At 38.0% G+C, this 202,847-nt stretch overlaps 3 protein-coding genes across 3 annotated transcripts in view; 1 reads left to right on the forward strand and 2 right to left on the reverse strand.

Annotated features, from left to right (window-relative positions):
• Positions 1–15,913: 15,913 nt before the first annotated feature.
• Positions 15,914–27,328, forward strand: nkx6.3 (NK6 homeobox 3). Its single transcript, XM_039767937.1, has 3 exons — positions 15,914–16,322; positions 23,690–23,859; positions 27,101–27,328. The coding sequence occupies exons 1-3, from the start codon at positions 15,914–15,916 to the stop codon at positions 27,326–27,328; spliced, it is 807 nt and encodes a 268-aa protein (XP_039623871.1).
• A 7,256-nt stretch (positions 27,329–34,584) lies between these two features.
• Positions 34,585–160,333, reverse strand: inpp5l (inositol polyphosphate-5-phosphatase L). Its single transcript, XM_039768483.1, has 16 exons — positions 159,904–160,333; positions 125,155–125,196; positions 117,461–117,561; positions 115,766–115,853; positions 78,862–78,925; positions 77,873–77,976; positions 75,001–75,053; positions 54,233–54,352; positions 48,837–48,921; positions 48,043–48,138; positions 46,620–46,694; positions 44,651–44,724; positions 43,565–43,676; positions 43,402–43,479; positions 37,257–37,323; positions 34,585–34,926 (listed from the first exon to the last, which is right to left on the reverse strand). The coding sequence occupies exons 1-15, from the start codon at positions 159,961–159,963 to the stop codon at positions 37,285–37,287; spliced, it is 1,191 nt and encodes a 396-aa protein (XP_039624417.1). The 5' UTR covers positions 159,964–160,333; the 3' UTR covers positions 34,585–34,926; positions 37,257–37,284.
• Positions 160,334–194,256: 33,923 nt separating this feature from the next.
• The window catches only part of gpat4 (glycerol-3-phosphate acyltransferase 4), a 77,579-nt gene continuing 68,988 nt past the window's right edge, over positions 194,257–202,847 (reverse strand). Inside the window, exons 10-13 of the mRNA XM_039768484.1 lie at positions 200,532–200,617; positions 198,244–198,372; positions 196,381–196,460; positions 194,257–195,375 (exon numbers count right to left, since the gene is read on the reverse strand). Coding sequence (XP_039624418.1) covers positions 195,267–195,375; positions 196,381–196,460; positions 198,244–198,372; positions 200,532–200,617 — 404 coding nt within the window. The 3' untranslated portion in view covers positions 194,257–195,266. The remainder of the gene's footprint in view (positions 195,376–196,380; positions 196,461–198,243; positions 198,373–200,531; positions 200,618–202,847) is intronic.

Consider the following 202,847-nt stretch of genomic DNA (forward strand, 5'->3'; position numbering starts at 1 on the left):
TCAGCTTTGTAACGCAGTTACAGTTAGTCACGGGGAGTCAGTGGACATCCGGCAGCACTGGACTCACGGCAGGACCCACCAATTCGATTGAATTTAAGGATCAAAGATTCGAAACACGCCCCGCTGTGTCCGCAGTTCTTACTTGTCACCCGTGCTTTGGATCATTCGACACTTTACGGATTGTCACAAGCCCTGCACTTCGGAGTGTGGTGTCGACCGGGGTGGCTCTGTGATTACGGTATTGGGCTATGTTGTCTTCTGCATCCTGAAATACACCATACTTGCAAGCGATGCCCTACTGTACAAGTTGACGATTTAGTTTGTTTAAAACCGTTAAGTTACATAATATACGGAGAGTCAACTTGATGACCGGCAGCTTCTCTATAAACCAGCTTAGGCTGACAAGGGTGTCAGTGAAATCTCTGGGTGTTCCAGATCACTAATAATAATAATAAAAAATAGATTTATATAGTGCCTTTCCCATGCTCAAAGCGCTCACTAGATGGAAAACGAGTCTCAACCTACTTAAACACAGAGCTATCAGGTAAGCCACAGTTGAAAATGGAAGGGTGGCTGTGAGCAGGTCTCCTGGGCAATGGAAAACCCCCGTAAGTGCCAGTTTTTTCATAATTGAGTTTTTTTTTTGTTAAATGTTTGGTGTTACTAGGTCTTTCCTGATGGTATAAGGTAGTGGTAATGGCCAAATACGTCTTCATTCTGGGCAAAGTACGATGGAAGAAGTTAGTATGTACGCAGTGTTTTATATACTGCAAGACAAAAACAAGGCATCTCCACTGACCGACGAATAAAGACCACCAACCAATGAAAACGTTGGATTGCGATCACGTGATTTAAATGCTGCGACTGCGTGATTCAAAGAGCGGGTCTTGTTGATTCGTGAAAAAAAAAACGTGTACGTGAAGCGCAGGAAAAATGAAATCTAGAGATCGTTAATTACTGGAGCAACATCATTTTCTCAATTTGCCGAAAACTTGAACGTTGTGACATACTAGGTTTTTCCATAATTGGTGAGAGGTATGGCTGAGTGTGGGCCACACCTGGCTGCTGGGGTTCAGGGAAGCCGTCACCTTTAGCTCCCTTTTAGCTGACGCTGTGACAGAGGACTGGCAGTGGACACACGTTGGCATGCTCTTCGTTTGCCAGTTTGTTCGGTTATTTAGTGATTTCAACATGGCCACTGTAGGTGTGAGCGAGCCCTGCGATGGGCTGGCAGGCTGCTGTCTTGTGCCCAGTTCTACTCGGACATGCTGTGGCCCACCCTGAGGCTGATGTTGTGCTTGCCATACTCAATGTGTAGCCCCCCATTTAATTGTCCAGCATTTTAGGTTTCACAAAATACACGGCTGTCACATAACTTTAACTGTGAAGTTTCATCCACCAGTCTTGTGAATCGTCCACGTAACAAGTCGATTCACTTCAGCTGTCAAAGCAGGGAGAAATACTTCAAGTCCTGCTCAGTGTACTGCTGGCTTCAACCACCAGGGGTCAGCAGCAACTTAGGCCAATGAGCACCTGAGAAACAAATACAGTACTGTAATAAATTTAAGCAGGGGTAACATCAACAATACAAGTAATGTCTAAATTAAAGTCATGTTGAAATAGAGAAACAACTAAAGGACTTCTTCTGGTTGTGCAGGAATAGTTGGCACTCGCAGTAGAATGTCCATTAAAAAACTTGGAAGGTAGATTTCAAATCCAAACTTTAATTTGCAGATACAGATGTACATATGACTGTGTGTGGTCTACAATAAAAATTAAAGTAGATCTATTCTTAGTCCTCAAATTACACATAAAGGAAAAGAACATTGCAAATCTTACACAAATATTAATCTTAAAGTTGCAATACTGAAGTTGGCTTTTGTAACTAAAGGCACTATTGAGAAAAGTTTTACAGTGTTAATGTAATTACAAGTGTAACTATTATAACGTTATTAATAAATTAAATATTCTAAGCTAACAGTGCCTTATAAGAACTGCATGGTCAATTAAAGTTCTCCGAATATACAGTGGTGTGAAAAACTATTTGCCCCTTTCTGATTTTTTTATTCTTTTGCATGTTTGTCACACAAAATGTTTCTGATCATCAAACACATGTAACCATTAGTCAAATATAACACAAGTAAACACAAAATGCAGTTTTTAAATGATGGTTTTTATTATTTAGGGAGGAAAAAAAATCCAAACCTACATGACCCTGTGTGAAAAAGTAATTGCCCCCTGAACCTAATAACTGGTTGGGCCACCCTTAGCAGCAATAACTGCAATCAAGCGTTTGCGATAACTTGCAATGAGTCTTTTACAGCGCTCTGGAGGAATTTTGGCCCACTCATCTTTGCAGAATTGTTGTAATTCAGCTTTATTTGAGGGTTTTCTAGCATGAACCACCTTTTTAAGGTCATGCCATAGCATCTCAATTGGATTCAGGTCAGGACTTTGACTAGGCCACTCCAAAGTCTTCATTTTGGTTTTTCAGCCATTCAGAGGTGGATTTGCTGGTGTGTTTTGGGTCATTGTCCTGTTGCAGCACCCAAGATCGCTTCAGCTTGAGTTAACGAACAGATGGCCGGACATTCTCCTTCAGGATTTTTTGGTAGACAGTAGAATTCATGGTTCTATCTATCACAGCAAGCCTTCCAGGTCCTGAAGCAGCAAAACAACCCCAGACCATCACACTACCACCACCATATTTTACTGTTGGTATGATGTTCTTTTTCTGAAATGCTGTGTTCCTTTTACGCCAGATGTAACGGGACATTTTCCTTCCAAAAAGTTCTACTTTTGTATCATCAGTCCACAAGATATTTTTCCAAAGGTCTTGGCAATCATTGAGATGTTTCTTAGCAAAATTGAGACAAGCCCTAATGTTCTTTTTGCTTAACACTGGTTTGCGTCTTGGAAATCTGCCATGCAGGCCATTTTTGCCCAGTCTCTTTCTTATGGTGGAGTCGTGAACACTGACCTTAACTGAGGAAAGCGAGGCCTGCAGTTCTTTAGACGTTGTCCTGGGGTCTTTTGTGACCTCTCAGATGAGTCATCTCTGCGCTCTTGGGGTAATTTTGGTCGGCCGGCCACTCCTGGGAAGGTTCACCACTGTTCCATGTTTTTGCCATTTGTGGATAATGGCTCTCACTGTGGTTTCGCTGGAGTCCCAAAGCTTTAGAAATGGCTTTATAACCTTTACCAGACTGATAGATCTCAATTACTTCTGTTCTCATTTGTTATTGAATTTCTTTGGATCTTGGCATGATGTCTAGCTTTTGAGGTGCTTTTGGTCTACTTCTCTGTGTCAGGCAGCTCCTATTTAAGTGATTTCTTGATTGAAACAGGTGTGGCAGTAATCAGGCCTGGGGGTGGCTACGGAAATTGAACTCAGGTGTGATACACCACAGTTAGGTTATTTTTTAACAAGGGGGCAATTACTTTTTCACACAGGGTCATGTAGGTTTGGATTTTTTCTCCTAAATAATAAAAACCATCATTTAAAAACTGCATTTTGTGTTTACTTGTGTTATATTTGACTAATGGTTAAATGTGTTTGATGATCAGAAACATTTTGTGTAACAAACATGCAAAAGAATAAGAAATCAGGAAGGGGCAAATAGTTTTTCACATCACTGTACATATATACACAAACAAAAAAACAAATGAACAGAACTTACATTGCTTTGTTTGATGCACACTATTTCTAAGGAACTCTCTAATTTTGTGAAGTGCAAATACTTAGTAGAAACAACCACGCTTTCTCTTTCTTCCTGCTACCCACAGTACTTCGCTCAGCAGAAGGCAGCATCTAAGTCCGCCTCTCAGACACATATATTTAAAGAAGATAACAAAATGTACTTACAGCAAGCGCAATAATCATAATCCAATAAACATTTGCGAACAGAGCAAAAAATAAGTTATGCAAAAATACCAGAAACACCAAAAACACATAATGAAAAAAACAAAAACAAACCAATCCTGGGCACAGACACCTTGTGAGGGCTGTGGCTTCACCATCCCACTTCTAAAGTTCAAGTGTACATATAAAGTCAGGGGACACTCCCATCTCCCAAGGCGTGACACGATTCCTCTGGAAAAGACAGTTATTTATATATTTTTCATATAATTTTTCATTTATATTTTGGTCATCTTTGTTATTTGTATTATTTAAGGGTTTTAATTTCTGTCTCTCTGCTTTTATATTACTTTTTTGTTGTATATGTGTGTCAAATACTTGCTTTGATGGATTTGCTTATTTATTTAATATATCTTAACATTCCACCATTTCTCTATTGCCCTCTTAATATTTTTTTATAGATGTTTATATTCATGAGATCTTTTCAGTGTTACCTGTATTTTTGCACTATTGCATCTGTCACGCACGTGCGCTTAGGAAGCAGCCAACTAGCCCTGAAGCGAGTGAAATACAAAGGAATAATATCAGGTATTAACGCCTCTCTCCTTTTTTCACCAGAAGTAATGAAGAAAAACAGTAAACAAATTCACTCACCAACAGTCCTAAATTCCAAAAATGGCTCCTCTTTCATTGCATCATTTCCGCCTCTGACCCCTGAAAACGAGGTCACTGCTGGACGCCTCCCGATGACATCACTTCCAGATGACAACACTTCTGCCTACATCACTTTTTCCGGTCGCCTCATGATGACGTCACTTCCAGTCGTACAGTTGTGATGTCATTTCCATCAGTACCTGCTTCTGGTTGCCATTTTCTATTTAAACTCATCATCAGCTGTACTGTCAGTTTACTGTTATGGTTTTGTTCACTTTCTTTTCAGGACATTATACCGGGACCATTCTCCAACTCTTTATTTTGTCTCGTGTGAGAATTAATTTCCTCCACATCATTATTTATTATTTTGGTATTATTTTTCATTGTGATTACTGGATTTTGAATATTGAACTCATTTTATATAACTCTACTTGAATATTTTGCTTTCTGTATGTTTTGCAATTTTGTTATCTTCTTTAAATCTATAACTTTAGTTTAAACATTATTATTGCTGTTTTTCGGTTAACTCCTGCTTTTACTTATTCTTATTAGTTATTCTTGACACTAAGCAGACTTTCATTTATCCCAACAGTTTACTTTGGAAGCAAGACAAAAGCGCCAGTCCCAGTGTTGGGCATAATGGTGGTGCAGCAGTCATTACTGGTGCCTGACTGTCTGTGTGGAGTTTCCAAGTTCTCTCAGGTGATGTTTCACTCCATTTTCTATCAAGTTTCCCAAAGGTGCACATGCTGGATACTTGGTGACTGTAAATTAGTGGTGATGGTATGTTTGAGATTGATTTAAGATTTTAATAGATTGGCGTCCTGTTTAGGGTTGGTTCCTGCCTTATGGCCAATGATGGTAGGACAGACCTTTGATCCCACTGATCCTAAATGGTTTAATGATGTATAGAAGAAAAGCATTTTAATGTTGTAGCTCATGTTTACAAACTGTTGGTATTATTAATTATTTCAAGATTTGGAGCTCACAAAGGTCTGTTGTTGGACATTCCAGCCCTGACCTGAACTGTGCAGATGGGGTGGCTGGGCTCTCCCTTAGATACTGTATATGGTGAGAAGCACAGACGTCCGGGAGAGGCTCGGAGTAGAGCCGCTGACCTTCCACATCGATAGGAGCAAATTGGGATGTTCGGGAATCTGGTATGGCTGCCTACTGGATGCCTCCCAGTGGAAGTCTTATGGGCACAACCAGCTTGAATGAGACCCTGGGGAGGACCTAGGGTTCGCTGGGAAGATTATATCTCCTAGAAGGCCTGGGAATGCCTTGGAATCACACAATATGAGTTGGCAAGTGTGGCTGTGGAATGGGATGTTTGGGTCTCACTGCTAAGACTGTTGCCCCCGCAGCCCAGCTTTGGATAAGTGGTGAAAAATGGATGGATGGGTAGAGATGAGGAGCTGCAAACTACCAGGATTTATAGGTTTTTACAGAGTCGAGGTCTCACTGTCCTTTTAGAGCATTGTACCTACAAGTCATTGATTATTCAGCTGGTGAAAATGTGGTTTGCTTCTCCACCTATTCCCATCTCTAGCATTGGCACTGGACATATGATAGCTTTTCCTGAACACAGAAGAGAGCTGCAAGGACCATTTACTGGAGGATCCACAATTGTAGGGATCTTCTAAATACCACCATAGGTCTACAGATTGTTATAAACTCTGGCAAGACATAGACGTCCTCAGAATTAAATCTTGAGAAGGGCACTAATGAGAGAGAATGACTGGTGGGAAGCTAATGAGAATCCCCATCCCTACACAGACAGCAGAGAAGGCCCACATCATGACCCACCTGCCTACACTGGTGGGCAGTCATCACAGAAAGGGCTAAGGTCAGCTTAGGCAGTTTAATTAAAAAAGACCAAGGGTTCAGGGTCACCAGAAGGAGCTATAAGATAGAAACAGGATTTACTGGTCTGATATGCCTTGGCTGAGTGGTGGAGTTATTCCAAAAACCTGAAGAGAACACTTTGACATGGCTGCCTCCGGAGTTTGGGAAGCATTTTATGCCAGCTATATGTGTGTGATTTTTTTTTAAGAAATGCAGCCATACTAAAAACCAATAAATTATTTCCCATTACACACAGCAAAGACAAGAAGATATGTCATTAAATTAAAGAGGCGCATAGCTTGTGGTTTTAATGCAGGTTTACACTCTCGCATAAAGATAGACAGTTGAAGGAAGCCCATGAAACCTCGCGATGTTGACATTTCTGTGTTCAGGACCATTAATTTCTGGAATTATTGGACTTCTTTTTGTTATTGTTTATAATTCTGATATCTTGGTGACACCATTTTGTTATTGCTTTGGTGTTGCCATATTGTTTACTATATCTGTCAACACTCAAGTGAAACAGAAGCCACATGACACGTTTACCACCATGCTTCACTTATGTAAAATGGCGACATGCAGCCTTTATCATCCCAGTTACGAATCTCCTGTCTAAAAATGGCTATTGGAAATTAAAACAGAACAGGACTTCTGGGTTACAACAATTTTTTTTTTTTGGATAGCAATTTTGGTTACGAGTTTCTGGTGAGACATTTTTCTTCTCTGACCTTTGTCAGCTCCCTAATTACGATTTAGCCTGCTTCTTCTGAACTTTCATCTCTGGTCCTTTTCACTCTTCTGTGTGGACATCCTTTGTTTCACTGTGTTAATAAAAATTACAGTACTCCTCTTTTAGAAGACTAGGAGAACATTTTGCAGTTTTATTTCTCATAATTTTGTTTTTTGCAGGTTACCTGCTTTAAGAAAATATTAAAAATAAATCAAATTCCTTGCTTCTCAGAACATTATTCTGTATAGGGTTTTAGAAGTGGTAAAGATAGTGGCCAGTGTGACTTTCACAAACAAACAAAGAATTGCTTTTCTTTCCTTGTATTGGCTTTCATAGCTGAAAGGGCAAAATCACTTTATAACCTTTATCAAGGAGAAACAACATCAGCCGAAAAGGCAAAAATATTCACAACTTGCAAAAAATTAGTCTGAGAAGTTTAAAAAGATTTTCATTGAGAAAATTAATGCAGTCAGTGGGGATGCTTCTGCCGATCAGGAAGTGGCTGCAGCTTTCCCTGAAGTGCTACATGGAGAAATAAAGAAATGCTGACAAACCTGGGCTTTTTACTTTCTCATATACCAAGTATAGGGAAAGTATTGGAATCCTCCAAATATTCCATTTCAAGATTTTGATGAATCTCGATGTTTTAGACCTCTCTGAGTCTGAAAAGACCATTTTTGGAATTACGTCCGTCTATGTGTTGGTCTGTGTGTGTGTGTGTGTGTGTGTGTGTGTGTGTGTGTGTGTGTGTGTGAGAACACGATAACCTGAGTATGCTTTCACTTAGGTCAACCAAATTCTGCATACAAGTATTAGGTACAAAACGTAGTTTTCTATCAACTTTTGGGCTATTTCTGATAACCGGAAATGGTACTTTACCTTTTATTCAACTTTACTTTTATAATAATTGTTCAATATATTATTAATTTAATTTGTTGTTGATGGTTCTTTAATGTACATAATATATAAATATAATCATTGTCTTACAGTTTACTCCTCAAATATCCCCATATCTGAGTATATGAGAAAGTCTAGGGGAGACCACTACCGATTTTTTTTGGAAGAGAATGCCAAACAAGATTGATGTCAGCTAGGAGGAGAAGCACCATTTTTAAGACAATTAGAAGACACAACAATTCCGTTATGTCGCAATTGTACAGGAGAAAATGTTTGGTTGTTTTGAGAGTGTGATGGACAGCCAGGACACCTTTGTAATGGAAGGACCGTTGGAAGGACGGCAGACCCCCCTTGCTGACAGTGGTGCCACGGGGTTGGAGCATGGAACCTCAACACTCTCAGGGCCCATGACTACCAACAGGGGGCAATGGGAGAACAGCTGAGCACTCCTCTGCAGGGCTGTTGCCACACCTGGAAGTGCGGAGTTTGTGGTACTCCTGGAGCACTATAAAAGGGGCCACCTCACTCTATTCAGGGAACCAGAGTTGCGAGGAAGAGGGATGAAGCTTGCCAGTGGAGCACTGGAGGCAGAAAGGAGATGAAGATGAAAAAAAAAAAAAAAAGAAAGTACTGTGTGCTTGGGACTGTGTTTTACTGGGCTGTGTAAAAGGCATTGAAGGTGGGAAACGATTGAAAAGTGTTTGATATCTATCTATCTATAAAAGAGGTCGTGTTGGATTTAGACTTTCCTCCAGAAGAGCTTATACAGTGGTGTGAAAAACTATTTGCCCCCTTCCTGATTTCTTATTCTTTTGCATGTTTGTCACACAAAATTTTTCTGATCATCAAACACATTTAACCATTAGTCAAATATAACACAAGTAAACACAAAATGCAGTTTTTAAATGATGGTTTTTATTATTTAGGGAGAAAAAAAAATCCAAACCTACATGGCCCTGTGTGAAAAAGTAATTGCCTCCTGAACCTAATAACTGGTTGGACCACCCTTAGCAGCAATAACTGCAATCAAGCGTTTGTGATAACTTGCAATGAGTCTTTACAGCGCTCTGGAGGAATTTTGGCCCACTCATCTTTGCAGAATTGTTGTAATTCAGGTTTATTTGAGGGTTTTCTAGCATGTACCGCCTTTTTAAGGTCATGCCATAGCATCTCAATTGGATTCAGGTCAGGACTTTGACTAGGCCACTCCAAAGTCTTCATTTTGTTTTTCTTCAGCCATTAAGAGGTGGATTTGCTGGTGTGTTTTGGGTCATTGTCCTGCTGCAGCACCCAAGATCGCTTCAGCTTGAGTTGACGAACAGATGGCCGGACATTCTCCTTCAGGATTTTTTGGTAGACAGTAGAATTCATGGTTCCATCTATCACAGCAAGCCTTCCAGGTCCTGAAGCAGCAAAACAATTCCAGACCATCACACTACCACCACCATATTTTACTGTTGGTATGATGTTCTTTTTCTGAAATGCTGTGTTCCTTTTACGCCAGATGTAAAGGGACATTGCCTTCCAAATAGTTCAACTTTTGTCTCATCAGTCCACAAGGTATTTTCCCAAATGTCTTGGCAATCATTGAGATATTTCTTAGCAAAATTGAGACAAGCCCTAATGTTCTTTTTGCTTAACAGTGGTTTGCGTCTTGGAAATCTGCCATGCAGGCCGTTTTTGCCCAGTCTCTTTCTCATGGTGGAGTCGTGAACACTGACCTTAATTGAGAAAAGTGAGGCCTGCAGTTCTTTAGACGTTGTCCTGGGGTGTCTTGTGACCTCTCGGATGAGTCGTCTCTGCGCTCTTGGGGTAATTTTGGTCGGCCGGCCACTCCTGGGAAGGTTCACCACTGTTCCATGTTTTTGCCATTTGTGGATAATGGCTCTCACTGTGGTTCGCTGGAGTCCCAAAGCTTTAGAAATGGCTTTATAACCTTTACCAGACTGATAGATCTCAATTACTTCTGTTCTCATTTGTTATTGAATTTCTTTGGATCTTGGCATGATGTCTAGCTTTTGAGGTGCTTTTGGTCTACTTCTCTGTGTCAGGCAGCTCCTATTTAAGTGATTTCTTGATTGAAACAGGTGTGGCAGTAATCAGGCCTGGGGGTGGCTACGGAAATTGAACTCAGGTGTGATACACCACAGTTAGGTTATTTTTAACAAGGGGGCAATTACTTTTTCACACAGGGCCATGTAGGTTTGGATTTTTTCTCCTAAATAATAAAACCATCATTTAAAAACTGCATTTTGTGTTTACTTGTGTTATATTTGACTAATGGTTAAATGTGTTTGATGATCAGAAACATTTTGTGTGACAAACATGCAAAAGAATAAGAAATCAGGAAGGGGGCAAATAGTTTTTCACACCACTGTATGCATAAGGGATCCACAGCTTAAACTTTGTTGATGGAGGCAGTATATTAGTTTCAGATTTTGAGATTAAGAAGGCCTGCGTGGAGTTTGCATGTTCTCCCCATGTCTGCGTGGGTTTCCTCTGGGTGCTCCAGTTTCCTCCCACAGTCCAAAGACTGGTTAGGTGGATTGGCGATTCTAAATTGTCCCTAGAGTGTGCTTGGTGTGCGGGTGGGTTGGCGCCCTGCCAGAAATGGGTTCCTGCCTTGTGCCCTGTGTTGGCTGGGATTGGCTCCAGCAGACCCCCGTAACCCTGTGTTTGGATTCAGCGGGTTGGAAAATGGATGGATGGATGGAGATTAAGAAGGCAATGGTGTACTATGTTTGCATTTTCTTCAAAAAACTGGGTGACTATGTATGTTTTGCAGAATTGGTGAAGTATTGTATTGGAAAATACCTCTTCTGTGGGCCAGAAAAACCTCCTACCTTGCCTTCTAAATAAATGAAATACCAAAATCATGTCAGGAAAATGTCTTCATCATTGCTGCCATAATGCATCACAGAAACTCAGGCCTGTTGGCTTCTTTTGGAGAACAGTAACAAGCAATTGTTTATTTCAGAATATGGTGAAGACTGACTGCTTTGGACCCATCCATTCTTCACCACTGCTTAGCAGGCCATGATCTCTAATCTGTCCATTACAAAGTAAATGTACAATGTAAATCTACAATGTCCTACAGTCTGCAGAGTTATGTTCTTGATGTAACTGGCTGCTCACGCCCTGACTGATTCTAGGTGCTCATCTCTATTGTACCATAATATGACAAGTTTAAAAAAAAAAACAGGTTTGAGAAAATACGTCATCAGGGTGCTCAGTTTTGTAAGTCAGTGTCATGAGGAGGCCACTCTGTAACAGCAGGTTCTGCTACATGACATCAACACTTTACAGCTGAACTAAATGATGGCAAACTCTGCTCACTTTGAATAACTGAGTCACAGACAGATGTCTAATCAAAAAGCAGCCGATGTAGTGAAAAAGGATTGTTCTGTCAGATTAGCAGCACGTACTGTACGACTGGAGTTTAATTTACAAACAAGACACAAGAGGCCCACCTAAATTCAGTGATCTGAAAGAGAACTTTTGGCCCCAGTTAGAGAGCCAGACAAAATAAATCAGCCACTTGTGAACTTGAGTTTTGACAAAACAGCAGCAAGCACGGCTGTAGGTTTTTGTCCCAGCCCAGTTTTTCTCTTGATTGAACTTCTAATTTAATTATGAAAAGCTGTCATTTCCCCCTTTCTGTAGTTTTTACAACCAGGCTGAAACTCTAAGCTAGTTATGCTATATTTTTACTAAATTAAGCAGGAAATGACATGTTTAAAGATGCATAAACCTGAAAAATTAAAAAATAAAAAAACAAAGTAAGCTTTTAATGATACAGAAAAAATACAAAATGTCCAAATTGCCTGTAAGTTTATATCTGACTGCACTGTTTTTAAATGTAAAATAAAAAGAAAAAAATGGCTCAGTAATTAAAAAAATTAGATCAACTGAAGGCAACAACGACTGACAGGGTAACTGGCTGAAACAAAACCCCTACAAGCAACAGAGGGCCCTGAGGACTGAACGTTGAGGAATGCAGTATGCCAGGTGGCCAGAAGATGGAACAGCAGCTCCTAGAAATGAGCCACAGAGACCAGGCGAACACACTTAGCAGCCCAGAGGATTCCATCAAGCTTCAAAACGGATGAACCAGCTGGCAATGCAAGACAGGCAATAATAGTAAATGGTCACCTCCCGTTTATTTTATGACCACTTTCAGCGTCAAGAGGCCTGATTTGTCAGACTGTCACAAGAAGTGGTAGCAATTAGTGAAGTCATGTGGAAAACAGAGAGAAGTCATTCTTTATAAATGGACATAATCAATGGAGGACAATTGTCATCACTGGCAATTGCTTGTGTTAATGAGCGAATACAAAAAACAAAAAAGTGAGTAAGTCATGATATTACAGGCAACCAAGTTTGTTTATAACAGAATATTCTACAAAACCAGTCTGGCATGAAGAAGACATCTGGGTGGTGCAATGTTGTCACTAATTCAAATGTGACATGCATGGCTGAATTCCATGTATTGTACTGTGTACATATGAAAATACATCGGAACATGAAATCAAAAAACAGGCAGTACTCCTGGCATTACTGGAGTCAGCCTGACAGTGTTGTGTCTCCTTTATGACACTGAAGTTTCATGATGTGGAGAGGATTTCTGATTCCACTCTGATTATTTATGTGCCTCTTTTAACAAATAGTCTCAAACATAGAAATGACCCAGTGGTGTCCCCTTAATAATGTCATGTATGTTTTTTAGTAAATCCTTTAAGATGAGGTAATATTACACTCTTATGGTGTTAAATTTGCAAGGCTCTACAGACGATGTCATATGTCTCGTTTTGTGATGTGCCTCTTGTAACAGAGGTGGTGAAGATGTCTGATTTTACAATGGTCATGTGCCTAAGATGCATTAACAATTTAGTGATGTCACATTAATGACTTATCTAAAAAGTGCCCATTGCACATTCCCACCTCAAACACCCTAAAGGACACTCTCACAAGGCTTCTTTTCTTCATACCAGTTGAACCCTTGTCTGCCTCTTCTAACACACAAGGCTCCTCTGGGATCACTTCTAGTCCACATGGAACTACTTGTGGATTAGGGACTGGTCTCCATTTCAACCAAGGACCCCAGCCTAAGGCTCCCTGTACTCACTCCAGATGCCCCTGCAGTCCCTGTCACAATACAGGCCTTACAGGGCCAGGACATTATAGCAATCCCTCTATAATGGAAGGAGAACATTTTTATTTGGGTCCTTTACTGAGAAGATCCTGGGGTGCATGCAGGAGGGCAGAGGTGCTGCTGAGAGTCGTATGTATCAATGGCGACATTTATGTCAATGCATCTGGAGAGATGCATTCAATTATTTTTATATTATACATTTCAATTGATAAGTCTAGAATGGCACACAAATTTAAAGCTATACCCACCCACCCACTTGCTTAATCCAGTATAATATCAGATTTCGCAAATTACAAAAAATGTACATTAAAACTACAAAAGTAATATAAATTCAGAATCTACAATGAAATATGCATATATACTACATATAGTGCATTTGCTCATAAAAAAGGCTACAAACAGAAGTAAAATGCCAAGTATGTAATTACATCTTGCCTGAAGAAGGGGCCTGAGTTGACACGAAAGCTTCATTATTGTAATCTTTTTAGTTAGTCGATGAAAGGTGTCATTGTGCTTGACTCCTCACTACAGGAGGAGTAAAGCTATATCTATCTATCTATCTACAACAGTTCTTGTAAATAGCACTGGACCACTGGCACTCACACTTATCAATTTAGGGACAGTTTCTAGCCACAGGCAGCTGTACAGTCAATTATAAGAATTAAAATACTGGAACATAACAAAAAGTGTTTTAAATATTTATCATTTACAAGTTTTTCATATATAGTAGATGACTGTGCATCTATCTTCATGGTAAGTAGATTATTTATTTATTGTATTTTTGTGAACTGTTCTGAGGAGACATACAAGTGCAAATGTCATTGTATGAGTAAACATGACAATAAATTTGACTTGATCCTCATTGCTTAAACGTAACCGATTCTTGAGTAAGATATACAACATTTAAACAACCTCACCACAAAGCCTTACAATAGTAATGAATGAGATACCCAGCCATCAATTCACTGCCAAATTACTCTTAAGCCAGCTCAGGTTCAGAACACAGCGACACTGAAACAGGCACTACTAGGGGTGTCAGTATTAATAAACTCATTTTTCTATTCCTGGGTAATGAGAAACAGCCTTCAGTTTTCAACGTAAGTCAGAAGTAGCAACTCTTAGATATTTTGAAAGTTGGACAGGGGTTAGTGAGCTACTGACTTTTACTTAATCGTCACATCTGTGATCTGAAATTAAAATCTTGCTTCTTTTTGGTCCACAGTGTTGTCAAGACGGCACCATATATCTCTTTTTAGGTTGTTCGGAAAATTGGTGTGGCTTTGTGAAATCACATATCTCAAGGAGCATATGACTGTAGATTGAATCATTGATAATTTAGAAGGTGGTAAGTAATTGAAAACAACACTTTGCCTAACAGGAAGACCTGACTAAGATCTACCTTGTGCTCATCACTGAATCAGTGTTCAGATCAAGATTACTAACAGAATTCTCATTTGAATGTAATAATATAAAGATGTAGAAAGTGCTGCAAATGGTTGTTGTCCACTGGGAGGCGCTGCTATACATTATTAAGCTCGCTGTGCCCTCTTGAAGACTGATATTCACACAGAGTACTAGAAGGCTGACTGAAACAGCTGGGGCCAGCATTGCATAATGAAGCACATTAACATCGGGCTCATTATTGATTTAAATGGCATGATATTATGTGTTATACAGCAGTCATCTACTCATTCAGAACACACAGTGAAAGGGTGAAATCTAAGTTCTAAATGTATGGATTAATGCATCATGAAAGTGATAGCTTTGGATGCCAGTGACAACAAAAGCACGCTTTCAACCAACAAGACGTGGATGACTACACACAAATTAGTAAACACTAGTGACTGTCCCATGATGAAACCAGTTTTCGGAGGCAGGTTACAAATGTTTCAGCAGTCAATCTTCTCCACATATCTGGATAACATGCAGGCTCAAGGTGCACAGCATGCATGTTCAGCTCCAGTGTGAGCAGACTGATACACAGACAGGCAGGTCTTAGGTTAAAATGAAAACTAGCAGAAGGAGTGGAGCCTTTGAAAAAGATCATCTAGCCCCTGATTCACACAACATTTTACCCAAATCCTTCATTTCTGCGAGTTGCTCTGCAAGACTGCCCGAGTCATGAAAAAGCAAGTTATTCCCTCTCTGCCATTCAAAAATCCATTAATCTGGAGGCGGCCAGTGAAAGGCTCGCCCGTCACAGGCCAGCCAGTCGCACAGAGGCTCACAAGCGCTGGACCAATCCCTGCAGGACATTCTAATTCAGCCAATCTTTATCTGCACTTGTCATCTGTCTTTAAGGTTCTCTTATTTATGAGCTGCGAGGAAAGTGCTGGGAGACACATTTGTCTTAATGAGGCCAGACCTCTGCTCTGGTCCTCTACCTGATGTTTACTTTGGAGTTAACTGCTGCAGGAACCTGGGAGCAACAAACCATCAGAAAAGTGGTCCTCCAATCCTTCATTTTACTTTACAACAGGGCCAAAACAGAATTTGAGCTCCATTTGGTTTTCTTAGTTAAAGAGAAGACGATGAAAGTCAAAGCCTTAGCGACAACAATTTGAAGGAGCTGAAGGCATTTTCAATAATGGACCTAAAAAATGGACTTTCTTTTTGGTGGCATTTTTAAGCAAATCTTCTACAAGTAGACGGGATCCATTAAAAGCCACACACTCCCAGTTACCCAACGCCCAGCTGTATAAATTTTGCAGCTTAAAGGAGATAGAGAATTCTCCTTGGGGACACTTTTGCCCTGGAGGTATTTTCGTTCCCAATGGAGCACAACATTCCCAGCTCTTTCCTGTTTAACAACTCTTTAAACCAGCTGCCCCCTGACATCAAGACTCCCATGTGTCAGTATTCTGTGCAGAACACTTTCTACAAGCTGCATCCTTCTGGTGGACTCAATGCCCAGCTCCAGGCTGGCACTCCTCATGGGATCAGTGACATTCTCAGCCGGCCAGTGGTGGGTACCCCAAACAGTACCCTTCTCTCTGGCTACTCTCATGTAGGAGGTTTCACTGGGGTCACTCCTTCTGCTGTCTACTATAACCGGGATTATACCCCTCCTATTGCGGGCTATGCCAAGCCCAGCGGAGAATTTGCACCCAAGGCAAGGGCAGGAAGTTGCTGGAATGAGACAGGCTGTGACTGGAGGGCTAATCGGCAGCACTGCTCCAATAGTAAGTATGGATTTACATTGAACATTGTGTTTGGGATTTGGGCTGGTTCTTGAGGGGGAAAGTATTTCAAGGTAATGGAAAAGTTTCTAATGCAGAGTGGGTCTTAGCGTAGCCGCTGCCCTTTGATATGCCTAACAAACAAGTCCTGTAACCTGTTTGCATTTGAAGAAGGAGGCCGGGACACAAGGAAGTTCCTGATTGTAATCTCAGGTGAGTGCATGATTGAACCAGCCCTCCATCTACTTAAAGTTTAGCCAGCTTCTATATTTAAATTGGTAGTTAGTACAATATTTAATTTTCAGCAATTTAAGCCAGAATTGTTTCTTAACTTAATTAGCATATGTTTCTTTCAGAGGTGCTCCATAAGTCTATATAAAGGGCTTAGTAGCTCTCTGTGAAAATTAATCACACAAAAGACATTTTAAAGTGACACTGTCTATTTCAAATAGCCTGGGACCTCTAAAACTGATTTTATATTGGCATGGTAAGAAAAATCTAAATAGATTACTGCCTCATCTGAGGTAACACATGAAGAGTATCTTGTGCATCTCATACCGAGCTAGAGGTCCTAAACTTCCTCCTAGGCAACCAATTTCAAACCAAAAAAAAAAAAGGACTCTCCATGTCTGGGTCCCTGTGTTTGTGCCATTTTCACACAGTTGTAGTTTGATGAGCCTCGTTCGTACATAGATGTAAATCCAATATTGTCTCCAAGAGGCAGAAAACCATACTAATAATTTAAAATAAATCAATTGAAAGTCACGGATGAACACACCGTTGAGGGCTCTCTTGATCTTTTAGAGCAGGGCTGTAGTAACCTAGTTTTGAGACTCATTATAGCAGCTGTTTAGGAGGCTGCTTCAGCAGATTTTGTGGTATACCTGGCTTACACAGTCTCGTGTTTAAATGGCTACCAGGCACTAACTGGTAGTCCAACAAAACCTGCTTATAAAGTTTTAGTTTTGACTCCATATGTTACTGATAAAGATGCTTCTCTACTACTAGAATTTATATAATGTTTACCTGTTCTAATCTGCAGATATGCACAACTCCATCGACCCATCCTTTGCCATGGTTTTAGGCCAGCGCCTATTCCAGTAAAACAGAACACAAGGCAAGAAATAACTCTGAACAAGGCAATAGTCTTTCACTTGACATACTAATTTATGTATACCCAGCCTCATTCACAAGTAGCCAACTTTAAGGTCGCCAATCAGATAACATGCACGTCTTTAGGATGTGGGAGAAAAACCTTAGCAAGTACAGGAAGGAGGAACAAACTCCACAAAGACTGACATTCAAACTCAGGAATTCAGAGCAGTGAGACAATAGCACTACCCCATACAAAGAAGTGCACAAAAGTGCAAAAAGCAACTTATGGTTACAGTACATGCAGGCAATAAAAATATGCTTAAAAAAATTACAACAAGTAACAGTTAAGTGTCTCAGCTTTTTCATGAAAAAAACAATTTACATAGAAATTGGGGGGGTTATTTCTCACAGGTATGAAAAGTGGCTAAATAGACATGTGGATGACCATTGCATTATATCATTATGGGATTTTCTTTTATTATTTTCTAGTTTTATTACTGTTCTTCATTAAGCAGGAACATTTATTCAAGATGAAGCCAGGACTGATAAAATTAATTTGAGGACTTGGCAAGACAGTGCAGACTGTATGGTGGAGCAGGTAGCACATGAAGAAGCTATCATCCAGAGTACAGTAAAGTAGACAGGGGCAAAAAGAGTAGGGAGAAATCTACAGTCAATTCAAGCACTAGAAGGTTTAAGCAGTTTCAAGCCACTGTATGGAAGAAAATGTCTTCAAAAACCTATGATGGCCAGAGGAAAACATGTTCATCAGACTGGGAGCAAGAGAAATGAATAACTGATCATTTTTGGGGATGCCTACAAGAGATAAGGTTGGTTAAGTAAAAAGCCCAAAACAGTAGGGAAAATTTGGGGTGAGGAGCTGAGCCCTGCATGGAAGCTGCAAACTAGCGCAAGATATCTTAGATAAACCTAAAAGTAATGACAATCCCATTTTGAGAACAAAGTGTATCAAGGTACCAAACACATCCACTGGGCATCAGCATTCTGGATGAGATGGTGTGGTCAAGTTACAACAGCAGGGAGCCTTGCAATGTTGGAAATGTAGTAGATCAACCCAGATGTAGTAGATCAGATGTAGTAGATCAACCCAGGCAAGTTTCAGAGAAAAATTGTGAGGCACGGCTAATGATAAATGGTCAGGTTTTATGGATGATGTAGACAATTAAGCTACGCGACTGGGGTACATTCTTATTCATGATCATCAGAGGTCTTGCTGTACGGCAATACTGATGGAAAATTCTACAGATAGTGAAGTATATGCACTTTTTAATTTGGTTAATTCCAGGTCTCTTTGTCTGTTAAATATGTCAGCGGTGCATAGTCAATTGGATGTTGTCCACTGTGATCTACCCCATTACTGCTGTGCAACTGAAAAATGAACATCTGACCAGATGTAAAGACTCACCTGAAGGGTTATCTTTTAAAGAACAGCAAACACTTCAAACAGAAGATACTTGATAAAGATGTCAGTCATTGTCTTTTATAAGGAAAGTTAATTTACAAAAGTATAGATCTGTGTATTCCAAAAACAAATAATAAAAACAGAAATGCTAATAACTAATAATTAAGCCAATATTAAAAGGTTTTAAAAAAAGAAAACATCACTTATTAACAAAATATCATAACATGTCTGAATTCACAAAAATGCATATACAGTACCCAAGATATGCGGCTTAGAAAATAAAAAATGGACAATCAAGGCTAACTTTTTAATATATGATATTAAAATAAAAAGAAATAGAAAAGCATGAAAAATTCCAGAAATTGTAGGAATAAGGTTTCTTAAGAGAAAGAAAACAAAACGAGGAGCCAGAGACAGGCATGCAAAACAAGAGAAAAGTTGCTTGTGCTTCAAGGCAGCGAGCCTCTGATCAGAGAAATGTCCCCTACAAACAACAGCAGATCGCTCATTTTCAAGTTTTATTTTTATTCTTTTGTGCCTTATTTTCTTTTATAATGGACTACTTTGATTATAAATGACTCCTTCTATACAGCATGTTATGAATCAATTCCATGTTCTAAAGAATTCCAGAATCCTAAAATCACACCCTCATATACACTTTTTGTGTAGAAATATGAAAAAGATGTGCAGATTACAGTAATAAGATACCAAGATAAAATTAATTCCATTTCATCAAACATGCATGTTTATACATATAGCTTTTAGTATGAAGTACGTCAAATACACACCTTCATCTATTACTGAACATGTTTAACCAATTTTCTCTCACAGTGGCTAAATGGGGTGTCAATTCATCACACATGTCAGAAATAATCATTTTTTTATATCAACTACATATTTATATGATTTAGACACATGCAAAAAGATGCAGCAGTTACCAAATATCAATATATGTTGACAGTCTTTATTTACTGTGTCTGTGATATAATTTAATAAAGCATGGGAAAATTTCCTCATGTGCAAACATTGGTTAAATGTGATCCACCTGCTTCTGATAGCACTTGCTGACATCAGCTAAAATTTTTCATAAATGTAAATAGTATTTCTTTAGCTTTCCTTGCTATAGCAGCACCACTCAGCTGTGATTGAATTTAACATAAACTTGAACAGAAAGTGGCAAAAAGAATTTAAGTAGAAATTATTTAGGCTGCTGATTTCAGTATAATATATTTCTATTGTAAAAAGTATTTGTGATGCAAAGGAATGTTTTTTCAATATGTGATCTTATCCAGTTTTGTCAGATGCACATTTCTTCCATTTTAATGCCTTTGAAATACTAAAGTGTCACTGATAGGGCCGTCCAGCCCAATTTCAGCAAACATTTGAACTAATGTTATGTTCTATGACAATAATTTGTATGCAATATTGGTAACTACAGCATACTTATTTAAAGCTATTTTAGAAAAAATTCTATTTTAAGAGGTTCTCCACTGAATCGCCCTAAATTTTATATAGAGTGCACAATGAACAAGGAACCTCTTTCTTAAAACACAAAACTTTAGTGATATGTAAAAAATAATTTAATACTGCATGGCTCTTGATTGTTTCTTACAATAAAATAGTTTTCTGGACTAAAATTAAAATCAAGTGTTAATATTAGATAGAACACTTTTATACTGATGCTTGCAGTCTTTTGAAACAAAAAGGATTTAAAACCGGAGACCAGAATAAATTATTTCCTTATCTTTAAAATAAGAAAAAATAGAAAACACACACAATTCATTATTAATACCTACATGTTTCTGTTTTATTAAAAAAACAGGCATTGTACTAGTCTTATTGCTTTTTTAATTAGCTTCATATATTAATATACTTACAGGACTATCAAACATTACACACTGGCAAGTCCTTTTAAATCTAAGGGTACCTAAGTGCAAGACAAGCGTATGATGATGCAAATATGTCTGCCACACAAAACCTCAAGTTTTTATGGGGCACATATTGTGCATGTTTACCGATTCATTCAATTGTAAGTGTCACACAAGTATAGGTCCAACATTCCAGAATATAAAAATATGCATGCACAATAACCATGTAAATAACTTGGCCTTAAACCATAAATTATAGAAAAATAGAATTTTGGAGTAGCTTGCACTCAACGTTTTAGACATATACATTATATACAACAATTACCTTGCTTTATTCCTTTACAGCATATAGCTTATAATTCTTCTGCATTGTGTATTTTTTTGATAATGCAATATTTATTTAGCTGGATTTTTCCATTTTGAGGTCTACAGTATATAATCAACTTACTTTATTCCCTATTTGCAATTTGTCTGTATTATTGCTTTTCTTTCTTTCTCTGAATTTCACAGTATGTTTTCATTTTGGATTGGTGGTGGGGGGCATACAGTTTTTAATTATACTATTGGCTTCCAAAATATTAAATATGTATTTAGCTTGTAGTTTTTTTATTCTTGGACATATAATGTATAAATAACTTATTTTGAGGTGCATGATACAGTTTGTATTATATTATTGTGTTTCAGGTGTACTCATTGTTATTTGTGTGTCTATAGTGTTTATTTACGCTTAATGTTTGCCTTCGGTGTACACAGGAGTCTGTTACAGTTGAGGGCCCAGTCAGACACAAAGCATGCACTGTTTAAATTGGTAGAGAAAACGGAAACCGAAAAAAACTTCCGCAGAATCTTAATATACAGAAAGCACCCCAAACAAGAACTCAACAGAGATACAAGTTCAGACTGTCTATTGCTCTTTGAAGGAACACAATTGAATCTAAATCTAATCTATCTAAATTAATTAATTTACATATGCATTCCATTGCATTAGTTAACAACTAGCTCCAAACTTCCAACTATTTCGCAATAAAACTGATTTGCACCGTTGACTAAATTAAATAAAATGCAAAGATAAATCCAACCCAGGTTATTCTGAAATATAACCAACTAACATTTGAAATGGGAAGAGAAAAGAAAATTATCACATTTTTTTAAAGAAGAAAAAAGCTTCTGTGAGATTAAAATTGAATAGATTGTTTCTCCTGAACTTTGAAATGCAATGGGTTGCATGCCTAATATCCTAAAACAAACACATTTACAGGTAAAATGTATTATCATTAGATTTATTCATTTTAAGAAAGTATTTAAAATATATACTATCTGCCAAATCCAAACTTCTAGTTTCTACAATTACTGTAGAGAATCTTCAAAACAAAAGTGTGAACTGAATTAAAACACAAAACATAGTGGATTCTAACTTTAGGAGAGACCTGTGCCATAGTTGCTGTTGTTCACAGTAACCTCTACTGGTGCCTCTCACCTTTAGTTTGAACATTTGTGCAAAAATATAACATCGAGAAAAATAATGCTAAGCAACTTATTAAGGCAACAATAAAATTACACAAAAAGCAGCTAATGTCATTTTTAACAATAGGAGCAATGTGTAATGCTAATGCTTGTTCCTCACTGTAAAACTATTTGCTTATAGTATGGGTAGAGGAAGTGGACAATGGAAGGTAACATCTTCTGGGTGAAAGCATCATATTGCAAAGCTACCTAAATAAGTATGCTAGAAGCTTAAGTTCCAAAAAAGTACCCGGCGGAACAGTGTCACCCTCATTACTCTTCATATGATATTGGCCATTTTGCTGTGCTCAGGATGCAGAACGTATTTCCAATAACAATGGCTACAATTTCAAGTGACAACACAAGTCATTCAATATTTTGCAAATTTTATTTTATATATTTTAATGTAGGTGGCACAGTGGGGTCCTTCCTGCGTGGAGTTTGCATGTTCTCCCCATTTCTGTGTGGGTTTCCTCCGGGTGGTCCGGTTTTCTCCCACAGTCCAAAGACATGCAGGTTAGGCATATTGGCGATCCTAAATTGTGCTTGGTGTGTGTGTGTGTGTGTGCCTTGCGGTGGGCTGGCGCCCTGCCTGGGGTTTGTTTCCTGCCTTGTGCCCTGTGTTGGCTGTGATTGGCTCCAGCAGATCCCACCCAACCCCCATGACCCTATAATTAGGATATAGCGGGTTGGATAATTGTTTGATATTTTAAATGCTTTGTTAATTGCCATTGCCTAACCATCCTCCCAAACTTGATATGAACATTTTACATATGGTATAAAATTACCACTTCCACAGATCTAGATTTCCAAGGTCTGCCCTTCAGCTTAAACACTTGATATTATTTTTCTTTTGTGGATTTTGTGATTGTCTCTGCCCTCCAGAAGAAACTGTGTACTCCACTTTTATGCTGCTGAACAATATGAAATTTTCAGTTAGTATAAAAAAAGAATAGTATCAAAGCGCTGTGGGCTTCACAAATGCTTAATTTCAAATTAAACATAAGGTATCTCAAAGCCTCTCTCCCCTTGCTTCTGTTAGTTTCTCATCATAACCCCATATTTTGGTGTCAAAGACAATTCATAACCAAAAACAAAATCCATACCTCACAAAATTCCACTGGGAAGGTATTCATCTATAAGTCTACACTTTTCAAAGTCAGAATATAATCAACAGAAATTAAGAAATCAATTTGAAGATAAACTATTATAAGCATTAGCACACAAGTACATTAAAACATTCCAGCAGGAGAAACCACTGGGCTTAATGTACTGTAAGTAAAAAGTGACTTGGTAAAAGGTTTGCACAGATGTGGTAATCCTAAAGGTTTGTGAAACATCTCTTCAGATTTTGAATGTTTATGTTGGGCACAATGTTTGTCAGTATAGACTGTAATTAACCATAAACATTTGCATTTATTTTATAATTGTTCACATGTGGCTTGTGCACATTGTCATTTGTTTTCTGCTTTTTTCCCCAGACACAGTGCATGTGTCTGAATTGTCAGGACGCAAGAAGCACACCAGGCCCACATTTAGTGGACACCAGATCTTTGCCTTGGAGAAGACTTTTGAACAGACCAAATACCTTGCTGGACCAGAACGGGCCAGGCTGGCATATTCATTAGGAATGACTGAGTCACAGGTCAAGGTGGGTGGTTCTGCTGACACAATACAAGGAAAACTTCAAAGAATTTAATTTGCTTCTTTAGCTAACAAAGGGCAAAACTGTTAATCACTATTTATGAAGCACTTTTATAGCAATAAATCACTTCTCAATTATATTACAATTGAAAATCAATAAAGAAATGAACATTCACTTTGTCTGCAGGAAGTTAAAACAGTTAAGAGTTTATACAGTTGGCATCTTACTACAATATTCTTAGCAATACCAAAAGTCATTAGGTTGCTAGTCAGAGTGATCGACTACATTTGTTCCTTATCTGTTTCTGAACCATTACCTTAATACTTACAAGTATAGCCCTGAAATTAGCCCCTCAAATTAGTAAATCCACTTTTAATGTAAAACACATGGGCAACAGTGGCTGCTATCATTGAAAGTGGCTTCCTCTTCAGTATATCAATATTCATTTAGCTCAGTGTTACTTGGGCTCCAGAACTATCCCTTTGTGTGTGATATTCCCACTGTTTGAATATTTACACTAATGACCCACTTGGTTTTAAAACTAATTTTCACATCTTTTCTATGTGAAACTTTTAATTCTTATTTATACAGCTATGTCTTTTCCTTCTTTATAGATTGCACCCTGTCATGATGTTTGAATGATATTTTGATATGGAAGAAAGATTTTTTTCCTCATTAATGTTACTGCATTAAACACAAAAAAACATAATAGGTCTTGCTACACCAATAACTATTTTAGCAGTTTCAAATTCTATACACATTAGTTATTTTTCATTTGTTCATTATTATTAAACCCACTAATCCCAATGCATGGTTTTAGTGGGTGGGTATTCGTCCCAGAAACAAAATGTAAAATGAATTTTATATCTGGGGAAAGTCTGATAAGATCCAAGGCTACTGAATTGCTTTTCTTCTATACTGTTCTCGTTTTTATCTTAATTACTCAAAATTTATAGCTATAGTTCATGGCTAAAGGGGAGCATCTTCTTTTTCGGGGGGTTCTTCTGGTACGTATTTATTATACAGTAATGCAGCTTTGGCTTATACAAATAAGAACATGATCACAAAAATATTCATGGCTTACCCTTGTGCAAATAAAACATTACAGAATTATTAAAAAGTCAAAAGTATTTCAAATACACAACTTAAAAAAGTAATGAAACATTCGGGTTAAGCAGTTAGACAGCTCTGAAGTCTAACGTGGTTAAAACATGACAAACTATTGAACCAGTAACTAAAACATTACAGACATTTATGCCAATCTTCAAAAAATATTAATAGAACATAAAATGTGCACATTTTTAAATGTATACAATTATATTTAATTCTTGAAGAATTTGATGATTATGCACAGCATTTTTAAAATACTTCTTAATTAAAAGTTGCCCTGCAGTATTATTCATCATAAACGTACATAACTGTGAAATTTTACAGAGAAGACGAATACATGTTACATTAAAATACAAAATGCATTAAACATAACTCTCAAAAGACATAAGTTAGCAAAAGAAAGCACAATGGTGCAAGCAAGCAATGTTGCTGCCTCACTATGAAGAAATATTTTCAACAAAATGAAATAAAAACATAAATATGATTACTGACAATAAATAAATAAATGAAATACAAGAATAAAAAAAACACTTGTCATGAACTATAATTTTTTCGTTTCTTATTTCTTTATGTATTTATTTAATTATGTGTGGATTTATTTAATTTAGTGACACAAATGCAACAATGAAATACGCCTTGAAACTGGTGAACGTTCAGAGGCTGTAGCGAGTACTGTTGTTTGATTGGTAAATCGTTAGTAGAGTAAATGTAAACTTTCGCCTATCAAATACCATATTATATACCTATATATTATAGGTTAGACAATGACTGGCTAATAATGAATTCTCACTTCATTCAGTTAAAGTAGCTGCTTTGCACTGTAATCCTTTTCTTACACTCGTATCCGACCCACACAGTAACAACTTTGACCACACGAATAAACCAACAGGATTGACAAGTCAAGCAAAGATTATACGTCCACCCAGCAGACGATTCGCCAGTCATAAAACAGAACTTATTAGAACCCACCCTCGCTACTTTGACTAGTGAAAGTGACAGTTTTCATTTCAAGGTATATTTCTTGTTGCTTGCGGCGTCAATGAAATAAATGAAAGAATAAGTAATTAAATACATAAAGAAATAAGCAACAAACACACACACACATATATATCATGGTACTTTATATTCATGTTTCTTTTTGTTATTATTTATTGTCAAATTTCACAGTTCTTTTAATTTACTTGTTTACTTAATTTTCTACCGCAGTATTCCTTTATACCTCACAACTCTGCATCATCCTTCTTTTATGAATTGTGCGTGAGGTTGACATGCCCTTCCCAGATATGATTTTTTTTCCTCTAAACTTAAAGAGATGCTCTGATTGGTCGATCTGTATTGTCTTAATGTGCCTGTGTTCAATCAAGAGTATCCCAACATGGTTTCTAAGAGACACGCTGTGGCTTACTGGGAACCTAACTGGTGAAAAAAAAAAGGATTTTGAGCAAAAATCAACATTTACGATTATGTTGCCGTGCCACGTGGGGCCCTACTCAATATGTAAAAAGCCATAATAAGTGAAATAAAAAACCCAACGTTTATCTTTGAAAATGCTGAAAACGCACTGGAGATGTCAACATGACCCATTTAATCCAATTCAGGGTCGTGGTTGGAGCTCCGAGCCTTTTCCAACGGTATTGGGCACAAGGCGCCTGCAACTTTGTTAAGAAAAAAATCTAATATTCTTTGGATAAAAATGCTCCGTATGTTGGTTATATAGATTTTCGTACCTATAACACGGTCACTTTATTACCCGTACAACTCAGTTCATCTATCCACTTCCCGTTTAATTCAATACAAGTGCGCTTCGAAACCGAAAGCCACCCCGGTAACATCAGCAAAAGTTTGGATTCAAACCCGGAGGGAACTCAAACCGTAAGCGACCCCGTGCGCTCTTTTGAGTTTTCTACTTTCAGTTCAAGAGTGAAGGGAGCCCGGGTGCAAGGCGGGGACTGATTTAACTCTTCATTCTTTAATTTAACTAGTTAGGAATCATTAATGGATGAATTACTGAAAGCCTTAACGTGAATAATACTCTAAATCAAAATCCAAAATCAATTTAGGTGTCACCTGTATCAAGTCCCTGTAACCGTTAATTCATAACCCTTCATTTTTATTTTTAATGTTCCCTATTCTGCAGGTGTGGTTTCAGAACCGTAGGACGAAGTGGCGGAAGAAGAGTGCATCAGAGCCTAGCTCCACCCAGCAAACTGGGCTGGAGCCAACAGTATCGGAGCCCGAAGTGGAGGACGATGAATACAACAAACCTCTGGACCCGGACTCAGACGACGAGAAGATCCGCTTGCTGTTGCGCAAACACCGGGGCGCGTTCTCCGTGTTGCGACTTGGCGCGCACCACCACCTATAAAAGCCTGCGCGCGCGCGCGCACCCGCCCGCGGACTTCTTTAGACAGACAGAGAAGACGGCGAGGCGGCGGTGAAACAGAAAGCGTTTGACACTGGCTTTGCTTGAACACTGAATGAATATTAACTGGAAATAAGCGAAACATGCTACCTGAAACGGCATGTGCATCGACAGACAGGAGATGAAAAAGCAGCTGTTTGAAATTCGAACTCCAAACGGCGTATGTGGGCGGGTGGATGTTGAATCGATATGGCCTTAACCAAAAGTAACAGGCAAATAACGGAATTCACTCTGGTACTCTAAAAATAACTGTCAAGTAACGCTAGCACACATTAGGACGATAAAAATGAAGCGGACATTTAAAATTAGTTACAATTCGCTTGATTACCACACATGTATTTCATCCGGTTAATAATTACTGTAAATCATTCGCCACAGCCTGGACCCCTGTTCATTTCCGCGTGATCCGTGCATCTTATCGAATTCACAAAGTTAACATTTTAAAAATAATAATATAACGTGCATTATCACTGCTAGGACACCAAACTGTTAAGTTTTGCCCACAGCATCAATATACCAAGCGAAAACTCCTCTCCAAGTATGTCATAAACCACGGTGCAAAAATGGTCACTGAAATGTCACTGGGGCAGCCAGAGAGTTTTGAGCACCCCGTCTGTACCACTAGTGTTCATTGACATGGATACCTGCTTAAAGTTACTATTACAACATCACAGTGAGTACACTTGCTACCTCACTACACTCGGACCCCTGATGATTCCAGACAGGGGCGTCCGTTTTATGTGGGCTTTGCAAGTTCACCCATTTCCGTGTGATTTTTCCAAACACAGTGTAAAGGTATGTCAATACATCGATGGACAAGTTTCTGTGCAATCACATAATTTCTTACCTGAGGTTGGCTCAGTGCTGCTGTGATAGATTCTGACTGCCACCTCCTACAAGAGACATTTTGTTCACAAAAAAGGATGGATGGAGAAGATGTAATTTCACAATGTTGTAATGGTTCCACAGTTTTTGAGGATTCTCGTGTTATTTTACTGAAACCTTCAAATAAATTGCATTAGGCATATTATGTAAGTTCTTTATTGTTTACATTCTTCATTTAAATTGAAACCAGAAGGATAAATTACTACCCAAAAAGTGCAAAAATTCTTTGAATACTTTGAAAATAAATGTGTTGTAATACTTGCACACTGTATCAGCACTTTTCAAGGGAGAGAAAGTAGTAGTATAATGACTATTGAATACGTTTTTTTTTAACTGTATATTATTTAATCACAATTGAGTATGCTCATACATCATGAATAAGCTTTACTATTAGCGGTCTTTCTTTTTAGCCAAATTATCTCCTTATGTTATGTTTCTCAGATTTGCAAGGGAAAGAACATCTACTGATTTTGTTGTTTATATTCTTTAGAAGTCAATATAGCTTTGAATTGTAATAACTGTCTATCAGCAAATGAGGTTTTAGGGGGTGGTAATACACCCTTGCAATAACTGCATTGACCATCTGCCCCTTTTCAAGTTACTCACTTGGATACTGTCCTTAAATTCGGAACCTAGTTTTGTTTGCCAAGACCAAACCAAAAATAACACATTGTGATTATGCATTGCAAAACTGTAAAACATTTGTGCAATTCAAACAAATTTCTTTAAATATGGAAATTATTGAAGGGTGTCTGAATATGACCTGGGGAAAAATCAATGTTTATAATATCTATATAAACATATCTGTGTAGTTGTTACACAATATTTATGATAATAAAGATAAAATGTATAATTTAAAATAATTTAACCTTACAAAAAAATGCATTCTTTACAAAAGTTTGTTTCCAAAATAAATCCTTAAGAGTGGTGTATGCATACATGTACCCTGCACTGGATTGGTGTCATGTTCAGAATTTGGTTCTACTTTGCATCTGATGCTGCAGCAATACTCTGGATGGGTGAATATTTGGATATTCTCAAATGAATTGTTCAGTTTTAACATTTTGCCCATTATCCAAATAACAGTGTCCAAAATTAATGAAGACGTGGATGGTATAATTTCAAAGTTAATTGAATTACAACCTATCTTTATTACACTAAAGTAACAGCTTTATTTTTCCATTAATTTCTATTCAATTCAAACATAATAAATGGGTTATACAACAATTTTAAAGAGAACACTGTCATATACTGGTCAACTGGATACAGAGCTATGCACTATGCTTCCCTCCGTATTTGAAAAGGTGCCTTTTTAAATGCAGTCCACAGGGTTTGACCTCTGATCCTGAATGTAGGGGAGGTCTAGATATGAACTCATAACCTTTGCAATTTAATGATTTGGCAGATGACTGATAAGACAGGGTCTAAACGTATTTGGCAAAAAGAAGGTATGATTACTCAACCATCCCAAATGTAGATAAAAAGCAAGGCCTAATTTTAACGTAGGATGACAATTGACATTTGTTTTCTTGTCCCAATTTTTGCGCAGTTCCTGCTTCACTCCTCATAAATGAGTAATAATTAAAAAATTGTTAATGAGTTTAATTAAATAAGGCTCCCTCCAGGTTCAGAAAACTTTAATAGACACTCATGTGGCATATAAAGTCTTCAAAGAGAGCCAGAAAATAAATATTTCTTCATTCAAATTCAGAATACCATAAAAAAGGATTGTACAGTGAATAAGAAAATGGTAATTTGTTTAAAAAAATGAAGATTTTTAATGGAAATGTGTTTTTGGAATTTTAAAGTGATTAAGTTACTAACATGGTGTGACTGGGTGTACTTCCTAAAAATCTTCACAGCTACATACAATTGAAAAAAAAAAAAAAAACTTTTTATGAATTATCAGCACAATTTTAAAATTGAAAAAAAAAAAATCATATTTTCTAAAGACGGTTTTTCCAGTAACAGCTTGTTGTATCTTTGGAATGGAAACTACAAAATGTAGTTTACATTACAAAAAAATCTCAGTGGTGTCAAGCAAAACAGGACTGCAAATAGATACAGGCAGACTTCAGAGACATGTGCCACAGCTGGGCTGCACATAAGCAATCTGTTTTTTAGTAAAGTAAATACAAAAATATTTCCACCAGCAATATAACAAGGAAAAATAAACATGAACATCTTCTTTAACAGTTCAAGAATTAAACTTTATTATAAGTTTCTTCTTACATATTGTTAACATAAAAAGTCATATATTCTCCCATGAGGCATCTTTTTCAGATTACCTTATATCTGCAGTAAAACATTAAATCACACAATATGAATAACAATATAAAAAGGTTAAAACTAGTGTTTTGGTTTTTATGTGTTTTGCTACAATGGTTTCTATACACTTCAACCCCTACCAGAAATGGAGAGCCCTGTCTTGACTTAAATCAGACACATGCATAAGTCCATCCCCTGGAAGCAGAAACTGGCATGTTAATGTTATGTTTTACTGCAAACAGATTTCATGATTTTCTCACATGGAACACTTCCTACCACAATCTTGAAATCTGAATATGCAGAATAAAAAGCCCTTTGTGATAATGAGACATCTGACTTTGTATATTTTAAACAGTCATTTTCAAGGCATGCATTCTTTCTGTATCCAAGTTAAATTTGAATTAAAATAACTTGCAATATTCTGAAGGATGCAGAAATTAAAATTTCAAGGGTGTTCTCAAATGTGGGTTTCTGGATGGGCTATAAACAGGCAAAAGTTCTGACAAACCAATCTGCTGAAAAAACATTTCAATTGACAATGTACAACTGTAGTCCTTTAATGATGAAAATATATTCTGATCGTAACAGCTAAGACACAGCAGAGGTATCACTTTTCTGCAAGGCAGAGTTAACTTAAAATTGATAATGCAGTCAAAAGCCAACTTGCATTAATTTTTTGAACTGTTCTAACATGACTGGTTAACCACATTGTACTTGACAAGCAATACTGATGTGTAGCTATCAGTACAAATTGATTAACATATCCAGTTGGCTTTTGGTTGTCATTGTAGATAAAATGTTGATTTGGTCATAAATGGTTGAGTTTCAACACTCAACTACATGCCTCAGTTGAAAAGTTGTGCTGTTGCTTTTACCAAAGGAAAATTGTGGCTGCCACAAGGTAAGCTTTGACATTTGTAAACATTTTGGCTTTAATGAGAGCAGCAGCCAATGCTGAAAATCTGCATTGACTTGCTAAACACTTACTCACCAGACATTACTATCCCTCTTTGTCACACTGCGCTCTGTCTTGTTTGTCCATAAGGCAAACATTTCATGCACACAGAAGTCAAATCAATTGAGAAAGTAACCTCACATTTGAGATGGTACCCAATCTACGTATTTATCATTAAATTGTTTTTTTTTTTTTTTTTAATCTTACAGTATCTTTAATCAACAAAATATCAAATGGACAGCAAAATGCAGCATCAACTAATTTTTACACAATTAGGGGTGAGGAGCAGAGATTATTACACTTGTTTAAAAATATCATTCTAGCTTAATGTAGAAATATATTCTGAAAAAGATATCCCTTGATTTCCATTTGTAAATAAAGCATAAACTAAAATAAATAAACCGCATTAATAAAATTAGCATCATGCTTAAGTACATATGTGATTTTTTTTTTTGCTAGATTATGCTAATTTGAATTCAATTAATTTATAATTTTTGACTTTGTTGTAAAGGTTATGTAATGATACAGAAAAAAACAACACATGAGCTCTAAGAATGTACAGAATTGGGCCTTCTCAAGAGTGCTGATACTCGGATGCTGGGAAGCACTGTAGAATTTGGGATGCAAAATGTAGAAGAATGCATGAATCTTCATCTCACCTGTTTGTACTGCAGTCTCTTGGTTTCTTTAATCATTTGCTTACTCTAGCCATGTCCCAAGGTGGCTCTTCTCCAAAAACTCCCAAAACCGTGTGTATTAGGTTAACTGGGAACCCTAAACTGTCCCATTTTGAGTGAGTGAGTGAGTGTGGATGTGAGCATAGTTATGTTGGCTCCCACCTTACATCTGATGCTATTGGGATAGGCTCTGGCTCAGTGAAATAGGAAAAAAAACATTCAGGTTCAGTAAATTGAAGGCTGTACTTTAGCACCAATAAACACTACGCTTACTCAGAGAAATTATTAGACATAATCCATCTAGCTAACACTAATGGAGCAACAGTTTAGTTTTTTACACAACACATCTCAGAGATTCCAAGCACTTCACACAGCTTCAAAGGCACAGTCACCAATCAACAAAAGAATCTGACCAAACATAAACTTGGCAAATAAGAAGCATGCACTAGAAGACAAAAATATAATTCTTGAGAGATAAAGAAAAACATAATCTTAATTGTGGTTGAGGTCAAACCCAAAGGCCAAAAAGTCCAACACACCTAAGAAAATTAACTAATCTAGCACCACTCTGGTAATCTACAAATACAGAGAATTGTCCAGAAAAGTCTCCAAGACTGTGATAGTGATGTGTCATTTTTGCTTTTGCTGTAAAACAATTTTAACAGCTATAAGAATCTGCCTGGTTTAACAGAAACCTTGAATATCTTGGGTTTGCCAAGTAAACTGCAGATTACAATTTAGATACAAGATAATTCATGAAAAACATACTGCATCATAAAGAATAAATGTAAGCACCTCTACCTACTCCTGGCCAACACTTGCTATTTCAAAAGGTAGCCAGTGTATCTGCGTCAACACTAAGATGTACACTTTGATTTCATCCCATAAGGATAAATGAGTTTTGTACAATGCATATTATGCCTTAATATGACAGGCAACCTAAAAATTAAAAATACACATACAAGTGAAGGCTCTTAAATTCCACCCTCTACTGTGCATCACAAGACTCTGAAGCATATACTTTATGAGAGTATCTGCTATTTGCAAGTGAACGTGACAATCCACATCTAACAGTGAAACTAGTCTTTTTGTGAGGTGTCAACAAGACATAGTGGGCATCACAGGTCATTATACCACACTGAAATACAGTGATATTTTTTTAAGGTGAGAAGTTGTAGTGTGTCTATAATATACATGTGTATGTACACACAAATATATTTGGCATTTACACTCTTAATATACAATAGATTCATGGTGAAATTTCATCATCATTTTCCATTCCGCTTAGTCCTGAACAGGGTTACGGGGGGTGCCTATCCCAGCTAGCATTGGGCGCAAGGCAGGAACAAACATCAAACAGGGCGGCAGTCTATCGCAGGGTGAACACACATACACCTCAACCACACACTAGGTCCAATTTACCATTGCCAATCCATCTAACCTGCATGTCTTTGGATGGTGGGAGGAAACCCAAGAAATCCACGCAGACACAGGGAGAATATGCAAACTTCATGCTGGGAGGACCCAGCACATGAACTCTGGTCTACTTACTGCAAGGCAGCATCATCCCCACTACGCCACCCAAATGGTGAAATTGAAGTATGTAAATTTTGTTTTTAAGATAACAACAAAATGTGGTTAAGGAGGGTCCTCAATCAGAAGAGGCACATGAAAAATCAAACATCATATATAGTAGTAAAATAAGTATTTTTGGTATATATATATTTCAACTTTTATTGCCTGATCTAATACAGATCAATCAGAAAATTAATTAATGTTAAACGCCTCAATCACTCAAAAAAGTACTTTATGTATTATTGACAATATTAGGAATTAGCCTTTAACCATGAACATCTGCTTAAAATGTACAGTAGCTTAAAATGTCTTGGTGTTCTAGTTAAAACCATATGTTGGAAAATTGTATCTAGGCTACAATGGCTTGTTTGCTTTAATGAAGCCCATGTGATCACACGTACATACTCACTGTAAATGCCTAAAAACAACATACACAATGTTCAGATAGTGTATAAAAACACTGTAAGCTACAGTGATACTTTACAATATGTCAAAAAGAAGAGTGTTCTAAGGTAAGAAAGGGAACAGTTGAGCTTCACTGCTACATTGGACATATGCCCTGCGCCATACTGCATAGTGGAAACTGTCTGCTTTGCAGGTACTTTTCAAATGAGCTGGTCATATTGAAATTCTGCAGAAATACACATGCGGCAAGGCTTGCATATACTGTAGTCTTCTTAAATAGTATCACATTAACAACTCATTTATACGTCTGCAGACTTTAGACTACAGCAGTTCTTTCACAAGGTGCATATGAACCTCAGAAACGACAGATTAACCTAGATGTAGCATGAGCTCATTTTAGGTTTGAAAACTTCCAGCTAAAAAAATAAAACTAATAGATGTAACTTTTATGAACCCAACTCCTGGTTCAATACTTGAAATAATACATGTTTAAATAGTTGCAATCTTCTAATGATCTTTTTGGATTAATTTGCTTGTTATCATGTATCCTAAAATAGATGGTCCAATAAAAACATAAATATGAGAATATTTTTAAATATGCAAATCTGTAGTAACACAGCCTTCCCCAAATATGGAAGTGAAGACAGAGGAGTCATTTTTAGTCCTTGACATCCCTTTTTTGGCAATACACAGGGATGTTCTGAAACCTCTTCTTAATGTTCTTTTTATTTCCACTTCCAGCCCATACTCTGCTTTCTGTATCAGGACAATACTCTCTGATTTTTGTATTACATGTGGGGGAAAAAAAAAAAAGCATAAAATTATTATTGTTGGTCAACATCTGTGTTTTAACTTTTTTTAATAAAATCCAGAAAATGTTGATGAATAGTACAACTATACAACTCACTGTACATAAACACTGGTTAAAAGAGTGTAAATATTCAGCCACACTGCCTACAAGCCAGAGAACAACAGTAAAGATGATATTCTGTAATTTTCCAGAAGCACTGTGAAAGGTTAGGTGGTCAGAAATGCATCTTTCAGCAAAACTGACATGAAGGTATAGTCAGCTTTGGCATTCTCTCTCATTGTCAGTATGTAAATTGAAAAGGAAAACATGCAGGATGATTTAAGTGTAGTTTTATATAGCTGTTATTAGTTGTTCTAATGTGATCTATGTGAGTGTAAATGGTGGTGCAGTTTTACTGAGAATGTTTTGCACATCAGACATGAAAACCAGAAATCTATAAAATGGACCTGGATCTATGGCCCACAGTCTCAAACCCTGTCCTGTTGACTAATAGACTGGTCAGATCTTGGTTCAGATCTTCAGAAATAAGATGATATGGAATCTGCTATCCTTTGCTGTTTCTCCCAGTTCACTGGGGCCACTCATATTGCAACAAATGTAGCAAAAACTAAACCCTCAATTATACCTGTAAAGAGACCGACAATAATGGGATGTATTTATGTAAAAACAATAGACCAAGCCATGCTCTGGGAGAAGGGAGAATTGCATGAGTGGTACAGGGCGGCAACCTCTGTGCCCCTACACATGTGCAGAATAAAAAAAGACCTTTATTATAATTACCGCAATTATTTTAATAGCAGAGGTTTAAGTTTGAATGGACTTAAGTACTTTACACATCCATTAGTGAACAAGCCTGCCTAATAAGGGTCATGGGGCTTGGACCAGACCAGGTTCCAGTTCATTACAGGAGAAACTTGCACAAACATACTCACTCATATGGCTCTAGGTTGGCTTAACATGCCTCTGGATGTTGGGAAGAAAACAATTTTACACAGAGAAAAACCTCAACATGGGGAGAATATATAAACAGTAACCAGGGCAGGGACTGATCCCAATACTCTGAAGCTGTAAGTTAGCATGGCTAGCCACTGTCCCTTAGACTTAAATATGAGTATGAAAAGTGTAGAGATTCACAATACTATAAACAATACTTTAGAAATTAAATTAGGAAATCACATTTTTCACAAGTCAAATGTCAAGCCTATGAGCCCATGGCATTCTTCACACCATCATGGCTCATTTGGGGCTGAAAACCATGGCTGAGCCACAAGTACAGGCTGGGCTGTTTGTTTTCAATATTAATTCATGTTTTAAAATCTATTGGAGGTGCTGTCAGTCTTTACACTTGAGAGATGTGCCTAGCTGGAACTAGAAAGAAGACCCAGACCATCACCTCTAAATTTTATGTAACAAAAATATGTTGTATAGTCTTGATGGGATCTGTATTATGTCTTTTCATTCATACATAGTATACTACAATACTGTTAATAATACATTATGCAGTATAATACAGTATTCTACAATACATTTTCTGCTGGAGACACACATTGTGCAAAGTGTTACTGTTTGTCGTCTAAAAAAGATAACTGACCAGTTTTTAACTCATATAAATAATGAACAGTGTAAGTGAAAAAGAAAACTGTTTCATTTCAGAAAAACATAATATTTTGGTTGAAATTTTTTAATTACCTAGAAGTAGGGTGACCAGATATGCCCAATTTCCCAGGAGAGTCCTGTTCAGTCTAAAAAGGTCTTGTCCCAGAATATTTAAAGAAATGGAATTATTCCGAAACCCTTAACTCTCTTCCTGCTATGCATGTAGGATGCAGACTGTCATATGATTCCTGTAATTAATGAATCAGCTAACTGTGAAACAATTTTTTCATGCATAAAATCTTTTAGAATGGTCTCCCTCTCTGTATGTTTACATTGCTGCAACTATTATAATTTTTAAATTTGGGATGGATTTTAACATGACATATTTAGAATCATGGCTTCATACATTTTCGTGGATATTCTCATTTATTTGTATTGTAGTTTTCATTACAATATACTTATGTTAACTTAATTTTATTGTGCTATTGTGTTGTTTTTCCTGTTGCATGCCAAATGACTTTGTGTTAAAAACAGCAATATAAAAATAAGTTTCGTGCTTCTTTTCCCTTCAACTTTACCTATTTCTTGTCAGCTGTCATAATTAATGGCATCTGCTGCTAAGCTTTGACAGACAGCTCTGTTTGCTCCCTCAGTGAGACTTCAGCTGGAAAAATGAATGAAATCTGAAAAGAATATTACCTCTGAGAAAGAGCCACATATCTTCTTATTAACCGTTTGTCTTTATCCGGAAGAAGAGAAACACAGGCTGAAACACAAAACCAGATTCTTATAACACAGTACTTTCCTTACATTGTGAAGTAGATACATCTGAAAAACTCATCAAGGGTGCTTTTAAACATGTATATAGTTTACATTAGAAAATCACCTCTTAATCTTAAAGGCTCAGCTCTTTTAATCTTTTCTCATAATTCATCCTCTGTAGTCCTGGAATGAGCCTAGTCACTCTTCTTTAGCACTGCTATGTCCTTTTTGTAGTCTGAAGACCAAAACGGTAGACTGTACACCAGATGAGGCCTCACCAGTGTGTTATTAAGCTTGAGCATAACATCCTTTACTTGTACTTGTATAGGTTGCTATATAACCTAATATTCTGTTAGCTTTCCTAATGGCAATAGCGTAGAGTCCACTACAATTCCTAAATCCTGGTGTACTCTCGATTTTCAGACCTCCCACTTTATGTTCAAACCTAACAGTTTTACTTCAAATGTGTAAAACCTTACACTGACACGAAACTTCATCTAAACAAATCGGCCCAAGCCTGTATGCTGTGCAATTCCTTCTGTAATGATTCAATGGATTCAAGGTTACCTGCTATTTCACCTTCTTCATATTATCTGATAAGATTCCACTCAGCATCACCTTCTGCTTCCTGTGTCTCAGCCAACTCTGTATCCATCTACACACTACATCCTGAACTCCCACTTCTTTTAGTTTGATGCACCACCTCTCATGTGGCACCTTATCATATGCTTTCTGAAAGTCCAGTTAAATAATATCATAAGCTCCACTTTGATCATACCCTTTTGTTGCTTCCTCAGCATGTTAGTAAAACATAACCTCCCTCTTCTGAACCCATGCTGACTGTTCAGAAAAACTCCTGTACTTGCCATGTGCTGCTCAATCTTATCCTTAATAATTCCTTCCATTAATTTTCCTGCTATGCGCTGGCTTACTGGCCTATAGTTGCTTGGATCTTCCCCGTCGCACTTTTCATATAATATAGTATAATATAATATTTGTGTGTCTGCCTTTTGCCAACCAGGATCCCAAGCAGTTTCATTGTGTGGTGGATGCGGCAATATGCTGTACCAATGCATGCTCCCCAACCTGACCTGACCTGCAATGACTTCCTAAAAATGTGTGAAGGGTTTATATATGTGCTCACTAACCTCCTTAAAATCTCGAGGATAAATATTATCTGGTCCTGGATATTTATTTGATTTCAGCCTATTTAATCTGAGCAGTGCTTCTCTCTCTACAATTTCTAAATCACTTAGTACATCCTTAGTAGTTCCTTTTACCTCATTTGTGAAGACCTCAGAAAAATACTTATTTAGAGCATCCACTATTTTACTGTTTGTATTTTTTAATTCCCCTTAGCTATTCCTGATGCACTTCATCTCCTCCTTGACTTTTACTACTAAAATACTGAAAGAATCTCTTTGGATTGTCTTTTGCCTTATCTGCTATACTCTCCATCTTTTAGCCTCCCTAGTACCCTTCTTAATGGTTGCCCTCATGTTCTCATATGCCCTAGGATTCACATTGGTGTTATTAGTCTTAAACGCCTTTTACAGCTGTTTTTTCCTTTACAGTTTCTTTTTTTTTAAACTCTTTATTAACCCACTGCAGTTGTTTTTAATTTCCTTTTAATTCCAATTTTAGGTATGTATTTGTCCTGCATTGCATGTATAACATTTTTAAACCTGTTCCACTGCTCCTCAACTATCTCCACACTTAAAAGCTTATCTCAGTCTATCCTCCTTAGACATTGCCATATTTGCTCCAAATTTGCCACACCAAAGTTTAACTTAACAGTTTTAGTTTCTGCACCTGCACTCTAAGGGCTCATTTATACTTCACGCTTAGAACGCGTACGCGCCCGCATCATGGCTGCCACGCGTTCTCAGCGTTCATTTGATGCGTCCTCTGAGCAGGTCCTCAGAAATTAATGCGATGTGTACACGAGTTGCAGTACCAGCAAAATGTCAGGGGGCGCAGTGTGATAAAAGTCGGAATGTGACATCAGAGTCTCTGGTTACTATCTACATTTGACAGAAAGCCTCTATGTGGATCTTGCGGGATGTTTGATGAATATTTCGATGTGGTCAAGCAAAATGCCGACATGCAAATGCATTTGTGGTGCTTTATATTCAAGCGTTGCATAGTCCCGATTGTAATAACACGATACATTTTAAAAGTCTCACATACCATCTTTTGTGCCGTCTTTTTTTTTTTGCAACTTCACAACAGCAACATAATGTGCAGTGCTGTATTTGAGCCACAGAGAGAAAAAAAATTAAGGACATGGTGAAAACGTGTATTTCGTGATTAAAGTGAAAATTTCAGCTTTAATCTCGAAATGCCCACTTTAACTTCGTAGTTTACTGTATCATTAAAGCAGACCGTCATAAACGTCATCCCAGTTTTTAATCGCTACGAGCTTCTTGGACCTGACAGCAACGACAAGCAACAATAGATCACCACACAGAACGCAATAAATGTATGATATTCCAACTCTCTGCAAATTTAGAATCTTTAAGATTTATACTTGATATCACTTTTATGATGAAATGCTTTAAGGTATATTTGTTACATTTTACAGATAAATCGTTAATTTCTTTCAAATAATGAATGCTGTTAATAATTACACACATGGGGTTGACATGATGGAGGAGTGGTAGCACTGCTGTCTCGCAGGGAATCACGTCGCTGGTGTTCCCTGCCTGGAGTTTACATGTTTTCCTGCTGGGTTTCTACAGTGTGCTCCGATTTCCTTCAAAAGATATGCAGATTTGGAGATTTGGTGCCGCTGAAATTACGCCAGTGTATGTGAGTGCTTGTATTCACCTTGTGATAAGCTGAGGCCCCATGAAGGGATTGTTTCTGCCTCATGCCCAATGCTAGCTGGAATGGACACATCACATGGATTGATGGATTTAATCATTAAACATCCTTTTCAGAGATATTGCGGTAAGGTGTCATCGGAATTTAATTGGTGTTCCAGGCAATTCACAACATAGAGAAGCTGAACCTGTTCTCTCTGTGATGATATCTCGCACTGCCACCTGCTGGATTCCTCCAGATTTATGTAAAGTATGCGCGCAAGAATAAACAATAAACACTTGTGTAGCAGGAGCGTCCGCTGCAGCATGCGTCGCGCCGCATGAAGTATAAACCCTGCCTTACAAAACACAGAGAAATGTGTTATATTATGGTCACTCAACCCTAAGGGTTCAATCACCTAATTCTATCCTGATTTAGTGTCCAATATTGTGTTCTATATTGTCAAAGTGTGCGTTTTTATACAAAGTAAAATTAAGCTTTATCAGACTTTGCCAATTCTGGGTAACAGGGCATTGCAACATCAGGCACAAGCTGGAAACCAATGCTAGACTAGTCCATCACTGATTCCACTTTCACACATGTGCTCCCACTGTCACATTTCCCAACACATATTCTTGGGATGTGGAGGAAAATTGGAATATCCACAGAAAAGCCCACACTGACACAGAGAGAATGTGCAAACTCGACAATGACAGTGACTGTGTGTGGCATTTGAACTGAAGACACTGGAGGCGATAATACAACAAGGCATAAGTGAATACTGTGTCAACATTTTTCAGAGGAGTTTCTGAATTACTTTTGCTTCCTCCTCAGTATCTGCTTTTCCTCCAATTTCAGCATCATCTGCAAACTTCACATGTTTACTAACTATGCCAGAACCTATGCTATTAATTTAAATTTTAAAAATTAACAGTCCAAGGTCAGGCCACGTGAAGCTTTCTCCTTTGTCCCCTGCCAACTAATCCACTTGAAATACATTTTTTTAAGTTATCTCTGATGCCAACTGCTTTTAGTTTCAAAATTAATCTTCAATGTGAGAACTGTATCAAAGGAAAGTCTAAGTGCATTATGTTACATACGTTTGCTTTCTGTCGATTACTGCGGTCAAATAGATTGATTTGATGGGATCTTCCTCTTATAAACTTTTGCTGACTGTTATGTTGTTTAATATTTTCATAATATATTTTCAGACTCCCTGAAGGCTTTAGCAAAGGAGAGAATTAAAACAAAACCTAGTGTCATTATGAACAATGCTGCACATCCTCTCCCTGACACCCTAAACCAGAGGACTTTCAGTCAACAAATTATTCATCAAAAGTATGTCAAGAAACACTACTGGGGCTCCTTTATACCAGCAGCAGTATACCTGTATAATGCCTCACCGTGAGTGGGACTGCCAAGTCATAAGTTTTCTTTCTTTTAAAATTTTCCTTCCTTTTAAGTCATTCCGGTGCGTATTCAGACCACAGTGTGTGTATATAGTATATATATTTATCTAAAAGCTTCAGTAAAAAGCCAAATTTCCCCCTGGGGACAATTTCTTTCTTTCTTTTCTTTCATGGCCGGCCTGTACACTGGTACTGTGACTGCTGTGCAGAGTGGGGGCAGGCCCTCTGTGTTTTTCCCAGTTGATTCTGGGGTTCGTCAGGAGTGTGTTATTGCTCCTACTCTGTTCAGTGCTTGTATGGACTGAGTGTTGGGCAAGGTCGTGGGGTCCAGCGGCTGTGGGGCATCTGTTGATGAAGAAAGATTCACGGATCTTGACTTTGCAGTCCATGCTGTGATTTTCGCGGAGTCAATGGAGGCTCTGATCGGGGTGCTCGAGAGACTGAGTGAGGAGTCAGAGTGTCTGTGCTTGCGAGTGTCCTGGATAAAAACCAAGATCCATTCCTTTAATGACCTCTTGGGCACAGCCATCAGCAGTGTGTCTGTTTGCGGAGAGAGTGTTGACCTTGTTGAGAGGTTTACTTACCTTGGCAGTCATGGGTCTGGTGACTCTTCCTCTTCCAGATTGGTAGAGCGGGGGGGTCATGAGGTCGCTGGAAAGGGGTGTGTGGTGCTCCCGATATCTATGCAAAAGGATGACGGTCCAAGTCTTTAGAGTCCTGGTGCTTCCTGTCTTGCTATATGGTTGCGTGACAAGGACGCTATCCAGTGACCTGCGACGAAGACTGGTCTCCTTTGGTACCATGTCTCTCCGGAAAATCTTTTGAGTACCGTTGGTTTGACTTTGTGTCGAATAAGTGGTTGCATATGGAGTCCTGAATAAGGCACATTACCTGCATTGTGAGGGAGCGTCAGTTACGGCACTACGGCGATGTGGCGTGTTGTTAAGAGTAAATTTCGCACAAACATTAGGAAGTTTTTCTTTACATAAAGAAAGATAGACACTACCAAGTAGTGTGATAGACAGTAAGACATTAGGGACTTTTAAAACTAGATGTTTTAAAACTCAATGTTTTCTTGGAAGAAATAAGTGGATAGGACTGGCGAACTTTGTTAGGCTGAATGGCCTGTTCTCGTCTAGAGTGTTCTAATGTTCCCTGAGAGTGAACCAGCTCGTAAGATCCTCATTGTTGAGGACCCGAGTGGCTGGACCAGGCCAATGGGTCGCCCACGTAACACCTGGTTGTGGCAGATAGAGGATCATTTCCGAGGGGGTGGGACTGGACCGTGTGTCTGCCTGAGAGGTTGCAAACCGGGATCCCGAGTTGTTTCGTCATCTAGTCGGTGCAGTAACACATTGTACCAATGCATGCTCCTCTACTTGACTTGACTTCTAGTGCAATTTCAGAAAAAATTCAGAAACACTGCTAACTCAAACCTCCAGAGTCCTAGGTTTAAATCCTGGTAAAGTGCAGTTTCTGTGAATTCTGCATGTTTTTTTTTTCTCCAGGCATTTCCTTTTCTCATATATCAAAAAAGATCAGTTCATTGCTGATTCTAAATTGGTCCTGAATGTGGTTCTGTGGGTTCCATGATCCATAGTCAGTTTCAAGTGTTACACTTAAACCTACCTGAACTGAATTAAGTTGTTTAAAAAATGGAACAATGGATGGCTAAAAAATTATATGTTTAAAATATCTGTTCTTAGGACTGGTTAAAAGATGTATGAAACTTACCAAATATATTAAAATTAATTAACAGATGTTTTCTGTGCAATGTTAAAGCTCCTACCATTAATATTCTATTAAAAGAAAGAATTAAACATAGATGCATCTCCACAATTATAGACACAAAAAAGTGAATTTCTAACCTTGTGGTCACCCATACAGACATTTGACCCTATTGTATCATACGCCAATCCATTGTTCTCACATTCTTCCTCTGGTTCCTGGGGTAACAGAAAAACTCAGTTACATAAAATATTCCATTTAAGTGAGGGAGGGAAAAAATCAGCAGAAGGACCACATACTCACTCTGTATATTAAGACCTTGGCAGAGTGGGACATGAGGACTCGATCACACCAAGATGGACAGCGTGTATTCATGTATTGCGTAGGTTTGCCATGGTCTTCACTGTATGGGTAACTGTGGGTGAATAATGTCTGAAATCAGCTCAGCAAACAAAAACAGTGTGGGTAACCAGAGAAATATGGAGATAGAAAGGTAAAATATAAGGCAGGAAAGTAAAGAAGCAAATATAATGAAAGAGACAGATTAAAACATTTTAGATATGAATATAAACAAATGCACTAATAGAAATGTCAATACAGAAGATAAAAGTTTTAACTTATACTTACACTTACATTATACATACACACATTGTTCACATGCTGGTATAAAAGAAATGAGAGGTGAGCATCTAATCCAGAGGAGGAGAAATACTCACCTAAGAAGTAAAATTGACAATGACTGAGCCACTGAATGGTGGAACCCACTTCGTGACCCATTTCACTGGATGGTAGTTCCATGCCTTACTGTGGGAGTGCAAAAAAACTCCTTATAAGACAAACTACATGCCTCAAGCCACTGGGTGACATTTAGAATACCCAAGAATTGGAGCTGAAGCACCATTCTTGGCATCTGGCCCTTTAAACAAAGGGGAGGGGTACAAGAGGCACAGTGCCCTGGTTGTTGGTTCACCAGACTACTAGTGTGAGTAAGGAATAAACAGTAAACCTTTTATGAAAGACTTGAATGTGAGAAAGGGTGAGGTGCAGTCATGCCAAACATGCCTATTTACAGTACATTGTTACTTTATTTCTCATTACCTTCCATTATTTAAAAAAAAATAATTTGTACTGAAATCATTTAGTCAATACTGAAATCAAACGATGGCCTGAAATCCAGTCCCAAAGATCACACTTACAATGGACATGTATGTATCTCTGATGTTATTGCCACAAATGAAAAGCAACACTATTACAAATATTGGTGAAAGCTATTATTGATGATGCTTTATCAACAGAATACTGCTTCAATTGCAGACTATATTTTACGATGTGCATTTGGTCACTTGGTGATTGTCTGGAGTTTAACTAGCTGAACAGGAGAGGCGTTACCTGGGTGGAAATAAAATTTCTTCCTCAGTCAAGATGTCTTTGAAATGGTTAATTTCCTTATCATACTTCAGAAGCTGAAACATAATCAGAAACCAATTAATTCTCACATGTGTTGCTTGGATTTCAATCCAAACAGTTCCTATTCCTGTAGGCGTCTTAACTGATAAAATTAAACTGGTCACACCTTAAGAGTCACATATGGTTATCATCAGTTGATCTTACTAATTTAACTAAACCAGTATGATGTTCAAAATTAATATAATTATACACTGTACATGAGCAACATTAAACTACAGATGAGGCATCAATTAATATTTTAGCTAAAGTTGCTTTAGCATTTTAATGAAATCTCTGCACAGAGGCATATTTGGAATAGCTGGTCACATAAAGGGAGAGTAGGAACCCAAGGGAAAGGCAAAACTGTTATCACAGGAGAGGCAGGAGTTCACAAGCCAGGAAGGTTAGAGAAATCGAGGCTCTCAAAATCCAAATGTAAAGCAAACTCAAAGTTAGGAAACAAAAAAGGTTTTCAGCCACAAGGCCCTTCACTAGCTTGGGTTTCTCTCCCCTAACTGCAATAATGAAAAAACGTGCAAAAGTTCGCTGATGACATTGCTATTGTGGGCTACATCAGGAGTGGGCAGGAATAGGAGTACAGGAAGCTAATCAAAGACTTTGTTAAATGGTGTGACTCAAACCACTTACACCTGAACACCAGCAAGACCAAGGAACTGGTGGTGGATTTTAGGAGGCCCAGGCCCCTCATGGACACCGTGATCATCAGAGGAGACTGTGTGCAGAGGGTACAGACATATAAATACCTGGGAGTGCAGTTGGATGACAGATTGGACTGGACTGCCAATACTGATGCTCTATGTAAGAAAGGTCAGAGCCGACTATACTTTCTTAGAAGGTTGGCGTCCTTCAACATCTGTAATAAGATGCTGCAGATGTTCTACCAGACAGTTGTGGCAAATACCCTCTTCTACGCGGTGGTGTGCTGGGGAAGCAGCATAAAGAAGAAGGACGTCTCACACTTGACATCTGTAGCAGAGCGACGGGAACTAAGCAAACTCCTGTCAATCATGAAGAATCCACTGCATCCACTTAACAGTGTCATCTCCAGGCAGAGGAGTAGCTTCAGTGACAGACTTTTGTCACTGTCTTGCTCCACTGACAGACTGAGGAGATCGTTCCTCCCCTACACTTATGCGACTCTTCAATTCCACTTTCGGGAGTAAATGCTAACATTATTCAAAGTTATTGTCTGTTTTTACATGCATTTTTATTACTCTTTAATTTAGTATTTTGGTTTTTTTTGTTTTTTGTATCAGTATGATGCTGCTGGATTATATGAATTTCCCCTTGGGATTAATAAAGTATCTATCTAACTGATGAAACACAAACTTTTTGTTAATCTTTCATTTCAACACTAGGATGACAACAGATGCACACCTATATAGGTGGGGGATAAGCATCATCACCTCAGTGTCAGTTGACTGTTCATGGACATTAACATTAATTTGAAAGCATGACCATGGCCCAACACACAGGGTTTCAATATGGTGACAATTGTCTCAAAAAAAGAACACAAATGTTGTGTAATCAGAATGATAAAATAAATAAACCATAAATACAATTTTCAATATCCAAAAATTAAACATGAAGGTTCCTGGAAAGTCACAATGTTAATTCATGACAGAATTCAATTTACAAATTTAAAATAATGTGTGATTTGAATGATTTTTCTCCCATCTCATCTGTAGATTTTGTTGATTTGGTAATTGAGTTCCACATCACTGAAAATGAATCCTGACTTTCAACATCTGAAATGAATTTAAATTAAAAGGTGATGAGGTTGGCACATTTAAGAGAAATTTACACTGGTATTGGTTGATGGGAGTCCCATTTCTAGAATCTGCTGTTATTTGTTAACATTGGTTATTTAAAGATTTCTAGAAATGCTTACCGCTTGGCCATTGTTCTCATGGAAGGCTGCCTTGTGGAGATACTCAAACAACTTTGATTCAATGTGAAGGAGCACCTACAATAAAATTATTAAAAAAATAGTTTTATAGAATCATACTGGTCATTTGAAAAAGGAACTGATGATAAAATGTAGCACAACTACCAAAGGGACTGACTGAACTGTGTCTGCTGTGAAGCAGAAAGGTATATTTGAAAAATGCATTCTGTGTATTGTCGACTTACTGTCTTTTTATCTAGAAATGGTCATGATCCATTCAAACAATAGCCATCATTTTCTGAAGACGTATTATACCATTCTGACTGAAAAGGACAAATAATGATCATAACATACCCTATCCACAGCTAATGGGGTAGAACTGCTCTTGCTCTGTTTATGTCTGACCTTTCAATGTGAAACTCTTTAAAAGTTCAGTATTCAAATTCAGATGGGTGAGCAATAAATGGCTTCAAATTACCAAAAAAATTAGATCATGCTTGATAATGTTTTGTTTTGAAAAAATATTTGTTATTTACTGAGATATTAATGGTTTCTATCAACATCACAGGCACAAAAGTTAGAAACAGTGTCACTTAAGTTCATGCCAAATTACTCGTTTTTTCAGCAATTTTCAGTCAATTTCCGTGACTTTTAGTTGTGTAGTCTGCCATCCCCAGTGACTCAGTCAGACCGGTCTGTGACTTGAAATGGAAAACCTAAGCAGTATTGATTTTGTCTTAAGTTATAGGGCCAGGCCCTGTTTATGAAAGAGCTGACAACCAACGAGTGCTCACCTTGTACAATGCACATAATGCAGCTATGAGGAATAAGGAATGTCTGGGTTTTGGACCTCACAAAGAGAAGATAGGCTCCTCTGTCTGAAGTCTCGCGTTTTTTGTATGACTACAGAATTGAAAAAAAAATCCCCATACCCAGAAAGCATTTGCACAACACCAGTTCTGTGAGGCTGCATGTTATTGGCTGTGAGAAAAAGGACAATCTTGAAATATTTTGGAAGTGTGAAACTGTGCTGGGAAATCATCATGCAATTTTCAGATGTTTAATCTGACATCCTCAGGTGACAACATCTCTAGTCATCAAATTTAACATCCCTCCAATTGCAAGTTGCACAATGTGATGCCGTCTTCAGATCCACACTTTGCCTGATAAAAAAGGGCAATTGCTTTGTTATCTGGAAAGCAATTTGTTACTAATTTTGTGATTCCTCTTTTCATTTACTGCCTTTATGTATTAAAGTGGGGATGTGCTGTCCTTAGAAAAAGCAAAAGAATGATGGCAACTACCTGAAATACCATGTAAATTAAAATTAAAAGTGAATCGAGACACACTAATGTGAGAATGGTTCACAACATGGCAGAAGTGAGACAATACTTACTTAATCCATGTATCCAATTGCCTAACTTACCTTGTGATCATTCTCTTTCTCTTCACAAATGATTTTTTCAACTTCATTGTTAGATCCAGTCTGGATGGTTTGGATGTCTCCCGAACTGCACACATTCTACAAAAATAAGGTAAATGATAATTTTCCTGTTTTTTATAATATAATTTGTGTTCACTACAGAACAAGACTATTGAGTAAATTCTTTTAGGCAAGCTGAAATAAAATATAGCAAGGAAAGGAGCTACCTCCAGAAAACACTCTCACCATGAAAGAAAAGTCTGATATTCTCCCCAAAGCAAACAAAGAAATAAAACAAACGAGTGTTCAGCTGAGCTGCTAGACTGCTTCTAAGTGGTCCGTGAAATTAAAAAGATTTGAAAATGATTAAAGATGAAGCTAGAAGAAAAAAATATTATGACAAAAGACAAGAGATTGTGACTAAAAATAACAGATGAAATGTTGCTCACTTCACTTTTCAAAAACATTTCAGATTAAAAATGGGCACAGCCAATCCAAGAGCGATTGTTTTCTGTGAACAAGTCTGGACTACTCACTGTAACATTATGAACTTGAAAACCTTCAAAATAAAATAGTTAACTTTGCAATTCAGATAACTAAATGGGCCTCACATGTAAGCTAATTAGACATGACAATGGAAGCAAGACACTGAAATCACAGTAGAATTAAACTGAAAAAATTTCTGAGAACATATAATAAATCAGTCATCCATAATCTTTTAAACAGGTGGCTTTTCATAAAGAAGGTTCATTCAAGGTAGAAAATAGCGATAATTAGAACGGCACGGCAAAATTTACCTCAACAAGGCTCTGTGTATCAAGGCGGAAGTTGAAATCTCCGAAAAGAAAGAAAGGAAGCAAACTGTATGTGTTATCTGATATCCTGTAGAAAGAAAAAAATACCAAATTAATTTAATATATTTAGTACCAACTATGACCAGTGCCAAAGCAGATCTTGAAAACAGAACTCTGTTGAAAAAAAATAAAGCTATAGTATATGATAAATTCACAAAGTGGTTCAGCATCAGGCCTGTACAGTGGTGCAGTGGTTACTGCTGCCACCTCACAATTCCTGGAGATGAGGGTCGAATTACAGCCAGTCACAATCTTTGTGGTGTTAAGCATGTTTTATCAATGTCTGCAGGGATTTTTCTCTGAAGACCCAAGTTTTCCTCCCACAAGTGTGAGTTAGGTTAACTGGTGACTGCCGTAATACCTCCTGTAGAGTTTGTTTCTGCTTTTCCTCTGGTGCTGCTGGGATAGGCACTGGCTCCTTACAGTCCAGTGATTGGATTAAGTGTGTTTAAACAAAATGGATGGATGGAAAGTATTCACAAATCAGCACTCTGCTTATAAAGAAGCCTTAGCTTAAAACAGATATAACATATTAAGAATTAAGGGACTCTCAATTTAAGGATGATGCTACAGCAGATTAAATTACAATTTAATATTATGAGTGCAAGCTACATTTAAGGCATAACAAAAAATCTGTTTATTAACTAAATCAAGTATTGTAAAAAAGAAATGACAGTGTACAACAAGTTGGGAAGGATGTTATAAAATATGAAGAGGTTTCTTCCAGTAATATAAGGCATGTATGAGTAGTGAGCATAATTTGATATGTCACCAATTAGTCCCCAAAGTAAAAGCAGACTTATCTGTGAAGAGGCTGAACTGCACAGGCGGATTGCTGTTAGTAACAGCTCTTTATTTTTTGTGTACTGTTGTGTGTCCTAAACCCTGCTGAAGGTAGATGAGACCCTAAATGTTTCACTAACACTGCAAGTAATTTAATTATAGTACATTTTCAACTAAGTATACAAGATCCATTTAAATATGATTTTGCCACTAACACACTGAAAAATATTGCTAGAACTTTATAAATGAGAAGTAAAGAACATCTAAAGAATTTCAACTAATATATACATTAAACTAATTTTTCTCTGTTTGTCATAATGAGATATAAAAAGCAATTGTATGCTGGAGTCTTTGCCTGAAGCATCACAGAAGAAAGTTAAGCAGTCATGAAATGCGATTTACATAACACTGTTTTAGGCTAACTAACATCCCAAAAAGCTTTGCATGTACAAATAAAAACAAGTTACATACACAAATTGAGTACTTCATTCTGGGTCTCACAGAAATAAAGGTAGACGTCTAAGCTTGAAATTTCACAGATTCAGTTAGCAATAATAACAATAAAAATACATCTTATTTAATAGGGGCCTATCTTAGAACTTAAGGTCACCTTGCAAAGAATTAGACAAAAGTATAAAATATATAAATAAAAGACAAAATCAAATAACTATAGAGGCAAAAAGCAGTAGCAAACAAAAAAAGAAAATAACTGGCTTTAACAGTAGTAAGATCATAGCTGGTATGCCAATTTGAAAAGATACTGTATGTGTTGAAAGTAGTTTTGAATTGTGTCACAGAGTCAAGTTGATGGATAACAGAGGGAAAAGAATTGGCAACTTGAGAATCAGTAAGAGAAAATGCTCTTGCTCCCACAGAACAGAGTTTGATGTGTGGTACAGCAGTAGGCCTGCAGATGAGGATCTAAAGGAGCAAGAGGAAGTATATGTCTATAGGAGATCAATGAAGTAGGGAGGAGCAAGATTGTGGACAGCTTTAAATGTTAAGGGCAGTATTTGGTGCTGTATTTGGTAGTAGAGAGTCAGAGGAGTTGGGAGAGAATAGGTATGATATGTTCAGTGGACTTAGAACAGATAATTACCCTTGCAGCGGATACTGACCCTTATGAAGTCAATCTAATCATTCTATAAACTACTCACCCAGCTGGACATTATGAAGAGTAAAACGGGAATAGTGGATACAGCAAGAGTTTAAACTGTTGCAAGGCACACTCACACACCCTTTGTTGGAGAAAATCTCTTTTATAATGTTTTAGCATCTTGGATTCTTAGGCTCAGAAGATTGTTCAAAATGTGTTACAGAAGCAGGTATTTTTCTAAGAGATCCAGCTGTTTTCAACTTATCCTTGAAAGGATGCCATAAGATTATCATTACAACAAAGGTGTTTTATACTGAATTTTGCCTATCAAGTTACAGTGTGCAGATGCTTCTCTAAGAAGCAGCTTATGACCTTGAGTCTCGGCACCATGAACATATTCCATTTTTCATGTTTGGATCATCCTACTTTACATTTTTAAGTAAATGTACTTGCCTACATAATATCAGCTTTATGCTAAATAGGCTCTTTTGTATTCATATCTATAAAAACATTATCTGAACAAAGAAGTGTTAGCATAGCTTTGAATACAATGCAAGAATGACATCTCCTTATAATAGCTCACCATATAGGCCCAATATGGATTTACCAGTTAGCCTTAAATACACATTTTTGCAGTGTTAAAAGAATTTAAGAACAAATGGAAGAAAACACAAAGAGATGGAGAGAATGTGCAGACAAAAAACTCTAGATCTGTTAAGCACTGGTCTTACCTACTTAATTGATTAAACCACTCCAAAAAAAACGCATTACAAGTGTCACCAAATCAGTATTGTCCTTAAACTGCAATAAAAACTTTTTCGGACAGTCCAATGGGTAACCTCATAGATTAATTCTTTAAAAAATACCTAGCAGAAGTGAGGCTCTGGATAAAATGAATGAATAGGCCTGCTCAAGGCAGACTGATGAAAAACTGAGAATTGAGGAAACCAAATTAATATTCCATAGTGGAATACAAAATGATACACAGACATCTGGTAGTAAAAGGAAAAGAACATTTTTAAGATTATTAATAACAGTGGTAGCAACTCACTGCTCCAGAGTTTTGGGTTTAAATCCTTGCCTGGTTAGTCACTTTGTGGGGTTTACAATTTTCTTCTCATTCTTGTGCTTGTGTTTCCTTATAGGTACTCTGTATTTCCTATGATGTGAGTGTAAGTACAATTTTGTGTGTGTTTGTGGCCTGTGATGCATTGAAACCCTGCATGATGCGTTCTGCCTTATCCATGATTTTTGAGGCTTCAAACCCTCAGTTGTAATAGGTTGACTTGAAAAGATGATAACTACTCAAAAAATGTATCCTCAGCCACTTGCCATCTATTAAAAATGTTCTTTTACTCTCAACTGCTTAGGTCATCTATTTGCCTCCAATAAAATGTTTATTGTCTTCTAGTTTTTCCATAAGAATGCACTAACATGTCATAGTAGACCCAATAGGTACTAGACCAAATCCTACTGCTACAGTACTTACCCGCAGGGTGCTATAAATGCAAATGCCACCCTTTTGAAACCAGTTCAGGCCAGCTGACTGTAGGTAGGAGATTATCATGGAGGCAGAGAAAGACATGAAACAAGTTTGTATAGCAATTTAAAACTATTAGAGTTCCCAGAGGAAAACCCATGCAGACACAGGAAAGCCATGCAAACTCAACTCAGTGATGATATACAGGATTCAAACCTATGACATTAGACCTGTGAGGCAGCAATGCTATCCACTCAAGATGTCTAATTCTAATATTTCTGTTCAACAATGTGTTTGACAGCCTCACCCTGGTGTGCTTGATACCATGACTGTTCCTAAAAAAGAAAAGTCTTTTGGTTTTCTCTGAGTCCTCCCCTCTCCTCACACACGTTCTTGATATATACATTACAGATGGTTGATTTGCAAGTCACAATTGTCCCAGTGTGAGTAAACTGTGTTTGTGGCAGTTTCTTCCACAATGAATAGGCATCCCATTCAGGATTGATTCTTGCCTGCCATCTGTTGCTGTTTCTAATTGTTCTACAATAGATTTTGTCTCATCCTTATCTTACAATGGAATAAGAAGGTTCAGAAAATAATGATGAAATATGGCTATTGACAATGGTGATATTACAGATAAAGATTTTGGTGCTGTATCATAAACTGTCAACATAAATACTTTTTTTGTTTTTACAAACAAACAATAGGTTTGATTCATGTTTTTTTTTCTTTTTGGTCTATACTAAAGTATTAGCACAGAGCTGAAATACAGACTATATATATTACACTTATTCTGAAAACATTTTATTGGCTTCCTGTCTCATTGAGGATTAAATATTGAATTTCTTTAACTGCTTTTTAAAGCTCACAGCACCTTCATGCATATTGGACTATCTTTAGTGAAGGTGTGCTACAATTTTCACTTAGATGAAGGGTATGCAAAATTGCTCCTGAAGTGCCGTAGTGGCTGCAGATTTTTATTCCAGCACAATTGCTTAACTAGAAACCAATCCTTGCCAATACCAGACTGTAAATAATTTTATGATGTGTTAGCATTTTCATTCTGCAATGTAAGGTCATACTTATATCACAGAGTTTTTCCTTTCCAAGGATATCATCCGAATGATTTGTAGCCTAGTCTGGATGACTGACTTTTAGTTATTTACTTTTCTGTTCTCTTCTTTGGAATAAATGTAGAATTCTATTTTGTATATAAGGAGCCATTAACAACAGTGTAAGACTAAAGTAGTTAAATTTGGGAAATTTAACAGGTGAGGCAACTAAAATGAAGCCTAAAAATGCTCCTTTAGCAATAAGTGCCTCAACAGCAATTATTTACTTTTTATTAAGAAACTAGGTTGGAAGAAAACCCTGCAGCCACCACAACCCTCCAGAACCAAACTAATACTAGTCCCCCTGAGTTAGAGTATCTAGTAATGGCCTGTATGATTTGCTAAAACATGAATATAAGGGGTAACCTTTTTTGTGGAACACCCAAAACTTGGAAATCATTATTATTTTATTATCTAAGAATCAACTTCAATTAGCAGTTTTGAGAAATAGCCTAAAATGTACTTTTTAATCTTGGTTTCTGTTAGTATTTTGTTCATGTTATATTATATTGTTTATCTTTGTTTAACAGAAAAATAAAAATGTCTAGTTAAGTAACTTCTTAGCACTCGTCTCTTTATAACTCATGTCTTGATTCATTTGTCCATGAAAAGTGCCTTATAATAAAGTTAATATTATATAAGTTTTTAAAGGAAAGATGAATCCAGTAGATTATTACATTTTGCACCTCCTATATAGTTTCATCAAGCATAAATAACTGTCATTAAAACTGGCTAAACAAAGTCTGCACTGTTTCCCTTCATTAAGGATGAATGTCAGCATGAAGAAGACCCCTTTCTTAACAACAGAAAAGTGCAATCACTATCCACTGAATGATAGTGTTACACAAAAGATTCTGGGTGACTTCACCTGTTAATGATATATCTCAAGGCCTTCTCTCTGTTTCCAGAGTACACGGAAGGGCTGCTTTTACATGCAATGAGGTTAGAGGCATCATGGAAAAGGTGGACATTCACCAGATCAAATCCACTGCAACAAAGAAAAAGATATAATCAACATGCTTAGGATCAATGGTGATTTTTTATAAAAAGTTAAAAACATATTAAATGAACTTTCAGAAATGCATCTTACGAACTTCCCAGTTTTTTAGCGTAAAACTTTTGAATATTTTTAACATATTTGCATCTTAGTGCCAATTCATGAAGAACACTAAACCATAAATAAGCACGTTCTAGTTGTTGTTCGTTGACTGTTTAATTATAACACATTTTTATCAGAAAGTTTAAAGAATGAAAGTATAAATGTCCTTCCTTACCTAGTAAGTTAGTTGTGAGTTGAACACAAGCACCTTCCATTATAATTACCACACTGTACAGAGCCTTCTATATTATTTAAATCTAAGGCTGCCTTCACGTGGTATGGGAGTTTAAGGAGGTCCATTCCACTTATACAATTTCTCCTTTCCACATTGCATTCAAATATATTTCTGGCCAGATTTTTGGGACAGACAGAGGAAAGGTTGCTTTTGATTTGCTATTTGGTTCTCATCAAAAGCAAATAAAAATAATCTTTAGTTTTTAAGTGAAAATTAAGGGCAAATTAATCACATTGAAAGTATTTTGTGTTACTGCAAATACAATTTGACCAGAAATATACTATTTGTGGCTGACCAGGTGATTTTTCTGTTTTATATAATTGATTAAGGTGAATAGTTAGGATTAGGTCACAACTTTAGAGGATATGAGTAACACTGTGTTCTCTGAATTGTACAAGCGCAAGCTCCCACTTTGAAAGCCAAACAATTGAAGTTTAGATATTTCATTGGTAAAAAACAAAGTTAACTCTATGCTACAATGTTACCGTACATGTTTTGTTGAGCATCTTCTAACACTTCCTCATTTCACATGTGATCTTTGCATGCAATCCTTCACTTCTGGAGGAATATTACCGGTCCACTTTGTAGATATATAATTCTTGTCTTGTTTTGGGCAGTCAATTTTCATGTTTTAATAAACAAATTATTTTTTTATTTTGGCTGCAATGTATCTTGTTGACAGATGCTACCTTGCTGATATAAGAATTTATATCAACCTCTGTGTCTCCATTGTTTTAAATTATACTTCACATGTATGTGTGATAATGTTTTAAATTAGTAATCATAACTAAGGTAGAAAACAGAAAATCACTGTCCTGCTAGAAGATAATACTCATCAGAACACCATGGGGCACTGTAAAACTGCATTAGCTTTTTCTACAATATTTATCATTGCATTGTGAAATTTCAGTTTAATTTCTGTCTCCTGCATCATATAAGAAGTTACTGCCATGTCTTATGGTATAAACTGCTATATTAAGCATGTTTTCAATTCAAGAGCATATTGTGCCATTTTAAGGGAAATGATTTCATGGGTAAAGTGAACAAGATGTGACATAGCCTCTCTCACGTATTTTCTTTTTCCGTCATTAGTCCTGATGAAACCTGCCTCTTCTGGTCAAAACCCCTTAGAAGATTGAGATATTTAAAGACTAACTTACTAGAAAGCACATCAGACTTGACATTTCTTTGATAATCTTTTTTCATCACAACCCTTATAACAGCTAAAAATGGAGAATACAATCTGGTTTCCTAACCATCTGATCTTTTACAGAATGTACCCAACAAACAATAATTAAGGTTAAATATATCCATTTTCTTCTTTGCTAATGATCACATTTTATCCCACTCAATTTCAAAGACTCCCACATGCCTTTTAACAAATTTCAGGTGGAAATTGACACAAGATCTTTTTCTGCAGCAGTTTGGATGATTTAAGTATCTTAAAAATGTACTTCCCCCCCAACTGGTATTTTTCAATGACCTTACCCAGATTGGCTTTGAATATCCCTTTGCCCTCAATGATACACTACAAAACGTGAGAATTCTCAGAGAAAGGTGTATTTAATCTGAACTCATGGGAAGTACATTTTCAAACACTGGTGGTCTGAAATAATCATGCGACCAGTAGTACACCAGAGATTATCTAAATGTATTCCAGCTAAGGGAGAAATAATACATGTAAACTGTGCTTTGTATAACACTCTTCACTGAGTATAGGTTGAGAACTCATTTACAAACAATGTGCACTAGCATATGGTATCAGTCATCCAACAGTCTCCAAACCCAGTTATCCAGTTTAAGGTTGTGGAAGATACCCAAGAAACATTGGGCACAATGAAGAAACTATCCATGGACAGAGTGCCAGCATAATAGGCATATTTCTGAGATGTTGGGAAATAAAACAGAGAAACACCAGGAAAATCCACACAGAAAAGAGAATGTGCCACTTCCAGACAGGCAGTGTCTAGAGCTGGGATTTAAACTCTGAAGATGAAACACAGCAGCAGTAATATGCCAACATGTTCTCTAGAATCAGTCACTTTCTGCATTATTAGCAAATTTAGTTTTGACTTAGACGTTATATATTTTCTAGGTTCATCAATAGCAAATACCCTAATTAAATACATTAACACTCCTCTTTATAACATGATCAAATGTCTGAGAATACAATTAAAGTAATGAAATTTAACTACAAAAAAAGTGCTAACTTTGAATTTACTGTATAAAAATGACGTGGAGACATTTTAATGTTGATTTTTACACTGAAATTGTGCACTTCTAGATGAAACCACTGTATTGAAGAAATTAAGGTAAATATTCTCATGAATGGTTCTTTTCATGATTGAATTAACATCTCAAACAGAAGATATGATGGGTGGCCTGGTAGATGTTAAAGCATGAAGAAAAAGAAGGCAAAGGGCAGAGGCAGGACCCAAAAAGGGCATATTAAAGACAGACCGTACACTGTTACGTACAATATAAGCTATCACGCCAGCATCACAGTAAAACTGGCTCTGAACTGATCTGCAAATCAGAACTAGGCTTAACTGTGACAGTTTTATTAAACACTGACAAATGGGTTTCTGTCACGTCTATCTAAACAACAAGATTAAAAATCACATTAAAACAACTCCAAAGCTGAACTCCAAGACTTTCAAACTTGTGTACCAATCCTGTTTCCAGAAGCTTTAAACTTTTAGGCAATGCAGTGTGTAAGTCAATGATGTCCCGTTTTTCAAGTCTGCATTGGGATCGATGTAGGAGGGTGTGCTGGGATGTGTGTGAAGGGGGAGGCAGGACAGAAAAGCTTTAGAGAAAAGTCCCTCTGGTGTGCACAAACAAACACCATTTATCACATAGACTTGGCACAGTCCCCTTTCAACTGTCAACAACCTCTGAATTAATGTTGAACTGACGACCAGCCTCTGTTTACCTAAACGGTGGCCCAGTAGCTTGGTCTGATATTTCTAATGACTGAAATTAGAGAGAAGAACAAATAGTTACTATTATTGTGGAAAAAAATGTTTGCTGACAGATGCTGGAGCCGGGCCCAGAGAAAGAAAGACAGACAGGAAAACTTGATAAAACTCTGATTGGAAACAAATCTGCAACATACAGTAGTAAAATCCTTTGCCAGTATTTTTAACTAGTTTTTCCTACTTTGTGCAAAAATCATGTGGTTATACTAACTTCGAGTAAATTTTCCAAAGTCTGACCTACAGATAAGATTTATTTGTGCACAAAGACACAGTGTCTATAATGCACCACCTCCTGGCACCTCTTATAACATTACTACTACAGAATGTGGTGCAATTGCAATTAAAAATGATGCAACCATGAACACCAGATAAGAATAAAATTGTGTGTGCATAAGCTTCCAACGGCTAAAATTTAATTCAACTAATACACCTCTGATAAGCAATTTTGAAGCACTTGGCAACTCTGCCAATATGTTTAGGTACCTTCAGAATACAAAACTACTGCAACAGGTTGAAGAAATATAGTCATATGGAAATTTACACAGATTTCAGAACAAAATTAGCTTACAGCTTTGGAGTTGATTTAATTATGTAAGAAATAAGAAACTATTAAAAGCGTTCACAGAATAAGCTCCAAAGTGGATTGAATACTATTAAAATGTATCTATTCTATACTTGATTCCAATTCATTTAAATTGTAACACAGGGGTTAGCACTGGTGCTTCCCAGATCTGGTGTCTTGCACTTGAGCCTCTTGCCAGGTGAGAAGTATGGAGTCTCTCCAGGGGAGGAGTTTGCATCTTCTCCCACTGTCTCTGTGGGTTACCGTCTGGGTATTCCAAGTTTTCCTCCCACAAATCAAAAGAAGAGCAAGTCAGATTAATCAACAACTCTAAACTGGTTCCTCTGTGGGAGTGTGTGTATATGTATGCTCTGAAATAAAATGGCACCCTGTCCAGGTCTGTTTCCTGCCTTGTGCCCAGTAGGCTCTGTCACTCAAAGATGCTCAATTAGATTAGGCTGATTTTGAGAACATTATGCTGTGCTATTTAGTGCCTTTAATACATCTAAATGAGGCATTTCTCAACATAATTTTTCATATTGAGACTTGCATGTGCTGGATTGCATTTTAGCTACTCCTTTTATGCTCTTTTTTGTAATTTTTGTTTTTATTTCGTTAAGTTGAACCTTCAATTTATAAAGATTCATCTGTTGCTTTGTCTTTACAAAGAGGTTTCTCTCGTTTGTGAGGAATTTAAATTTGCAAAGTATTTTTTGAACTGTAAAAGCCACTTTTCCCATTTTGTGCCTAGCTTATTTAAAAGCTTTAGCTAGTAGTTAGGAACTGTCTGGGCTGGGGTGAGCTTCTACCGAACTAGACAGTGAAGATCCTGGCCTTTGCTTTTTTTTGGCATGTTTGAAGGTCTCACATACATTTTGTCATATTTGTGATTGTTCAGAACACCACAGGTATGCATGTTAGATTAACTTGCAAATCCAAGTTAGCCCATAGTAAGTGAGTATGGATGTCAGTGTATATGAGACTCGGTTCTAGCAAACTTGAGGCTTACTTGTTTTGAATTGGAAAATGGATAGACGGATTCATATTCAAATTTTAAAATATTAATTGTACTTTTCTCTGAATTTTGTAGCAGGATTTTAAAGTGAGCAAATTCCATCATGCTACAATAATGTAGGAAAACTGAAGTAATGGCTGCATTTTAGGATATGAGGTAACTCCAAGTGCTGGGTTAGAGAGGCTGGAGTGACAAGTAGGTTTGGGTATGGCAGGCCTTTCCCATTAATTAGCACAGGACCGACTAAAGAGGTACTACATTTTGGTCCACTGCATCTATTATCACACTTAAGCATCTCAACAAAATATATATAAAGCAGCTTACCATAGTGACTATTGATGCAAGGTATTGATGGACACTTTTTACAACTAAAACATAGTTTGGCTGGTTTTTCCTTGAGCTAGAAGTAGATATGGAATGGTCATCTGTGTGGTTAACAGTCCAGTGCTTTAACTACTAAGCCACAATACTTGTTTAGAGGAAATGTTTCAAATTATCTATACTAATAAAAGGCAAAGCCCTCACTGACTCACTCATTCATCACTAATTCTCCAACTTCCCGTGTAGGTAGAAGGCTGAAATTTGGCAGGCTCATTCCTTACAGCTTACTTACAAAAGTTGGGCAGGTTTCATTTCGAAATTCTACGCGTAATGGTCATAACTGGAACCTATTTATTCTTCCATATACTATAATAGACTTCTGCTCGATGGCCGTGGGAGGCGGAGTTACGCCTCCCACGTAATTTAGTGCCTGCCTATATAAGGCCGTCCGTCAGCGGCAATCCAATAGAAACACTGCCGCTAAATATTCACGGGTGAAGGACTGTGCTTATGCAGACGAAGATGAGATGGTCAGGGTGGTGTTTGCCACAAACTCAGCGAACCTGCAAGATAAACTTTTAAGTGCCAGGTCTTAGCAAACATTAAATACAGCCGTGGGCATCGCACATGATGGCACCAGCACAGCTGGGAAACTTTGATGCATGTACACCGAGCGGCTCACGTGAACTGATGCAGTGCACAGACAAAAAGCAACAGTTCCAAAGAGTGCTGAACAAAAACCGAATTACACAATTGAGAAGGCAGCAAAAAAATATGAAGCGTGTGACAAATACAAGCATTTTCATAACTGCAACTACTGTGGAAACAAAGCACACGGTGGAAAAAGTCAATGTCCCGCTAAAGGAAGACAGTGTAAAAAACGTGCATGCAGTGTGTCACATCAGATAAAGAGGAAATCGAGCTGTTTATTGATGCAGTAAGAAACGAATCAATGAATGAAACCTGTTATCTTTACAATGATTGACAAACACGGAATGTAACTTGAACGCAACACATCCTACAAATACGAACCTGATTGAAAGAAATAATGATAATCAAATCCTTGATGACAGCAACACTCATAACACTCACAAAACTATTACTGTATATTGACAATCATGTTACGTTATTTTTAAAATGTTCCCGTTTCTTTTTCATAACTTCTTTAACACACTACTTCTCCACTGCGAAGCGCGGGTATATATATGTGTATATATATATATATATATACTAGCAAAATACCCGCGCTTCGCGGCGGAGAAGTAGTGTGTAAAGCAATGAAAAAAAAAGGAAACATTTTGAAAATAACGTAACATGATTGTCAATATTGTTTTGTCACTGTTGTGAGTGATGAGTGTTGCTGTCATATATATATATATATATATATATATATATATATATATCTATACTAATAAAAGGCAAAGCCCTCACTCACTCACTCACTGACTCATCACTAATTCTCCAACTTCCCGTGTAGGTGGAAGGCTGAAATTTGGCAGGTTCATTACTTACAGCTTCCTTACAAAAGTTGGGCAGGTTTTATATCGAAATTCTACGCGTAATGGTCATAACTGGAAGCAGTTTTTCTCCATTTACTGTAATGGAGATGAGCTTCAACGCCGTGGGGGAGTTTCGTGTGACATCATCACGCCTCCCACGTAATCACGCAGTACATAGAAAACCAGGAAGACCTCAAAAAGCGCTTAAGAAAACATGCATTATATAATTGAGAAGGCAGCGAAACAATAAGAAGCGGCGAGTGACATATACAACCATATTCATGAGTTCTGCTACTTCGGAAACAAAGCACGATGTAAACCTACACTTTAAATTAAGTTCATAGACAGGCTGCTACTGGCGTTTGTAATTTAGTGCCTGCCCATATAAGGCCGTCCGTCAGCGGCAATCCAATAGCAAACTGCCACGGGTAAATATTCACTGGTGAAGGACTGTGCTTATGGAGAGGAAGATGAGATGGTCAGGGTGGTGTTTGACACAAACTCTGCGAGAGAAAGTTTTAAGTGCCAGGACTAAGGTAACATTAAATAAAGCCATGGACATAGCAGGAGATGGCACCAGCACAGCTGGGAACCTTCGATGCATGTACACCGAGTGGCTCACGTGAACTGACACAGTGCACAGATAAAAGGCAACAGTTCCAAAGAGCTGAACAAAACCGAATTACACAATTGAAAAGGCAGCAAAAAATATGAAGCGTCTCATACATACAAGCATATTCATAAATCCAACTACTGCGGAAACAAAGCACGCGTTGGAAAAAGTCAATGTCCGGCTAAAGGAAGACAGTGTAAAAAAAACCCGTGCATGCAGTGTGTCAGGTCTCAGATAAAGAAGAAGACGAGCTGTTTATTGATGCAGTAAGAAACGAATCGATGAATGAAACCTGTCATCTTTACAGCGATTGACAAACACGGAATGTAACTTGAACACAACACATCCTACAAATACGAACCTGATTGAAAGAAATAATGATAATCAAATCCTTGATGACAGCAACACTCAGTAACACTCACAAAACAAATACTGTATATTGACAGTCATGTTACGTTATTTTTAAAATGTTCCCTTTTCTTTTTCTAGCTTTTTAACACACTACTTCTCCGCTGCGATACGCAGGTATATATATATGTATATATATATATATATAACCCGATCTACATACTCGAATAATGGATACTTTATTTGCCATCAATGATTGTTTTGGTAAAGCCATACTCAGTGTATTCATTAGATGAGCGGTAAAAAGTAAGGCGAGGGAGGATGACTCATTGAGGCATGCAGGCTGTAGTCTTGCGTCAACTCTATCTGAATTGCGATCACATTTGAAAAAATATATCTTTTCAAGTTCTATTTAGTCCATATGTGTCAAACTCAAGGGCGCGGGCCACATCCGCCCAGCGTGTAATTATATCCGCCCGAGATCATTTTATATACTGTATTATTGTTATTAAAGCCCGGGTATATGAAGCGCTGGTAACACAATAAACTACAGATCCCATAATGCAACGCTAGCTCACACGATGCTGAAGAGAAAAGTTGATTCTGAAAATAGAGCCTTTAAAAACCGATGGGAGGCTGAGTATATGTTTACTGAACCCGTGTGTCTCATTTGTGGAGCTATTGTGGCTGTAATTACAGAATTTAATCTAAGACGGCACTATAAAACAAAACATCAGGGTAACCTGAAAGACCTGAATGCAATGCAGAAGATACAGAAAGCAGAAGAATTAAATAAGAATCTGACACTTCAGCGGACGTTTTACCCGTGCACAATCACAAAGTGATTTCAATTGAGGCTGCTTTTATGGGAGACACAACCACTTGCCCCACTTTCCCTGTTACCAAGTAATGTTAAACCAAGTCGTCACTACGGTGTTCCCAAATCGCACTTTGCTGATAAACTGAGCGCACTGAGTTTGCACGGCGCTTTGGTGACTTTGAAGAACAAAAAAAGTCCGTCTACATGCGGCTCGAACCTTGTGCATGTTTGGTAGCACATATCTGTGTGAGAAGCTCTTCTCAGTGATAAAGACTAACAAAACAGCACACAGGAGTCGCCTCACTGATGAGCACCTGCAATCCATCCTGAGAATCTCCACAACACAGAACCTCACACCAAACAGAAACCAACCTGTTGCCAAAAAAAGATGCCAGGCGTCCAGCTCTAAAATCACATATGAGCAAAGACAACTGAATGATTTGATTTGTTATTGCTGAAAGGAACACATTTTATTTATATTTCCAGGTTTTGTTATGCAGCATGTTCATATTTGAATTTGTATAATTTTGACAGGATATATTTTTATGGAGAGCAAAATCTTTTGGGATATTTAAAATCTAAGTTTATTTTTTATAAAATATAAAATTACATAAGAGTAAAGAAATTTGAATGTTTGTTCTTTTAATGTTTACTTTATTTCTAACTTGTATAATTTAGACAGGATATATTTTTATGGAGAGCAAAATATTATAAGTTGTTTAAGGTTTGAGTTGATTTATTCAGGAATAATATTTCTGTCTGTTTTACCATTCCTACCAAAGATATTTCTGTCGACTAAATAAAAATTCCTTCTATTTAAAATTTAAATAGAACTTGAACAAATCGATAGTTCATAATATCCACGCAGACTTGCGTAAGAGCGGGAGTTATCCGTTTTAACAAGCAGCGTATTGCACTGATCTGAAATAGCTGTGTGTGTATATATGTAGATATGTATGTATATGTATATATATGTTTATATATGTGTGTGTGTATGTATGTATATATATATATGTATTTGTGTGTATATATGTGTGTGTATGTATGTATATGTGTGTATGTATATGTATGTATATATGTGTGTGTGTATATATGTGTATATGTATAGATATGTATATATATATGTTTGTGTGTGTGTGTAAATATATATATATTTATATATATATATATATATATATATATATATATATATATATATATGACAGCAACACTCATCACTCACAACAGTGACAAAACAATTACATTGACAATCATGTTACGTTATTTTCAAAATGTTTCCTTTTCTTTTTCATTGCTTCTTTAACACACTACTTCTCCGCTGCGAAGCGCGGGTATTTTGCTAGTATATATATATAGTGGATTGTGCTCGGCAGTTTATCCCGGCCAAGTCCCCCAAGCCGCTAGATGGAGCCCTCCCTGCAGTATGGAGGTGCCCCTAAGACCAGCAGGGAGTCATGGACTATGTAGTTTTTATCCTCAGCCCTGCTGGATACCACAGGGGCCGCAAGAGGGAGCTGCAGGGAGAACCAAAGACTTATTTGTGCACTATGACCCGGAAGTTCATCATAGGAAGAGCAACGGGCTTCCGGGATGAAGAAAAGTATTTTTTACCTGACCGGAAGTGATACAAGATCACATGGACTGGGGATTGGGAACACTTCCGGGTCAGGGAATATAAAAGGACTGAGGGAGCTCCCAGACGGCGAGCTGAGCTGGGTGGTAGGAGGGCAATGCGTCTGGGAGTGGAGGATTGTGATTATTATTGATTTATTATTGTAATTGTGATTTATGAATATAGTGGAGTGGAGGGTGCTTGGTGCACATTATTATAATAAATATAATCATTGTGGCAATTTTACCAGGTGTTTGGCGTGGTACCTGAGGGTTCAAGGGAGCACTCCTGCCCCCTACTGCGACACTGGCATGGCCGGCAGGATTCTCTGGCCGTCCGTTGGCAGGGGACCTGCATTTTAAACAAATTTTGTGTGCGCAGACGACCCTAAGAAGGTCCCGTTTGAACGTCCGAAGGTTGAAACGCTACCCTCTACCAAGAGCACTGCAATAGAAAGCCCTACCTGAGGGTTCAAGGGAGCAATACTGCTCCCTACTGCGACAATATATATATATATATATATATATTTACACACACACATATAAACATATATATATATACATATCTATACATATACACATATATATACACACACACACAAATACATATATATATATATATACATACACACACACATATATAAACATATATATACATATACATACATATCTACATATATACACACACAGCTATTTCGTATCAGTGCAATACGCTGCTTGTTAAAACGGATAACTCCCGCTCTTACGTGCATCGTATTTGTTCAAGTTCTATTTAAATTTTAAATAGAAGGAATTTTTATTTAGTCGACAGAAATATCTTTGGTAGGAATGGTAAAACAGACAGGAATATTATTCCTGAATAAATCAACTCAAACCTTAAACAACTTATAATATTTTGCTCTCCATAAAAATATATCCTGTCTAAATTATACAAGTTAGAAATAAAGTAAACGTTAAAAGAACAAACATTCAAATTTCTTTACTCTTATGTAATTTTATATAAAAAAATAAACTTAGATTTTAAATATCCCAAAAGATTTTGCTCTCCATAAAAATATATCCTGTCAAAATTATACAAATTCAAATATGAACATGCTGCATAACAAAACCTGGAAATATAAATAAAATGTGTTCCTTTCAGCAATAACAAATCAAATCATTCAGTTGTCTTTGCTCATATGTCATTTTAGAGCTGGACGCCTGGCATCTTTTTTGGCAACAAGTTCGTTTCTGTTTGGTGTGAGGTTCTGTGTTGTGGAGATTCTCAGGATGGATTGCAGGTGCTCATCAGTGAGGCGACTCCTGTGTGCTGTTTTGTTAGTCTTTATCACTGAGAAGAGCTTCTCACACAGATATGTGCTACCAAACATGCACAAGGTTCGAGCCGCATGTAGACGGACTTTTTTTGTTCTTCAAAGTCACCAAAGCGCCGTGCAAACTCAGTGCGCTCAGTTTATCAGCAAAGTGCGTATTTGGGAACACCGTAGTGACGACTTGGTTTAACATTACTTGGCAACAGGGAAAGTGGGGCAAGTTGCACTGGTGCATTTGTGTCTCCCATAAAAGCAGCTTCACTTGAAATCACTTTGTGATTGTGCACGGTAAAAGCGTCCGCTGAAGTGTCAGATTCTTATTTAATTCTTCTGCTTTCTGTATCTTCTGCATTGCATTCAGGTTACCCTGATGTTTTGTCTCATAGTGCCGTCTTAGATTAAATTCTGTAATTACAGCCACATTAGCTCCACAAATGAGACACACGGGTTCAGTAAACATATACTCAGCCTCCCATCGGTTTTTAAAGGCTCTATTTTCAGAATCAACTTTTCTCTTCAGCATCGTGTGAGCTAGCTTCGCAATAACTTGCAGCATCATAAGCTAGACTTGATTAACGCGTAAGTGTTAGGCAAGGCAGCTGAAGCGCTGCATTATGGGATCTGTAGTTTATTGTGTTACCAGCGCTTCATATACCGGGCCATTAATAACAATAATACAGTATATAAAATGATCTGGGGCGGATATAATTACGCCGGGCGGATGTGGCCCGCCCTTGAGTTTGACACATATGGACTAAATAGAACTTGAAAAGATATATTTTTCAAATGTGATCGCGCAATTCAGATAGAGTTGACGCACTACAGCCTGCATGCCTCAATAAGTCATCCTCCCTCGCTCTTACTTTTTACCGTTCATCTAATGAATACACTGAGTATGGCTTTACCAAAACAATCATTGATGGCGAATAAAGTATCCATTATTCGAGTATGTAGATCGGGATATATATATATACATATATATATACCCGCGTATCGCAGCGGAGAAGTAGTGTGTTAAAAAAGCTAGAAAAAGAAAAGGGAACATTTTAAAAATAACGTAACATGACTGTCAATATACAGTATTTGTTTTGTGAGTGTTACTGAGTGTTGCTGTCATCAAGGATTTGATTATCATTATTTCTTTCAATCAGGTTCGTATTTGTAGGATGTGTTGTGTTCAAGTTACATTCCGTGTTTGTCAATCGTTGTAAAGATGACAGGTTTCATTCATCGATTCTTTCTTACTGCATCAATAAACAGCTCGCCTTCTTCTTTATCTGAGACCTGACACACTGCATGCACGGGTTTTTTTTACACTGTCTTCCTTTAGCGGGACATTGACTTTTTCCAACGTGTGCTTTGTTTCCACAGTAGCTGGATTTATGAATATGCTTGTATGTATCAGACGCTTCATATTTTTTGCTGCCTTTTCAATTGTGTAATTCGGTTTTTGTTCAGCGCTCTTTGGAACTGTTGCTTTTTTCTGTGCACTCGCCAGTTCACGTGAGCCGCCGGTGTACATGCATCGAAGGTTCCCAGCTGTGCTGGTGCCATCTCGTGCTATGTCCATGGCTGTATTTAATGTTACCTTAGTCCTGGCACTTAAAACTTTCTCTCGCAGTTTCGCTGAGTTTGTGCCAAACACCACCCTGACCATCTCATCTTCCTCTGCATAAGCACAGTCCTTCACCCGTGAATATTTACCCGTGGCAGTTTGCTATTGGATTGCCGCTGACGGACGGCCTTATATGGGCAGGCACTAAATTACAAACGCCAGCGGCAGCCTGTCTATGAACTTAATTTAAAGTGTAGGTTTACATCGTGCTTTGTTTCCGAAGTAGCAGAACTCATGAATATGGTTGTATATGTCACTCGCCGCTTCTTATTGTTTCGCTGCCTTCTCAATTATATAATGCATGTTTTCTTCAGCGCTTTTGGAGGTCTTCCTGGTTTTCTATGTACTGCGTGATTACGTGGGAGGCGTGATGATGTCACGAAACTCCGCCCCACGGCGTTCAAGCTCATCTCCATTACAGTAAATGGAGAAAAACAGCTTCCAGTTATGACCATTACGCATAGAATTTCGATATAAAACCTGCCCAACTTTTGTAAGGAAGCTGTAAGGAATGAACCTGCCAAATTTCAGCCTTCCACCCACACGGGAAGTTGGAGAATTAGTGATGAGTCAGTGAGTGAGTGAGTGAGGGCTTTGCCTTTATTAGTATAGATATATATATATATATATATATATATATATATATATATAGTGGCATCCGGCGGGGCTGGAGCCCGGCCAGGATGACCCAGGAGGACCGCAGGAGGGCTTGTACCTCCTCCAGACCGCGAGGAGGCGACCGCCCTGGTTATGTTGGGGGCCCCGGGTAGAGGGCTTGGAAGCCCAGCCCTGTAGGGACCCGTGGCCACCGCCAGGCGGCACCCCGGTGCCTGAACAACCCTGGAGCCCAGCACTTCCGCCACACCAGGAAGTGCAGGGGAAGAAGACAGGTGACACCCGTAGGGCTTCCAGGTGCACAGCCGGCACTTCCGCCACACTAGGGCGTGTCTGCGGAGGAGTGCCGGGAAGCAGCTGGAGCCCATCCGGGTTCCTATTTAAGGGGCCGCCTCCCTTCAGTCGAGAGCGGAAGTCGGGTGGAAGAGAGACGGAGCTGGAGAAAGGACTGGAGGCGGCCAGAAGGCGATTGGACAGTGTGGCCTGGACATTGGGGGATTGGTGCTGGAGGCACTGGGGGTGCATGTAAATACTGTAAATAAAGGGTGTGTCGGGTGAACTAATGATGCCCGTCTGTCCGTGTCCGGTTTTTTATATACTGTATATATATATATATATATATATATATATATATATATATATATATACTGCTCAAAAGAATTAAAGGAACACTTTTAATCAGAGTATAGCATAAAGTCAATGAAACTTATGGGATATTAATCTGGTCAGTTAAGTAGCAGAGGGGGTTGTTAATCAGTTTCAGCTGCTGTGGTGTTAATGAAATTAACAACAGATGCACTAGAGGGGCAACAATGAGATGACCCCAAAACAGGAATGGTTTAACAGGTGGAGGCCACTGACATTTTCCCTCCTCATCTTTTCTGACTGTTTCTTCACTAGTTTTGCATTTGGTTACAGTCAGTGTCACTACTGGTAGCATGAGGCGATACCTGGACCCTACAGAGGTTGCACAGGTAGTCCAACTTCTCCAGGATGGCACATCAATACGTGTCATTGCCAGAAGGTTTGCTGTGTCTCCCTGCACAGTCTCAAGGGCATGGAGGAGATTCTAGGAGACAAGCAGTTACTCTAGGAGAGCTGGAGAGGGCCATAGAAGGTCCATAACCCATCAGCAGGACCAGTATCTGATCCTTTGGGCAAGGAGGAACAGGGTGAGCACTGCCAGAGCCCTACAAAATGACCTCCAGCAGGCCACTGGTGTGAATGTCTCTGACCAAACAACCAGAAAGACTTCATGAGGGTGACCCAAGGGCCCCATGTCCTCTAATGGGCCCTGAGCTCACTGCCCAGCAGCATGCAGCTCGATTGGCATTCGCCATAGAATACCAGAATTGGCAGATGCACCACTGGTGCCCTGTGCTTTTTACAGATGAGAGCAGGTTCACCCTGAGCACGTGACAGAAGTGAAAGAGTCTGGAGAAGCCATGGAGAACATTATGCTGCCTGTAACATCATTCAGCATGAGCAGTTTGGTGGTGGGTTAATGATTGTCTGGGGAGGCATATCCATGGAGGGTCACACAGACCGCTACAGGCTTGACAAAGGCACCTTGGCTGCCATTAGGTATCAGGATGAAATCCTTGGACCCATTGTCAGACCCTATGCTGGTACAGTGGCTCCTGGTGCACGACAATTCCTGGCCTCATGTGGTGAGAGTATGCAGGCAGTTCCTGGAGGATGAAGGAATTGATACCATTGACTGGCCACCACACTTTCCTGACCTAAATCCAATAGAACACCTCTGGGACATTATGTTTTGGACCATCCAATGCCACCAGGTTGCACCTCAGACTGTCCAGGAGCTCAGTGATGCCCTGGTCCAGATCTGGGAGGAGGTCCCCCACAACACCATCTGTCATCTCGTTAGAAGCATGTACCGATGTTGTCAGGCATGTATACAAGAACACAGGGGCCATACAAAGTGCTGCGTACAATTTTGAGTTGCTGCAATAAAATTTTGGCAAAATGGACTAGCCTGCCACATAATTTTTTCACTCTGATTTTTGGGGCGTCTTTGAATTCAGGGCTCTGTAGGTTGATCATTTTCATTTCCATCAAGCGATGTGGCATCCTTTCGTTCCTAACACATTACCCAGTCTATATCAGTATAGATATCCAGGAGGATTTCTTTTTTCCATTGAGATCTGATGTGTTTTCAAAGTGTTCCTTTAATTTTTTTGAGCAGTTTATATATTATATATAGAGAGAGAGTCATCCGTTTTAATAAGCAGCGTATTGCACTGATACGAAATATCCTGCCCAGTTAATTATTTAGGAATGGATAAATAAATTAAGATTTTGTACAAATAATGCTTTTCATTTTTCTTCCTTGATGGATTCTGGCACCCCCAGCAACAGTTGCTCGCACCCCAAAGAGTGTATATATATGTGTGTGTGTGTATATGTATATATGTATGTATATGTATATATATGTGGGTGTATGTCTATATATATATATATATATATATATATATATATATATATATATATATATATATATATATATATATATATGTATTTGTGTGTATATATGTGTGCGTGTATGTATGTGTGTATGTATATATATATATGTGGATGTATGTGTATATATATATATATGTGTATATTGTCAGAGATGCCAGGGGCAACGACCCGGCCGGGATGCAGTGAGGGACCGGAAGAGGGTGAAGGCCCACCCTGGATCACGTGGGGGCCGCCTTCCTGGTTGCTCTGGGGGCCACGGGTTGAGGGCATGGAAGCCACACCCTGTAGGGGCCCGTGGTCACCGCCAGGAGGCGCCCCAATGCCTTGGGGACCTGTTACCTCAGCACTTCCGCCACACCAGGAAGTGCTGGGGGGAAGATTAAGGCGGATACCCAGAGAGCTGCCGGGAGAACAGTCGGCACTTCGGGGGAGTGTCCGAAGCACCTGAAGCTCATCCAGGTCATGTATAAAAGGGGCCGTCTCCCTTCATTTGAGGCTAGAGTCGGGTGGAAGTAGGAAGAGGCAGAAGAGGAGTGGAGGCGGCCCGAAAAGAAGGCATTTGTGGCCAGGACTGTGATTATTGGGGTTTGTGCATGGGACTGGGTCTTAGTGACCATATTATTTGTAAATATTATTGTAAATAAATACGTGTGGTGGTGATGATGAACAACATGTCTGCCTGTCTGTGTCCGGGTTGGCTCCTCAATATGTATATATGTATGGATATGTGTGTATATATATATATATATATATATATATATATATATGTTTATATGTGTGTGTGTTAATATATATATATATATATATATATATATATATATATATATGACAGCAACACTCATCACTCACAACAGTGACAAAACAATTACATTGACAATCATGTTACGTTATTTTCAAAATGTTTCCTTTTCTTTTTCATTACTTCTTTAACACACTACTTCTCTGCTGCGAAGCGCGGGTATTTTGCTAGTTAATATTATAAAGCAAAAACAGCAAGTCCATAATCATCCATCCATCCATCCATCCTCTTCCACTTATCCCAGGTCGGGTCACGGGGGCAGAAGCTTGAACAGAGACGCCCAGACTTCACTCCCCCCAGCCACTTCTTCCAGCTCTTCCGGGGGAATCCCGAGGCGTTCCCAGGCCAGCCGGGAGACATAGTCCCTCCAGCGTGTCCTGGGTCTTCCCCGGGGCCTTCTCCTGGGTTGGACGTGCCCGGAAAACCTTGCCAGGGAGGCGTCAAGGTGGCATCCTGATCAGATGCCCAAGCCACCTTATCTGACTCCTCTCAATGCGGAGGAGCAGCGGCTCTACTCTGAGCCCCTCCTGGATGACTGAGCTTCTCACCTATCTTTAAGGGAAAGCCCAGACGCCCTGCAGAGGAAACTCCTTTCAGCCGCTTGTATTCGCGATTTCGTTCTTTCGTCGTTACCCACAGCTCATGACCATAGGTGAGGGTAGGAACGTAGATCGAATGGTAAATTGAGAGCTCTGCCTTACGGCTCAGCTCCTTTTTCACCACGACAGGCCGATGCAGAGCCTGCATCACTGCGGATGCCACACCGATCCGCCTGCCGATCTCACGCTCCATTCTACCCTCACTTGTGAACAAGGCCCCTAGATATTTGAACTCCTCCACCTGGGGCAGGATCTTGCTCCCAACCCTGAGAGGGCACTCCACCCTTTTCTGGCTGAGGACCATGCTCTCGGATTTGGAGGTGCTGATTCCCATCCCAGTCGCTTCACATTCAGCTGCGAACCGATTCAGAGAGAGCTGAAGATCACGGCCTGATGAAGCAAACAGGACAACATCATCTGCAAAAAGCAGTGACCCAATCCTGAGTCCACCATACTGGACCCCCTCAACACCCGGGGTTGTCCATAATCAGTTTGTGTAAAAATAATTGTGCATATGGCTGCTTCATTTTTTTCTGTACAGTTGTTTGCTGCATTTCCACAATTTAACAGTTCAAATTTAACAATTTAACAGCTTATACAATAGTTAACATATTTTCCTCACTGCTGTACTGTTTTCTGATTTACTTTTATAATTCTTTTGTGATCTATTTCTTAATTGAATAAAAAACACCAGAGCTGAAATGGGAAAAAATTAAGGGAACACTTAAAATCACACACTGATTCTCGATGAACGAAATATTCGAGTGCAAAATCTTTACATGGTAATAAGTGTGTAATTTGTTGAGAACAAAATGATGTAACAACAGTCAATGAAAACCAAAATCACAAAACCAATTAGGGCTGAATTTGACATCATACTGAAAATCAAAGTCAAAAACTGAAATCACAGGCTGTTCCATATATAATATCTGGGGAAGCTCCTGATGAGATGGCGCCCTGGGTTATCTCCTCCCAGACTTGGATCAGGGCATCAGAGAGCCCTTGGACAGTCTGTGGCGCTACTTGGTGGCATAGGATGTGCAGACACCTAACATTCCAGAGGTTCTCATTTGGATCCAGGTGTGGATAACACGCAGGCCAGTCAATGGCATCAATGCCTTTGTCATCCAGGAACTGCTTACGTGCTCTGGCCACATGAGGCAGGGTATTGTCCTGCTCTAGGAAAAACCCAGGGTTCACTGCACCAGCATAAGGTCTGACAATGGCCCAGAGGATTTCATCCTGGTACCTAACAGTAGTCAGAGTACCGTTGCCTAGCATGTGGAGGTCTGTGTGACCTTCCAAGGATATGATTCCCTAGACCATCACTGACAAACCGGTTATGTAGGATGATGCTGCAGGCTGTATAACATTCACCACAGTATCTCCAGACTCTTTCACAATTGTCACATGTGCTTAGTGTGAACCTGCCCTCATTTGTGAAGAGAAAAGGGCACCAAAGGCGGAGATGCCAATTGTGGCATTCTGTGGTGAATGCCAATCGAGCTGCAAGGTGATGGGATAGGTTGTGTGCACAGGTCCTACTAGAGCACATCGGACTTTCATGCCACCCTCATGAAGTCTGTTTCTGACAGTTTGGTCAGAAACATGCACACTGGTAGCCAGCTGGAGATTGTTTTGTAGGGCTCTGGCAGTGCTTCTCCTGTTCCTCCTTGCACAAATGAGAAAAAGAAAAAAAGTGTCAAGGCAAAGAAAAGGTCAAACCGAAAATGTGAAAAGAGAGTATCAGAGTAAAATTGTTTCAGTGACCAGTCATAAGTGACCAGTATTCAAAATTAAAAAGAAAGTGAGTAGCTGGATTTGGCCCGTCTCAGATAGAAGTGACTGTTTTGGAGGGAATTTTCATAGTGATGCACTGATGATATCACAAAGGGTGCAGAGCCAGGGCATCACTGGGGAATCTTTCAAAAACTTCCAAAAAAACACCAAGAAGAATTTTCAAGCCTTAGGAAAACCCAAGAAAATGGTGGGTATATGGTGGGTATATAACAATATGGTGCTCAGTAGCCCCACCCCAAAATGCTTCTTCCCAGTCAAAGACAGCCTAGAAGCAGAGTCAAAACTACCAAAGTAAGCACAGCAGATTAAGGGGAAGAAAATAATTAGGCAAGAAAGACATTGTACATGCCACTAAATTAATCAGGGTGTACTATAATTGTGATGCCAAAGAGGTCCAAGAGTTTTTATTGTCGAGACTGAGATGGACTCATTGTCAGTGGATTCCAAGGATTTGACAGCTAGATTCTTCTAAGAAAATTAAATTCAAGAATCAACTGTCAAAACAAAGCATTTCATCATTCTGACAATTATTTTGCAAGTTACGGTACAGGTCTATTAAAATGATTTACACATTATCAAGTTTCTTCATTAGGTTTTATTTTATTTCTCTTATGATGCTCAAGGGGATGGGGCAAGGGGATGTTTTCTTACGATGCCTTGGAAATTCAGAAAAAATAGGAATGTTTGGTATTTCCATTTTGAAATGATATGTTTGGAGATGGGTATTGGTCCCTTCACTGTTATTACTTTAAATTATATATGCTGGTCATAAGTCACAACAGTTGATGATATAATTTGTCATTATAACCCTAACTCCATGATGGTACACACTCACAGGTTTAAATAGAAGCATGCACAAAAATTAAAGCATAAGAACAAAACCTTTTCACAAGGTTTAAACTGATTAAAAACACCTCAATCACTAATCCATAATATTTAAAAATTTTACTTATGTAAGATGTTCAGTAAGATACTTTACAGTTTTAAACTTAGCATGATTTAAGGTGCCAATGATTTGTTTACAACTTGATCTCCATGATTTATAAAAAATATTCAGAATTAAAAATATATGATTATGTTTTAGATTTGTTGTGTCCGCACAACAACTAGATACTAAGAAGATGCAGACAGAGAAGAGAAACAGTATCAACCTAAAAACATGAAATCAGCCATGGAACATTTTAATATAGGAATCTAGAATGTAATACAATCAGCTTTATAAACTTTACTAAGACATTTTTAAATGCAATATTTAAAGATATGGCTCAACATAATATAATAATCACAAAAATTAAAACATTATATACCTGTTGTGAATTATCCATCTGGTCCTCATGAATCCTTTCCTGGACCAATTAAACTATCAAAGTAAAAGAAAATTGATGAATTATTGAATTTGTTAGCGACAGGCATTTCCCTAAAGAATCTAGAGTGTGCAGAAAAGCAGGCCAGTTTCACAGAAGATCACTTAAAATAAAAAAAAAAATAGAATCCATCTACATCTGTTAAAATGTTAGATTTTCTGTAGGTTAGCTATACACAGGCTATACTTTTTTACCTTTCCATCAACATCATTATTTACAAGGGCATTTTGGTCACTATAAAACTGGTATGTACTGTATATCATAAGTTGAATAGAACTTACTCAAGACAATACAACATTTAAAGCAATGTCAAATACGATGTAATCGATAAATTAGAACTTTTCTGAATACAATTGCATGTGATGCTTCATACCCAGACTTTCCCCACAATACTACATTTGGCAACACATTACATGACCTATTCTTGTGATTTTTAATCATAGCCTTTCTTTACATAATTTGAGTGAGTTATGGCACTTGCCCTTGATAACTTCTGATGATAAAATCAAACTAAGTTTGATGTTACATTAAGTCCTATTGATAGGTGCCTATCAGGGCAAGAGTTGACAACCAATGAGCACTCAGCTCGAAGTACAAGGCATACCATTTGATCTGAAGGCAAATAGAAGAGAGGCTTATATGTTTGATGTCTCATATTTGTCATAAAACAACAAAAGAGGAAAAAGAAAAAGGGCTGGTGCTATAGTTGAAGTTACCATACCTGGAATCATTATTAAAGTCATCAGTGTTGTAAGGCAACAAGTTATTTGGTTGTCAAAATGCATCAAGCCAGTGATACTTCTGAAATTTGAAACTGTGCTAAAAGGTGATGATACAGTCATATAATTTGTCATTTTGTATGATTTTTAACTATGTTACCTGATGTCCTGAAGGTAATGAGATCCGGCAACTGCAGTCATAAAATTTGAACGTGTAGTGTACCACTGGCCAAATGTACAACCATGAAGATCAGACAATATCAAGGTCTTGCAAAATATAATTTAAGGACAAACCAAGATCAATGTTCACTTCATGTGAGGTGGAAGAACTGAGAATGACCCAAGGGAGAAGGAAAGGACTGTGTCTTGTTTACTTTGGTGCTGTACTGTACTGTGCTCTGGAGAGTGAGGAGAAAGCGCTGCCCCAGCTCTGAATAAAAGGGCGTTGTGTGTTGCACTTGTATCGCTGCTTGTTTGTGTTGGGTCAGGTTGGCTGTACACGTCCTGGGCTATCACAGATTCTAAGGATTAATACCCATACCCTGACAGGAGCTGCTGATTAACCATGCATACTGCATCTTTGTGAGTTAGTCGTTTGTATAAAAATATAAGTAATATAATACTTATAAACCATTACTAACCCTCATATTCTGTTTCTATTCTCAGTATCTTGATTTGGCACTTGGTGCCATTGGTATACTGATAAGCTGTTCTTCTGCATATGGAAAAGTCACCTCAGATAAAACAGCATTAAAATCTTCACACTGAAATCAGACTGGACAGCCCAGCACAAACTCCATTACTATATGCCTAGGAGTGGATAGGTAGCTGGTTGTCTTCGACCTTCTCTTTTACAATTTTCATATCCTCTGTTATAAACTGGCCATAGTTCAAAAATGAATTAATTGGCATACTGTATATTGTTGGCTTCCACTTACGTTAATTAGTTTCTACTATGTTTTCTGTGCATTTTAACAAATCTGTGTCTTAATTATTTGCTAATTCTGCATTTAATAACTATATAATCTATTGTGGTAGAAGAAATGGGACGACTGGCATTGTGACAGTGTTGCATGGTTTCTTATCTGGCCAGGCAGCTGTTAAGAAGGAAGGATATGGCTTGACAGGCAACCTGACTGACTTGGTTAGTGGTACCTTTCACAGTCAGGAGGCCATTATGAGAGAAGGACAGAGAGTGACTGCCTCCTGAGGCTTTGTGTTATAGTGTCCCTGTGGTATGGTCAATGGGAGTTCTAGTTTTGCTGGATAGCCGTGTTGAGGTTCTCGGATGCCACTAGGCGGAGCTCCTGCTATGGAGAGGTTCCACAGACTGGCAATCCTGTTGTACCAAAGTTATCTAGGGTTCATATCGAAAAGCAGTCGCTCTGCTTTATCCATCAGTTAGAGTCGGGAGGTGATGGACAATGCTTGCTCGGTGGAGAATGGAAGTGGAAAAGCAAAGGAAAGGAAAGAAACAAACATGAATTGTGACTGATGTACCAGGTGATAAAAACCTGTAAAAGATATTTTGTTTAAATAAAAACTTCTTTCCGTGACTGTCTGGTTTGGTTGTGTCTAGGTGTTTGGGGTGCAGGTGCACCCCCCTACAAGTTACAATATACTTGCATTTTTGTTCGCCGTGCTCTGGTCTTTTAGTCACTGAAAATTGTATTACATAGTTTATTACTATCTACATATTCACTGCATTCATTTCTAAATTTTGTGTAGCTTTATGCTATATGTTTCTTGGGAAACTATGCCCAAGATTGAAATGTGGGAAATCTAAGGTGTTATCTGTGAACTGTACACATATTAAGGATAAAAAGATGATTGGCTGTAACATCCTACACATGTAACACTTGTGGCTGTTTATTATTATTAAGTGTTAAAATACTGAAAAAAGAAATGTAATCTATTAATCAGTGAGTGGTGATCATGCAAAATGTCACCAAAATAGAAAGAAAAAAAAAAAGATATTCACTTAGAACGCAAACAAAAGGAAGACTTAAAAAATAACAACTAAAGTGAAAAAAATGTTTTGAGTTAAATTATAACTTAAAAAAATGAAGTTAATCATGTTGTGTATGCACACTTACATCAGGCCAGAAGTTCTTGGGAAATTTTTCTTTCTCGAGAGAAGGAACATCATCTAGGGAGCCAAGATGGATGTTCTGTCCACAAACAGCTTTATACTCTTTTTCTAAAGTGGGGGAGGAAAAAAAATCAATGTTCCCATGTTATAGTTATCACAAACCCATCAATGATTAGATGAAATGTTAGAATGTTCTCTATCTGACTGGATTTCTTGGCTTGAAGGAAACAAATCTGAAAAAGAAGAATGCTTGATAAGGGTGGAAGGAACATAAAAATGGTGTATAAACCAGTAAGGGCACGAACAGACTAGAAGTAAAAACATTTTTGTGCCTGCCTATTACATAAGTACTCAGTACTTATTTATGTAATGATGGAGGTAGAAGAGCCGTGCGATGAACTGGCACCTTGTCCAGGGTTTGTTTCTGCATTATGCTCTATAATAGCAGGGAAAGGCTTTAGCACCCACACCACCATGACCTTGCTCAGGACTATGTGCGTTTGAAAATAACTGAATGACTGACTGACTGACTGAAGGCAGAAGATTCAAATTTAAACAACTCATTCACAGCTGAAGTAGTGCAGGTTGCTCCAGTTGTTTTTTCTGAGTAGTTATCCAATTATTATTTTTAAAGAATTTTGTTTAAATTCCACTTTAGCTACTAATTCACTGTTACTAACCTTCAAACCCTACAGAATCAAGAATGTAAATAGATTTGAGTCCCAATGGTGTAAGGGATTTTAAACAAGTAACTGTAGTAATGGGCTAAATCACTTCACCTTTTGTTTCAACTTTTCAAATACACAAGAAGACAGAGGGTTCTTTTATCTGCATCTTGTTCATGGAAATCAATGCAAAATATAAGGACTCACATTTCCTTAAATTGAATGAATAGAATGAATTACACTGCAAATATTATATAAAATAAATAATATATGGAAAATGTACAAATTAAAAAACAAAACAGAAGAACAGAACATAGAAAAGGATTACCTCTGAAGTCATATTGATAGATCTGTTTGATTGATCTGTGAATTAAATACATGTTTCCCAGAGCCTACAAGCAATAAAAAGATAAAAAATATATTTATTATTCATCTAGAATAAGTTTATTACCTTTTAAGCAAAGAACCTTCTTCAGACTGGTAACCAAAAATAAATTCCTAAAAAGTCTTACAATGCAGGAAGTCCTTTATCTATATGCCAGACATTCATGGTAAGTTTTTAATTTTAAAAAAATGACAAAAAAAAAAATCAAAGTTAACTTTTTCCCATTACTATGTTAAAAATACATAGAAAAATATGATTATACAATTAATGATTAAATATTTACATACTTATTTCAGTAAATAAGTAGCGAACTTAACTAAAAAAAAAAAGAAAATCTCAAAAGTATGACAAACGGAGGTCTGCACTGAAATATGTTGTATATTTGCAGTGATGATGTCACACGTCACAAAGTTCAAAAACAGCTGAGAAAGCCACAACAAAGATGGCTGCTAAAATTAAAATAACTCACCAAAAAAGGTGGCAGTATGACATTACTATCAAAATGATAAAAGTAAAAAACACAACAAAACTTAAACAAAATCTCAAATAGGTGCATGAAATTAATTAACTCACAATACTTTAGTTCCAATTAAGCAGATGTAAAACTGACAAATTTTAAGATGTGGGTGCTATGCTGCTGCCTCACATTAATGAGACTAAGGAATCACATCCCAGGTGTTCTCTACGTGAATTCTGCATGACTCCTTATATCCATGTGGATTTCCTCCAACTGCATCAGTTTCTGGTTTCCTTCCACATTCCTGCAGATTAGGTGAATTGCCTTTACTAAATTGGCCTTAGTGAGTGTTTATGTGTGAGTGTATTAACCCCTCCGATGGACTGGATTGTTCCTGTCTTCCGCCTGATGCTTGCTGAGATAGACTTCACCTTCTCAAAGACCCTGCTCAGAATAAGCGGGTTGGAAAATGGATAGATGGCTGGATTGGTTTTGAGATGTTGCTGTTTCTGAGTAAGATTATTTTTAGGTAAAGAGTCATTTAAACTGGCTTCAATATAATGTTGAACTATGTTTACTATATGATGCCTAGAATATTTATTTATAAAGTTATTTTGAGTTGGTAACAAGGAGTATTTCTGGATGCCTCAACAAATAAATGACCAATCAAGGTATCAATCAGAGCAAAACTATATTTAGCATAATACATCGCCTACGACAAAGATCACTGAGGTGTTGTTATGAGATACATAAATTGTTTAAGGATTATTGTGAGTGGCAAAGAGACCAGGAGATGATTAACTGAGGCAGAGACTTGGTCAGGGAAATCAAATTGTCAAAAAATCAGACAACCAAAAATGGACTACGCAAAATACTCAAAAGTCAAAGGGAAAATTATATCAAAATCAAAACTGCCATCCTACCACTACAGTCTTCTTGCAAAAGAACACTAATAAAGATGAACATATAGTATCCACCTGTGGATAACACATTGTATGATTACCACCATATTTATAGCTTAGCTTCTGTGACATCACTCACGCAATGTCTCTAGCATGACAATCAAAGACATGTGATACTTCCAAATGGCACTGGATAAATGAAGAATATGAAGAGAGAACAAAAATAAACCTTGTCAAATTAAATCAAAATAAAAAATAAATCTTAGAAATGGAATCTTCATATCCCAACACCAAAAATAAACAAAAACACAAGTGATTAATATTACAGTTGCGCCCAGATACCACTCTAAGTAGGTACTATTGTTTCATTAGCTATACTATACCAGCAAGGGTAAGCTCCTAAAAAACCCGTTGAGGTTGTTCCCAAAACTCATCTCAATTATTTCTGGAGGCCATGTATTTACATAAACTCCAGCTCTATTAGTTGCAGTTTGAAAGTACAGACTTGTTTTTGTTAGGTGTATGTGTGTCCTTGAAACACAGGCTCATGTTATCATAGTATGTCCCTTCTGACATTATTAGAAGCATTACCTCCAGAAACCAAAACCAGATACAATCATTGTTCATGTGTTGGCTTGGTCCAATGGGTTAAAATTCTGCATCTGGTTGTCTTTTGTGTTAGTTTTTCAAGTTGCTTGCAAACTCCTTTCTACATGCATGCCATACTGGTTTGTAAGCTGTAAATTAGCCTTGATGTGGGCATATGTGTGTAAGTTGGACTTGTAATGGGCTGACACCCAGTGCAGGATTACTTCCTGTATTGTGAACAATACTGCTGGGATAGTACTCTGTTCCCAACAGTGTGGCATGAACGCATCATCCTTGCTTATTAGAAACCTCAACTGCTGATATTTCCTTTGAATTATTGCAAGGGTATATACTGTATGTCACTGATTTTTGCTTTTGACTATTTTTGCAGTATGTCTTTTTCCTAGACATTCTTATCTCCTGGTCTATTTACATTTTGTACTTTTCAGAATAAGTCTTTTTTCCAGTAAAGGCTTCATAAAAATCTAATAAATCTGCAAACTCATATTCAATTTGAAATGGTTACCAAAAAACAGTCTCAAACTTGATAAAAATTTAAATCATATAATAAACCAAACTGTTCTAATTAGATCATTTAGAACATCTCCCTATTTAAGGTGACAAGAGAAAAGTCATCGTGATCAGAAGACAGATTCTTGCCCTATGATGTCAAGAACTAGATGGGTTGCCCAGCTTGGACTGGGAAATTTTCTAAATCAATTGGCCTCAGTTAAAGTGTCGTTGGTTAGTTGGATGTATCAAAAGTACTATGTAACTGAGTACTTTTCTGTATACAATAGCTGTATATTTTTGCATATATATATTTTGCAAATAAGGAGGGGATGGTAGGTGGATGTAAAGGGGAGGGGTAGGCGTTGTTGAGGTGGGGTTTGGAGGGTGTTGGTCATAACATCTAATTTATATGTTTGAGGGTGTTGGTCATAATGTCTTAATTATATGTTCATGTTCTTATTTTCAAGCCTGCATATGCTGGGTTTATGTCAAAATGTCTGTTAATGGTATTTTCAATGTATAGCCACATTTCAGCCAGTTCCCTGGCACTTTTAGCCTTGAATTTTACTTGCTCCGAGGCCCATTTAAATGTGTGTTTGGTTGAAATTGTATGTGTGTAAATCAGAGACCACAGGTCTGACAGTATTGCAAAGTGAATTTTAGAGGGGTTTTATGGGCTTTAGGGAACCCATAGAATTTTGTCAATTTATGTCATATATAACATCACAATAGGTAATGATAAGCAAAACAGCCAAGATTCATTTTGAATACACTACGTTTCTCATGCGAGTTTGAAATTGTGAAACTTAATAAAAACAGAATGGGGGTGGGTAAAAAAAAAAAAAAAGATAGCTCCATAAGGGTTTGGCAACACCACAAATACTGGTTTTGGCAACACTTTTCTCAGAAAGGGGTCCAAGTGTATGCCCTAGATGCACCATCATCCGAATTTCAGTTTTTTTTAGCTGAACTGGAAATAGTGTTTTTTTTTTATGTGTTGAGTGAGTAAATTTGGCTTCTTTTGGTTTGCTGACGATCAACAATTTGATCATGTACTGCTCTCTCCAAAGAAATGAAATGAATTGCAAGAGAAGTATTAATTGAAAAGACTTTTAGGATTCACCCAGTCTGGGTTTTACTTCTATTTCTTTTCTTGGTAAACCCCACAAGCTGTGAAAAAAATGCATATTTAATTTGAGCCATTCAACCATAAGACATTTTAAGAAAACACACCTTTTTGTCTGCCATATGATGGGGGAATGTGACTGATTTTTTTTTACCTCTATTCCACCACATCTCCTTTAAATGTGTACTATTCTGATAATATTTATAATTTATGTTGTTTATTTTACAGTATTTGTATGAGATGTTGTTTTCTATTATAAGCAGCTCCAAAGCTAAATTCCTGTGCATTAAGTATTGGTGAATAAAAGTGATTATGATGTTCTCATTTTCAAGAGTTTTCCCACTCATTCTTTTTTATAAGCAGTTATTCATCCTCCTTACTTCACTTTTGTAACCTCTTTATTTTTTACTTCTACTGCTCAAAGTCATTCAGTTGAGTAAAGAGAACTACTTTCGTCTTAAAATTAAATGGAGCTCATAATCAACTGATTTGTCACAGGGACATATTAGGACAATAACATTTAAAATGAACTAAAGCACAGAGCTCTTAGGTGTAATTCTTCTTTCAACTTCTCTTCCTAGTTCACCCTTTCACTTTCTTCCACCTGCTCTGCTTTTTTTTTTTTTGCTTGCCTCATTCCTTACACATTTTCTAAGTCTCCCTGTCATCGCTGACAATTTTTAATGTACTAACTGCCTGCTTCACTGAACTGATTAATCGGGGCCTGTAAAATCAATAACAACAGAAAATTAAAACAATTTTAAAGTGATTAAGTAGTTGAACAGCTGTCTCCCGTCGAGTGCCACAGGCAGAAGAAAAATATGTCTGTGTCGAGTGGGTTTGAGGCGTGACACTCTGCAGCTCCAGCAAGTGAAATATCTTCCAGTAAACAGCAAATTTATCTTTTCAGTAAAGTGATCCACATTTAATAGGACAGATCTGTCCCCTTCACCAGCACAGGGCAGCCCACTGCCAGACAGTGAGATGCAATCTCCTCCCAGGATGACAAGGTTACACCATGCCTTCACAATGAATAGACACAGACATGCAAGCCATACTGAACAATCATTGATTACAGCATAAGCAAAAAAACTGTACATGCAGTTTTGTAGCTGTGTTAACAATTGAGATCTACTTTTGGTGTACAGAAAGAAACTGGCATACACCATATACAAAGCAGCAACACACATTTTCTTTATTAGCCTTTTCTAACAGCATTCACTGCCTATACAAATATTAACGCCCTACTTTTTCACATTGCATAGAGAAAACATTTGAAGTCATAATGCATTTGCTTGGTAATGTTTTCTACTGTTGAGCAAAGTGAAATATTTTGCCATTATAAAGTTAAATAAGAATAAAAAAATATAGATTATTCTACAAATATGAATACAAATGGAAAATAAAAAAATCTATAGGAATTATTTTCCCAAATCAAAATGTGGCACAAGCACCTATAACAGAAATTAGAGCCTTACGTCTTTTATGCAAAGTGGTTTATTTACTTTGCACATGTGGACACTGCATTTTTTTCCTCACAAAATCACTCTTGCTCCCTCAAAATTAGATAAAGATTGTTGACGAACATCAATGTTCAACTCTGGTCACATATTGCTAATTGGCTTGAGGTTCAGACATTTACTGGCCCACTCCAGAAAACTGTCCATTTTGTTAACATTGCTTTGGTTGTATATTTGAGAAAAATCCCAGTCTACAAGTCAGGCTTTATGTGGTGCTTGCACCAAATAAAGTACTTAGCAGTGAGTTTTATACAAGTTAATTTTCATCTCACTAGGCCAAAGAATTGTCTTCTGGAGTCAGCAGCACTCCTTAAAAAGGTACCAATTGTATTTTAACAAATTTTAATAATTGATGTAATGTTACAGTCTTTCATAAAGCCTAGTCTTATGAATCACTTCAGAAGTTGTTGCTCTAACCAGCTTCTCCCGCCTAAGCTGCTAAAATCTTAAATTACTGGATAAACTGTAAACATTTCCCCATTCTGTTGGTGTTCATCCTGATTATTGTCCTTATCAAATGGTCTGTAAACAAGCCAGCATTCACAAAACTGTAGTTTAATAAAAGTGTTGTTTTTTTCCCTAAAATACTCGCCAAACTGCAAAGGTAGAGTTTAGAGCTTAAACCACTTAATTATTACCTGGGCTTGGCACTGTACTGTGAAGGGTGAAAGCCGGCTGACATACAACACAAGGTAAGGCATAGTGTTTTCAAATTAACCTCATAAGGAGAGACACTTATCATATGACTAAATGAGAAACTGATGTAAAAATTGTATGTGTAGATGCAGGCAAATTTTTAAAAATTAAGACAAAAGCAGAAAAGTTGGTTAACATAGGTTAAAAATTATTTGTGTTCTGCCTTGTGACAAATGAGATGCTTTCATCAGAATTAATATAGCTGGCAAGAAACGAACAGGAATGTAAAATTTGTTGACATTTACAAATACCACAGTCACCTCACTTTGACTGATTAATAGCTGTTAATCATTAAAAACAGACTCCCAAATTACTAAAACAGAAAATAAAGCAGATTTCACAGAAAAGGTGTTATTTATACATTATAAAAATTTGTTTTTATATTAAGTGAATGCACAGACTGACTCTTTACATTACTGATAAGCATTTTATGCATAATTTAAGCATACTGCCCAACATGCATGTCTTTGAGATGTAGAAAAAAACACAGTGAGTCAGTCGGGGCAAAGCAATTACACTGGAGCCATGAGAAAGCAATGATACATACTGCACCTCCTTGCTTGTTATTACCATTGTACAGCAGTTAAAATAAATGTTACATGAAGAACACAAGTGATTTCAAAGACAGATTCTTTCTCCAAGTTCATTAAAAACCTGATCAGATTCAAGTCATATAGTTGAAAAAGTGATTTTGGGTTGGGCTGGTGAAAGATAAAATTTACTGCACACTGCCATTATAAAATTACAGTTTTTAATTGATTATGAAAGTGACTGTGGTACAAATAAGAATCCAGACCAATGAAAAACCAGGTTAAGCAGGGTTTTGTTTCCATTGCATTTATTTCCACAGGTTTCTGGAATCAGAAGCAACACTTCACATCATGTTTGCTTATTGGTTTATGTATGTGGAGACAGCATCATCCAGGAAGAACCTGAGTCTACGGTAATAGTATAGCGATAAATGCACTGGACAGGAAAACAACGTGCTCATTTCAACACTTATGGCACCTTGTACAATACAAAGTTGTCCACAGTAAGAAATAAAATCTCAAACAAGAATATACAAAAGGCCAAAAAAAAAACAATTAGCACCACAGTATCTACAACAAGGTTAAGTGTGCAAATGTTTATTATTTAGTGTAACATCACCCTTAGAGTTCTTCTTTGTAATGGAAGAACGGCTCGATTGTTGTTCCAAATACTTATTAATGTTAGTGAAAAGAAGCAAAAGTGTACAGTATTTACTAGTAATCAGTCTGAAAAGATGATGGTAAATTTCTTTTTATTTAAAAATTATTCTGAATTCATAAGTAATACATCTAGCTAACCTAGCAATTTAATATGAAAAGTGAAGCTGTCAGTATAATGATTCTACAGATGCATCACACCAAAATCAAAACAATTCCCAGAAATAATTTGCTGATGTCTGGAAAGGGATATAAAGTAATTTGTAAATCAGTGGGGCTTTCGCAAACAAGTTGGAAGGATGCTTCCAGAAAGTTAAAACAGCAGTTGATTTTTCCAAAACAAAGGCATAAAATATTTAATTAAATCAAAACACACTTAGAGAAACTTTTATTGGTCTGTAGGACTTGTTCATTTTGTTCTTGGCTCCACAATTAGAAAGGTACTGGATAAAAATGGACAAAGTAAGAAAGTGAAAAATAAGCTAGACTCACAAGAACAAGTTACCATAAATTTGCTTTACTGGACTAGAATAATCCACCAGAGTTTTGGAATACTATTCTGTATAGGAATCAAAGCAGGATCTTTTAGTCAGGCAGTCCAATAGCATCTGGAAAAAGCTAACATTGTATTCCACCATAAGGACTCCATGCCACTCGTCAACCACAACAGTGGTAGTATCATGTTTTTGTAAATGATTTTCCACATCAACACCCAGGTAAAATTTAATTATTAAAGAAACCAGCTTTCTAACAGTGGACTTATAACGAGAAGGTCATCACATTCTTTCATATACAGAAGCTGAGTCACAGCTGAATCATGAGAAAGACCTATAATGCAGGAGCAACTCTTAAATCCAAAAGGCTGAAGAAAAAGGCATTTAGAAATTTAGAATGGCTTACTCAAAAATAAACCTAAATTGCAATAAGATATTGGTGCTAGGCCTGATAAAAGCAATTAACATTTGAAATTATAAATGTTAATGACATGAAGCAGTTCAGCAAGCAGGAGAGGGCAATAAGGCTATCAGAGAACCATGGAGCATCAATTAGTAACAGATAATACAGACAAAAAAATGTCTGGATGCAGTTATGGAGTCCAAATGGACTATGTCCTTTATACAGGGTATTAGTTTTTGTGTAACCTTCTTTATTTAAATAAATCATGATAAAAAAAATATTAGAATTCTGTAATCACTCTTGAACCCTTTTATTCAAATTCTGGTTTTAAGAAAAATGTGCCATAGTACTGATGTTTCTAATAGTTTAAATAAAAGACAACAAAAAATGCATAAAAAGCACACACCATCCTGTAGCAATTTCTTGTACTACCTGTGATCATGAGTCAACTGTGTTGTAATGCATTATTAATAAAAGTTTTCTAAGAAATAAATAATACATTTATTGTTTTTGCCTCCTGTTCCATTTTATAGCACACCTGTATTGGCTGTAATGGGCGGCACGCACGGTGGCGCAGTGGTAGCGCTGCTGCATCGCAGTTAGGAGACCCAGGTTCGCTTCCCGGGTCCTCCCTGCGTGGAGTTTGCATGTTCTCCCCGTGTCTACGTGAGTTTTCTCCAGGCACTCCGGTTTCCTCCCACGGTCCAAAGACATGCAGGGTAGGTGGATTGGCAAATCTAAATTGGTCCTAGTGTGTGCTTGGTGTGTGGGTGTGTCCTGCGGTGGGTTGGCACCCTGCCCAGGATTGGTTCCTGCCTTGTGCCCTGTGTTGGCTGGGATTGGCTCCAGCAGACCCCCGTGACCCTGTGTTCAGATTCAGCAGGTTGGAAAATGGATGGATGGATGGATATATTGGCTGTATAGTTTTATCAAAAGTATTATGGGGAAAATTAGATATGTTAATTGATTATAAAAGTGATCATATTGGGAATACTTTGTAAAATAATGATTTCTGTTGCAGACCTGGAATCAGAGGACACATATTAAGAAATGACAAGATGTGGTCTTGTTTAAACAGGAGTCTACACAGTTATAAGCAAAAAGTACTAGACTTCAAAAAGAATTAAATTAAACCTAACTGGCAAACAGCTAAAAACAGTAAACAACATGGAAAGCATGACACCCTGAGATCCTTTCATGCACACAGAATACAGAGCACATATCCAACAAACACACAACACATGCCAAATATAATGCATGAAGTCTGATTACAGTATTGCCAAGTACAAAGAAAGTAAAAGCATTGGTACAACGTAAATAATCTGTAAAAAATCTGTCTTGCACGACAAACAGTTGCAATACAGATGTCACCAAAATCGAAAATTAACTGTGTCTCAAAGTGTATGCATTTCATTATGCCTAATTCATACACAATATGAAAGTAACAGTTACAACTATCATCATAAAACCAAAAGCAACTGTCCAGCCAATTAAATGAGTAAATACATCCCTACAATTATCCATCCTGGATACAAAAACGGAAAGCATTGCACTTAGCAATGGTGCCTAAGGGATGCATTCTAACATCCAGTCACTGTTCGTGCAGAGTTTGCATGTTCTCCACATGTCTGCAGGGATTTTCCACTCATATTAAAAAAGACAAATGTGTCAGATAAACTACGTATTCCAAAATGGCTTCATGTGAGTGTGCCCTTTAACTTCTGCTAGTGCTACCAGGATTCTTTGAATTGGATTAAATAGATAGGAGAAAGTTATGCTTTAACAGTCAAAATAACAATAAAGAAGGTCTTATCTAACATGTTTCATAAATACCATACCACTTGCCAATACCACCTTTTCAAATGACTTTTAAAAAAAGCTCACTGTGTGCTTGACTTCAGAGACTCGCAGATCAGTAGCTAACAATAGTACTACAATCAAGCTGTTTTTGGTTTTTCAGGCAATTTTTTAAAATACAGTATATTTCTACTGGCCAAATTAAAAAAAAATCAATTGACAAAACAGAACTGGAGTCACAACATGGAGCCATGTTTTTAAATAAGATTGTAAATAGTTAAAGGATTCTGTTCCCTGTAAACACAGAATAGAAACAAGTTAAAAATATATACTGTATGCATGGCATAACTTTCAGGTGCTTCCCAGGACTTATTTAACTCATTTTAAAGTTGCAGCATTTAACATTTTTTTACTAACTTCAAAGAGCCAGTTTATGCTTATTTATGATCATTTTTAATGTATTTTTGCAATAGTCATATTCAAAAATAACAGTAATAATAGAATGCAATTATATATTATAGTAGACTACATTAAATACACACTTTTTAATAGTACTTCACAATATCATGAACTTCAAAATATAACCCACACAGGACTGTAGTGGCTAAATAGCGTTCATTGAGAGCAAATTCCAATTCAAGTGATGTAAAAATAGCATTTATTGTTATTCTATTTACAGTAGTTGGTTGTAGAGGATCTAACTACCACTAGTTCAAATTTCTTAAAACATAACATTTTTGAAAGGAATATCAGATGAGTTAAAATCTGTTTCAACTGCGGACCATGATGGACAGAGGACTGAGATATTTGGCTATAAATTACAATGTCAGAGAAATACAAAATCATTATAATGTGCAAATAATGAATCCATGAGTTTGTTTTCAGTGTAACATAAATACTTTTCAATCCATGCTTAACAAAGCGAACCTTACATAATTCCACTTCCTCTTCACTTCACTTCCAGGTAAGTGACGGTTTGCTTTTTTAAATTTTATTTTATACTAGCAAAATACCCGCGCTTCACAGCCGTGAAGAACTGCCTTAAAATTTTTATTAAGAAAATTAAATCTTTTTAAAATGGGGGAAAATATACCAATAATTATTTGTTAAGGATCTCTCTGTATACCACATTGTCATTTCGGCCCTCCGGTTGTAATATGACCAAGCTGTGTGCTGAGCTTACTCTTGAGCATGCAAATTACAGTTGGCCATGTGAACAGTAATCTTGTCTCATATCTCACAGCTTGGATTGCTGCTGTCATAATCGGTTTGAGTTTCATGGTGTGTTTCAATTATGACAGTATTTGCCGGACTTGTGTTGAAGTGACATTCGGCATCTGTCAAGCGTTGTAAGCATACAACTGGTTTCATTGATAACTTCACATCCAGCTTTTGAGAGGTTCAAACATTCATAAACATCAAAGTGTCCACCACTCAAATCGTCACCTGTGAATCTAAGATGTTTAAGAGGCATTGGCGGTTGTCCAAAGGTGTAAAATATTTGGCTACTTCGGTACACTTGAAAGCGACAACCGAACAATTCAGCGGCAGCCATCAACTCACATGCAGAACCGTAGGTGAAGGGCTTAAGCATTCCACTCTTATAGTGCTCCTGTGTAGTATAATTATCTCCTGTACCGTCAACAGTCCACACCTTGAAAATGTCCCAGTCATTCAATACATAAGACACAATGTTCCTCCGGATATCAAGAGTGAGCCTGATATGGCCGTGCAATATGTAACAGAGAGAATGGAAAAGGCAGGTGCCATCTCCGGGCATGGAAACCACTCGGTAAGTGACAGTTCTTTGATCGATGGTGATCACCTCGATAGACATGTTAAAAGGGATATGGTTGGAACGATAAAGGAAATGGGTACCTGAACAATGTAAAGTATGTCTAAAATACCTACACAATAACTATAATTGTAATAAACGAACAATAAAACCGCGGAGAAGCCGTGGATTAAATAAAAAGATTGCAGTTATCAACAGGGAGACGTGAATTCCGTGGCGAAGCAAGGAAGGGAATGAAGAGACCGGAGGGACGGACAGCCTTATATAGGCAGGCAGCAAACAACGTGGGAGGCGTTGGGATGGGGACCCAACGGCGCCTCATACGGCGGCCGAGCTGCAGGCTATGGATGTATATATGTACGTAAGTAGGATTCAGTTAGCATTGGGAACCTGCATACCAAATTTCTTGAAGATGGGCCCATAAGTAACAAAGACCGTTGGAAAGTTCAATATGGTGGCCAACAGTGGCGTCATACCACCGAAATAAGTACGTACATTGGTTTCGGTTAGCGCAGGGAAGCCGCCTACCAAATTTCGTGAAGATTGGGCCATAAATAAGAAAGTTCAACATGGCGGACGTTGTCGACCGTTATGACCGATATGCGTAGAATTTTGAAATGAGACCTGCTTAACTTTTGTAAGTAAGCTGTAAGGAATGAGCCTGCCAAATTTCAGCCTTCTACCTACACAGGAAGTTGGAGAATTAGGGGCATTGGAAAGTTCAGGAAAATGGATGGATGGAAAGTTCAATATGGCGGCCGACAGTGGCGTCATACCACCAAAATAAGTATGTACATCGGTTTCGGTTAGCGCAGGGAAGCCACCTACCAAATTTCGTGAAGATGGGGTCAGCTTTCTACCTACACGGGAAGTTGGAAAATTAGTGATGTTGGAAAGTTCAATGTGGCGGCCGACAGTGGTGTCATACCACCAAAATAAGTACGTACATCAGTTTCAGTTAGCACAGGGAAGCCGCCTATCAAATTTCGTGAAGATGGGGCCATAAATAAGAAAGTTCAACATGGCAGAAGTTGTCGACCGTTATGACAGTTATGTGTAGAATTTCGAAATGAAACCTGCTTAACTTTTGTAAGTAAGCTGTAAGGAATGAGCCTGCCAAATTTCAGCCTTCTACCTACACGGGAAGTTGGAGAATTAGTGATTAGTGAGTGAGTGAGTCAGTCAGTCAGTGAGGGCTTTGCCTATTATTAGTATAAATAGTGTTGCTTACATGCACATGTGCCTCTCCTGACATGTGACTAATCTGTTGTGCCATCAGAAGTAGTCGTTGGACAAGTAAAAAAGAAGGATATAAAAGATATACAAAATAAACTGCTCAAAAAAATTAAAGGAACACTTTGAAAACACATCAGATCTCAATGGGAAAAAGAAATCCTCCTGGATATCTATACTGATATAGACTGGGTAATGTGTTAGGAACGAAAGGATGCCACATCGTTTGATGGAAATGAAAATGATCAACCTACAGAGCCCTGAATTCAAAGACGCCCCAAAAATCAGAGTGAAAAAATTATGTGGCAGGCTAGTCCATTTTGCCAAAATTTAATTGCAGCAACTCAAAATTGTACGCAGCACTTTGTATGGCCCCTGTGTTCTTGTATACATGCCTGACAACATCGGTGCATGCTTCTAATGAGATGACAGATGGTGTTGTGGGTGATCTCCTCCCAGATCTGGACCAGGGCATCACTGAGCTCCTAGACAGTCTGAGGTGCAACCTGGTGGCATTGGATGGACCAAAACATAATGTCCCAGAGGTGTTCTATTGGATTTAGGTCAGGAAAGCGTGGTGGCCAGTCAATGGTATCAATTCCTTCATCCTCCAGGAACTGCCTGCATACTCTCACCACATGAGGCCAGGAATTGTCGTGCACCAGGAGCCACTGTACCAGCATAGGGTCTGACAATGGGTCCAAGGATTTCATCCTGATACCTAATGGCAGCCAAGGTGCCTTTGTCAAGCCTGTAGCGGTCTGTGTGACCCTCCATGGATATGCCTCCCCAGACAATCATTAACCCACCACCAAACTGCTCATGCTGAATGATGTTACAGGCAGCATAATGTTCTCCATGGCTTCTCCAGACCCTTTCACTTCTGTCACGTGCTCAGGGTGAACCTGCTCTCATCTGTAAAGCACAGGGCACCAGTGGTGCATCTGCCAATTCTGGTATTCTATGGCGAATGCCAATCGAGCTGCATGCTGCTGGGCAGGGAGCTCAGGGCCCATTAGAGGACATGGGGCCCTTGGGTCACCCTCATGAAGTCTTTCTGGTTGTTTGATCAGAGACATTCACACCAGTGGCCTGCTGGAGGTCATTTTGTAGGGCTCTGGCAGTGCTCATCCTGTTCCTCCTGCCCAAAGGAGCAGATACTGGTCCTGCTGATGGGTTATGGACCTTCTATGGCCCTCTCCAGCTCTCCTAGAGTAACTGCTTGTCTCCTAGAATCTCCTCCATGCCCTTGAGACTGTGCAGGGAGACACAGCAAACCTTCTGGCAAAGACACGTATTGATGTGCCATCCTGGAGAAGTTGGACTACCTGTGCAACCTCTGTAGGGTCCAGGTATCGCCTCATGCTAAAAGTAGTGACACTGACTGTAGCCAAATGCAAAACTAGTGAAGAAACAGTCAGAAAAGATGAGGAGGGAAAAATGTCAGTGGCCTCCACCTGTTAAACCATTCCTGTTTTGGGGAGTCATCTCATTGTTGCCCCTCTAGTGCATCTGTTGTTAATTTCATTAACACCACAGCAGCTGAAACTGATTAACAACCCCCTCTGCTACTTAACTGACCAGATTAATATCCCATAAGTTTCATTGATTTTATGCTATACTCTGATTAAAAAGTGTTCCTTTAATTCTTTTGAGCAGTATATATAAGTTGAAGTGATCTCTCTCAAGGTAGATTTAAAACAGTAAACTAATCACAAAATGTTTATCAATAAGAGATATTGAAATTACAATAAATTACACAGCATGAAACACTCAAGGTATTTCAACAAAAAATTAACTTTCCCAACAAAATTCCTTAAAGAATAAGAGTGCTGTCTTTTAATAAAATCAGTCCATTTGAAACCAAGCTGTTTCACCAGTGACCAACATGGCAATTATTGTAGTTGCTTTTTACAACTTATGCAAATACACTTAAAAAGCACTGCATAGTTAAAATGGCTATGAGCATTACATAGTTACTCGCATTTAGATGCTACTCTACTCTAAACCAGTTCTCATTTGGGCCATGCATTTCCTATTTCTTTACAATGGTTTACTGTATTTTAAGGATTTGCACTGCCTAGCAGATTTTGTAATGCTCTTTCTCTGGTTAGTGTTTTCCATTAACTTAAATTAACTTAATTTTATATTTTCTTTGGAAGTCCCAACGGTTTAATAAATAGTTTTTATTAGGTGCTGTACTAATCAACCTGGGAAACCCTCAGCAATTAAGAAGAACGTTTTTTTAACACTTTAATTTCACAATAATTAAATTGCAAGAATCTGTTTATTACTGTGTTTTACAGTTCAGGATTTGACTTGAGTGTTGCCAATGTCTGCATAGATTTTTTAACTTTCTTTCCAAGTCCAAAAGATTCACAGGTTAGGGTAAACACAAATGGTAAATTGGTCCAGTGAGTATGACTGTGTGTGTATTCCCTGTGATGGACTTGCACACAGTCCATGGTTAATTTCCCACCTTATGTACTTTGCTGGGGTCTATTTGTTAAAAAGCAGATTCTGTTAGCTTGTAGCCTATTGCCAGGCCAGAAAAAGATGCACCTTAAAAGATAGCAATGACAGGACCAACAATGCAACATTAAAAAGTGCATTTAGGTTGACTATTAACGTATATTTAACGATTTGAGACAAATAACTCTCAAGGGTCAGGCAGCACACACTTAGAACAAGTGTAACAGGAGAATATGGGCATGTTTGTTGTCTGTACTCAGGTCTTGGCTGTCCAGCTGTGTCCAGGTGACTTAGCTTGCAGAAAAGGTCTAAAGGCTAGATGGTTTCAAGAATAAAAAAAAAAACAGATATTAAACCACTGTGAGAGATACACAGCCCAAAAGCACAGGGGTTTATTAACTCCTTTTTTATCATCCTATTCAAATACTGTCCCAACTTTTTATCTCTGTTATCAGTAAGTTATTGGTTATATAACAACATGGATCCATGTTGTTTTTTAGTTTGTCTTCAGCTTAAATTTGAAAAGAGCCTTAAAAATGATATAGTGACTGTACACACTCTATAGTTGCTGCAAAAAGCAATGCACTTTTGCTAGTACAAGCTAAAATACCTTTTATGAAAGCATTTTAAATATATGTATAAATATTTAAATGCAGCAAAAAAGACATACATGTCTCCATGACCATTTAAAGCATAAATCACAGTGATGCATTAATTATTGATTACATTTGTTCTTCAATACACCTTGCTCCGAGAGCTGATGAGACACCCCTGAACTGGATATGCATGTTTGATGATGACATCAAAGACACTTTAATTAAACAAGGCAAAGACCTTCATTAAACGTATTAAGATGTACAAGGCAAAGACCCTCAATTAAAGGTATAATGATGTACTATTGTAAAACAACAACTAATGAAAGAAGGGTGAAAATTTTCCCAGAAAGTTAATAGCATGGATCTGAAATGTCTCCTTTAGGAAAGAAGTCATTTTTCAAATTATACTTAATTATTAAACATTTTTCTTAGTATGAGTAAGCAGTCTAATTTCAATTCTTCCACCACCCATAATTTTCATAACCTTCTTTAGTCTAATACAGGAGGTTAATCCTGTTCATAACACATCATGTCAAGATAGGTATCACCATGGGATAAGGTCCATCACAGAGAATAGCTAGACATACACCCACACTCACAAAAACTGTATCAATTTAGAAATGCCAAAGGAGGCCCATCTATTAAAAGAAGTAATATCCACTTCTTTGAGTGTACCTAAAGAAAAGCCTTTGACCAGGACAAGAATCAAATACAAAACACTGAAACAGTACTAACCACAGTGTCAACACACTGCTGACAGACCAACTAAAGTCCACGCAAGATATACAAAAGTGAGGGCATACTACAAGTGAAAAGCATGTTATGTCATTGCAAAAAAACAAGCAGGAATGATATCACTAGCAACAGTTATCACTGAAATAACAGCCATTATTTGGAAATACACAGAATGTCAATTTGCAAATTCCTTTAATCTATTACTTGTACATAAATATATAATCTCATTAGGAAATGTTGCTTTTGACAGAAATGTAACCTATAGAGTACAAAAAAAATCATTTTTAATAACATATACATTTCTTTCACATTCCCTTCTCCCAATGTGTATTATTCTCACATCTCTCCCCCAATTACATCATGACCCTTGATAATAATGGGAGAGGTCAAAACTATATTAAATTCATAGAGATTAACCCTATTTTGCTAACTTGATTATTCTATCACTTCAGTTAAGGCAGCAAAACCACACAGAACCTGAATTTGACTGTCTAAACTATTCAATATAAAAACACTCATCATCTCGGCAATATCTCTATCTGTAATATCTCATACAAAATACTACATTCCATCATTTTCTGCTTAAGCAGGTTTGCAAATATTATGTCATACATAAAAAAACCCTTTCGATACATCTATAATACAGCTGTAATGTTATTACAGATGGTTAGATCTCCAAAGAAAGTCAATAATCCTTATGTACACACAAACTATACTGAAAAAGTATACAAAATGGTGTATTTTATATTAAATATGTAAAACATTACAACAAACAAGTCACATTTGCCCACTATCCTAATTTTGTTATAGTCAATGGCCTTGATACATCAGGCAGTAGTTGTGTCATGTGCATGTATCATTAAAAATGTAACACTATTTTGTCTTAAAACCCAATTCCACTGCCACCTTAGAAACACACTGTGTTTGGTGGTTTTTGACACTTTTATTATTTTTATGTTATGAAAAACATTTTCAAAAATGTTTTTACAATTTCTAGCTCAATGTAATTGGAGGCTGTAAATGGTGGAGGTGCTGAATATTTCAGCCATTGTGTCAAGAAAACTGGCAATCAAAAGGCTATCCTTTTTTATTACCTCATAAAGTATAAACAACAAACTGCACTTTGAAGTTGAGTTGCTTGACTGTGACGCTCCCCAAGCAGTCATATTTCATGTCTTTTACCAAATAGCTTGAACATTTTAAATGGCATGCATGTTTGGTCAATTGCAGTCTCTAAACTGGACAAGCGTGTGTATGAATGAACCCTGTAAAAGACTGACACTCAACCCAGGTTTGGTTATTGTCTGCATCCGAGGCTACTATGTTAGGATCTATCCCACCGGAACCCTGAACTGAATAAATGATTTAGGAAATTAATTGGTGAATTTTTAATTGTATTTAATGCATCTCTAGCTATGGTATTAAACATTCAAATTGCAACCTATTTTTATTTAAAAAAGCTGGACTATCATATATAACATTCTCCTTTTTTTATCTGTTCCTTGTTTTTACCTAAATGTCCATTTCTCTTTTATAATTATACGTTGTGCTGTTGTTGGATTAATTCCACATACACATAAAGGGATATCTGAAGCACTGGTTGTTTTTTAAGCTTCTTTAAAAACCACTACATTGCACCGAAAAAACACTGAATGAATTGGTTTTATGCGTAATCTTCCTCATCAGAACTCTAATAAAAAAATGAATACATATTGGTTTGGCTTACAATGATGGTGTTGATTGACAATTTCAGTTTTGTGATTCCTGTTGGTTACTGTAGGTCAGATCTCTCCTATATATCATTCCTCTTTCTAATATTTTCTTTACTTAATTCTTTTTCACATTAATGCTTAAAGTAATTTTTCCTTCTACATACATAGCCTTTTAATACCTTATTCAGGACACACAACAATAGATGTATGATTACCAAATATGATTGTCTTGCTATTTAACAATTGCTGTGCTCCTTCATGTCTTGGCCCATATAATACATAAAGGTAAACAGTAGGGAGTTTGGGAGGCAGTGGAGTACTTAGCACTGCTGCTTTGCAGCTCCCGAGTTTTGAGTCTGAATCCCCACCCTAGGCACTGCCAGTATAGACATAGCATCTACTTTGCTTTTTATGCATCATATAAGCTTTGGCCTTGGCAACCTTGAATTAAATTAAGCAGGCTAGACAATGAATAGATGATTAAGTAAGGGAGTAAGGTAACACAGTGGTTAGATAGGTTACTTCACATCTCTCTGAATCTGGTTAAAATTCCATCAGTGCTTGTGAGGGTTTATTCCAGAAAGACACTTTTCTACCCACTTTTTACTCCCACAAAAAATATGCATGTTTGCTTAAATCACAAATTTAAATTTGGATGGAAATGAGTGTAGGTGTATGTTAAGAGAGTGTTTCTTGCACTCGACTAACATTCCTTCCATTGCTGGTTCATGCCTTGCACTAAATGCTGCCGATATTGTCCTCCAGAAAACCAAAATGTGGAATAAACAGTGATTTGATAAATGAATGAATAAAAATGGAAAAATATTTTAAAAACTGAATTAGAAATCACTTTCAGCATTTTACAAATGATGTTCAGCGCAACATATGCACTATTTTGCTTTCTTTGTTTATAAATGAGACCTAAAAAAGCTAACAAAGCTTATTTTTATCTTATCTGGTTATGATTCATTGAAAGATGCACCCAAATGCTGGAATATTGTGTCAGCATCTTGATTAACACAAAAGCAAAGAACTCATTACATTCACAGCCTAACAATTTTTAAAAATGTTTTTTTTTTCAAGATTTAGGAATTTAAATACTATAATTACAACCTTTTACCTATGACTGGAAATATTTGCTAACAAAACAAATTTTGGCAACTAAAACAAAAAGAGGAAAACGACATAACTAAAACAAGCAAAGGCATGTTTGATCCTTTTTCTCTTAAGCTCCAGGACCTGCTGAGACATACAAATGTACACACCCAGGTCTTCATCAATCAGTTTGCAGGTTGTTTAATAAAAATTTATTGACTTACAAGTGATTATTTATCAAAACAACATTTGTACTGGCCAGCATAGCTTTTTCAACATCCCCCACCACAAAAACCCTGCCCAGGCAGCCATGCATTGAAGAACCTTGCATAAGGAAACAAATGGAAAATCAATGGCAAGAACATGGGTAAAATGAAAATTCGACTGACAGTCCAAGCTGGTTCCTGGGAGCCCTCTTTGCTGGAACAGGGCAACATGGTGGTGGCTGTCCAAGTTCTCTTCACAGTCTTTATTTATTATTTACAAATGAGATGATCAATATTTTTAATCTGGAGACAAATTTATTAACTTTCAACTTTTTTACCCTGTCAGTCAGATTCCTTGTGTCCCAGTCCCAAACCTCTGCAGAGGTTAGTTAAATATTTTAGTCTTTGCAAGGGCTGATCGCTTTGGCACAACATTCCTCCTACATTATAAAAATGCATTTCAACATGTATGCCACCGTCAGACAGGAATGCAGTTTTTGCTCCCTCTACACCCAGAAGTGGTGGCATCCTCAAATTGTTTTGATTTTTGATTTACATTATCATTGGATATAATTTGACACAAACAAATAGCACATATTTTTTTATTTGTATAAAGTACACATGTCCAAATTACACAGAATACCTGACATCTAAACCACTTACCACAATTTGAATACAGCTGCTTGGAAAGTAAACTTTTCTTAAATTAATTTTTAGCCATACAAAACTTGTAAACACAAGAAGATGATTTTGCTCTGATGGGTCTTTGGGAATACAACTCAAAATCTATAAAATTTCAGTGGTAAAAGTTATGGCAGAGATGCAAGTGATATTATTTATTATTATTATTACTACTAATAATAATAAAGTACATTTCTATAGCTTACAGTGCTTTGCAAAGACAGTGGAGAACCATTTCAACCATCACCAAAGTGTAGCATCTTCCTGGATGATGCAAAAGCAACCGTTTTTGCACCAGTAAGTGCACCACACCTTAGCAATTAGGTGTGGTGTCAATGGGTGAGAAAGAGAGAGGGGATGATTAGAGGACCAGAATGACCAGGTTGTGGTGGGCAATGTTGCCAGGACAGCTGGAAACACCCTACCTTTTTCAAAAGATGCCCAGGGATCTTTTATAACCATAGAAAGTTAGGACCACAGTTTTACATCTTATCTGAAGGACGGCACCAATTTTTACAGCAAAGGGTCCTCATCACTGCATTAGGGCTTAGGGATCCACACACAGAGCAAAAAAGGAAGTGCCCCCTGTTGGCCTCACTAAAACCTTTTCCAACAGTAACCCACATTTTTACTAGACGCTCTCCTGTCCAAGTATTGGCTAGGGCCAAACATGTTTAGCTTCAGGTGGATTGCCTGTTCCGAAGTGCAGGTTGCATGAAATGCATCAACTATTCATTCAGCATGTTGAAAAATCCTTACCTTGACCAACCTTTATAGTGTAATACTGACAATGTTAACAAAATACAGACTCAACCTAACGATCATACCTCAGCATTTAAGATGGAAAACTTGAGTTTCTATCTTTAGTGTAAATTCATGCATGTAGAGAAGGTATTTAAGATTTTCAATAAGAAGCCACGACATATATCATTTAGATTATGCATGTACTATATCTGCTAATTGTCTCTTACTGCATTTTGCTAAGCTCTGAATCTTCTTAGCACTAAATGGCGATTTAAGAATCAGAAAATTATTTAATAAAAATAGAGTGGCCTTGTATTAGTATAAAGAAAGATATTTTATTGTGGCACATATACAGTTTATATGCCAGCTGTAAAAGGAGGAAGGAAAGTGTAGTTAAAAGGATTCACTGCAGGGTCCACAAGGGTGACTACGTGTACCAGCCTACATTAGAGGAAATTATACTCAATTCAATTATAAAAAGAAGCAAAAGGCAACATCATATGGAATGGCATCTACTAGCAAGGACCACGCTTCTTAAATACCTTAAGTGATCCAGCAGTGGTTATTCTGAGGGCAGTATATTAGAACGGATGTGAGGAAATGTCAGGAAACCAGGAATATTTACCTCAACCATATGGTGACAATACAGAGGCAGCCCTGTGGTCATTCCTAAAGAACTGGGGACTGGTCCTTTAAGAAAGTCTAAGGCTGGTCCACATGGTGTTTTGGTGCTGTTCCTAACAAAAGAAGTAGCTTCTGAGTTTGCCATATGGAGATCTTGTAAATGAAAAGGTTTGAGAATGGCAATATCATAATGGGCAATTATTGGATTGCATGTGCACATTCTATTGCATTATTCTTATACTTTGTGTTTCTCCCATTTAAACCTGTCCTGCTTTTATTTTTTTGTAATTTAACTATATTTTGGATTAAGATCTTTATTTTGGGAATTTTGTTTCAGGTGATGAAGGCACATACTGGTACCCTTTCATGCATACAAAAACCTCTTGCTGAAAAAGGAAGTGATTAGTTTTCCAGATTTTTTTCCCTTTTACACATATGGTTCTCACAAATTCAGCATGGCATTTATGATATTATATCTCACTTAAATAAAATACATTAAAAGCCATATCTTGAAAAAATTAAATGTATGCATACTTGAGGATTACTGGCATGCAAATGTGGTGTAGCCATTGGTATTCCAAAAAACACAAAATAAAGCCCAATTTTATTCCAAAATCAGTTAAGGTCCTACTTACACCAAAATAGATGAATGGTGCAATAGGACTGAAAATGAGATGGGATCAGTAAATGGTTGGGTGAATGATAAGCAGAGGTGATATGGAATGCACTTTTAATATGATTTTGTCATAAACTGCAACATGATGTAGAACAAAAAAAAATTGTGGTTGCATTTGAAGGTTTGTGATGTAGTATGGGGAAGCCTAATAGTCAAGAAATACATATAATCCAACCATTGTTGTGGAGCATCAACAGCACTTGATGCAAGGCATGGAACAACACTGGACAATGCAGAAGTTCATTGTAGACCATACAAATCTATATTAACTCCCTCAGGGCCAGTCTAATTTGTATATGGGGGGAAAGCCAAAGTACCTACAGGTAAACCCATGTACACATAGGAAGAATAGGCCATCTCCAAACAGGCGGTGACTGGGACTGTAAACCCGAAGCACTAACTGTTGAGCCATGTACTGTATGTTTCAAAACATTTTTGTGCAAGAGTATGGAAAATGAAAACAACAAAGCCATGAAAAGAAATAAAGATGGATAATGTTGCAATGGGATTTCCAAGAAGGATATTTCATGTTTCTTAAAGAGCTACAAAAATCACAGAATAAAAGTAGAAGTACAGGGAAGCAAATGCTTAATTCATTCAGGAATCAGTAACAATGTTTTAGACAAGGATTTGTTGCCACCTACTGGACAAACTGCCATATTTGTAAAAAGAGTGTATATTCTCTGTGTATTTCAGTATAGCTTGGGGGTTCTCTGGATATGTCCATTTCAACCAGTACAACTGATGTAACCAGATATGATCCATATACTTTAGAAAGTGGGTGGATACATTTTTATTTAATTCTTTTTTACTCCTGTTTATTTTCAGTTTTTCTAGCAAAACTGCATACACCAAAATTATTGATGCGCCTTTATTCCAAAACTACTGTAAAAAATCTTCTTAAACTTTCCTCTGTTTTTTTCTGATAATGTTTTACGAAAGCAAAATACTAAGATGGGTTGACTGGGCCATCCTACCCCCAAACAAGGTCTTCCAGCACAGCACCTGTTTTGTAATAATCAGGCTAGTCCCAGGCCAATCAAGAGATACAATCACTCCAGCATGAACTGGGCCTGCAGCCTAGCCTTCATCAATCATTGGGCCATGCCGTTTACACTACCCAATGGATGCGTCCAGATGTCCTATCAATCCAAAGAAGCATCTGTGAGCTCCTACTCTGAGCTCATTCTGTGTTGTACAAGTCATCACTCTGTCACAAAGACTAGGCCCTGTAGCACTGCCTGATAAACCATTCAAAGATATAATCAGAAAAATAAAAGACTACTGAAAAATGGTTCATATCTGCCTCAGAATTCACTGCCACTTAATACCCCCCTGTTGGAAACTCAAAAATATTGCAACAAAACCTGAAACCCGTTTATTTGAAGCAAAATGCTTTTATTTATAAATCAGAAGACAAGAGAAGTTTCACTGAAAAAGTAGTAGAACAGAAACAATAAACATGATATGATACCATAAAGGCCTACTAAACTACTTTATTTGACCTAAGGGTCCTCTTTCAACTTACTCCCTCTAGTTCCAGGTCTGCCTGCCTCTGATCCTCTTTAACCTCTACTTTCATACTGAGATGTATTAATGGGACAACATCAGATGCACAGAATTTGGTTTGGTAAAACTCATATTAATAAAACAAAAATACAAACAGAATAATAACTACAATAATCATTATTCCCCAACAATCTCCAAATAAGCAATTTAAGAAAAATCACACTGTATACATTCATCACATCATAAGGTTCATGATATTACATTCATGCATCTCACAATACCATTATAAAAACTGATAAAAAAAAGCCATGGTTTTTGATTGACTTGAGCCGTTTCACAGTTGGAATGAAAACAAACAGTGGTAGCACAGAGTGTGATGGAAAATATCTTAAAGGCTTTTACAAAAGAACAGTGCAATAATTATAGAATTACTGCAAACTACTCGCTATAGCTACTTCTTTCCCTTGATAAACATACTGATGTACTAACTCTGAAATACTAACCCAACCCTTAACCCTAAATGAGAAGGTCTAAAAACTGTCACTAACAGACCTGTGTTAAATGTTATTTGCATCTTATGACACTATAAACCTCTTTACCTATCTCAGAAATAGCAGCCTCTGGTGAACTTTCTACAGCAAAACAATATGTTGTTACAGGTGTATTGTGTGCTGTCTGTTGTTCAGTGTTACTATTGACTTGAAAAATTGCCAGCTTTATTCATGAAAATATAAACTACAAAATATGCATTTAAAGTAAACAGTGTGCAACATCCCATCTAAAGGGCTTCTGTTAAGAGATTTGATAACGAAGAACCACAGGAGATTCAGATTTCAGTACTCAAAACACCCAAAACAACAAACCTTCCTAACGATACCAGTAAAAGCATGGAGGAGACTAGACAGCATCCACCTTCTGATTACATGCCTAAATGAATAACTAAGAAAAGTTAACATTACTGTTTAAGTGGAAATGTAAATATGCCATGCCAGAATATATCCATAACATTTTAACATGTAGTATATCCATAGACCACAATGCTTATCTAAACACTATTTGCTGCTGTTATGCCATATATGGAAGTAATAGTCAGCATGAGGGATACCACAGCGGACAGAAGAACCTCTCAAATACATGGAGACAAATTGCTGGGTCTTCTCTGTCACAGTGCTCATTTCAACATACAAGTTAAATATTAAGATTCAAGATACCTTGTGCTACTGAGCTTCTGAACAGATAAGAGCAAATTTGGCTTTTTTATATTGTCTCAATGTGAAGTCTTTTTTTCAGTATCTTTTGCGATACCCCTGATACCCTAGCAGTTTTTAAATGCATGGACTAGAGAAATTCGGGACTGCTTTTTAGGAAGAATTCCTGTGGGTGTAGCCCATTCAGTTGCAGATTTTTCTGCTGTTCAATACTACAGACATTTTAACAGAGACATGCATTTTAATATAGCTCTTCAACCAGTTGTTAAAAAAAAAAAAAACTTTTAAAGCTCAACTAAACCTCTGGATGCTAAGTTCCATTTTGGGCAAAGTTGAAAAGGATGTCTCTGAAGTAAGCACAGTAGAGCAGTAATAGTGCATTAAACAATAGTAGTACACTCTACCACCATTGCTGACTACAGTATTGCAATTTAAAGGTTAGACACTGATGTACACAATCACAGAAATCTTCTGGTGTATTATTCCATTTTTAGCATACTCATCATTTTTAAGCTCATCATTGGCCCACTGTAGCTCTCTGAGGTGATGCTGCTCATTACTAATGCAAGTTGCACCCAATATGACCAAATACCTTTTTCACAGCAACCAGTTCCTTTCTGAACTGTTCAGTACACCCAAGAAATGAAAAAGGGAGAGGAGTATTGCAGCTTCTCAAAAATAAAAGCTTGCCAATCATTATGAAGTCTTTTATTTTTCATTTTTAAAACTGGAGTATTTTGTACAGTGCACTGTACTCAAAAATGGAAATTCATTTAATGAGAATAAACTGAAATAGATTTGAATTGGAATGTTACTGACCCCCCTCTGCCTTTTCAGTTTCTTTCCCTGATATCCTACTGTGGGCTGATGGTATCACTACTGCTTTGCCATGCTATGCGTACTGCCACTGGAAACCTTAGAATTCGAAACACCAGAAATTCTCATTTTAATTCTATTTATAGTACAAGTATGCACAAACATGGCAAATGAGAAGTTAAAATTACAATATGATGAAATAAATTGCTCAAGTTGGTAAAAATTAGACATTTAATGCTAAATCTCATAACTCAGAATGTTTTTCAAATATCTTAATTGAATGCATTTCTCAGCTATGCGTCTTAACTGTTATCAATAATTTGAGACCATAGTAATATTAATTTTTATTTATATAGCACATATCTCAAATCCAAGGGCATTTTAGAACCATAAGAAGCCAGAAGCAAGTAACAATAACAAAACAGAACAAACAAAAAGAGCACTCTACAAAGGGTAAAAATCTAAGAATGACGAAAAATATTCATTAAACTGAAAAGTTTTCAATTCAGTTTGAAAAAATGAAAGTGAAGAGCAGTTGTGCAAATGTTTGGGTAAGGTGTTCCAGATGTAGAGGGTCTAGATCATGCACAAATTAAAATGTAATGAGTACAAATTTATATTTGATACATAAAGAAACAGGCAGTCAGTATAAATGATAAAGGACAGGAATAATATACTTGCTTCTCTTGGCATGTGTGAGAAACCTAGCAGCTGCATTTTGGATATATTGCAGTCTAGTGAGTGTTTTAAATGGAAGAACTGCAAACAGAGAGTTATAATAGTTAAGGCAAGAAGCAATGAAAGCATGCAAGTGATATAGTAACAGGCAACGATGGAAGATACTACGAAGGTGATTATAACCATTTTTTATAAGTGAGCTTATATGTGACTGGAAGATAAGTGATGAGTCAAAAAGGAAATCTAAATTCCATAAAACATGTGATAAGTGAATCAGTACATCATCAATGTTAAGGCTGAAGTCTTAGAGGCAGTTTATTTAGGGGCAACTAATAACATTTCAGTGTTATCAGAGCTCTGTTTAAGATAATTAGCATCCAGGCAATTGTTTAAATCAGAAAAGTATTGAAGCAAACAGCAGGGTGGAAGGTTGATGGTAGGACCTTTAAATCTGAGTCTCATCTGCAACAAAAGCTGAGACGATGTTGGTGAAAAATTTGTCCGAAGGGGCACCTTGAGTAACGGGGCATAAAATGATTTATGATTTCTTTTGATTTTCCCATTATGTCAAGCACAGAGGCAGTGAGTTTGATGGTAGGCCTTAATTATTATAACAGGCTATTTAGCTTTCAGAAGCTAATTGTCTAATTGCTTAAAATCTTGACATTATTTTCTAAAATTTTCCAAGCTGTTTATTGTGAATTTCCCCTTGGGATTAATAAAGTATCTATCTATCTATCTAAAGGCCCATATACTAAAGTGTATGTAAACTTGTGACCCACTGAAATTGTGACAGCCAATAAAAAGTGAAATAATCTGTTTGTTAACATTGTTGGGAAAAATTACTTTTGCCCTGTACAAAGCAGATGTCTTAAACTTCTTCTTTCAGCTGCTCCCATTAGGGGTTGCCACAGTGAATCATCTTCTTCCATATCTTTCTGTCCTTTGCATCTTGTTCTGTTACACCCATCACCTCAATGTCCTCTCTCGCCACATTCATAAACCTTCTCTTAGGCCTTCCTCTTTTCTTCTTCCCTGGAAGCTCTATCCTTCTCCCAATATACTCAGCATCTCTCCTCTGCACATGTTCAAACTAACGCTATCTCGTCTCTCTGACTTTGTCTCCCAACCGTCCAACTTGAGCTGACCTTCTAATGTACTCATTTCTAATCCTCGTCACACCCAGTGCAAATCTTAATATCATTAACTGTGCCACCTCCAGCTCTGTCTCCTGGTTTCTGGTCAGTGACACTGTCTAAAACCCATATAACATAGCTGGTCTCACTATCATCCTGTAGACCTTCCCTTTTACTCTTGTTGATATCCATCTGTCACAAATTACTCCTGATACGCTTCTCCACCTATTCCACCATATCTGCACTCTCTTTTACACCTCCCCTCCACCATCCCCATTACTCTGTACTGCTAATCCCAAATATTTAAACTCATCCACCTTCACTAACTCTACTCCTTGCATCCTCACCATTCCATTGACCTCCCTCCCAATTACACACATGTATTCTGTCTTGTTCCTACTGACCTTCATTCCTCTCTAAAGCATATCTCCACCTCTCCAGGGTCTCCTCAACCTGCTCTCTTCTATCGCTACAGATCACAATGTCATCAGCAAAAGTCATAGTCCACGGGTACTCCTGTCTAATCTCGTCTGTCAGCCTGTCCAACCTGAGCCGATCCGTGATGTAATCCCACCTCCACATTGAATGCATCCGTCACTCCTACCGCAGACCTCACCACTGTTACACTTCCCTCGTACATATCCTGTACAACTGTACTTCTTTGCCACTCCCGACTTCTTCATACAATACCACAGCTCCTCTCTAGGCACCCTGTCATATACTTTCTCCAGGTCCACAAAGACACAATGAAACTCCTTCTGGCCTTCTCTATACTTCTTCATCAACATCCTCAGAGCAAACATCGCCTGAAACCATGCTGCTCCTCACTAGTCATCACCTCACTTCTTAACCTAGCTTCCACTACTCTTTCCCAGATGTGTTAAACAATATGCCAAATGCATAGTTTTAGTCATAGTAAAATCTCTGTAGGGGTTAAAGTGAGTTTTAAAGAATTCACCCTCAGTGTATGTAAACTTCTGACTTCAACCATAAGTTACCAGGTAGCGTGGTGGACAGCAGGACTTTTCAAAAGTCAGCTTCATGTTGTTTTGTACAAAGTAAGTGTATAAGATTGCCAAGCTTTGTTAGTGTGAATGGTCTGTTCTAGTGAAAAGTTTTTTTTAACGTTCTGATGTTGTATGTTGCCCAGTGAAACGCAACAGACAGATGCAGACACAGGTTTAAAAGTACCAAGAAGTATTTTCATTTTCTTCCTAAGTAGTGCCTCCAAAAGCACACAATGAATAAACAATTCTCCTCCTCTCCTCCCAGCAGCTCTGTTACATCCCCTCCCAACTCCGGTTTGCTAGCTGGGTCTCCCCTAGTCCTTTATATAGTTCTTGACCCGGAAGTGATTCTCCTGTTCTGTTCACGTAACTTGACAGCACTTCCGGGCCAGATGGTGAACTACATTTTTCTTCAGCCCAAAAGTACTTCTGTCCTTCCGTCCCCGTGACTTGGAAGGACTTCCAGGCTATATTGGAAACCGAAATTATAGACATAGAAAATACTAGACGCCGCATGACAAGCAGCATTGTACGTCAACGCTGCCGCCATATTGCGAGTGGCACTGCTGTGGAGTAAAGTAATGGATAAAGATGCCTCATGCATGTGCTGTTTAGGATTATACAAACTGCTCCAAACCAAATCCCAGGGGATTACATTTCATAGGTAAGGCTGAACAATTGTTTTGGTTATATTTGGGAGTTAGAAAATCCCGTTTTATAAGTTGACTCAAGGTCAACTTACAATAAAATTAAACAACATTACTAAAATTAAAACGAGAATGATAAATCAAAAAGCAATAATTAGCAAACAAAGATAACTAGCAGTAACAGTGCAAAATTCACAATTGGTATGCCAGTTTGATAAGTTTTGAGGGCAGTTTTAAAATGTGTTATTGAATCAAGCTGACATATATGAGAGGGAAGAGAATTCCCGAGTTGAGGAGCACTATGGGAGACGCCCGAGCTCCCATAGCACCGAGGAGTTTGACGTGTGGTACAGAAAGTAGAGCTGCAGATGAGGATCTGAGTGAGCGAGAGGAGTGTAAGTCTGTAGAAGATAAGTGAAGCTGTGAAGAGCTTTAAATGTTTAGAGCGGTATTTTGCATTGTATTCTGTAGTTAACAGGGAGCCAAGTGAAGTTGAGAGAGAACAGGTGTAATATGTTCAGTGGATTTAGAACAGCAGGTTATTATCCTGGCAGCAGAATTTTGAATAAGTTGTAAGCAATGGATACATTTTTGTGGGATGCCAGATAGAATAGCATTACAGTAATCTATACGTGAGGTGACTAGGGCATTAACCAATACTTCAGAACTGTGTTGTGTAAGAACAGGACAAAGTCTAGAAATGTTTCTGAGATGGAAGAAGGCAGTCTGAGAAATATTACTTAAATGGGAGGAATTATTTAATAATAATAACTATTATTTAATAATTGCCATTAGTAGTGTATAAACGGATATAAATAAATGCATGCAAACGATTCACCAAAATCTGTTGTATGTAAACGATACTGTTTTAAATGTTATTGTTTTTTCATCAGAAAACCCAGTTTCCTCGTCTACCTGTATTAGTTTAAATGGCACTTTTGCCACTTGCAATAGAGTGGACGTGCTGACGTATCGTGTCAACTGGGCAACACAGTGAATGTGGCATCTACCTATATATGTCTATGAACAAAATCCCCGCATATCCCTACAGCATCACACAGTTGCACCCCACGATACCCAGCAGGGTTGTGAAGCCAAACGGCATCTCCCATGATGCCCTGCGGGAATCCGGGGCACCTCTAAGCTGCAGGGAAATTGCCATCTAGCGTCCTGGGTGCGTCAGCCGGGTTGAGCTGCCGGCCGTCCATCACAATGTATTGTATGTTTTAGTAATTTACTGTTTTTGTATTAACAGCACTACGTATGTGCAAATTCTCTGAAGTCTCTCTCACTGAAAAATTGTATATAAAAATAAATTTAATTCAGTTGAATTGTGTGCAGGTAAAAGAGACATACATTTATGGCTACCAGCCTACACATATTTACTACCTTCTCACCTTGCCTACCCTAATGCCACTGCTTCTGCCTTCAGTTTCAAGTTTGTATGACCCTTTCTTCAACTGGAGGATTCAGACTAGATAATCCATTCCCGGGCTCCCATTTACCGGGAGCCAGGGATTCTCTGACATTTCTGCTGTAATTCCCGCCAAGCTTGCATATATAGCATGTAAAAATTTAAAAATCGATCAAGAAATAACAGAGCTATAGTTGAAAACTGAAGACTTCATTGACGTCTGTCAGACAACAGCTTTGAATAGCAACTCGAATTTGCAATGCATCAGTCTGATGCATCTGCATTATCTGTGCCAAGAAACTTGCCATCACATAATGATGACAAGAAACTGGATGCATCAGTAAAAACGGAAATGGCAGTGTTTCAGAGCAACGGCAAGCGAGGGCGTTGTTTAGAACAAGTGTATGTATCTGATGACTATGCTGCCTACTTCAGTGGAGGCAAAGCGTGCTTTCTCAGCGGCTGGCGTACTCTGCACGAAGTACGCTCTCGCCTGGACGACCGCATGCTGGACAAGTTATGCTTTCTACGCTCTTATTACCGCAACTAACTAGATCAGGGGTGCCCACAGTTTTTCGGCTTGCGAGCTACTTTTAAAATGACCACATCGAAATGATCTACCTACATTAAAAAGTATATACTGCTCAAAAAAATTAAAGGAACACTTTTTAATCAGAGTATAGGATCAAGTCAATGAAACTTCTGGAATATTGATTTGGTCAGTTAAGTAGCACAGGGGGTTGTTAATCAGTTTCAGCTGCTTTGCTGTTAATGAAATTAACAACAGGTGCACTAGAGGGGCAACAATGAGATGACCCCCAAAACAGGAATGGTTTAACAGGTGGAAGCCACTGACATTTTTCCCTCCTCATCTTTTCTGACTGTTTTTTTCACTAGTTTTGCATTTCGCTATGATCAGTGTAACTACTGGTAGCATGAGGCGAAACCTGGACCCTACAGAGGTTGCACAGGAAATCCAACTTCTCCAGGATGGCACATCAATGTGTGTCATTGCCAGAAGGTTTGCAGTGTCTCCCAGCACTGTCTCAAGGGCATGGAGGAGATTCCAGGAGACAGGCAGTTAGTCTAGGAGAGCTGGACAGGACCATAGAAGGTCCTTAACCCATCAGCAGGACTGGTATCTGCTCCTTTGGACAAGGACAAACAGGATGAGCATTTCCAGAGCTCTACAAAATGACCTCCAGCAGGCCACTGGTGTGAATGTCTCTGACCAAACAATCAGAAACAGACATCTTGAGGGTGGTCTGAGGGCCCAGCGTCCTCTAGTGGGCCCTGTGCTCACAACCCAGCGCAGAGGAGCTCGATCGGCATTTACCATAGAATACCAGAATTGTCAGGTCCACCAATGGCACCCAGTGTTTTTCACAGATGAGAGCAGGTTCACCCTGAGCACATGTGACAGATGCTGAAGGGTCTGCAGAAGCCATGGAGAATGTTATGCTGTCTGTAACATCATTCAGCATGACCAGTTTGGTGGTGGGTCAGTGATGGTCTGGGGAGGCATATCCATGGAGGGACACACAGACTTCTACAAGCTAGACAAAGACACCTTGACTGCCATTAGGTATCAGGATGAAATCCTTGGACCCATTGTCAGACCCTACGCTGGTGCAGTAGGTCCTGGTTTCCTCCTAATGCACGAAATGCCCGCCTCATGTGGCAAGAGTATGCAGGCAGTACCTGGAGGATGAAGGAATTGAAACAATTGAATGGCCTTCACGATCCCCTGACTTAAACCCAATAGAACATCTGTGGGACATTATGTTTCGGTCGCCGCCAGGTTGCTCCTCAGACTGTACAACAGCTCAGGGATGCCCTCATACAGATCTGGGAGGAAATGCCACAAGACACCATCCGTCGTCTCATTAGGAGCATGCCCCGACGTTGTCAAGCATGCATACAAGCTCGTGGGGCCACACAAGATACTGAAAAGCATTTTGAGTAGCAGAAATTAAGTTTTTGAAAAATGGACTAGCCTGCCACATCTTCATTTCACTCTGATTTTAGGGTGTCTACACAATTGAGCCCTCTGTAGGCAGAAAACTTTTATTTCCATTAAAAGACTTGGCATCCTTTTGTTCCTAAGACATTGCCCTGTCATTATTTGTATAGATATCCAACTTCATATTGAGATCTGATGTATCTAATGTGTTTCTTTAAAGTGTTCCTTTAATTTTTGTGAGCAGTGTGTATATATATATATATATATATATATATATATATATATATATAAAGAATTAAAGGAACACTTTTAATCAGAGTATAGCATAAAGTCAATGAAACTTATGGGATATTAATCTAGTCAGTTAAGTAGCAGAGGGGTTGTTAATCAGTTTCAGCTGCTGTGGTGTTAATGAAATTAACAACAGATGCACTAGAGGGCAACAATGAGATGACCCCAAAACAGGAATGGTTTAACAGGTGGAGGCCACTGACATTTTTCCCTCCTCATCTTTTCTGACTGTTTCTTCACTAGTTTTGCATTTGGCTACAGTCAGTGTCACTACTGGTAGCATGAGGCGATACCTGAACCCTACAGAGGTTGCACAGGTAGTCCAACTTCTCCAGGATGGCACATCAATACATGTCTTTGCCAGAAGGTTTGCTGTGTCTCCCTGCACAGTCTCAAGGGCATGGAGGAGATTCTAGGAGACAAGCAGTTACTCTAGGAGAGCTGGAGAGGGCCATAGAAGGTCCATAACCCATCAGCAGGACCAGTATCTGCTCCTTTGGGCAAGGAGGAACAGGATGAGCACTGCCAGAGCCCTACAAAATGACCTCCAGCAGGCCACTGGTGTGAATGTCTCTGACCAAACAACCAGAAAGACTTCATGAGGGTGACCCAAGGGCCCCATGTCCTCTAATGGGCCCTGAGCTCACTGCCCAGCAGCATGCAACTCGATTGGCATTCGCCATAAAATACCAGAATTGGCAGATGCACCACTGGTGCACTGTGCTTTTTACAGATGAGAGCAGGTTCACCCTGAGCACGTGACAGAAGTGAAAGGGTCTGGAGAAGCCATGGAGAACATTATGCTGCCTGTAACATCATTCAGCATGAGCAGTTTGGTGGTGGGTTAATGATTGTCTGGGGAGGCATATCCATGGAGGGTCACACAGACCGCTACAGGCTTGACAAAGGCACCTTGGCTGCCATTAGGTATCAGGATGAAATCCTTGGACCCATTGTCAGACCCTATGCTGGTACAGTGGCTCCTGGTGCACGACAATTCCTGGCCTCATGTGGTGAGAGTATGCAGGCAGTTCCTGGAGGATGAAGGAATTGATACCATTGACTGGCCACCAAACTTTCCTGACCTAAATCCAATAGAACACCTCTGGGACATTATGTTTTGGTCCATCCAATGCCACCAGGTTGCACCTCAGACTGTCCAGGAGCTCAGTGATGCCCTGGTCCAGATCTGGGAGGAGATCACCCACAACACCATCTGTCATCTCATTAGAAGCATGCACCGATGTTGTCAGGCATGTATACAAGAACACAGGGGCCATACAAAGTGCTGCGTACAATTTTGAGTTGCTGCAATTAAATTTTGCCAAAATGGACTAGCCTGCCACATCATTTTTTCACTCTGATTTTTGGGGCGTCTTTGAATTCAGGGCTCTGTAGGTTGATCATTTTCATTTCCATCAATCGATGTGGTATCCTTTCGTTCCTAACACATTACCCAGTCTATATCAGTATAGATATCCAGGAGGATTTCTTTTTCCCATTGAGATCTGATGTGTTTTCAAAGTGTTCCTTTAATTTTTTTGAGCAGTTTATATATTATATATACACATACACACATACATACACTGAGTATACTTTATACATAAAATATCTGTTGTCGCACCTTGAATAACCTTTATGGCACAATGACAATTCAATACATTTATGGTCACTACAGTATTTGGATTAAATAATCTTCATGTGGCAAAAGGCGGACTCGCATAAATAAGTAGAGCCGAATAATGCAGTCAAGGAGCTTTTGAATTCAGCCAAGTGAAAAATGACGCTTTTTCAGATCGCTTTTCGGAAGGAAGTCAGTTTCATAGTTTTTATGAACAGTTCGAAAGTGCCTTTCCACATTTTCCTTCTTTGAAATAGCAATGATAGATTGACAGATCAGACAAACGCACTTCGATTGTGACAGTGAGAGAAAAAAATCCTCTTCTAATTCCACATAAAGCCCATACCCTCCCCAAACAATTTTTTCTAAATCCCTTCTTTAGTCAATATAAATTGGAAGGCTAACTAGATCACAGCCGTAGTTTTGCAGTAGCTGGCGCGTTTGATTGTGCGTGCAGGATGACCAGTGTGTTACAAGAAAAGAGATCTCAGACTGGCCGCCCTGTATGTCAATCAAGTGGCAAATACCATAGGGAGGATATATGATAGACTAACATTTAAAAAAAAATTTTTTTGAATGCAACACGATCTACCTGCACTACCTTTGTGATCTACCGGTCGATCGCGATCGACGCATTGGGCACCCCTGAACTAGATACATGTACTTGTATGACAGCATGAACTGCTTATAGATAAGGTTAGTCTTTTATTGGTGTCAACATATTGCAATAGTTTTATTAAAAATAAGTGTTGGTCATTCTAAAACCGCTCACATGTAAGATGCCCATGCACTGTGTCATCCCCAGGAGCCCGGGATTCCCGGGAACAGCATGCAGGATTCCCAAATTCCCAAGAATGGATAAACCTGTCCGGGAATGGATTCCCTAATTCAGACATATTACTACGATATCTTTCTGAAGATACATTTTATATTGTGGTTGTAAGAGCCATTTGTTAGTTAGTAAGGTTAAGTTAAATTGATAGAGTGTTTGCCTAAATAAATATAAACATAGACAAAGGGAGGTCCTATTATAACCCCCACAAGCTAAACTATAAATTGAACATTCTAAATATTCTTGTCCCTCCGACTACAGATTAGTCCCAGTTTATGATCTGCCTTGCAGTTGGTAAGGCATTGAGGGCAAACAGTTTGAAACTGTACTGCTCGTACTTACAGAATGTACTGAATGTATTAAGTGAAACCAATGAATGTTTGCCATAGAAAAATACAGAAAGTAATTCTGTAAGTTTAACACTAGAAAGTTAAGATTGCAGAAGAAATCTTTTTTTTTTTTTTGCTTTTTTCCTTTTATTCCATGTGTGTAATAATTTTTTTTTAAATCTTCACTAAACTTCACTAAATTAACTTTACTGGACTGAGAAATTTCTTTTGTTATGCTATTGACTTATGCCGGATCCCACCTTGTCAACTCAGTAACTGCTTGATTTTGGGAATCTGGAAAAGATGCAGTTAGAGTGCTACTATCACCTTTGTAAACTGCTAAACTCAATTTATACTATGCTTTTATTCAAATCAACCGCTCATGTATCTTTGTCTACCCGATATATAATCACTCTACTTGTTAAGGTGTTCTTTCTGTTTATTTTTAAAAATTATAATTAGACTAATTTTTAGCACATTATATCCTCTGTTTCTATGATTATATTAAAGGCCTTTTTAGTAGGCTGATTTTTGAAAACATAATATAAATCTAACATCTGCATTTCTTCTAAGTTTTTTTCTAACTGGTATCCTGGTATACTCACTTTCTCTTTTACTGTTAACACTGTACACAACTACTGTCTCTTTAATTTCATTCTTTTTCACTATCAGCTCGCTTCTTGGCCTAACATATTCTAATTTCATAAATCCTTAAAAGCAAGCGAGGTTCTGATCACAGTAAAGTCTTATCTGTAGCCACTTCATGGCAGGGTCTCCATAGTACCACTGTGGGAAATCAGACCAGACCAGAGCAGTGGGCTACGAAACACATTTACCTCCTAGGGGTGGTATAATACATGAAAATGTGATAAGGAGACAAGATAGTCTTCTAAGAGATGCATAGTAAAGAAAGTACAAAATATGTGCACAACAAACAAGACATTTCTTTTGTCTCTACAGGGATTATTACTAAAATGAATGTAGCCATAACCTGGTAACTAGGATTATATTTCAAAAAATGTATAAGTAGACAAATAGTAATTAATGGTGATGGGTTTTAAATGAAAATTTAAAACCTCAAAATAATATTTGTAATGATTACGTGATCACCCATCTTCCCCAATTCACCTGCAATCTCACTTACCGTAAAACAGCTCTTCATCCTAAAATCATTGTCCACATAAACACAAGCTCGATCAAAGTCTTTCATTTCCCTGCTTGACAAAATATTGCTGCAGATATAAATAGAAGAGTGTCATTAATAACAATGACTAATAACTTCCATGCCGAGTAAACATTTCCAAATTATTTCTACCTAAGCATGTTTTATATGCAACCTATTTGATTCTGGCAGTAAAACTGACATAAATACATTAGTGATCAAGAAAGAAGCATGTTCAAAAAGGATTTTTTTTTCTTTTTGGGACCAATTGTTTTAAAAGGGTAAAACAACTAAATACAAACCTAGTTTATACATTAACAGTGTGCACAAATAAATTATAATGCACTGTTTAATTAATTAACATCTGAATTAATTAGTTGGGTTTAATATTAATGTATTACTGTGGCATGCAAAAATATTCAATCCTCATCATAATTTTCTGCATGGCAAAAAGATTTGTACACATATTTATCCATTTTGTATTTTTAATGTGAACTCTTATGCTGTAACAGTACACTTCCAAACTCAAAATAAACCATTTTCTGTAGATACAGTATATAACTGAAGACAAAAAAATAAAAAAGTTAGTGTTCGCAGATCTACTGGTGCCAATTCAACCGGATGGTTGTTAAAAAACCTTGCATGCTATTGTACTTTTTTATTTTTATGCTGTATTGAATACTGTATACTGTAAGATTTCAACTATGTATGTGTGTGTTCGTTTTATCTATTTGTGCAAACAGACTCGCCTACTGGCAATGGAGACAAACTTAAAAAAAAAAAAAAACTGCAGTTAAATTTCCACTTAGAAACAAATATGTTACCATAAGCAAAACACATAATCAGCCTGGACACTTAAACAATAATGAATCTGTTTTTCGTACATGACCTTGAGCTACGACATCTACTAAGTACTGAATAACAATGAAAACAATGGAGGTGCATCTGCTGTAGAACAAAAGCTTGCAAGTATTAAAATGTGTTATGGATGGAAAACAAAAGGTTGAACTGAAAAATCTGAAAAACCAAAGACAATATATAGAGAAAATATACTTTATACAAGTATAAAAGATGTGCAGATATAAATATTGCACTGTGAAAAATAAACATAAAAACAGCTGGACTTCAGCTATAACCAACAAATCTATAAAAAGAAGTACAAAATAAAGTAAAATAAATAAACGCTATATTAAAACACTACTTTATTATTAGAATCACATTTTAAGCACTATGTGGAAATATGATTACTATGCAAAGAAGAGAGCTTACTTAGATTTAGTAAAAGGATAGCAATCACGCTCTTAAACGTATAAACAAACTATTAGGTGGGGTGGGGTGGTTAATAATGCTCAAAAAGAACTAAAAAATGTTTTAATCTTACACATTAATAATCATAAACTTAAACGGAAAACTCCAATTTGATTTTACTATCTGTCCCTTTTTATCCTACAATTCCAGTTCAGGGGTGCAGAGAGTTGGTATCTATCCTTACCATCAAAAGGAGTATAAAAGATTACAACACTCCAATACAAATAACAAATCCAAACGTTTTTTGCAAAATAGACATGATTTACCTTTAACTCATAGATTCCGAGTACAAAATAGCTTTATTAAAGTTAAACATAGGCTTAGATTAATGTTATATACAGGTAGTACTTTTGGACTTTAATGACTTACTTGAAAAAGTCTTCTACATGACTTATATTCAACTCATAATCCTTTCCTCCGACCTCTTGACAATGCAGGGCTATAAAGTATGGCTTGTATCTGTGAACTGTCTGTGAAAGACAACAACATTTCAGATATGAACATTAATCATTACATGTTAAAAGGACATGCTTCATTTGACTGAAAAAGTATTTATGCCTGTAGCAACTGTTGTTTTTCTTCTGTAGATCTGACAGAGTGGCCTAACCTTGCAGACTCAGACACAAGCCGACAATATACCCCCAGAATGGCACCCTTTCACCTCACACTCATACAGGCACACACATTAACTCAAACCAGGTCAATTAAGGTGTCAATCAAGCAGCTGTAAGCATCTGTGAAATGTGGAGAAGGGAAATTCGAATACCCAAAGGAAACCTACAAACTTCATGTTGTCCAGGTAAAATTTAAACCTGGGAGTCTGAGGCATTAAGGTAGCACAGCTAACCACTGCACAACTGTACTGTCCTCTTCACAATGTTACATTTTTATGGGTAAATATTAATATAAAGCAGACTCACAACATAACAAAATATATTTTTGATAAATAATGGTCTATTAGACAATACTTTTTTTTATAAACTTGCCTCCCAAGCTTTACCATCATGATTTACTTCTAGATAGGTGTCTGTCCATTTTCTGGAATACACATGATTACAGGAAATCAAAGACGTTGGTTAAAAGATACTCAAACACTGCAAGCACAAGCTGTTTAGCTTTTCGTTGCACTCAAAAGGTAATGGCAAAACTTTCTGCTGCTGTAGCGGTACAGTAAATTTACTGCAAAAGTGAAAATGACTGTAATGTGACATCTAATGATTAGTCTGATTCTAAAGATACCCTTCATTGAAAGCTTTATAGAGAAGATCACCAGAGGAACTTTGTATATTAATAAATGACATATTTGCAATATATTTGTTTCAGGTGTGAAGGGTAGTGTGCAGGTAGTAAGTGTGAGCCTTGATTGCAGAAAGTGAGCCAAAAGGGTGCAGACTGCTGATGTATGAAGAAAAAAGCTAGATGTCTGCATTGGAGTTGATTTGAAAAAAGCAGACAAGAGAAATGCCGAGTACACGTAGACAAAGGCGGAATGAACAGAAATGAAAACAATCAGTTAAATGTGTGAATGAGAGAAGACAAATGCCAAGCTGAGAGAAAGACTTGGTGTGGAGGAGCTTGGCATTGCGCTGAGGACAAACAGAATAAGGTGGCCTGGACATGTGGAGTGAAAGGCAGAATATGACTGGATGAAGAAGTGCACCAAGATAGAGGCAAAAGTCTGGGTCCCAGAGGGTGCCAAAAATTATGGTTGAAGGTGGTGTTGATATGAAAAGAACATGTCTACTCCAAAGGATGCCCACATCAACGGACAAAGAGGCATTTGGGAGGCAGACTGATTAACCAAGGTAAACCAAGAAAATGGTAATTAAATAGGTGATTGATTACTACAACACACTTTAAATACAGGACTTTACTGATATATACAGCATTTCTATATGCTGCCAGTCCATACTTGTAGAAAATGTATTTTATTTAGAAAGAATTTAGACTTCAGTTATAAACAGTTAATCATTTATAATAATTTAATTAGGGATTTTGTAAATAAAATTAACATAAGTCAAAGGAGATATAAACAGGTAATTTAAGATAACTGTCACCTGTTATATTTCAGCTGGGGTTTGTTGCCTGGTTTATGTTTCCTTTTTTTGTATTTTCTGCCATTTTTGAAGTTGTTTTTATATTTTTATTATAATGTTTGCAAATATTGTTTTATGTAAACATTATTTAGTTCTCATGTATGAACTGCTGCATGTAAACTACATTCCTTCATGTTTTGTTGAAGGAACCCCAAGAAGCAGCTCCACCCTGAAGTCACTGGCTTCTACCATTATATTGAGGTGAAGGAGATGGCTCCATGCAGTGTGTCTCTGAGAGTTCTTGGAGTATCTGCCTTGTGAGTATTATATCTTTCACTTTTTCTGACTTAGTGAATTTTTGCTTCTCGTTTCTAGATTTTGTCTTAGGATTTTGATTGGATTTGATAGCCTTGGGTTGCCTTTTTATGCATACTTATATTGTCTTTTCCTTTTTATTCTTTCATTTTTGATTATTTAGGAAATTATTTTAATTTAAAGAATTAAAGAATTTTGTTTTGTTTTAGTCCCTTAAGCCAGAAGGGTCACCCACTCCATTCAAGGGCCTTGTTGTGTAACTGGGAGATTTTAAGGTTTCTTTATGCACTTTAAAAACCAGTACCCCATTTTGGGCCTGTGCAAGCCTAAAAGCCTGCCACCCGAGTCTGAGAGCTGGCCACCTGTGGTAAAGCCTGTTTCTAGGCAGACCAATGAAGATAATGGTCTGGTCCCTGTACTATTTTTAAAGCCTATGACTATTTTGCCGTTTTGTGTCACTGTGTTCACAACATCAGCAAAGCGATGCAGTCTTCATTCGTGATGGCTCATGGATCCTGTATTCTGTGTTCCAATCCCATACCTAGATGCCACTGTGACAGATGGCGGCCGGTGCCATTACCTTGGACGCCTCTAAATAGAAGGACATGGGGAGAGGACTTCTGAAGGATGCTATCTCCCCTGAACTGTTACTTGGCAGCCCCCCTGGGTTGCAAAGGTGCCTCGGATTCCCACAGGGCTGTATGGGAATTACTATTTGGTTTCTGTGGATGCTGCAAGGGGGGTGGTGGAACTGTAGAAGCTGCAGAGCCCTATTTTGGGCTACAGCCACACCTGGGAGCAATTTCAGACCTCCCAAATGAACCACCTGGAGTGTTCCCAGGTGTGGATTAAAAGGGAGCCAATTGCATCAGAGAGGGAAAGCCAGAGTTGGAGGACAACACTTGTGAAGCCTGTCCGTGGAGAACGAAGAAGGAGGCTGCAAGGCTCTGAAGGAAAGAGACAGTTTACTGTGCTGTGCTTTTACTCTAGGCATCAGTCCTAGGAGACTGCTCCAGGTTGTGGTGCCTTTCCCTGAATAAAAGGCTTTGTGCTGGACTGAACTGGTGTCATTGCTTGTTTGTGTTGCCCTGGGGTGGCATATCTTCACACCACCACCTGTGTGGAGACAATATGTTCTCCCCATGTCACTTGAGCCGACCTCCCACATTTCAAAGACAGATTATGCCAACTGTCGATTCTAAATTGGCCCATCTTTGGTTCCTATATTGCACCCTATCCTGCTGGAACAGGTTCCAGCCCCAGTTAACTGTTAATTAGATTAAGCATGTCTGAGATTATTATGTTACTGTATAATGACTGTTTCCCAGCATATTCATTCTTGTTGGAGTCAGTTCAAAGCAAAACTACACTGGTCAGGAATGAATGGGTTATTTTACACGGGTAGTGTTTTGCATGTTTTATTGGGCATTATTTGCAATTTGTAAGAGCAAGTAGAGTGGTGTAAGTTCTATGAATACAGAAAAATATAAAACGGTCAAAATTCCAAATCTATATATGGATTCAGACTGTCAATATTGATCAACCGTGCAACACTCAAAAAAAAAAAAATGCAATCGTATACTACTACCCACGCACACTTTATTTTTCTGTGCTTAAGCCGTCATTCTTGTTAGTTCTGTTTAAATTGATCAAAACAATTACACAAACAAACTAAAAAAAGACAAAAGCCTCAAGCAGACTGCAGTTGGTTAGTGTAAAATAAAACTTTTAGAATTGCTGATTTCAGTACTTTTTTTTGTCGCAGTCATTAGAAAAGTGCTACACTTCAATAAAGGACATTAATTGAAATTAGTTGATTTCTGGTAATGTTACTTCAGTTAAAATATTGCTTTCAATCCTTGGCACTGCTTTTTTAAGTATATTTCATTATCGTCTGTGTTCACACTGCTTTGTAATGTTAACGTTATTATGTACTATTTTCACTACTTATTGTTTACTAGTTTTATTTGGTTGACACCTTTATCCAGGAAAAGTTACTGTACATGATCAGGATATGTTACAATTCTATACAGATAACTTATTTTGTACAGTACGGGTATAATAAAACATTTGCTCAAGGTCCCATAGTGAATCACACAAGAACTGGACATTGGGCTTTAAATTCCACTGATTTAGAAACTATAACACTGTGTGTAGTGTATCCCAAGCTATTCATTGAAGTAATTTTATCTCACCAGTGTTTGACATAAAACCTAGGCCAGAACATTTTGAGTGTCAGCAAGCACCCTGCACAAAATCATGTAATTTCAAAAACGTAAGGGTATGCCAATCACTGACATAGCTAAACTGAAATAGAAAGCAATTAGTATGCTGTGTTAAAGTGGATAACAGTTTATAGGTACTAAAATCTGCAGAATCTGCTGTAAGCAGTCTCCTAGTAACTCATCTTCCTTATTGCAGTCCTTCATCTCTTTTCCAATACATTTCAGAACGAGTTTAAGTTGTAAAATACCCTCAAGTAAGAGTTATTAGATTGTCAGTCCTGCTTTTAATATATAATTAGAATAAAATTAGAAACTTTAGACAGCATAATAATCATATTATGATTCCTTGATAACATTCATAAAATGTCAATACATCATGAAGAGCAGACATACCCAATAACCAATTACTGACTTGCATGTTGTATAGACTCATTTCTTGTTTATAATTGTATATGCTTGTCAATTTGAAAGCAGAATTCATGACCTCATTTTCTACACTATTTAGCCATATGAAATGAAGCCACATTATAATCTATACAACAACATTATTATTAAGACATTTCTATGTGAACCTTACTTTCTAAAAGAGTTTACTGTATATGTATTAAGTGGGTCAGAATACTGCTATTTGTTATAATGGTAGCCAGTCACGGTTGTACTCCATTCACCAAGGGGATGTTCCCAAGGGGAATAATGGGTGGTAAAGACACTTAAATGGGTTTAAATGGGTCACAAGACCATAAAGGATGAGAAAAGCTATTGTAGAGGGATTTAAGGTAGAAATTAGAAAGAAAATACTACAGATACATATATTTTACAATCTCATATGCAAAATTAAATGAAGCACAAGGCTCATCAGTGCTGTCACTAGTAGTTAAAGCAATTTGGGGGCAAAATCTGTGAGGTCCTCCTTCATATAAAGGTAAGAAACTAACTTGAAACATGCCAGTGTAATGCACAGTGTTGCTCTACAAGGCGACATCACAGGATTTCAGGAAGACTGATGTAACAGTATGGGGAGGATTATAACACTCATAGTATAATATTTTGGTATTTTTAAATCTTGTATAATTAAAACAGAACTAATATATACAAAAGAACCTCTGAGCCACCTGCAAGGAGATCAAAATTTCTCTTGTATCAGTAGATGCCCATCTTTATACTCCAACAGTACAACAGAAACTGTACAATAATTACCTTACTGGCCTGTCCTGTAATATGCTGCTCATATTACATTTGAAGATGTCTGAACAATACTGTACATTTTTGTAAGACAGTTCTCTAGACAAATGAGTCTAAAATGAATAATATAACATTGTCAAACCAACAGCCTGTGCACTGGGCTATAAACAGGGTCTATAATATTTATCCCTTTAAACAACAACATCTTTAAAAAAGTAACACACGTGCTTGTAGTTTTATTTATTTACTTGGGAAGGAGGGATTTGAACACAAAAAAGGGAATCAAAACCATACGAGAGGTCTGGGAGAAAAGATCAAGTAACCATTTATAATTGGGCAAAATCAAAAAATTGCAGTTAAGAAAATTCGACCTTGAATCTGTAATTCTTAAACAAATTTGTACTTATTTCTTTTAAAAGTGTATTTCGTTTATTTTTAGGTAAAGTTAAAAAAAACAATTACTGCAACTCTCAACTTTTAAATAACTGCATCAGACACATCATCATTTGACAAATGTGGAAAGGTTCACCAGTAATGGAAAAAAGCAAAAAGCTTCAATAACCAAATCATTATCAAATAAATAAAACAGAAGAACTTAAACATGTGAATAAAACCAAATTTCATAAAAACACACAATGCTAAAATACTACAAAATTGAAAACCTTTTCCAAAATGACAATAAATCAAAAGAATTGCCACCCAAAATGGTTTCCTCCTATGAATTTGGACAATTTACATAATTGAGTTAACTGTAAATTAATTGTTGTGTCAAACAAATTCTGGAAGAAGAATGTAATACTCTAAAGATAGCAGAGAACTGAGTTCTAGAAAATTAAAATGATTTTAAATATTCTTAGATATCTAACAGTGTGTGAATTAACAAAACATTTTTGGAATGGTCAGATCAAAACCCTAATCTTCAGTGCCCCTAAATCTTGTCATCTCCCAGAAGAGACGGCCCTGTTCTTTACAGGTAAAGGAGTGGACGGGTGCCCCAGTTGAAGGAGTTTTAGCACATCAAGGTCTTCTTCACAAGTGAGAGCAGAGGTGATTTTAAGATTGACCAACTAATCGTCAGACTCAGCAATTTTCTGGTCATTGTACCAGACTCTGATGGTGATATAACAGCAAAGTTCTCAAAAGAGGCTTCTGTTTTATCAATCAACCTACATAACTAGTGACTACAAAAGGCCAAAACGAGGTTCCCTTCAGAGAGCTTTGGTCTATTCTATGTGACTTGATGAGGAACAACAATACAAGAGGAACTCAGAGTAGAATTGCAGCCTGGTTAGGGCATGTAGTTAGGATGACCCCGACACTGCCTACTAGAAGACGGCCAGGGGCACACTGTAGGGGTTATATATAATGTCCTGAAAGCACCTGGGAATTCTCTAAGATAAATAAGGAAAAGTTGATGGTCTGTCCAAGTGGTATTTTGCAAGCACAACTCCTACCAGGAACAGTGGAGTGAAAGTGAAGCAAAGGAATAGCCAAGTCAAAGTCAGTAGCTCAACCTAAGAAACACTATGGGTTAGGACCCTCAAAAGATTATTCATCTAACACCAAACACACCCAGTATATTCGGAGCATGTAAAGCAGTTTTTTTTAAGAACAAAATGGCAAAAACCTCTTATAAAAATTTAAGAGACTGATTAGTAAACTACAGGAAATATTTAGCTCTTGTAATAGCTAATAAACATTGTGTGACTGCTTTAGTCACTTTATCAGAATTCAGTAAATTTCTGTTAGATATATGTTTGTATGGGCATCAGTTATTTGGGTTATCTGCATTAGAATTTATAAGATGATATACGTATACTACATTTGCTTATTTATATGACATAAAAGTGAAACTTTTGAGGAAAACTCTGAAGAACCTCTAAACAGAGGCTAGACTTATCACATATCACCATTTAAATACAGGATAACATTTCACACATTTAAAAGCAATGAGAACCCAAAAAAGCAAAATGTTTAAAAAGCACAGATTGAAGCTGAGATTCTGTTTGCCATTAGATGGTCACTAAGAATAACTAAAAGGCAGAATTGGATGCTAAGAGCGACCAAACTAGCTCATACAGAACCATTCTTATCACTTCAGCTGTTACCCAGGTCATACATTAACTGGCAAGCTGAAATGGTATGGTAGAAAAAGCCTTTATGTACTGTTATTGAAAAGAAAAAAATGACAATATTACTAGGAAGCCAAAATGGTGACAAGCACCATATAGCTGTGCCTCTAACCAGTTAATAGTTAGGGACAATAAGGCTCAAACATTAAAAGATAGGTATAAAAATTACTCACCTTGTAAAACTCTCTGAGCCAGTTTGATTCAATCTCATCAAGCTGTTGAAGAAAAAGAAAAAAGTTCATAAGCTTATGCACTTTTCTAGTTTATTCCATCAGGAACTTAAATGAACACTAAGGAGTTAAAGCTACACATCTAATTCAAGCATGACCCTGCTTGGACCTAAGTGTGGAGAAAAAGTAGTCTCAGCTTTTATACTTTTGTTTCAAACTGAAATGAATCGGGGCCTGGGCACAAGCTCATCACAGGACGCTCACACAAGTCAGGTAAAAATAATCCTGAATATCACTGCCTATCAATCAAAAATCTTTCAAAGAATCTCACTAAAAAAGCAAGATTCTGTTTTTAAATCAGTTCTGCTGGTTAAATGTTTAGGATCAAGAAGAGGTCAGCAGGGACAAACTGAAGTACAATGAGCTATATGGCGGTACAATGGTCACCACAGATAAATAATAATGTCAATATCTTGCCTCAAATTGCAGCACTGGTAATGTTTGTGAAAAGTCTGCTCATTCTCCTCATGACATATTGAGTTTTCTATAAACACTCTAGTTTCCAAAAGAATATGGTATCAGGATAAGATGACCAGTGAAAGTGTGCAAGCATGTTCTGCAACCCCTCCAGAGTTGGATTTTATCTTGTGCCCATAGCTGTCACGATAGACTTTGCCCTCTCACTACCACACCTTGTAACAAACAGGTTAGGAAAATGAAAGAAAAAGTGAGACAGCATTTCCCATTATTAAAACAAACAGAAATTAGTACTTTTTAAGCCTGTTGCAGGGCCACACTCATGCCACCCATCCCTCTATCTCAATGCATGACCAGCACACAAAGAACACAAATTCCAATAACTTTAGCAAATAATCAATATGAGCTGTTATGACTTTAGTGGTGAACGTCCAATTTCAGAATCTCTGTGGGACTGTGGAGTTTCTTCATTGAGTGTTAAGCCTGAATCAGCATTGCAGGCACTGATAAACTGTAATGACAACTAGCACTGTCATTTTCAATACTTGCTGCTCGATCATCTCTCCTTCTCGTTATTATAGTTTCCCTCAGCATATGTTGCACTGTTTTCTGTTTTATCTGCAAGGTCACTTTCTTCAGCGGATGATCTCTCTCCTCCTCATTATTTTGCTCTTCTTTATGTACTCTGTTATGTGCAGCTCTGACCAGCTATAGTTGCCTGTTAACCGGAAGCAAATAAGTGGTTGAGCAGGATTAAAGTTATAGTAAAGAGAGCCCTTTGACACTCTTTTTGTGCTCTAGTGTGCCTGACGTCTGTTAACCTATTTTCTAGCAGGACTGAATGTAATGTGTTAATGAAATCAACAATACTTTTTTTTAAATTAAAAATTGCATTTGGTAATGTATGTACTGTATTATTTAAATGAGGCTTTATATTGGGATGTATTAGACAGGATTGTCACAATACCAAAATTTCAAACTTTGATACGATACTAAGAAAAATATTGAAATTCTAAACCATATTTGATACCCAATACAACATATAATGTAACTCAATAATATTTTATTTTAATAAACTGCAATTCTATATGGGTTCAAATCTTTATATTGGGGAAAACATATAATAGTAATTTTAGTCATTAAAGCATAGGAATAATCTGGTACAGTATTGCTGTATTTAATAGACATGGATTTAACCTTAATACGCATTACGGCCCATCCCAAAAACTACAGTTCTTATATTAGCAGATTTGAATTTGCAACTGATTTCTCTAACACTAATCATCAAAGTAAAAAAAAAAAAATCAAAACACATTGTAGAAACTATTGGTGAAGTGGCTACCCTAGCCAGCCAAATCAATCACCTTTTACTTAAGGTACCACACCACATTTCAATCTCTACTACAATACATTGAGTATATGAGCACAAGGAGGAGTAGCACCACTGTTAAAGCACGTCAGCACTGAAAAGTTGTGGCACCTTAGATTATATAGTATATGAGATGGAATATAATTTCTAAATTGCACATAATAAAAAATAAGAAAGTAATGCACATGTTGCAACGATTTTTACAAATTGAGAGAGTGACATAGCCCTAGTGCAAAATAGTGCTCTAATAAAACTCTCCCTTAGGCAAAAATTATTACAGACCCCTGTCTTAATGCATTAAACATTTACAGTAACTAACTACAAAAAATGTAATCTGTAAAAAAACAATGCAACAGTTCACAGGCTTATAATGATTCATGTTTCCATAATTAAGAAATAAGATACTATTAGAAATGAGGTTTCAACTCTGGCCATGCCCACTGGCTCAATGTCAAAAGCCAGAATGAGCCGGAAGTGCATGTGTAATATAGGCTACACAATCACTACCATGAATAATGGGTCTTAAAACAATTTTACAACTGTTGCAATCGATATTTTGAAACCTTTGACAACCATAGTACCAGAATGCCCCGGGAGGCTTCATCCCTGTTATTATTGGTTTACATGCAATTTAAAATGAATATCATGTATGAATACATCATATATGAGCAACCCTGATATCTATATTTTATGAATTAACTCATTTTCTCCTCAGAATATGTTAGTAAAATATACAACTGCTGTTATTCATGGCAGTCACCATGCAAACAGAGAGGCGTTTGACAGGTAGGCGTTTTTGGCTATTTTTATATCATTAGAAAAGTCATCTATTATAACACACTGTAAAGAATTCACAAGTACACAATACAACTGTTACCTCTTTTTTATATTTATGCTCATGAATTCAAATCAGTACTCTAAACATTGGGGCCACACAAAGAGGCCAAATGTTCTATGTCTAAATCCTGAACAAATGATGTTCTGAATGAATTCTTCATATTCTATACATTTTCTTTCCTCTACATCCCAAAAATATGTGTTACGTTACCTGGCACCTCTACGTTGGCTCTAAACTTAGGAGTAAGTGTGAGTGTGCTCTGTGATGGACCGTTGGTCTTTTTGCAGATGGTTATATTTTCCAACTAATGATGCAGGAACAGGCTGCAGTTCCCTCAATCCTGAAGTTGATTAATGCAGGCTCAGTCTATGATGGATTGATATAACTAAAAGGTACAGTTTTGGTTATTTATAAACTCTTATTTATAAAATACTGCATACTTTACCCATTCAATTATATTTACCTATAATTAACTATCATAAGTCATACTGCAATTTTCTTTAAATTGCACCTATGATTATTAGACTCAATACCATTTATAGAAGATGTGCAAAACAAAAGAAAAATACAGCACAAAGAATATGGTTCCTGGGCAAACTTAGTTCATGCCTGGGAATTAATAGACAGACTGTTTTTACCCAGGGAAGAACAATAAGAAATAGTGAATTTTGTTTTTCTGTTTGGTATAAAAGCCAACTTATCTAAATTAAAAATACAAATAGAAGTAGTCATTCATAGTGCCCCCACTGAGGGTTCAATGACATTGGAAAGCTAAAGTATGTGTTAAATAAGGTCGTCTGTGGTAGCACATTGTGACTTTCAGTATGTTCAGCGGGTGATCCTCCTCCTCCTGCAATTACCATAATGGTGAATCGCAGTACAATGCTAGACGACTTGCATTTCACTTTGCAACAGACAAAAACAAGCTCAGTTTGTTAAAGGCATGTCTCACAATTTAATATAGCAATAGTTTATTTTACTTGATGATTTAGATGCAGTAACTACTGTATGATAGTTTAGAGCACAACTATTGAGAAAAGTGTAGGTGTAACAGACCAAACTGCTATATAGCAAATGAATCCTGCATAGTCCACATTTTTCTGATGTCTCCCAAAGTCACTGTGTGTGGCAGGATGACATTGCAATGTTGGAATAACTTCAGGATACATATGCAGGTAACACAAAGTATAGCTTCAGGATAGCAGAGATCAGAGTAGACCATTTTAGGTTGTTTGAGGTAAAGGATACACAGATCTTGACTGGTAAAGGTAAAGATACTGACATATGGAAGTATTGGTGTGACCACTAATAAAGTCAGAAGACTGTTTAGCAAGCTGCGGAAGTTGAGATAAACAGCATTAGTAGTCACCAGGCTCCTAATTCTGTAGTTTACGTATTATGAAAGGCAGCATGCTATGACTGGCAACTTGGCCGAAGATGAATTGGGATTCTTACTAGACCAGGATGCCAATAGGGTGTAAGGTCAAGGGAAGACAATTTATTCCGGACATTGTCTTCCCCAACAACCTAGGCGGCAGCACTCCTGGGCTTTGGTACTGGTACGGAGACCCACAGGGCATATTTTGGCCAGTCCTGTTGGGTCACATGGGTACTGACAAGGGGCATTGAGGGGGATTTACGAGCCCACTTCGTCAGGCTCCAAACGTACCCAGAAGGACTCCTGTGCTACAGTTCTCCTGGGTTTTACATAAAAGGAGCAGTCTCCTTTGTCCAGACAAGCCGGAGTAGGAAGGAAGCATTGTCTATTGTGTGTGCTGTATGCCTTTTGAAACCTTTATTGTGAAGATATTTAAAGGATTAAAACCTTTGTGTCGGGAGTGTGGAATATATATATATATATATATATATATATATATATATATATATATATATATGACAATCTGATCTGAAGTTAGGAAAATCTGCAGGATGTTGAGGTCTGACTTAATCAGACCACAGTATTTTAAAAAATAAGAACATCTTAAATCAGACAAGATTGCTCTTTAGCAATGATAAACCTATTCAAAACTGACTTAACCCTGGACATCCTAATGCAAAGCAACACCAACATTTTACTAGGTAAAACAAATATAGGAAAGACTGACCAAATTAGATTTTTTTCCACTGAGGAACTACAAATGATTTTCCTCATTGGTATGGCTGCAACAGTGACTTTGCATGCAGTTTTGCATGATCTCTAGGGCATGTGCCATTCTTTTCACAGAAAGCAGAAACAGAAAAACATCATCATAAAGGAAATCTTACATAACCTTCTACAAGGGTAATATTCTAGTGTCAGTGTTGGCTTACTTGGTCAGTTTAGTGATAGCTGACATGGCCAGTTCATAGAGGTAAAGGATGAGTATAACAAGAGATTTATTATACAGTATTTCATTGAAATCAATTGCCACTTAATGTTTTGAGAAGCTTTATGTAATGATTAACAACTAGTTTATTGCATTGTCATCAGGGAGATAAGTGATGATAGGAAAAGGCAAATGAATAATAAAACAACAGACACCTGGTCTTAGGTTAAGAAAGTTGAAAACTATTTAAGTAGACATTTAACCTATAATGTATCACAGGAAAAATTACTAGAAATGATTGGACTTTTATTAGGAAACACTAAACATTTTGACAGCCAGATTATCATGTTCTGTGTTTTGCAATTTTTTTTCTAGAATAAATGTGTATTTTTTCCAATGAAGGCAGCAACGCAAATAATATGGTACAGCATTTCAATGAGAAGATATCAGTCATGGCAGGCATGGTAGTACCTGTACAACATGATAAGAATGGAGGAAAACTAAACTAATGGTCCATTATGAAATCCTAGAGGCTCATATAACTAAATATAATTCAGCAGCTCATTTAGAGAGACGGTCTTACTTTTCTAAAATTATTAATAATAGCTCAGAAAACCCAAAAATCTTGTTTTCAACCAATGATCGCCTTTTAGACTCAGCTCCATTATAACTGAAAACATCAGAGGTCAAAAGTGCAAATACTGCAGTATGTTTTAGAGAAAAATAGATACATGTATGGGCCAATCTCCAATTTGCCTTTTTGCAGTAAAATTCTAGAACAAGGTAGTTTTTCGACAGTTAAGTGATTATTTGAATAAAGATTTTACTCTAGATAAGTATCAGTCAGGTTTTAGATCAAATCATAGTACTGAACACTGAAACAGTACTAGTTAAATTAGTAAATGATTTGCAAATTAATTTAGATGCAAGTAAAATATCTATACTTTTTTGCTAGAGAAAAGTGCACCTTTCCATAATATAGATCATAATATTTTTTATAAACTAGCTTAGCCCGTGGGTAGGGCTTTACCCTACCTACCACCTTAGGCTAGTTAAAATTTTATATAACTGGACATTCTTTGTCAGTTATGGCGGTTGTGCATCAAAAATACATGATATTCTATGTTGTACCGCAGGGATCAATTTTGGGACTATCATTTTCACACTACATGCTTCTGTTAGGCCAGTTAATTTCAAAAAACAAATTACCATAGCAATGCTGTTGACACACAGCTCTACTTATCCATTGCGCCTGATGACGCAGAGGTTCCAAACCCTTTAATCCAGTGACTTGCTAGTATGACACAATGGATAAATATGAATTTCCTTAAACTAAACAAGTAAAAAACAGAATTGCTATTAATTAGCAGCAATAAACAAAGAAAGATTCTTAGAAACAAAATTACTCACCTGGCCCTGCGAATCAAACCAGAGGTTAAGAATTTAGGTGTTATTATTGACTCTGACCTTAACTTCAGATCACATATTAATAATATTACCAAGATTGCCTTCTTCCATCTAAGGAACATGGCAAGGCTGAAATCTCTTATAACATTTAAATATGCAGAAAACTGAATACATGCACTTGTATTTAGATTACTGCAATGCCCTACTATAAGGACTACCCAAGAAGGACATACATCTGCTACAGCTTGTACAGAATTTTAACTAAAAAGATAAAATATGATCATGTATTCCCAATATTGTTATCTTTACATTAGCTAGCAGTGTCATTTAGAATCAATTTTAAAATACTGCTACTTGTATATAAGGCTCTTAACAATCTTGCCCCTACCTATACAGTATTTCAGAATGCCTGTTTCCTTATGTACCAATTTGCAATCTTAGATCTGCAAATTCTGGTTTGTTCATTATTCCAAAAAATAAGCATAAAAGAATTGGTAAGGCAGCTTTCTTTTCTTACACACCTAAAATTTGTTTATCTATTTACCAATAGATGTATACCAGGCTAAATCTGTGGAATGTTTCAAAAAACTTCTAAAATCCCATTTTTTTTAAATGGCTTTCCAGTAATTAAAACATAACATTGCAATCTGATGACAGAGTTAGCTTTTTGATATATAAATAAGGACCCGGCTTCTGTCTTCCGACTGTGGCCCTAGGGCTTTGCCCCGAGCCTGCACTACACGCCATCCACTTCACATCTCTGCCGCTCGCGAGGGGGACTGAATGGTTATACAATGGGAAATAAATAGTTTTTTTTTTTAACCTTCTCTTTGCTAGATCAGCTGCAACATTTAAAAGCCTATGTCTCTCTTCTCCCCCAGACATCCTCTGCCCCTGTTGGGGGTCCCACTCCCGAGGCGTGCCCCTAGGAAGAGGAAGATTTTCTATTCTTTTAATGGAGAGACGGAACTGTCCCCTCCGACTACACACGGAGCTCAATTCACTCCTCAAAGAGACTTATGTTTGTTTGAAGTGTCTAAATAACGTTTCTGTCTGTAAAATCTCCTGTGTATCTGTGCAACTCTGTGACCCAAGCATGACAGCGTATGTGGATTTCACTTTCACCAAACAACAAATTTTCACGGATACACCTCTTCATTGGGATGAAACACTACTTTTCGCTGTTCCGTTATTTCACGAGTAATAATTTCTGTTTGTTTGCGCTAATGCGATCTTTACTATCACTTTTTTGAGACTTTCGAATTTTCGTACTTTTATTATCTCTAACCTGCGCTGCATGTGCAATGCACCAGCGTTTTTGAATTCTTTACAACATTCTACTTTGTCATCTACTCTATGTCTTTTATTTGCAGCCCTGGGCATGGCTAATTCTCTTGGCACAAAGTCTCATCTCATGGGACGTGAAAGTGTCTCTCTGACAAAGTCTTGTCTCAAGATTTTTTTATACAATAGAGAGACTTACATTTATTAGAATTTGCATTGTAATATTAATCAATGATAACATCCAAGTAACTATGGTATATCTTTATTGCTTTTGTTGATTACTCTGCGGACAGTACCTAGAGTTGCATGTAAAATATGATAAGGTATATTATAAATAAAGTTATTATTCATTTTAATCCATAGAGATAATCTAATTGTAACAGTTTCACAGACATATTCAGGGAGCTTAGTTTTAACTTTTATGTTATGTAGATTTCTTTTCATCTGGCCTATGATTTCCACACCGCCCCTCATAATCAGCGTGTACAAAGCAGAGTGCATGTTTAATTGGAATTGAAAACCTGGTCTTAATTTTTAATTTACTAACAACACAAGCAATGGAGCACAGATATTCAGGTCAAATATTCAGTCCCTACATAACACACTGGATGTACCTCAAGCACATGTGTGCTTTCTTTTAAATTACAGAGCTGTATACATCAAAACATTTCCAGGAAACTGAAAACGATTCTGATGATGAAACAAATGGATTAAGTGCACACATTCCCATGAACAGAGACTACACAATTGCTTGTAAGTCATATGCTGGTGGTGTCTACCTTTATATAAATAAAGTCTTCAGTAAAATACTTTCTCAGTTGAAACCCTCCACCAGCATCCTTGACTCAGTACCATCAAGCTTTTCTAAAGAAGTCTCTGATGTCCTAATTGATAGTGTACTTAACATAGTGAAGTCATCATTAGATACGGGGGTCTTCCTGACTGTCTAAAGTTGTTAAACCCCTACACAAGAAAAGTAATCTTGACTCCTCTGTCATTGACAATTTTAGATAAATTTCTAACCTGCCTTTCTTAAGTTAAATTCTAGAAAAGGCCGTTTTTAAGCAGCTCAATGATTACTTCAATAAATATTCTATTCTTGATTAGTTTCAGTTAGGTTTCACATCAAATTCTAGTACAGAAATTGCACTGGTTAAAGTATTGAATGATCTGCGAATTAATGAGGACTGAGGCTGTATATTTGTTCTTGTTCTCTTAGACTTGAGTAAAGCATTTAACATCATTGACCACAGCATTCTTATAAATCACCTTAGACAATGGGTGGGCCTATCTGGCTGTGTCTTAAATTGGTTTCAATATAACTTAACAGGTAGAAAATTCTTTGTTAGTTGTGGTGATTATACTTCAGAGATACATGATATTTTATATGGTAAACCTCAAGGATCTATACTGAGTCAGCTGCTTTTTTTCTATCTATATACTTCCACTAAGTCAGATCATCGCAAAGCACAAGGTTTGCCACCACAGCTATGCAGATGACACACAACTTTATTTATCTCTAGCACCTGATGACTCTGACGCTCTTGGCTCTCTAACCCAATACTGTACTTGTATTTCTGATTGGATGAATAATAACTTTCTCAAACTAAACCAGGATAAAACAGAAATCTTAGTGATTGGCAAATATGGATACAGAGTGCATATTGGAAATAAACGTGATCCCTCAGTTTGAAAAATTAAGTTAGAAGTAAAGAATTTAGGGGTACTCATTGACTCTGACCTAAACTTTTAACCACATGTTAACCAGATTACTAGGACTGCTTTCTTTCACTTCAGGATCATAACAAAAGTTAGACCTCCAGTAACTTTACAAGATACGGAAAAATTTGTTCATGCTTTTGCTTTTAGTCGACTAGATTGTTGTAATGTTCTCTTAACAGGATTACCTAAAATAGACATCAATCGGTTACAATTAGTGCAGAATGCAGCAGCCAGAATCTTAACTAGAAAAAGAAAATTTGAGCAAATCCCACTAGTTTTAGCGTCATTATATTGGTTGCCTGTGTCATTCAGAATTGCCTTTAAAATACTATTGATGGTTTATAAAGCTTTAAATAATCTTGCTCCATCCTATATTTTGGAATGCCTATCTCCCTACACTTCAAGTCATAACCTTAGATCCTCAAATGCTGGTCTGCTTATTATTCCTAGAACAAAGCTTAAAAGAGGTGGTGAGGTGAACTTTTTCTGTTATGTACCTAAAAACTGGAATATTTTACCTATAGAAATTCACCAAGCTAACTCTGAATAACATTTTTAAAAAACTGCTAAAAACTCATTATTTTAATATGGCTTTTTCGTAGCTACACTTTAGTTGTGTTCCCAATAGACTATACGAGTACAGAATTTTTCTATTCTTCAGGGATTTACAATCTGTTCTAATATCCAATAGTCTCGGTTATTTTCTCCGTTTCTTCTGTGGTGGCAATCTGTGCCACCACCACCACCTGCTCTAGGCACCATGCAGCCCCAAGATGATGGTATCTCGGCTGTCCACGAGATCATGTCCATCAAATCCCATCATCTGAATCATGAAAACTACGAGGTGTCATTTAGGAATAATTATGCTCGTTAGAATGCCCAGCAGGGGCTGAGCGGACTATTAGCCTTGAAACCCCTGCAGATTCTTTTTACGGCCTAACTGGAGTTTTTTTTTTCTGTATGCTTGTTTTTTATGTAGTCTCAGCCATCTGACATTATTACCTTATTGTGTTATTTATTCTTTAATATTACCGCTTATTTTTAAATGTTTTCTGTTCTTGTAACTTTCGTTTTGTCATCTTGTAAAGCACTTTGAGCTAAACTGCTGTATGAAAATGTGCTATATAAATAATTGCTGTTCTGATACAGTGGCGTTGTGGACACCCTTGGGGGGGGGGTGGCCTCCAGACTCAAAGGGCCCTCTCATCAGAAGTCCACAAAACTAGTCACAAGAATATATATTTATTTTTTAAAAACATATTTGTGTATTGTTAGGGTAAACAAAACAGTGAGAAGCTGCCATATTGAATCATGTGACTTTACAGCCAACAGACACACTGACTGGTTGGTGCGGTAAGACTTGAAATGCTACCACTGAGTGTCATAACCAGAGATTACTGTAGGTCGGGTAAATTGATCATTGTGGCAAGCTCCACAAAAGATTCTTCTTCTGTTTGTCCTCTTTGCTCAGCTCTTCCCATTGTAGATGACCATGAGCCTACTGATATTTGCAAAAACAACCTGACAGCCCCCAGATTCAGGTAGAAATAAAAATGGGGCTGTTAAGATCAAAGGAGGTAATCGACTAACCAACTAGTAATTTTAATCGAATTATACATTCTTAATCGACAAGTTTTCCCTGGCCTTCCCCAACATTGACTGCCTACATGCGGTAACTCTCTGTACTGTTTTTCAGTAGGCTAATCACAGCAGTAGAAACACCACATTCATCATAAAAAGGTTCCTACAAATACTGTACCAGGCAAAATTTTCCGCTGTGTGGAAGTATTTCACCTTGAAATCTGTGAAAATGGTTGTTCACTGTGTAAAAATACATGAATATCTGAAGAAGATGCATGAAGGAAAGCAACTAACAAGACAATAATACTGTAAGTAACCCACTTACACTTATTTAGCATTTTGACGATTGTTCTTTTAGTGCTGTGAAACAGGTTAACTTCATAAATTCATGTTAGTGACTAGAGTTGGGATGAAAGTTAGAGCCACAATATGCACTTGTCAGTTGTCACCATTACTACAAGCAAGTGCATTGAACTAAAATAATGTTTCATTACATATGCTAGCAAAATTTTGTAGACAAGTCTGTTAATTGCACTTTCTAGCTTCTTCGTACAAAGTTGTTTTTTCATGTTTTGCCAGATTTTTTTGCTTGCGCTGGCAACTTGTAAGATTTCAACTGTCACCTTGCTGGTTTGAAAGAAAAATATTTATCAGCACATGTCAAAATTCAGCAGCAATAATATCCTATATAAACATGGGTAAGCTTTATAAAGTATTTTGGGCATTTTCTTCAATCATTAAATAAAATCCCAATCAATAAGTGATCTGGCTCAGTAAACTGAAAGAGTTTGCTGCACAGCAACACCTGATTGATTAAGATATCTAGTAGAGTGATTTTGAATATGTGAAAATTGACGACAAGCATTAAGAATGTTAAATGAATGAATGGATTTACACACATATTGTATACGCTAAAGCCTAATTAACTTTTTAAGCTTCATTTAGCCAGTTTAAACCACAAAGTGCACTAAATCCTTTCTTAAGATCTTCACTATTTCAGCTGCTGCAAGGGTTTTGGCAAGTGCACTACAATTTTGGCAATGCACTACAATTTCTCAGAATAAAAAATGCCTTGCAGTGCTACTGCTGGCAATCCTTCAAGGTGTAATACAACTACTGTTAGGATGTGCATAGCACCATACAGACACCATAATTATTTTCCTTTTTTCCTTCTTCTTGTACCAATCCACATTGACTACATGCCAGAGATTGCGGACTACAGTATATCCTATAAAACTGCCAGTTGATTTACACCATGTGTAGTCTGTGTAGGCTTTTGAGGTAGGTTGATGCTTCAGCTTAATATGCTGTGATACCAGGAACAAATCTTTTTTTTTTATTTGCTATTCATGCTCTCTACTACACAGTTTGCATTTCTTGGTTTTCTTCAATTGGTTTGGCTATTAAGATTAATGTTACTTCCAGAATTTTTGTAAACATTCTGTTTGATCTATCAGCAGCACTTGTACACAAGCTGATCTATCTGAGATTTTTAAACCACAATGATCCTGTCTCCTACTATGTTAAACACCTGGTATTCGTGTAATACGCTCCAACTACATATCCAAATTAAACATCCTTCCCCTGAACAACACAATCTTCAGCCCTCACAAAATAACTAAAAAGTGAATAACCTGGACTGTTAAGATAAAATTATGCAAGTGTGCATTTGTGATGGCAGGGTGAATAACACAACCATGAGATCAAAGATGACTTCAATGCAAGTTTCGTGAAATCATTTTGCTGATATTGTTAATAAGCAAGGAAACTAAAAAAAACCAAACATCAGTTCCTCCTGTAAAATTAATATAGACCAAATCTGGGTGGGAAGAAAGATCTCATGTACAGTTTGTGGTGCAGAAAGTGGAAAGGAAAAAGATACAATGTGAAAACAAAATGTGAAGAGATACACTGGCATCTTCCTCTTCAGTATAAAGATGCATGGGAGGTGACAAGCTCATAGTCAAAGCATACAGTCTTCTTCTAGGCAACCTTCATACTGATGCATCAGTATGTTTCAAAGTATACAGTACTATGTTTCAACGTATTCTGTACAATTTAAACCTGGTGTCATTTAATGGCTTAGTGATAACTGATAATTCAAACTTATGCTCAGCTGTGATGGTATGGACACAAATTGAAACCTTCATAGTGGAATTAATTTAAAAACAAGAATGTAATATATGATTTTTTTATTCTATGACATACAATAAAATCACCACTTAACTAAACTTTGTTAAATGTCTTCTAAAATAGTTGCCTGTCTGGGATTTACATTCCTCTCCACAATTACTGGCAACTCTGTGAAAGATGAATAAAAATTGCTATAAATAATTCACCTTTTGGACCTTAATCTCACACTGAGAGAAATCCAACATTTAACTGAAGCAAATCTATTCTGAGAAAAAAGTAACTCCTCATTAACAAATAATTATTTTTAGCCCCTGCATTTAAAACTTTGTACAATCTGCCTTTGTCAATAAAACAGCAGTGAGTATTCTCCTATAAGTCTGGAGAATACAGAGCAGGCCATCCAAGACCAGAATCTTTCCAGAATATCCAGGGTCCTATAGGTCATCTCTTGACCCCTCTCCACTTCAGTGCACATCACAATTTTTTTAATGGGGTTTAGGTCAGGGGAATGAAACAGTCATGGCAGATGTGTGATTTTGTGTTCCTTTAACCATTTTTGACTTGATTTGGACATATGTTTTGGACCATTGTCCAATGATGACAGTGTCAGTTTTTTGTCAAAGGCAGCCAGATTTAAAAGTAAAATCTTCAGAAATGTCTTGGATTTCATGATGCTATATACCCTAACAAGCCCCACAACATCACAGAACCTCCACCTTACTTGATAGTAGCGACCAGGTTCTTTTCAGGTTAGCCATTCTTTTTTTTATTTCAAACCCTCCTTGAATGTTTTTTGCCAAAATGTTCAATTTTCACTTCGCCTGACCATAGAACAGAGTTCCAATCAAATTTCCAGTAGATATTAGCAAACTCTAAACTCTTGCATTTGCGGTTAAATGAATGTCCAAATAATCTGATGCCATGGAGGTGGCATCTTGTGGTAGCTTTAGAACTTGGAGGACACAAGATATTACTTTTGTCTGTATTTTGCAAACAGTGACCCTAAGGGATTATTTTTTAACCTCTCTTTCCATCATCCACACTGTGCGTGGAGGCAAAATAAACTTTGGTCCTCTTCTAGGCAAGTTCCAGTTGATTTCAAGTTTAATTAATTATTGACCTAACTATAGATATAGCATGTTCAGGTGTGCAGTAAATTTTTTATAACCATTCCCTGACTTATGAAGTTCAAAATACAATTTTCTTTCATTTGAATTGTATGTCATCTTATCTTTCCCATACTGATGAATGAATATGGGAATTTTGCCTCTGTGCCACCTCGTATTTATACCAAATTGGCATAGTTAGTCATGGGTTACTGTTTGAAAGTTCATACACACTCTGAGCAACTTAAAGTAAGACATAGTTAGAAAAAATGCTTCAGTTACACTTTCTAGGGATGCCAATAATTGTGGCACATGTGGTTTTGTTAAAAATAATTATTTTTTGATGAGTTATTTTTCCTCATAAATAAATTTACTTCAATTAAAGGTTGGATTTCTCTCATTTTTTCAGTTCGAGATTAAGGCAATTCACCTCAATCTTTCCCACGGGTGTCAGTAATTCTTGAGTGTATGTGTAAACTTGATGATTTACCAGGCTTCACCCTGGAAGTTCCCAAAGACAATGAACCTTCTCAGTTAAAGTGCTGTGAATCAGATGTATCAGTGAGTACTTTACTGTAGACGACATTTGCCATTTTTTACCATGAGTTAATATTATTAGTTCAATGGAGTTCCTTATTCTTGATCATGCTACATACAACAGCTCAGTAGTAAAGTTTCCTGTGATGGCATCTTCTGTGAATAATGTAGCTTCAATCAGATTTGGGTGTAACACTTTGATCTTCAATTTTGTACAGTCGCAAAGTTTTACATCAATATATAATGAATTGTGGTTTAATTCAACTTATTACATACAACATTTACTTTTACAGGCTGAACATTTCTGTGGGTCGTACAATGAATTAAGCATTATACAGAAATAAACAGGGAAAAAAAGATCTTGAGGAACCAAATCACTGGTGGTACTCTGTTATGCTGGTGTTTTGCCTTTTGTTATTATTTTTACATGACAACACACAAATTCATATATGGAATCTGGGGAATGGGTAGTTGGAGTGCTGTGCTATACTATTATTGGAAGGGGAGGGGTGTGATATGCAGGTAGTGGCCCACTAAAAAGCACTGCAATGCCCATCTCCTGTATGTTCTGTGCTTGGGAGCTAAGCAAGAATTTAACCTTACCAAGACATGCTGAATCTCGGCTTGGGTTGTAACCAGGACTCGTAGTGAGCTGGTTTGCAGTACCGGTCCCTTCACCATTTCTGCTTTGCAAACCACAGCAGAGTAGCAAATCGCAGTCTGACTTCCAAGAAGACAACCCAGTTTTCCATGATACTGAATGTATTCACCACCAAGGGCCTACTGTCCCCGACAATACTGTCTGAAGTAATGTAATGTATACGAGGGTGTACCCAAAAATAACTGGAATCTGTACCTGGCATGCAATCTACACTTAGTTGCGAATTTCGCCCGTAGTTGTAGCATACTTACAGTATTCTGTGGCAGTCTGCCAAGTGGTGTTGCTCTGTATTGTTTGTACGACATTTTGTGTCTGTTTTTTTTGGTGCTTATTAAAGATTTTTGTGATGGGTGATCATAAAGAACAGTAAGTCTGCATTAAATGTTGCTTTCTCTTAGGGAAAACAGCTGCTGAAACTGTAGTGATGCTTTTAAAGTGGAAGTTTTAAGTAAAACATATGTCTATGAGTGGTTTTCACATTTCAAATGAGGGAAATGTCTTTTTCTTGTTCCTGCATATGGAAAAAGAACTCAAAGGAAAGTGATTTTGTACCATGGAGGAAGTCAAAGAAAAATCGTTGCAGGCCTTGGACAACATTCCTCTTCAGCAATTCCAAAAATGTTTCCACCAAGTGCGAAAACCACTGGGACAAGTGTATTCATTCATTCACATGGAGAGTATGTTGAAGGAGACTCAAGTTATAGTAAGTAAAAACTATTAAAGTTATTTGTTTTCAATGACAGGTTATTTTAGGGTCCCCCTCATATAAGCATAATTAACAGACCACTGAGTACACCTCCCCCAACTTGAATTTGCATATATTTTATATAGCGTCACAAGGAGTAAGAAGAAACCGACACATTAGAAAGTACTGCGTTTATCCAAGGAGGCAAATTGCTAAGCTTGTTTACTTTGAGCTTCACAGAAGTTCCATCCTTACCCTTCGCTTTTGCCAGTGGCATTCATTTGCATAAACCAGTAGCCCCACTTCTCTGGATGATTATTTCTGTTCTTTTGTGGCGTTCAACAGAAAAGATGATGCAGTGCCTAAGAGTAGCCTAAACTTAAAGCATTATTACCTACAACTATGGACAAAAAAAAAACCTACATGTTGGCTAATTTTTTTTCTTCTGTAACATTACCAAATTTCTATCAAATAGGTCAAAGCATTTTTAGGATTCTGGGGTATTGTGTTTTTCTGTGGGGAGGGTTCCCCTAAATACTGACATATCAAAATCTCATTGCTTAGTGGATACCTACTGCCTAGTTGTACCATCCTACAAAATTTCTGCCTTTTAGCTAAACACAAAATGATGTTTTCATTGATGAGTGAGTCAGTGAACAGAACAGTATGTAATGTACAATAGTACACTTTTACTTTACTCTAAGTTTAAAATGTAATTCTTTTTCTAATTACTGAAAGCTTGTAGTCATTAAAATTGTACAACATCAGTCTAAATCTGATAACATACAGACATGACAGAGTTCAATCAACATAGGGTTTATTCACAAGAGTAGAGTGTACTGAGGAAGATATAATGGAAAAATAGGATAAAGGGCCGTAATATAACCAAAATAAAAAAAGACCATGCACCCTTGGAGTTACTTATACTTACAGGCACCTTTCTACCTCTTTGCATCACACTAAATCTCTGGCCAATCTTCCCTCCTCCTCCTATGATGTGGCAGGCAAGCCATTTTCTGATCTTCTTTCCCAACTTCAAGCTATGCCGGCTAAAGAATTAAAGGTCCTTTAAAGGGCAGACTCTAGAATACTTATAGGGCACTGGTCATGCATATGGAAAGTTCTTCCAGGCTGCTCAAAATTCCCTTGAGAGGCATGCAGCTGTCTGCTTAAAGGGAATGAGGCCAGTTGCAGCTGCCTACTGTTTTCTAACAGGCCTACAATACTAAGCCCTGGCACTGTTATGTCCTCAAGAAGCCTTTAACACCCTCTGCAGAGCTTGGGGTTCTTCAACAACTGGATGACTCCTTCGAATATGGTCCAGTCAGGGGTCTACACCATCGCCACGACAGTTCTTAGGTGGTAACAGAAACTCTTGGACACAAAGAAAAAAACACATGAAGTGTGCCTCACTGTCCTTTATACTGTTATACAGTATATGTCTACACATTAGACATATATAAACGAAATACCTGTGTCTGTCTGTGTGTGTGTGTTTGTGTTTTTTCAAATAATTATCAGGAGTGCTAATTGATAATATTCTTGACATTGCAAACTCGTCATTAGATATGGGGGTCTTCCCAGACTCTCTTAAGACTGCTGTAGTTAAACCCCTACTCAAGAAAAATAATCTTGACCCCTCTGCTTTTGAAAGTTTTAGACCCATTTCTAACCTGTCTTTCTTAAGTAAAATTTTAGAGAAGGCAGTCATTATGCAGTTAAATAACCATCTCAATAAACATGCTGTGCTTGATAAATTTCAGTCAGGTTTTAGAACAAATCACAGCACAGAAACTGCACTCGTTAAAGTAGTAAATGACTTGCGAGTCAATGCAGACAAGAGGCCATTTATCTGTTCTCATCCTCTTAGATCTGAGTGCCGCATTGTACACCATTGATCACAACATTCTTAGAAACCGCCTTAGTCAATGGGTGGGCCTCTCTGGCAGTGTCTTAAATTGGTTTGAATCCTACCTGGCAGGTAGAAAATTCTTTGTTAGTTGTGGTAATTACAACTCAAAGACACATGATATTCTATATGGTGTTCCACAAGGCTCTATCCTAGGTCCGCTGCTCTTTTCAATCTATATGCTTCCGTTAGGTCAGATTATCTCGAGGCACAACATGAGTTACCATAGCTATGCTGATGACACACAGATGTATTTATCAATAGCACCTGATGACCCAGACGCTGTCAATTCGCTAACACAATGTCTTACTTGTGTTTCTAATTGGATGAATAGTAATTTTCTCAAGCTAAATAAAGAGAAAACAGAAATTATAGTGATTGGCAATAATTGAGACAATGAGATTATTAGAAATAAATGATGTATTAGGATTAAAAGTCAAGACGGAGGTAAAGAATTTAGGAGTAACTGTTGACTGTAACCTAAATTTTAAATCGTATATTAATCAGACCACTAGGACAGCATTTTTTCACTTAAGAAACATAGCAAAAGTTAGACCTCTTATATCATTGAAAGATGCTGAGAAATTAGTTCACGCGTTTGTTTTCAGTCGTCTAGATTACTGTAACGCACTCCTCTCAGGACTACCCAAAAAAGAAATAAATCGTCTGCAACTAGTGCAGCAGAATGCAGCTGCTAGAATCCTAACCAGGAAAAGAAAATCTGAGCACATTTCTCCAGTTTTGATGTCACTACACTGGTTACCTGTGTCATTCAAAATTGACTTTAAAATACTGCTTATAGTTTACAAAGCCTTAAATAATCTCACTCCATCTTATATATCGGAATGTCTGAAACCTTACACTCCAAATCGTAACCTTAGATCTTCAAATGAGTGTCTACTTAGAATTCTAAGCGCAAAACTTAAAAGAAGTGGTGAGGCAGCCTTCTGCTGTTATGCACCTAAAATCTGGAATAGCCTGACAATAGGAATTTGCCAGGCTGATATGGTAGAGCACTTCAAAAAACTGCTAAAAACACATTACTTTAACATGGCTTTCTGATAACTTCACCTTCATTTAATCCTGATACTCTGTATATTCAATTCATTATAATAACTATTCATGGTGGCTTTAAAATCCGTACTTACCCCTACTCTCTATTCTGTTTCTTTTCCCGGTTTTCTGTGGTGGCGACCTGCACCATCACCACCTAATCAAAGCACCGTGATGTCCTACATTGATGGATTAAAAGCCAGAAGTCTACATGACCACCATCATCAAGTCCTTCCAAGAGAACCCTAAATACAAAGAGGACTGTTTCATTTATGTTAGGTAGAATGCCCCGAAGGGACTGGGCGGTCCCATGGCCTGGAACCCCTGCAGATTTTATTTTTTCTCTCCAGCCGTCTGGAGTTTTTTTTTGTTTTTCTGTCCTCCCTGGCCATCGGACCTTACTCTTATTCTATGTTAATCAGTGTTGTCTTATTCTAATTCTTACTTTGTCTTTTATTTCTCTTTTCTTCATCATGTAAAGCACTCTGAGCTACTTTTTGTATGAAAATGTGCTATATAAATAAATGTTGTTGTTGTTGCTGTTGTGGGTGTATGGAGCAGACCAGGAGTTGGTGTGAATTCTACGGATGATGTAGAAGCTCATACAAGTGTGACTTGCACTTGTCGAGATGGCGCATGCATGCACTTTTACATTTTTTCAGTGTTTGCACGCACCTAACTTCTCATTCAACCCATGCAGACAAACTCAACTTTGTGATATATGAATATTGTACATTCACACAACAAGCTACTATACGTTTGCCTGAGACAGGTTCTTGCATCTCCCGTTCAATTTGTTCCGCAGCTGCCCTCGACTACACATCCGTTTCGAACAAGATATGCACATGCTGTTATGACCAGTAGTTCCAAATCATGTAAGTCCCAAAAGCATGTCCAAACATGACTACTAGAGAGGGAAATCCTATCAAAAACCCCATCTAGATACAAAAAGGGCCACATAGAATCTTTATAAAATAAAAGGTTTACTTTCACAAAAATGTTCTTCAACAAGAATCAAGCTACATAGAGCACAAGAATGCAAAATTACCTAAAACAATAAGGCAATCCAATGCAAACAAAGTCCCAAAATAAGAATCTAAAGAGCGGACAAAACACAGAGCAAACAGGTCATATATCCAATAATATACAATAAGCACAGCAGAAACTCAATAACTCACCAAAACTCTGATGCACATTTGAAATGAACTGCCAGAAACTGTGGAAGATCCTCCAGATTTATAGGGGGAAGGGAAATTTCTTGTGATGGTGAGCAGATGACCCCGCGTCTTAGGGGACGGGACCACCAACAAAATACATGAAACACAACACTTGCACAGAAAACAAAGCAGACAATAAACAAAACTAAAATTAATATACCTAAATGACTCAAAATTGAACAAATAAAAGACATAAAATAAGACTTTAAATCCCAGCAAGGGGATTTACACTAGCAGAGAATTAACATACAAGTACAAGTCAAGTCAAGTAAGGGAGCATGCAATGGTACAGTGCATTGCCGCACTCACTACACAACGAAACAACTTGGGATCCCGGTTTGCAACCCCCCAAGCAGTCACGTGATCCAGTCCCACCCTCTGGAAATGACCCTCTATCTGCAGTGGCCAGGTGTCACTTGGGCGACCCTTTGGCCTGGTCCAGCCACTCGGGTCCCCAACAATGAGGCTCTTATGAGCCGGATCACCCTCGGGGAAACGCGTCATATGGCCGTAGTGCCGTAACTGATGCTCCCTCACAATGCAGGTAATGTTCCTCATTCGGGACTCCATGAGCAACCGCTCATTCGACACAAAGTCAAACCAACGGTACCCAAGGACTTTCCGGAGAGACACAGTACCAAAGGAGTCCAGTCTTCGTCTCAGGTCACTGGATAGCGTCCATGTCTCGCAACCATATAGCAAGACAGGAAGCACCAGGATTCTAAAGACTTGGACCTTCGTCCTTTTGCATAGATATCAGGTGGGCCACACCCCTCTTTCCAGAGACCTCATGAGCCCCCATGCTCTCCCAATCCATCTACTGACTTTGCAGGAAGAGTCACCAGAGACATGAATGTCACTGCCAAGGTAAGTAAACCTCTCGACACTCTCTCTGCAAACAGAGGCACTGCTGATGGCCGTGCCCAAGAGGTCATTAAAGGCCTGGATCTTGGTTTTTATCCAGGACACTAAAAAGCCCAGACACTCAGATTCCTCACTCAGTCTCTCATGCGCCCCAATCAGAGCAGCCATTGACTCCATGAAGATCATAGCATCATCAGCAAAGTCAAGATCCGTGAACCTTTCTTCACCAACAGATACCCCACAGCCGCTGGACCCCACGAACTTGTCCAACACCCATTCCATACAAGCACTGAACAGAGTAGGAGCAATAACACACTCCTGACGAACCCCAGAATAAACTGGGAAAAAAAAACGCAGAGGTTCTGCCTCCACTCTACAAAACACTCACTCACAGTACCTGTGTATAGGCCAGCCATGATATCCAGCAACCTTGGGGGGATCCTACAAATTCTCAGGATGTCCCACAGGGCAGCTCGATCAAATGAGTTGAATGCTTCACGAAAATCCACAAAGGCTGCAAAGAAACTCTGCCAATAATCGCGTTTGTGCTCCATGAGAACCCTCAGTGCCAGGATGTGGTTAATGATAGCCTTCTTAGGCATAAAAACAGACTGTTCTGGTCGCTGGTAGGTGAGCAAGTGATCATGGATCCTATTGAGGACGACCCTAGCAAGGACCTTACCCGGCACCAACAGCAGTGTTATCCCCCTGTAGTTTCTGCAATCCAGGCGATCACCCTTCCCTTTCCAGTTAGGGATGACAAGTTCCATTTTCCAGTCAGTTGGGATGATGCCAGTCTTCCAAATGGAAGCAAGTGATATTGGGTGGTTCACTGCTAATTGGAGGATCAGCGTCAAGAACCGTGGCCCCAGAGATATCCAACGTCCTATCCAGAGGATATATATGTGTGTGTATTTGTATTGGTGCCATTTTCCATCAATCTGAGGCACTTGCCATACATGTAATTGGCTCACGGGTATATAAAACTTGCCAATTGCTTGTTGGTTTTACAATTAAAATAAAATTAAAGTTGTGCACTGCTATTCATGTCTTTCCTCTATGCAGGTAAAGCAAGTTACAAATCAGTGTAACGGCCATCCGCTGTGCTAGCACATGTGAACCAGGAATGTTAAAAGTCTTCTTTAGCTTAGTAGAGACAAATGTGCAGGGCTGAAAAATAGCACAGATCCTAAAGCCACTACAATCTCTGCTGTGTAGAACTCAGTATGTTTAATTGTCTGAAAATGAAAGATATAGTAGTTATTTTCTCAAATAGAGTTTTATTTTTGTAACATTTATGTAGGTTAGTTAGAGTGAACTTAAGAATTCCAACTACTACAATGCTCGGTTACTTTTCAGTCACTTTTCACTCATCATCACTAACTTTAGGAACAACCTGTTAAATACAATGTGTAACAAAGAAAAAATAATCCAAAAATCAAATTGAAGCACTCTCAGGCTGGTTGTGTTTTTAGACAGTATGTGTCCCAAAGGGGAAATTTAGTAATTGTGTTTGTATTACTACTGAGTACAATTCACAACGAATCACATTAGTATTGCACCCTCAGTGCAAATTCAGGTACCTGTTCTGGTTCAAAGAATGTATTCCATGTGTTTTTTATTGATAAAATGCATGGAAGAAATGTGATCTGTATCACATATGCCAGAAAATTGGAACTGGGCTGGACAAAAATACCAGTGTAAAACAAGGCCTTCCACACTGTCTCTAGGCTACACCACAAAATATGTCACTGTGTCAGAAGTTCAAATGCCAGGAGATATCCCAGCTTGCTCAAATTATTTTCAACAAAATGCAAGTTTTGAATCATGAGGCGCGCCTTGAAGAAGAACAGACGCCATTACTACAATTAAGGAAAAAAACATAACACAGGTCCTTGTGGTCTTATAAAGTCCTGTTGCCAAGCAATAACAAGATGCAAAAAACAAATAGCAGTCGTTAAAAAGAAAACAAAAGTAACTAAAACGTATGCAGGTGTTACTAATAACAGCATAATATTCATCATTTTTACATTTACTTATTTGGCTGATTCCTTTACCCAAGGTGACTTATAACATTTATGATACAACTGGTTACATTTCTTTTTTTATTGGGACACACAGAGTGTCAGTGGCAGGATTTGAACCCACAACCTCAGGGTTGTAAGTGAAAAAGCCTTAACCACTATGCCACACTGCTTTCATCAAAACATTGTGATTTGTTTTACTATACAAGCAAAGATAACAAGTTAAAAACTTTACGGCTGAATGTACTTCAACAAGTTCAGACTAAAAGCACAACTCATGACAGACAGAATGGAAAAGTAAATGGCATCCGGCCAAGTTTCCAAACACAAAAGACAAGCAAAACAGAAACCTTTGACAAAGGCGCACAGGGTTTGGCGGAGTTTCCTTAATTAAAAAAAAGGGAAAAAAATCAGAGAACTCTCCTTTATGATTAAAAAACATAAATCCATATGTGGTAAGTGTATCTAAATTTTATAAGTGAGATGACAACTAAGAAAATACATATCATATGGAAAGGTAATAAAAAATACAAACGAACTTAACATTTCACTTTTAAATGTTTGCTTCATAATTACAAAGTAAATAACTGAAACAAAGAACCCAGAGGCCTTATTTGTAATGTATGTATATACAGCATAATATTCTCAGACCAAAACAAAACTGAATTGAGTGTCAGTTGCCTTACTTTAAGCATTTTTAAATGGGCAGGATTTCTGAAGTGAACATAAAATCCTCAAAACTGCTTTTTACGTCAGTGCTACAGGTGCTGACCTTGAATGGGGCTCCAGTTAACGTACACATCTACACTCGCAGTAGGCCACTTGGAAATCACTGATCAACCTAACATGGATCAGTAAGGTAATGGCATTAACCACAGCGTCACCCGGCTGACTCATTATAGTCTTTAGTTTAAATTTTAAGAATGAATCTGTTGTAAAAATAATGTTGTCTTGCATAGTAGGAAAGCAGTAAGTGCTGACACTTCAGACTGATCATCTACTGTAGGTTTGACTAGACCAGCCAGTTCCTTTCTGTTCTACTTCCTCAACAACAAATTAAATATTATTCTATTGGTCACTTAACATGATGGTCATTAAAATGTGTTACTTCTTTTTTTTGTATAAGCATGATAAAGACAGAATAAAAAAAAACTTCTTTTCAATACAATTGAACTAGAAATATATGGATCAATATTTTGGCTACCCCATTAATGTTTCAGTAATGCAGCAAACAAGGACACTCCATGAGTATAAAAACTGTGAGTGCCGATACCGACACCAGTCCATGAGTTAGTACAATGGCAGCTCCAGGAGAAGTGGTTCAATTTCCAATTCAAAAATCATTAAAAAAACTCTTTGGTAATATTTATTCATCACTTGATTTGATGATGACAATTGATCCTGACACAGCAAATCATTCTTATCAACCATCCACCTGTTGTCCTGTTTAGCTAGTTATGGGTCACAGGAAACTGATTTGTATACTGGTAGCACCAGGCACAAGGCAGAAACCAACTGGATAAGGCCTCAGCCAATCAAAGAGATAACCCCTCACACTGGGCCAATTAGGTTGTACCTCAACTTCTCCATTCCCTGATGGACTGCATATCTTAGAATTGGACACAATGTTCAAAAGTTACAAATTTTCATAGTTTAATATCATACTGCATTACTAAACTATACTGGATTCATTAATCAACTACTTCTACTTAATTTTTTTTTTCATTTCTTGCCTATTTCAATTTTATCAGCAGTGCTTTGTGTAGTTCTTCCTTTTTCTTTATTCTTTCTCTTTCCTACATGGCTGTGTATACTCTACCCAAAAATTACATTTTTATACATGTCACTTGCCACATGTAGTTTGTAGCAGTAGAAAAATTTTAATCTCATATTTTCATGGAAATGAATATAAAAAAGATTTTAAATGAATGGTATCCAATGATATAACCAATACTGCACAATCGCAAGCATTGTCAAATATATCAATGTACGAAATGTCCGTTGTCCATTTACATGCTCAGAATATGCAAAATACATGCATTTTTTGCTAGAATATTATTAATACTTGCTTCTAGCAAACTCTGTATCCAATATAAACAGAAACAGAGAGGGGGGTTGGGAGCATGCACTGATATAGAACGTTGCTGCACCCAATACATGATGAACAACCACAGGATCCCAAAGTAGGACCTAAGTGCAGCCATACAACGGGTGACACTTCAGCATCACACTAGTTTAAACAGAATGGCAACAGTGTGAGGTTTTTTTACAATGGCTGTAGTGCCAATCCTGCCACCAACCCCGGAATTTTCCCTGCAAGTTGGAGGACCTGCTTGCAGGGCTGAATGCAGGTTAACATCATACCCAGAATGGAGCAATTGCAGGTCAAGGGCCTTGCTCAAGGGCCAAATGGAGTAGAATCACTTCTGGATTTTACAGAATTCGAACCCACAAACTTTTAATTACCAGTAAAGGCACAATCCCACAATACAGTGTTAATTTCTTACCTACCGATAAGAACATGGGGGCAAGCTAAATAAACAGGATAGCTAAAAACCAATACGATATTAATAATGCATATTTTAATACATTACTACAGTATATGAGTCTTTGGCAGCACATTTGTGCCTCTTACACAGTGCATGTATAGGAAAAAAGGTGATGCCAACATACGTATTTACTTTATTCAGAATGCTGAACATAATCTGGGCACTAGCGTACTCTGGGAGCAGCAGCAGAAAGATAGACATTGGTTCACCTCTTGGCTATCATGAAAAATGCCTTCATAGTGTCTGTATTATAACTCCTTTCACATGTAGAAAACCTTAACCATAAGACAGATTCTAATATAGTGTTCCAAGGATTGCAGTTTTAGGATTTTTTTTACAAACTGTCATCAGAACTTACACCACCATCTCTATATTTTAATTTTAAATAGAATATGGGAAAATGTATTTCTTTTACTGTTTACACTTGCAGGGAATTTTTATATTTATCTTACAGCTGATAATATGTGTGGGTGTTTTTCACATGGCAACTTCCCTTTGGGATTAGTAAAGTGTCTATTGTATTCATTTTCAAACACTCAAAATAGAGACTAAAAAAGCCATTGTCAAGGGATCAAAAGCTACTGTATGTTACATACAAAGTGAGAACTTAGGCATGCACTTTGCCAATAGGTTATCATCAGCTGTAAACAATAAAGTAAGCTGTCAAAATTGTGGCTTAGGATACCATTAGTTCCGTGTTTCACCTCCATGCTTTTTCCTTCACAACTGGCCAATATGAGGCATTCTGTTATCTCGTGAGCGTACAATGGATCTACAGTTACTGTATAAGCAGGGGAAGGTGGTTTCCTCAAGGTCTCACTGCCAAGCATTAGCTGGAAATGTAGGAGCATCCTTATGATTTAAAGTCCAACACTTTAACCACAAGGTCAAACTGCTTGCCCATAAACTAATAACCATCCATCCATTATCCAACCCGCTATATATCCTAATTACAGGGTCACGGGGGTCTGCTGGGGCCAATCCCAGCCAACACGGCACAAGGCAGGAAACAAACCCTGGGCAGGGAGCCACCCCACCGCAGGGCGCGCACGCACACACACACACACACACAAACCAAGCACACATTAGGGATAATTTAGAATCACCAATGCATCTAACCTGCATGTCTTTGGACTGTGGGAGGAAACCGGAGCACCCGGAGGAAACCCACGCAGACACAGGGAGAACATGCAAACTCCGTGCATGGAGGACCCAGAAAGTGAATCCGGGTCTCCAAACTGCGAGGCAGCAGTGCTACCCACTGTACCACCCAACTAATAACCAATAAAATACTTTTTAGAAACCATAGTTGTAAATTCCATAGTAGTATTCATTGCAAGGTGTTAAATAGGTACATGTAGTACAATGGTTTTCCACTATATGAAGACAAAATAAAATTCCTCAGAGTCATGTAAGCATTATTGCTAGGGACTGAACATGAGCTCTGATCAATTATAACATTCTGCTCCTTCCCTGCAATAACAATGTTCAAGGCCCCATACTCTCACTACAAATTCTAAACACAGTAATAACCAGTGGACTTGAGTCAAAGAAGACATGAATGTACAAGGGAATGATTCAGATTCCTATGCTTGTATTTTGTGTGACGAATAGCTGTTGCTTAAAACATGAGCTTCATTTTCATATGCTTGTTAAATGCCTTGTGATTTTTTCACAAAGTCACTATATACAAAAGATTAACTGGTAAACTGTAGAAAAGACATAGATTCAACAAAAATTCCATTTAGTGATCCTTTACTAAGCCTTTCTAATCTATTAGAAGCAACTCAGCAAAAGCCCATCAGACAGCACAGGCCAGGATCAAATCCTGGTCAAGACATCAAGCACGATGGGACACATGCACACCTACACTCACACATACCATGTGAGGTATCCACATACATTTGGGATGTGTACAGTAAGGAATCCAAACACATTCTGAGAGAATATATAAATTCCATGCAGACTGAAACTGAAATATTTAAAAGTTCTAGTGTAATAGTGCTGTTAATTGTTATTCTTTGCCATGTTAAGGGTGTTCTTGTAGCGACAGTTTAATGTAAAGTAATGAAATATCTGAACGTGTTCTGAGTCTACTGTAAGTGTTCAGTGTCATTCAGCTTAGTATGAGGCCAGTTGATCCCTTTTTCAATACAGACTTTCTCATATTTAAGCCGAAGTCACACTACACAACATATAGCTGGAGGGCATGTCAAACTCGACGACTGAAATTGCTGAGCTCCTCACATGTTAAATTTACACAACTACATATTACAAGGTATGTCAAATTATGTGAGTTTTACATTTTCAAAAGAATTTAGAAATTGCTTTTCAGACATAAAATCTAGTACTTAACACTACATACCAAACTGAAAGTTACTTACTGCAATATTGTTGAAATGGCAGAATGAGGATTGTTTCAAAAATCCATCTATCTATGATATACTAAAATAATATACAGTATAAGATTTATTTTTGGTTGGTGCATCATTCAGCATAGTTAAGTATTGCACAATTACTTCTAGAAACTATAATTACACAGAAGTAGAAAAACCTGTTTAAATAATGTGACTGAAGTTGCACTAAGTGAACTACAGCAATTTCAGATAATATATTGGCTGGTACAAGTTGCAATAGGCTTGAACACAACTAATGCTACCACAGCACAGTTTACGGCTACACCTGTTTACTGCTGCTTTATACTACAAAAATCTAATTGCATTTTATTACAGTGAAATGAAATGACATGGTGGCTCCCTTATGAATAATCTAACAGGGTTTTTTCATGTCTTGCATGCTATAATTATGTTCATAAAGGTTTCCTCTGTGATCTCCAGTAGCAAAATTTTATCTGAACGAATTTTTGACATGAATGTGATTCTTCTCTAAAGTATAGTTTGGAAATGTTGTCATGATTCGTGGATGTTAGAAAATGTGTTAAATTGCTTGTCAGAGAATGTCATCTTCCATAAATAATCTAGATGTGCAAACCTGAATTCCCTTGCATGTTATATATTATGACTTTAGCACAATGGTTAGGATATTATAAAAAGGATTCAAATTTCAAAAAAGAAAATACACATCATCTTTTGAACAAAGTATCCGTGTCGTGCTCCATTTAGTACAAGGTTTCAAAGAACATACTTTTCTAATTTAGATTACTTCTTTTGATATTGCAGCAGCATTCAGAAACTGGCTTATTTCAGGGCTGGAATTTATCAATAGTGTTTACAAAAATAAAAAAAAAATCCAGGTTAAGTACATCAAGTATTTCAGATGTCTTTATGAAAATTTCAGTATGTGAAAACTCCAAAACATATTGTGATTAGTCACACACTGTGCTTGACTTAAGATGGCAGCTCCAGTGACTGAGAAGTGGTGAGGTTTTGGTAGTCTGTATTCCTTAAATGTTAGGACTGTGGGGGTGTTGGAATCAATCCCAGCCAACACAGAGCACAAGGCAGAAACAAAACATGGACAGGGAGGGCACTGGTCCATCATGGGGAGAACACACACATGGGCCAATTTAGTGTTGCCAATTTATCGGCATGTCTTTGGACAGTTGCAGGAAACAGGAGCACCTTCCTTAAATGTTACATGCCTTTTTTGTGGGTTTTCTTTTATTGTAATTCAATTAAAAATTACATTTTTGTGGAAAAAGTATATTAAATATTGTAATTTATTTATTCATTTATTTATCTTTACCACCTCTCTTTAGAGTAGTGTCCTCAATCATGGTCCTGGAGGGCTGCAGATGTTGCAGGTTTTCGTTCCACCAGTTTTCTTATTAGAACACAGTCCTTGCTGATAATGAAACTTGACAATTAACTATATACTGTAGCTTGTCAGTGTGTTCATTCATCCAAGACAAATTTTAATTACACTGCTGGCGTCCTCAGTTACAGTTCTAGAGGGCTGTAGTTGCTTCAGTTCAACAGGTTTTCACTTCAACCAACATTTTTTTTGGAATCCATTACTTTCTGTAAAACAGTATGTTTTTGGGCTTAATTAAAGTTAACTCACTTGCTATTACACTATTTTAGTTTAAAGAATCTGCATTTAGCATTCAATTGTGTCTTTCTTTTCTTAACCAGCCAACAGCCATTAACAAAAAGCAAACAACAAAGAGAGAAGCAGCTCTCCAGCCAAATCAGTTCCACTTACAATGATGAATATGCATCATGAATTATCTGTGTTAATAAAATGTTTAGAAATAAATGAGAGAGAAAAAGTACAGGGTCATGATGCGCAAATCTGTTCTGGTCCACAAAACATATGAATAATTTTCTCAAAAAAGGGAAGCGCTACATTGGGATAAAGAATTGTCTTGGATAAATAAAATGCACTAACAAGCCTTTTAATTAAATAGCACTTTTTCCTACAAGGAAAGTTTTCTAATTAGGAAACTGGTTGGAACAAAACTTGCAGTCACTGTGGCCCTCCAGAAGCATGAGTGATGACCCTTTCTTTAGAGAGAAACCTCCCACTAATAAAACCTTTATCAGGAAAAAACTTCAGCAATATAAGGAAGATGACAGCAGAGGGGCTAAAAGCCTGACCAGTAATAAGATGCTTTGAAAGCAGGTTATTTTAAGACATGCTTGTCACATAAGTCCAAGTGCTACAGAATTGTGCAAGAGTAAGTTCTTCTCACTTAGGAGGTGCTTTGTTAGCTCTGGCAAGAGGTGTAAATCTAGCCAGAGTTGCATGAAACTCAGCAGACAAAAGTAAAAGGTGTGAAGGACAGCCGGGTTCCATGCCCGGCAGGGACGCCCCTGCTGCTTATGTTCCGGGGGAGCCACCATGGGCACTCCCAGTACCTCCCCCAAGACGCTTGGTGGCAGCCTTCCTGGCCAACGGTGATTCCCCAACCGCACGCAGGGCTCCATGGGAGATGGAGTCCTCCACAGCTTGGTTGGGGCCCGGGGTGGCCGCTAGGGCGGGCTGTCTGCTTCCCACAGCCCGGCTGGACGAGTCTTCAGCCCCACCCGGAAGTGCAATTAGGACCAGGTGGTTAATCACCTGGAACGCTTCCGGGTGGGCTATAAAAGGGCCCAGCCACCACCACTCGAGGAGCCAGAGTTGGGAGGAAGGAGACGAAGCTTGTCTGGGAGGAGTGGTGGAGAATTGTGGTGTTTGTTAGTTTTGTGCTTGGGACTGTGTATTGCCTGTGGATCACGGGGAAGAAAAAAATAAAGCCTGTGTTTTTTATACACGTGCCTCTGCATGGTCTGTGCCGGGTCGGGCACTATATAGCGCCTTTTACAAAGGTTATGAAAAAAATGTCTTTAAAAATGAGAAGTGGAGCATCACAGGATTAATTTTTCCAATTAATTTTTAGCAATGTTCAGAACCAAAATCTGTTTAACTCTTTTTGCTTATATAAGTGTCACAATCTAAAGAATTTATGAAATTTAAGATATACTTTAATGCAAAAATACGTGCCTCATACTCGAATACACGGGTATTTTAAATGTACATTCCAACACATTGGAAAAAACACGTGCATAATATGGAAGATGCAGATCTCAGATGTTGGCTCCAATGACAGTCAAAGTGCCCTATAACTGTCTGGCATAACAAGCCAATTTTGAAAAAAGATGGCTGACTGCATACATAAGTTGCATCATACAGTATCATAGTTGTAAATTAACACTGTTCTATTAAGATGAACTTTTCATTAAATGTACAGAACACAACACAATGCTATATAACCCACTAAAAATGTCATATACTGCTGAAAATAAAATATACAAATATAACTTAATGACTTAACACTTTTGACTGCAAAATATCAAGATGTTAGTCCAGTCCCCCATCCCTAACTCATAACAACTTAACCTTGAGTAGCGCACTTCTTCGGACTGTGATCCAGCTGTTCAAAATACATTAATAATTGCAATTTAATTCTTTACAATACATTAGAATTGTGTCCAATATTGAAAGCTGTTATATTTGTATAGGACCAATATCATTCATATACTAGTTTAGTTTATATTGAACTATTCTTGCACACTGTAGAATGTGTGAAAAATGAAAACAAATATTGCACATCTGTCTGATTTTTGATCTATTGTCTAATTTTTATACTGAAAGCTGTCAGATTTTCATCTGAAGCCTAATATTACAATGAAAGTGAACAATTAACAATACATTTTGAAACACTGGTTAATTAAAATTGGGCAATACCGAAATCTCAATGTAAAAAGGATTGCTCCCTTGCACTCAATAACTGGTTACACCACCTATAGATGTAACTGCAAAAACAACCTTTTTGTATTTATTAATTCTCTCACACACTGTAGGGAAACTGTGGCACACTACTTTCCTGAAAATTTGCTTTAATTTGGGGACATTTATGGATTTTTTTACGACCTCTCTCAATCCCTGCCACAAAATCTCAATGGTGTTTTGGCCTGGACAGTTAATATATCAGGTCAAGGTGTTTGCTTTTTTTATTGAGTTTATAAAAATAAACTTTTTTGTGTATTAGATATCATTTTTATGCTGCATGACCCAAATCTGTCGCAACTTTAGCTCAAAGACAGACAGCGTGACAATCATTTGAAGTATAGTCAGTGATGAGAAATCATCTGAGTGCTAGGGATGCCAAGTATCATAAAACATTGACACTACCACCACCTTCCTTGAATTCCATTGTAGCCTTAAGAGATTCTCTGCGGTGGGCTGGTGCCCTGCCTGGGGTTTGTTTCCTACCTTAAGCCCTGTGTTGGCTGGGATTGGCTCCAGCAGACCCCCATGACCCTTTAGTTAGGATATAGTGGTTGGATACTAGATTGATGGATTAAGAGATTCTTACTTTTCTCCAAATCACATAAAAATCTAAGTCTGCCAAAAGCTAAACCTTTGAACATTTTACAGATGCATTTTGGGCAAATACACACAATCTTGTCATGGACTCTTTTTTTGCTATCTCTGTTTTGTGAGATACTCCAGCAGGTGCATAAACATTGCCATAGGCTTCTTTTAACTCAATTCAAAATTTAATATATTTCTTTTGGCGATATAGCACAAGTAGTACAGTAGTGGCGTAGGTAGCATTGCCACCTTATGCATCCATTTCCCCGAGATTGACACCTACAGTACACCTGGATGTTGTACATGTGGTGTTTGCATTCTGCACTCATTTCTGTTTTAAATTTTCGATTGCATCCCGGAAAGTGTACTAGTTAGGTTAACTGACAATTCTAAATTGTGGATGGATGCAGCAGTGGTCTCTAGGATGGACTGGTGTCATGTCCAGGGCTGTTTTCTGCCTTGAGTCAAGTGTTTATGGAAAAGGCACAAGTCACCTATGACACTAGACTAAGTGTGATTATTTTCTCAGATTTTGTATAAAAAACAGAATACTTTCCCCATATCTCCCTATTAGCACATACGACTGACAGTAGCTTGGTGAAGCTGGAGAGCCTTAGATATTGCTTTGTAATTCTATTCAGACTAAAAACATCAGCTTTTTTTCTCCAAAGTGTTCTTTGTATGGTGGCATGATGAGCTAACAACTTCAACTGGATAACTTGAAACAATAGGTAAGAAGGACTGACATTAAGCAAAGTATTTAAACAGCTAATCCTGCCATTCTACCTGAAGCATGCATGCACCCGGAACAGTAAATGATGGGAGACCGTCTACAAAAAGCTTGGACTGATGCTGAAAGAGCTGGTGAAGGTCATCATTGGACGCCTCCCCTATGGTGTGTATGTGTGGGTCGCCACGCTGAACAGCTGTGATGGGAACAATGTGCTGTAAAAACTAAGGTCCTGACTCTTGGTGGTCATAACAGACCCCAAGGAACCTTTTGAAAACAGTAGGATTTTTCCCAATATCCTGGATAAATTCCCCACCTTAGCCTGCTTATTCTGGCCTGTTACGATCCCTTGTCCCTTGTTAGCTAACTCTCTCCTTTGCCCCTTCACCTTCCAATAACTATTGTGTGGTGAACATACTGGTGCAGGAGTGGCTGCAGTCGCATCATCCAGGCAGATACAGTACTATACATTGATGATGGTTGAAGTGGTTACCTTTTGTCTATGTAAAGCACTTTGAGTAGTTTAGAAAAGCATTATATAAATGTAATTATTACTATTATGTATCCCTTCAACTACTGTGAGGTCATAATTGGGGTCTGTAACTTTTCAAACTTGAGTATTGTATGTTTGATCACCTTAAACATTGACCTAAATACAAGATGTGACAAACTTCTGTGTTTTTTGTTATGGTTAATTTCCAAAAAATAAATAAACCATTTCTGCATGAACAATCGGTTATAATGCTTAACATAAGGCAGTACTGGAGGGGTGTCTGTGCTTCACATTAGGTATATTTTACAAATACAATAGCTATTCTAGGCTGTTACTCGTCCCTTTGCATCGGTATTAAGAGTTTAAGTCGGTGTACACCTAATATGATTTCAGACTAAGCTGTATTTACTTGCTATATCAAGGGGCGGTTGGCTCATAACAATCCGCTGGGGTTTGTTGCGCAACTGCGATCATTTCGGATTGCTGCAATAAGGCGCTAGGCGCTTTGAAGTTCACCGCTTTCCCAGGAAACGGTGCCAAGCACAGGTCGAGAAGCCGTTGACTGGACCGTGAAGCCACCTCACTGTTGTCAAGTATTCCATAAGTTACGTTTGCCGCAGACAGCCACCCCGGTCTCTCCATGAGGTCGCCTGTGCAGCTATGTCATGCCAGCCGACCCGTACTGACGTGACAGCAACTACTCGAGTGACACAACACATTATCTACTTCAGGGATCTACACTAGCTTAAGCCAACCATTGTGTGAAAGTCGGTCGTCTAATTTACCTTCATTCGTCCCGTATGTTCAATTTACTTAGCAAATGTATGTTCAAAGGCACTGCAATGTGCTGTTATATCAGTTTACTGGATCTTTTTTTCTGAAATATGGAACAGCCGACAAACCAGCTCTGCACTGAGCAAACACGAAAAGACGCGAGGCATAAAGCGTCACGAAGCAGCCCATGCTGTCGAGCAGATCGATTACTTACGTTGTCAAACAGCGAGCCCACGTTGGCGGTGACCAGCAACACGTCAACTGACGTCCCCATGGTTGTTCCCTCCCGTGGAGAATGCCGACAGTCACTGCGCCGAGCCGGGCAGCCACTCCGCTTAGCCCCCTCCCCTCCGCTGTGTTCTCGCGTCTGCCGCCGCAGCCAAGGCAGGCAGACCGGTTTGAAATGGAAGCGGCCGAGAAGTGCCGCGCGCAGTCGCGTGGCTCAGGACGGTCACATTCGGGAGTGGAAGCCTCTCAGTGTCCCTTCCCCGCCTGCGAGGAGGACGCGATGCTGAAACGGAGAGACAAAGACCGAGTGCGCGGGGGCATATTTCCTGCCTGGCTTGTTCGTTCGTTGTCTTTCCTTGTGTGCGCGTCTGTTTGTTGTTTTTTAAAAATACGCCAGAGCAAAGCTCCACCCCGACGCAGTCCGTGGTTTACGCAAATCTGCACTGCAGCTTGGTGTCAGCGCAGTCTGGCGTACCTGGGCAGCGATCGGTAGGCTACGCGCCAGTAATTTCTCTTTCGGCACTTTTCGAACAATCGCAACGAACGACAAAGCTGGGTTCGCGAGTGTGTTGCACGGAAAATGCCAAATAGCCCACCTAGGGCTGTCGTTCCCCAGATTACCTCAGCTTTTAAACGCGATGTGACATTTCAATAAGTTAAATATTAATATGTTAGAGATAAACTGCCTGCCTGCAAACGACGTTTCTCGTTAAGTGTTTGTCTGTACGGAAACCTGATGGTGACGTCATTGGTCGCGTTCTTTCAAGGGGCTCCCGGGTGGCCAGTCTCATCGCGCCGCGTCCCTTGGACGAGACGGCAAGGCACGCGGAAAGAAGCGCGTGTGTCTGCTGTGAGAGGGAATGTTTTTCTGTATCCAATAAACTGGCCTTCTTTGTTCGGCGTGTTTCAACATAACATATTTAAAGCTGGGTCGCCCCATTCAGAGTTACGAGGGACCCGTCTATCCCGACATCACTGGGCGCAAAGCAGTATCCTGCCATGGCTAACACTTCATACAGTAGTGTTGCCAGGAGCGGACTTAGGCGGGAGGGGGCTTGGTCCGAATCCTTGAGTGTTTTAATATGCAATGTTAAAGTAATGTGGAGTCCCCTAAACAAAACGGGTACTACACAAGACAATGGAGACGGACAGAGTATGCAATGCCAAAGCTTACAGTTATACTTGATAATCATTAGAGCACAGTATGTCATGTCAAATATTAAAACCAAAATGAGTACGAGAGAGAGGTAGGGCAATATTTAAAAACAAGATTCTGAGTATTATTTGCACAATATCAGGTATTTTCAGCTGTTGCGTTAAAACTAAGAAAATGTAAAAAAAATGTAAAAATAAATACACATTGAGCAGGTTTAGGTTTTCACCAGTTTAAAGACTCTTAGCATATCAATTAGCTTGACCTCAGCCCGTATTTATCAAGTGCCTCCGAGTAGGAAAATGGTCCGAACAAGCTCAAAAATCTCAGCGACAAAAAAACAGTCCTCATATTAGGAGCAGTAAAAGCATTTCATGAATTTTCTTAATTTAGTAAACTACTCATAACTTAGGAGAGCTCATGAGCTGTTTTACCAGCAAGGAACTGCCAGGAGATGGCGTTCAGGACAGAGATCTGCACACACGTCTTGGGGAAAAGGTGAATGTTTTGGAAAAGCTGGACAACAAGGAACTTTTAGAATAATATTCATAGCAAATCTTTTGTGCTACATGATTGATCCTTCTACGTGGAGAAACTATGTATTGTCGGCCGAGATGAAAGTGTTAGTAAAGTTGCGTGTAAAATGCTCGTTCGCATACAGTAAATTGGGTCCATTTAAAGTGGACGTGTTGATTCTGTGTTTTGCTTTCCCTCCAGTTTTTGGTTGTCATGGATAGGAATTTAAGGTACACGAGAGATTGAACATTATCCTGTTTGGGGACCTAAGGGTTGTATCTGTGCTGTTTATGGATGGTGTTGTCGTTTTGGTCACATCAGACTGAGATGTTTTGTTCACACCAAAAAGGTTACACAGCTCTATGTGATGTATTCAAGCTGGGAATTCAAGTCTTCACATCAAAAGTAATTTGCTTCTCCTGGCAGAGAGAGGCCTGATGGAGGGGAGCAGCTGCTCAAAGTGGAGAAATTGAAGTGACTCAGTGTCCTGGCCACAAATGAAGGTGGAACTGGTCACAGATTGAGTAGCAAATCAGTGCGACAGTGGAATTTTTGCAAATGCTGAATAAGAATATGGTGGTAAAGCCCATTCAGTCTTTACTCCTGTCCTCGCTTGTGTTTATATGTACTGGACAGTGATCTAAAAAATGAGACCACAAAATACAAGTGGCTGAAATGATAAGCAAGGGAGTTCATTTTCCAATGAGTGGAACAATATGGGACAACTTTATGTTTAGAACCACTGCTCCTCTGTGTCCGGAGAGGCCAGTTGAGGTGGTTTGGGAAAGTACTGTAATACAGACGAAGCAGAAGCAAAGTCAGAACACAAAGAAGGGATTGGTCGGATTGACAGTACTTGGAAATTCCTCAAGAGAACCTAGAGACTGTTGCTGAGGACTGGTTTGTCCATCACAGTCTTCACCAGGACAAGCAGATGAAACATGATTGGAGGAAGTGTAGCTGCAATTGAATAAAGTGCCTTGGGTTTCTTGATGGAAGTGCATAGGTTTAGAAGGTAAATATTGTTACATGTACTGGGGTACAGTGAACATTTTACTTACATGTGCTAATCAACATGCAACACATCATCCTTTATAATAATAAGCCAAATTTAACTTTATCATTCCTAGTTAACTGGGCATGGGGAACAAGGATTTTCAACCTATGTACATCCATAGAAAGGGGCATTATGTTAAGCAAATTAAACTAAGCGAGTGAATGAAGTCTTTTCTCACCATATAGTGGATTCAGAAAGTATTCAGACTCCTTCATTTTCTGCTTGTTCTATTTTGCTGTACACTTATTTTTAAATGGATACATTTGCCATTTTTGCCAGTCAACCTGCATTTAATAACCAACCCATAATGACAAAGTGCAAATGTGTTTTCACAAAGGTTTGCAAATTTAGTAAAAATAAAAAACTGAAACCTCTAATTTGTATGAGTGTTCAGACCTTTTATTCAGTACCCCTTTGGCAGCAATTGCAGCTTCAAGCCTTCTTGGGTAAGTTTCTACAAGCTTTGCAGGCCTGGATTTGGGCAGTTTATCCCATTATTCCTAACATATCCTCTCAAGGTCCATGGTGTTCTTGCCTGACCTGGAAGTGCTTCTCAGGGGCAAGAGATTAAGCACTGGAAGTAGTCCCAGGTCTGCAGTTAAAAGACTCTTGGAGAGTCAGAGTCAGGTGTGAAGGAGAGAGTGCAGGTGGAGAAAAATAAAAGGAAGAAAAAGGAGAGGAAGAGTTGTTCTGTATTGTGAACAAAATGTCTGTATGAAGGTATTGTTTAAATGAAAACCACTTTAGTTAAACTGTGACAGTTGTCGTGCAGTTGTGTCGGGGTTTAGGTTTAAGGCTCAGTGGCATCTTTTACAGGCCACATAAGGGACTTTCACATGATGTTCTAGGGCAAAGGCAGAAGTTGAGCAGGCATTTCATGCAAAACCAGCATGGTCCCTTTAAAACCCAGTATTCTTGTCAATATATCTATCTAAAAATATATCTGTGTTGTATCTTAGAATTAATTAATGTAATACAGAAAAAGTACAAAATCAGTGCATTTGCAAAACATGATTGACAGGGGTTAAGTTTAGCCCAGTGAAAATGATAATTATAGTAAGATATGTAAATAGGTGTACACCAAGATGTATCAAGTCCAAAAAAAATCTCTGGAACAAATCTAAGCAGCCTTCTGGTGAGTATCAAGTAAGCAGCTGGCAAAGTGTTATATTACACAGCATAATAAAGGCTATCCTTTTCAAATCAAATATTTACTTAGTCTTCATGTTATCTAGTTGGATAGGTGCAGTGTGCCAAATTCAAAGCCATTCCTAGAGTGCAGTCTACAGAAAGATGTCACATTTAATATCAGCATGTGTAGATGAGGGGCATTGGAGCTTAAGCACTTGCTCCTAAACTTCTGGCAAATAAACCCATAAATCTGTCATATGTCAAATGATTTCCATGAGGCAGGAAATGAGCATTGTTGCCTTTTTGCAACCCTTTCATAACTTCAGTAATTTTATTTTGAAGGGACTGTACTTTGGCTGCTATAAATTGGCTAACTTAGGAACCAGGACAGTCACTTTCATATGCATTTGAACACATAATATATTTTGTATTCAAATAGTTTATTGGTACTATTCTCTTTACTTATACCCATAAAGTAGGTAATGGGGCCTGAAATACAGGCTTGATTGCTAACTAGACTATTCATGTGTACTTTGCATGACCATTTAATTTTCATATAGATTTTCTATAGTGATTCCACTTTTCTCTACTGTAGGAAGTAAAATGCAATGCTGCCATATTTATGGCACTAGCTAAATAGTCTTATGCCGGTTTTATTTAATATATGCTCAGGCTCAACATAGTCCTAACCATAACAGTTATATGAATGAAAAGATTAAATTTTTATGCAGGCAGATTTAGTGTTTATAAGAAACTATCTATCTACGTTTTTAATCAGGTTTGTCCATTCCTGGATCACATGAAGAAAGAGCCTACACTAATAGCACTGAATGCAATCATCCTTGGACAAGAGACCAGGTCATTGCAGAGCATATTTACACATTAGATTAATCCTTTTCATGCCAAAAGGCACATAAGGCATCAACAATTTGCCTCCATCTGGTGCCTTGTTGTCCTGTCTTGAGCTACGTGTTCTGCTTCACCCTGCGTCAATTTACAATGACCACAGGTACATTTTTGTGAGGTAGAAGGGAGTTCTGAGAAACTGGAGAACATACATGATTGCCCTTGGAGATGTGAGGTCCTAATGCTTGTCATTGTACTGTCATGCTACACCCGAGGATCTGTTATCACTGAACATATATAAAGTATGATACAAGTGCTTCCTTAACAGCTGTATAACTTTGAATGTTAAGTTCATCAAATAAATCATTCCACTCACCCTAAAAATGACTAATGTAATGGATGGATGTAAAGTACTGGTCCTGTAGTCTCATGTTCACAATAAAAATGTCGTGCTGTTCATCCTCTCGGACTCCACCCACTAGTTACTACTTTATATAAGTTTATAAATTTTCTAATTTCACTTTTTCCAGTTCAAAAGACTGCAGACGATCTCTGCAGCATTTGACATATGGATAAATAATCCATCACTGGGCATGCTCACACACTCAGAGCCATATTTATTCATACATGTCCAGAGTTACCAGTCTGCTCAAAATGTACATTTTTGGGATGTGAGAGGACAATAAAAACATTAGAACAATCTGGAAGAGAACAGGCGATTCAGCCCAACATGCTCAGCAGTCCTATCCACTTAATTCATCTAAAAACTTTGAGTCTAGTTTTGAAGGTCCCTAAAGTCCTACTGTCTACAACGTTACTTGGTAGCTTATTCCATGTGTCTGTGGTTCTCTGTGTGAAGAATAACATCCTAATGTTCAAGCGAAATTTACCCTTCACAAGTTTTCAGCTGTGTCCCTATGTTCTTGAAGAACACATTTTAAAGTAACAGTCTCAATCCACTGTACTAATTCCATTCATAATTTTAAACACTTCAGTTATGTTTTTGTTAATCTTATTAACATGGAGAAGGTGAAAACTCTACAAAAACAGAAACCAGGCCGAGAATAAAAGCTATATTCCTGGATAAGTAAGACAGAAGAGCTAACCACTGTAATTTTTCCAATACCTTTAAACAGCTACAAGCTATTGGAAACTGCTCAACTCAGTCCATCTGAACATTAATCATACTGGACTTGCACATCTCCCCACTCTTCAGTAAGAACATTGCCTATCTGAGGGTGGAACAGCTTCATAGTAATCTTCATGTTATTAAGTCATAATGCCACATCATTTCTTATGTCATGCTATCCATCCATCCATTGTCTAACCCGCTGAATCCGAACACAGGGTCACAGGGGTCTGCTGGAGCCAGTCCCAGCCAACACAGGGCACAAGGCAGGAACCAATCCTGGGCAGGGTGCCAACCCACCGCAGGACACACACAAACACACCCACACACCAAGCACACACTAGGGCCAATTTAGAATCGCCAATCCACCTAACCTGCATGTCTTTGGATTGTTGAAGGAAACCTGAGCGCCCGGAGGAAACCCATGCAGACACGGGGAGAACATGTCATGCTATGTTCCTTATTATATCTTTTCTTGACATTACTCAAAATAAGAATGTGGCTTTTTTTTTATTTTCAAAAAGTAACTTAACTGGTTGCACCACCTTTAGCTACATTGACTGCAACCAAATACATCCCACAATTCAATTTCAATCTTTCACATTGCTGTTGAGGAGTTTATCCCACTGTTCGTTACAGAAACCATGGTAAGGTTTAAAGCATTAAGTGTTTGTTACAGGCCCTGCCATGCCATCTTTATTAGATTTAGGTCTGAACTTTGACTAGCCCAGTCCACAACTTCAGCTTTCTTTTCAGCCATTCTAATGTGGACTTTCTTTCATGTTTTGGTCCATTATTTCCTGCCTGACTGACTCTGCTTTAGCTACCCCGGTAGATGGATGATCAGGAATTCTCTTTAAGAATTTTCCCGTCACAGACCATAATTTATGTTTCCTTCAGTTATCAGAAGATTCCAGGTCCTGGAGAAGAAAAGTTACCACACATCACAACAATGTCAGCATAAAGATGGACTGTTGGTAATTGCTGTGTTTGCTTCACCACAGATATAGTGTTGTCCAAAAGTTCCATTTTTGCGTAATCAATCGGTCTGTGGAACATTTTCTCAAATGGCTTGGGGAACATCCAAGTACTTCACGGCAGATGTACATTTATGTTCTTCTGGTTAGCAAATGATTTCTGCCTTTCTTCTCTTGAATTACGCTCTTTTTGCTTGGTGTCTTTCTGATTCTGGAATCATGAACAAACCATTGCTGAGGTCATTTTAACAGACCAGCCATCCATGTAAAGATTCTTTTCTGTTCCATTTAGAAATTTTGTCTCTCACTGTGGTTCGGTGGAGTCCCAGCACCTCAGAAATGGCTTTGTAGTTCTTCACAGACCAAAAAGATATTGTCAATTTCTTTTCTGACATCTTCAAAAGCTTCATTTCATTGTGGCATTAAGTGCTTGTTGAGTATTCGTGCTGGCAACTTCTCTCCAAAGGTAACAGTCAAAATAAGTGAGGCTTATATGGACAGTGGGATGGCTATGTTCAATCAGCTGACACAAAATATGCTCAGTTTAATTAGGGGTTATTCATAGCAGGTGCTGGATATAAATGAAATAAGTAACAAAAAAGTGTAATTTCTTCACTCTGGTGCCCTTTGTCTAATATTAAATTTTAGTTGATGACCAGAAATTATTCAGTGTCAAACATTTGCAATAATAGAGGGACAAAGAAAAGGGTCAAATACAAATCACTGCACTACAGTCCTATATTATGCTTAGTTGAATTTTTGACAAAGCTATCTGCCTGTGGCCTTGGTTTAAATTTTTCAGTTCAACGATACAGAAGTGGGCATCATAGTGGTGTCTCAAATCCAGTGTTCTTTGTTTGAGTCCTGGACCCAGCTGTTGTCTATGTGGGATTTGCATGTTCTTTTCATATCAGCTTGGATTTTCCTGTGGGTATTCTGGTTTTCATTCTACATCATCAAAGACATGCTGGTGAGATTGTTTGACAAGTGTATAATGGTCCCATTGTGGGTGGGGGGCTGAGCACACCTCAAGGAAATGCGGTTGCTCCTCTGAAACCCCCTCTTAAATGGTGATACAATGGGAAACAATTACAAGTTTTTTTAACCTCCTCTTTGCTTGATCAGCTGCTGGATTGCTGCTGCTGCTGCCGCCGCCGGTCGCGTGATCTTGCACGGCGCTTCGAACATTTAAAAGCCTGTACAGCAGCTGTCCTTTTGTCTCACTGCCTTGTCTCTCTTCTCCCCAAGACATCCTCTGCTCCTGTTGGGGGTCTCGCTCCCGAGGAGCGTCCCCATGAAGAGAAAGGTTTTCTATTCTTTTAATTGAGAGACGGAATTGTTCCCTCCAACTACACACAGAGCTCGATTCACTCCTGAAAGAAACTTATGTTTGTTTGAAGTGTCTGAATAACATTTCTGTCTCTAAAATATCCTGTATATCTGTGCAACTTTATGACCCAAGCGTGGATTTCACTTTCACCAAACAACAAATCTTTTAATTTTCACGGATACACCTCTTCATTGGGAAGAAACACTATTTTTCCCTGATGGCAACATGAATTAGATGATCTACAAGTCTCCGATTTAAAGTTTAAATCCAAACAATATATTCGATCTCTTTTCGCTGCTCCGTTATTTCACCGAGTAATAATTTCCGTTTGTTTGCGCTAATGCGATCTTTACTATTATTTTTTTGAGACTTTTGAATTTTCATACTTCCACTAGGTCTAACCTGCTCTGCATGTGTATCGCACCAATGTTTTTGAATTCTTTACGACGTTCTACTTTGTCATCTACTCTTTGTCTCGCAGGACGTGAAAGTGTCTCTCTGAAAAAGTCTCATTTCGTCCCAAGATTTTTTAATATACTGTAATGGAGAGCTGTTACCTGTTGAAGACAAGTAATAGAATACTTTTATAGATATTTTATATTTGATACCTCTTGCCCTATGTGTACCCTCATTGTTCATCCTACGTTCATCCTTCAGTAACCTCATGTGTCTCAATCTCTCTTTCCCAGCACTTCCTTACTCAGTCGCATTACTGTAAAGCCTGCTTCTCACACTCTGTCATTTTGAGGCACATTGCTCACCTCCTGGCTGCTTTTTGACTGCCATCAGTGATAGATGGACCACTTTTTTGCTGTGCCTTTCCTCAGCATCCCCACGTGTGTCAATCACTCTTGCCTGGTGCTTCCTGTCTCAATCATTTTTGACTGAGCAAGGAGTGCCAAACTGGCCAATCAGATTGCGTGGAGGTAACGGACTCCCGCATACACAGACAGTAGAGATTTATTATATAGTAGATTTTTTTTAAATGTGTTTTTTCTTTAACTTCTTTTAAAGCTCTCCAAGCTGCATGTTTTGTATAAAAGATATGCTATAGAAATAAAAGTTGCTATTAAGATATGATTCACACTTGTTCATATGGTCTGTCATGCAACTTTAACCTATTGTATGCATGGACAAGTTCAACTGTGATCAAACTTGTCCTTAATTAATGATATTCTTCTCTCCCAGCCCCATGCTAACATCAGCTTACACATTTACTGATCTGGAACCCTTCAATGGAGCGCCCAACACTCATAGCATACACATCTTCTTTCATGTCTCATCTTTGTGATATCTTCTAGACCAGGGGTGGGCAACGTCAATTTTGGAGGGCTGCATTGGCTGCAGGTTTTCATTCCAGCCCAGTTGTTTAATTCGAAACCAATCCTTGCCATTCTCAGACCTTATTTAATTTCATGGCTTGATAGTCTGCAATGTTAGGTTCTTATATCGTTGATTTTGTTCCTGTCCAAGGATATCATACAAATGATTTGAAATTTTCAGTCTGTCATATTTTTTCTTTTAAGTGCTTTATTAAACCAAATAGTGCATGATGAGTCCACAGAGGTGTAAATGGAGACAAGTTATACAGGGTGGTCCAGATCTAATTATGCAGATCCAGATCGTCTGGATGATTTTGATTTATGTGGAGATGATTCCAGTTCGGCATGAAGACGATTCTTCATGTTGTCAGTTTGCACACTTCTCAATGGTCCGGGATTTTTTGGGTGATTTTCAATGTAATAAACTTCATAAGTTATAGCGTAATTAAAATTGCATAATTAGATCAGGACCAACCTATACAGAGAACTGCTGGCTCCTTTACCATCTTCATCTTGTTACTAATAAGGAGCAGTTAAAAGAGTGAGTGAGTAAGTGCTTCATCAGCAATAATTAACTTCTCATTCAAAAACTGGTTTGAAACAAAAACCTGCAGCCAATATGGCCCACCTGGACCAATGTTGCCTACCTCTGGCATAGCATATCCTATGGAGGTAGTCCTTCCACTTGAAAAATAGGTGGTAGTCCCAAAGAACCGGCATTGAAACACTGGGTGCATGAAGCATCTCTTTGAACCCACACATGTGAAAATGGAAACAAGTTAGATGGAGAACTGCTGGCTCCTTTGTCATTTGCATCTTATTGCTAATAAGGAGCCATTAGCAACAGTGAATGCAGCTCTTTAAGAGTGAAATAAGCAATTAAGGGTAAGGAACCTTAACAAGCGAGACCACTAAAATGAATGTCACTTGAGCAGTAAGTGCTTCATTACCAATAATTGAGTTCTGATTAAGAAACTGAGTTGGAATAAAAACCTGCAGCCACTGTGGCCATCCAGGACCGACATTGCCCAACCCTGTTCTAGACAATAAGATCTGTCTGGTGATTTTATACACTTCAGTTTATACACAAGACAGACAGTTGAATAATTACTATCTCTGCATGCACACCTTGAGTGGATTCTTCTGCTTTCATTTCACATTAACTCAAGTTTTCTGCTTTTGTCAAATACCTGCAAATAGAAGCTGAAGCTTCCCATTATTTAGAATTCAAATTGCCCCAAGAATGAGAGGGTCCCGGTGGTTCTCTTTCATATGACAGTGACAAGTAATCTTTTAAGCAGGAGACCCATTGGCTAGTGTTTGATAAAAACACATAAAATAAGCTAGAAGCTGAGCCTCCAGCCATCTCCTATTAGCAGAAACTTAACACTAATACTGAAATAAGCAGATTTCCCAAATGCATGGATCAATAAAAAATAGCATTCGCATACAATGAGATACAAACTCTGTACTGTATCATTGTTGTGCACTATTGAGACAGCTACTGGGTGCTTTTATTACATCTCTGATTTGAAAATCCTAAGATGCTTCATTTAGAAAATTCAAATAGACACATTTTAATGTGGTAGGTAAATTACATTATTGCCCTCATCCTGAAAGCTTCCTGACTTAACCAAGTTTTGAATGAAACCACACATTTAAAATGCATATTGTGTTTTAGGGCTACCACGTAATGATGAGTGAATGGTGGTCTAACCTTCTCCCTCTCTGTGCCACTCTGCACATGACAGCTGTGTTAACCATTGGAGTACAAACCAATTTCTTGATGTGTTGGATGTTGATGAGTGAAAAATAAAAAGCTTAAAGGACAGTCGGTGACAAAATCGGAAAACAGATCCTGGATGTGTAAGACTTCAATGGATGTTTTTTTCATTGTTAATTAAAGGAATTGACCTGAGCAGCCTTTCTTGATGAGAGAAAATGTACAATGAGAGCAGCATGCACTTGACAATGACTACAAAAGCCACCAATGAAGTCCTGAACACTTAACTGAACCAAGATGGCAGGTACTAACAAGAAATCCATTGTTTGCTTCTTCCTTGTGTCACACACGTGCAACTGGGAGAAAATTTATGGGCTCAAATAAGTGAATTTACCTGCCGGACCAGGGGTTGGTGCTGCCCTCCAACTCTTTCTCCTCTCTTCCTGCAGAACAAGTGACTAATCCTCGACCTTACAATCCAGTTCGTAGATGACAACCTTAACATCACTTCTGTTACCGGTCCTCTAGATCATGCCTCCTCCTAATGTCACTTCCAGTTCCAGAATGCCATTTTCTTGTGACATCATTTCCCTTCTGCCGACCTTATATACGATTCCCATTTTTGTTATTCTTAGTTCCGATTTGGACTCCAGTCTGTAAAGATCTCATTGCATTTCCTATACTCTGTAGAATATGGGATGGATCACCAAACCTTTGATGTTCTCATAACTTCATTTTAATTTAATCCTGATACTCTGTATTTTCAATTAATTATCATAACTATTCATGGTGGCTCTAAAATCTGTACTGACCCCCACTCTCTCTTCTCTTTCTTTACCCAGTTTTCTGAGGTGGTGACCTGCGCCACCACCACCTAATCAAAGCACCGTGATGTCCTACACTGATGGATTAAAAGCCAGAAGTCTACATGACCACCATCATCAAGTCCTTCCAAGAGAACCCTAAATACAAAGAGGACTGTTTCATTTATGTTAGGTAGAATGCCCCGAGGGGACTGGGTGGTCCCGTGGCCTGGAACCCCTGCAGATTTTATTTTTTCTCTCCAGCCGTCTGGAGTTTTTTTTGTTCTTTCTGTCCTCCCTGGCCATCGGACCTTACTCTTATTCTATGTTAATCAGTTTTGTCTTATTTTAATTTTTACTTTGTCTTTTATTTTTCTTTTCTTCATTATGTAAAGCACTTTGAGCTACATTACTTGTGTGAAAATGTGCTATATAAATAAATGTTGTTGTTGCTCTTGTGTTTATTTAACACTTGTTTTCATTTACTCTTTGCCATGTTTTTTTATCAGTAATAGAAATGAGTACATTAGAGGGTCAGCTCAAGTTGGACGGTTGGGAAACAAAGTCAGAGAGCGAGATTGCATTGGTTTGGACATGTGCAGAGGAGAGATGATGGGTATATTGGGAGAAGGATGTTAAGAATAGAGCTGCCAGGGAAGAGGAAAAGAGGAAGGCCTAAGCGAAGGTTTATGGATGTGGTGAGAGAGGACATGCAGGTGATGGGTGTAACAGAACAAGATGCAGAGGACAGAAAGATATGGAAGAAGATGATCCGCTGTGGCAACCCCTAATGGGAGCAGCTAAAAGAAGAAGAGAAATACATTTAGATTACTACAGGATTTACAAATGATCATCCATCCTTTTACTGTACATGCTCAAGGACCAATCTGAATGGGACCCCTAGGCTGGTATTGTATGCTTGCATCTGTATGATCAGAATTTGTGATCATGTAGATTCAAATCCAACTTCTTGGATACTTGACTATGCCACTGTAATTATATGCTGGATAGGACAGCATGGTATCTATGGACACATCTTCACTTGTAAGAAAACAACACAGTCATAGTCTTCACACATGTGGGTTTAGAAAGGTTTACAAATCAATGGACAGTCCGTCTAATTGCTCATATTACGAGCTAAAAACCAGCAGTGGCATGCAGGCAGAATGAATTTATAGAGGGCTAGAGAGCAGAGTCGAGGCTTCCTTTAAATCTGAACCCAAGCTGTTAAGTTAAATACACACTGCAGAGCAGAGTACAGTACAATGTTTTGCACAGTCTTACCAAGCCATTCGTAAACCCTAAAATATTATGTTCTGTTTTTGAAGGCATGTCCTTGATTAGCTGCCAAACTCAAGATGGAAAAATATTTGTAAGTGTGGCTAGTTTACAAAATTCAAGAGAAGAGCTTAGCATATAAACCATTAGGCTCCTGTTGGCCAGACATATACAGTCATTTTAAAAGGTATTATTTTATCTATTCATTTTGAAAGGAGGGCGGCACAGTGGTACATTGATGGCACTACTGGCCTTGCAACAAGCAGAGCGAGGTTCACGTCCTGGGTCATCCCTACGCGGAGTTTGCATGTTTTCCCTGCATCTGTCTGGACATGAAGGTTAGGTGGTGTCACAAAAAAGTTTGGGGCAGCCACCCGTATAATATGTCTGGGCAGCAAAAGGATAAGTTGTTCACACTGATGTGCTCAGTACAGAGTCCAAAACAGAACTGATGAGTTAAGGCAGGGGTGACTTTTGTCAAGGAGGGCCAGATTTGAAAATTGTAAGTTCCCCGATGACATTATTTTAAACAATAAAAGATGCATATGAATATTCTGTTCTTTAACGTTGGCATTTTCACACAGCAGAAGAAAAAAATATGCAAATGTAAGCATTTAGATATACAGATCACAACATACAAGTTATCTGAATTTCTAGCAGAAACTGAAAACATTCAGAAATTCTGTAAAATAGAGCTGTGTCTAATTCTGATAACAGAGCAACAGGTAAGCTAACTGATGTGAAGGGTGACACTGAGATCTGGACTTCAGTACACAGGCCAGCGGTAGCAGACATGCGTAAAATGTCACGTAGGTGGAAGTCACCAAGTCTTGATTTCAAGCGGTTCTTGTTTAAGTTCAGAACAGAGAAAGTCTGCTCACACAAATACGTAGAGCCAAACAAGCTCAACATTTTCTTTGCAAATGTTCGCATTTCTGGAAACTTGCTTTTATCCAGCTGCCAGTAAAAAGGCACAAGAGAGAACTGCTGTTGTCGGATACGACACTCATTGTCACACTGAAGCTCAGTTAGCTCTTGCTGTAGGTGAGCTGGAGCCTCATCAGGGTCCACGCTGAAGGGAGAAGAGAATAGCAGCAAGTCCTTTTCAATTGCGGCAAAATCTCGAAAGCGGTCATTGAACTCGCAAGCAAGAGATGCGATGATTACAGCATACCTCTTTGTTTGCACACCCATATTACCAACCATGACATCCCGCAAAGCTGGGAAATGTGCGGTGCAGGGCTCCGTTTGTGACAAGTGTCTCTGGAAAAGTTGCAGTTTCATTTTAAAGGCCTTTATGTGGGAATATAGTTGGCTCACTACTGCGTTTTATCCTTGAAGGCTAACGTTAGTTCAGCACATTCAGATGCTTTGTTATGTCAACCAAAAATGCCAAGTCTGCTATCCACTCAGTATCTGACCGTTCTTGCATTGGATGTTTCTTTTCAGCTAAATGCTGTCCAATTTCCCCTTTAAGAGAGAAAGATCGCTGCAGTTCTCATCCCCTGCTGAGCCACCCCACGTCGTTGTGATACATTATATCTCAATATTCAGCCTGGATGTCAAGGAGAAACTGCTAGAACTGGCGGTGGTATGGAGCTTTAGAACGGATGAAATGAATTGCCTTTACCACTGGATTCATGACATGATCAAATCTTAGATGTTTGGCGCAAAGAACCTGCTGATGAATGATGCAATGAAGTTTAACAGCTTCGCCTGCTTCGTCGCTGACTTTGTTACAGATAAGCATTGACAATCCACTTCGTTCACCAGCCATGGCAGGCGCACCATCTGTAATAATCTCACTAAGCTTATCCATGGTAGTTTCATGTCATGAACAGCTGAACAAACATTATGGAATAAATCAGTTCCTTTTGTTTGGCCTCTGAGGCTTTTGATGTCCAGCATCTCTTCTGTTATGTTTAGGTCACCATCAACACCTCTCAAAAAATCAGTAACTAACAGAGTCTGATGCATCTGTGCTTTCATCGCAGAACAAAGAAAAAAATCTAAATTTGCTGACTTGTCTCCCAGTTGTCTTCTAACATCTGATGACAGCTCTTCAGTTCTCTGTGCCACACTGTTACGAGCGAGGCAAATGTTGGCAAATGTGTTCTGCTATTTTTATGACACAGTCTTTACCAAACTCGTCTTCTGTAAAAGGTTTTCCATGTTTAGCAATTAACATAGCCACTTCATAGCTAGCTTTGGTGATGGTTTCATTTGACCCATGGGCCCGTGTAAAGAACTGCTGCTGGGCGGCTAAGCTCACTTCGAGTTGCTTCACTTTTGCAGCCCGGTCAATCTCTGATAGCTTGTCATATGTACTAGCATGTTTTGTCTTGTAGTGTCTCTTCACATTAAATTCCTTATAAAAAGCAATAGTCTTGTGGCAAATTAGGAAGACACAGTTGTTTCAGTTTGAAAAACTATTCCACCTTGCCTGGAAGCGGTGTCATTCATTGTCAACTTTCTTTTTTTTAACTTGCTGTAGCCTTGACAGTTGTAGGGTCACAGCAGATTTTACAAAGCCATACAGAGTACCTTCAAACTGGCAGCATACACCTGCAGAATCCTCGGTGTTAAACCCACCCAAGCCCCACAGCATCGCGCGTCCAGCGAGAGCTGTGATTGGTCCATCATTCAATCTTTTTCTGTCTGAGGGTTTATGGCAGTTGGCAGACTCGGTTATAAAGTGCTGCCACCATGAGTTCAAAAGAGAAACTGCATGTTGAATTGGTATGTTTTATTTATTCTGTTTGTGCATGAGGGCCAAAAATAATAATAATAATACATTTTGAGACAAAAGGCACGGGCCATATAAAATCCGATCTCAGGCCATGATTGGCCCGTGGGCCGGACTTTGGACATGCCTGTGTTAGGGTAAATAAAGGCCAGCAAGGGAAGTGACGTCATTCAGGACAGAAGTGGAAGGGTCCTCTTCCATAGGCTAGGACCTGGATGTGACATCATGAATTGGGCCAGTATCATAGACATGTATAGATAGACACTGCATTCACCGTGTTGCCCAGTCGACACGATACATCAGCGCGTCCGCCCTATTGCGAGTGGTAAAACTGTCATTTAAACTAATATACGTAGACGTGGAAACCGGGTTTTCTGATGAAAAAACAATAACGTTTAAAACAGTATCATTTACATACAACAGATTTTGGCAAACAGTTTAAATGCAATTATTTATATCCATTTATACGCTAATAATGGCAATTATTAAATAATAATAATAATTATTAAATAATTCCTCCCATATAAGTAACATTTCTTGGACTGCCTTCTTCCATCTCCGAAACATTTCTAGACTTCGTCCTGTTCTTACACAACACAGTACTAAAGTATTGGTTAATGCCCAAGTCACTTCACATATAGATTACTATAATGCTATTCTAACTGGCATCCCACAAAACCGTATCCATCGCTTACAACTTATTCAAAATTCTGCTGCCAGGATAATAACCTGCTGTTCTAAATCCACTGAACATATAACACCGATTCTCTCCCAACTTCACTGGCTCCCTGTTAACTACAGAATACAATACTAAATACTGCACTGATCTCCTACAGACTTACACTCCCTCTCGCTCACTCAGATCCTGTAATTTGAGACTATTCAGTCTGGCAAAATGGTGCAGCCTGAGTTTGTGGAAGACAGACACGACTAAAGAGATGAGCATAAAATGATGGTTGTCAATTTCAAACTGTGTTTCCTCAATGTGTTCCTTGAGAAAAAACACATCATCTGAACCAATCTCAGCCCGATGAAACTGAATGATCAAAGATACACTGACAGCTTGCCCTAATGTCGACTCTCAGATAACACGCTCAGCTACTTTGACCACCTTGACTGGACTCGGAAGAAATCAGCAAACCTCCTTTGTTTTTAATGTGAGCAAGTGGTAGCTTTGATCATATGATGCCGGTACAGCATCTGCTACCAAACTAGCACGGCACACATCACAGGACAGCTTTCTAAAAATTCTGTCTACGGGCTACCTTCCCACTGCTTCCTGAGGGGGATTTCTTTGGGAAACCTTCAGAGTTTGAAAAATGTTAACAGCTGACAACAATCTACTGTACATAGTTAGTGACTAAATACGTTTAGCCAAAACGTTGTTTGAAGGCTAACTTGAGCACATAAATGCATAGCTTTGCTAGCTTAGCCTGGCGTAGCTAAAGTTAAGATTATAAAACAGGATTTTCTAACAGACAAATATAACCAAAACAATTGTTCAGCCTTACCTATGAAATGTGATCCCCCAGGATCTGGTTTGGAGCGAACAGTGGTTTGTACAATCCCAAGCAGCACATGCATGAGGCATCTTTATCCATTATTTCACTCCACAGCAGTGCCACTCGCAATATAGCCGCGACGTTGACGTACGATGCTGCTGGTCATACAGGGTCTAGTAATTCCATGTCTATGGCCAGAACCAGAAGGCTCTTCGTTCATAGGTTCCACACCAGAAGTGACGTCCTCAGAAGGGAAGGAACCGGAAGTGACGTCATCAGGGCCAGGTGGGATTTCCCAATGAATGGTCTACAGGAAAAGGAGAAAAATGGTCATTGCACTCCACCACCCCTGGTTTGGCGTGCAACTACTCTCATTTAGACCCTTTAGCTGCCTTCCATGAGCACGTGTGTGACAGTGGATTGGAAATAACAAATCGGCCATATTGTGTGTGGTGAGCATCCGGCGAAAGACTGGAGCCCTGTCCTGCCTGGGATTGGTTTGTTCCATGTGACCTACACTTGCTGGGATAGTCTCCAGCTTCCCTGTAACCCTACTCAGGAAAAGTAGGTTTGGAAAATAGAGACCTGCAGCTGGCTAATGGAGACATTGTACCTAACTGTTGGAGTCTGGCAGATGGCCAGTGAAGAATTACAGATCTGCAGCTGACTGATACAGGTGGGCCACTAGCCAATGGCAGTCTGCTGCTGGCTGCTGGAGATACTGTAGCTAGCCAATGAAATGAGGACAGAGAATATCATCTCTTCTCCAAACAACTACTTGTGGCCACCACTTTTGGATATTTCTTGACTCAATTCATATGCAAATACATATTTTGCTGCCTTTTTTCTATGTGATGCCTGTAGAAAACATTTATCAACAAGTACAGTACATTTTGGATCAGAAAAAAAAAAGAAGTTCACTACACCGGTTCTAGAACCTTCTCAATCGTTTTCAGAGTTGTGGGGGGCAAAGGCTATCTTGCCAGGACTGGGCAAATGACTGAAAACATCCTGTAGAGGACTTTAGTTAAAGACTACTCTCACGAATATACACATGTAAACGCACACACACACACACACACACACACACACACACTATATTCCCTCACAGTGACAGTTTGAAATTGCCAAATAAAATAACCTAAATAAATAAAAACACTTTAATTAATTTCCTCTTGCTCGAGCATGTCTGGCCATTGTAAGTTTCAGGAAATGGGACCTCAGTGTTTCTCACGCGTGCAATAAGTCAGTAACAGCGACTTTCTACCACTGCACTTTGTCTGCTGTTGCTTCATTAAGTTGTATTGGGATCTGTTTGCAATCAGTAGCAGCAAGCGGAGGTGAAAAACAGCAAAATATACAAACTATACAATGTGGGGTAACGCCGTCAAATTAAAATTGATACAGTAAACTAATTTGTAGCTGAAGTCACACAGGATGTTTGTCTGTTTTAAGATAGATGATTTTACAAATGTGCCAATGCTGTTTAATGGGAGATTTTAAAACTGTACAGTGCAACCTGTTCAAAATATCTCAATGAAAATTGAACTGCCTTGACCATTTTTTTTTTTTTTTTGAAGAATAAACATTCCACATCTCAACAATGTTGGAACACAAAGGTTCAAATGTCAGGTTTATTTGAATTCTTTACCTTAACAAAGGTTTCTTTGTAATAAATACGCAAATACACAAACACCCTTCTCTTCATTCTCTTGTTCTTTTCTCTTTTCTCCTCCTGGCAAGCTTTATCCTTTTCCCACTCAACTCCAACTCACCAATTCCTTTTACACCAGGCCTAGGAGTACTTCCAGTGCCAAGGCATAGCCTGTAGGAAGCACTTCCAGGTCAAACAGAAGTCCCCATAAGTAGAGATCATGGATCCCTGCAGTACTCCCTGGAGGCACCCACAGAACCCAAAAGCACTGCTCCAAGGAACTACAATTCCCAGCATACCCTGCAGGTATCCAAGTGGCTACTGAAGCCCAAGGGTGTTACCTTTAGCATATTGGGAGAGTAAACAGAGGGGATTTCTTCCCCCGTCTCTCCATTATACTTACCTCCCAACTGGGTAAGGATCTTTGGATCAGCCCAGCTGGGACACCAGCATACCCACGTTCACATGGGCATCTTCTGCCAGCCTGATTGTTGCATTTCTTCTTGTGTATGCTGGCCAGGTAAAGAACCTCGACCCGGTTTGGCCGCAGCTGCCATAACCCTCTTGAACTTGGGGTCACCGATAGTCACAACCAAGGGTGAACAAGAGCAAGAGAGTAAGCACACATGAGGCTTACTTGCTCACATGCAGAAACAGCTAATTTTAGCCATAAAATTTAAAGGGCTCCCATAAGGTTATGAATCAACAAATACATAAATAGTGTAATAAATAATCAATAGTCTTCTTCATAAAATATCCCATATGTGTTTAACACTTTGTCTTCATTAAAATAAATAGAAGAAGTATTCCAGTAAATAAGTTAAAATCAACTTTAAATCCTTATCTGGAAAGGTAAAAGAAACAATGTTCCAAGCCTCACTCACATTCTCAATCCTCGTCAGGACCACTGGGTGTTCCCTGGATGTGGGCCGCTACATCCTACAATCCGCCATCTCCTCTGGTACTCACTGACCTGAACTGGTACCTTGTCTGGCCCTTGCAGTCCATAAAGATGCCACCCCCATCAGTACCTGCAGCTCCCTATGGCACCATGCCCTATCTCGCCACTGTCGCCACATTGAGACCCCATCCTTCCACCTGTTTCTGGGCTCTCTCACTCTGTCGAAAGCACCACCTTTTGGTTTGCTCAGCTGCTGAGAGGGCAGCCTGACTCTTGGAGTTCCCTTAGCCCTGTGTCCTGCTCCATAAAAAGTGTTCAGCAGTCTGCTGCTTACTCCATTTTTTCTTCCTTGGTTCAACTTTCCATTATTCAGTGATCGTTTTTCGAACAATGCTTTCTTCTGTTCTATCCTTGTTCCCTTTATAGTCTCCTCTAATGCTTAACTGGCACTCACTAATTGACTTGAGACCATCGGCTGGCAATTGCTAATGAACCATCCTGCTGACATGGGCATGTGCAACACCATCTGAAGCTGACCCATAGGATGAGTCGCCATGAAGAGGATTAAATGATTAAAAACTGATCTACACCACTTATTGCCTCACAACACTGATTCACAGACCATTGAATGTCTCCATGGAGTTGGCACACTTTCTTAGTGTCCATGTGGATTTTCTCTTTGTTCACTAGATTACTCCTATATTGTAAAGATAATAAGTGTGTTAGGTTAACAATCAGTATGAGTGCCAATTTCAGTAATTCTTGTAGTGTTAGCTGTGCCAGTTATCAAAGAAATGCTTGCCATGTTGTTGGGATACTCTAAATAAATTGCATGTCTGTGTTCGATTGTTTTCAATTCCACTGTAATGGGATAAGCGGATTTAAAAACAAAGAATAGGTGGATGGGGCTCTCACATCAATATGAGATTTCTGTTCATTGATTACAGTTCAGCTCTCAATACAATTGTCCCCCATAGACTGTTCACCAAGCTGGAAGACCTGGGACTGAACAGCCGCCTGTGTTTTCAACTTTCTCACAGGGAGATCTCAGGTGGTTAGAGTTGGTAGTTGAGCCGCCAGCATCATCACACTTAGTACAGGAGCGCCACAAGGCTGTGTACTCAGCCCTCTGCTCTATGCCCTGTACACTCATGACTGCATGGCCACACATGCCTCCAACTCCATTGTCAAATTTACTGATGATACAGTGGTGCTGGGCTTCATCTCCAACAACGAGACAGCATATTGGAGGAAGCGGAGAACCTGGTATCATGGTGTCAGAAGAACTGCCTCCAACCGAATGTCAGCAAAACCAAGGAGTTCATAGTGGATTTAAGTAGGAGACAACAGCAATCCTACACCCACCTCAACATCAAAGGGATCACTGTGGAGAGGGTGAGCAGCTTCACATCAGAGGATCTGACATGGACTGATCATATTCAAGCACAATCTGAAAAGCTGAGGCAGTATCTTTATTATCTTAGACAGCTGGGGAAATTTCAGGTTTCTCCAGTGACTCAGAACATCACGTCCTGGTTTGGGAACGGCTAGGCGACATTAAGGAACTGTAGAGAGTGATCCAGGTGGTGGAACGCTGCACCAGATCCCATCTGTCTCTACAGGACATTTACACCAGGAGATGCAGGACTAAAGCAACTAGGATTATCAGAGACTCATCTCGCTCCAGTAACTTTCTGTTCGACCTGTTGAAGTCGGCCAAATGCTTTAGGAGTATTATGGCCAGAACAGAGAAGCTCAGGAGGAGCTTCTAGCCACAGGATATATGACTCCTTAACCTGGCCGCGTCACCACAAACTTTTTCAACTGTTCATTAACACAAACTAAATTCTCTAGCTCATTGTTTCTCAGCTGCTGCCACGTCATTTTAACCAGCGAACTAGCGCACTGCACTTTACAGTACATAGATATTCTATTCTGTTACATTTGTACACAGCTCACAACTTGTTTAAAATTGTACTGTTTTAGATATATACTTTTTGACCTATATATTGTATCACCTTAGTTCTGCCCTTTCAATTTTCTTTTTAATTTCAATTTCTTCTTTTTCAATTTAAATGATCTATATATTAACTTTATTGCACTGTCTCATGGCCGATTCAAGGCACAATTTGACTACATGTACTTGTATAACTGTGTATGTGACAGATAAAGAATCTTGGTATCAGTCCACCACTGATGCCCACGCTACTGTGCAGCCAGCTGAGAGTCAGTAATTGCTCTGATAAACATGTAACCCAAATTAACTCACACAAAAGGCATTGCCAGACTTACTGCAAGAAGTGATAAAGGCTGACTCGTGCTCTCTTTAGGTCTTTATTATTTCCCATTCTAGAAGTGGTCACCGTGCTGCCTGTTGTAGAACCCTGAGAACCAGTCTACTGACCTACACTTTATGTCAGGTATCTCAAAAATGAGTTATTGTTGCATTTTTCGGAATATCTCAGGAATGTCCTTGTAAGCGCCTTTTTTTTTATCTCCAAAGTTGTAAACTGTTTTCATGCCTTTTCTGAAATCTTCATTGTCTTAGCAGCAATTGAATCCTTAGCTGTTATGAAGTTTTATTGCAATCTGGTGCTGCCGCAGGCTGTTGTCATAGTTAGCAATGATTGTAAGCAATCACTTCAGTTCCATAAATTGAGTATTTCTCCATAGCTGAGAACACCTGAGGCGGACTTTTCAGAACCCTCAGCTGCCATTTTAACCCTTAAAGGGTTCTTTCAGTTTTTAGTTGATTTGTGTGTTCTTACCCACTTACTGTCTAATAATGAAAGGCAAATGACAAAAGAACAAAGCAAGGAACCTGCTCACGATGTGTTCATTCTGGACTATCGGTTATAAAATTGTGTAGATAAAAATGAGAGAAAAAAAGTTGAAGGCTGAAAATGATTAACACTATCATGTCCATTAAGCATTTTGTCACGTATGTGCAACAAGGGATCACCTTCCTAGCTCTGCTGATGCAAGTGTATCACTCCAGGACAAGAGAGGGTACCCATACTAACTGTCTCCCCTTTAGCACTTGCAGCTCTGACAACTGGCTAGCTAACTCAGCCACAGTACCCAGAGCTGGCCTTGACCTTTCTGTTTGGGGATCTATAAAAACCCTAGGGTGCCCAGAGGATGGCTACTGATTTTGGATCCTGAACCTGAACAAACTCCTTCAAGTTACCTAAGCCTCCCTATCGTCGGAAACCTTTTGTTTGTTGGGCTGATATGCAGTCTTTTTTTGCTGTTGCCTCTGTGCACAGGTTTTGATTGTTTGGTTTAATAAACGGGGACACCTGGCTGATGCCTCAACTATTCAAAGCAGCTTGTGCTATTCTGTCCACCATTCACAATTCTGATTCCTTCATGTCACAGGATTAACAAGTATCAGCAAGGATCAAATGGAATAAAACTAAAGTATGTTCTCTTTGAAGGGTGGCACAATGGTTAGAGTTCTGTCTCACAGCTATGGAGCCTGGGTTCTGAATCCATGCCTGGTTACTGTCTGTGTGATGTTTATTTTTGCTGCATGTCCATGGAGACATTCTATGGTTTAATTCTGAAGACGTTAGATCATTCACTCCAGGTCACCAGTCAAATGTGCAGCATGTCTACTGAATCGAAGTGGACTCAAAGTCCCTGAAGGTAGCCAAACTGAATAAAGCAAGAAAAGTAGGTAGAAGGCATCTCAACTGGGAATCAATCCAGAATCTTATCATTGCGAGGTGGCAACTCTCAATTCTAATCCAAAGCTCTCGTATGAAGCTAAATTTATTTAAGATATTAATGCATTATAGTGGGTCACCTTTGAAAACAGTTCTCACAAAGATTAGAGATTCTTTTCTTGTATCCAATTCTGCTGGACTAGGCTCTAGCTCCCTTCAACTTAGAATAAATTATTAAACTTACAAAAATAACAAAATGTACTTGTTGACTAACTGCCGATTATCATCTACCTGCACTCCAACACTAAGGTGCCAGATTTTGTTCTCCATTATCTTCTCCCCTACTCTGTTCACGATGTATTAAGTACACGGGTGTTGTACTCTGTTAGCCATCATGGATGTGGTGAGAAGTTAAGCAAAATGACACCTTTTATTGGCTAACTGGAAAGATTACAATATGCAAGCCTTCGGGGCAACTCAGGCCCCTTCTTCAGGCAAAAAGTAATCAAGTGCCGCAAAAGGAGAAAAAAAGTAAACTAAATCCCAGACTGTAATAGAGACTTCGTTATTTGTCTTTATTATTCTTGAATGAAAAGCTCAAAGCCGTAAGTTAAAATTAGAGGTGAATGAATCTCTGTGGAGAGTGTGTGTGATGCAGACTGGTTAAAATGGTGTTAACAGTGGGATGTAATCAGGGCTGGCGCCACCATTAAGGTGAATTAGGCATTTGCCTAGAGCACAGATTATAAGTAGGCTAGGACACCCAGCCGCATAGGTTAGCTATCGCGCGGTCAGTTGGCATGCAAATAACCTAACACCAGCATGGGATGGAATTCACTGCAGTTACCAGAATAAAGAGTGTCAGTGTAGGAGTTAAGGAGTGAGCTTGCTGTTCCAAGCTGTGGTAGGATATCTAGATGAATGAAGGTGGTCTGTAACTTTCAAAGAATACAGTATAGGGCGGTCCAGATCTACATTACATTATCATTTCATTACACTATAACTTAAGTTTATTACATAGAAAAATCACCCGAAAAACCCGGACCATCAAGAAGTGTGTGAACTGACGACATGAAGAATCGTCTTCGCGCCAAAGTGGAATCGTCCCCACATAAATCAAAGTCATCCAGACGATGTGGATCTGAATAGTTAGATCTGGACCACCCTGTAAAAATCCTTTGGCTCAACAGGTTAAGGTACTTGATTTTGGAAATGCCTGAAATTTGATCTTCATGAAGTTGTAGTCCAGAAGGGATCCAATTGGTGGCAAGTTTGGAACAAACCTGCATGCATGTAAAAATTGTAAAAATAATCAAGCTACTTGTTTAGAACATCACTCACCTAAAAGACGGAATAGCTTTGGGATACGTGCTCTTGTGGTTCCTCCTGCTCTGTTGTAAATTTAAACTTCTTCCTAAGCTCAACCAAAAGTGCTGGAGTGAAAAATGTTAAATGTGAAGTATAAGCAGATGCCATGTCTAGCTTTATCTAGTAACCCTTAATCGAAACTCAATTCCCATATCCAGGTTAGAGGATAAAATTTCAAGGTGTTCACTCAGTACTTCAAAAGAGGTCAGTGTCTATTTCTGCTGTGTTTGAAATTAAAGATAACCTCTTTAAATTTATTGATGCCAATGGAGATCCAGAGCAGAGACACCCATCGTCTACAGAAACAGAATGACCATTTCCTGGTCCCAGTCTGATATTTAATCTAAACAAATCTTACTCTTTCTGGAGGGTCCTGGAAATTGTAAATCAGACAATCGCAGACATCTACTATGCCTGGAAATCCTTTTAACTCACAAACACCACCTGTAAACTGTGAGAACTGAATCAGGCTGATGACCCAAGTTAACATTTTTAAATTCTGCTGTCTTTCTTCTTGCATGGTCCAGATACATTTCCATTCATTTATCTTTGTTTTGTAATGGGAATTGTGGTCTCCTGCTTTATTTCTGCAATTTTTAAGTCTACTTTTCAAATTTATATACGTACACTTATATAATAGGAACATGATACTAAATCAATATTCTAAGCTTGGCCAGAGAAAATCATCTCCATTCACGGGTTTAACATTGGACAGTGTATAAAACGTACAGAACAGTGGATGTACCTTGACCACCTGTGTCTGGCCAGCTAAAGATTTAAAGTACAGAAACACATTGACTGACTCGCAGGCATGTGGAAAGAAATCTGCATGGCACTTGCATTAAATGCCAAGCTGTAATCTACTGTAAGATTGCGTTCTTGACAGACTGCCATCCCTACATACAAACTCAGGCTTATTTAACTTAATATTGGACAGCCACTAACAAACTAGCCTTCTGAAGCCTTTGAAAAAAAAGTAAGGGCAATTGGCAGCTGTGACACATTCAGTGCATTAGGTCCTCAAGTGAAGCAGCACATTGGTCTGGACTTCTGCCTCATGGCTCCACTGGACTGTTTCTACATCTGGGCCTGGTCACTATCTGCTCTATTCTCTGGTGACTTTCCAAAATTTTTCACGTTAGGGTAGATGGACTCTAAAACATGCTTGTTAAAAGTGAGTATAGGTGTGTGAGTAAAAGTGCCACGCAATGCTGCCTTGAGCTAAAAATCGCAAAGACCCCAAACATCCATGAATAAGAATGGATGAAGTAAATTGACCACGGCAATCTTAGAATAAAGAGAAACCTTCAGGTGACGCTAGGATGAGTGCCCTAACTTTCCTGCTAATCTTGTTAATAAAGCAGATGCCTGTATTCATGATTTCAGGTAATAGCAGGGAAGATGAGGACTATAACATTTTGATGAAGGTTACCGATTTCAATTATACCCACTATCCTAATTTCATCATTTTCAATTTTAAAACATCTGTTCAGATTGCTGATGATGCTCAAAAATATACTAGACCCCTTTGACTCAGAATTGTGATAGGCAGTTTCCAGTGGATGAAGTTAAAGCTCTTCTCACTTCACACTGGTTTGTTTCTATCTGATCCCTCATATGAAGCTCACCGACACGCCGCACCTTTGAGCAGCACAATGATTCTGTTTGCTTTTAAGGCTAGTACTCATAACATTTCTAAAATAATACTTCTATCATGCTGCAGTGTGATAAATGGCAGTTATAGCTGCTAAGATCTGGAGTCCTGATATTTACACATGGCTTCTAGTAGGAACAGTTGGGCTTTATAAAACAGCACTCAGTTTACATGAGTAACCATGAAACTGGCACTCAACTGAATCAAAGATTGAAACATGGGAGGTACTGAGCGGCCCTGTTATGTAGAGACATTACTTTGATAAGGTTATACTGCACACTGCTTGAGAACACCCTGGTTTGGAGCTAACCTTCATATTGTATGCGAAGTACGAAGACTTGGAGTCAGCTTGGAGTCAGACTGCTCCTTCTGTACTTTACACAAATATCTTTGATGTATTTAACAATGAAACAATGGAGGTGGCATTGAAAACAGCAATAGATTAGTAGTGTGTGTGAATTAAGTGTGGCTGGAGCACAGGGATTCTCTGGTACATTGTGGATCCAGCAGCCTGGATTCAAATTGTATTGATATCTGTATGGCATCTATGCATGTCTCATCTCTGGGTATGCTGGTTTTCCATCCCACATTTGTGTTAATTGGCAACTGCAAAGTATCGCACAATACAGATATATGTAGTGAGCAAATAACAAAAAACGTTTGCTTACCTATGCAGTGACGGTCAGTTTGTTGTTTTCAGTCTCGTCCCTTGTCTTGTGATATCTGCCGCACAGACCTAGCAGCGTCCTTCAATCTCTTCAAAAGCAAAAAAGGTGATCAACTCGCTCACTCCATCAGGTGCTAGAAAAAAAGTCAATTGTTTATTCATAGGTGTAACAAAAATGAAGGTAGACATTAGGTGAAAATTTCAGAGTTGAAGTTTCATCGTTAATGGTTGTTCTAGTCCACCTTGTTAATTCAATTTTACTGGGTCATAGGAGGCAGAATGCCATACCAACAGCATAGGGACATTATTGTCATGTGTACAATCAATCAATCAATCAATCAACATTTATTTATATAGCACATATTCATACAATAAAATGTAGCTCAAAGTGCTTTACAAAATGAATAGAGAAATAGAAGACACAATAAAAGATAAACATAAGTCAACATTAATTAACATAGAATAAGAGTAAGGTCCGATGGCCAGAAAAAACAAAAAAAAACTCCAAAGGCTGGAGAAAAAAATAAAATCTGTAGGGGTTCCAGACCAAGAGACCGCCCAGTCCCCTCTGGGCAATCTACCTAACATAAATCAAAGAGTCCTCTTTGTATTTAGGGTTTTCATGGAAGGACCTGATGATGATGGTCACGTAGACTTCTGGCTTTCAGTCCATCAATGTTGGTGCATCATGATGCTTTGAGTAGGTGGTGGTGGCCCAGGCTGCCACCACAAAGAAACCGGAAAAAGAAACAGAAGAGAGAGTAGGGGTCAGTACGGATTTTGGAGCCACTGTGAATAGTTTTTATGAAGAATTGAACACAGAGTATCAGTATTAAGTTAAAGTGAAGTTATAAAAAGGCCATGTTAAAGTATAAACGGTAAAGTACAGATTACAGTGAAACTCTCACTTGCATGTGCAAATCAACATACGACTTACTGCCACTCTCAGAGCATTAGTACAACGACCTTACCTTGAAACCGCTGTCTAGGTTATATTTTAATAACAAGTTAAAGTATTTACCCGTTATCAGGCGCTAAGCAGATAATCTCTCTGATGAGTGACCATTCCAACACAGTGCACACTCACATCAGGCCAACCAAGCTAACTTCATCACACAGAGTTTGTGAGGTGTCATGTGTACCCAATGCACACATTAGATACGACAGATTAGAGATTTTGAAGCAAAACTTCCTGTTTTGTTATTACTGTAGACCAGCACAGAGATGATTTACTGGACAGAAGGTCACAAGCTCAGAGAGACACGATTTACAGAGGCAGGAATTACCATTAAGAAAAGTGAATAGAGCTGGATATGGTGGAGCATAAAAACTCTTATCAAACCTGAAAATGCAAACTGGCAGGTAAAGTGCAGTGAAAAGCACAAACAGTATTCTAGGAAGAATTGAATAACGTTATCTTTATAGGTCAGACTAGGCAAACTTTAAGCAGACAAGCACATGTGTGAAAGACAATTTTATGTCACTGACTCTCTTAGATGAAGGCAAACTAATAAAGAGACAGTGAGAGTTCATGGTTTTCCTGCATAACTAAAATGGCAGCAATAGAAAATTCCAGAGTGACAATCCACAGTGCATGAGAAGTTATGGAACCTGATGAAGATCCTTATGATGTTATTGTTGATTAATATTTTCTATTAATCATGAACTTTTATTCAACTTTTTAGCATGCATGATTGTTAAAAAATGGCAAAACTGGAAAACTGTAATGAAATGAGGTCTCTTGTGTTAAAGGATTGGTAAATAGGATGTGAATTTTACATGGGATTAGTTTCAATTATTCTGAGAAGAAGTCTAATAAGTGGTAGTGTCTCATTCCAACATCTGGATATAAATTTAGGAGTGCCTTACTTTGGCAGTCACAATGCTATTAAGTATTAATAAATGACTTACATTTGATAACTAATATCAGGGCATTTTTGATTACATAAAATGTTTGCCATGCTGCTATTCATTTAATTTTGGCTGAAAAAGCATCGTGACTAGAATGGAAAAAGACATTAACGTAGAACTTTCCAAGCTGGGGGCTGCACCTCGAGCTATTTCAGAAATTGTAAAGTTCTGACTTGTTTTAGAAATTTTCATTTCAATTACAGCTTTCAACATAGAGTAAATAAATCTGCAGATGATCTGTTGAAGTTGCGAAAAATCAAGATTGAAATAAGATGATTATCAAATATTTTCTCACTACTTTATTTTGTTTTCTTATTGTGTCTTTTATTTTTCTATTCTTTATTATGTAAAGCACTTTGAGCTACTGTTTGTATGAAAATGTGCTATATAAATAAATGTTGTTGTTGTTGTACTCAAAGCGCTCATATGTGTATGTATGTATGTATGTATATATTCAAATACATTTAGACACAGTTAAGCATATACATTTGTACAGTCCCGATCAAAAGTTTAAGACCACTTGAAAAATGGCAAAAAAATCATATTTTGCATGGTTGGATCTTAACAAGGTTCCAAGGAGAGCTTCAACATGCAACAAGAAGAAATGGGAGTAAAACAAAACATTTTTTGAGCATCCAATTAATTGAAAATAACGATTAAATTGAAACAGGCTGTTTTACTGCGGATTAAAATTTTAGGACCACATGCCTTTAAAAGGCCAAATCTGTGCAAAGATGTGAATTCATTGTCATTTTCTGTCAGGTAGTCACACGTTCTGATGGCAAAGGCAAAAAAAACTCTCCCTTTTTGAACGTGGTCGGGTTGTTGAACTGCATAAGCAGGGTCTCTCACTCTCTTGAGATGGGACGCAGTAAGACAGTCATTTGGAATTTCTTAAATGATCCTGAGGGTTATGGAACAAAAAAGTCAAGTGGAAGACCCAAAAAAATTTCACCAGCACTGAGCCGGAGGATCCAATTGGCTGTCCGTCAAGACACTGGACGATCCTCGACCCAAATTAAGGCCGTTACTGGTGCTGACTGCAGCCCCATAACCATCAGACAGCATCTGAGACTGAAGAGCTTCAAAAACAAAAATCGTCTTCAAAGACTTCGTCTCCTTGAACGCCACAGAACTGCTCGTTTGGACTTTGCAAGAGAGCACCAAACATGGGACATTCAAAGTTGGAAGAAAGTTTTATTCTCTGATGAGAAAAAATTTCAGCTTGATGGTCCTGATGGTTTCCAACGTTACTGGCATGACAAGCAGATCCCACCTGAGATGTTTTCTACGCACCACAGTGGAGGGGGCGCCATAATGGTCTGGGGTGCTTTTTCCTTCAGTGGAACAATGGTGCTTCAGGAAGTGCAGGGACGTCAAACGGCCGCTGGCTATGTCCAGATGTTGCAGAGAGCATTCTTCATGACTGAGGGCCCTCGTCTGAGTTTTTCAACAGGACAATGCTACAGTACACAATGCCCGGAGGACAAGGGACTTCTTCCAGGAGAATAACATCACTCTTTTGGCCCATCCTGCTTGTTCCCCTGATCTAAATCCAATTGAGAACCTTTGGGGATGGATGGCAAGGGAAGTTTGCAAAAATGGACAGTTCCAGACAGTAGATGCCCTTTGTGCGGCTGTCTTCACCACTTGGAGAAATGTTCCCCACACACCTCATGGAAACGCTTGCATGAAGCATGCCGCAATGAATTTTTGAAGTGATCAACAAGAATGGTGGAGCTACTCAGTACTGAGTTCTTGTTTGGAAGTTTGATTTCTGTTTTGGGGGGGTTTACGGGTTTTTTTGGAGGTGTGGTCCTAAACTTTTGATCAGCTGTAAAACAGCCTGTTTCAGTTTAATCGTTGTTTTCATTAAATTGCATGCTCAAAAAATGTTTTGTCTCACTGCCATTTCTTCTTGTTGCATGTTGAAGCTCTACTTGGAACCTTGTTAAGATCCAACCATGCAAAATATGATTTTTTGCCATTTTTCAAATGGTCTTAAACGTTTGATCGGGACTGTATCATTGTTATTTTTTTAATATATACTATTATTTTTATTCTTACTTGTTATGTGTCTGCAAAGCATGAAGTACTTATGACTCATGCACAATTGATTAAAGTGTGCAGATGAAAAATACAGCATTCAAATAAAAAAAATGAAAAAACAAAACAAAAAAAAAACACCTGACTCTGTGCACACAAGTGATGCAAAAAAACACCAAACAAACTGTTCAAACATGTTAAATGCAATCATAAAATCACGTTAAGCCCTTGTTTGAGGAGGTATCTAAATGCATTTAGCCAACATCGTAAAGACTCCTTAAAATTGCAACTTTAAATCTGTTACAGTAAGAAAAGGAAAAATCTGAAAAATGTTAATGTATAAAATCATTTAAACATGTAAATTTCTGAAATTATTGATAAATGTTATCTTCTCTTGTATTTGACATATTAAATAAATGTTATGTCAAATACAAGAATTTTGGCTTTTTCTCAACTCCTAAAATCTAGCTACAGATGTAAACACACAGGTCCACTATGCTGGGGTGTTGAGCAGAAATTTGGAAGAACTTTTTTCCTTGCCAGGGAAAACATTTGGAAAGCACATTACCACAGCCTCTGTATTAAAACGTGCTGAAATACACTAACATCATGTTTAAACCTGAACAGGTTAAATTTTTATTATATAGAATGTTTGACTGGGTTGCCCAAACTGTACACCACAGCTATTTCAGTCAAGCCAACTGAGACCTTATAGGACATTCTGGATTATATTCTGAACCATCACCTTAGATCACCACCACTGAAATGACACAAACTGCAGATCCTCGTGGATGTCTGGTGTTGCATCTGTCCAGTAGAGTTTCTGGAATTTGCAGAATTTACGTTAAGGTGCACTGAAGCTATACTGGTGTGTCATGCTAGCCCCTGCTACCTTTTAAGACAGACGTTTCCTTCATGTCAGTTCTGTAGACAAGGACATTTTAGAGAAGGTTCAGAATTCGATTATTCAAGCGCAGTCTAAATATATATTTACTAGGCAGGATAAGACTGCAGACTGAAACTGTGGGGCCATGCTAAATCCAGAGAGAGAGAGAGAGAGAGAACTTTATTTGTCCCCTGGGAAGAATTTGGCTTTTTATAGAAGCCAGACAGACAGAGACAGGACTAAAGTAATTTAAATGTACAAACTGAGCAGGAAATTCTAACACTGATTTTTAAAATTAACTCATCCAACTGCCCCTTAGATCCAGTCAGAATCAAATTTGCGGAGACCTGATTTACCTTTCTTTGGATAGTTGTTCATAATGCCACAACCATATTATTGACAGTCATTGCTTCTGTTACCTAATGCAGAAATGTGATGAAGACCTAGTTGACATATCTGGGACCATTTTATTTTTCCTAGAGGATCAAGCAGTTGAAAAAAAAAATCAGGCTGGCTTTTACCTTGTTCAGAGCATGTAAGCAGCCTATTCATGCAATTTGTCATCAATATTTTTAATGTCTTCCAATAAGAGGAAAAGACACGGTTATTAGACTTTTGGATTTTTACAATCAGCTTTTGATGCTACCAGAAATTATTGCTCTTTTTATCTTTGGCACATTCTCTTTCCTACTTTTTCTCTTGCCACTCACCAACTGATGCTATATGTTCACTTCATTTCTTTATCTAGCAGTCTGATAACTACTTTACTTCCCTTATATATAGGATGTTGCACTCACCAATTTTCATTTCATAACCAAGCCTCAGTTTTGTCTCACACTCCATAACTGTCATGTAAAATTCTAATAGGTTTTAATAATTACTAGGCCTGTCCCCCATTTCATTCTTGGTCGGCCAAATCGCTAAACAAGGTACAACGCAACTTACCTTTCTTTTAAATTAGTTATACAAACCTGAACTGTGCATTTTGAGATTATGCAAAATTAAAACACACTTGCATGCACACTCACTTTATTCACTTACATCACTGTGATGCACCATTTTACAGTAATGAGCATCTTAATCATTACACCATTAGCACCTTTTTGGACTTGCTTGATCCTTTACACCTTAATACAGTCCAAATCGAGTGATCGGTTCTTCAATTCTCCCCTCATACTCTTTTTTTAAAGTAGTCATAACTTCTCCTCAATCCCTTCTACACTGCTCTTCTAAACAATATAGCTACAAAAGAAGCAAATCCTTGCAGGTCAGATCAAAGGCTATCCTATATTGGCTTTGCCTCAACTGTGGTGTCACTATTTTTCCAACTTACAGTTTAGTGTGTAGGAATGGAGGGAAATGGGACTAATTTGTCCATACTTTGTGCCACTTATTCTTGATACACCCAGCCTTTATTTTAAACAATATAGTTTACTTTAATCATCTTCCTCTTCTGTTTGATTAGCAAGCTCAGATTTAAGTGCACTCAAGTTTGCTTGTTCTACTAATGAGCAAGATATGCTGGATTTGTCCAAAAAAAATTTCTAATGCAAAAGGTTTTAGTTCTCTCTCAATGGAACAAAAAAAAAAAAAAACAGAGATATTACACAATCATCAACTCATTAAGGTTGGCTATTTCAGACTAGGAAGGGATACAGGATGTGGCTTTTCTTTCTCACCTTTGATGTTTGGCATTACTTGGAATATTTACAAAAACAATTAACTATTAAGGGAGAATAATGGCAGAGTTTCTTGCTGCTGCTGCCTCACTGCTTCAGTACTGGCATTAAAATCTCACCCTTAAAGCCACCTGTGTGGAGCTTGGACATTCTCTGTATGTTCATATGGTGTTCTCTTCTCAGCCAAAGACTGAGGTAGAGGTTGGGTAGGATTTTCTGTAATGAATTGGCCTAATATGACAGAGTGTATGATGGTTCCCTGTCCATTACTGGTTCTTGCCTTACTCCCTTATACTGCTGGAATTGTCTACACTGGACAATGCATCAGAAAATTAACAGAGGAGGAAAACTTTCTAAAGGTAAACCCTAAACAAAAAATGGTGAAAAAGTTTCAACAATTGCAAATAGTTCCCTGAACCCATTTATTCATATCTTAAAATAACTACTTGCTTTTTCCAAATTAACACATTTTAAAAGCTGTTGCAGTATTGACATTTATGATGTTACCTAAACAAAACATGACATTAAAAAAAAGTCATACAAACAATTTTAAATTCAAAGAGTTGCATGTGCAGTCTTGCTAATTTTTAGCAAGCAAATACATGCCATGTCTTATGCAATGATAAAAATAAAACATACACAAACACACACAAGTACTCACAGGCAAAAATGCTTGGGAGTATGCCCTGTATTTTACAAGTTGTGCGGATAGCAGTGGAAACAAATTACATTTTGTCTGTAACCATGTTTTAAATAAGAACGAAAAAAAAAAAAAAAAAAAAAGAGTGAATTGAGAGAACATACATCATATAAGTAATAATAATAAAAACATAGCTGGTTATTCAAAAAAGAAAAGAGGACACACTCATGCAGACCCAACTTGCATCTTGGTAACAAAGTTTTAAAAACATTCAAATCCACTAGATCCGTAGATCTGGTTTCTAGTGATGTGCGTTTACATTTTAGTCAGTGGATGTGAATTGAAAAAGAACATAACATTCACAGCAATGAAAAAGTCAATAAGCAGCAGTAAACCAGTCCCTTAAATAAAACAAAGCAATGAGACAGTGAGTATTTGAATCCACCCTTGCTATAGAAAACAATTCTTTAGATTCAAAAAGGTTTTTTTCATTTTTTTTAACAAATAAAAGGCATTTGATGGCAGGGTTGGAACCCAAAAAAACATTTTTGTTATGTTCATCTTTGTAACTGTCACCGGTCTGAAAGAATTCAATCAGAGGTTTGTGTAGCTCAAACTGAAACAGACCAGCTAGATCAGTCAAAAAAAAGCAACCCCATTTGGTTCATCCATTCTCCTGAAAAGTCAGCATCCCAGGTGGCGTCACAAGATTCTTTTAGCCCTTTTATGGCTCCAAGAGGTTGCTCAAGTAGGAAGAGCTCAGGATCGGCTCCGATCTGCCTGGTTTCCAACAAGCATTTTACTGTAGAGTTTCTGTTGTTCTTCTTTGAAAGTGTCTTTGACCTTTGCACGTTTCAAGCCTCCATCCCTATGGGAAGAATCAGAAGTATGATTGTAAGAACTGATGGTAACTAGGAGTCGCGAAAATAAGCATGAAGTGTGAGGGACGCCATGGTAAGAAGAGAAAGCCTATAGAAGTATATACATCTCAGAGACTGAGCATGCAGCAAGTAAAAAAAATAAATAAAAACTGCTTGCAAATATAAATAAAAGTTCAGTGTGATAAACTGATAACTTACCATCCATCAACTAAATAACCCTTTGTTCATGTGGTACACATTATGGTAAATAAAACCGTCATGATACTGGTTTTCTTGCTTCCAGTTAACAAGGACAAACACTGTATTTTAAAATATCTACAGTTTAGCCTGTAATAACAGGAGCTGAAAGAAGAGTTCAATAAATCATATTTCTTTATCTTCACTGTACAGACAAGGCTTCTTTTTATCTTTCCATTCTGCCAACATTAGTAAATGGACTAATCAAAATAAAAGTACTAAAGAAGGCAAACTTAAACAAATGTCTGAACTGATAAACAGGACAAGTTTCATTAAACACTTAAATGTACAAAAATCTAGTGGAAAAAGAAAAAACACAGTATGTTGAATAAATGGTGTGCAACCATAAAATATAAAGACTCTGAAATGCTATTCATAATTTAAACCATTCCACCAATATAACTGATGCTCTTCATGAAACAAGTCTGGAGTTAAGAGTGACATCCATATTTTTGATCCTGTATATTTAGTAAAATTTAAGTTCTATTGACTGTTCTGCCATCACCTGGCAAATATCAGAACTTTAGTTTTAGCAAAACAGCAATAAAATTATGCAAACATTATAGAAAAAAAATCCCCAAGTAGGGGATTACATGATATTGCAAAATACTACTTGTGAATAAGTTCACATAATTTGTTTGAAGTCAGCTATATTCATAGTAAGTGTAACCTAACAGGAAATTGCCACAGTATTGTTATCTACATTCTATCACCAAATGTATATTTGAGAGAAGAAAAAAATTTGGCATACTTACCATAGCAAGTCTACCAAGCCACCTTGATGTGCAATTGCTGATTTGACACGATTAGCAAACTGGACAGCATCCTCCCCTTCCTGTGGAAAGAGGAAGCCAGTTTATCTCATCTGCTAACCCCTTATACAAGGCTTTTGTTTAACTATTTTAACTCCTTTGAGTATATACTGTAAACAGTGCCATTAAAATGAATATCTCCAGAGAAATGTTCCACATTATTGCATATTTCTTACACTACATTTATTAAAATCTCTTTACAGGTATATGAGGAACAAATATGTATGAAGTTTGGTGCTTCTTTCATTTTCTCAGTGTGCAAAATAATAATTCAATAGTCGGGTTTAAAAAAGGTACTGGTACAGCCCCTTGTTGGTAAACTAGGTTCAATTATCATTAAAACTAACAGTGCTACCCATCTAAGACGGTAAAAATCTATGTAATCAATGTAGACCTCTGCGTTAACGTTTGCAGCGCCATATACCATTTGGTATGGGATTAATAAAAACAGTCTTAATGTTCCTGATGCACCATACATTGGAATGAGAAATGCAATGCATTTTATTACTATAAATGTTTGTGATGAGAGACAAAGGAACTGGATGGACACATCTTTTTATAAAAGTGGATTATGTTCAGTTGTTTAAAAACAGTTGTTAACAATAATGCCTTATTTGGACAGTCTGATATACAGTACTGTTTTGTTGGAAATATGAGCAAAACATTTTAGGGTCAGAAGATGAGATGCAGTTAAAGAACAAAGCAATGGTCAAAACTAAAGTCAAAAAAGAGAAAAATAAGAAGTGTCAAAAGCCCAATATGTGAGGGGAAAAAAGGCAAAAAATTGACCTAGGAGATCAGAAAGAATAGAAAAATCAAAAAGCACAAAAAAAGGATGTGCTTGTTTTTGGTCTGATATCCTCTTTCTCGGTTAGAGGTCATACAAAGTTGTGACCTTTCAATGCCAACGCACAATAGACATCACATGTTGTGGAACAACTGCGGCAAAAACAGCATTAATCAAAATTCAAAATCACACATACCCTTTAATAATAAATGTATAATAATTTAAGGAAATTGTTCACGAAATTAAACCCCAACAGCATTCAACAGCACTATTAAAAGGCAAGGGGAAAATAAAATGAGAAAATAAATTATCCATGAAGCAGCGTAAGACGCCCCATCCCAAAATAAATGCAACTAGCCTGGACTGGCTCTTATCATCAAAGACATGTTGCAGCTGCACACATTTATGATTCACAACATCTTAAGATCAAAAGAAATCCCAAATAACCATATAAGTCAAAGTATTAACCAAATTCCTATTAAAGATGTTGCAAAAAGATCTGGAGAAGTAGTTCATGGAATAAAGCTTAAATATCTCATTCTACAGTGGCTGATCAATTACTACAGGAAACACATTCTTAAAGTATTGCTGATAAAGGTGGCATAAATAATTGTTTGAGTCTTAAGGATGAAACTTTTTTCACACTGAGGACTGTGAAACATACAGTTCTCTTTAATAAATTCTGTACTTCAACATATTTCTTTTGGGGCATTTTTTTATCTGAGCCTTGCCCCAACAGAATAGGTTTACTATACTTGAGAGGGCATCACAGACTGCAATAATCAATTTAGTGTGATGAGGTTAAGCCTACTAGAGCTCTAACCATAAAATGTTGCAGTCCATTGCATACTATCATGTCATACCCTGTAGTTTATTACAAAGTTGAACAGCCAGGCAAGCTCACAAAGGAAACTAACCAAATATTAAAACTTCTTATAATCTTGTATTTAGATTAAAAATCATTTTACTAATTATGGGTTCTTCTTGTTCATCTAAGTAGTGTTGCAATTGTTACTAACCTCTCGGACCATAGGAGGAAGATACCAAACACTGCAAACAATCGCCCAGCTGCTCATCATTCTCAAGAGGTAGTTGACCATGCCAAATTTGCTGCTGTTCCAGAAAGCATCCCCAAATCGAGGGTCATACTGCAAGGAAAAAAATGTTTATTTACAACATGAATAATTCAACATTAGTTTTCATTCTATGTATAAACACCATTAAGAAATGTTAAAATTACTTTATTTGAATTAAAGGTATTTACATATGCCTTACTTTTAAGCCACTACTTTAGTATGAACAAACACTGAGAATTCATGCTCACTTGGCACTTTCAGCACTACGGAAACCAAAATACATTTGTAAAATTGGTAAGTCGGTTTCAGAAAGGCCAAAGAAATGTGTTGATAATCATCTAGTTGGTCTTAAACTGAAGCTGCTAGCTACAAATGATTCATGCATTCTTGACAATGTTTAGCATTCTGGGATTGCAATAAGTGCTGCAAAAGCTTACATTAACTAAATATAGCCTTTTACTTGCATAAAGGCTACATGTCTGGAAGACCCAAGTATAACAACTGCTATGTATGAAGAGAAAAAACTTTTTGCAGCATCTCGTATGCTAAGGGCACAAACATCATATAATGTAAAGTATACATGAATGAAGAAGTAGGAGCAAGAAAGTGTACTGAAGAAAGCAGAACTTTTCATATTATGGTATTACTTTATGATCCCAGGTAAGAGATACCAGGTAATGGAACTGAGTGTTTTCCTTTTGTATGTATAGATAATTTACCAATCACTTGGCCATTAATTCGAAACTAAAACTTTTGCTTCACCATATTTATGATACCCACACTTTTTCATTACTAATACATTTATCACAAACAGTGTCAAAAAACAAAAAAAAAAAAAAAACAACATGAAGTCACTAAAGCACAAACACATGAAAAAGTAGATGAATGGTGAGATGCTATGTACGATGGCTCACCCATTAACATATATCACCTCTGGCTATTATTATATATGCGTTAATCATAAGATGAATATGCTACATAAAGAACACTATATTCATGTATTGAGATTAATTACCTTTCGATTGAGAGACTTTGCAAGTAGGAATTTATATTCGAATGCTACATAGTCCTATTTACTGCCACAAAAAAGCATCAAAATGAATGTTTATAGTATAACTAACTTTGACAAAGAAGATTTAAACCACTAAAAATGTGAATGTATACAAATACTCTTCAGATCCTTTTATGCCCTTATTTGTAAGATGACTGTAATATAATAAGCTGAAGAAGTAATGGAGACTTAGGGATAAAATACATAAAGGGAAAGAAAATCTAAGGAATGTACAGTATATGCATTCATTAATTCTAGTTGGGGAGCTAAGGAAACCCAGAGGTGTGTGAGCAAGACAAAATTATTTTAATTTTTAACCTCTTTCTTTCAGTACTGGGATGCTGGAAGAAGAGGACAGAGCCCATCCTGGCATCACAGGTGAAAGAGAGAAACTGATCTCAGACAACATGCCATTCCATTATAGGACATACTAATTCATACTAACACTCACTCATTCTTCTGCTACTACTACTGCTGCTGTGAGAATTAAGACAACCAATTAATCTTACTTGTAAATATTCTTAATGTGGGAGGAAACCAAATTATTAGCGTAAGAAAAATGTACATACACACAGTGGCTGAGAACCTCTACAACTGAGAGGCATCTTCATGGGCATTCAGACCAGTTATCCTTTAATTCATTCAATCCATCTATTTAACCCAACTTTAGGGTTGGAAGAGTCTAGAGCTACTGTAAGCAGTACTAGGTTCAAGGCAGGAAACAACTTTGGACTGGGCACCCAATTCACCATAGTGTTCAACTGTGTTCACAACTATGTTCCTTCATACTGTTCAGTTTTAGGTTGAACATTATACTATCAAGCACATCTTTTGGATGTATGAGGAAACGGTACACAAAATTAGTTGAAGAACATCATGATTTTGGTAAGGATACTATGATCTCTCTCACAAGATTGCCCTTCACAAGACTTCTTTCATTTTTCCCAACAAAGTTTTTTGGACTTTTTTTTTTATCATCTTTCAAGATTCAAGGCTGGAAGACTGTCAAAAAACAGGGCCTGTTAAAGCCTATTGTGGCATTCTTTGTGGAGTTTTGGGCTATACAATAAATAAATTGTTGTTGTATGGTGATTATCACTGTGACACTACACTGAACAAAACAAAGCAGACATAACTTGGAACTTTGGAAGATATCAGGGTGTCTGGAATTTGGACCTACCTTGATTGCAACTGGGTATACTGTGGCTCCAATTTCAAAACTTCCTTTTTTAAACATCATTACTGATGTATTGTTAATGCATGTCCCTGTTAAAATGAAAAAGAACAACCAATACACATCACGATTTTCACAAAGAATGAACAAAATAGGCCATAAACCAAAAGTGTATATTTAGCAAGCATCTTTTTAAAATCTTTAAAAAAAATAAAAAATCAAAAGTAGATTGCATGTGCTGCACATATATTGAATTCACCATACTTAAAGCATTTTTCTTATAGTATATGGTCTTACAGGACCATAGCATTCATACTGGTAGAGTCTGGAACAGTCTTTATCTATAAAACAAAATGCCACTCAAAAGCCACAGATACTGAAAATAGTGAAAACATATTCAAACTTAATTATCTTCCTAGACTCTTGTAATGGCCTACTTCAAGAAGTCAGTGGAAAAAAACAATGATTATTCCAATCTGCGAGGAGGAAGAGTTCCAAAAAACCTATGAACTGCACAGTATGCATTAGCTAAAATGCTGACTTACAGTACATAGTCAGTTTTCTGAGTTTGTGTTTCTCCATCGAGGTAACAATTACTTTAAATATATATATTACTAACAAATAATCTGTTTCTTAGCAGAATCCTAGAGGGTGAATGGGAGTTTGTCCAACCAGTCTACACGTGTTTTGTGGACTTGGAAAAGGCATTCGACCGTGTCCCTAGGGGAACCCTGTGGGGGGTGCTCCGGGAGTATGGGGTACTGGACCCTCTGATAAGAGCTGTTCGGTCCCTGTACAACCGGTGTCAGAGCTTGGTCCGCATTGCCAGCAGTAAGTCGAGCCAGTTTCCAGTGAGAGTTGGACTCCGCCAGGGCTGCTCTTTATCATCAATTCTGTTCATAACTTTTAGGAACAGAATTTCTAGGCGCAGCTAGGGTGTTGAAGGGGTCCGGTTTGGTACTCAGGATTGGGTCACTGCTTTTTCATCAGGCCGTGATCTTCAGCTCTCTCTGGATCGGTTTGCAGCTGTGTGAAGCGGCTCGGGTGAGAATCAGCACCTCCAAATCCGAGACCATGGTCCTCAGCCGGAAAAGGGTGGAGTGCCCTCTCAGGGTTGGGGGAGAGATCCTGCCCCAAGTGGAGGAGTTTAAGTATCTCGGGGTCTTGTTCATGAGTGAGGGATGAATGGACCGTGAGATCGACAGGCGGATCGGTGCGGCATCTGCAGTGATAAGGGCTCTGCCTCGGTCTGTCATGGTGAAAAAAGAGCTGAGTCTCAATTTACCAGTCAATCTACGTTCCTACCCTCACCTATGGTCATGAACTATGGGTAGTGACTGAAAGAACGAGATCGCGAATACAAGCGGCTGAAATGAGTTTCCTCCGCAGGGTGTCTGGGCTTTCCCTTAAAGATAGGGTGAGAAGCTCAGTCATCCGGGAGGGGCTCAGAGTAGAGCCGCTGTTACTCCGCATCGAGAGGAGTCAGATGAGGTGGCTCGGGCATCTGATCAGGATGCCTCCTGGACGCCTCCCTGGTGAGGTGTTCTAAGCACGTCCAACCGGGAGGAGGCCCCGGGGAATAGCCAGGACACGCTGGAGGGACTGTGTCTCCCGGCTGGCCTGGGAACTCCTTGGGATTCTAACGGAAGAGCTGGAAGAAGTGGGCGGGGAGAGGGAAGTCTGGGCCTCTCTGCTTAAGCTGCTGCCCCCGCGACCCGACCCCGGATAAGAGGACGGATGGATGGATGGATGGATGGATGGAGGATTTTCATGTAAAGAGTTTGGACTAATTGAATCAATTTTAATGATGCTAAAGCATTGCTCTTTATGATACTTAAGAGAACCCAGAAAGCCTTATCTTTAAATACTCTGAAAAAGTAAAAATGTCAAACTACAAATTAACTAAATTTCATGAATTTTGAAGAAATTCCACTAATTTTGCTTTTATAAAATTTTAACAATCATGGTGATTAAAAATGAAGTGAACTCTGCCTGAATTCCACATTATCTCACAAGAACCCTGCTTATTGACAGTTCTGTCCCTTTATTTCCAGGAAATATAAAAGCAGCACTTTTCTGCACTTTTTTTGGGAATCTAACAGTGATATAAATCAATCCAATTCTTTATGGCAAAGAAACACTCATGGGAAACATCAGCTGCATCTAACTTATTTACATCTGTCATGACCAATAAACCTTGTGGCACTTACTGCAAGGTCAAATTTCAGCACATAACACAGACAAACATTACTACAATTAAGTACAATATATCTAAATTCTCTGCTAGATAGGAATGGTATATTAGTTTTAATAAGCATAAAA

The sequence above is a fragment of the Polypterus senegalus genome, chromosome 11, assembly GCF_016835505.1.
Source record: "Polypterus senegalus isolate Bchr_013 chromosome 11, ASM1683550v1, whole genome shotgun sequence".
Taxonomy (NCBI): Eukaryota; Metazoa; Chordata; class Cladistia; order Polypteriformes; family Polypteridae; genus Polypterus; species Polypterus senegalus.

Coding starts and splice junctions, on each gene's coding strand:
- inpp5l (XM_039768483.1), bottom strand. CDS start 159,963: ATGGGGACGTCAGTTGACGTGTTGCTGGTCACCGCCAACGTGGGCTCG. Junction 48,922..54,232: donor TTGAGATATATCATTAACAG/GTGAAGTCACCC, acceptor TTCTTTCTACAG/GATATCAGATAACACATACA. Junction 48,139..48,836: donor ATACACAGAGCCTTGTTGAG/GTAAATTTTGCC, acceptor TTATTTTTGTAG/AATGTGTGCAGTTCGGGAGA.
- nkx6.3 (XM_039767937.1), top strand. CDS start 15,914: ATGGAGCACAACATTCCCAGCTCTTTCCTGTTTAACAACTCTTTAAAC. Junction 16,323..23,689: donor TCGGCAGCACTGCTCCAATA/GTAAGTATGGAT, acceptor TTTTTTCCCCAG/ACACAGTGCATGTGTCTGAA. Junction 23,860..27,100: donor TGACTGAGTCACAGGTCAAG/GTGGGTGGTTCT, acceptor CCTATTCTGCAG/GTGTGGTTTCAGAACCGTAG.